Source organism: Rana temporaria, chromosome 8 (assembly GCF_905171775.1).
Source record: "Rana temporaria chromosome 8, aRanTem1.1, whole genome shotgun sequence".
In the NCBI taxonomy this organism is placed as follows: domain Eukaryota; kingdom Metazoa; phylum Chordata; class Amphibia; order Anura; family Ranidae; genus Rana; species Rana temporaria.
In genome coordinates this window covers 155,398,210-155,686,567 of record NC_053496.1, presented here as the reverse complement: position 1 = coordinate 155,686,567, position 288,358 = coordinate 155,398,210, and the positions used below count along the sequence as shown (strand labels likewise).

At 46.1% G+C, this 288,358-nt stretch overlaps 1 protein-coding gene across 1 annotated transcript; it reads right to left on the bottom strand.

Annotated features, from left to right (window-relative positions):
• Nucleotides 1-46,185: 46,185 nt before the first annotated feature.
• On the bottom strand, nucleotides 46,186-153,931 carry LOC120909249. The gene is made up of 7 exons (XM_040320972.1): nucleotides 153,846-153,931; nucleotides 121,092-121,299; nucleotides 87,191-87,304; nucleotides 84,469-84,525; nucleotides 67,139-67,384; nucleotides 47,541-47,657; nucleotides 46,186-46,804 (listed from the first exon to the last, which is right to left on the bottom strand). The coding sequence occupies exons 2-7, from the start codon at nucleotides 121,296-121,298 to the stop codon at nucleotides 46,739-46,741; spliced, it is 807 nt and encodes a 268-aa protein (XP_040176906.1). The 5' UTR covers nucleotide 121,299; nucleotides 153,846-153,931; the 3' UTR covers nucleotides 46,186-46,738.
• Between the last annotated feature and the right edge of the window lie 134,427 nt (nucleotides 153,932-288,358).

Here is a 288,358-nt window from a genome sequence, read left to right as displayed (position 1 = left end):
TTTAAATGTTTGCACACTAATATGGGGATGGGGGGAGTATAAAAATATCAAACAATATTGATTAAAGGATAGGGAAAGAGATACATGGGGAATTGTATAGAGTTATATAGACCAACTTTTTTTGTATAAATTATTGATCGGGGGGGTATATTAATATATTATTTTTTTTTTTGTTTGTTTTTTTTGGTTTTGCAAGGTCCAAGTAAAATAGAAGGTCCTAAGGAAATACACTAGGACAATAAATGAGGTATGAGATTTACAGCGTATTAGGGAGCCCGCTATACGAGGGAATGGAAGGTGGTTGGTTGTTTTTCCCTTATGTGGGGAATTGGGTTGAATTGGATACTGAACATGAAATAGAGATTATGTTTAGTAAAATAGGGGATAGGGAAAGTTCCTCTCCACTTTCATCCATGGATGGATGGGATTGTACACAAGAGAAGGGAGTGGGGAGGGATAGGGTGGGTTGGGAGGAGGGAGGTGGGGGGAGAGAAAGGGGGAAGGGTGTATGGGATTTGAAATGGTGTGGTTTAAGTATCCTATGGATACCCCCCCCAAAAAAATTGGGGGGCACAAGATACAATGGAGGCGTGAGCTCCTACCATACTCTAGATACAATGCCTGGGAAAAAATAACTGTTTTTCGATATTTTCCTGGAATGTCCGAGGATTAAATTCAAAGTTCAAACGAGCATTGATGTTTCAATTTATAAGAAAATATTCTCCCCAATTGATTATTTTACAGGAGACACATTTAATGGGAAAGAAAGTAACAATGTTAAAAAAAGCCTGGATACGAGAAACATACAATTCCACCTATTCCTCTTATGCTAGGGGGGTATCAATCTTGGTAAACAAAACCTTTCCGGGAGAAATAGAGAAGGCTTTTATAGATTTAAAGGGAAAATATGTCATCCTGCTGTATATGATTGGTAAACAGAGGTATGTTATGGTGGCAGTGTATATCCCACCCCCCATTCTCAATAGGGGTTCTGGGGTTCTGAGTGAGATAATGGAAACAATTATTCATTATCTCCCAGCAAAACTGATATTGATTGGAGACTTTAATGCAGTCTTATAACCAGAATTGGATAGACCAAAACCCCCTAAACAACACTCAGCAGATTTATATAATTGTGCACAGGCGATGGGGGTAACAGAGATTTGGAGATGGAAAAATCCGGGGAAAATAGTATACTCCTGTTTTTCCGCCTCCTATAAAACGGCATCTAGAAAAGATCTAGCTTTTCCAGATTCTGCGATGTTGGCAGACATCGCGGAAGCCATATATTTACCAAGTGGTCTTTCAGACCACTCCCCCCTGTTTCTGTCAATACATATTCCTACTCCAAGAAATGCATCCCTATGGAGATTGACTGCGCAATGGGTTGGACACCCGGAAATAGCAGAAAAAATTACTTCGATCATAATGGAATACTGGGAGAATAATGCCAGATCATCTTCGGTAGAGATTGTCTGGGATGCGTTTAAAGCATATTTACGAGAGCAATATATATCAAATATATCAGCGGTCAGTAAAAATCAGAAGGTAAAGATGTAGGAGTTAGAGATGCAGAGTGAGCTCTGGAAGGAAAAATATGGTCAGGATCCCAGTGGGGTAAATTTTGATGAAATGATGGCTGCACACAGAGATTTACATCTGCATATGGAGGAGATAACAAGATTAGAAATGCATAAAAACAGACAGAACATATTTGAGCAGGGAGATAAAGGGGGTAGATTCCTGGCAAGATTGGCGCAACAACAGTATCAGGCTACAACTATATCAGAAATTGAGGATTTAAACGGACAGAAAGTAAAAGAACCAGAAGAGATACTGGAGGCTTTCAGAAAATACTATAGTACACTATATGCTTTTTCCCTGCCGCCCGACTTCCGCCCAGAGGCTATGACGGACCTATTGGACCGGATAGCCCTAGGGTGGTTGTCTGATGGGGAGAGGAGAGCATTGGTTTGCCCCATTACGGCAGAGGAGATTGAGGTTATACGTACATTCCCGGGGGAAAAAATCACCAGGACCAGATGGAATTCCAGCAGAATTTTATAAAAAATATGGTGCATTAATGGCTCCCAAATTAGCAGAAGTATTTACAAGCGGGTTAAGGAAAGGGGCCCTCCCAGATTCAATTAGAGAAGCACATATAACACTAATACACAAGGAAGCAAAATATCCAAAATTGTGTTCATCATATAGACCAATAGCGCTATTAAACATTGACTTAAAAATCTTGACGAAGATTTTTTTTTTTTACCCACTTCAGACTCCACCGACCATGAGACCTGCTCACCATAAAATTGCTTATGACGTCTCTGTTTGGGTTTCGCATCATTTGTGTTTTTTTTTTTTTTTTTTTTTTTTTCGAGGGAAGGGCCTGATGGGAGAGCAGACGGAGCAGCTACTGCTGAGCGTGTCCCATCCACTCTCCGGTGGCATGGAGATCTAACGCCGCCGGTATCCATCCAGTCCACGCGTCCCCGCAGTGTTTGCGTTAACTACATGTTGTAAGCAAGCCGTAAACAAGCTGTGTAGTTCGTGTATCCCCAATACCCCATACCTTCAGTCTCAGCCTTAGACTCTTATGCCCTTACTTTAGCGGACCCGGTCGTGTCTCTGCATATGGGATACGGGAGGCGAAGTTGACGAGTTACCGGGTTGGGCTGGAAATTGCTCCCTTGCTCCCTCGCTCTCCGTTATTTGCTCACCGCATCCGCCGCTGCCGCTCGTCCCCAGAAACCTCTTACCGCAGAGCAATATGGTGCATGTGACTAGTGTCTAACTAGTGCTTGACACCCGCCATTGCTGCCAGTACTGCTCGCGCCAGGGTGCTCATGTGTTCGTGAGTTAGGGTCGCCGGCCGACTCCCCGATGTTCATCCGCCTGGTACTAGCCTGGTGTCTAGCATCGATCCTCGGCCGTCTGCCTGTTACAAGACATCAGCGTATTTCGGCTGGCAGCACGCTAGGAAGAGCTGGGGAGCTGAAGTCTGGAGATGGAATTACAGGGACTCACGCCACGGATCAGGTACCTTCATGTCGGATGTCAGTAGTCAGGATCAGGACAAGGAACGTAGGAATACACTGTGCTCTCCTATAGGAGGTAAGATTGCAGGAGGGGAGACGAGCGAAGCAGAGGGGATCCGATACCTGCAATGGGTCTACATAGCTTGATTAAGGAAAATTGACACGTATCAGCGGGAAGCCAGGAGGATGATAATGCAGTAAGTCAGCGGTTTTATAATGATTAAATGGCTAAACGGTTAAATAGGTGAGAGATTGTCCGGCTGCATAGAGACACTAGAAGCTGATATATTTCTGAAATACTATGGATATTATGGAAAGGAACGCTACCATTTCTGTCAATAGTTCTTTGCTGATTGCATAATCATTTACTATTATTCCATCATTATATATCCAATATTATCTTTGATATTATCTCTGACATTATCATTTATGCTATCACTTATACTGCCACATTGGTATACGGCTCTCCGAGGTGTTCTCTGAGTTTACCCGCTGCTATCTATTAATCTCTACCACGGTATTAATATCTACATCCTTTGGAATTACTGGCAATTACTGGCATCATAATTACGTGTATCACTACATCTGCTGCTATTTCCTGTGATCCTCTGTGTCTATCTGTGATCTCTGTACGCAGGAAAAAAAGGGGCAGAGTCTCTATTGTTAATACTGCTAACTGATATTGATCAACATAGATTTTCTGTTCATGGACCCTATCATAGCAACTGTTATCTACCGATCTGTAAGTTTGCAAGTGTATCTAGCCAACATTATTACCACTATTAATGAGGGGCAGGGAGAGCTCAATGAGTTCACGTTAAACTAACTTAAGTGAGGTCTAATATTGCCCACTAGGCTTGCACACCCCTCGCTCCCTCCCTCTGAAGGGGCACATACAGGATACTCTTTGTATGAGTTTAAAGATGAGGGGGAGATCGGGGAGAGGAGCGGTGGCAAATATACCCAGAACAAGTGCGAGCCCCGGCTCCATAAGAAAATATATACCACAGGAAATGGGAAAAGCCAGCCCTGGTAACAAGACAGGTACTAAAACAAACTCAAGGTCTGCTAGTCTGATGAGAGAGGATTTAGAGGACGACGGGGAGATGGAAACAAGACAAAAAAAACAGCAACTAACTAAAGGGGAGATGGCAGAAATGCTAGCAAGCATGGAATTAAGACTAGAATCCTCTATAAAAGGGGAAATAAACAGCTTACGGGAGGACATAAAACATATGCTAAAAAGAGTGGAGGAAGTCGAAGAAAGAATGGATAGCCACAGCTCAGAGATAAAAGGGTTAAAGAAACAAGTGGAGGATTTATGTAAAGAACAGAGATACATGATGTACAAAATCGAGGACCAGGAAAATAGGAATAGAAAGAAAAATATAAGGATTAGAGGCCTACCGGAACAACAAGGAGAAGATAATTTACAAGAACAAATGGACGAGATATTTGGTCACATGATGGGAACAAAAGATGCTCCAAGTAAAATCAAGTTTGAAAGGATACACCGGATCAGAAAACCCCCAGAAATGGGGGCAAAGGTCCCAAGAGATGCGATAGCTAGATTCCACAACTATCAAGATAAGGAGCAAATAAAGAGTTATATGAAAGCCAACCAACTTTCATGGTCTTACCGCTTTGCAGGCTTCTCATCACTGACATGTGCTAGCAGCCATCTTGCTTCATGGGGTTCTTGTAACCTGTCACACCCTGCGGCTCCTCCTTTCCACTGGGAGGAGCTAGCTGCTCAGCATATATATATATATGACGGCAGCTGCAGCATTTCCTCGCTTGGGCCCTTTGTCCGACACCCCTTCTGTGATCGTGCTGCCTGCTCCTGGTTACAGACCTGGCTATGGACGTTTCTTCTGGTTCCTGATCCCCGGCTTCGTTTCACCCCGTCTTTGGCTACAGACTCCGGCTTGGCTGACTCTCATCCCTGGCTATCGACCCTGGCACCGTTGGACGACTCTTCTGGCTGTTTCGACCGTCAGTGTGGACTTTGATCTTGCTGTTTGGTTTCCAATAAAATCTTCTTATTCATTTATCTGTTTTGTACGTCTGATTCATGCTTCCTTGACACCAACCGACTAAATATCGAGAGACTAGCTTGCAGATCTTCTCAGATCTATCAGGAGAAACGCTATCCCGGAGAAGAATACTGAAGCCACTACTGGAGCTACTTAAATCACAAAATATCCAGTATACATGGGGCTTTCCTGCTTGTTTGACCGGCCGTTCAGCAACGTTAAGATTTCCAGAGGAGACCCCAAATTTCTGCAGGAGATTGAATATAGACCTAATTGAGATTCCAGGATGGTGGGAGAAACAGGAGCAAATAGATAGCCCTTGAAGAAGCGCAGGCTTGGCAGCCGGTCTGGAAGAAGCCACCGGGTAGAAAGAAAATGTAGGGAGAGATAGAAAGGGTCTGAGGTACATGAGAGAAGGAAAGAGAAAAAAAAGGAAGAAAGAAGAATTTAGAAAAAAGAGAAATGGGGTAAAAAAAAAAAAAAAAAAAAGAGAAATGTTTTCCTTTTATGACAGAGGTAGAGGGAATTATTTTCAGGGGCGGTACGGAGGGATGGAGGTGGAGTGGGTGGACACGGGTGGGTAGGGCGCTTGTTCTCTGTTATCCCACAGAGCTCAACCTCGAGGAGGAGGAGCCGGGAAATAGAAAGGAGGGCCACGGCCAAGGGCCTCAGGGAGGCCAATATTTCCTCCAAGGGAATGGTGGGTGGGGGGAGGGAGGTTTTAGGGGGAAGGGAAGACAGGGAGGGGGAGGGACTCATAGATGGGAAGGGAAGACTCCAGAATACCACGAAATTTCAAGAAGAATATTTTTTTTAAAATGTCAGAGATAAACATAATATCTTATAATGTCAGGGGCCTAAATGCACCTATTAAGTGCGCAAATATAATGAAGGAGCTCAGTTTATTGAAGGGGGATGTGATCATGCTGCAGGAGACTCATCTCACCGCAGAAGCAAACCGCAAAAATATGACACAATCTTACCCTGTATGGTATTTTGGAGACTCTACAATCAGCCTAGTGAAAGAGGTTCGCCATAGGTTTTGCCAAGGAGATTAGGTTTATAGTAGATGAGAGGAGGGCAGATCCAGAGGGGAGATACTTGTTCCTGAGAGGAAAACTGAATGGAGCAGAAATCTCATTGGCAAACATATATAGTCCAAACAAAAATCCCATCCGCTATCTAATGAAGACGATAACTGAGTTCATGGAGTTTAAACGGGGAATAGCTATAATAGCAGGGGATTTTAATTTTCACATGGATCCAGATTTAGATAGTACGTCTCGTGCACAGGGGACTGGAATGGCATGAAGGAATAAATTGAAAAAAAACCCCCATCAACTTCAGTTAGTAGATGTATGGAGGATACAACATAACAAACAGCAGGATTATACATTCCGCTCCCCTGTACACGAGACCTACTCGAGGATTGATTTTTTTCTGACAGAGCATAGGTTTTTAGAAAATATAATTCCAGCATAGGAATAGCAACCTTCTCTGACCACGCGCCAGTTTCATTACGACTAAAAACAGGGGAGAAACGGGACAATAATATGAAGTGAAGGCTTAATGAAGAACTCCTACAAGACAAAGATATAGAAACCAGAATAAAAACAGAACTGGAGGAATTTTTTGAGACAAATTTAACAGAGGATGTTTCGGAGGCCACAGTCTGGGAGACCCATAAGGCTTTTGTGCGCGGAGTATTAATTAAGGTGGGCGCGAAAAAAAAAAAAGAAATAAGGAGAATAGAATAACGCTTACAAAAGAAATCTATAATCTAGAACAACATAAACAAGATAGAAATAAAGAAACTTTATTAAAATTAAATATCAAGAGAGAAGAGTTAAGAGAGCAAATAGAACAAGAAACCAGAAGAGTATTTAACCAAGTAAAGAAAGAGAGGTATTTATGGGACAACAAACCAGGGAAACATCTAGCAAATTTATTAAAAAATATATATTTTTTAAATTATATTGAGAAAATACAAACGAGTCGGGGTGAAGTAGTGCATAAAACCAGCGAAATAGTGGAGAGATTTAAAGAATATTATGAAAAACTTTATTCAATTAAGAAACAGAAGACTAAGGAAGAGCTAAGGGTAAAGGAAAAAAAAATAATATTTGAATTTCTTAAGGAAATAGAGTGGGAGGTAATATCTGAAGATAATCTCAATAAGCTTGAAGCCCCGATCTCAGAAGAGGAAATCAGAGAAATAGTTGAAAACAGTAAGAGCCCAGGACCGGATGGACTAACGGTTCTCTATTATAAAAAGTTCATTGATATTCTGGCCCCGAAAATGTGCTGGTACATGAATGGCCTAGGCGAAAAGTGTGACATGCATAAAGAAGCTATAGAGGCTACGATCACTTTGATCCTGAAAGAGGGGAAGGATAGTACACTTTGCTCGAGTTACAGACCAATCTCTTTATTGAATTGTGACACCAAGATTTTCTCTAAAATATTGGCAGAGAGGATGAAAGGAATAATGAAGGACTTGATCCACACAGATCAGGTTGGTTTTGTACCAGGACGGGAGGGGAGAGATAATGGAATCAGAACGTTATTAGCCATTCAGAAAATTAGTGATAGTGGAGCCCCAGGTCTACTCTTATCAGTAGATGCGGAAAAAGCATTTGATAGAGTAGACTGGGGCTTCTTATACAAGACATCAGAGGGAATAGGAATAGGTCCAAAAATGTTAATCTGGATTAAGGTATTGTATAACAAACCTAGTGCAAGAGTAAAAATTAATGGGACCCTTTCTGGTGCATTTGAACTTTACAATGGCACAAGACAGGGATGTCCCCTGTCTCCCCTATTGTTCGTTCTAGCATTAGAGCCATTATTAAGGGGAATAAGTTAGAATCCAGATATAAGGGGAATAGAAGTAGGACAGGATGAACACAAACTCGCAGCTTACGCGGATGACATCCTGTTCTACTTAACATGCCCGAGAATAACGTTACCAAATTTACTAAAATGAATGAAACAATATGGAGAGATGTCTAATTTTAAAATGAATCCAACCAAATCTGAAACTCTAAGTATTAATATAGCCAAGACTCACTGTAGGTCAAATATCCTGGGGGGGGGGGAATGAATATTTTCAAAATGGTAATCTTGCCTAAAATCATGTATAAGATACAGATGCTACCGATAGCATTACCCCAGAAGTATTTTAAGACTCTACAAACAATTTTACTAAAATTCGTTTGGCAGGGTAAAAAAGCTTGCATCAGCTGGGCAACTTTACAAAAAAATAAGACACAAGGGGGATGGGGAGCACCAGACATAAGAAGTTATTATGAAGCAGTAATTCTCACAAGAGTGATAGACTGGATTAGAGACACTAAGCAAAAAAGGTGGGTAAGCATGGAATACCAGATTAGCAACATTTCACTAGGGAGTATTATCTGGATTCCAGATAAATATAGGGAGTTAAGTAGACAATCACATAGTATTACACGGCACGCAATTCAAATTTGGGATAAAGTTCATAAGAGGGAAAAATGGGATTTTAACTCGCCATTAATGCCATTAAAAGACTCAAAATATTTTGCACCGGGGTTAGAGAAGATATTTGGAAAAAAAATGCTCAGCTGAAAGATGTCATGACGCAAGATAAATTAAGTACCTACGAGGAATTAAAAGACAGAAGGAAAGTAATAGAGATAAACTAATGGCGGTATGGCCAATTAAAACATTTTTTTGAGGCTCTCCCCCAGCCGTGTAGATCTGCGGAAAATCTACGTCCCCTCGAGAGAATCAGCAAAGGAGAAGTAGGGAAAGGAGTAATCTCTAAGATCTATACAAATTTAATAGAAGTAGAGCAATCGGACATTCCACCATATATTAAAAAGTGGGAGGAGGAATTGGGGACCTATCTGAGTATGCTAGAATTAAAACACATTTGGAGAAGAGTGCATACCTCGTCAGCAAATGGTAAAATAACCAAATTAAATTACAAATGTCTGACGCGGTGGTATATTACTCCAGACAAGGCGCATAAATATAAGAAAGAAGCCTCAGAATTCTGCTGGCGCGGATGCAGACAGATCGGAGATATAGCACATATATGGTGGTTATTATGTCCAAAAATAAAATGGTATTGGAGAAGGATTAGACATTTAATAACCAAAATAACGGGCATAGAGATTCCAGATGATCCTTGGGGATGCTTGCATCAGAGGATCAGATTACCAACTAAACAATATCAGAAAAGTCTATTACCCCATCTGTTAACAGCTGCTAAAAGCCTGATAGCCAGTCACTGGCAAGATAGGGAAAGTCCCTCTATTAGAGAATGGTGCAATAAAATAAATTCCATTCAAAATCTAGAATTTTTAAGGTTAAGTGACATAGACGGCCTGGAGGAATATGAAGAGACCTGGTTTAAGTGGACAGAGTTCAAACATTCAATGAAATTTGCGGAGTTAATGGGTGCATAGGACCTTATAAGACCTTTTAGACTTTTAAGTGCTGGATACAACACAAGAAAGTAATAAGATAGAAAATAAGATTGATCAGAAGAGATATAAAGGTAACTGGAGGTCAGGGGGGGGAGGGAAGAGATTGGGTATAAGGGTCACAATAATTAAGGAAGAAAAGTATAAAAATCTGTAAAAGCAAACCAAATACATATGTGTTCTTTTCGAAAACGGAGATAATAAAAAAAAAAATAATAAAAAAAAAATCTTGACGAAGATACTAACATTAAGATTACAACCTCTGCTCAGAAATATAATAGACCCTGACCAGACAGGATTTATGCCACAGAGAACAACAGATATTAACTTACGCAGACTCTACACAAATATACATGCCCACCATATGCAGGAGGGTTCCAGGACAGTGGCCTCCCTAGACATAGAGAAGGCCTTCGACACAGTTGAATGGCCTTTTCTGTGGGAAATACTTGGAAGGATGGGATTCCCACTGGTATTTATCAAGTGGGTCAAAATAATATATGGGAGAGCCATGTCAGCAGTTAAGTTGGGAGGAAAATTATCTTTTTTTCAGCTATATAGAGGTACGAGACAGGGCTGCCCACTCTCCCCAGCGCTATTTGCAATAGCAATCGAGCCAGTGGCAGAGGGTCTAAGGACCACACCAAACATTCAGGGACTCCGAGTAGGGGGGCTGGAGATGAGGGTAGCCCTATATACGGACGATATGCTGCTGTTTCTAAGAGACGCTGGCCCGTCTTTGGAGGGAGCTCTAGAGCTGTTAAATGCATTCTCACCATTTACAGGGCTGAAAGTAAACTGGGGCAAGTCCCTATTATTCTCCATTGATCAAGGAGCACAGGAAACTGCTGCTCCGAACATACCTTTGAAATGGGTGGCGGAATTTAAATATCTGGGTATAACTATATCTAGACAGGTTGAGGATTTTCGAAGGTTAAACTTAGATCCAGTGGTACAGGAGCTTGGGAGGAAATTAAAGATATGGGGGACATTGCCCCTGTCGCTAATAGGACGCGTAAATCTGGTAAAAATGAAGATTCTACCTAAGTTTCTGCATCTATTCAGGAACTCTCCACAGTGGGTGCCAACAAATTTTTTTGTGCAGCCACATGGAATGTTATCTACATTTATTTGGGCAAATAAACCAGCCAGAATTAAATTAACAACGCTGATGAGACCGGAAGCACAGGGAGGGCTGGCCTTTCCAGATTTCTATAAATATTATATGGCTACACAATAAGTGACGGCGGGGAGATGGTTAAACCCGGATGGGTATGATTCAGCTACCATGTTAGAAGCAGCAGTGGTCCAATCGGTGGAGGCATTGCAGGGATTATTATATAGAGGGATCAAAACTAGACGAGACCTAACCCCTGCAATGAGGACAACAGTAAAAATATGGAAAGCCGCTATAGGAAAAGGAGATTTAAAAACAAACCTATCACCAAATACCCCATTATGGAGAAATCCGGAGTTACCACATCTGGATTCAATCCAGGATCCAGGGCGTGGACTAGATATGGGATAAAGAAGTTGTCACAAGTATTACAAGGGGAGAAGTTTCTCTCATACGTAGAAATAAGACAACTTTGGAATATTCCCGGAAAGCTATGCATTTAGGTATAGGCAGCTTATCCACGCCTTACTAGCCCAATTTACAGAGGGGACCCCGCAATTAATGTAATCAGGTTTGGAGCAAATGGCAAAAAAAGGAAAAAAGACATCTTCAAATTTTTATATGTATTTAATGAAGAGTACATCTTCGCACACAAATAAATTAAGGGAAAACTGGCAGAGGGATGTCCCGAAGTTAACGGAGAGGTGGGAGGAGGTATGGAGGTTTCCATTACAGATACTTGTTTCAATCTGAGATAAATTAATACAATTTAAAATTCTACATAGAAGCCATTATACACCATACAAGTTACATAAGATTTCCCCGACAAATCCTCAGAATTGTTGGAGATGTGCAGACATCCCAGGAGATTTCATGCATATATTTTGGCTATGCCCAAAGATAGTGGTATTTTGGAGAGAGATCCTGAGAATGATTGCCATAGTGACATCAATAAGATTGGAACAAGAAGCAGAGATCTGCCTGTTAGGATTGGTAGGGGAAAACAGTATGTCGGTGGGAAGGAGAACACAGATAGGTTTACTACTGTTCTATGCCAGAAAGACAATAGTACTTAACTGGAAAAACACAGAAGCTCCCTTGGTAGTACACTGGAAAAACTTGGTAAACAGTAATTTGACATTGTATAGAGAGGAATATCGGAATAGAGGACATGGAGAGAAATATGAGAGAGTATGGGCAAGCTGGATAGAGAATTCCATGACAGCATCAAGATAAATGGGGAATAAGGGGAGGTTAACCACACCATTGAATGAAGGGAGAGAGGGAAAGGTAAAGGTATTGAGGTAAAGGGATGAATTTAAAGTGTATGGAGGCTTTAGAGGAGGGCAGATGAATGCAAATGGAAAATGTATATGTATGGTTTTTATATTTTGTATGGAATATTTTCAGAAAAAAATAATAAAGAGATTTATAAAAAACAATACAAACTAAAAAAGTGTTTTTTTTTTCAAAAAAACGATTTTTTCGCTTATATTGCAAAAAATAAAAAACCCAGCGGTGATTAAATACTACCAAAAGAAAGCTCTGTTTGTGAGAAAAAAAATGATAAAAATTTGGCTTGAGTACAGTGTAGCATGACCGTGCAATTGTCATTCAAAGTGTGAGAGCGCTGAAAGCTAAAAATTGGTCTGGTAAGGAAGGGTGTATAAAAGCCCTGTATTGAAGTGGTTAATGTATATTAAATGTGTTAAAAGTGTATACAAAAATGGGGGGAGAAGAAAAAAGGAGTGTTTTTGGCGCAGCATAATTCGAGATTTTCCTAGCTTGTGACGGAAAATATTGATTATATGAAGACAGGAGGCTCATATCTTATGCATTATCTTTCTTTAATAATGCCCATAGCAGAAATACAGTAAACATTTATTGTAACTTAAAAGAAAAAATTCAAAGAACTACCCTTCCCAGCAGTCCCTGGGCCAGCGTAGCCCCTCCCAGACCGTAATCTATATAAGGGACTGTCTGAGGTAACCTATTCCTCTTTCTTCATGCGAATTAGTATAAACAGGAACCGAAAGTCCAATTAGACATCTCCGCGGCTGCCGGGAACCTTCCGACCGGAACACAACATCTGAATCTGGAGGAAACGAAAGGACAAGGCCAACACGGACCAACTTCATCCGGACCAACTTCATCCCAACGGGGACTATAGGAAAACCAAAACCATTCGGAGCCGACCGGTCAGTCGTCTTCAGGAACATGGACCAACGGATTCAGTCAACGGCATCCCGTCTCCGGATCTGGAACGTAGTAGGAGCCTCCATCTGCGGTGAACTAAACCCACGGATCGAAACGGAACAGCAATCCCGACGGGGTTAGTGAAAACGAACTCCCGGGGCGTACCAGCCTCCGACTTGCAGGGTGTGTGGTTCAACAGTCTAGAACGAGAGAGAGACAACCTCGTGACAGGGTTGGGTCGGGAGGGAAGATACTCGCCTCCTGTCTTCATATAATCAATATTTTCCGTCACAAGCTAGGAAAATCTCGAATTATACCTCAGACAGGAGGCTCATATCTTATGCAAGTTCAAAGCTATAACAATGCATATATAGATGATAACAAATGAAACAACTACCAAATTGATATAGATATGTGTTCCTCCGATCCAAGCAGAATTGGCGGAAAGCAATCGTGGTTACCAATCCGCCGCTAGCCGTAAATCCTATAGGGAGCCGCCCGGGGTGATGACCTAGGAGCCACCGCTCCTCTGGAGGGGTGGGCGCCCACGGGGTTACGTAAGACCCTGCCATTTCCATGATTGATCGTACCCCTCTGGCTAGCGTAGCTGAGGAAACCGGAAACTGAGGTTTAGCGTAGGAATGAGGAGTAGGAAGAGATGCGAAGATTGCAGTGGGACCGTGAAGGACTAAGAAATCCGTAGATAACGGAGTACGATGTGCGGGGAAGAACGGGTAGAAAAAAAAACGATGAAGTCCCGCCGCTGTCCTACGCACGACGGAAAAACCCCGACTCTCCGAGGCGGGATCCGACGCCTGGAATGGCCAACGTCGTGACACCCGATATGCGTCTGACGGAATCAGACACGAGGGGGCAGTAGCTCAAACGACAATAACCTCCGAAAGAGTGAGATTGTCCCCCCAGTCCTGGCGCGTGGTCAGGACCACTGATCACCTCCCCAGAGCGTTGATACCCTGGGTGTGATGGTCGTTGAAACTTAACGCTTACTAAGTCGGTACACCATGGGTGTTATCCCACCGGTAGTAAGTCTACAAGGAAGCGGTGGTCCGAGTTCGCAGCGCGGAAGGCGCAGGGGAGCTATAGGACCTCCCGGACTCAAACGAGTCCACCAGGTAGTTGGTCATCTCAGACGAACGCCTTCATGAGGTTAACTTGTCGTTGATCACCAACTAACCCAGAGTCCTCCGGATGATCGAAATGTATATCTAGTCCCAAGGCCTAGATCAAGGCAAGTGGAACCCCCGTTATAAAAGAAAAAGTCGCTGTCCGTGACCGACACCCCGAAAACCCAACCATGCGAAGAGAAGTAGGACGTGCGTCGTGAATAGAGGGTGCAGATCCCCGTACAGACTGGGGAGAGAAAGGATCCCATAAGGGAGCAAGGGCCAGGAACACTGACCGGTGCAGTCGTCAGTCGATGGAATTGGGCGGGTAATGAGAATTCCAATCTAACACCATAGCGGAAGTGCCTGGGGTACATTTCGCAGCTGGAACGATGTCGCGTTCCAGGCAGAAATGTCAGAGATCTTGCTAGATCCGTTAGGATTTTGGGTCAAGGACCCCCCAAGCGAAGGTCGTACTGGACCGCGGATATGGTGTCCATACGCAAGAACACACCGTAGGTGGACGAGTGTAGCATTAGAGTCCTGATGGCAAGACGGTCGTCAGGATTTCCACGTGTGAACGTGCAGCAGAGACTCCGCTGTGGGCCACGCCCCTCCTGTGGACGAGGGACCGCATCGAGTACCCCAACCGAGGTGGTTGGCAACCTATTCCAAGATGAATCCGTCGTGGAGTTGCAGGTGGACCTGCCATGCCGTCTGTCGACCTGACGTAGCCACCACCGTAGTTCAATTATGGCTTCCGTGTCCAGAGTGACGACGTCTGCACAGTGAAGCCCCTGGCAAATACGTAGGGACTGAGACTCTGAAGGTCTCGATAGTGAAAAGAAGCTGGACAAATGGCCTGGATTGACGCCGGAAACAGGCCGACCAGGCGAGCCAGTCCGCGTAAGGATACCCGTCGTTAGCCCAGCACGATACTGACCTCGTGCAGATGGTGGCCAAGTGGTCATGGGTAGCCGAAGGATCACTAGGTTGGTGTCCACCAAGAACCCTAAAACTCTACCTCCTGAGATGGGGAGAGGATAGATTCCCCGTGATCTATGGGGAACTGTCCCGGAGGCGTGTTCGTTTGCCAGGCGAGGGGTACGAGCCATTAAGAGTAGGTCGTCCAAGTAGATAATCAACCTCACCCTTTGTGTCGCAGAATGTCGTCACTGTATACAGTAATTACGAGAGATTTCTCAAGTTACTACCGGGCGATAACCGCCCTCCTTTCCTGACCAGGAAGACGTTGTTGGGGAAACCCGGGGAGAGCGGGTCCGTCTCCACTATCGTTTGGGTGAACCAGAGGCCCTGCAATTCGTTGTCTATTAGGGCGGTGTTCAGGTCTGAAGACCGAGGAAAGAGGGACTAGGTCCATCTCCGGTCCTATAATCCTGATAGACCGGCACTGTACCGCGTTAGACTTTGATGACGTTTGGGCTCATCCGGGATGGAATAGAGCCCTGCCGTCTTGGAATATCTTAATCAGCGTGATCCCGACTAGCCTGCCCTCGGTGGTCGGACCGGGGTCTGATTCGGCTAGGTGAGACAGCTGGGGAACAAGCCACGTTATGATTCGAGCGACGGTGTCCAGTCGGACCCGTAGTGTCCACGCATCCCAGGAGGCGACCGCCCGTTGGGCCCAGCCCCGATTTGGGACAGGTCAGTCGGCTGTTCAGCGGCGTGGCCTGCTCACTAAGGTGTGGGATGATGGTGATAGGTCCCAAAGATCCAAGGCCCTGGTCTGTATGATCCGAAGGACCTCTCTATTCCCAGCTTGGGGGATTTCCCGTGTATGGTGGGATACCCCCAGGGTATGGGGTTCACCTCGGGAGTGTGCACAGCCATAAATGGTAAAGGAAGGGGGTTACGCCCTGAAAATGATTCGGTGAGTTTTTCGACCGATCTCCGGGTCCATTATGTGATATATTGGATCACCTCGGGCGGAGGTGCCCAGTCATCGGAGTGTGGATGGCATATCGCCCCCGGATCTATAATGGCTCTCTACGAGAATCCATAGAGTGTCACCCTGGGAACAGGGTTGGCGTCGTCATAGAGCGCCATGTGCCCACTGCCCTAACACTCATCATCATTCTCATCATCTACAACCTCAGACTCAAGGTGTTAGCCGCCTCAGACTCCGCGGACAACTCTGGAAGAGTCCACGAATGGGTCTGGCTTAGTCCGTCTAACGGATCGCTGCCTCTGCATGTGCATCTCCCCGAGGCTCGGGGGTCGGTTGGAGTCTGGGAGGGCAGTGGGTCGGTAGTCCGGGTAGGGTACTGCCTGGGACATATTATTTACTTCCCCTGTCGGGGAGTCAAGGGCCACAGAAACGTGGCAGCGTTTTGGAACGCCCAGCCCTTCTCAGGGGCGGTAGACCGTTGCCGGATGGTCCGGGCATATGGTGTGCAGGCGGGGGTAACCGACGCCATGGTCGTAAAGATTGGTCTACCGATCAGTTTTGGCAACTGTGTAACACTGTTGAGATTTGGCCTCCTAGGACTGTGTCCACCCTATCCGGGGTACCGGCATGAACAATGCCATGATATTCATTAAATTGTAGAATCTTTGTACAATTCAATACAATTTTTTATACATATTTGTATAATTTATTTATATAATGAATATATAATTTGTATAATCCATCTATAATTTATTATTTGTAAAATTGAATAATGGATTTAGTTATATATTATAAGTAATAATATATATTAATAATAATATCATTAATAATAAATGTATTTATTCAATCAATTCTTAGATAGTTATTTAATACATTATTTATTAGGAGTATGTTGTAGGGAATAAATTCCCCGGAGATAAACATCATTTCTTTATTTAATTTATTGATTTATTGATCTATCTACATATTGATTATTTATTTATTAGGATAAATAAGGTATATGTTCTAGGGAATAAATTCCCCAGAAATATAATTTGAGTATATATTGAATTATTTAATTATTTATTTATTAGATATTGATTCATTGGAATGAAATATATATATTTATATATATATATATATATATATATCTGAAAAGATGTACTGCCATCTAGTGGTTGAAAGCATGGTGAAACAGCAGCAGGTTCCTGGCTACGACACCGCTGGGAAGGACATCCTGCGGTGTGAGGGGAGCCTGACGAGATTCTAACTCCAGAGGCGAAGTCTCGCGAGACTACGGCCTCTGGAGTTCTTATTGGCCCAAGGTTGTGAGGGACGGAACGGTCGATGAGAACCGTTCTCCCCCGTCTCGCTCTCGATACCGAGAGAGGCACCGAAAGAGAGGAGAGGAGGAGAGGAGCGGCCGCGGCGGAGACCCCGCCCCCCACCTGAGCGCGCGAAGGGGAGCGTGGGGAGGGACAGTTGCCCAGGCATGGCGCCCGCCGAGGGAGCGAATGAAAAACAGCGCGGATCCCGCACGGACGCCGCAGTGCTCCGGCGTCAAAGAAAGGAAAAAAACCCGAGCAAAGAATCAAAGAATTGGAAACAAACAAACGTGGCCTCTCAAACATATCTGCCTGACACCGCTCCGGTGTCAGGCAGACAGAAATAAAGCGCAGAAACGGGGGATAGCAGGGAGAACCCCAGGTATTCCACATCTTCCAAAACTACAGAACAATCAATTCCGACAAAATACCTGACACCGGGGCATTCGGTATCAGGGAGGGATTCCAGGGAAACTCCCCATGTTCCACAATACCTCAAACATATCAGTCAAGACTGAACAAAATCACCCGACACCGGGGCACTCGGTATCAGAGACCATATATACAATCAAACAATAAAGGTACATGAAACACCTATCTTGTAAATAATAAAGATACAAGAAGTACCTATCCTGTAAATAATAAAGGTACATGAAATACCTATCTTGTAAATAATAAAGGTACATGAAATACTTATCTTGTGTGCTCTGCCATGAGCAGAAAGAAAGAGGAATAGGTTACCTCAGACAGTCCCTTATATAGATTACGGTCTGGGAGGAGCTACGCTGGCCCAGGGACTGCTGGGAAGGGTAGTTCTTTGAATTTTTTCTTTTAAGTTACAATAAATGTTTGCTGTATTTCTGCTATGGGCATTATTAAAGAAAGATAATGCATAAGATATGAGCCTCCTGTCTGAGGTATAATTTATATACAGTATATTAAGTACGTGTTAAGGAGAGAAAAAAATAAATAACTAAATTTAATAAAAAGGGGGGCCTTCCCCCATCTCTTTTCCCTTACCCTTTATTAAAAACCCCCAAAAATTTTTTTTTTTTTTACCACAGGCTAGCTCACAGCTAGCAGCCAAAAGAACAAATGCTGCAGGCAGATCCAGGAATCCAAAGCTGGGAAGACCAGAAGCAGAGATGTCTGGAGCCCGGCGGTTTGACAGCCCGCCGCACACAGCCCGCAGTCTGAGAACTACAACACGGGGAGCAAGGGCTTCCACTCTTCCACTGCCCCCACGAACCAATCAGCAGAGGCCGACCGTAGAGAGCGGCCGGCGGCGCCGAAATGGAAACTGGAACCTCAGCCACTCGGCAAACTCACAACAGGGGCGCCGATTCAGGGGGAGAGCAGGAGAATCTAATGCAAACACCGCTTCACGCGGATGGGACTGGCATCCCACAGCATGAATGCTGATTTTAGGAGGATTCAGGTGGGGAGTATGAAAGTCCCATATAGACAGAGCTCAGGCGGACGGAACAGCTGACATCTCTGCAATCTGACTCCAAGAAAATTCGTTAAAAAAATCCCTGCAATGTGCATAGATAAAAACAAAAGTGGTGTTAAGTGTACTGTGCTTACCTTTGTATGAATTTCAGGATGAGTTGTTCGGAATGTCCGCAAATGACACTTCAAGTTTGTTGTAATTGTAGCACCCTAGTCCTAGTCTAGTCAATTTAGTTGTGCTAGGTGGTAACTAGCCTGGCTAGTTTGTAGCATTTGATAAAAATTGTCTGATAAGCTTGGGTAACTGATTTCTTATTTTTTTTTTTTTTTATTCAATTTTTTTTACCACAGGCTAGCTCACAGCTAGCAGCCAAAAGAACAAATGCTGCAGGCAGATCCAGGAATCCAAAGCTGGGAAGACCAGAAGCAGAGATGTCTGGAGCCCGGCGGTTTGACAGCCCGCCGCACACAGCCCGCAGTCTGAGAACTACAACACGGGGAGCAAGGGCTTCCACTCTTCCACTGCCCCCACGAACCAATCAGCAGAGGCCGACCGTATAGAGCGGCCGGCGGCGCCGAAATGGAAACTGGAACCTCAGCCACTCGGCAAACTCACAACAGGGGCGCCGATTCAGGGGGAGAGCAGGAGAATCTAATGCAAACACCGCTTCACGCGGATGGGACTGGCATCCCACAGCATGAATGCTGATTTTAGGAGGATTCAGGTGGGGAGTATGAAAGTCCCATATAGACAGAGCTCAGGCGGACGGAACAGCTGACATCTCACACCGCTGGGAGCTTCACCTGGGAGACACGCCCATCACACGTTAGGCCTCCACACATCCATCTCCTTCATCTGTCACAGTAAGCGATCGCTCCGTCATCAAAAACATCATTAAAGCATGTTGAAGATGTAGGCACTTTAATGTGTGTTGAAGCCAAAGCAAGTGTAAATGAGCCCCAAGAGTCAATTTTGTATTTTGAAACACTTAAAAGAGCAGTAAAAATAGTTTGCGGTGGTGGTGCACTGGTTTGACTTGGCTCATCATTGGAGGTTTTATGCATCTGTGGGGTTGAATTAGAGGAAGAATCTGATTTTACTTTCTCTCTCACCCACACAGTCAGCTCTAAGTTGTCTCTCTATGATATACTACATGTATAGCCCCTCCCAAGGCCGGTCTTAGGCCTTTAGGCGAACTGTGCTGTGCCAAAATTATTGACAGTGCCCCGACTAGTGACCACATACCTCTATATTTTTTTTTGAGGAGATACTCCAATTCTGGGAAAGCAGCAGCTGAGAGATATTATGAAATCACTCCCATTAAGATCCGGTGAACAAGTGCACAACATGACAGACAAATAGCTATTACTTTAGAAAAACAAAAGATCTGCAATCTGACTCCAAGAAAATTCGTTAAAAAAATCCCTGCAATGTGCATAGATAAAAACAAAAGTGGTGTTAAGTGTACTGTGCTTACCTTTGTATGAATTTCAGGATGAGTTGTTCGGAATGTCCGCAAATGACACTTCAAGTTTGTTGTAATTGTAGCACCCTAGTCCTAGTCTAGTCAATTTAGTTGTGCTAGGTGGTAACTAGCCTGGCTAGTTTGTAGCATTTGATAAAAATTGTCTGATAAGCTTGGGTAACTGATTTCTTATTTTTTTTTTTTTTATTCAAATATTTTTCAGTTACATAACAAAACATATAAACAATATGAAACAACAACAAGAAAAGGAATAAACCTATATTAAAGTAGAGAAAAAATCTAGCCATCCAACCTCACAATAAAACAAACCAGCGGCATCGCATATTAAATTCATAAAATTAGAAATATAAAGCCACAAAATATGCCTAGTAATAAATATTACTACAATTCCTTGGATTGCATTGCTTTCATGTCACTACTTAACATTCTTCCTCTATTATAGCTTCCCTTCTCTACTTTAAGATAAAGTAAACCTCTCCCCTGACCCTATCCCCTGGAGGTCACAAGAGAGAAAAAGAAAAAAACACACACACACACACACTATCTTAAGGGCTTTTCAGCCTTAGACCACCCCAACCCACCCCATATAAATCGTAATACTTGGAGGCTAAACAGAAAAGCAATCAACATACTGAGGTGTACAAGTAAAGGTCGTCCATACCCGTCAGGTTTGCCTACATTCCTCCTCTCTACCATAGAATAGGGCTGCCATGTTTTCCATTGTCCCAATTTCATCTATTCTACAAAAACCAATGTTTCAAAGGTGGTATGGTAGTACCATCCCTGCGAGGTAGCGAAGTGCATGCATCTAGTTATGCCTAGTCCTACCAACCCCCGGAGCTGTTTATTGTCAAGCCCAGGTGTGAAGTCTGGGTTCTGAATTACTGGTGTTAAAAGGTGATGGATTGGGAGAAAGGCCCTTTGTTGAGAGTATTTGAATAAGGACTGCAATTGTAGCCCTAATCGTAGGGTGCCTCTTTAATCCCTGATAATATTTATAGGCGACCCTGGGAAACGCAGACAAAACGATTGGTGAAGCTTGTTCTACTTGTATACAGGGTTTGGTCTGCGAGGAAGCACACCATGATACCACTCTAGACAGGTGAAGAGCTCGATAGTATGAGATCAAGTCAGGTAGACCGATATCCCCCCAAAGATTTAGGCAGAACAGTGAGTAACGAAGTCTAGCAGCTTTATTACTCCAACAAAATTTTATTAATGTCCGAAACTAACAAAAAAAGGCTTGAGGCAAATAGGTATCGCTTGCATTAAATATAAAATCTGTGGGATCAATGTCATCTTAAATGCATTACACCTCACGAACCACGTAAGGGTTTGCCAAAGTTGGAGATGTGATCGCATTTTAGAGAATAGTGGACAAAAATGTATCTCATAATGAGGCAGTATCTGGGGTTAATTTCACCAGATATGCCAGATATTAAAAAAAGACTGAACCCATTTAAACCGGTAGAGGCCTTGTAGCTTTGCAATACACTGCGTAGGAAGAAGAATACTCATCGCTTCACTTTTAACATCTGTAGCGTTACCCCCGCAGGAGCCGCTGATTAGATTGGGATCGGCGTATTAAGTTACCTCCTTTTTGTGTGTCTCAGTCTAGGGGTGATACTTGTGAGTGCAGAATAAAGAGCAAGTGTCCAGATTTTCAATGCTTTATTCCAAGGCCCAACACGGCCAACATCAACACGGCACACAATAGGGAAAGGTTGATGAGCAAGAAGATAACTTTAGTATCAGGCCCTGGATATTGAAAGAAAGCAAGTCTGCTCTCAGCAGCAACTTAACTCAGTTTGTCGCAATAGCAGAAGTATGGGTGTGAACGTGGGAGAGTGAGGACGTATATCCCTGTGCTCTCCGCTAAGACAGCAGAGACAGCGAAATGAAATGAATCCCAGACAGCGTAATCAGCCAGCTGATTAAGCCTCCTGTGTCCAGTATCAGAGAGAGTGGAGAGAGAGTGGCGATACCTAGAGGGGGCCGTGGCGGAGGATTTGTGGAGGCACAGTGGTCAGAGCGGATCGGAGCAGCTGGTGTGGAGGAGCTGAGGGCTGCCTTGTGCATGGCGCTGGGCAGATGCGATGCGGTGTGCCGCCGATCTGTTGATGACCCCCCTGTGTAGAGGAGCCCACTGGATTCCTTTGGAAACATCAGAGCTGCAAGAGGGAGCCAGGAAGACGCTGGGCGGACAACCCCTCTAGGGACCGCAGGAGGATTGGAGGAGGGAAGGCACGGGTAGGAACTTTTCTTTTTTTCTCCTGCTATTAACATACCAGCTAACGTAAAAGTGACATCTGGGAGGCTGGTCAGCGATGGCTGGGCAAGGAGGACAAGGGGAGATAAAAACTAAAGCGTTGCCCTGTACTCGTTTGGCTTCCCTAACTGTGAAAACTGTGGACTGCTCACTGTTTTATCAATCATCAATTTATTAACAGTAATCTTGACATGCTATACTATATTTAGAAGCTGAAAAATCTCCCAGCAGCCTTCACAGAGAAAAACTTAGACTGTGCAGCAACTTGATGGCTAAGTTACTAGACACAGATCTTAAGTTACTAGACACGGAAGTTCCCAGGGGAAAAGAAAAAAAAAATCTATTCCTTCCTCCCTGCTGAGACTTTGAAGGCATATTGGCGTGTATAGACTGAGATAATATTAGATGGCCAAATATTCAGGGAGTGTTTTGCGGATATCACATTTAACATCTAACATCAAAGAGCATCTAGAAAACGCTAAATAAATCTAGAATAGCTAAAATGTCCCTGGTCGCAAAATATATGTCGGAGTGTGAAACACTGATTGGATAAAGAATATTAAAGGCCGCCCAAAATACATGCATTATTTTGCCTTTGCCTCCAACACTATGGACAGCTTGCTGATCAACCTAACACTAATGTGATATTATACACAGAAGCTGAACATTTTTCCAGCTGCTTGGCTGAATGGAGCTTTTAAAATGTCAAAGCACTTGGTAATTTGACTGTTCATCTGTCGGTTGCTTATTTGCAGGAAATTCTTGGAGGAAAGGAGAAAAGAAAAGGGGAAAAGGTGGGTGCTGTGTCCCCCCTCCCTCCTCTTTTGAGGAGTGGAACGGGAAATTCAATTACAATTCTCCCTCTAAGAAGGCATAGCCTGCACTGCCGCTAAACTTTTTTTTTTCTCTCGCCTTTTTTACAAAGTATAGTCGGTTGAAAAAAAACTGCAAGATTTGGAGAATATGAAGTAAAATAGACTGTAAACTTGTAATGGAGTCGCTATAAAAAACAGATGAGATATTGTCATCTTTTATCTCCTGTTTTTCTGCTCCCTCTGCCTATATAAGCTACCTTCGCGAAAACTGCTGCTGAACTTCTAAAGTAGATACATCTATGAAACACCATCACTAGAAATGACCACTCGACGACAGGCTGCGCAGCAGCCAGCTAAGGGTAGCTGGAATGAGACAGGAGGGATACGAGCCTATATGTCCCCCCGTGTGGAGAAGGGGGTGCATATAGTAAGACAGGAGGAGAAGAGAAGTTGGGGCATGGACAATATTTAAATTAACAGGAAGCAGAATGTCCGTAAATCTGACACCAAGCCGTGGTGTCCAAGTAGTGGGACGGGCCCAGGTGGACTATGGAAGGGGGTCGCCTACTATAGGAAGGGGGAGAAAGCTCCCCGAAAAGGACATCCCCTATGTAGAACAATACCCACCGAGTGAGGGAAAAGAAACTACAGGACAGGGGGAATGCTATGCAAGGCCGAAAGAGGGGAGTCTCAATGTGGAAAAGGACCAGGATAGTCCCCCAGAATTCCCAATTGGAATAGCACCAGATGACCAATCTCCAAAAAGAGACCTGGTACTAGTGGAGAGAGAGCCCCCGATAATGGAGGAAGACCTGGCAACAGGAGAGGAGAAATCAAGCAATGGCCGCTTTCAGCGACGGCCTCAGGCCGCAAGGAAATAAACTGACGATGCAAGCTACAAATCCTACAAGCCATCCACCGGGAGAGGTGGAAAAGCGGTCTTTTGGGTCGAACAGGAGGGAGTCGGACGCAGGGAATGAAATCCGGGAAATCAGGGAATTACTGAGGGCCCTCCCCACAAAGAATGACATTCAGCAACTAATTAATGCAGTGGAGCAGTCCTGCCTGCAAGTGGTAGACGAGTTAAGAGAGGACACACAGGCATTGGGGTATAGGGTAGAAAGTGTGGAAGAGAGTCAGGAGGCAATGGTGCAGGGAACAAAGACAGAAGGCAGAATATTCGCATAAAAGGGCTACCCGAGGCAATTCAGACATCTGAGCTAGCCTCAGTGGCCCTAAAAGTATTTGGTCAGATTTTGGGGGGGCTCTGCACCAGAACACATTGAGTTAGATCGGATACATAGAGTCCCCACATACACCACCCCAAATATGCAGAAATCCAGGGATGTTATATGTAGAGTTCACAAATATGCAATAAAGGAAACCATTCTGAAAATGGCCCGTAGTAATCCCGAAATTTCCTTTGAGGGTACGAATCTATCATTGTACCCAGATCTAACCTGTAGGACCATGTACCAATGTAGAGTGGTCCGGCCTTTGTTGGAAGCTCTGCGCTCTAAGGGGGTCAACTACCGTTGGGGGTTTCCGTTCAGTTTGACGGCCCCTAGGAATGGTAAAAAACAGCAACGCTACGCACTAAAGACGATTTGCAGTTTTTTGTTGATAGGCTGGACCTCCCCTCAGTAGATTTTATAGACTGGAGGACATATAAAACAGGGACTCCCTTACAGCGGCCGGAACAGTGGCAGCAAGTCCCCCGTAGGGGACAAGATAAAAAGCACTAAGGGAGATATGTATATCAAGAGGTTCAATGGATTAAAGCTTAAGTGAAAGGGAATATGGAAATTGCAGTAAGCATATCTAAAGAGTTGGAGAGGGAGGGTATTAGAGTGGGGTAGCCAGGGATAATTTGGTTGCTTAGGTTGGTCCTGATATACTGGTGGGATTTGTGAACTGGTATCAGTAAGGGGGTGGAGAGACCCGGCCACAAGGTATGTGCGCGGATTTCTCTACCAGTTAGGTGGGATGCTCCGAGGGGGAGGATCAAATGGAGTATCTCTGAGGGGAGGGGGGGGGGGCACTATAGAGTTTAAATGGGATGTTTTTAAATTTTTTTTTGTCTTCTAGTCAAGGGCAAAGAGTACAAAAAAATGGCTGGTATTTTGAAAGATGACTACAGTACTAAAAATTGTATCATATAACGTGAGGGGACTGTGCTCGCAGCATAAAAGGGGCCACCTTTGGCAGGAATTGCATCATTATGCTGCGTACATAGCTTTTTTACCATAAACGCATTTCAGGGAGGGAGGTATACCTAATATCCTGGGATATATGTTTAACCATTGGTACCATGCAACATCACTTATCGTAAGGGGGGTCACAATTGCAATTAAGAAAACGTGCCCATGGGTACTGATGTCGGTACAAGCTGACAGAGAAGGTCGTTTCCTATTTATTAAAGGAACAATATACGGGCAGCGATATACGCTGGCAGGAATTTATGCACCAAATATTGGGACAAGTAATTTTCTGGTCAAAATGTTGAAGATGCTGGAGAAATTTAGGGAAGGCTGTTTGATATTGGGGGGAGACTTTAATACAGTGTTGGACCTGAGTCTGGATACAACATCAGGGAAAACATCTTTATCATTCAGAGACTTAAAACATTTAAAACAACTTCTATGCACCCAACACCTGGTTGATAGCTGGCAGGCGATGCATAACGGAGTAAAGGATTACAGTCATTACTCTAAAACACATAAAATGTACTCACGTATTGACCTACTCATGGTAGACCAATTTTACTTAGAAAAAGTTCAAAATTGTACCATTGAGTCCATAACCATTTCAGATCATGCCCCAGTAACGTTGAGGCCCCATACACACGAGAGGATTTATCCGCGAATACGGTCCAGCGGACTGTTTCCGCGGATAAATCCTCTCGAGGATTTGTGCGGATTTCCATGCGATGGAGTGTACTCACCATCGCATTGAAATCCGCGCCGAAATCCTCTGGCGATGACGTGTCGCGCCGTCGCCGCGATTATGACGCGGCGACGTGCGCGACGCTGTCATATAAGGAATTCCACGCATGCATCGAATCATTACGACGCATGCGGTGAGTCTATACAGACCAGCGGATCCATCCGTTGGGATGGATTCCAGCGGATAGATTTGTTTAGCATGTCAGCAAATATTTATCTGCTGGAAATCCATCCCAGGGGATAAATATCCGCGGAAACAGATCCGCTGGAGTGTACACACCATAGGATCTATCCGCTGAAACCCATTCGCTGGGATTTTTCAGCGGATGGATTCTATCGTGTGTATGGGGCCTAACACTCTCCCTGATTCAGATAGGCTATATAGAAAGGACGTGGAGATTAAATGAGTCAATATTAGACAATAAAAAAATAGCAGATGAACTGGCAGTAAAAATAAGGGAATATTTTGAAAGAAATACATCAGGGGAGGTGTCGGTCCAGGCAGTGTGGGAGGCCCATAAAACAGCCATAAGAGGAGAATTAATAGTTTATGGCTCTTACATTAAGAACAAACTAAAGAAGTGACATAGTTACTAAAGAAAATTCATATATTGGAGATTAAACACAAAAAAAATCTTGAGCCATCAGATATTCAACAATTACAGAATCTCCGAGCAGAACTTGCACATTGCTTGGACCGAAAAATTAATAATAAAATCAAACATAGATACTTTGCTCATAGGTTCTATGAGCAAGGGAATAAATGTGGGCGGTTACTGGCAAAACAACTCAAAAAACAACAAGAGTCCAGACATGTGCATAACCTATTAATACAAAACAAGAGGATAGTAGAAACTCAGGCCATAGCGAGAGAATTTCATAAATTTTATGAAAACTTATACAATATCCAGGCACCCGAACCATCACAAATAGAGTATAGGGGAGGATTACAGACGGGAAGAGATACGAGAGTATATAAGGGAGTCCATAATGCCCACCTTGTCAGAAACGACTATAGCAGAAATGAAACTTCCTATTACAGTGGAAGAGTTGAGCAGAGCAATAACAGCCTTGCCAACAGGGAAAAGTCCTGGTCCAGGTGGAATGACAAATACCTATTATAAAACATTTTTGTCAGAGCTGATAAAACCACTATGTAATTATTTTAACACAATTAATACAACTAATCCATTGCCTCCAGAAGCCCTGTTGACATATATTACTGTACTCCCAAAAGAAGGAAAAGATCCCCAGAACTGTGCCAATTACAGTAGGTGCAATATTGTGTCAATCTCGCTCCCTTTCTCGGCGAGATTGAGCACCTACGAGCCCCATCGCGGGAGCCAGCGCCGAGCTGGCTTGCCGCGATAGAGACAAAGCCGTCATAGAAGCGACGGGAGATCCGACTTGGATTCCCGCCAATTCTACACGTGTGCGGCGTTTGTTATGAATCCTGAGGGGGAAGTCCCCGTCGGATTTTAAATAAAAATCCGGCATGGGTTCCCCCCTCAGGAGCATACCGGGCCCTTAGGTCTGTTATGGGTTGTAAGGAGAGCCCCCCCTACGCTGGAAAAACGGCGTAGGGGGTCCCCCTACAATCCATACCAGACCCGTATCCAAAGCACGCTACCCGGCCGGCCAGGAAAGGAGTGGGGACGAGCGAGCACCCCCCCTCCTGAGCCATACCAGGCTGCATGCCCTCAACATGGGGGGGGTTGGGTGCTCTGGGGCAGGGGGGCGCACTGCGGGGCCCCCCACCCCAGAGCACCCTGTCCCCATGTTGATGAGGACAGGGCCCCTTCCCGACAACCCTGGCTGTTGGTTGTCGGGGTATGCGGGCGGGAGGCTTATCGGAATCTGGGAGCCCCCTTTAATAAGGGGGCCCCCAGATACCGGCCCCCCACCCTTAGTGAATGGATATGGGGTACATCGTACCCCTACCCATTCACCTGGAGGAAAAATGTTAAAGTCAATAAACACAACACAAGAGTTTTTAAAATAATTTATTAGTCTGCTCCGGAGGCCGCCCCCTGTCTTCTTTAGCTCTGTTTACCAGGGGGGGCTTCTTCTTTGACGTCTTCGGGTGGGGGCCGCTCTTCGCCGCCGTCCGGTTCTCTTCCACAGCCGGGGGGGTCGCTTTTATAAAAGCGCCCACTCCTCGGCGGGTTTCCTCCGACGTCTTCGGCGGGGGGTGGTGTGATTCTTCTTCCGCTATCCGGGGGGGTCTTCTTCGGCTATCCGGGGGGTCTTCTTCACTCTCCGGGGGTCTTCTGCTATGTTCGCCGCTCTCCGCTGTTGACTCGGCGCACCCCGGTTCTTCCTCCAGCTGTCCGGTGCCTTCTCCTTCAGTGCTGAACGTCTATCTTCTTCTTCCGTGCTGTGACGTATTCTTCTTCTTCCGGGCTGTGACGTCATCTTCTTCACTTCTCCAGATGTTGACATGCCGGCTCTTCTCGCTGAAATGGCAGGTGCGCTGCTTTCATCGGACCTATATAGGCCTCACAGTCCCATCAGGCTCTGTACCTACCCATGTGATACCTACCCACGTGGGTAGGTATCACATGGGTAGGTACCAGAGCATGATGGGATTGTGAGGTCTATATAAATCCGATGCAAGCCGCGCACCCGTCATTGCAGCGAGGAAAGGCGACGTGTCAACATCGGGAGAAGAAGAGAAGTGAAGAACATGACGTCACAGCACGGAAGAAGAACTCACAGCACGGAAGGAGAAGAAGACGTACAGCACGGAAGGAGAAATCACCCGACAGCGAGAGGAAGAACTGGGGTGCGCCGAGTCAACAGCGGAGAGCGGCGAACATAGAAGGAGACCCCCGGAGAGTTGAGAAGACCCCCCGGATAGCGGAGAAGACACGTCGGGATAGCGGAAGAAGAAGCCCCCCCGCCGAAGACGCCGGAGGAAACCCGCCGGGGGGTGGGGGCTTTTTTAAAAGCCACCCCCCCCCCGGCGGTGGAAGAGAACCAGACGGCAGCCCCCACCCACCCGAAGACGTCAAAGAAGAAGCTCCCCCTGGTAGAAGAGCTAATAAAGAAGACAGGGGGAGCCTCCGGAGCAGAAAAATAAATGATTTTAAAAACCCTTGTGTGGTGCGTTTATTAACTTTGACATTTTTCCTACAGGTGAATGGTTGGGGGTACGATGTACCCCATATCCATTCACTTAGGGTGGGGGGCCGGTATCTGGGGGCCCCCTTATTAAAGGGGGCTCCCAGATTCCGATAAGCCTCCCGCCCGCATACCCCGACAACCAACGGCCAGGGTTGTCGGGAAGGGGCCCTGTCCTCATCAACATGGGGACGGGGTGGGGGGGCCGCAGTGCGCCCCCCTGCCCCAGAGCACCCAACCCCCCCATGTTGAGGGCATGCAGCCTGGTACGGCTCAGGAGGGGGGGGCGCTCGCTCGTCCCCACTCCCTTCCTGGTCGGCCGGGTAGCGTGCTTTGGATACGGGTCTGGTATGGATTGTAGGGGGACCTCCTACGCCGTTTTTTTCGGCGTAGGGGGCTCTCCTTACAACCCATAACAGACCTAAGGGCCCGGTATGCTCCTGAGGGGGAACCCATGCCGGATTTTTATTTAAAATCCGGCGGGGACTTCCCCCTCAGGATTCATAACAAACGCCGCACACGTGTAGAATTGGCGGGAATCCAAGTCGGATCTCTCGTCGCTTCTATGACGCGCTTGCTGGGATGTGCTGTCACTATTCCAGTGAGTGCGAGATGTCGGCGAGATCTCGGCACCATGTCGCCGAGAATCAGCGCGATGCTGTCGTGCTAAAAACACAATATCACAAACACCTACTGTATAGGCCTATTTCACTGCTCAACTCAGACACTAAACTGCTTGCCAAAATCCTAGCCCTACGATTACAAGAACGTAGTTGGTTCACCCAGATCAGACAGGCTTTATGAAAGGATGCGAGGCAAGAGACAATACCATACGGGCACTTCACATTCTTCATTAGATGCAATATGGGCCAGAGAAAACCCCAAAGATTGTATTATCGATGGACGCTGAAAAAGCCTTCGATAGGGTGAATTGGGGTTTTATGAGTGAAGTTCGGAGGGGGGTGGGCCTGGGGGACCGCATGATGGGATGGGTAATGGCCCTATATGCGGGCCCAAGAGCAAGGGTTAAAGTAAATAGTACAATATCGGATTACCTTAATATACAAATGGAACGAGACAGGGTTGCCCACTTTCACCATTAATATTTGCTTTAATATTGGAACCATTTCTTTGTAGGATTAGAAGTAACGGGGAAATGGTAGGTACATGTATTGGGGATGTGGATCATAAAGTATCTGCCTATGCTAATGACTTATTATTCTACCTTTCAACACCACAGACATCCTTAACTGCCCTAATGCAGGAAGTGGACAGATATGGGTATCTATCCAATTTTAAAATCAACTTTGAAAAATCAATACTTCTACCCAGTCACGTACCACAAGAGATGGCGAGGGCGCGGAGGAGGGCGTACCCCTTTGTGTGGAAGGACACCTTGTTCTACCTGGGGGTACACATCACTGCAAATCAAAAAATGCTATATAACCTTAACTACGTATCCCTACTGACTAGGATAGTGGGGGAACTAAAGAATTGGACAGGACATTATCTGACATGGTTTGGAAGAGTGAGTGCTATTAAAATGTGCATATTACCCAGAATTATCTATATATTACATACAGTCCTGATTAAAATACCAGAAACCTTTTTTAAACATATACGGAAGGCATTTATAGTTCGAATTTTGAACTGGTGCCACGAGACTGCTAAAAAAAATATGGGTCCCACTAGAAAAGACAATAGCGGGGAGGAATTTGGCGGGGGCCCCGTGGATTCCGAGTATGTCAAGACATGTGGCAAATTCGCCCCGCAGGGAACCATAATAACCTACTCGGACCTGGTTACAGCTCTGGGGAATATACCCACAGCAAGATGGAGATATGACCAAATGACAGGATTCTTTAACAAGATGAAACCCCCATTGAGATCATTAAACTCTACTACGGTGTTCGAGGGTCAATGTGTGCACTTGAGGGATCCAAGGCATTTGTTGTCTCAGATGTACAGATTGATACAAGGTTCCCAACAGAGTAAAGTACCATACTTTATTAGGGAATGGGAAAGAACTGAACAAGGTGCTTTCAGATGAACAAATTAAAAAAATAATTAAATCAACTTACTCTACATCTATAAGCTCGCAGGTTCAGGAAATGGCCTATAAATTTATGACAAGGTCGTATAGGACACCAGTAAAGTTAAATCAGATGTACCCAGTGGCAGATGCCAGGTGTTGGAGAGGGTGTGAGCAGAGGGAAACATTTCTCCACTTATGGTGGGAGTGCCTCAGTTAAAATATTCTGGGAAGCAATTGCACCATGGATTGAGAGGTTGACCCCTATACCTATGGAGTTTACGCCCCTATGCTTCCTACTCCATGGAACACCTGGCCCCATAAAAGTATACAGGAAGGAGTATTGTACCACATTTACTAAATGCAGTGAAAATATTAATCCCCAGATTCTGGAAACAGACCATCTGCCCAACTCTAGCAGATTGGAAAAGGGAGGTCAATTGGATAATGGAAGCCGAAAGGTGGATTCAAGTATTGAGGGATAAAAAAGGGGAATTTGAGATGACGTGGGTAGGCTGGATACAATATGCCTCTGAAATGGGCTAAGGATAAGAGAAATGGAGTGGGAAAACAGGGAGCGTAACAGATATGCGAGGTCCCCTAGGGTAGTCGTATATGGCCTTAATTATAAAGGAATAATCACATAATCACAGGAGACCAATAGTTAAACACTAGGCACAAGGTTAACTAATATCAATATATATTTATTACAATTTATTTATTTATTTTTTTAACAATTTTTTTTTTCTTTCACTCTTCACAAAAAAGAATAGACACAAGGGCCAATAGTGGTCTCGTGGAAGTAGGATGGTGGGTTTGCTTTTTTTTCTCTCCTCCGCTCCACTTTTTTCGCGGGATATAGAAGGACATAGTAGGAGAACATAAGATCCAATTAGAAGGAATGGAGGGTACAGGGACAGAGTAGACATAAGACATACCCCAGTGTAGAGAGGGGTGCTTCTCTCTATACCCTTTTTTTTGGGGGGGGGGGGTAGAATAATTGATAGGTTTTTTGATATGACAATCTTAGATTTTACCTGCAATGTTAAACTGTGTATAGCAAGTAAATGATGGAACATAAGAATGTATAATTTTGTAAGGAATTTTGTTAATAAAAAATTGATTATAAAAAAAAAAAACCACTCAGTTCGTCGCCACCCCAAATCAGGGTGGGTAAAGTGCCCCCAGACAGGCGGTTATCTCAGGCCTGGCAGCCGGAGTGCCACTTATGGATCACTGGGAGGAAACAGACGTATGCCACAGGCCTAGTAATTTGAGGTAATGAAGATAGGATTGAGTAAATCCTCTCAGTCAGTTCAGATAGTGTCACCACTGACAGCTTACATATACCTGTCATGCAGTGTGGTGACTGGATCCTCGATGGTTCATCTAGGCTTCCCGGACAACCTCTCTCTAGGTTCTCCCCGAGCCAATTCCCTCACCGTACAGCTCCCGGCTTAGGATCCTTTCAGCAGAAGATTTGGACCCAGCAGATCGCTGGGGTCCCTCTCAAAGTTAGGATGAAACTGCGCACATGGTGAGACCTCGGCCAAGCAGGCCACGGTGGCGGGGCCCATGGATGCGCGTACCCTGAAGGTGGATACCGCACCTGGAACTTGGGCCCTGCACAGAACAGAACAGCTAATGGCGGTTGCCACAGATATACCCCCTCCCAGCATGCCCAACGAGGGAAACTCACCTCCGATTGGCTGCTGAGGAGAAGGCGGGTCTGTCAGAGTCCCTCTAGCGCCAACTGTCACCCAGGGGTGGTAACACACCCCTGGAGCACAGTCTGACCCACAGGACAACTCCAAACTGACAACAGCAATACATTGTGAATGGGAGTAAACTAACCCTCCCATTCTTACTAACTTTTAGCGTAACGCCCATACTGGAAGTAAGGGGGCGCTACACATCATTTATAGAAAAATCAGAAAGATCCTTATACTGAGCAAAAGATTGGAATAGACAAGGTAGTGAAACCTCTGGGTCAGTAAGAAAAAATAGACGATCTGCATACGCAGCGATTTTATGCTCCATGCTTGAGACCTGTATTCCACTAATCAAAGAGTCTAATCTAACTTTACAAAGAAAGGGTTCTAGGGTTAACACAAAGATTAATGGAGTAAGAGGGCAGCCCTGTCTCGTCTCATTGGACAAAGAGAAATACTCTGATCAGGTCCCATTCACCAGCACAGCGGCCGTGGGGCCAGTGTATAATGCTTGAATCCAGGACTGCATTTGTGACCCCAGGCCAATATGTCCAAGGGTAAATCATCCCAGGGCCTTAGTCAAGGTAGAGTGAATTCTTAACAGATCCAAATACCAGTCAATATTGGCACAAAACCTTCAGGCTTTTGATAGAAAGCTTAACAAATGTCAGATTTGGAGCATTTTTGCAAAGAAGATGTGCCATGCTAATCGACAAATACCCAAAAAAAAACACAAAAAGAAAAAAGATGCTGCAACAAAAGTATTAGTATTAGTGCATAAGATGCACACTTATGCAACCATATTCATGTATTTTTACTTCCCTCCACCTAAAAGATTTTAGTTTGTTGTTCAACTGCGTTGTACAGTTTATATGTCACATTAAAAAGGTGGAAAAAGTTCTGAAATCATTTATCTGTCTCATTTTTTTACATTACAGAAACCTGCCATTTTAACACTGGTGTGTAGACTTTTTATATCCACTGTAATTGTGTGTATGCATGTATGTATATACATATACACACACACGCAAATGCTGCAGAAAAAAGATGAAGGGGAGAGGTAAATGAGGGACTCAACACTGCTATGAGGGGGGAGAATAAGGGACACTACATTGGGGGGGGGTGTGAAGGGGGGCAGAGGACACTATGGGGGAGTAATGTAATAGGGGGCATGTGACACTGCTTTGGGAGGGCACTATTGTGGGGTGGCAGGCAGAGGACACTACAGTGTGGGGGGTGATGTGAAAGAGGGGACAGAGGACTCCGCTTTAGGGGAGGCACAGCACACTGCTATGGGGGTGGCTGAGGACACTACAGTGGAGGCGGGAGGTTATGTTAAGGGGGGCAGGAAACCTGTATGCAGGAGGGGGGGAAGGACACTACTGAATGGAGAAGGCAGAGGACACTACTGTGGGGGGGGGGGGGGGGGGTATGATGTGAAGGGTAGGAGGAAGGGACATTAATGTGGGTGGAGGGGGCACTATGCTGTGTTTTTAATGCAGGCTTGATAGTTATGATTTTTTCATGGGCATCCCCATGCCCTTTACCCAGGGATCTTTGTTTTCCAGATACATTTCAACCTCGGAAAGTTTGCGTACCCCTGATGTATGGGCTGCTGATTGTATTCAATTCGATCGATTTGGGTACAACCAGCATGTTGGATTTTTTCCACATAGTGTTGCAGCCAGCGGCTAAATACGCTAGCAGTAACTACTGTATTCTGGACGGGAAAGCTCCCCGCTGGCAGAATACAATAGCGCAGCGGGAGGCATTCGTGGAAGGAAAAAAATGGTATCATCTATGGCATTACAGTTAGGCTAAGAGTGCAAGTAGGGCCAACTCAAATGCAGCAATACCTGTAGTGGTTCATCTACAAAAGCTTACAATAATGCAATAGGTTTAAAGCAGACTAAATACCCACCAGTCCACTCCAAAGCTGTTATATCCTAACTATACTAACAATAGAAACAAATCCATGGTAGCGTTATGGAGTTTACAGGTGACTTAGTGATCACATAACTAAGACACACTGGTGGGGGTGTGACCGGAAGATGGAGGAGTAGGGACAGACAGGCTCCACTCCACACGCCATGCTCCTCCACCCGACCGACTGTGAATGAATGAATTATCCATCTGAGGCTCCCGGATCGGACCTGCAGCGAAGTGACGTTTGGTCAGCCTGGGAAGAGCAATAGCTACAGTACAGTACTGCGAGAGAGATCGGGTAACGATCGTAACAACCATCCGGACTGCGGTGGAAGGACCCGGGGGATGAGGAAAAAAGTGATTATTAACCCACCTGGTGAGGAACCGCGGAAGGAACCATTGCAGGCACGGCTGTTCGGGCCGTCGGGACCACCTAGGACGTCCAAACAGACTTACCCATCCCAGCCGGAGATCCATCGGTACTTTCCCTTGACGAGGTCGGCTGCAAGTAAACACCGCGAGACCGGGTCACATGGTGGTGTGACGTCCGGGGAGACGCTAGCAACCGCTCTCTCTCTTTCCTCGACCGTGTCAGCAGGTACAGACACGCTGAGTATAGGAGGAAGGGATAATTGTAACAAGTGAAATATTTGCGCTGTAAAGTGTTATACAAATTAATGTGTGTGTGCATATAACCACATACATATACAAGTACAAAAAATGGGTGGGGAAAGTCCAAAAAAGGGGGAGTGACACTAATATACCAGTAAACAATATTGTTGAATAGTCATTAATCGAGGGCACAGTGCTGAAGAGGTCCAGGTACAACAAAATCCAACCATGTAGGGGTGCAGTTCATCAATACTTTATCCAATCAATAACGTTGTGAAGTGAAAAAAAAGATTTTAAAGATACATAGACGATATTTTCGTTTTATGGAAGGGTGACCGCCAGTCACTCATATTGTTTTTTGAAAAATTAAACGACAACTACGAAAATATCTTATTGACCTGGCAAATTGAAGAGAACACGATACCGTTTCTAGACTTAGAAATCAGCCGGACCAACAATGTGTTCACCACTAGAACTTTCTTCAAAAACGTAGATCGTAACAGTTATCTCCCCATCACCAGCTGCCATCACAAGAACTGGCTTTTTAACATACCCAAAGGCCAAATGGTACGCCTACGACGAAACTGCACGACCACTGAGGAATTCCAGACCCAGGCCAACAAAATAGGTGAAAGGTTCATAGAGAAGGGTTATGAAGTAACCTTCATCCAAGATAAAATAAGAGAAGTATCTGAGCTACCGAGAAGTCAGCTTTTGGAGACTCCTAAGCCTATCATTAAGAAAGATCAGGTCCCCATTATTCTAGGATTCAATGTACAGCATAGAAAAGTAGAGAAGATCATCGCACGCCATTGGCACATCCTAAAGTCAGACCCGGGCCTTAAGGAGATCTTGCCTAATAGACCGAGGTTTATATACACCAGAGCACCTACTTTACGTGACCAACTGGTTAAGAACGTGATTGATCCCCCTAGAAAAGCATTTTCCTTCTTTACGGGCAAAGGGTTTTATCCTTGCAAAAGATGCTATTCATGCATCCATACCAATAAACCCAATCAGAAAGTAACTAAGTTCCAGTCCAATAGTAATGGGACCCAATACGAGGTCAGAGAATTTATTGGGTGCAATACGGAAGGTGCGGTATACTGTTTGGAATGCAGCTGCGGCCTTCAGTACATTGGGCGCACTAAAAGGCTCCTGAGGATCCGCATTAAAGAGCATGTCAAAAACATAGAATGCGGTTTTCCCAAACACAGTGTATCCCGTCACTTTGCCGAAGTACACCAAAATGACCCCACACACTTGAAATTTTGGGGGATAGTACCATACTCTAGACCCTGGCGAGGTGGCCACAAAGTGAGATCACTTAGTCAAATCGAGTCCAAATACATCTTCTCGATGGACACTTTCACACCCAAGGGTTTAAACATCGAATTCGACCTGAATTGTTTCCTTAGTGACTTCTGATTTAAGCTGTCTCCTGTTTCTTGTGATGCATGTATGACCTAGATGCTGTGTGGCCGTGCGTTGGATGCTCTAGTGCGCCATGCCCGATCGTGTTCTAGTTCGGGTTAGACCCTATCATTTTTTCAATCAGTCACCAGCTCTCTGTTGTTCTCTATGCAACTCTGTTTCCGCGTCTTTTCCTTTTTTTCCCCCCCCCCACCCCCTATGCTTGGTTACTGCGACCTAGCTCCCATGTGCCACTCTATATGCAATCATCCCCTGGGACACATGACACATCCATTTATACCTCCAGACTGTTGGGACCCATTGCACTATCTGTGTGTGGCAAGTTGACATTGCCCATTGGGCCCAGTCACCTAGGCCCCATTCCCCTTCCCCCCCCCTCCTCCCCACCCATGCCCATTTTTTGTTTGTTCTATATTTTTATTTTTATTGTTTTATTTTTATTTTTATATATATATTTTTTTCACCAGTGGACTAACATTATCCAGACTGCTGGGTATTCTACATCCCAAGTATGTATACCCCTATTACTGATCTATCTGTGGCAACAGATGAGAAGAGAGATGTCTGCCTCTTTATACCTTACAGATAGACACCTGTGCCCTGTGGATATTTCCGCTTGGATCCTTTTGTCTATGGTATACCGTCTCACTTCGAGGATTATATATATCTATATGTCCCCCAGATGCTCTTTCCAGGTCTTCTAATTATTGGCAACATGCACTGAAGAGAGCTTGCTCTGTCACGAGTGCCTCTTACGTCCCAGTCTGTGTTTTCAGTTTCCAATACCATTCTCTGCCATCAGGGGGATTCCCTCGTCCTCCGTTCCCCCCCACCCCCCTCTCCTTATCTTTTTGAGTTCCTAATTCTCTTTCCCGTTCTGTATATTTCATTGGTAAAAGGTTCTATGTGCCCTTGGCACACCATCCGCCTGCCTGCACTGTAGGGACTGACAATACTGTGGATGCATTCGTCGGGTTCCCTGTATGTGGACAGTATTGAATATAACCAACAACATGGCGCAGGTGGGTTGAAATAATCTCTGTCCCCATTGAGATACATGGGCTTCTACAAAATGGCCGCCGGGCGCCCAATTTCACAGACTATAAATATCTGTTAGTGTGTCCCCTACATCATCCCCTGATGAAGTCACATGTTGACGATACGCGTCGGGATTGGAGGGCTTGACACACTCCAGCATCCGACCACTGGATATACGAGTTCGCCACTCGTCGGATTGATGCAGCAATTTCGATTTTAAATGTGAGTTTTTAAGTGCTTTTAAAATAAACTTTTCACGTCTGACTGGGCTACGCTGTGGTTGTTTATTCCACTTCCCCCCATGTATGACTGCCACATCTGAGTGTCCGGACTGAGCCACAGATAGAGGGGAAGTGTTGGAGGCACAGATTTATTGCGAGTCCGCACTCGTGGAGGAAGGTCTTTTATGTTATATTGTTCATGTGAGTGCATTACTACCTGGGCATTCCTGGGGGTTTTTTTGTTTATTGTTGATGATATCACACGATCAGGCTTGTCCTTCTCTCTTACCCCACATACACCACCGAGATCCTCATACATAACAAGAGCCGACTCGTGAACCATTGGGGACACGGGACTCCTAACCCTGGAGAATCAGTAAGGGAGAGGAAGGAGGGACTGACGAGCTCGGCGTTCGTGGATAAGAGCCCCAGTTTTTTCACCCACATGTGAGTGCATCTCCACTGGTTTAAATCAGAAGACATTGCTATCCCTCTCTGTGACGTTATCACACCATTTGGTTTCTACTCCTTTTACTTTTTCATGTAATACACTTTATGGAGACCCGTATGTGATATTCAACAACGGACCACACCCATCAGGATCAGGCTGATTTAATCCAGCTTGCCAGATTAGAGGTGAGCTGCTGGGATCACTAGAGGTGCATATATGAGATCTTGGTTACGGCTCACTCTCTATCTTTCACCCTTTTTGGATACAAGGCCTCCTTCTTCTGAAATACTTTGACCCTTATTCTTATTTTTATATTTATTTTTATTTCTATTTTTATATTTTATTTTTATTGTTGTGTTTTTCAACATTTTTCACTTCACAACGTTATTGATTGGATAAAGTATTGATGAACTGCACCCCTACATGGTTGGATTTTGTTGTACCTGGACCTCTTCAGCACTGTGCCCTCGATTAATGACTATTCAACAATATTGTTTACTGGTATATTAGTGACACTCCCCCTTTTTTGGACTTTCCCCACCCATTTTTTGTACTTGTATATGTATGTGGTTATATGCACACACACATTAATTTGTATAACACTTTACAGCGCAAATATTTCACTTGTTACAATTATCACTTTTTGTCTATCGAGGTAGACCTCTTTTTTATTTGCAGCAGTATCCCCACTTTTCACTTGTCCCCTCACTCTAGACAGCGCAGGAGTTCACTTCACTTATAGGAGGAAGGGAAGTTAGAGAGAGCGGAGATCAGGAAAATCAGATGGAGCAGAAAGGAAAAGAAATGCCTCAGATACAGCTCCCGCAGGAGACCGAATTGAGTGTGTTAAAAGCTATGCTACAAGCTCTCCCTACCAAAGCAGACATGGAGGCATTGGTGAACCGCATGGAGGAATACCACCGCAAGGACTTGGAGGTCGTACGGGGTGAAGTCCAGCAGATAGCAGATAAGTTGGAAAGGGATGAATTATTGTTGACAAATATGGATGCTCGGGTTACTGCAATAGAGCAGATATATAGTGTTAAAATATCCCAAGTTGACTATATTCAGCTTAGGCTGGAAGAAATGGAGGACCGTAGTAGACGCAGGAACTTAAGGTTCAGGGGGGTCCCCGAAACGGTGGAAAAAGAGAATCTGCAGTCAACTATAAATGAGATATGCAGTCAACTGGTGGGCTCACCACCCCCACAGGGGTTTGAATTTGAAAGGTTACACAGAGCATTGGGCCCTCGTTCAACAAATCTGGACAGACCGAGGGATATAATCGGGTGCTTCCATAGATATGCCCACAAAGAGATGGTCAGCAGAGCGGCATGGGAAGCGGGGGAGGTGGTGCTTGAAGGGGCACAAATAAAAATCCTTCCGGACTCATCGAGGGCTACGTTACAAAGAAGGGCAATGTTGCGCCCACTGCTGGATAGAATAAAAGGGGCGGAGGGGAACTATAGATGGGGATACCCAATATCCGTGACTGTAAGAAGGGGAGCCGAGTCCTTTCTCCTACAGCAGTATGAGGACCTTCCCGGCTTGTTTAAAATGATGGGAATAGAGCCAATAGAAGTTCCAGATTGGCTACAGCACTTATCGAAGTTAAAAAGATGAGGCCAAGTAGAAACCGAGGAGAGAGACTGAAAGGGGGGGAGACCATGAAGGATGACTAGGAGGGACAGGGGGGGTTCCCTGCGTTTTGCCTTGCCTTGCCTGGGCCCCCCCCCCATTTCTAGGAAGAATGGAGGGTTTCTGTTCTTCCTCTCTCCCCACTTTCCGCCCGACCACTCCACTTGAATTATATTAGCACATATTCACAAAATGATATGTATAGGCGATAAGAAGAGAGGATTCTAAGAAAATTAGAAAAACTGAGACACGAATCACAAGATTAGAGGTGGACGAGGGACTATTTTTCTATTTTTATTTTTTTTGAGGGGGGGGGGGCTTGGGGGGAGGGGGGGGTTTGCAGGGGTGAGTGGAGGGGGATTTCTTTCCCCCCTTGTTTGATTATATACTTAATTTTTTAAGACTCACAGATTCACAGAAATCACAGGATTATATCTGCTAAAGCTAAGAAATAATGTAGATAAGATAGCTATGGAAAAAGAGAAATAATGAGATGTGTAGAAATGTGATGTAGGTTTATTTATGCAGATATGTATACACTTTTTTATCAGCACAATAAGGGGTATGTGGATGGGCGGGGGTGGATGAAGAGGGAGGGGCGGAGGGAGGGATAGGGGGGGGGGAACCCCATGGTGGAGCTAGGGGTCTCATCTCCTTATTGAGCCGTCTGGGCTACATAAGGCTCGGAAAGGGAGAAGTCAAAAGAAATGGTCCTGCCCCTTTCCCTTTTTTTTTTGTGGTCTCTTTCTCTTCTCCTTTGTTAGAAAGGAAGTTATTAAGATATATTAAGATAGAGGTCTTTTGAGTTTGGGCGTATTCTGTCTTCCTGTTTTCCGGCTCTCCCCCCCCCATACATTGAGCTTTACCTAGTTCATCTAGTTTAAAAAAGAAGAGGAGGAAAAAAAAAAAGGGAAAGTGGGAATTAGATAAGATAAGAAGAGATAGCAAATTAAATTCAATAAGGGGAACTAGATAGTAGGGGAGAAGGAGGAGGGGATTGAGATCGGGAAGAGGGGGGAGAGAAAAGGGAAGAGAAGGGAGAGAAGGGGGGAGAAGGGGAGGAGAGAGAAGGGAAGGAAGATACAAGAAGGAAGGATAATACAAATTAATATAAATTAATAAAAATGTAGAGAGGGAAAGGGTATGGGAGAAAGAAAAAGGGAAAGGGGGGGATAGATGCAGGAGAGCAGGAAACAGGTGGGTTGAAAGGAAGAAAAGGGAGAAAAAGGGAACGAGATGGAAGAGAATAGGGAAGGAAGGTCGGGGGAGGAGGGGAGTGGAGCTGGAGGGAGCTACTTGACCGCTCCGTTATACCCCCCAGAGTAGGTATACACCCACGGTGATTACTGGAGAAGGATCCAGTCTTGGGTGTTTTTTTTCCTTAGGGCTATAGAAGGGGGATTGGGGTTGAGTTAAGGGAGGGAGGGGGGTAGATTAGAGGGGTTTTTCCTTTTTTTTTTTTTTCTTCTTCTCCTTCCTCGCTCTATCTCTCTCTCCTCGTCTCCCCTCTGAGTGTAGACATGGGGACAATAAAAGTAACCTCTCTGAATGCTAGAGGATTGAACATTCCAGAAAAACGGAAAATGATTTTGAAAGATTTAAGGAAATGGGAGACGGATGTGGCCTTTGTCCAGGAAACTCATTTCAGGGGAGGGAGCCTGCCATTTCTCCAGAACAGATTTTTTCCATGCGTGTATCACGCGATGAACCAGGAAGCGAAAACAAAGGGAGTGTCAATTCTGATTTCAAATGGAGTGGCTTGGACCCTACAAGATAAATGTCTGGACTCTAGTGGCAGGTTCCTTTTCCTGAAGGGTAGTATAGGTGGGGTTAAGGTGACCTTGGCTTCGCTGTATGCACCAAATACTAAACAAGACATATTTATAAAAAAAGCTCTCACAGAACTGGATGAATTTTCAGAGGGTAAATTAATTTTTTGAGGCGATTTTAATATCACACTAGACCCCGGACTGGATGCATCCTCAGGGACCTCGTCGATATCAGGGAGTATCAGAAGGGGGATAATAAAGAAATTACACGAGGTACAACTAGTGGATGTGTGGAGGATTTTACATGTAGATGAAAAGGACTACACTTTTTTTTCCAATCCACATCAAGTATATACTCGTGTGGATATGTTTCTTATCCCTCATTATCTGATTACCTCAGTAACGGAGACAACAATTGGGAATATAACATGGTCAGATCACGCGCCGATTAGTCTATGCCTCTCCCTCTCCAACGATGTATTTGCCCAAGATAGAACATGGCGCCTGAATGAGAGTCTGTTGCAAAATTTAGAAGTGAGGGACGAGGTCGCTAAGGAGATTGCGGCATACTTTCAGGTCAATGATACGCCAGGGAGTAATCCAAGTATGGTGTGGGAGGCCCACAAGACAGTAATCAGGGGAATCCTGATAAAATATGGATCGTACTTGAAAAAAAAAAACGGGAAAAACAGATTAGGGAGATATTAGAGGAAATTCGGGAACTAGAACTTCAACATAAAAAAAAACAAACACCCAAGGTGGGGAGAGAGCTTGGCCAACTAAGGAGACAGATTTCAGAGATTATGCGGTTCAAAGCTAATGCGATCATACAGAGAGGAAGGAAGGCCAACTATGAATTAGGTGATAAATGCAGTAAACTCTTGGCAGGGAAACTCAAGGACAAGAGCAGGTCGGTATATATTCCGCAGATTAAAGGGAAAGAGGGACAGCTTATAAAAAAAACCCAGAGAGATTGCCCAAACATTTGGGGAATATTACTCGGTACTATATAATTTACCATCAGAAGTAGATACAAAATTGGAGATGGAGGAGTATTTATCTGCTGCAGGATTATCTAGATTACCATCCCCACTTCGAAAGAAGTTAGAGAGTCCTATAACTATTGAAGAGGTAGGGGAAACCCTAAAGAAAGTGAAGTTAGGGAAATCCCCAGGTCCAGATGGATTCTCGGTAAGTTACTATAGGGAATTTTCCATGATATTGAATGAACAGATGTCAAAGTTTTTTAATGCAGTGGGAGGTACTGCGGCTTTTCCCCCGGAGGCACTTTTGGCCCATATCACTGTCATCCCTAAAGAGGGGAAGGATCCGGCTGAATGTGGTAGTTATAGGCCTATATCATTGTTAAACACAGACCTTAAACTTTTTTCCAAAATAATAGCATCTAGGCTTCAACCACTGATACCACAGTTAGTGGATATGGACCAGGTGGGATTTGTTCCAGGGAGGGAGGCTAAAGACAATACGATAAAAATCCTTAACCTGGTGCATTATGCTGGAGAGAAAAAAATCCCCTGTGTATTTTTAAACACAGATGCAGAAAAAGCGTTTGACAGGGTGAGCTGGCGTTTTTTGGAGGAAGTGCTGAGACAGGTGGGCCTGGGTGAACGAATGGTCAGTTGGATCATGAGTGTGTACACATGCCCACGTGCCTCAGTTGGGGTCAATGGAGTAATATCACCCCTTTTAAAATTACGAACGGGACAAGACAGGGATGTCCTCTATCGCCCCTGTTGTTTGCTCTTACACTAGAGCCCCTGTTAAATAGAATTCGACAAAATGTGTATATCCAGGGAATTCAGATGGGAGATCAGGTACATAAAGTAGGACGACCTGCTCTTTTCAGTGACGAACCCTTAATGTATCACTCCCTAACCTGGTAAGAGAAATGGAGAAATATGGGAGAATATCCAACCTGAAAATAAACAATACAAAATCTGAGGCAATGAAGGTGGCGATCCCAGAACCTATGGGTGACATAATAAAACAGAATTTTAAGTTCAAATGGGGGAAGGTATTAAAATATCTAGGTACATATATATCATCAGAGATCAAAAATATATATGCACTGAACTTTCCCCCATTGTACAATGCAATACGAATATTGCTAGATAAATGGAGATACGGAATGCATTCGTGGTTTGGGAGAGGAAGTATAGTTAAAATGTGCATTTTGCCAAAGATTTTGTATTTGTTTCAGGCACTGCCAATCTCTATACCAATCACTTTTCTTCGACAGGTGAATACCTTGTTAATGAAATTTATCTGGGCAGGGAAAAAAGCCAGAATTAAAAGAGATTTGCTGAGTATGCCTAAAAGCGCAGGAGGGATGGCAATCCCAAACATAATAAAATATCACAGAGCAACGCGCTTGACTAGATTGGTAGACTGGTGTAGACATGGGGAGTTTAAACGGTGGGTAAATATAGAGCAGTACATAAGTCAGATACCTTTAGGTAGAGCACCTTGGTGCTATGCGGCTCTCCCTAGACATCTTAAAAGACACCCTATAATAGGTCCCACATTGCAAATTTCAGCAAAAGTATGTGGGGATAAGAAATATACACCGAGTAAATCACCATTGTTACCCATAATAGGTAATCCCAATTTCACCCCAGGGATGGAGAAGGATACAGCTGAAAAGTTTAAAGAAAAGAACCTCCGTCAGGTCTTGGATTTTTTAAAGCCAAGTGCATGGCCATCAATCAAAGACCTGACAGAGGTAGGCGGCATATTTGAACTCTCAATGTGGCAGGCGCTTCAGGTAAGCCATTTCTTAAGATCGTTGGGCTTGGTAACAGAATTTCAAAGGCAATTGACAATAATGGAGAAATGTTGCAACGGAGTGGAACCATTATCAAGAGTATTATCTAAAATGTATGGGTTTTTGAACATGCCAGCTGAAGAATTTGTGATGCCAGGTATTCGGAAATGGGAGAAGGACTTGGGGAGAATCTTCACCCCAATTCAGCATAAACAAATAATATATCTGGCATTCAACTCTTCGGTATGCTCAAAAATACAAGAAGCTAATTACAAGTTACTTATACAATGGTATTACACCCCAGAAAGATTACATCAATTTGATAAAGAAGTAGATGAAAGGTGTTGGAGGTGTGGCAAAGAGCAAGGAACTTTGTTCCATATCTTTTGGTCCTGCCAAAAAATTAGACATTATTGGGAGGAGGCGAGAAGAATTTTACAAAAATTTGCGGAAGACTTGATCCCCGATGACCCTGCCCTTTTTCTGTTACATAGCTCACAGATACCGGTGCAGAAGTATAGGAGGTCGGTAGTGTGCCAAATGATCTATAAAATAATACGGTAATAAGAGTGATGATTGTTAAAGGGAAAAGTACTGATGGAGAATGTATTGAATCTGTATTTGCATTTTGTCAGTTGTAGTATTTTGTGTTATTTGTATGAGAAAACGTAAATAAAAGATATGTAAAAAAAAACTAAGACACACTGATAGGTTGTGTAAAAGAAAAAAAAAAAAAAAAAAGTCACCAGTACTAAAAGTGTGAAAGAAGCAAGATAACAGACAGCAAAAAGAACATATAAGGGGCAAACCCTTCCTTATTCTATGCAAAAACTAAAAAGTATAGGCAGTCTTAGGCAGGTTGTCCTCTGCAATGTTAAAATAAGTGCTCACTAGTAAAAGTACTTTACTTCAGTTACTCAATGCCATATGGAATAACAAAGCATTACAAAGTCTGGTAGATGCAAAAGTAACAATATATTTCTTTATTGTGACAGTGGCAAGAGACCAAGGTTATCACAGAAAATATTACAGGCGATATTACTGAAAGATAATCATGCTTACCTAGCAAAAAAAAAAAAAAAACTAAATTACATGTGAATTTTGAACATTACATTCTATAAAATCATTAAAGTCAAAGATATTTTGTGAAACTGCAAAAAAGGATGATAAGCAGAGTATAAACTGTCATTCAAAGCAGACACAAGGCTAATGTCTCTGCTACCGAGTTACAAACTGAAACCACAAAAGATAAAAATGAATTGTTGCCCAACAGTCTATTAAGGAGAATCTGTCATAGTTCCCATTCAGGACAAGCTCCCCAATTATGTGAAGAGTGTCCCGGACCAATGATTTGCCACTCAAGCACAAATGTTGCATCCTAGGAGGAATGAAAGGTCAAATGCTGCCCCATACCTAGAAGCAAAGATAGTAAGAAGGGAGTGTGCCAAGATGTCTCTCAGGGGTGGAAGGTCTGGCTAGCAAAAATAGAATGGGAAAGGTGACAAGTTCCATTTAAGACCACTTTAAAGGAAAACAGAATGAGATCTACTTGTTCCCTGGCTGTCATGCTGGTCCAGTGGCTTCTATGTTTTCACTGAGCCAGGACAAGGATGCTGATTAGAGGTCTTGAATTCACTCTGACTCAATTGTTCCAAGTCAGCAACTTAAAGCTCTAAAAGCCAAAACAGCCAGGGAACTAGTATTACTGAAAGGTGGCCAGTAATGACAGCTTGCCCATTTCCCTCAGTACAGGATTTAGAATATTTTCTTTGCATTTTGTAGCTTTAGGAAGCTGAAATAAGCCTGTGTAAAATGTAGATCACACCGTCCTCTTTAAGCAATAATAATGTCTTGGGTTGGGTTTGGTGACAGCAGAGGATCATCATTCTCTTCAACTTTCTGGAAAAAATAAATAAAAAATTATATGATGTCTACCTGTTAAATAGTCATTAAGAAAATACAGAAGTATATTTTGTTGCAACCATCCCTGCTCTGCCACAAACCTTTTTTAAAAGACACTGCCGACATTTCCACCGGCAGCCTGGTTTTAATTTTTTTTCTAATTACCCAGTTGAGTAGTTCGTCTCGTGATCCTATAAGATGGTAAACTGCTTCCCTATTGGCAAAATTAGTATACAGCCATTGCCAACTATCAAAAGTGTAACTGCAACATTGCTGCATTTTTACTGTCGCTTGCCCTGCCTCTTAACATGATTGCACAGTCAGTCTCTTGTCAAATCTCCAGAGCTTGACCCACATGTGCACTGTTGCACTCCTATGGAATACAAACTCCCCATAAAATTGAGCAGCGTGTGCTTAATGCATGCGTGGGCCTGGCTCAGAAGATATGGATAAGTGTCCGTTAGACCCCTTTGGTGATCGCTCGCTGAATATAGGACATGCAAAAACGCGATTGAAAGGGGGTGCAAAGGGCAGGGCAAAATACACTTCAATAATGAATCCCTGAGAAGAATGGGAACCCACATACTAGCTCTAGTACTTCTGTATATGGAGTTTTTTTTTTTTTAACTTTAAAAAGTAGTGTTGGTCTGTAAATATCCAACCTCAAACCTGGACCTGCCATTTTAATATCTGCTTGACTCTAGCAGTAATCAAGTAGTAGGTCACTACTTACCTCACATTTGCAGGCTCTGAAAAACACCTTCAGTCTGTAGATCAGAGTTATAGCGGAAACACAGATGCCCCAGATCATCATCAGCAAGGACATAATGACCAAGCCCAACATCAAGTTCTGTGCAAAAGAGGGAAAAGCCATCAATCCTACTGTTAAGACATTCAGTCATTCTTCAACTACAGGAGCTGTATTCAAATGTTAAAGGAAAAAAAAAAAAAAAAAACACACAACAACCAACAACACCACATTAAAAAAAAAAAAAAAAACTAGCTAGAATTACTTTAACCACTTAAGCCCCGGACCATATTGCTGCCTAAAGACCCAAGGGTTTTTTTTACAGTTCGGGACTGTGTCGCTTTAACAGAATTGCGCGGTCGTGCGACGTGGCTCCCAAACAAAATTGGAGTCCTTTTTTCCCCACAAATAGAGCTTTTTGGTGGTATTTGATCACCTCTGCGGTTTTAATTTTTTGCGCTATAAACAAAAATAGAGCGACAATTTTGAAAAAAATGCAATATTTTTTACTTTTTGCTGTAATAAATATCCCCCAAAAACATACATTTTTTTTCCTCAGTTTAGACCGATACGTATTCTTCTACCTATTTTTGGTAAAAAAAACCCGCAATAATCGTTTATCGGTTGGTTTGCGCAAAATTTATAGCGTTTACAAAATAGGGGATAGTTTTTTTGCATTTTTTTTTTTTACTACTAATGGCGGCGATCAGCGATTTTTTTCGTGACTGCGACATTATGGCGGACACTTCAGACAATTTTGACACATTTTTGGGACCATTGTCATTTTCACAGCAAAAAATGCATTTAAATTGCATTCTTTATTGTGAAAATGACAGTTGCAGTTTGGGAGTTAAACACAGGGGGCGCTGTAACATTTAGGGATCACTGTGTGTGTTTACTAGTGTAGGGGGGTGTGGCTGTAGGAATGAAATCATCGATCGGGTCTCCCCTATAAAGGGGATCACCCGATCGATGCGCCGCCACAGTGAAGCACGGGGAAGCAGTGAAGCTCCGGGGAGCGATCGCGAAGGAGCGGCTAAAAACAAATAGCCGCGCCGTCGTCCCGGATCGCTCCCCGAGCGGACCCGACCTCCGCATGTACCGGGGGGGGTCCCGATCGGACCCCCCACCCACGTCTAGCAGAGGACGTACATGTGCCTGTCCGTGCCATTCTGCTGACGTATATGTACATGAGGAGGTCGGGAAGTGGTTAAAATCTATTTCAGATAAAGTGGGAAAGCACAACCTTGGTCAGGGTTTTTATTTTTTTTATTTCCAACATCTGCTCATATTCCAGATTCACAAAAGAGAGAGGAGAGGTCTCCACAGCTGGGACACAGACAGCTTAAAAATAGGATTTTTTGTGTCGCACTTACCTGTAAAATCCTTTTGAGTACATCATGGGACAGAGGTCAGATTTTCATTACCTGCTGGGTTATACTTTATCAGGTGTATGGACACTGGTAGATCAAAGATCTTTAGACAGGAAGTGACCCAGCCTATATAACCCCTCCCATACAGGAAGCGCTTCAGTTTGGTAGCAAGTACCGAATCCTCAAAAAAGAGGGGAGGTCCTCTGTGTCCCATGATGTAAAAGGGATTTTACAGGCAAGTATGATGCAAAAATACCATTTTCTTATTCATACATCATGAGACACAGAGTCAGGCTAATATTCATTACCTGCTGGGACGTCCCAGAGCAATAGCCTTGAGGGGAGAGAGACATCAGTTTTTATACGGCAGTCTGCAGAACACTGCGGTCGAAAACCGAATCCTCGGCTGCTTGAACTTCCACTTGATAACATTTTGTAAACATATGCACTGAAGACCAGGTAGCAGCCTTCCAAATCTGAGCCACAGATGCTAGATGGTGAAAAGCACAGGAGGTTCCTACACCCCTGGTAGAATGAGCTCTTCCCCTAAAGGGAGGAGCTTTACTTTTGAGACCATAGGCCTGAATGACCAATTGATGGACCCCTTCTTGGGTCGCTTTGGTAAGAAAAAAAAAAAAAAAAAAAGGAAGCCTGATCCTTATATCTCCAAAAAAACTAGACAAATACCTTGACTGCCCGGACAACGTCCAAAGAATGCAGGCGTCTCTCTTCTGCCGAATGAGGCTGAGAGAAAAAAGGCAAAATAATGTCCTGATTTAAATGAAAGGGCGACACCACTTTTGGCAAAAGAGATGGAACAGGCCGTAACATTAACCTGTTGTGGTGAAGAATTAAACACGGTTCCCTGCATGACAGGGCCGCAAATTCTGACACCTTCCTAGGAGAGGTGATAGCCATCAGCCAGTCTAATGGGATTTCCTTAATAGGTGCAAATGGTTGTTTCTGTAGTACAGACGGCACCAAATTCAAGTCCCAAGGACACATACAGTAGGTGACCTAATGGGGGAAGCAAATGAGTTGCCCCCTATAAAAGGTTTGGATCAGTGAATAGGAGGCTAGAGACCTTTGAAATAATACAGACAGGGCCAAAAATGTAACCTCCAATGGTACTCAAAGCCAAAGTGACGTCTACAGCTGACTGTAGAAGAGAGAGAATTCTCCCAATCATATATTTTCTTTGATGCCATTTTTGGGTTTCACACCGAACATTACAAGTCTTCCATACATTATGATAGATCGTTCTAGTGACAGCTTTTCTAGCATTCACTAGGATGGACACTACCGATTCCGAGGTGCCGCGGTCTCAATAGCCATGACATCAAATTTAGAGACTGTAAATTGGGGTGGAATATAGGACCTTTAGACCAGGTATATGCAATTAGTGGACCTCCAGATGTTGCAAAACTACAAATCCCATCATGCCTCTGCCTCTGGGTGTCATGCTCGTGGCTGTCAGAGCCTTGCTATGCCTCATGGGATTTGTGGTTCTGCAACAGCTGGAGGTCCGCTAATTGCATATCCCCGCTTTAGACAGTAGATCTGGGCGACGTGGAAGCGTCCATGGCACGTCTATTGTCAGTCTTACAGTCTCCGGGAACCTGGGCCTTCTGGGCTAGGCTGGAGTCTCCAGAATGACTGGAACCCCCTCTTTCAGAATCCTGTTCAAAACCTTCAAGGACTGTGTACCCTTTGCTTAGGGTTCACTCCCTTGGACCTGTACAGCACCCTGCAGGAAATGCCTTAGTGCTGTAGTGTCCAGGATTTCCACTCCGCAGGGTTCAGACCCGGAGGCCACATTACAGGCAAAACCTTGCAGGATCTTGAGTCTTCTTTACGAGGCTTGGATACCATTTATCTAAGCATAAAAGCCTGTGTCAAATGGATCCAATCGGTCAATCCCTTGATTAATTTTTGGAACAGTTTGTGGGACTATATAATACACAAACTGGCGCTGAAGTGGATAAATAAAGTGCAAAACAATAACTGCTGCACAAAAAGTGCTAGAACTTCAAAATGTGATAAAAAAAAATTAATAATGAGCAGCACTGGCAACTGAATAGCGAAATAAATAGTAAAATGTGGAACTAAAATAAGTGCCAATAAATAAAAATATGCAAAGCAGCAATGAAGTGCAAATAAACACCACAACAATAAATGTAATAAACACTTGATTAAGCAGAATTATTATCGATCTTTAATGATTCCAAAGTTTCCACAAAAGGATATCAATCCCCCTTTCGGAGACCCCACTCACCAGAAATAACATATCCTCAGCTTCTCAGGCTGGGATCATGCAGGCATAAAACTATCTCTTTAAAATATCAAAGTTCATCATATGGGTTTCTCAACACATGCTTGATAGCAGGAGGGATATTGCATTCCACCGATGAAGAAAAAGAAATATAGTGAAGTACTGCTGGGCATCTGGGACAAAACAAACCTGTTGCTGTAACAGCTCTGCTCTGAGTTGATCACACGTGCGGACGTGTGTTGCAGCAGCTCCTGTCACCCAGACATTGTCTGAGTCTGAGCAGATTCCTGTGCCGAATCCCGGTTCTCTCTCCCCCTTCCCCTGCTCCGGGTCCCCGTCCTTAGCGGCACCCATCCACCACCCCCCGGGGACCACCTTTCGCCCCCACTCCCCGCCGTTGAGCACTCCAAGCGGAACACCCGTCCCCCCGTCCATTGCTTCTCCCCCTCTCCTCGCTCTCCTGCCCCTCCGCAGCCGCCGCCTTCCGCCTGTGGTCTCCCAGGCGTCCTCGGGCGCAGAGCTGCAGGAAAGACAGCGGCTGCGGCCCTGCCCCCACCATCCGCACTAGATCTCTTGTCTCCTTCCTCCACAGCATCGCCTCCAGCCAAACGGGGTTCTCCCCGACCCAGAAACACCCAGAGGCTGGTACTGACGCCCTCGAAGCCGCATCTCGGCTGGAGAGTGTAGGAGAGGCCCCGGCTCGGGCCTAGCTCGGCTCTGGCGGCTATCTTGGTACACCCATTCATCTAACCAAGCACTCCTCACCACCCTCATGCACTGACCAATCAGTCACAGGGACCACGTACTACAGACAGCTGGAAGAGTAGCACAGGGCTACAACCCGGTAAGTAAGGGCCATCCTTGGCCCCCTCTCCTTTTTTTTTCCACCCTCTTTCCACCTTCCTTCCCTAGCTCACCCATTATAGCTCAGCCTACATCAACCAGGTAAGTCCAATCCGGGGCCCATTTAGCTCCTTGATCCAGGGTTCTCCGATCGCCTCTGGGGTCAGGAAGGAATTTTTCCCCTTGCTGTAGCAATTGGCCGCCAGGCTAGGGTTTTTTGCCTTCCTCTGGATCAACTGAGGGGGGCGGTTTTAGGCCGGGTCACCACCTTTTTTGCAGCAACTTCACCGATCCGCATCACTGGCACTGAGCGATTTCAACTGAACCTTCCGGGATCACCACCCCCCCCCATGATCACCATCCTCATCATCGCTGGATCAACAGGATCACTGTATCAGCACATGACTAACAAGTCATCTCCCACCATGCTCATCTTCAAGTACGCAGCAGACACCCTCCGCAACTTAAGGAAGGCGGCCGCACCGCTACCAACCTCCATTCAAAAAACACTACGGAAAGAACTACTAAGAATCTAACGCCAACCAAACCCAAAAAACGAGAAGCCACCGCAGCCACTACAACACTTAGAATGCACCCTGATCAACACGAGATCTGCAGTCAAGCACAGAAAGGAAATCCACGACTTCATCGTCCAACACAACACAGATTGCCTCTTTATCACAGAAAGTTGGCTTACACCCGGCTGTAATCCCATCCTAGCAGAATTGGTGCCCGAGAACTATCGCATCCTAACCGAGCATAGAACAGGTCAAAGAGGAGGAGGCCTTGCAGTGATCTACAAATCCCACCTCGCTCTCACCAAACCAACTCTACAGAACGCACTGCCCTTTATGGAAACACTCACCCTGCAACTTCAAGCTACACCCGAGGAAACCGTCCACATACTACTATGCTACAGACCACCCGGACCAAAGACGCATCTCCTCTCACCCTTTACCGAATTCTTCTCTACATACACCCTGAAAACCAAAAACCTGCTGTTACTTGGGGATTTCAACCTCTGGGCTAACTCAACTCAGGATCCCATCGCTACCGCCTGCATCGACCAACTCGAAGAACGCGGTCTGCAGCAACTGATAAAGACTTCTACGCACACGTCAGGTCACACTTTGGACCTCATCTTCAAGCAAAACGTGAATATCAACAAATTGGACAACAGACCTTTACCATGGACGGACCACCACGCCATCAAATTTATATTAACCACCGATACCGTTCTTCAAAAACCTAAACCCCCTACAACTATACACTGGACAAGATCACGGAAGAAATTACACTCTGAGATCTTCAAAACCACACTAGCGACAAAAATAGAAGTACCAAATCTGAACCACTCAACGGAACAAACACTCAACGCTCTAAACAAAGCGTTACTACAAACAGCAGACACAATTGCTCCGAAACGCAGAGCTCTCAGCCGGAAAAATAACTCAGGCTGGTTCAACGACACCCTCACCCTACTGAAACAGGATCGCAGAAGAGCGGAAGGAGCCTGGAGGAGGAACCCATCAAAAGAAAACCTCACAACGTACAAAACCTTCACCAAAAATTACCACAAAGCAATCTTTAAAGCCAAAAAAGACCATTTCGCAAACATCTCCAAAGCCTTAAACCGTCCACGGGAACTTTTTAAGCTAGTCGCTAAGGCCATGAACCCCTCCTGCTTGGAGCCCCCTGCAAGTGAGACACAGGAATTCTGTAATGAACTATCTGACTTTATCGACAAAATCGAAAAGATTCGGGCATCAGTTCAACAGGAAAAAAACAACACCAACCCCACCGAGATACAGCAAGAAGAAGCAATCAACACAAATAGTATACGATCGACGAATTTCGAGCTGGTCCCAATTACCATCGACACCACAAAAATCATCATCAGAAGCCTCCGAGACAACACATCACCTAATGACATCATTCCTACAAAACTTTTGAAAGAATGCACGGACATCTTGGCACCCATCATAACGCACATCATAAACCAATCTTTCAGGGAAGGGATTGTTCCGAACAACCTCAAGCAAGGCATAATAAAACCCCTCTTAGAGAAACCCAACCTCGATCCGAAAGACCCAAACCAGCGCAGACCGATAACAAGCCTCAACACGATCTCCAAGATCATGGAGAAAGCAGTAGTACAACAGCTTCAGCCCCACCTGGACGAGCACAAACTCCTAGATCCTCTATACAATCAGGTTTTCACCCAGGCCACGGCACAGAAACGGCTCTTCTTAAAATATGGGATGACGCCCTCGAAGCAGCAGATGACGGAGAATCCTGTCTCCTTGTGCTGCTGGACCTTAGTGCAGCCTTCGACACGGTAGACCACAACATACTGATCGCACGACTCAAAGAAGTAGCAGGAGTCTCCGACGCGGCCCTACCGTGGTTCGCATCTTTCCTTGAAAATCGCACTCAGACTGTGAAACTTGGAGGGTTTACATCAGAAACACGGACCACTACATGCGGAGTCCCGCAAGGATCGCCCCTCTCACCTGTACTCTTCAACATCTACATCCGCCCGCTCCTCAAAATCATCAGCAAACAGGACCTGTGCTACCACTCCTATGCGGACGACACGCAGCTTTACCTTCGAATCACCAACAAAAAAGACCAATTTCATGAACTTGGAAAGTGCCTTACGCTGATTGACAATTGGATGACCGAAAGCTCCCTCAAAACTTAACGGATCCAAAACAGAACTACTCACCCTTCACGCAAATAGGAAATCCATTTCTAGGACCACAGGGACACCGCCCACCATCCTCGGACAAACCATCGCACCAAGCAATAAAGCCAAAAGTCTCGAAGTCACCTTTGACTCTGACATGACGTTGGATGCACAAATAGGATCAGTTGTCAGCGGTTATCATCTGCTCCGAATGCTACGTAGACTCATCCCCTTCATCCCAGAAGAGGACACGGCAGTAGTGGTGGGAACGAACATCAACTCACGACTCGACTACGCAAATTCCCTCTATTTAGGACTACCAAAATACCAGATTTCACGTCTACAAGTTGTCCAGAACACGGCAGCCAGACTGGTAACAGGTAAAAAGCCGTGGGAATCAGTCTCCCTGTCCTTGAGATCCCTCCACTGGCTGCCCGTACAGGATCGGGTGACATTCAAGACACTCTGCCTCACCCACAAATGTATACAGGGGAACGCTTAATGCTTAAGCGAGAAAATAAAACCCTACGTCACCAAGCGCGATCTCCGGTCAACCGACCAAAACCTTCTCCAAATTCCTAAATCCCGCTACAAATCGAAGGGAGAACGTAGATTTTTGGTCCAAGGACCACGGCTCTGGAATGCTCTACCCTCTACAATCCGCTTGGAGGAAAACCATCAGGCCTTTAGGAAAAAACTAAAGACCCACCTCTTCTGAAGGACCGGCACGACTCTGGACAGGAAGCGCCTTGAGGCGATTTAGTTTGCATTTGTTGCGCTATACAAGTTACTCACTCACTCAGTGCATCAAGGCGCTACTTACAAAATGTATGGCCGAGACAGGCTTTCAGAAATACACTTTTGCGATCGCCACTCGTATATTGTGCGCTCCACGGAGGCAGGAAATTGCCACAAACCGGAAGTTTTGTCAACGCGTTTCGCCCCTCTTCCAGAGTGTCAAAGGACATCACATCCGATTCACAGATGCTCAAATATATACTGCCCAAAAGGGAAGTAAAGACCAAATTACGGTCGGTGTAAATTAGACACCCACTTCCTCCCTATACATCGTTTGCTAGACATAAAACTTTAAATAGCATAAAAACAAAACCAAAACAAAACCAAACCAAACCAAAAAAAAGGCACACGCCGTTGTGTCTTCATAGAGATAAACATTAAAAGCATAAATGAATAAAAATATATATTAATAAAATTGATAGGCACTAATACTAAAATATTAGAAACAAAGCTGAACACAATCAACTTTAGACTTGATCAAAAAAAAAAAAAAAAAAAATGATAATACAAATACCTCAAAAGATCTCTCAGAATGAGACCCAATGGATCCATAGACTCTGCACTTTAAGCCCCCCTGGACTCAACATAGAGTTGAATCTCAACTGTTTTCTGTCCAATTGGTAATCCCAATCAACTTTATTTTTGTGGATTTTCATTCATATTTTAATTTTCATTTTACTTTTTATTTTATCATTATTTGTATATTTTTTTTTAAATTCCCCCATTTTTGATCAAATCTAAAGTCGATTGGTGTTCAGCTGTTTTACTAATACATTAGTATTATATATAAATAAAATTGATAGGAACTATATTTGTATTCATTTATGCTTTTAATGTTCATCTCTATGAAGACAAAACGGCATGTGCCTATTATTTTATGTTAAAGTTTTACAGGTGATACTCGAAAAATTTGAATATCATGAAAAAGTTCATTTCATTTCACTAATGCAACTAAAAGTTGAAACAAATATATGGGAGAGACTCATTACATGCAAAGTAAGAAAGTTAAAGCCCTGATAATAGTGATGATTATGGCTTACAGGTCATGAAAACCCCAAATACACAATCTCAGAAAATTAGAATATTGTGAAAAGGTGCAATATTCTAGGCTCAAAGTGTCCCACTTTAATCAGCTAATTAAGCCATAACACCTGCAAAGGGTTCCGGAGCCTTTAAATGGTCTCAGTCTGGTTCAGTAGGAGTAACAATCATGGTAAAGACTACTGACCTGACAGTTGTGCAGAAAACCATCATTGACACCCTCCATAAAGGAGGGAAAGCCTCAAAAAGGTAAATGCAAAAGAAATGGGATGTTCTCAAAGTGCTGTATCAAAGCACATTAATAGAAAGTTATGTGGAAGGGAAGAGAGTGTGCAAGAAAAAGGTGCACAATCAGCAGGGATGACCGCAGCCTGTAGAGGATTATCAGGAAAAGGCCATTCAAAAGTGTTGTGGACTTTCACAAGGAGTGGACTGAGGCTGGAGTCCGTGCATCAAGAGCCACCACACAGACGGATCCTGGACATGGGCTTCAAATGTCGTATTCCTCTTGTCAAGCCACTCCTGAACAACATCAGAAGCGTCTTACCTGGGTTAAAGAAAAACAGACCTGGACCAAAGTCCTCTTTTCTGAGGAGAGCAAATTTAGCATCTCATTTGGAAACCAAGTACCCAGAGTATGGAAGATGAATGGAGAGGCACACACTGCAAGATGCTTGAAGTCCAGTGTGAAGTTTCCACAGTCTGTGTTGATTTGGGGAGCCATGTCATCTTCTGGTGTTGGTCCACTGTGCTTCAATAAATCCAGGGTCATTGCAGGGTACAGGTTTATGGATATTGTCTATTTTTTATACATTTGTCCAATATATAGTTTCTTTCTAGAAGCACCTTTGGGTAGATGGTATCTAGTAACACGAGCGGTTTGCACACCTAATTCACTTTCCAAGTTTATTATAGTCTACACATTTGTTGATACATTTGAGGGTCCCCTCTTTCTTTGATTGTAGGGGTAGGCAGCACCATTACCCCCAGTTCCTTTTTCCCTTTTTTCCACTGTAGTATCCCCCTTTGGGGTAATCTTATGGGGGGGCTGCAGCCTTTCTTACTCGCATTTTCCTAAGCGCAGGTCTACATTTATTTATACTATCTCATATATTAGTTTCACCTTTTATGTTGCATTAGTTAAATAAATTCACTTTTGCCCGATATTCTAATTTTTCGAGTATCACCTGTATGTCAGGCAGACAGCAAAATTATGTATCAGGAGAAAGTGGGCATCTATTTACACGGTGTATGGTTGAAGAAAAAGATGGATGAGTGCAAAAACAATAACACTGAGAAATCTAAATTAAAATAAACTAAAACGTGCCTTTAAATATAATCCAAACTGGTGATGTGCAAGATAAACCATAAAAGCATGCGTGAACAAAACTTAAATCATGCACAATGAACAATGATGCTGATCAATAATAAACGGTTAAGAGCAGAGGGTTGCAATGAATCCTGGTGACTGATTACTGATGAATCCAATAAATGTACATATACAGTTCATATAGTGGATCTGGTGATTCAAACAGATGCAATATTCAAACAAATCTTCCTGGTGGTGGGCTCACAGAGCGCTTACCTTGGAGCAAAGAATTGACTGTTTTGAACAGCTGAGTTCAGGCTTCTTAGGGCCCTTTCACATTGGTGCGTTTTTCCCGCGTTTTCGCGGTAAAAATAGCGCTATTAAAACACCCATAAAATGCTCCCCATGCCCCCTCAATTGAAATGAATTAAAAACCGCTGTAAAAACGGAGCATTAAAATCGGGGTAAAACACCGTGATTTTACCGCCTTTAATTCATTTCAATGGAGAGGGGCATGGGGAGCGTTTTAATAGCGCTATTTTTACCGCAAAAAAACGCACCAGTGTGAAAGGGCCCTTAGAATCAGCGTGATTGCTGTGTGGACTTGTGATGGGCTTCACGAAAATGGAGGCTCCCCGACAGATCAAAGACAGCAACAAGCCAAACCGGAATGAATAAAGCAAATATCCATGGTGAAGTATGTCAAAGTAAGACTTATTTAATAAGGGTAAGGTATGCGCATACATGTTCAAAGCAGTCAATTCTTGGCTCCAAGGTAAGCGCTCTGTGAGCCCACCATTAGGAAGATTTGAAAATTGCATCTGTTTGAATCACCAGATTCACTATATGAACTGTATATGATACATTTATTGGATTCATCAGTAATCAGTCACCAGAATTCATTGCAACCCTCTGCTCTTCACCGTTTATTATTGATCAGAATCATTGTTCATTGTGCATGATTTAAGTTTTGTTAACGCATGCTTTTATGGTTTATCTTGCACATCACTAGTTTAAATTATATTTAAAGGCACATTTTAGTTTATTTATTTAAATTTAGATTTCTCAGTCTTATTGTTTTTGCGCTCATCCATCTCTTTTTCTTCAACCATACACAGCAATTTGTACTCGCACAGATTTGAGCAGCATTTTCATTTATTTACACTCCCACATCATTTACACCTGGTCTTTTCCTCATTTAGTTTCACTTTGGCTAGCGCAGAAGATTTCCACATATAATACATCTATTTACACCGACCGCGATTGGTCTTTACTTTCTTCCCTTTGGGGAGGAGTTTTTCCCATGCAGATATATTTGAGTATCTGCGAACCGGATGTGATGTCCTTTGATGACGCCCTGGAGGAGGGGCGAAATGCAATGACGGCAAACCAGTGACGCAATTTCCTGCCTCCGTGGAACGCACGCTATATGAGCGGCGATTGCAGAAGTCTTTCTGAAAAACATGTCTCTGCCATACATTTTCGAAGTAGTGCCTTGATGCGCTTGTCCCAGATGCCCAGCGGTACTTCACTATATTTATTTTTCTTTGTCTGTGGAATGCAATATCCCTCCTGCTATCAAACATGTGTTGAGAAACCCATCTGAGGAACTGACATTTAAAAAGAGATCATTTTATGCCTGCATGATCCCAGCCTGAGAAGCTGAGGATCTGTTATTTCTGGTGAGTGGGGACTGAAGGGGGATTGATATATCCTTTCGTGGGAACTTTGGACTCATTGAAGATCGATAATTATTCAGCTTCATCAAGTGTTTATTACATTTATTGTTGTGGTGTTCATTTGCACTTCATTGCGGCTTTGCACATTTTTATTATTCATTTATGGGCACTTTTTTTAGTTCCACATTTACCATTTATTTCACTATTCAGTTGCCAGCGCTGCTCCTTATTAATTTGTATCACAGTTTGTGGGACTAGAGACCTGGAGCTCAAAGCTTAAACAAACCGTGCCATCCACCTTGTAGACACTGGTAAAAAAACTGAAGCGTTTCCTGTATGGGAGGGGTTGTATAGGCAAGGTCACTTCCGGTCTAAAGATCTTTGCTCTACCGGTGTCCATTCACCTGATGATGAAGTATAACCCAGCAGGTAATAATTAGTCAAACTCTGTCCCATTATGTATGAAAAAGATAACCAAACAGGCTCTCACCCTTCCATAATTTATCCAAACCTAAAAAATTTTTTTAGCTTGAGCACCGTTTTAAGGTTAGAGTGTGAATAGCATAGGAAAAAAAGTGTTCAAGGAGTACAGCCTTTGGGGTTGATTTACTAAAACTTGAGTGCAAAATCTGGTGCAGCGCTACATAGAAACCAATCAGCTTCCAGGTTTTTTGGTCAAAGCGTAATTGAACAACCTGGATTTAGACGCAGATGATTGGCTACCATGCACAGCTGCACCAGATTTTACAAGCTCCCGTTTTAGTAAATCAGCCCCCTTTGTGTTCAGAGAAATCCTAGGCAGGCACTATTGTGGCAGCTGTACAGTGCCCTTGTGCTTTCAACCCCAACTACTACTTAGGCTGGGTTCACACTGGTATGACAAACGCTCCGACATTGGGAGCTCATGTCGCATGACATGTGGAAAAATCAAAGTTTCCCTATGAGAGCAGTCTTAACTGGTCCGGCTCAAGTCTGTCCAACTTTGAAAATGCTCCCTGAACTACTTTGGTCTGACTTTGATCCTACTTCAGCCCATTGAATATCACTGAAGTCTGATTAAAGTCCAATCACGGTCTTAACAGATTTGACTTTGGCATGCGACCTGTGCGCTGATGATCTTGAAGGGAAACTCAACACCAAATGTTAAAACACAAACAAAACAAACAAAAACACGCATGGGTCCGTCCCCCCCCCCCTAAATTCCACACCAGAAACTTATCCAAGCACGCAGCCTGTAGGTCATGAAAAGTGGCAAAAAAGTAGTACACAGGTTCTTAACCACTTGACGACCGCCCCAGGACGGTATACAATCGACAGAATGGCACGGGCAGGCAGATGGGTATACCTGTACATCCCTACCTCCCAGTGGGTGGGGGGGCCAGATCGCACCCCCCGGTGCCTGTGGTGGTAGGTATCGTTCCAGAAGCGATCCAGGACGAGGGGGAGGCCACCGATTCATAACCACCCCCTCACAATCGCTCCTGACTAATGGTATGCTTCCTCTGCCTGTGAAAGTGTAAACACAGGCAGAAGTGATGTCACTCTCCTGGCGTCGGTCTTTTCATCCGGCGCAGAGGAGACATGCAAACGTAAGTTGCACCAACAGACCACTGGTGTCGCGGGTGTCACTAGTTGGTCTGTTATTTAGGTTAAACGTCAGATTTTTATAGCGTCATGTGTGATCACCATATAAGTGTTACGGGTGGCACTGGTTAGTTTGCTTTTTATAGCAACAGGGCACCCGCCGTTTATTACCCAATAAAGGTTTAACCCCCCCCCCCCCCCCGAGTTAGGGTCTGCTTCGCCCCAGGCAGTGTCAGATTAGTGCCAACATCCACGCACGTACCATACAATTCCCTTAGTGGTATAGTATCTGAACGGATCAATATCTAATTAGATCTATACTGAAGTCCCCAGCAGTTTAGGGTTCCCAAAAACGAAGCGTTAGCGGGATCAGTCCAGATACCCGCTAGCACCTGCATTTTGCCCCTGCGCCCAGCCCAGCCCACCCAAGTGCAGTATCAAGCGATTACAGTCACATACAAAACACTAGCTGCAGTGTTCGCAGAGTCAGGCCTGACCCATGCAATCGTTACGTTTTTTTGGTAGCATTTCATACAGTTGCTGACAGTCCAGGAGCTTTTTTTCCTGTGAATCTCACTAGTGTACCAGTAAAATTTAGAGCCCAAAATGGCAAATCGAAGGTACACTAGTGGCCTACACGTTTGAGCATGACAGATAGTGAAGAGGAAGTCACTCATCTGTCAGATTCAGGCTCAGAATACGATCCTGTAGACGACCGCGGCTCCATGGCAGAGACCGCAACTCCGTCGGCATTGCCAAGGGCAGGCGTACCCGACCCCATTCTTCTTCTGTTGTTGAGGTGCAAGAACCGCAGGGCACTCGTATAGAGCAGAGAAGTACTAGTGCCGCTCATCCTTCTGGTGAACTGGCAAGCACCAGCAGCCTAGTACACCCTGATTGTACATCCAGCACTGCAGTAACAATTGGTGACGTTGCAAGTCCCATAATTGCAGTTCAAGCTGGCAAGCACAAGTAGTGTCCCGCTGCCACCAAGTAGACAAGGCTGGGGAAGAGAGCATGCTTCAAATCTAATAAATTTGCTCGCTGTGAAGTGGAGGGATAATAAGAATGTTTTTGTTCTGTCCTCCCTTCAAGCAAACACAACGGTCCAAATTCCTACGGCGACTGGTGTTGGAGAAACCATTCTGTGTCATTGAATATAACCAAAATCTGGGAGGGGTGGACCTAAACGACCAGTTGTTGGCGCAGTAGCTAGATGCCTGTAAGGCCAGACACTGGTACAAAAAAAAGTGTCTGTATACTTATTTCAATTGGCTTTGCTGAATGCTCATGTGCTATACAGAGCTTCAGGATGGACTGGATCCTTCCTTAAATTCCAGGAAGAAATAGTCAGAGCCCTTCTGTATCCAGATGGTGCTTCACCTCACCATCTCCAACCAAATACAGTAAGTCGGCTGCATGAGAGGCATTTTCCGTATGTCCACCCTAGTACCCCTACCCAACGAGCCTCCCCAAACAAAATGTCGTGGCTGAAGAAAGCGTGGATATAGGCGTGACACCCGTTATTGTCCATGCTGTCCTGACAATCCTGGTCTTTGCATTGTTGAATTTTTTGAACGCTACCACACACTAGTGCAGTTTAAGTGTAGGGTACAGCATTTCACCGACTACGACACACTTACACAGGGTCTCCCAAGATGCCATCGCATTTTAAGAGACGCATACCTGGAATCAAACCATTACAAAAAAAAAAGTACAAATAAAAATAAAAAAACAAAAATAGTTTTATTTCTCTCTCTCTCTCGCTATTGTTCTGCTCTTTTTAACCATTATATTCTGCAATGTTGTATTATGTTTTATCATGTTTGCGTTTCAGGTATGTAATTTTTTTTATACTTTACTGTTTACTGTGTTTTATTAGCCATTTTTTTTGTTTTCAGGTACGCCATTCAGCTGCAGCACGGACTTATTTTGACAGCAACAGTGTTTGCTCCCACGATACATAAAGCCATGACTCCAGTGCTGTGGGAGGAGATTTCACCACCAGTAAAAAAAAAAAAAAAAAAAAAAAAAAAAAAAAGAGCATATATGCCGAAGCATGGGGGCAGCAGGGGTGGAGGACCGATTTGCTTTTAACTTTTGTGGGTGGATGCACCCATGCTTCGGCATATATAAATGGTGCATGTATATGCCTATCAGAAGTGGGTGGATGAAGGGAGGTATTCCAATGGTGTGCATACCCACCGATTAATCTTTCATTCAGCCCACAGGCTGCATGAAAAAAGAAAAGAAAAAGGGATTACAATATATGCACAACAAGGACCAGCAATGTACTGGTATGTTGCCGGACTTTGAGTGGTTATACCTAAATGATGCCATAGGTATCATTCTTTTTAGCCAGTGGGCTGCTTTCATGGAAAAGCAATCCTAGCGGCTAATTAGCCTCTAGACTGCTTTTACAAGCAGTGGAATGGAATGTACCCCCCCCCTCCCACCAGCTTCCATGGTTTTCTCTCTCTCCCGTCCCAACAGGGACCCTGAGAATGCAGCAGGTGGTTCCGCCAGCTGACCAAAGAGCCGATCAGAGACCAGAATGGCTTCAATCATCCCTATGGCCAAAGAAAAAAGAAGGAAGGAAGAAGGAAGAAATTACACCCCAAAATACATTCTGCTGCTTCTCTTGAGTATGGGGATACCACATGTGCGAGACTTTTTGGGAGCCTAGCTGCGTACGGGACCCCAAAAACCAATCACCGCCTTCAGGCTTTCCAAGGGCGTAAAATGGCAATTTCACTTCCTCACTACCTATCACAGTTACGGAGGCCATGAAATGTCAAGATAGCACACCCCCCCCCCCCCCCCCAAATTACCCCATTTTGGAAAGAAGACACTTTAAGCCATTTGCTGAGAGGCATGTTGAGTCTATGGAATTTTTTATATTTTGCCACAAGTTTCTGTAAAATTATTATTTATTTTTACAGAAAAATGGCCTTCGACCCTGATAGGTAGTGAGGAGTGAAACCAAAGATTTACGCCCTTAGAAATCCTGAAGGTGGTGCTTGGTTTTCGACGACCCGTATGCGGCTAGGCTCCCAAAAAGTCTCACACATGTGGTATCACCGTACTCAGAAGCAGCAGAATGTATTTTGGGGTGTCATTTCACATATAACCATGGCATGTGTGAGCAATATATCATTTAGTGACAACTTTTTGTAAATTTTGTCATTTTTCAATCACTTGGGACAAAAAAAATAAAAAATAAAAATAAAAAATGGATTCAATATTCAATGGGCTCAACATGCCTCTCAGCAATTTCCTTGGGGTGTCCATTTTCCAAAATGGTGGGTTTTGTACTGCCCTGCCATTTTAGCATCTCAAGAAATGATAGGCAGTCAAACTAAAAGCTGTGTAAATTCCAGAAAATGTACCCTAGTTTGTAGACGCTATAACCTTTGCGCAAACCAATATACGCTTACATTTTTACCGAAGACATGTGGCTGAATACATTTTGGCCTAAATGTATGTCTAAAATTTAGTTAATTGGATTTTTCTTATAACAAAAAAGTTGAATATATATTTTTTTCAAAATTTGTTTTTTTCTGTTTATAATCGCAAAAAATAAATAAAAAAAATAACACAGAGGCAATCAAATACCATCAAAAGAAAGCTCTATTTGTGGGAAAAAAGGATGCAAATTTTGTTTGGGTACAACATTAAAAGCGCAATTACCAGTTAAAGCAGTGCAGTGCCAAATTGTAAATATTCCTCTGGTCTTAAGCCCCAGACCATAAGGCTGCCTAAAGTGGTTAAAGTCATTTATTAACCACTTAACCCCCGGACCATGTTGCATTTTACTTTTTGCGATTCGGCACTGCGTCGCTTTAACTGACAATTGCGCGGTCGTGCGACGTGACTCCCAAACAAAATTGGCGTCCTTTTTTTCCCACAAATAGAGCTTTCTTTTGGTGGTATTATATCACCTCTGCGGTTTTTAGTTTTTGCGCTATTAACAAAAATAGAGCGACAATTTTGAAAAAAAATAATATTTTTTACTTTTTGCTGTAATAAATATCCCCCAAAAATATATAAAAAAGACAATTTTTTTCCTCAGTTTAGGCCGATACGTATTCTACATATTTTTCGTAAAAAAAAAAAAAAAAATCTCAATAAGCGTTTATTGATTGGTTTGCGCAAAAGTTATAGCGCTTACAAAACAGGGGGTATTTTTATGGCATTTTTATTAATTTTTTTTACTAGTAATGGCGGCGATCAGCGATTTTTTTCGGTACTGCGACATTATGGCAGACACATCGGATACTTTTGACACATTTTTGGGACCATTGGCATTTTTATAGCGATCAGTGCTATAAAAATGCATTGGATTACTATAAAAATGCCACTGGCAGTGAAGGGGTTAACACTAGGGGGCGGGGGTTAAGTATGTCCCTGGGTGTGTTCTTACTGTGGGGGGGGGGGGGGTGGCCTCACTAGGGGAAATCACTGATCTTCTGTTCATACAATGTATGAACAGAGGATTAGCATTCCCCCCCCTGACAGGACCGGGAGCTGTGTGTTTACACACACAGCTCCCGGTCCCCGCTCTGCAACGAGCGATCGCGAGAGAGCCGACGTAGAGCTACGGGCTCTCGCGCAGGAGAGCCAACCTGCCGCCGTAGAATGACGGCGGCAGGTCGGCAAGTAGTTAAGACAGCTCTGGCGTCTCTTCCGATTTCATCTCCTCTACGGCTCTTCTGCCTCCTCTGCTGACATCTTCTGCCGGTTCTGCTCCCCTCTCCGGTTCTTCTCCCTCTGTCCGCTGTCTTCTGCTTCTGCCAGGTCTTCTCCACTGTCTTCTCGCTCTTTTGCCGGTCTTCTCCCTCTGTTCTTCCGATGTTGACTCAACGCTCTCTAATTGTATGTGTACGGTGTGCCACTACTTATATTGGCGTGGGGTCACCGGGTGGCGACATATGGAAGTCCTGCCCCTTGACTTCACTGCCCCAGGCATGATGGGGTGGGGCCTCCGGATGACATGACACTGACCCCGCGCCAATATAAGTAGTGGCACACTGCGCATCCAACATTAGAGAGCGTTGAGTCAGAAGAACAGAGGGAGAAGACAGTGGAGAAGACCTGTCAAAATAGTGAGAAGACAGCGGGGAAGACCCGGCAGAGGCAGAAGACAGCGGCAAACAGACCAGAGAGGGCTAGAAGACATCAGTGGAGAAGAACCGACAGAGGCAGTAGACATCAGGCAGAGAAGCTGAAGAGGAGAGAATTGGAAGAGACACCAAAGCCGTTTTAATAAATTACTTTAAAAACCTGTGTGCTGCGTTTAATTTTTGACACTTGTTCTGGTGAATGGGTAGGGGTACAATGTACCCCATACTCATTCACATAGATTGTATATGGGGGACCGCCTTGTTAAAGGGGCTTCCAAATGCCGATAAGCCCCCCGCCCGAAGACCCCCGACAACAAATGGCCAGGGTTGTCAAGAAGAGGCCCATGTCCCCATCAAAATGGGGACAAGATGCTTTAGGGTGGGGGGCCCCCCCAAGGCATCCACCACCCCCCCATGTTGAGGGCATGTGGCCTGGTATGGTTCGGGGGGGCGCGGGGGAGAACTTGCTCGTTCCCCATCCCCTTTCCTGACCTTCCGGGCTGTGTGCTCAGGTAAGGGTTTGATGATTTTGGAGGGACCCCCACGCTGTTTTTCAGCGTAGGGGTTCCCCTTAAAACCCATACAAGACTGAAGGGCCAGGTATGCTCTTGGAGGGGGTACCCCCTAAAAATTCATACCGGACACAAAGTGCCTGCCTTGTCAGATCCGTTTTTATTGAAGTCGGATAGATGTCGGACTTCAAGTCGCATGACTTGTGTCGTACCAGTGTAAACCCGGCCTAAGCCATACACTTTGTAACAGCAATAACGTTCACCAGCTGCAAAAGCTTTAATCATTAGGCGAATCATTGGGAGGTTAAACATCATCTTTCATCCCATGTACAGTCCAAGCAGAAGCAGACAGGGTCGCACCTTGTATTGTCGAAATCCACTCTTGCAGCTCCGCAAATTCCAGTCCGAATCATAGTCATAGCTGTTGTCTCTGTAGTATGGAGGCGCAGTTCCATAGTAATAGCGATTTTGTTTTTGGCGAAGTTGATCACACAGCTCCTCCATGTTGTGCCTCCAGGAGAAGCTACTGATGTCATTGGCAGCAAAGACTAAGCCAGTGATAGACACTGCCAAGCAGCCCAACACAGAAATAAAGGAAAGGACCATCTATGTGACAGAAAATATAAAATACAAATTAATATAATATATACACAGTTGTATTCATAAGTTTACATACCCATGGCAGAATGTATAATTTCTTGGCCATTTTTCAGAGAATATGAATGATAAACTTTTTTCACTCATGGTTAGTGTTTGGCTAAAGCCATTTATTATCAATCATGTTTACTCTTTAAATCATGACAACAGAAACGACCCAAATGACCCTGATCAAAATTTTGGTGATTTTGGCCTCAACATGCACACAAGTTGACACAAAGGGGTTTAAAAGGCTATTAAAGGTAACAATTCTCACCTGTGATCCATTTGCTTGTAATGTGTGAGTGAAATTATATATATACACACACACACACACACACACACACACACACATATATATATATATATATATATATATATATTTATGTCAATGAGTTCCTGAACACCTGACAGACCCTGCTGCACTGACGGTTCTGGATTCTGAGTCATGGGGAAAGCAAAATAATTGTCAAAGGATCTGCGGGAAAAGGTAGTGCAACTGTATAAAACAGGAAAGGGATATACAAAGATATCCAATTTATTGAGAATTAACACTGCCGATTGGAAAACTAAATCAAGAAGTGGAAAATGAGGAGTTCTGTTGAAACCAAACCAGTCAGGAAGACCAACTAAAATTTTAGCCACAACTGTCAGGAAAATTGTTCGGGATGCAAAGAAAAAAACTCACAAATAACTTCAGGTGAAATACAGGACTCTCTGAAAACATGTGGTGTGGCCGTTTCAAAATGCACAATAAGGAGGCACTTGAAGAAAGATGAGCTGCATGGTCGAGTCGCCAGAAGAAAGCCATTACTACGCAAATGCCACAAAGAATCCCGCTTACAATACGCCAAACAGCACAGACAAGCCTCAAACCTTCGGGTACAAAGTAATTTGGAGTGACAAGACCAACATTTTGCTTTTTGTCCACAACCATAAAAGCTACATTTGGAGAGGAGGAGTCGACAAGGCCTATGATTAAATATAGATGGAGAAAAAAAATAAAAATTTATATACATACATACATACATACATACATACATACATACATACATACATACATACATACATACATATATATATATATATATATATATATACACATATATTATATCATTCAAACTGTGAAACACGGGAGGTGGATCACGGATGTTTTGGGGATGTGTGAGCTACAAAGCTACACAGGAAAATTGGTCAAAATTCATAGCAAGATGAGTGCAAAATGTTAGCAAAATACTGGAGGAACATTTGCATTCATTAGCCAGGAAGTTGCGCATGGGACGTACTTGGACATTCCAACATGACAATGATCCAAAACACAAGGCCAAGTCAACCTGTCACTGGCTACAGCAGAATACAATGAAGGTTCTGGAGTGGCCATGTCAGTCTCCTGACCTCAATATCATTGAGCCACTCTGGGGAGATCAAGAATTTACAGGAACTGGAGGCTTTTTGCCAAGAGCTTTGCTATCTGAGAAGATAAAGAGCCTCAATCCACAAAATATCACAAAAGACTTCAAGCTGTCATTGATGTTAAAGTGGGCAATACACGGTATTAAAAGGGGTTGTAAACTATCATGAATTTTCACCTTAAAGCGGGGGTTCACCCGTACATAACACTTTTTCCCCTTAGATTCATGCTCGTTTTGTCTAGGGGAATCGGCTAGTTGTTTTAAAATATGAGCTGTACTTACCGTTTACGAGATGCATCTTCTCCGCCGCTTCTGGGTATGGGCTGCGGGACTGGGCGTTCCTATTTTGATTGACAGCCTTCCGAGATGCTTCCGACGGTCGCATCCATCGCGTCACGATTTTCCGAAAGAAGCCGAACGTAGGTGCGCAGGCGCAGTATAGAGCCGCACCGATGTTCGGCTTCTTTCGGCTACTAGTGACGCGATGGATGCGACCGTCGGAAGCCTCTCGGAAGACTGTCAATCAAGAAGGAACGCCCGCTCCAGAAGACCCATACCCGGAAGCGACGGAGAAGATGCATCTCGAAAACGGTAAGTACAGCTCATATTTTAAAACAACTAGCCGATTCCCCTAGACAAAACGAGCATCCATCTAGCATCCATCTAAGGGGAAAAATAGTTTTATGGGTGAACTCCCGCTTTAATGCATCCTATGCATTAAGATGAAAAAACTTCTGTCAGTCCCTCCAGCCCCCCCCCGTTTTACCTACATAAGCCGTGGAATTCACTCACTCTTCACGGGGTCCTGGCTCTTGATTGGATAGATTAATAGCAGCGCAGCCATTGGCTCCCGCTGCCGTCAATCAAATCTAATGATTTGGTCGCGAGTCATTGGCCGCTGAATGAATGAATGACTCGGAAGCGCGCCTGCAAGGCAACCCCCCTATGAGAGCGCTTCTCCTAGGGGGGTCAGATGTGGGGAGGAGCCGGGAGAGCTGCCGAGGGACCTCAGAAGTGGCAGATCGGGGCCACTCTGTGCAAAATGATTTGCACAGTGGAGGCAAGTATGACATGTTTGTTATTTTAAAAAAAAGTTTTACAAATCACTTTAAGAACTAGAGTATGAAAACTTTTGATCAGAGTAATTTGGGTAGTTCCCGTTATGATTATTTAAAAAGAGTAAAAAGACAGTTGATTGATCATAAATAGCTTCAGCTAAACACTAACCACGAGTAAACTGTTTGTGTTATTCACATTCTCTGAAAAAGAAAAGAAAAAAACAAACAAACAAAAAAAAAACTACTATCTATATACACACACACACACTTTTTTTTTATTTTTTTTACACATACATGCAGTACATTGCATACTAGGTTAGCTCCACCTACAGTTGCAAGAAAAAGTATGTGAAACCTTTTGGAGTGATATGGATTTCTGCACAAATTGGTCATAAAATGTGATCTGATCGTCATCCAAGTCACAACAATAGACAATCACAGTCTGCTTAAACTAATAACACACAAATAATTAAATGTTACCATGTTTTTATTGAACACACCATGTAAACATTCACAGTAAACATTCACACCAGACATCCCAAGAATATTGCTTAACTGAAACAGTAAAGAGGAATGGTCAAGAATTACTCCTGACCGTTGTGCAAGTCTGATCTGCAACTACAGGAAACCTTTATTGCTGCCAAAGGAGGTTCAACCAGTTATTAAATCCAAGGGTTCACATACTTTTTCCACCTGCACTGTGAATGTTTACATGGTGTGTTCAATAAAAACATGGTAACATTTAATTCTGTATGTGTTATTAGTTTAAGCAGACTGATTGTCTATTGTTGTGACTTAGATGAAGATCAGATCACATTTTATGACCAATTTGTGCAGAAATACATATCATTCCAAAGGGGTTCACATAATTTTTCTTGCAACTGTATAGCAAGCCAAGCTGTCCAATGTGCTTTTTTTAGGGTTCTGGGAGTTTTTCCAAGCTTCTAGAGCAGCCCTATAGTCAATTAATATTTTTGCAGAGTCTCCTTGTTTGAGGTTTAGCAAGCAATTTATACTTTATTAGGGAGAACAGCTAAAGAAACTTACATTTTTTATTTTTTATATGTGAAGTTGTAGGTAACCCATACTAGAAAAAGGTAAAAATGTAAAAGGTTTCCTGCACTACCACCCCTAGATTGTCTGAAAATACTTGTATACATTAAGAATTGTATTTTCACCTCCGCATTGACCGAACACACAAAACCACCTTGCTGTGAAAAATCTTCTGTTTGCCGATAATCTGACGCTCTGCAATTCCCCAACATCAGCCCTAACATGAGCTTTTAATTCTGCAGATCAGAGCTTCCTAGTTTCCCATAGATGACCAAAGCATGTAAACACACCGAACTAGCCCCACTAAAATTGGTTGTAAAAGGCAGAAGATTTTTTACCTAGACATATTCTCTGTATTAAAAAGGTAAAAACCTTGTGGTTAGCTCCCCACCCTTACCCGAGCCTGATTTTGATCCAGCGCTATGGCTAAGAGTAACGGCTCTCTCCTCACTGGACATGGAGGCAGTAGTGGGAACCATTGGCTTCTGCTGCTTTAAAATCACACCCTGTGGAGGAATATGGGGTGGGGGGCTGAGGCATACAGGCTGTGTGTGTCCTTGGACACAGAGCCTATCCTTGGATCTAGCCTGCAGATGTGCCCCCATAGGAATCGGCTTGATATGGTGGCACTTGGACATGGGGAGGAGAAACCAGGGGTGCTGGGGGGGAGGCCCAAGAAGAGGGTGATCAGGGCTGCGCCATGCAAAATCCTTGCATAAAGCAGGTAAGCAAGATGTTTGTTATTTAAAAATAAATTCCTTTACAATCATTTTAAAAATAAATGGAAAAATAGGATTTTATACTCACCGTAAAATCTTTTTCTTTTGAGTTAATGGACGGACAGCTTTAATATTGACAAAGTGGGTATTAGCCTTCCTTTAGGATTGACTAGGCAGAAAGTGTTGACTTCAAAGCTGAACAGCCCAGCCCAGGGGGAGGGCCTACTGGCTACATCCCCTCAGCCTGCACTAAGCAGCTCAGTTCGTCAAAAGCAGTACAAACTTAAAAAGAGGGGTGGGTGCTGTGTCCGTGGCCTGTGGTCTAGCGGACAGGTTTCCAGCGGACAAATGTTTCTTAGCATGCTAAGAAACATGTCCGCTGGAAGCCTGTCCGTCGTCTGTACGACTCACCGGACATGTCCGCTCGGCCGAAAGCCCTCGCATGCGTCGAAATGATTCGAAGCATGCGTGGAAGCATTGACCTTCCAGGGTCGCGCACATTGGTGCGGCCACGTCACCGCGTATCCTGTCCGCGGGAAATTTGGTCTGATGGTATGTACAGCCATCAGACCAAATGATCCCAGCGGACATGTCCGATGAAAACGGTCCGCGGAACGTTTTCATCGGACAGATCCGGTCGTGTGTACAAGGCCTTACACACCTGGGAAACAGATGCTTGATGTCAGAAAGCCCAAGAGGCACCTATTGCCCTGGTTGAATGCATCGTGACAGGGAGGCGCCTGACCCTTTATGGCGTAAGTCTGATCACGATCTGTCGGATCCACCTTGAAATGGTGGGTGATGAGACAGTTGGGCCCTTCTTGGGACCAGCCACCAAAACAATCAATGAGTCTGAACTCCGCAAGGGACTTCTGCTACTAGACGCACTAGGTCGGCGTACCAAGGACGCCAAGGCCAATCCGGAGCAATTAGTATAATTGGAATCCCCTCTGTCTCTACTCTGCGAAGCAGAGGAGGAAAGAGCTTTAGAGAAGGGAAGGCAGAGATTAGCCGGTACAGACTCCACGGTGTCACTAATGCATCTGTCGCGTCTGCCCATGGGTCTTTTGACCTGGCCACAAACCTCAATACTAAGGATGAGCTCCGGCGTGTTCGCATAGAACACGTGCAGAGCCCGCCAGGAAGTCGGCACCCGCGCTGCGCTAATCACAGCCAGGGAGACATTGTCCGATGCTCGGCTGCAGAGATCGGGAAATGTCTGCCTGGCTGTGATTAGCGCAGGTGCCGACTTCGTGGCGGGCTCTGCACGTGTTCTATGCGAACATGCCGGAGCTCACCCTTACTCAATACCTTCCAATTGAGTTGAGACGCCAGGAGATCTACGTCTGGCGTGCCCCATCTTGGACAAAGGAGCTGAAACACATCCGGGTGCAGAGACCATTCTCCTTGGCCCAGCACCTGGCGACTCAGGTAGTCCGCCTGCCAGTTTTCCACGCCCGGAATGTATATGGCCGACAGGGCTGGTACGCTCCTTTCTACCCACCTTAGGATGTGAGCGACCTCGGACACTGCAGCCGAGCTTATTGTTCCTCCTTGATGGTTGACATATGCCACTGCCGTGGCGTTGTCCAAAAAAATCCTGACTGGACGCCCCTGTAAACTCTGAGACGACGTGGAGAGGCACAGCCTGATCGCCCGAAATTCCACGACATTGATCGGCAAGGGGGAATCCACCGGAGACCAGCGACCCTGGGTCGACTGAACCTCCCAGACTCCCCCCTCAACCGGTAAGGCTGGCGTCCGTCATGACTATCCAGTGAAGAGGAAGGAACTACTTCCCGGACAGAAGTGCCGTGAGGTCAGCCACCAAAAGTGAGGTCCTGACCAGGTGGCTCACCCAGATTTAATAATCCAGGGATGATGGGCACTGGACAGAATTTCCTTCTGTAGCACTCGCGTGTGAGATTGCGCATATGGTACCGCCTCAAAGTAGGCCACCATGAGGCCCAGGACTCGCATGCAAAAGCGGAGTGCCGACTATTTCTGAGATGTCAACTGCCATACCGCAGCCCAAAAGGGTCTGCAACTTTTCCACAGAGAAAAAAAAAACCCTTGCTTCTGAGGAGTCCAGAATCAACCCCAGATATACTAGGCGTTGAGTCGGTACCATTACTGACTGAGTGTTCAGTACCCAACCAAAGTGTCAGAGGGTTTGACAGGTTATAAAGACGCTCACCTCTAATTCTGAGCTTGAAGTGCCCTCAGAAGAAGATCGTCCAAGTAGCCAATGATAGCAATGCCACACTGTCTTAGTAGGGCCAAAATTGGGGAAAGCACCTTAGTGAACACCCTTGGTGCCGATGCCAGGCCAAAAGGGGAGAGCTGCAAATTGATAGTGGTCTTCCCTGACCGCAAAACGCAGATATCTCTGATGCTTGGTGCATATGGGGACATGCAAATAGGTGTCCCTGATGTCCAAGGATGCCAGGAAGTCCCCCGGCAGGAGGGCAGTGACAACAGAGTGAACCAATTCCATCTGAAATCTTTGTACCTTCAAAGCAATTGAGGGCCCTGAGGTCCAGGATTGGATGAACGTCCTCCTTTGGTACTATAAACAGATTTGAGTAAAACCCCTGAAACCGTTCCTGTACTGCGACAGGAATAACCACCCCCCGTTTCAGCAGGTCTTGAACTGCCCCAAGTAGGGCTTCCCGAAGAGTCAGTTGTAGCGGGAGGGAAAAAATCTGTTTGGTGGGCAAGATAGAATTCCATCTTGTACCCTGAAGACACTACTTCGCAAACCCACTGGTCGGGGACCTGAGATGTCCACCGGGTCGCAAAGACGTCCCTCCACCCGAGAGATGGGCTGGGTGACAAACCTTCATGCAGACGTAGCTTTGTTTGCAAAACAAGGGGCGTCTCTGTCCCTGAGCAGGTGCTTTATCGGCCTGAGGTCTTTTACCTGCCGCACTGGGCAGACAAAAAAAAAAAAACTCCTTGTTTAAAAGATGGTCTATATAAGACACGAGGAAACACCTTAGCAGTGCGGGTCGCCTTACGGAACCCAAAGGGGACTGGCTCTTCAATTGCTTCTGCAGACCCCTCAATCTTTATAGTATCTTGCACTGCGTTGATAAGGTCACTTACCAGAGCCCTATCGCGTGCTTACCCGGATACGGAGTCATTCAGTAGCTGGACCCGGCTCCGCATCCGAGTTGTCCCCAGAAGATGGCGGGGGAGGGTGCGCTTTCTAGCCCCCATTTGCCCACGCGCTGCTTCCACCTTGGCAACAAAAGGCATCTAGGATTGCCGACATAGCGTCCCCCAATACCTCGGGTGCAGGGGCATCAATTGCAAGCTCAGGCACTACAGGGGAAAAAGCGCCTGCTTCTGACGCCATGCTGACCCACACACCTGACACAGGGACTTCAAGGCAAGGCACCCTCCTAGCTGCAGTGACAAGAGGTTTCCACTCAGAGGACTCACCACCCTGAAACAGTAGTATGCTGCCGTCCACCACTAAGTAGAGCTGCTTCCTTGTCAGATATGCAGTCTGACCCTTCAGCAGCGTGTGTGTCAGTCTGTGCCGTTTAAGTGCTGTCTGATAGATGGCAAAATGGCTGCCAAGTGGCCACTAGAGGCCAATAATGATCACAGGCCACAAGAACATGGCCGCCGGGTGGCAGCTAGAAGCCCACACAGTCCACAAAAACATGGCCGCTGACCATATCCAGTGCATGGATCTCAGGGAAAAACTGGCCGCAGAGTGGTCGAGACCAACCAATGCCACGGTACACAAGCGCATGACCACTGGGTGTAGATAGAGCCAGGAGCCCAGACAAAGTCCGCCGAGTGGCCGCTAGAAGCAGAACATAGTGCGGCCACAAAAACATGGCCGCCGAGCATGACTAGTCAAACACCACCTGGATCACAGCAAAGATGGCCGCCAAGTAGAAGATAGAGGCCAAATACAGCGCGGCCACAAGAACATGGCCACCAGTGCAAATAGAGCAATACAGCATGGATCACAGCAATAATGGTCGTCGACAGCATGGAGCAGGACACATAGGTAAGCAAAATCTTTTTAAGCAGCTTAAAACAATGCTTTAGCGGACGTATATGCAGTTCCCCCCAGGTTAAGCCCTCCCCAGGAGAACCCCCCGCCCCAGCAGCTAGCTCAGAGAGCCTAGGGAGGAAGGAAGGGAGGGATTGGAGAAGGGAAGGATAGAACCCTTTATTTACCTCTCCAGGAATGCCCAGCTCAGTCTTCCTGCCGAAGCAGGGCATTATACTTACTCTTCCTGAGGATTGTGCTGTAAGCATCCCGGCCAGGCTACTGCGACTCGGCTCTGTAGGCCGGTCCTATGGAAGCCCTGAAGCGTATAGCTCACCGGCCACCCGTAGAGCGACGGGCATGTCATGGACGACCCAGTGCATAACTATGGTCGGCACAAGCTTGATGGCCGAAACGGGGGGGGGGGGGGGGGGGGGGACTACAAGGATCTGGGATCCAGCCTGTCGCCCAATTGGCAGTTGATCGAAGATCACAGGAACAAAAAAAATAAAAAAATGAAATTTCCATCTGGAATAAAAAACATCCAGGCCTATGGGCCCGAAGGGAGCCATGTCTTCTCCATAACTAGGCAGAAAAAAAAACTGAGCTGCTTCATGCAGGCTGAGGGGATATAGCCGGTAGGACAACCCCCTGGGCGGGGGGCTGTTCAGTTTTGAAGTTAACACTTTCTGCCTAGTCACTCCTAAAGGAAGGCTAATAACCACTTTGTCAAGATGAAGGCTGTGTCCGTCCATGAACGAAAGAGAAAAAGCTTTACCATCAATAAATGGTTATTAAAGCACATGGGTGGTAATAGGCCAGAATACTTTTCTAAAAGTGTTGATGCTCCTGTTCCACCCTATTGCTGTATTTAGGATCATTGCATGCAGAGTAGTTCTCAGCAAAAGCTTTTCCCCGTGGAAAGATTAGGTTGGCGATCTTTAAAATCAGGGCAAAAATGAACAAATCTCTTGTTAGTCCAACCCCTTAACATGTTTCTTCGCTTTTCCCCACTGCTTTCTCTGTAACCACTTCTGGACTACCGTATGTATGTATGTATGTATGTATGTATGTATGTATGTATGTATGTATATATATATTTTTATCACACACACACACACACACACACACACATTACTTTGACACTCTATACCGGGTTATGGTAGTTAGTTGCTATAACCCCGGTATATTTTTATACAGTGGGCGATTCTCTTTCGCATAAAAGTGGTGGCGAGATCACTTTATGGCCAGCCTCCGCTCCTTCCTGGTCATTTTGCCAGCGCAGTCGGTAGCACCGAAAACGATCCAATCCTGTGTTGCGAGGGGCAGGAAGTCAAGTGAGGGCAAGATGGCCCCCACTCGACTATGCCCTTAGAGGACCAGAAAGATGTCCGACATCACTTCTGTCTCTAGGCCTTAAAGGGCCTTGTAAGGGCCATTGTTAAAAAACCCTTGGTAAAGGGTCATGTAAAATTACTTTTTATCATTTAATGTGAGATCTGAGGCCTTTCTGACCCCAGATCTCACAATAAGGAGAACCTGTCATGGCCATTTCTATTACAAGGGATTATGTTTACATTCCCTGTAATAGGAATAAAAAGGTGATCAAAAATAAAAAAATAAAAAATTTTTTTTTTTTTAAAGGGACAGTGAAAAAAAAAAAAAAGTTAAAAAAAAGTTAAAAACAATAAAATAAATTAAAAGCACCCGTCCCTACGAGATTGTGTGCAGAAGCGAACGCTTACACAATGCAAACGGTGTTCAAACCATACATGTGAGGTAGTGCTGCGATCGTAAAGCAATAATTCTAGCACTAGACCTTTTAGCTGTAAAAAATAGATTTTTAAGTACCGTAGTTTGTCGCCAAAAAAAAAAATCGCAAATTTGACATGTTAGGTATCCATTTACTCAGTGTAACATCTTTCACATTATACCAAAAAAATTGGGCCAACTTTTTTTATTCATGAAAGTAAATTTTTTTCAAGAAAAAAAAAAAAGTGCGACAAAGTATAGCAACGACCACCATTCTATTCTCTAGGGCCGCGGCTAATAAATATTTTTTTTTATTATATATACACACATACAGTAGAGACTAGAGGTCGACCGATATGGGTTTTTCTCTAGCCGATTTATGACGCCAATTTTTTTGGGCTGATTTGTTAGGCCGATTTCCCCCCCCCCCTTCATCTCATAAAATCTAACAGTTAGACCCCTTTCACACTGGGCGTTTTTCAGGTACTTTTGGGCTAAAAATAGCACCTGTAAAGTGCCTGCAAAACTGCTCCCCTGCAGTCTCAGTCTGAAAGCCCGAGTGCTTTCACATTGAGGCGGTGCGCTGGCAGTACGTTAAAAAAAAAAAAAGTTCTGCAAGCAGCATCTTTGGAGCGGTGTATACCACCACTCCTGCCCATTGAGATGAACGCCTGCAAAACGCTTCTGCAGTGGCGCTACATGGGAGCACTTAACCCCTTAATCGGCCGCTAGCTGGGATATAAGCGCCCCGCTAGCAGCCAAATAGCGCTGCTAGAATGATGGTCCAGTGTTTAGGCAGCGGAGTTCTGTGGAAAAAAAAAAATTAAAAAAGTCAGCAGCTACAAATACTGCAGCTGTTGACTTAATATATGGACACTTACCTGTCCTGGGTGCCCGCAATGCTGGCACTCGAAGCCGATCTGTCCCTCGGGTGCTGCCGCCACCATCTTCGGTAAGGGAATCAGGAAGTGAAGCCTTGCGGCTTCACTTCCTGGTTCCCTACTGTGCATGAGCGAGTCGCGCTGCGCGATCCCACTGGTCCCTGCTGTCTTCTGGGACCTGTGCATCTCCCAGAAGAAAGCTGGGGGTGGATTAAGCGCCAGATGTGGTGTAGGTCACCACAGTGATCTATGCCCAGAAGAGGGAGCAAATACCTGGTATTACACAGGTATCTGCTCCCCCTGAAAGGTACCAAATGTGACACCAGAAGGGGGGGGGAATTCGGAAAAGCGGAAGTTCCATTATTGCTCTGCTAAGTAATACATAAAATGTCTTACATTTAAACACAACAAGCCATATATATATATATATATATATATATATATATATATATATATATATATATATATATATATATATATATATATATATATATATATATATATATATATATATATATATATATATATATATATATATATATATATATATATATATATATATATATATATATATATATATATATATATATATAATCTAATACACAAACAGGTAATGGAAACTTTTGGATGAAAAAAAAAAAAAATATGGGCCAACTTTAGGCTGCTTTCACATTGAGTCGTGCAGCCGCGGTGACGGTATATTTGTATTTGTAGCGCGGCTATACCGTCGTATTTACAGCGATATTCGGGCGCTAGCCGTGAGGTTTTAACCCCCGCTAGCGGCCGAAAAAGGGTTAATACATTACCGCGGTATTACCGCGCTTTCCCATTGAATTCAATGGGAAGGCGCAGTATAGGAGCAGTGAACACACCGCTCCTATACCGCGGTAAAGATGCGGCTAGCAGGACTTTTGGAGCGCTCCTGCTAGCGCACCGCTTCAATGTGAAAGCCTTCGGGCTTTCACATTGAACACTACAGGGCATGATTTTTCATGCGGTATAGCAGCGCTATTTTTAGCGCACTACCGCATGAAAAACGCCTCAATGTGAAAGGGGCCTTAGTTTAGTTTAGCTAACTGTTTAGTTTTTTATTTGTTAAAGCATATTTCTTCAAAAAAAAAAAAATGTGTTTGAAAGACCGCTGCGCAAATACCGTGTAACATTAAATATTGCAGCAATCGCTATTTTATTTCCTAGGGTCTCTGCTAAAAATATATATATATATAATGTTTGGGGGTTCCAAGTGATTTTCTAGCAAAAAATATAGGATTTTTACTTGTAAGCAAAAAAAGATTTAGTCTTTAAATGGTTAAACTGAGAACTCTCCTACACGGAGTTCAGTTCATTGATAAGTAGCAACATTGTATATCTTTTCTCAAAACTTGGCAGGCTGCCCAGGAGAGAAAAGTCTTCTACAGGAACCTTCAGGCAACTTGCATTGACTTCTATTACAGAAGCTTTTTGCAAGTCGCGGTGCTAAAGTTTAATTCGGCTTTTTTACAGCACAAATCGGCCGATGCCGATTAATTAAAAAAACGCCAAATATCGGCCAGCCGATATATCGGTCGACCTCTAGTACAGACCAAAAGTTTGGACACACCTTCTCATTCAAAGAGTTTTCTTTATTTTCATAACTATGAATTAACACATGGAAATTATACATAAAGTGTGAAACAACTGAAAAAATATTTCATATTCTAGGTTCTTCAAAATAGCCACCTTTTGCTTTGATTATTGCTTTGCCCACTCTTGGCATTCTCTTGATGAGCTTCAATCGGTAGTCACCTGGCGCAGCACCCCATCACTCTCCTTCTTGGTCAAATAGCCCTTACACAGCCTGGAGGTGTGTTTGGGGTCATTGTCCTGTTGAAAAATAAATGATGGTCCAACTAAACGCAGACCGGATGGAATAGCATGCCGCTGCAAGATGCTGTGGTAGCCATGCTGGTTCAGTATGCCTTCAATTTTGAATAAACCCCCAACAGTGTCACCAGCAAAGCACCCCCACACCATCACACCTTCTCCATGCTTCACGGTGGGAACCAGGCATGTAGAGTCCATCCGTTCACCTTTTCTGCGTCGCACAAAGACACGGGGGTTGGAACCAAAGATCTCAAGTTTGGACTCATCAGACCAAAGCACAGATTTCCACTGGTCTAATGTCCTTTCCTTGTGTTCTTTAGCCCAAACAAGTCTCTGCTTGTTGCCTTTCTTTAGCAGTGGTTTCCTAGCAGATATTCTACCATGAAGGCCTGATTCACACGAAGGCCTGATTCACACAGTCTCCTCCTAACAGTTCTAGAGATGTGTCTGCTGCAAAAGGTGGCTACTTTGAAGAACCTAGAATATGAAATTTATTTTCAGTTGTTTCACACTTTTTTGTTATGTATAATTCCACATGTGTTAATTCATAGTTTTGATGCCTTCAGTGTGAATCTACAATTTTCATAGGTCATGAAAATAAAGAAAACTCTTTAAATGTAAATATATATATATATATATATATATATATATATATATATATATATATATATATATATATATATATATATATATATATATATATATATATATTGACAGAAGTCAGGTAAATCTGTGGGTGTTATCACAGAGGGGAGATACATGCCCTGTTTAGACAATACACCAATTATTATCAGGTGTCGTCTGCAGAAGTAGCCAGAAAGATTTAAGGGTGTTGGAAAACTTCAGCTGTTCAGAATGAGGCAATTAAGGCCTCTATAAGTAATCCAGAGGATTACTACAGATTGCTGCATCCTGAGGCTTTCTGAGTGAAGGAGTGCAGTGAGCTGAAATACTTCTGAAGAGGTGAGGTGCTGTTGATTTTTCTGTGTGATAAAAATAAAAGACTATTGTTTTTCTGCTGTATGACCAGCAGTGTCTGCCCAGCAATAGGCTGCGCCAGACCCCATAGATAGGTTCCTATGTGGAAGGTAGGTAGACGCCCCAAGTGGCCAGGGTTTATTTTATGTTTGATTTTGTTTATGCTGTTTGGATGCTTGCACTTGTTTCCAGCAAGATGGAAGAATAAACCAAAATCTTTGTTTTCAACCGTCTTCGACTGCCTTTCTGTATAGTTCCGTGTGTAGTGAACCCATCCAGAGGGTCACACACCCCCGCTACCGTGCTAACCATTACACACATACATACATACATACATACATACCATACCATACATACACACTTTTTTTTTAAACTTGTAAACAAATGTCAGAAAAAAGGTCTGGTCCTTAACTGGGTAAGCTCTGTATCAGAGGTTACATAGAGTCCACAACGTCCTCCTCAAAGTGAGTGTCAGCCCCTACGACTGACTGATTGGACCTGAGCTCTACATTATATGAATTGACCTAGAATTATTAGGTATTTGCAATAATGCTGTCAGAGCATCTAACGAGGAGGGGGCGCTACAAAAAACGTATGTATTAATGTCTTCTGAGAGTGGACCAGCAAAAGACTCTGCAAATTCTCTTTGGCCAGTCAGAGCTAGTCTTTAATAAAGTTTTTTGCATGCACCCCACCAACATTACTGCCATATTTGACTGCCTAGATGACTGTGTTCAGAGTAGGATTTTTGGACAGGCATTGTGATTAGGGTTGTCCCGATACCACTTTAAGACCGAGTACAAGTACTGATTACCGATACTTTTTTAAATCTCATGTGACAGTGGCACATGTATTAGTAGTTTTAAATTATTTTTTTTTTACAATTTGTTTTTATTTAAAAAAAAAAAAAAAAAATTATAATGCTTTCTTTCCCCTTTTTTTTAAGGGGGGCGCCGCTCTCAATCCTGACAGTTCCAGGGGGTGGAGGAGGAGCACGGAGGGGAGAGGCAAACACGGAGGGGGGAGAGAAAGCAGAGAAATTACTTTTAAATCTATACAGCGGTGATCGGTGCTTGTAACTTCCCCACGCACTGATCACCGCTGACTGTACAAGTATCGGGTGAAGCATCGGGAGCATTTGCCCGAGTACAAGTACTCGGGAAAATGCTTGGTACCGATACTAGTATCGGGACAACCCTAATTGTGATAAAGAGGAAGACTAGACCTGGTTCTTTTGGAAGTGGAGTAATTTACAGTTCCACTTTAAACTAGTACAGCTCTTTGGATGTACTACATTACAGGTGCATCTCATAAAATTAGAATATCAAAAAGTTAATTTTAGTAATTCCAGCGTCTGGAGGAAAAGTGGAGAGGCACAGAATCCAAGTTGCATGAGGTCCAGTTTGAAGTTTCCACAGTCAGTGATTTGGGGAGCCATGTCATTGCCTGGTGTTGGTCCACAGTGTTTTATAAAGTCCAAAGTCAGCGCAGTCCTCTACCAGGAAATTCTAGACCACTTCATGCTTCCCTCTGCTAACTAGTTTTAAGGAGATGCAAATTTCATTTTCCAGCAGGACTTGTCACCTGCCCACACTGCCAAAAGTACCAATAATTGGTTTAATGAACATGGTATCTGTAACGGAACCTCCCACATTCCCACTTGAGTGCTTCCGTCATATACCGCTTCCCATCAGTCTGGATATAGATATCAGATATTCCAGCTTCTCTCAGACACACGACGAGACTTGTTTGTGTGCTGAACATGGAGTGTTTAATAGAACCAAGAAAGCAACCTTATATACAGTTTAAAGCGGAGGTAACCAGAACATAAATTAACATGAGCTAATTAACTAATCATTTACCCAGACTAGGCGACTCAGATATGACCTTATAGCGTAGAAGTCCCGTCTCCGCTCACCTGCTATACAATACACATCATCATACGTGTAAACACAGGACATCTTCACACAATAGCAGGGTCAATTAGCACAGAGAAAAGACAGATGGCTGGAGGTGACGACATTAGCATCCAACAGTATGTGTCTCAACATGATGAATGAGTCACTATTACAATTAACCCGTTGAATCAACAAACAGTAAATAGTTTTTTACAGATATCCTGGAACATATTTTGGATAATAATTACATAATAATCCCCATCTCAGGTAGTCCAAGATATCATTCCTCAGTCATCCTATGCCCCTAGAGGACATAGGATGATTTTAGACATAAGAGGGTCCGGTGTGGTCCCTGGTGAGTCGGTCACAGTATCGCTGTGCTTAATTGGCCAGCAAACTCACCTGACCTAAACACCATAGATAATCTGTGGAGTATTGTCAAGAGGAAGATGAGACAGACACACACACACACACACACACACACACATGCTGAAGGCTGCCATCACAGTAACCTGGGCTTCCATAACACCTCAGCAGTGCCACAGGCTTCCATCCAATGTGGCATAGCTCCAGATAAGCCCTTTGATTTTATATTTTTGTGAGTTTGCATTTGGCTTTTTAATCATAATAAACCCATTAAAGATGCACCTAGCTGCCGCCCCCTTGTGTTCCTTTTTGTAATTTCAGCCCGGGACCACAACTGCCGACTTCACTGGGGAGAGCGATACAAGACAGAGGCAAATCACGCCTTAATCTCAAAAAGGTAAACAATGAAACCAGAAGAGACAATGATTTTGTCCAAAAAATGTATATAAAAAACAATGTAAAGAAAACGGTCATTACTCCCGCTGCCCTGCACACATAAGCAAACGCACACCCAGGGTGCGCACATGACTTAAGTGGTATCTTGATATAGCGCGGTCTTACCCCTAAGGGTCCCGACACGCTTACAAACATATACTAGGGCCAATTTATAGACAGGATCTGATTTACCCAACAGTATGTCTTTGGAGAGGTGGGAGCAAACCGGAATCCCCGGAGGAAACCCACGCAGGTACAGGGAGAACATGCAAACTCCAGGCAGATGGCGTTGTGGTTAGGATTTGAACCAGCAACCCTATTGTTGCTAGGTGAAGGTGCTAACCACTACACCACTGTGCTGCACATGTATGTAGACTGCAGTTGCAACACCTGTGTGACATCTCTATGAACGTCAGAGTGCAAAAATTCTAGCACAAGATCTCTTGGTCTACTCTAAACGAATGAACTGTAAAATGTTTAAAGCGTCACCTCCTTGCACAGACCTCCTTGTGTCTGAATATTGTTCACATTTTGGAGCATGATCTTAATATGGACATATGATATGTTGTGTATAACAGCACTGATCAACATGGTAACCAGGGAAAACCTAATGCTTGTACTTACCCATAATGCATTGGGATATTTGTAAGCCAAAACATTCAGTGCGCCAGCAACAAGGAACTGTTAGGAGACAAATATTATGGCATTTTAATAATAGTAATAAATCTACAAGTATATTTAAGAATACAGACAAGCAGAGACCAGAAAAACAGTGAGCACCCTGAATAGGTCTCCCCTGTGAGAGATGAGCAAAACCCGAACACCTAGAGTGCTTCTGGGTTTTTGCCAAATGCAGTGCAAAATCTTTACTATGTCCTCGTAAGACCTCATTCACACGACGGACCGTTCTGGTCCGCCTGTCAGTTTTGACGGCGGACCTGAACGGCCGCTCCATGCATCTCTATGGAGCGTCGGATGTCAGCGGAGACATGTCCGCTGACATCCGACCCTATCTGATCCGCTAAAAACAGACGTATGGGGGGGGGGGGGGTTTACGTCCCCATCCGTCCATGCGGATTGGGTAAGATCTGATGAAATTGGACATGCTTTTTCATCAGATCGCTCTATAGGAGACAGCGGTGCCCGACAAGCCCCTCCCCGCTCAGTGAGCAGAGAGGAGCTTGTCATCCGTCGGCTCAGCGGACATCTGCGGACTGATCTCCCGCTGAGCTGGCCGTGTGAATGGGTCCTAAGGGGTTTTCTACTGCATTGGTAAAAAAGCCACATGGGTCAAAGCAACAGGTTAACTTTAACACAAGCCAAGAACAGCACACACCTCCCTCCTTCCACTCTACCTCTGGTGGCGTGGAAAGGAAGCCCTATGCAAGCTCCTTGTCACTCTAGTTGGAGCTTACACAAAGCCGATGATACTCTCCCCTAACATGTATGATGGCTCTAGGCCAAATCGCTACACAACAGTGTTTTCACCATGTAGGACGAAGGCGAGTGTAACATATTGCAGCTTACCAGACATTGACTGCATTTATTTTTTCAGGCTTTCGCCCCTTTCACCTGGTAATTCTGTGAAAAACACCCTGTCCCTTTGTGGCTATACTTCTCCACTGTATCTATGGAGGGAGTCATGTACTGTACGACGTTAAACAGGTCTCCCTTTGCTCAACTATGTTACACGCAGGCTGATAGGATTGTTTGTGCTTTATTTTCAGTTTATTGGTAGTGGCAAGTGTACAGCAATTTTGGCAATATTTGACACTTGCTGAAAATGCTCTTAGCAAGAAAAGTGAAAATGAATGTAGCCACCATACCCAAGGACTGGAAAGCAGCAATACATGGACTTTTTTGGTTTAGAAATGTTGCAAAGACCTTAAAAGAGCAAAACACTGGTTACGGGCAGCACCTTGGTGAAAGACTGCTGCACTCCTGCACCAACCACTGTTGGAGTCTTAAAAAAAAAAAAAAACACACAGCATTACATGCCCTCCTACACACTGCTCCAATTATCCTCTAGGCCAGGGGTCATGGCTCTGAAGGGGACATAGTTTGGGAAATGGCGCTTGATGGCACTGAAGGGGACCCGAGTGTGTGTGTGTATATATGTGCGCACGCGTCTGGGCGGGGGAGGGGTTTATATCACTGAAAGGGACAAGTGTGTGTGGGGTGGTTGATGGCTGTGATGGGGGCACAGTTGTGATGGCTCTGAAAGAGAATGTGTGTGGGGGGCTACAATGTAAACACAAATGTGCAGAGGGGCTCCAATGGAGACACCAGTTTGCAGGGATCCTCTGATGGGCAATAGGGACACCAATTTGCAGGAAAACACTGATGAGTGATGGGGACATAAATGTAAGGCCCTAGGCACACTAGAAGTTTCACCCGCTGCATGAGGCTACAGCATTTACCCATCTCCACTTCTATAGGGTTGTTGAACCAGAGATGCAAGAGAAACCCCTTTCTCAGCTCTGCTTCCACCAGGTAAGGGGGACAGTTTTTTTTCCTAGTTTATGCAAACATGCTACTTGTGTTGTTGGAGACCGGAAACTTGATACAGAAAATAGGGGATCTGCGAGTGTACTACAGATAACTCATACAGCCTCTTTGAAAATTAAAGTTTCCACGCTTATTACCGAGTTCTATAATAGGCTGCACAGTAAGTACCAAAAGGTAGGAAATTACAGACTGGGTTCACATGTGGTCTGCACGATTCTGGCCAAAAATTAGAATCACATATTGCTTAGAATAAAGATCACAATTCTCGCGGCATAACATTTTTCACATTATACAAAAACATTTTGGGCCAACTTCACTGGTACGTTTTTAATTCATTAAAGTAATTTCCCCCCCCCAAAAAAATTGCATTTGAAAGACCACTGCACAAATACAGTGCTATATAAAATACTGCAACAACCACCATTTTATTCTCTAGGGTCTCTACTAAAAAATATATAGAATGTTTGGGGGTTCCAAGTTATTTTCTAGCAAAGAAAAAAAAAAAGAAGATTTTAAACTTGAAACCAACAAAATGTCAGAAAAAGGTTTGGTGTTTAAGTGGTTAAACTTCCCCAATTTACACACAGAAGTCTATTCCTTTGATGTAAAAGACAAATTGTTACAATGTTTAGACTTAATGTTCCACAGATAAAGAATGTTCTGATACTTGGCAGACTGCCCGGTTTTTACAGCTGTGGCTTTGTCAAGATCGAAAAAAAAAAAAAAAAAGTGATATAACAATTCTTGATGATTAATCGGGCAGCTCTATTATAAACACATAGATTTGTTTTCTCACCAGTATTGGTTTCTTGATATCCATTGCACACATTACACTTACCGGAAATCCTACCCAAAAGTGTGTCCCACCATAGAAGAGACCAAGTTCTGGACGAACCACATCGAAAATGATAGCCAGCATTACACTGACGAAACCCAAGGTCATGAAAGAGACCTGCAACAAGTGACAAAATTAAATTAGATTTGTTAAAAACAAAAGTTGCAGACAATACAATTATATCAATATTATCAGGCATTAGATTACTTCATATGGTCGTGTTCACAAATGTCCATCTTTCTGAAAAAAAAAATTGAATTTTCCAGTGGAGGCTTGAACACATGAAGGTGAAACAAGGGGATTTTTTTTTTACTTGCCTGTAAAATCTCCTTCTTGGAGTAAATCACAGGGCACAGGAGAGTTACTTCTTAGACCACTGTATTATGCTTAACCTCCAGGAGATCGAACATTGGCAAATGGCAAAGCTTGAACCAGCCCTGCCTCAGTTTTGTGGCAAGCAATACTGGAGTGAAACACGATAAGGGGAGACTGTGTCCTGTGAGGTATTTCATGAAAGGGATTTTACAAGCAACTCAAAAAGTGTGTCGGCAGGGCTGGACTGCCTTGGCGCCGCTTTGAGCGAGGCTGCAGTAGGACACTTTCATTGCAGGACAATACAGTGTCCCGCAATGAAAGCGACAGTCTGGGAACAGGGGTGGACCGAGCTGCCATAGCGCTGGCTCTGCCTCCACCTACTACTGATCACTGGTTGCTATAGCCGCTTGGCGTCTGGCAACCAGTGACGTCACTGCCCACATTGAAAGCAGAGGAGGATTTCACTTCCTCCTCCTCCGCGCTAGTGCTGCTGGGGAGTCATGCTGGTTCTCTCACCTCCGCTCCAGTGACTGGCTTGCTGCTTGGCTGTGGGGTGTTCCTGTTCCCACTTGCTACGAGGCATCTCTCCCTCTCACTTCCTCCCCCCTCCTGCCCACCTCACACTAACACAGGACTGAAGTCCCCCCCCCCCCCCTTCTCCTTGGCTCGGATGTCACAGGAGGGGGAGGAGAATGTACACACAGCACTCAGGAGGACGGGACATGCTGATCTGAGATCAGTACACACAATCTTAATGCTTGACACATGCAGCAGAAGGAGACACAGAGACAGGGGGCAAGTTGTCAAAAAATAATACTTGCAGTGATTTGGGGGGATAAGAGCATGCTGTATGTGCTATGGGGCACTTTAGGAGGGGAGAGAAATTGTTTTTTTATTCAACCCCCCCTTCCAGAACAATTTCTCTCCCTTCCCAAAGTGTGCCCCCCCAACACATACAGCATGCTCTTATCCCCACAATCATTGCCAGTGTTCTTCTTTGACAACTTGCCCCCTTCCCATCTTCAAAGACAAGCTGTCTGCTATTGAGGGGAAAATTGTACCATCTGGAAACTTTGCTAGAGATTCAGGGCAATTGCTCCGGGTGTCAGTGCCCCCCTGTCAGGCAAGTTAGTGAAGCCAAGTGCCTGACCTTTTTTCAGCAATGGGCTCCAAGACTCAGGACTGGTTCACAGCACAAATCACATAGGAACACGCTCTGCGTTCCTTTGAGATTCACATGCCTTCCAGGTTCTGTGCGATTTTAGCCCTTTCATTTGAATGGGCTGAAACCATGTCGGTCTGTATGTGTATATGTATATGTATATGTATATGTATATGTATATGTATATGTATATGTATATATATATATATATATATATATATATATATATATATATATATATATATATATATATATATATATATATATATATATATATATAAGAGGTCGACCGATATTTGGTCATTTTGGAGAAATCGGCATCGGCCCATTATCCAAATGTGGCCGATAGTTAACATATCTGCATCAGCAGAGTGTGGAGAAGGGAGGAGGAACATGGGGTTCCTTCTCCACACTGTCTACAGAGCAGCGCTGTGTTTGTGAAACACTAAGGGAGCTGTCATTAGCACGGTCTGATGTCGGGGCGGGCGGGATTCAGCTGTCCAACACCAGCCGATGGGATGAGATCATTGGCTGAATAGCTGCTGGGGCCCGCCCACCTCTGGTCCCGCCCACCTCCAACATCACGATGAATCTGAGCTCCTCTCTCCTCTGCAGAACCATGTGAAACTGTATGGAGAGAGAGAGAGAGAGAGAGAGAGAGAGAGAGAGAGAGAGAGAGAGAGAGAGAGAGAGAGTTTCACACAGCTCTACATTATGGGCTGTGAAACCTGCCAGTGCCATCTGCTAATGGCAACCAGCCAGCGCCAACTAGTACCATCCAGTGCCACCTACCAATGCCATCCAGTGTCACCTGCCAGTGCCAATTAGTGCCACCCGCCAATCAGTGCCACTTGCCAGTGTCACCTGTAAGTGCCACGAGCCAGTGGCACCTATCAGTGCCACCTGCCAAAAACAAAAAACAAAAAAAAAAAACGGCATCCTATATGGGCCGCCCCGATTTCTAAATATCGGCATCGGCCAGGGAAAAACCCATATCGCTCGACCTCATACATACACATTTATTTATTTTAATATATATATTTGTTATAATATATATGTTCTCCTTCTCCCCCTTCAGTCCAAGTCCCCAATCCAGCCAGGGATTTTGTAAAGCAGTGTTGGCAGCTCTGCACATGCTCAGTGTTAAACGAGTTTCTATGCAGAGCATTTCCTCTCAATTACATCCAAGCAGCCCATGTGACTAAAAAGTCACATGTGGCTGTATACACAGTGGTAAATGACAGCCAACGCCCTGCCCCCTCCATGGCCATTAATCAGCTAAACACAATTAGGGGTGGGATATTGCATGTAGATTGATGGAGGCTTCACTTCTCTTATTCGGAGACACAGACTGGAGGGGTGTGACACAGCCTGTGACTGGCAGAAATCTGCCCACACCATGTTACTGGCAAAAATAAAGATTGGATTTCAAATATATTTATTTGTTGGACAGTTTAAAAGTTATTTGATTTTGAACATGTGACCAGCAGCAGAGGACTAGTAGCTCCTCTTGCTCATGTTTTCCTGCAGACAGGCTGGGAAAGATTGGGGTCACGTGGCAGCTGTATATCGATTAGGAGAAAGGGTACTTGGATGTTTATTAAAATAATTACATTGCAATCACCCAAATACTGAAAGAGAAGGGATAATGTTTTAGTATCACTTTAAGCGTACATCACACCTTAGATCAAAAAGTAGTAAACAGGGATTGACAAATCAATACTATGGCTACGAGATAGACTTACACAGCCCTGGCCACAGTTAAACACTAGTCGCATCCAAAAATGTGCAGAGAATTAGCCCTGATGTTTTGGAGCCAGATAAGAAGGCAACACTACTAAAACAAAGGAAACACTGGGGCTACCTGGAGCAGGAAGGAGCTTTGCAGTCCCAAAAACAACCTTATCCTTGTATAATACTAGGACACAGCTGCACGTTCAGAAATCCTCCTAATTGTAGCAATTGCCACAAGAAAAGTAACCTTGCATGAAAAAAGCTGGAGAGAAACCAATGACTTCCATAGGGGTAACGGTATGTAGGCAGAAGCTAGGACCGGTTTTGGAGACAATCTTTAAGCACTGAAATGGAAAAACTTATAGTTCTGAATTCCACCCATTCATTATTACATATTGCTCATCATACCTTTGGGAGTTCATTGTCACCATCTTTTTCGAAGTAAGCATTGGCCTCAGTGAGCTCCTCTTAAGCTGCATTTATTCTGGTGTGATGTCTCCCCTTGTGGAGCTGAACTTGGGTGCCCTCTCTTTTTTATGGAAAGATTTTAATGAAATTGTAAATTAAACCTATGTATTTTTTTATACATTTACTCACTTTTCTTATTTGGGGTTATAGTTGGCAACTGTTAAAGTCCTATGTTCTTTTTTATATATATTTGATTATTGCAACAATCCTGAATGATCCTGAGAATATGGGACAGCCTTGAAGGTGGTTATCAAAGGGGCATTTTGGTAGATGCAACTCCCATACCATGGATCGGAACCGCCTGAAGCTTATCCTGGGAAAGGATAATGCATGCCAGGGCCTTGTCCTGGTCAAAGCCCAGATACTCCAGGCAACGCAAAGGCTCCAGGGTCGACTGCTGCAACAATTTGCCCATGGGGCTTAAATGGGGTGCGACACTCCTATTGATTAAATAAAATACAAATTTATTGACACATACAAGCTCAATAGTAGCCGCAGGCAGATGTCATTGTAATATATTATGTACAACATCACAAATCTGATAGTCAGGTACAATTTTCCATAGAATAAAAAAAAAATGAAGCTATATTATCACTTTAAGTATGCATCAACCCCTGAGGAAGTGAACAGATGTTCACAAAATGCATTGGGCCACAGGGATGCATTCTTGTACCTACTGTAAATACAAGAATGCATCCCAGTGGCCCGATGCGTTTTGTTAACATCTGCTCACTTCCTCAGGGGTTGATGCAAACTAAAAAAAAAGCTATAGTTTCACTTTAAAATAACAAACATGTCATTATTACCTCCACTGTGCAGCTTGTTTTGCACAGAGACACTCCCGTGTGCAGAATTCGGCATCCATATGCGCCAAATGCAGGACTCGACCCCACACCCGCGTCATTGGATAAGATTGACAGCACCGGGAGCTATTGGTTGTGCTGCCATCAATCTATCCAATGAAGAGCTGAGAACCCATGGAGAGAGCGATGGAGAGAGCGATGGCGGGAACCTCTGGGGGAATCTAGGATGGAAAAGGACATGGGGGTCCTAGTAGATAGGCTCAGCAATGGCATGAAATTCCAAGCTTCTGTTAACAAAGCAAAACAGAATATTGGCATGCATTAAAATGGGGATTAACTCCAGAGATAAAACGATAATACTTCCGCTCTACAAGATTCTGGTCCGGCCGCACCTACAGTATGCTGTCCAGTTCTGGGCACCAGTCCTCAGGAAGGATGTACTGGAAATGGAGAGCGTACAGAGAAGGACAATAAAGCTAATAAAGGGTCTGGAGGATATTAGTTATGAGGAAAGGTTGCGAGCACTAAAATATATTCTGTCTAGAGAAGAGACGCTTGAGAGGGGATATGATTTAAATTTACAAATACCATACCGGTGACCCCACAATAAGGATACAACTTTTTCGTGGAAGGGAGTTTAACAAGACACGTTGTCACTCATTAAAATTAGAAGAACAGAGGTTTAACCTTAAACTACGTAGAGGGTTCTTTACTGCAAGAGCGGCAAGCATGTGGAATTCCCTTCCACAGGCGGTGGTCATCGATGGTTTCAAGAAACTATTAGAAAAGCACCTGAAGGACCACAACATACAGGGATATACAAGGCAAAACGGACATAGAATCACACACACACACGTTGGACATGGACTGTCTTCAACCTCGCCTACTATGCAACATGTGTAACAATATGCAATCAAGATAAAAAAAACTTCTGCCGTTACATTCCTTTTAAGTATGTCAACTATATCCAATATGTGAAATGAAAAATTACTTCAATGGATGTGAACAAAAGAAAAAAAAGATAGAAAAACAACCGGTAAACCAGCACCAAAAAAAAGTGGATAGAAACGACCTACCACGGTGGAGCATATGCTCTGGCACAGAGTAATGTTACTTTACTGATCGTAAAGCCCCTGTGGGCGTTTTTAAAAATAGCACCTGTAAAGTGCCTGCAAAACTGCTCCCCTGCAGTCTCAGTCTGAAAGCCTGATACTCTAGCAGAAGCGATAGCAATCAAAAAGCCCAATTTCCTGCTCAAAAGAATATGGCAGATTTGCTTTTGCAAGACTGACAATACCAAGTTCAAATCCCAGGGACATAAGGGAGACTTGACTGGCTGTATTATCCGCAGTACTCCCTGAATGAATGCCCTGACTAGGGAATGAGATGTCAGCGGTCTCTGAAAAAAGACTCATAGAGCCGATATTTGACCCTTGATGGTACTCGGGGCCAATTTCATATCCACTCCTAAATGGCAAAAGGCGAGAATCCAACTTATAGCATACTTTTGAGGATTCCACCCTCTGTATTCACTCCAGGAAACCTACGCCTTGCAGACTCTGTAGTAGATAAGCCTGGCTTTCTAGCTTTAATGAGTGTAGCAAGAATTGGACCTGAGAGGCCTTGTTTATTTAAGATATAGGTCTCAGTAGCTAGACCGTCAAATTTAGCCTTTGTAAGGAAAGATGGAACACTGGACCCTGTGACAGCAGGTGGTGACATAGTGAAAGCACCCAAGGTCTTCCTACTGCTATCTTTATGATCTCCGCGTACCAGGGTCTCCTGGGCCAATTTGGGGGCCACTAGGAGCACTGGTATTCCCTCCTTGATCGTGCACAGCAATATCTGTAAGAGAGGGATCGGAGGGAATGCATAGACCAGTAAAAACTGATTCCAACGAATTATGAGAGAATCCGTTCCGTAGGCCAACGGATCTCTCGTCCTAGACACAAAGTTGTCAAACTTCCTGTTGAGCCTGGAAGCTAGCAGGTCTACAGACGGGGTCCCCCCGTCTGGCATATTGCCTCTCTCCTGGAGAAAGTTACTGGCGACTTAGATAGTTTACTTGCCAGTTCTCTACCCCTGAAATGAAGATTGCAGAAAGACAAGGAACATGTTTTTCTGCCAATGTCAAAATCCAATTCACCTCCTTCTGGGCATCCCGACTCCGGGTGCTTCCTTGGCGATTGATATAAGCTACTGCAGTAGCATTGTTGGATTGAATCCGAACAGGGTGACCATAGACACCACCTTTCAGATGACTGGGAGAAAGGACCTTCCTTTCCGCAAGTTCTTGGTCTTTAACCACCAACTGAAGCTTTGGCACATCTGTGGAGATAGGCGCATTGGGTAAATCCAGAGCTTCACTTTTCCTGTTCCAGGTCACTAGAATATTGCCTTGCAGTAGTCTCAAATGAAACTGTGTGTAGGGAACAGCCTTAAAAGGAGGCCACCATCTTCCCCAATAGCCTCATACAAAGGCGAATCAATGGTCCCCTCTTCACCTTGACCTTGTGGATCAGGTCCTTTAGAGACTTGATCTTTGCCTCCGGCAGGAATACCCTGCTTTGGGCTGTGTCTATGATCATGCCCAAATACGCTTACTTTCTTAGGGCTTGCAGGGAGGATCTCTGTAAGTTTATGATCCATCCTAAATGCTCCAAGTATTTTACTGTATTGAGCACTGCGTGATCCAATCCTGCCATTAACTTTAGTAGATCGTCTAGGTAGGCCATCACTGATATGCCCCGTGCCCTCTGCTTTGCCAACAGAGGGGCCATACCTTTGTAAATACTCAGGGCGTGGTTGCCAAACCAAAGGGCAGAGCCACAAACTGGAAGTGGCGATGTTCTACTGCAAACCTTAGGAACTTTTGGTGAGGATAGGCACATGTAAATATGCGTCTTTGATGTCTATGGATGCCCAGAATTCTCCGCCTTGTAGGGTGGCGACCATGGGTCGAATAGCATCCATTTGGAAATGGCGAAGGTTTAGAAACCGATCCAGTGATCTTAGATCCAGGATGGGTCTGACGTCTTCATTTGGTTTTGGAACCACAAAGGTTTGAGTAAAAACCTAAACATTGTTCCTTTAGGGGTACTTTCATGATGACCCCTTGGGACATCAAGTGATCCAACCCCTAAATGACTTTAATGGATCTTTGGAAAGCCTTGAACTTCGGAACCGGTAAGGTGGGATCTTTCGAAATTCCAGCTAGTACCCTAGGGATACTGCGGAGACTACCCACTTGTCCTGGATCTCGGTCTGCCATGCCGCTGAAAACTGCTGAAGCCGTCCCCCCACTCCGCCGAGCAGGGGCATAAAGAGGCTTTGGGGTTTTGCTTGTTAGCTTTTGAACCCCACGGCTTCTTGTTCTTCTGGGCCTGGTTTTCGTTAGCCTTTGTGGCTGTCAGGAAATGTAGTCGCCACTGGCTGGAGGCAGATCTTCCAGGAGCTGGGGAGAGAGAACGTTTAAAACAAGGATGCTTGTTTTTCTTCTTCTCTGGCAAAAAGGGTAGTTTTACCGCTCAATATCTTTTGGATATATTTTTCCAAATCATCCCCAAAGAGGCGTTCGCCATGGAAGGGGGAAACTGGCCAAAAGTTTTTTGCATGGAGCTTCCGCAGACCAATGCTTTAGCCAAAGAATTCTGCGCATATGCACCAGCTGGTGCGCAAGGCGAGATGCCTGTTGGATAGAATCTCTAATGGCATCCACTGTGAAACATAAGGCACTAGGCATATTCTCCCAAAATTTGATCTGCTCCGGAGGCAGATCTTTCAGCCCGTTTCACCTGGTCCTATAAGACCCAACACATACCAACTGCCGCCACAGCAGGTGGGGTTACTGAGCCCGCCAGGAGAAAGGAAGACCTTAGTAAAGATTCCAACTTTTTCTCAGAAGCATCTTTAAATACCTGGGCATTGTCCACCGGACAAGTTTTAATTTACACAAGAGATAGCTGCATCCACAGAAGGCAGACTCCACTTCTTGGTAAACTTCTCCTCCATAGGCTAAAGAACTTCAAACTTCCTAGGAGGAGAAAAACGCTTATCTGGGTGTTTCCAGTCTGCGCAAATCAGATTCTCCAATAAAAGGATGGATCGGAAAGGCACAAGCAACCTGTGGGGAAGAGAAGAGACAAGTGATTCAGTCAATTCAGAAGAGGGTAGTCGGAATGTAAAGCATACCGCTTCAGCATAACATTTCACCTGCAACTTCAGAACCTGGGAAGCAGAAAAAGGTTCCTCTGATATTATTTGTGTGGAATAAGGTTATTGCGCACAGTCTATATAACACTTAATATATGTGGTCAAATAATGGTAATAACAAAATAGTTATACCAAATAGTGGAAAAGGTGTGAATTAAATCCAATATCAAAATACCGTCTTGGATGGACCCGAAAGTGTAGCTCTTAAACCCCCCCCCCTAACGGTTTGTTTGGCAGAGCAGAGACAATGGCAAAAAAACTGAGGTACCTCCCTTATGGGAGCAGTTATATGGAGGGGAACTTGTCCTCATTGGTTGTGCCAGTGTCCAATCACCTCTGGTGAACATACAACCCCACTATGTAATGAATAGAGGCTCTGTGTCCCGTGGTGTACGATAAAGAAATGACAATTGCATATGGCTACTGTTGATCTTGTATGTATCAATACATTTGTATCCTATATTTCATAACCTCATTTAAAGTCCTATGGGCAAATTGTTGCATTTGTAGGTTTAATGGGGATGAAGGGGCATCACGGGATGCACCAGGCCACATTTTATTGTTTAGGGTCGACTGTTAGATATTGAGGACCCAGTCCTATGGAACGTGCACTATGTTGCACATTCCCATCGAGACCACCAATTCCTCCCTCAGAAGCAAATTGTCTAGGTACCCCAGAGTGGGGATTCCCAAAAGGTCAGCAGAAACGCAAACACTGTGGCCAGCATTTTTGTAAATACTCAGGGTGCTGTGGCCAGGCCAAAAAGCAGAGCTCCAAATTGAAAGCATTGTTCCCCCACCACAAAAAGGTATATAGGGATGTGGAGGTAGGCATCCTTGATTTCCGCAAGAACAGGAAGTCTCCCTGGTGGAGGGAAGCAACCGCAGAATGTAAAAAGGTTCCATGTGGAACTTTTGAACAATTCAAAAACTTGTTCAAGTGCTTTAGGTCCAGAATTGGTTTGGGAACCCTAAAATGGTGAAACCTTTCTGGTCCTAGAACCAGGGTAATGTGGGAAACACTGATCTTTTTGTCTTGTGCAACACACTTGACAGCAAGAATCATGGAAGAGGCAAGATGTGAAATTCCAGCTTGTAGGGCCTAGACAAAGTTTTCAACCCACACATCAGACACCTCAGGTTCACGTGGCTGCTATATGTCCCCCCACTTACAGAAGTGGACTCACCGGCTATTTTGGCAAGCTTGTGGTCCCAGATTTTCTTTCAAAAGGAAGCCTTTTGCTTAGACCACCTCATATGTGATGCAATTGCTGTTTAATGTAGGTGTGCAGGACCTAAGCACATGTATGCACAGTAGGATGGGGATGCCTTTTTTTCCATACTTATCCCCATAGAACATTATTTCCATCACATTATGTGATAGCTTTTGGACATTGACAGGTACTCCTTTATGGAGACATCAGGGGTCTATTAAACCCCAATGTCTCCCCTGCCATCCAAATCAGCTAATTGAGCACAGATCATGATTATCACCACCACTTCTGGCTTCATTAGACATGGAGATTTCAGGAACATTCGTTCCCCATCTTCTCCATGCAGAGAGGGCACACTTGGGCACAGCTGTCCAGCACTGTTTGCACTGAAAGGCTTGAAATGCCCGGAGGTATGCTCCCTCCTCCGCCCCTCCTTCTGCCTGCTTGATTGGTATAGGCCAGTGCAGTGCTGGAGGTGGACACGCACTGTATCTCCACTGGAAAAGGGGGTACTACATGTATAAAATAATGGTGATGGGGGATCTGGGGTGTATAGGGGGTAGCAATGCTTGGGGTAGCTTAGGCAGCTATAGTGCTAGAGGTTATCAGGGATGTAGAGAGGCCACAGTGCAGGGGGTATAAGGGATGTAGTGGGGTCACAATACAAAGGGTATCTTATGGTATATGGTTACAGTGCTGGGAGGAATATCTAGGGTGTAGAGGGGTCAGATTGCGGGGGGGGATATCTGGGATGTAGAGGGGTCAGAGTGCCAATGGGATTTCTGTGGTGTACAGGGGTCAGAGTGCTGGGGAGATATCTGGGGTGTAGAGGGGTATCTGGGGCGTAGAGGGGTCAGAGCGCTGGGGGGGGGGACATATGGGGTGTAGAGGGGTCAGGGTGCTGGGGGGGGGGGCCATCTGTGGTGTAGAGGGGTCAGGGTGCTGGGGAGGCATCAATCTAGCAGATATATTACAGATTACAGTATATTCACAGCTTTGGTACTTTTATGTATGTAGTATTTTCTCACTGTTTCTTTGACTACATGAACAATCATTCTGTACAGCAATGCGGAGCTCCACCCAAAAGGGGAAGCTCTGCTTGTCTGCCTCCTACCTACTTGATGTCTGTTTACCTGCACTGCCTCCATTGTAGGGGCCCCAGATCATTACTTTGCTCAGGGGCCCATGATGCTATTAAGATGGCCCGGTCTCCTTGTGAAGCTATCCCAGCTGGTTGCCACGGTCCCAGGCTTCTGGGAGGAACAGGAATGCTGTTCCTTCTAGGTACTTTAACAGTGATCAAGTGGCTATAGAGCTGCTTGAAATAACTTTAAAGTGGTTGTATACCCTTAAAAATTACTAGCATACTAGCTCATTATCAATTACCTTAGATCGAAGCCCCCGTAGCGGTCCTCGGACACGTCCGCCGCCATGATACCCGGAGTGACTTCCGGGTATCACCGTTTTGACGCTGTGACTGGCCGGAGCGGTTGCTGTTGAGTCCTGTGGGGACTTGCTGAGCCTTTATGATCTCTGTGATAGGGATCCACCAGATTCGGTAAGCGGCCTCTATACACCATTTCTGTCTGTTCTGCTGAAAATTCTGGATGAAGATTGTTTTTTCCATATACCTCTGATCACAGCAAGCTGTGTTTTCAGCCACCGTGTATTGGACTTTGTGTTTTTGGTTATACCACACTGAACGATCTAAGTAAATTAGTTTATTCACTTGCATCTTTGTTTGCACATAAAAGGTTGCGCATTTGTACCTTACTTTTGACATATAACCACTTGCTGACAGGAGAGATTATATATACACACACACACACACACACACACACACACACACACACACACACACACACATACATACATACATACATACACACACACACACATATATATATATATACACATATACATATACATATACACACACACACACACACACACACATATATATACACACATACACACATATACATATATACACACACACACACACACACACGGCTCAAAATTTCAAGTCCTGAGCTACTAGCCAGGCCTCAAGGGTTACTCGCCACCAGTTGTCCCACCCAGCCCGCCCCTAAACACGCTCTCATAAAATGACACTCAAATGTATTATGCAGAATTAAGTTAATAAAATAAATATTAACAGCTGTATCCGTGCCCACCAATGCAGGCTGCGTGTGTCCACCATGCAGCCTTGTGCCCACCAATGCAGCCTTGTGCCCAGTGGCCACCATGCAGCCGTGTGCCCACCGTGGTGCCTTGTGTCGACCTTGTAGCCTACCTGTGGAGCCGAGGAACAGGAGAGCCGCCCAGGTGATGAATGCAGCAGGGAAACACAGTGATAACAGCTTTCATTTCAATAGCCGTGTTCCCGCCGCGCATCATATATAGCCCCGCCCCCTGGCCGGAGAACTTTGATAGACAGATCACCTGTCCAATCCCAGTGACGGGTGAACTGTGAATCAAAGTTCCGGGACCAGGGGGCGGGGCTGTATCTGACAGCGAGTGGCGGGGAACACGGCTATTGAAAGGAGAGATAGAGAGATATTATATACATACATTATATATATATATATATATATATATATATATATATATATATTAACACACACACACACACACACACACACACACACACACACACAGCGAAGAAAGAAAAAAAAATAGCATTTTTGTACTCACCGTAAAAAAAAAACATTTCTGAGTTCATGGATGACACAGCAGCATTGACCTTAGGGTTATATACCGTATTTATTCCCCCCCCCCTCTTAAAATCAGGGGAAAATCATGGGTGCGCGACATACACCGATACCCACGCTGTGTTTGAACGCCGCCGCCGACATATACTGAGCGCAGTACACTCGGCCAGGCTCAGCTCCGCTCACGGTCACGCCCTGTGCCGCCTTTATGCGAGAGGAGCCAAGCCCGAGTGTACTGCGCTCTGTATATGTCGGAGGCGTTCAAACACAGCGCGGGAAGCGTCTCGAAAACAGCGCGGGAGAAGCGGGAGGACACCACCAAGGCTGCAGACGGACGCTGGACCAGACAAGGCCGCCGATGGACGACGGGCAAGACACCGACAAGGGGCATTCAAACTAAGCATTTTCTTTTTTTCCCCCTGAAATTTCCCTTCTAGGTTGGGGGTGCGCGCTATACGCCGGTGCACGCTATAGGAAGATAAATACGGTACCTTCCTTTTAGGAGAGACTAGGCAGAAAAAACAGCACTTTAAGTGTTAAAAACACTTGTCTCAGTACAGCACCTCCCACGGGGCGTGTCCCCCCGGGTACATCCCACTCTCTGGAAACATCCAGTCCCAGTTCGTAGACAAGCAGTACAAACAAAAGGAGGGGTGGGTGCTGTGTCCGTCCATGAACTCAGAAATGGATTTTCTCTTCCGTTCATGGACAGACACAGCAGCATTGACCTTAGGGACATCCCCAAGCAGTGTCAAAAAATTGAGGGGTGGGAAAAAAAAGACAACAAGACAGAAAGTTGTCAGACAAACCGGATTTCCTTTTATGTAAAACCCTGGACAGAGGAATGGCTGTGGACGTGATATACTTGGATTTTGCAAAAGCGTTCTATACAGTTCCGCACACACGGCTCATGTGTAAGGTCTACAGCAGTGGTTCTCAACCTTCTAGTGCTGTGACCCCTTGATAAAATTTCCCAAGTTGTGGGGACCCCTAACAGTAAAATTATTTTCATAGTGTGGGTTGAAAGCACCCAAGGCAAGACAAGTAATTTGCGCACCTAACCCGCAGACATTTAGCGCTCCCTGAGTGACTTTCACTCGTACAGTATTAAAACCCCTTAAGCCTCGTACACACGATCAGTCCATACGATGAGAACGGTCTGAAGGACCGTTGTCATTGGTTAACCGATGAAGCTGACTGATGGTCCGTCGCGCCTACACACCATCGGTTAAAAAAACGATCGTGGTTATATGTATTGTATCAATCTGTTGAAAAGCAATAAATACATATTTACCCTTAAAAAAACGATCGTGTCAGAACGCGGTGACGTAAAACACGACGTGCTGAAAAAAACGAAGTTCAATGCTTCCAAGCATGCATCGACTTAATTCTGAGCATTCATGGATTTTTAACCGATGGTTGTGCCTACCAACGATCGGTTTTGACCTATCGGTTAGGAATCCATCGGTTAAAATTTAAAGCACGTTGGCTTTTTTTTTTTAACCGATGGTTAAATAACCTATGGGGCCCACACACGATTGGTTTTGACCGATGAAAACGGTCCATCAGACCGTTGTCCTCTGGTTAACCGATCGTGTGTACGAGGCCTCATGGTACATTTTAGGATGTACCACTCTTTCTTTTTGTTCTCCTTTCTTTCCCTTTCATCTCTCTATCCTAATTCCTTGTTGTTTTCCCCTATCTTTCCCTCTGTCTTTTTTGCTCTCTATTTTTTTCCTTTCTCCCTTTTTCTTTGTTCCTCCCCCTCTTATCATCTCCCTTCCTGGGAGAACAGTGCGGGCTTCAGGAACAGCCCAGGATTTGGTGACCCCTGGCAAATCATCATTTGACCCCCGAGGGGGTCCCGACCCCCAGGTTGAGAACCACTGGTCTACAGGATTGGATATATCAGTTTGTAAATGGATAGAAAACTGGCTAAAAGACAGAATTCAGAGAGTCGTGGTTAATGATTCATACTCTGAATGGTCAAAGGTTATCAGTGGGGTACACCAAGGTTCAGTGCTGGGACCCTTACTTTTTAATATCTTTATAAATGATATTGGGTCTGAGATCAAAAGTAACATTTCTGTCTTTGCAGATGACACCAAGCTATGCAGTGGAATAACGTCCTTACAGGATGTCGCCAATTTACAAGCCGACCTCAATGCTCTGTCTAATTGGGCGACTATGTGGCAGATGAGGTTTAATGTTGATAAATGTAAAGTTATGCACTTGGGGGCTAAGAATATGCATGCATCATACATACTAGGGGGGGGGGGGGAGTACAACTGGGGGGATCTGGAGTGGAGAAGGATCTTGGGGTTTTGGTAGATCATAAGCTCAACAATGGCATGCAATGCCAAGCTGCAGTTTCCAAAGCGAGCAAAGTCTTTTCTTGTATTAAGAGAGGTATGGACTCCAGAGAGAGAGAGACATATCATTTTGTCCCTGTACAAATCATTAGTAAGACCTCATCTGGAATATGCAGTTCTTTTTGAGAACTGGGGCCCAAAACTGGATAACGGAGAACTGGAGAAAGTGCAGAGAAAGACAACCAGGCTAATTAAGAGGAATGGAGGAGCTCAGCTATGAGAAAAGATTAGACAAACTAAATGTATTCACTCTTGAGAAGAGGAGAATAAGGGGGGATATGATCAACTTGTACAAATATATAAGGGGTCCATATAGTGAACTTGGTGTTGAGTTATTCACTTTACGGTCAACACTGAGGACAAGGGGGCACTCTCTACGTCTAGAGGAAAAGAGATTTCATCTCCAAATACGGAAAGGTTTCTTCACAGTAAGAGCTGTGAAAATGTGGAACAGACTCCCTCCAGACGTGGTTCTGGCCAGCTCAGTAGATTGCTTTAAGGCAGGCCTGGATTCTTTCCTAAATGTACAGAATATAACTGGGTACTAACATTCAGAAGTAAAGTTGATCCAGGGTAAATCCGATTGGATCATGCTCTGCTGTTTTCTTTTGCCTTCCTCTGGATCAACTGTAGGTATGGAGTTGGGTGTATGGGATTGTATTGTTTTTTTTAAATTGTGTTTGTTTATTTATTTTTTCGTGGTTGAACTGGATGGACTTGTGTCTTTTCAACCTGACTAACAACAAACCAAGCTTCACCCCAAACAAACCAGAGCTCCTCAATGGAGGAACTTTAACCTTAAACTGCCGCCTGTAAAACCTTGGCGGCCAAAGGAGGCATCCGAAGATGCACTCACATCTACCTAAATTTTGAGGTGTGGATTTACGGCCAGGTCGCCGCCTTACATACCTGTGAGACGAACGCTTAATGGCGGAAAGCCCAAGAGGCACCAATCGCCCTGGTCGAATGCGCCGCAACCTGAAAGGGTGGCGCCTGCCCCTTTAGGGCATAGGCCTGGAGCACAACCTGTCTGAACCACCTAGAAATGGTGGCCGACGAGACCGCCAGACCTTTCTTAGGACCAGTCACCGACACGAACAGTGAGTCCGACTTCCCGAAACAGAGCCGTAGCAGACAAGTACGCACCAAGGAGTGCGCCGCCAAGGGTCGCTGAAAGTAGACAGCTAGAGCCGAGATCTGACTCTTAACCGTACTTAAGGCGAGAGCCTGATCCACTCCATGCTGTAAAAACAGCAGAATCCGGGACATCACATATGTACGGGGGTGCCACTTCATCTCTTCACACAGAGATGTAGGCCTTCCACGTACGATGGTAAATCTTTCGTGAAGTGGACTTCCGTGCTCGTAGCACGGTAGAGATCACAGAGCCCGACAGACCTCGGTCCTTCAACACCTGAAGGCGATTCAGTTCGCATGTGTTGCGCTTTACAAGTTTCTCACTCACCTGGCTCTCAAGAGCCACGCCGTTAAAGCCAGCGACTGTAAAGCAGGGTGAAAGTTCGGACCCTGCGACAGAAGATCTTCTCTCAGGGGTAGACGCCAAGGGACGTCTGCCACCAGACGCACCAGGTCCGTGTACCAGGGACGGCGCGGCCAATCCGGAGCGATCAGGATTGTTGGTATCCCCTCAGCTTCCACCCTGCGCAGCAGGCGAGGAAGAAGCTGCAGGGGAGGGAAGGCGTATATTAGGCGATAGTGACCCCCAAGGCGCCACCAACGCGTCCGCCCATGGGTCCCTCGACCTGGTCACGAATCGCGACACCTTCCGATTGAGACGGGGCGCTAGAAGGTCCACGTCTGGAGTGCCCCATTTTTGGCAAGGCTCTGAAACACTTCCGGGTGTAGCGACCATTCTCCTTGGTCTAGCTTTTGGCAACTTAGGTAGTCGGCTTGCCAGTTCAGCACCCCCGGAATGTACACCGCCGAAAGAGCCGGAGCGTGACTGTCGGCCCACCGGAGAATGTGCGCGACTTTGTCGCTGCAGCCGAGCTTCGTGTGCCCCCCCGATGATCGACGTATGCCACGGCCGTGGCGTTGTCGGACTGGATCCTGACCGATCGGCCTTGCAGACCCAGAGACCACTTGGAGAGACAACTTGATCGCTCGGGGGTCCAGTACATTGATTGGAAGGCGGGACTCCTGAGTCCAGCGCCCCTGGGCTGACTGGACACCCCAGACACCCCCCCCCCAGCTGGACAGGCTGGCATCCGTCGTGATCACTATCCAATGACACGGTAGAAATTATTTTCTGGTCCGAAGTACCGGAGATGTCAGCCACCACACTAGGGGAGGACTTGACCAGTCGACTCACCCGAATCTGGTAATCCAGAGACGAAGGAAGTTTGTTCCAACGTCTTTCTGCAACACTCGAGTGTGGAATTGGGCATACGGAACTGCCTCGAAAGACGCCACCATCAGACCCAGCACCCTCATGCAAAAGCAAAGCCCATTTCTGGGTCGCCAACCGCTGCACTGCAGATTGCAGAGTCTGCAGTTTTTCCATTGGGAGAAAAACTCTTGCCTCTGAGGAATCCAGGACCAACCCCAGATATTCCAGCCGCTGAGATGGTACCAGTACCGATTTCTGGATATTCAGCAGCCAACCAATTTCTTTGAGGGTCTGACAGGTGATAGACACGTCCTCTTCTAACTCTGAGCTTGAGGAAGCTCTCAGAAGAAGGTATTCCATGATAGCGATCCCGCGCTGCCGTAGCAGGGCCAGAATCGGGGCGAGCACCTTGGTGAAAACCCTCGGTGCTGAGGCCAGGCCGAACAGGAGGGCCACAAATTGAAAGTGGTCCTCTCCGACCGCAAAGCGCAGAAACCTCTGGTGTTTTGCGCATATTGGGATATGCAGGTACGCGTCCTTGATATCCAAGGACGCTAGAAAATCCCCCTGATGGAGCGCTGCTATTACTCAGCGAATCGACTCCATCCTGAATCTTTGCACTTTGACAAAGCAATTGAGGGCCTTGAGGGCAAGGATTGGACGGACCCCATCCTTCTTGGGGACTACAAACAGATTGGAGTAAAACCCCTGAAACCGTTCCATTGAGGGAACCGGCACAATCACTTCCCTGACCAGCAGATCCTGGACGGAGATTGGAGGGAAAAAAAAAAAATCTGTTTGGTGGACAAGAGAGAAATTCTATCTTGTACCCCAAGGAAACTACTTCGCAAACACAACGGTCAGAAGGAGGAGACCTCCACCGAGCCGCGAATTCGCAAAGCCGGCCCCCCACCCGAGATGCAGGCGGGGGCAGACCTTCATGCGGAGGCAGGCTTGTAGAACCAGGTGCGCTTTTGCCCTTCAGTGGATGTCTTAGAAACCTGGAAATGTTTTCCAGCTGTGCTAGGCGGGCGAAAAAAACGTTTGAGCGTAGTAAAAGAGGGTCCCTGCTTGCAGCAAGGCTCTTTACCCTTCCCAGATTGCGGGAGCAGAGCGCTCTTACCGCCTGTGGCATCTTTTATATCATCCAGGGACGCCCCAAAAAGCCGTTCACCCTTAAAGGGTAAGTCCACAAGGGACTTCTTAGAGGACTGGTCCGCAGACCAACACTTTAGCCACACAAGGCGGTGCAGAACCACCGGAGGCCCTGGAGAGCAAGGGGAGCGTATCCAGGGCCGACTCAGACAAATTTTAGGACTTGCACCAACTGGTTGGCCAGGTCCACAGAGAGCTCAGAAGCATTCTGCGCCTCCAGCTCCTGCACCGGGGACTTAGCCCGTTCGGTGAGTGTCTGACACCAGAGCCCCGGCCAAAACCGGTCTCACCGCCGACCCCACCACTGAATATGGAGCGGGCCACAGCCTCAGCTCTTTTATCCACGGGGTCCTTTTTTTTTAATCATATCGTTTTTATTGTTGTTTGCGTGACAAAAGTATAAAAAAAAAAAAAAAACAGTGCACCAGCATGCATAGTTTTAACATAGTAAATACACGTCATACATTTATATCCCCCCCCCCCCCCCCTATCATATCTTCCTCTATTACTCTGTTACGTTGTGATTAAGTGAAAAACCTCTTAGTTCCATGTTATCTTCCCACGTTTCCACCCTACCTACCCATCCCTCTATCCCTCCCTCCCACCCACCCGCCCTCCTCACACACCGTGAACCAGTTTTTGAGGTTGGTATTATTCATTAATTAAGAATTCCCTAAAGAGGGATGCCCAATAGTGGGTTGGAATATAAATTAAGTTTATTTTAAATTTTTATTAAATTTTTTCTTTCTCTTTCCCCTTCCTTTTTGAGAGCCAGCTGTCATCTTATTAAATAGGGCAACCTATTTCATCCAGCCACGGTTTCCACATCCTTACAAACTTTTTGTAATTGCCCTGTTTAGAAAGTGTCACTCTCTCACTCCAAATCATTGTGTTGATAGTTTCAACCCAAGACTTGACAGTGGGTGGCGTCTGGGCCTGCCACCTCCATGCAATTAACTTCCTTGCCTGGAAGAGGCATCTCAGTACCACCTCGAGGGAACTGGCTGGCACTCTACCTTCCTCTATGCTGCCTAATAGGCATGTCTTTGACGCAGCTTCTAACTTGATTTTAAAAGTTTTATTTATTATGTCAACCACCTCCTCCCAATATCTAAATAGCTTTGGGCATTTCCATAGCATATGGATAAGGTTGCCTGTTGATCTGCACCTTGGGCATTCATCAGTACTTCTCCACCCAAGATTAAACATTCTCCTGGGGGTGTAGTAAACCCTATGCAATAGGAATAAGTGTGATACTTTCTGAGAAGGAGAGATCGAGACCAGTACCCCCCTCCTCAAGATCGCATTCCACTGTTCCGTAGTCATTTGACCTAAATCTCTCTCCCATCCTATCCTGCTCTTAATGGGGCCTGCCCTGCTTACTGTTTTAGCTTCTATTTTAGAGTACAATTCGGAGATCAGGCCTTTGGTTGTTTTTGATGATGTTATTTTCAGGAGAGTAGGGGCCAAGGACCATACGATTGGTTGTAGCCCAAACTGGGCTTGGATGGCGTGTCGTGATCTGGAGGTATCTGTAAAATGTATTATTTTCTATGTTAAATTCCTGTCGTAGATCTGAGAAGGATTTCATATACTCTCCATCATACAATTGATTTAAGCGGCATATCCCTTGTCTCTCCCATTCTTTACATTTCTCAATGTCTTTTAATTCCCTTAAATTTTGATTGTGCCAGAGAGGGGCGAAAGTTGTTGTACCCTTGTAGCCCAACAGTACTTTTGTTGTTTGCCATACTTTAAGGATGAGTTTGATAGTTGGACCTCTATGGATAAACGAGCCAGCCTCAAGTGCCTCTACTATTGTCCTATGTGGTGCCCCTGTTAGCATCAATATACCGGAATTCCCCCCTCCCTCCGATCCGCAGTTAGCGAGATGTTGTAACTGCGAGGCTAAAAAGTAAGTTTTCGGGTGTGGTACTGCCATTCCCCCCTCCTTAGCTGGTAACTGCATGGTCTGGAGGCAAATCCTAGCCTGTCCCTTCTTCCAAATTAGCTCTCTAAAGAGGGATTCTATCCTTCTAAACCATTTTTGGTCTATCCAGACTGGTGAGTTATGGAGGATATAGAGTAACTGGGGCAACCATAGCATCTTTATTAAATTGCATCGCCCCGCTACGGATAGTGGGAGTCTACACCAGGTGTCTCTTTTATGTTCCCATTTGGACAGGAGGGGAATTAAGTTATTTTGGACGAAGCTATTAATGTTCCTCGTGATCCATATCCCAAGATATTTCATCCTGGCTATCACTTTTAACTGAGGCATTCCGTGAGGGATCTGAACGCCAATGGGGTCAATTGGCAGTAGTGCTGACTTTTCCCAATTAATGACCAGCCCGGAGCATAGCCCAAACTCGCCCACCGTTTTGATCACTTTTTCTAACAAGGTTTCAACGTCGCCCAAGAAAAAGAGGACATCATCTGCAAACAGTGCGATCTTATCCTCTATAATCTGTCTACGGAACCCCTGTATTTCTTCAGTTTTTCTGATTTTAATTGCTAATGGCTCCATCGCCAGGGCGAACAAAAGGGGGGAAAGGGGGCAACCTTGTCGCGTTCCTCTCTAGTTGAAAAATTCCTGAAAGTTCATTGTTAATTTTAATTTTTGCTCTTGGCTGGTTGTATAATAACTTCACCCAACTAATAAACCTGGGGCCAAACCCGAATTTCTCTAGGACCTTCATAGGTAGTCCCATTCAAGGCTGTCAAAGGCCTTGGCAGCGTCAAGGGCCAAGACAGCTCTAGAGCCCGACCCCTCTGATGGAATTTGCATATTCAGGAACAAGCTCCTGATATTGATACTAGTTGACCTATTGGGGATAAACCCAGATTGGTCAGGGTGTATGAGCTCTTCAATGTATCGGTTGAGACGAGTTGCTAACACTTTGGCCAGGATCTTGGCGTCAGTACATAACAGTGAAATGGGGCGATATTATGAGGCCTCAGTTAGATCCTTCGCCTCTTTATGTAGGACAATAATAGTGGCTTCCGTCATAGAGGTGGGGAGTATTCCATGAATCAGTGCCCAATTTAATGTCTTAACTACTTGCCGTCGCCGCACCGTCATAATACGTCCACAAGGTGGCTCTCCTAGGCGAGATCACGTATTATGACGTCCTACCCTTTAGCCGCCACTAGGGGCGCACGCGCGCCGCCGGAGGCGCGCGCACGCGCCCCCCGCTCGCCCCCGACTCCCGTGCGTGTGCCCGGCGGGCGCGATCGCCGCCGGGCACACGCGATCGCTCGGTACAGAGCGGGGAACGGGAGCTGTGTGTGTAAACACACAGCTCTCGTTCCTGTCAGCAGGGGAAATGCTTTTCTTCGGTTCATACACTGTATGAACCGAGGATCAGTGTTTCCCCTAGTGAGGCCACCCCCCCCCCCCACAGTAAGAACACACCCAGGCATACTTAACCCCTTCCCCGCCCCCTAGTGTTAACCCCTTCACTGCCAGTGGCATTTTTATAGTAATCTAATGCATTTTTATAGCACTGATCGCTATAAAAATGCCAATGGTCCCAAAAATGTGTCAAAAATGTCCGAAGTGTCCGCCATAATGTCGCAATACCAAAAAAAAAAATCGCTGATCGCCGCCATTACTAGTAAAAAAAATATTAATAAAAATGCCATAAAAATACCCCCTATTTTGTAAACGCTATAACTTTTGCGCAAACCAATCAATAAACGCTTATTGCGATTTTTTTTTACGAAAAATATGTAGAAGAATACGTATCGGCCTAAACTGAGGAAAAAAAATGTTTTTTTATATATTTTTGGGGGATATTTATTACAGCAAAAAGTAAAAAATATTCATTTTTTTCAAAATTGTCGTTCTATTTTTGTTTATAGCGCAAAAAATAAAAACCGCAGAGGTGATCAAATACCACCAAAAGAAAGCTCTATTTGTGGGAAAAAAAGGACGCCAATTTTGTTTGGGAGCCACGTCGCACGACCGCGCAATTGTCTGTTAAAGCGACGCAGTCCCGAATCGCAAAAAGTACTCTGGTCTTTGGGCAGCAATATGGTCCGGGGGGTAAGTGGTTAAGGAGTTCTGGTAGCAGAATATCCCCATATCTTTTGTAGATCTCTATGGGCAGCCCATCTGGGCCCGGTGACTTTTGAGTTGACATCCCCGCCACTGCCTGAATTAGTTCTCCTAAAGTAATTGGCGCCTCCATATCAATATAAAAGGAAAAGCTGCGCTGAAAGTTGAATTAACATAAATGTTCAATTATGTATTATAGTGCACAAATTCCCAGTGCAAAACTGAAAGGTAAATTAGTGCAAAAGTCCATATATGAAGTATCACAGAGGAATGCAGGAAGTGACAGGAAGTTCTCCGAATAAGTGAAGCTAAATATCCAGGCATAAATCTTGTGACTCAGATGACAAATCCACCACCACTTATGTATCAGCTGCTTACCAGAGCAAGAATAAATTCAAGCATGTACAACATGGGTCAATATGGATCCTGGATAGACTGCCACTCTCTCTCCTGTATCACCAATCCTCTATGTCAGACCAACTTTCTCCATAGATGTTACCCAAAGGAGAAAAACACTCACATGGTGTGATATAGTTTTAAAATGGTTTAATGTAAAAAGATATTGCACTCACATGAAAAACGGTTAAAAAGTGCGATCGATAATCGTATAGCCGGCCGGCTCTGCTGTCTGCTCGTCCTTCCGGGTAGACAGCGTGGATCGTGGTGACGTCAGCACGTCGCTCCTCCCTACGCCGTTTCGTCACAAGGATGACTTCTTCCAGGGGATACGAGCGACGTGCTGACTCGCCACTCTTATAACAGTACACAACACCCGGGACCGCCCAGCTCTGAACCTTGGAGATCGCGGGCATCGGCCGCCATTTTCAAATTGGGATCCCTGCCAGTACTCAAACTATAGGGAAAAACTACCAAATTTAAAAGAAGCGGTAAATATAAAAACATATATGCTAATGGGAATCTACAAACCCATCTAGCAAGTTAAAAAGCGGCATATTGACTCGCCACTAGTCAAATTAAGCATCGTATCAGGAACTACCTTCTCTGAAATACAATGCTAAGTATAACTGTCACTAAATAATAAACCAGTTATAAAATTAATATTAAGAGATATTGACAGGCTTCAAATCTGTCCAAATATCTAGGACTACTGTATTAATACAATGAAGCCAACATACAGTATAAATTACTACAAACAAATCCGCAGTTAATTACAACCGCAGGATCTGAAGCCAGTACACAAAGAAAGTATACTGTCCAGCGATTGATACCCACACTAATATAAATATTATATGTATGATATTAGACACTGTCAGAGAGCTTATAATAAAGCTATCCGACAGTCAACATCCAAAATGCTGGAAAAGAAAAAATTCTAAATTCCAAGATTGGGTATCCTTATAAGGTGCAAAAATATAGAGGAAAAAGCTAAATGTGAGAATTGATTAATGGTCACACAACATGGATCCAGCCAAATGCCAGCAGATTAAGCAGACATAGCTAAACCCATGTTGTAACGACAAAAAAAGCCCCATGGATGCAATTAAACATCCACAAGGAGAAAAAATTATTTAATGTAAGGATCAAGGTGATCTTGATCTAAATAGCAGAGCAAAAAATATAAAAATATAAATAAATGAATAAAAATAAAATTAAAAAATTATTTTTGATAACCAAAAACTGGCAACCCATCACTAAATACACAACAATTTTTTTTTATAAATGTACAAAAAAATTTATAAAAATATGACCAATTGGTTGAGAATATAGTTGACTTAAAGGGGTAAACCATCATCAAGGCCCAGATGTACCAAGGTTCAGAGATGGTTCACAGAAGTTCGTCACAAGTACACAAGAATTAACCATTGTCTATAAACGCATTAACGTCAGTATCTATGTTTAGTCCATAAGGACTATAAGTACGAACTCTATAAATCCAGGCCATCTCCATCCTAGAGAGTTCCCTAACCAATGAGCTACCTCTCCAATGGGGCTCAAATTTATCTATTCCGATAAAGAGGGTCCCCTCAGGGTTTCGTTCATGGTGTTGGTCATAGTGACTGGATACTGAGTGTTGCGGGAATCCTGATCTAATATTGGCGATATGCTCACCTAGTCTGACATTCATTGGTCTTTTGGTTCTGCCAATGTATTGTAGCCCGCAAGGGCATTCCAAAAGATACACCACGCCTGTAGTGCTACACGTAATGAATGGCTCAATTTTATGTTCATTCAATGTGCTCATGGATTTAAAACATAACGTTTTCTTGGATTTTATCTTATTTAGTTTACAGACTGTGCAATTCCTGCATTGATGGTAACCCTTTATGTTACGTTGAAAAAAGGACACCTTTTTTGTAGGTGGATCAACCACATTAGGGGCTATCTTGTCCCGTAATGAGGGTACACCCCTAAATATCACCTGAGGTTTAGTTGGTAAAAAGGTATTTATGGTTCTATCATTGGCTAGTATATGCCAATGTTTTTTGATTAATTTTTTTATGGCATGGTGCTGGCTTGAATATGTCGTGATAAATGGCACAATAGGTCTATCTCTACTGTGTTTAGGGCCTGACACAAGCAGAGTATTCCTTTCAATTGCAGCCACCTCATTATAGGTACTTTCCAAAGATTCAGGGTCATAACCCTTCTCCAAAAGCCTATCCTTAAGAATGCCAGCCTGAACTTCATAGTCCTTCAATGTAGAACAGTTCCTCCTCATCCTTACAAATTGGCTTTTTGGAACCGAATTCAGCCAAATGTCATGATGACAGCTTCCTTTGGGAATAAAAGAATTCCTATCGGTTTTCTTAAAGAAAGTCTTAGTCTGATATTGATCATTATCTTTCATTATAGTAAGGTCGAGGAAGTCGATAGACTCTTGGCTGGCCTCATATGACAAATGTATACCACGCCCATTATTATTGAGTGTCTACCCGGAAGGACGAGCAGACAGCAGAGCCGGCCGGCTATACGATTATCGATCGCACTTTTTAACCGTTTTTCATGTGAGTGCAATATCTTTTTACATTAAACCATTTTAAAACGATATCACACCATGTGAGTGTTTTTCTCCTTTGGGTAACATCTATGGAGAAAGTTGGTCTGACATAGAGGATTGGTGATACAGGAGAGAGAGTGGCAGTCTATCCAGGATCCATATTGACCCATGTTGTACATGCTTGAATTTATTCTTGCTCTGGTAAGCAGCTGATACATAAGTGGTGGTGGATTTGTCATCTGAGTCACAAGATTTATGCCTGGATATTTAGCTTCACTTATTCGGAGAACTTCCTGTCACTTCCTGCATTCCTCTGTGATACTTCATATATGGACTTTTGCACTAATTTACCTTTCAGTTTTGCACTGGGAATTTGTGCACTATAATACATAATTGAACATTTATGTTAATTCAACTTGCAGTGCAGCTTTTCCTTTTATATTGTATTTGTGTGTGTATCTTACATAAAAGTTGCAGCAGCCCTTTTGTTATTTTTATTATTTTTATTTTTATTATTTTATTATTTTTCTCACATATGTTTATAGTGTCATCACTAATTCACTTATAGACCTGCGCAGTATTTTCCTATTTTGTGTATGCCTCCATATCAATGTTATCTTCCTCCGAAAGGGTCGGGATGGGTATTCCCTGTAGAAATTTTCCCGGTCCTTCAGTCCCCTCCCTTCTCTTAGAGCTATAAAGGGATACAAAGAATTCTCTAAACCTGTTTAATATCTCGGTTTTATCGGAGGAGATTCCCCCGCTTGATAACTTAACCGCTGTGACAGTTGAGGGGGGGGGGGGAGTTAGTTCTAATAAGCAGTGATAATAGACGCCCCACTCGCTCTCCCTCTCCGAACTGGTTCTGTTTCTGGAATATTCGTTTTCCCTCTGTTCTTTTTAATGTAGTCATTTTATATGTTTGTTGTTTTTTTAACCACTCTTAAGCTGTGAGGGGTTGGGGCTTCAATGTATTTATTCTCTGCCTGTAGTAACTGATTCCTAATCTCACCCTCAACCTCCCTGTTTTTCCTCTTTATCCCTGCCATCTTTTGAATCAAGAGGCCTCAGAGGTAGGCTTTTAGGGAGTCCCATACCACCCCCACTGATGCAGTTCCTGCATTTATCTGTAAAAATTATTTTAGTGCCGACATCACAGTACTGTGTTCACTCATTAGTTCAAGCCAATGAGGGTTAATTTTCCATTCTCTTGAGTGCCATTTGCCCGCAACTTTTATTGTCAGCTCAATCGGAGAGTGGTCAGAGACTCCTCTTGGACCGTATTCTATATTTGTTACTAGTGTTGCCGCCTCTTCATTGCCCAACGCCATGTCTATTCTGGATAAAGTATGGTGAGTCTTCGAAAAACAGGAGTATTGACGTTCCTGCGGATAACGCATCCGCCAGATGTCACATAACCCCACTTCGTCCAAGAATAGCGCTAATCGGTCTTCACATTTTGTTTTAGGTCTATTTCCCGGCGGGAACCTATCCAGGGTCCTATCCAAAACTTCATTGAGATCGCCTATAATAATTATCGGGAATTCCTGGTTTATCCAATGTAAACTCGATCAGTTTATGTAGAATTTCAAATTTAAACGGGGGGGGGGGGGGGTTTAATATAAACGCTGGCTATCACTAATAATTTATTTTCAATTGAACAGAATAAAAATATAAACCTCCCCTGATCATCTATCCTGCTCTCTCTACAGGAGAATACCAATCCTCTCCCCACCAGTATACCCACTCCCCTAGAGTAGGAGGAGTGATACGAGTGGTAAGTGAACTGGATTTTTAAACCGCTCAACTGTGTGGCCATGTTTGCGGTCAAGTGTGTCTCCTGTAGACAAAGCAGGCCTGCACCTCTCCCCCCCAACATATCAAGAATGGTTGCTCTCTTGATTGAATTCCTCATTCCACGCACATAGGTTTTATGCAAAATGTCTTATCTACCATGTGTTGTAACTGAATTTAGCAACCCTTGTCCTTTGCCCAATAACCCATTTTGTGTCTTGGGGACCAAAACACACAAAAAAAGGGGAGGGTCCCGAGAATAAAAAAAAAACACAACCTGAGCAACATTCCAACTTGTGTATACAGAAGGGCGGAGCCACAAGGATCAGAGACTTCTGCAAATGACACCGGAGCGCTACTTTTATCAAGAAGAGCATTATGCGGCTCTCCTGCCAAAAAAAAAGGGGAAAAAAAAAAAAGCACCGCAAGGAATATTTACCCGTTTCGCCATACCTTAAAAATAAAATTAGAAAAAAAAAATAGACAATCTAAATAGGGAAATTGCAATTATAAATAGTATCATCGAACATTTAATAGTGGTGTGTATCCCATCCCTACCTCCCCCGCCCTTCCCCCTTCCCCCCTCTCTCACCGACCGATCTCCCCCCTCCCAACCCTACCCCCTCTAGTCCACCCTCCTACCCTTGGCCCTTCTGGGCCTACCCTAGGAGCTCTACCTGTGGCCTCCACACTACTCGCCATTGTTGGGACCTCCCAACTACCGTACCTCCCTATACAAACCACAACCATACAACCCTCCATCCCCCCCCCCCCACCCCCCCATCCCTCTTAATTCCATTCAGTGCCTCCTACTTTCTCGTCTTCCCATTTTATGCAGTTTAAGTGCTTTTTACTGTGCAAGGGAAAAAATAAATAAAAAATTCCCTGTGTTATAGCTAGCCAATATTCGGCTATTTTACCGTGTTATAGTGTTACTAAATTCGTATACATATTTAGAAATGCAATAAAAATGTCATAAAAAAATGAATAAAAAAGAAGAGAAAAAAAAAAAATAACACAAGAGAAAAACTCTCTTTTTCTTTCCTCCTCCCTGGATTCATAAGTCTTTCTTATTGTCCTCGAGCCACTTCGCAGTGCTTGACGGTGAGTCAAAGAAAAAAGTTCCACCCAATGCCGAGACCCGCAGGCGGGCTGGGTAAAGCAAAGAGTAAGAGAGTCTGTTTTTGAAGAGTTCGCTTAATTGGAACAAATTCGGCTCTTCGCCTCGGGGGGAGAAATCCTGATACAGCGAGACTTTGGCCCTGTTATATAAAATCTCCCCCTTTTCTCTGGCCTTCCGGAGCAGGGTCGCTTTGTCGGGGTCCTTAAATGCGGGAGCCCCTTCCACAGGCAACGTGGTGGCCTTGTTCAGTTTGGACACCGGAGGGTCCACTGACGGAGGAGACACCCTTTTGAGGAGGATTTCCTGAAAAAGTGGCTAACGGACCGCAAAGTATTTTGGCACTGCAAAAACTTTCTGCGGCCGTTCCCATTCCTTGTATAACAGTTTTTCCAGATATGGAACACAAGAAAACACTTTCACGGTGCGGGGTGGCTTGCGGAACCCAAAAGACCGGCATGTCTGATGCCTCCGCCAAATCTTCAAGTTTTTGAGTGTCCTGCACCGCAGTGACAAGAGCTCCAACAAATTCCTTATCAAGGTTAGACCCTGAAGCAGAGTCATCCTCACTGTCCGTGTGGGCCAAGTCTGCATCATCTGGCATGACAGAACCAGGGCCAGATGCAATAGCAGGGCCTGATTCCGTGTCAGAGACATCCCCAGAAGCAGGCACAGGGAGGGGGTGCTTTTTACCCCCCTTCTGGCCACTTGCCGCTTCAATCCTGGCAACAAACGCCTTCAGGACTGCCGCCATAGCATCCATCGAGGCCGCAGGGGCACTAAGGGTTAATTCTGGCATGGTCGGGGTAGAAGCCTCTGGTTCAGACTCCATGCTGACCCACCTGTATATGCCACCTTAGTACTGCAGAAAAAAAAAAACGGGACCCAGCAGTCACCCTCCCAGCTGTCACAGGGAGCAGGGCACCCCCCAAAAACAGGCTGTACTGGTGTGCAGAGCTGAGAGCGCTGTACGTGCTGTGCTGTCCCTCAGGAAGAATGCAGCGGCTTCGCGCCGCTATTCCAGACACTAGAGGCCAAGACTTTTCCAAGATGGCCGCCGACATGGCGAAAAAAACAGCATGCAGGCTACAGGAAAATGGCCACGACATAAAGAGCCACGTCACCACTAAAATGGTGGCCGTACACGTGTTTAAAACACTAGAAACACACAGCAGACACTGTCCAGCATAAACAGCACATAGCACAATAAAAAAATAACAGCACCCCACAGCAGCACAGCCCCCCCGGCAGTAACTGAGCCCCCCTCAGGTAGACGACCCCCCCACCTCACAGCCGCCACCCAGAACGGGGAAGGAGGGAGAGGAAGGGAGAGAGGAAAGCAGGGCGGACCCTCAGTCGACCTCCCCAGGAATGCACCAGCCGAAAACACCCTGCCGAGGCAAGGGGATACTACTTACCCATCCTGCGACCACCGGCTGGAGGCATTCCAGACAGACCCAACGTCCGCAGGTAGATAGGGCATGGCTGTCGGCCCGGCACACTGTGACACAGCCATAGAGACCAGTCATATGTGTGCCCTGTAGCATATAGCTCACCGGCCGCCCCTGGAGCAACGGGGCATGTCGTGGATGGCCTAGCTAAAGGCCGGCACACGCTCAATGGCAGAACATGGGGGGACTACAAGGATCAAGATCCAGCCTGTCACCCAGTCAGCAGTTGATAGTAGATTCCAGGATCCAAAAAAAAAAAATCGCAAAAAATCTCCAGAGCACATGGACTCCAGAAAAGGCCATGTCTTCTCTTAACGCTAGGCAGAAAAAAAACTGGGGCTGGATGTTTCCAGAGAGTGGGATGCACCCAGGGGACACGCCCCCTGGGAGGTGCTGTACTGAGAGAAGTGTTTTTAACACTTAAAGTGCTGTTTTTTCTGCCTAGTCTCTCCTAAAAGGAAGGTATATAACCCTAAGGTCAATGCTGCTGTGTCCGTCCATGAACGGAAGAGAAAAAAAGTATTTGATCCCCTACTGATTTTGTATGTTTGCCCAGTGACAAAAATGATCAGTCTAAATTTTTTTTTTTTTTTATAAAACAGTGAGAGAGAGAGAGAGCAAAAATATCAAAAAAATAAAAAAAAACGCATTGCAAAAATTTTACAAGTTTATTTGGATTTTAATGAGTGAAATAAGTACTTGACCCCTTCGCAACACATGACCCTTGATGGCAATCACAGAGGTCAGACGTTTCTTGTAGTTGGTCACCAGGTTTGCACACTTCTCAGGAGGGATTTTGTCCCACACCTTTTTTGCAGATACTCTCCAAGTCATTAACGTTTCGAGGCTGATGTTTGGCAACTCGAACCTTGAGTTTCCTCCACATATTTCCTATGGGATTAAGGTCTGGAGACTGACTAGGACCCTCCAGGACCTTAATGTGCATCTTCTTGAGCCACTCTTGTTGCCTTGGCCGTGTGTTTTGAGTCTTTGTCATGCATACGTGAAGGAATGTGATAATCATAAAAATGCCCACTTATGTATATACATGTTTCTATGCATCTTTTCTATACTATACTATAAAGTCTATATTCTACTTTGTATATATAAACTGCTTTAATAAAGTCCTTACTCGAAATGGCCTTTAGGAACACCCCCCTCCCACGAGTCTAGGATGGCTGAAGACAAGCATTAGAAAGAATGAGGAAGTGTGAAGGCTGGCCAAGTGACGAGCAAGCTTCAGCCAACCAGATGTGCCTTTTTAGACCTACATTTGCATAGCAGTGACGTGTGCTCTATTGTTCTGTGTGTAAAGAGCTTGGCACTGCCTGTAATAAATCAGAGATAAGGAAGTAGCTGTACTGAACAGATGTCCAGTATGTTTACTCCCAGCGTGCACACATCTACACTTTATAATTTTAAAACTGCAGCAGATATTCAGCCTGAAACCCATGGAGGTTCACCCCCATTACACATACATGACCCATTTTCAATGACCTGGCTGAGGGAAGGGGGTTCTCAACCAAGATTTGATGGTACATGGCACTGTCCATCATCCCTTTGATGTGGTGAAGTTGTCCTTTCCCCTTTAGCAGAAACAGACCCCCAAAGCATAATGTTTCCACCTCCATGTTTGATGGTGGGGATGGTGTTCTTGAAGTCATAGGCAGCATTCCTCCTCCTCCAAACACAGTGAATTGAGTTGATGCCAAAGAGCTTGATTTTGGTCTCATCTAACCACAGCACTTTCACCCAGTTCTCCTTTGAATCATTCAGATGTTCATTAGAAAACTTCAGACAGGCCTTTACATGTGCTTTCTTGAGCAAGGGGGACTTTGCGGACACTGCACGATTTCATTACCAATTGTTTTCTTGGCGACTATGGTCCCAGCTGCCTTGAGATCATTGATCAAGATTCTCCCGTGTAGTTCTGGGCTGATTCCTTATCGTTCTCATGATCATCAAAACTCCATGAGTGGGATTTTGCATGGAGCTCCAGACCGAGAGAGATTCACAGTTTTGTGTTTCTTCCATTTGTGAATAATCACACCAACTGTTACACTCTCACCAAGTTACTTGGCGATGGTCTTGTAGCCTATTCCAGCCTTGTGTAGGTCTACAATCTTGTCCCCGACATCCTTGGACAGCTCTTTGGTTTTGGCCATGGTGGAGAGATTGGAATCCAATTGATTGCTTTTGTGGACAGGCGTCTTTTTTTTTTTTTTTTACAGGCAACAAGCTGAGATGAGCACTCCCTTTAAGACAGGCTCTTCTAATCTCAGCTTGTTACCTCTATAGAAGACACCTGGGAGACAGAAATCTTGCAGATTGATAGGGGGATCAATTATTTATTTCACTCATTAAAATGCAAATCAATTTATAACTTTTATGAAATGCGTTTTTCTGGATATTTTTGTTATTCGTCTCACTGTTAAAAAAAAAACAACACAACACACACACAAACACTGTTAAAATGATAGCCTGGTCATCATTTGTCAGTGGGCAAATGTACAAAATCAGCAGGGGATCAAATGTGTGTTGGAGGTGAAACTCAGAATCCAAACACCTGTGGAGATGGGGACCTGGACTGTTTAAGTTTGTACCACGGTAAATCCTTACGGATATCTAGTTGTTCCAGTACAGTGGAAAATGCAGCCATAAATGCCTCCTGAAGGAGCAAGTGAAAAACTAGATGAGGATTCAGAGCCAGCCTGTTGCCACAGAATTTAGTTTAAGAAGAATGTGGGAGTTTTGTCCCCTGGACCCTATCCCCATCCATAATTCCATATCTGATATGCCAACTGTGCCCATAAGGGTGCACTACTCAGGGTTACTGGATCAAGGGAGAAGCAACCTCAGTGTCCCACCATTTGGAGGTTAAAAGGTCCCTGATCACTCTGTGGGCTGTGCTGAATATAATGCATAGTATGTCTTGCTCGTTTGATGTCCAGTTGCGAAAGAGAATGAATCCGAGATAGTGCCTACACATGAAGGATGTGCCCTCCTGGCCATGCCAGCAAAGTAGCAAATGCAGACAGGACACATCTGCAGAGTCACAGCCGAGCTGAGCAAATGCACTGAATTGGCACCCTCGTGTCCCAGGCTAGATAGTGACAGCATGTCCAGCACCATGTAACTAGGCCAGGAATGTAAACCAATGGTGCCCACCGCCCTGGACACTGCATCTCACAAGTGTAGTGAGGGAAAATTTCAGAACCCCCCATACAGCCCAGAGGCAGGAAAAAAGCACTAGAAACCTCCACCCACAATAGGGGATTACTTATGTGGCACATAGCAGGGCCGACAAACCGATCAGTCTTCACTTTGTCCTGGTCAGGCATACTCTGAAGGGTCTTCAGCAGACCACAGCTCTGGATCTGTACAGCATCCCACCAGCTAACCCAAGCAATGCACTAACCTGGCAAGGCAAGCGCCACAAGATTTAATGCCATTTATAGGCCTTCCCCATTCTTACCACCGGGATACGGGTACAGTCCTGAAATTGTAAGGGTCCTGGTTTGTAGGAACCAATCCAGAAAACTGCTGCTATAAAGCACAGAGAATCAGCAAAAGTAGTTGTAGAGGATTTCTTAGTAGAAAAACTATCCCAGCAGAGAGCAACAGGTCCATCACCTATGGCCACCAGTAAAAAAACAAAAAAAAAACAACAACAGGTATTGCTGGGAGGGCTGGGTCAAGCTTTGCTTTTTGTGTCCAATCATACAAACAGGAACTGTTAAGCACATACTTCTTTCAGTCTCTCCAATGTAAGGAAGGGGTGTGGCTTAAATCTTGACTTGGGTAGAAGGCCATGCCTCAGATACAGTCTGGGGTTAGGATCCAAGAGTGCTGCACAGAGATCAATTTGAACATTAAGCCCACTATGTGCTTGCTCTTCAGAGCTGCTGTTACCTTAGAAACATTTTAGGCCAGCTTAGATTGCTTTTTAAATGTGCTTTTTTACTACCATTATGATTTACTATACAAAAACAGAAAGAAAAATCCAATGAAGTACTCTTACCCCAACTCCTAGATATACTCCTGAAGCAGGCTCTCTAGCTGGCTGGTTGTATTGTCCATCTTTTTTAACCAGTCGGACATTCTTGATGATATCTAGCAGGCCGTCCATGCAGGACCGCTGGTTAATGTTGAAATTTATGACTGTTCCCTCGGGGGTCTCACAGGAGACTTTTCCATCCTCCATCTTCACAGTACTGACTGCCACCATCCTGTGCCAAACGCAAAACAATGAAATTGACAGTTAAATAAATCTTGGACAGCAACATGTTGAGTTTAGTACAAGTAAATAATTTAGATTTCTAAAATTAGCTATGTATTCTGATTTTGGCAGAGGCAGCTAGAAAAGAAGAAGAAGAAGAAAAAAAAAAAAAGTTGTGTGTTTACGCACAAAAACGTAAACAAACATAATAGAACATAACTTCACAACAGATGCGTAAACATGCACTGCGTTCAAATCTGTAGGACTGAAGTGCATTTTACGCACTTTAGTGTAAATGCATGTCTGCACTTAGGCCCTGTTCATGCCTGAATGATGCTGCACATTGCTGTTTTTTTGTGTGATTTTGTGGTGCATTTTTGAACGGCCTCCCTCTGCGCCAAAAAAAAAAAAAAGCTCATGTACCAAGTTTTGGTTTTGGCCCTGAACCAGGCGCATTTGCCATTGTGTTTTTATGACAACATGATCATGCAATTCTGCATGTGATTTAAGTCACTCAGGAGTAGAGCTGCAAGATTAATCGAAACCGCATGTCACGATTTTTCTAACAAGTGCAGAGAGTTCTCACGCTGGATAAACAAAATCCAGGTAGCCTGCCAAGTTTTAATACAACACGCAAATAAGTGGAACTCCGGCGTGTAGATGAAGGAAGTTTAACCATTTAAAGACCAAACCTTTTCTGACATTTGTTGCTTACAAGTAAAAAAAACACCCAAACATATATATTTTTTTTTAGCAGAGACCATAGAGAATAAAATGGTGGTTGTTGCAATATTTTATGTCACACTGTCTTTGCGCAGCATTTTTCAAATTCAATTTAGAAAAAATAAATAAACACACACACACACACACACACACACATTACTGATCATTAATACAGGATTTTTTGTGCCATAAAAACCTTGCGAATATGCTAAATTTTTTTGTTGTTGTATTGTTGTGCAAATTTCAAGATGTATTTTATATGTATTGTCATAGTGTCACCCAGTGTTTAGTACTTCCGCAACCCACTCTAAAAGAGCTGACTGGGGCAGTCTGAGACTGATTGAATCTCGTCTGGTAGTAGAAAATGTCTTGAGGTTGAAGTGTGACGTTTGCGGCGTGGAAATATGTCCGCCAGCGAGGGGCCCTCTGTGCATTAGCGTGGACGATCGTTGGAGGAGATATGCTCACTCCGCAAGGACATTAGTGGTTATAGACGGATGTGCGCTCTTGTCTCTGCTGTGTCTGATCAGCATGGTTTGGGATTCGTATTGCACACCTGTAGATGGCCTCCATTCCACCTACAATAATGGTATAATCTGTATATGCGTTATTCTATGGAATGGCGCAACATAAGGATTCCATCAGCGATAATACGGGAGCTTGTGAGCGTTTTTGGATTGGTGGAATGCGTCCATGTTTTAAAAGCAATACGGCTTTGCCTGTTACAAGGCATGGATGCATTCCCTGCCCAGACACGCCCATAAGACTTTTGCCAGCATTGTATGTATTCTATTCATGTATTGTATTGTATTGTATTGATTGTATAGGACAATCCTGTTAGAGGGATGTCCTTACATGGTGCTTGCTGTGTTGAGGGGACATCCTGTGATGACCACTCCCATGGGGGAGGTGATTAGCTGGTGGAGTGATCACTTCCTGTTTGTGAGAATAAAAGGAGCAGTGAGGAGCTTGAAAAGGCAATGATGGCGAACTGAGAACAAGATGGTGGTGTTTGGTTATTGAATGAATGGCAGATCGTATGAATGGTGAGTGAACCTTTTAGCTTAAAGATGGATTATTTCACCAAGATGAAGTGTGTGCTTATAGCACAAGGCAGAATGGCGGTGTGCTCTGCATACCACTAAAACTGCCACCTCAGTATGTGTAACCTAACTCAGGATATCTGCCAGCAAGATCATGCATATAACCAGCAGTAAATTGCATCCATGTACAAGTTCCGCTATAAGTGGACCCAATCCCAAGAGCACATATAACATATTAAAAAGGGAAGTAAATAGGGGAAAGAGCCAAAGAACACACGTAGCATATGTCCTTACAGCAACAGGACCGACTGGCTTAGGAGTGACACCCGAGAGCAATAACAGCACAACAACCAGCCCGGATAGACGTCCCATCAACCCCCCCCCCCTCTCAGCACCTATCGAGTTCCTACCGGATTTTAAGATTTTACAATGTAAGTTTACACTGTTGTCTGTATATTAAAAGCTTCTCAAACGTTTAACCTGGAGGCGCCCTCTGTTTTTCTCATCCTGTATACATGCCATTGTGAAAGGGCTCTTCGTACATCTCATTATACATCACATCTGTAGACGGACTACTGAGGCGCAGGAAGGGACAGGGGCTGTGTATCCTATACAATCTACTATCATGCCATAAAACATCTAGAGTAGGGGCAGCTCAGAGCACGTGTAAAGGGATGCCATTCCCCAGCACACTGACTTACTTTAGTTCTCTCTCTGTGCAGCCCGAGGTAGAGATGGGAGGGGGAGGCATTCCAACTGGAGTTGGTGGAGACAGTGCAGGATCCAAGACTCCCAGTGTGAAGAATTTATTCCTGCACATCAGCAGCCACCTAAAACTAGAACCCTTGTGTCAGGAAGAGGAGCAGCCCCCCCCCCCCCAAGCACTGCCAGGCTGGACGGGCTGCCCAATGCGCGCACACCAGTTCTGGACGGACACACACCTATGCTCAGAACACTTTCTGGACGGACACAAACAAGGGGAGAACTCTGGCACTTCGGCACCTCCACCTCTGCAGGCGCCTGGGTGCAAAGCACCCTGTGCACTCTGCCTAGGATCAGCCCCGATTCCGCACTCTGTTGCAGGTAGGATTCGTTAATACCTTTTTTCCCCACCCCAACAAACTGTTGTTTGTCATGTTCCCCATTCATAAAACTGTCGTCACAGCAGGTCATAGGTTATTTGCCTTATCCCCACTGCTTCATAAACTTACCGCATCATTTGCATGTATTCATACCTAGTCAGTTTCTCAGAGTCACTACCACCCATTTTTAAATATTCTACACCCCATTCGAGTCCAGTCGCGTCGGTGATGCAACGACCCACTGCACAGGCCGATTCATATCAAGTTGCGTCAGCGGCATGAACGATTTGAATCCACGCCACTCACACTACAGCCAGTTCTGAATCTAGTCGCACCGGCGTCATAATGTCCCAAATCCTTGGCTGTACACACCATATCATTCACTCATTCGTTAGCCCGATCCAAATCTAGTCACATCGGCGGGACAACTCAGCGGCACAACGTTTCAGATCCTCTGCTTTGTATTACACATTCAGGCGCATAATATATGCGCCTCACTCCATCCATTCGTACGTTCGTTGAGGTCGGTCATTCCTACATACTCAAGTTCTGCTATTCTTGTTTTTGCCTTTGATAAGGCTACTTACCTGCAATCACATCTCCAGTGGCACTCAATTCTGCCACTCATCGTTACCAGTGGCAAATCGGCCATTCACAGTTTTCTCTGTCATTTCCCCTTTAGGTCAGTAGAGTTCAAGTTGGTCCATCCTGCACCAGATTTGGATGGTATTTCCTCAGGTAAAAAGAACAAAAAAAACAAACACACACACACACGACCCCAACCAGGTCTTCGCAAGCTAGGGCATTGAGTCAGGTGCATAGTACAAGGGACTTTCCCTTGTATTTTTCCTTTCAGCACGCTCACAAAATGTTTACTTCACATGCATGATTCGAGTTGCTCCTTGGGCGTTAGTAACTGTCACACCTTTATGTGCACAAAACTTTTCGAATGGCGACCCTTCACCTACGCAGACAAGATTGCTCAACGTCAAGCTTGCTTTCAGTGCAAGAGTTATTATGCCGAACATACGTCAGTAAACTACAGATCACAACATTCCTACTGTTAACCTAGCATTTCTGTGGGGGGACGACTAGTTGCAACAATTTTAATTTCGGGACTTGCAACTACACTCACTTTAAGCGCCTTCATGTTTGCCTTTCATGTCATAAAGCACATCCCAAAGTCACGTGCGGCATTAAGCAGCTAAATACAGCATGACTTGGTCGGGTGGCTCGGGTTCTACCCATCCTCCCATCCATCTCCCTCCCTGGCTGCGTTCAACGTGCAGGGATTCACCTCAGGATTCCACACCAGCCTGATCACGCTGCCCTACATGACCAATGAATGCAAGAACCTACTCTCAGCTGCCACTGATGAGTCAGCCATCAGCATCTTGTTGCAAACCGAGCTGAACCGGAGGTACATGATCAGCCCCTTTTCCAAGTCAACTTTCACTGTCTGGAGAGTCAGCCCTATTAGGCTTGTCAAGAGCAAGTTTTCTAATAAACTTTGTTTAGTGTATGGATTTGTCCACACCTCATTGTTCTCACATCCCAAATTTGAACTCCCCAATATCCTCAGGGAAATTTTCCCTTAAAGGAGTTCTATAATGCATTTCTTTTTTACAATATAATGTTCCCTTAGGCTTTACCTTTCAGTCGATGTCTTTCTTTCCTAAATCGGCCCAGCCATTCTTCTGCTACCTCGTCCTGAATTTCTGGCACTTCCTGGTTATGGAGCCATGGTGGATGATGTAAAAATCGTCATGACCCAAGCTCCCTTGCGTTTATTTCCTGTCTCTCAGTGCCTCTCTCCTCATCCTCCCCTCCCCTATCCTAGTATCTCCCCTCCCCATTCATTTCAATAAACACACCCCTCCCTGCCTCCCCTGCCATGCCACCCGCCCCTAAAATTATCATATCCCGCCCCTCCAAAAATCATGGTGTCCTGTGACTGCACGGAGCTCCTGCTATGTGACTACACATGCAGCACATGTAGCCTCCAAGTTTAGCAAAACTACAGCTCAAAGCATGCCCATACAGTGCATGTTAGGAGCTGTAGTTTAGCAACTGCTGGAGGCCCCCAGTTCATGTAATAAACATGGTTTTTGTCAATATATCAGTGATTCTTGGCTGCATAACTACAAATATCAGCAAGCATGCTATGTGATTGCTGGTAGTAGAAATTTCCTAAACTACAACTCCCAGCAATCACATACCAATGCATGCTGGTATTTCTAGTTATGCAAAAGCTATACACTCATTGGCCCAGATTCAGGTAGATCCGCGCAATATTTGCGTGGGCAAAGGGCAACGATTTTTGCTCTGCGCCCACGCAAATATTTCGATTTGCCCGCGATTCACGGAGCAGTAGCTCCGTAAATTGCACGGGCGCTATGCTAATTAGCCCGGCGTAAGGGCGCCTAATGTAAATGATCCCGCCGGGGGCGGGAATCATTTAAATTAGGCGCGCTCCCGCGCCGAGCGAACAGCGCATGCTCCGTCGGGGAAACTTTCCCAACGTGCATTGCGGCAAATGACGTCGCAAGGACGTCATTTGCTTCTAAGTGAACGTGAATGGCGTCCAGCGCCATTCACGAATCACTTACGTAAACGACGGGAAGGGCGGCTATACTTTAGCATTGGCTGCCCCTGCTATTAGCAGGAGCAACCTTGCGCTAAAGTCGCCGTACGGAAACTCCGTACCTTGCGTGCGCAGGGCCCGCGCAACTTTTGTGAATCGGTGGTAGTATGCAATTTGCATACTATACACCGATCACAATGGCCGCGCCCCCTAGCGGACAACGCAAGAATGCAGCCTGAGATATGAAGGCATAAGGAGGCTTATGTCTGTCATATCCTAGGCTGCAGTCCGCGTAGCGATGTTCCTGAATCAGGGGCATTCGCTACGCGGGAGCAAAACAGCTATTGCGCCGGGCAACCTATGGTTGCGCGGGCGCAATAGCTTCTTGAATCTGGGCCATTATCTTTTACACACCCACAGTATCACCCCCCCCGCACCTCTGTTCCCTACCGCATCCCCCCCCGCACCTCTGTTCCACACAATATCACTTCCCGCACCTCTGTTCCACACAGTATCCCCCCCACACCTCTGTTCCACACAGTATCACCCCCCGCACCTCTGTTCCCTACCACATCCCCCCCCCCCGCACCTCTGTTCCACACAATATCACTTCCCGCACCTCTGTTCCACACAGTATCCCCCCCCACACCTCTGTTCCACACAGTATCACCCCCCGCACCTCTGTTCCCTACCGCATCCCCCCCGCACCTCTGTTCCACACAATATCACTTCCCGCACCTCTGTTCCACACAGTATCCCCCCCACACCTCTGTTCCACACAGTATCACCCCCCGCACCTCTGTTCCCTACCGCATCCCCCCCCGCACCTCTGTTCCCTACCGCATCCCCCCCCCCGCACCTCTGTTCCACACAATATCACTTCCCGCACCTCTGTTCCACACAGGACAAGGACACCCTTCTCTCCCCCGGAGGACACCATTCTCTCCCCCGAGGACGAGGACACCCTTCTCTCCCCCGGAGGACGGGGACACCATTCTCTCCCCCGGAGGACGGGGACACCATTCTCTCCCCCGGAGGACGGGGACACCATTCTCTCCCCCGGAGGACGGGGACACCATTCTCTCCCCCGGAGGACAGGGACACCATTCTCTCCCCCGGAGGACAGGGACACCATTCTCTCCCCTGGAGGACAGGGACACCAGGGCTGGACTGGGACAAAAATATTGCCCTGGACTTCATACACTTTGACAAGTCTCTCCCATGGCGGCCGGCCCCCATGCGCCTCTGTCCCCCTCTCTGCTCCTCTGGTTCTCCCCCTGCTTCTCTGTTCCCCCACATGCTTCTCTATATCCCCCCCCCCCCCATGCTCCTCTTACCCTCATGCTTCTCTGGTCCCCCCTGTGCTCCACTGATACCCCCCCCCCCCCCTGCTTCTCTGTTCCCACACATGCTTCTCTGTTCCTCTCCTGCTCCTCTATCCCCCGTCCCTCATGATGCTCTGTTTCCCCGCAGCGCTCACCTCTTCTCCCTGTCCAGCCCTGGTGTCCTCGTCCTCCGTGGGAGAGAATGGTGTCCCCGTCCTCCGTGGGAGAGAATGGTGTCCCCGTCCTCCGTGGGAGAGAATGGTGTCCTCGTCCTCCGTGGGAGAGAATGGTGTCCTCGTCCTCCGTGGGAGAGAATGGTGTCCTCGTCCTCCGTGGGAGAGAATGGTGTCCTCGTCCTCCGTGGGAGAGAATGGTGTCCTCGTCCTCCGTGGGAGAGAATGGTGTCCTCGTCCTCCGTGGGAGAGAATGGTGTCCTCGTCCTCCGTGGGAGAGAGGGGTGTCCCCGTCCTCCGAGGGGGGAGAGAGGGGTGTCCCCGTCCTCCGAGGGGGGAGAGAGGGGTGTCCCCGTCCTCCGAGGGGGGAGAGAGGGGTGTCCCCGTCCTCCGAGGGGGGAGAGAGGGGTGTCCCCGTCCTCCGAGGGGGGAGAGAGGGGTGTCCCCGTCCTCCGAGGGGGGAGAGAGGGGTGTCCCCGTCCTCCGAGGGGGGAGAGAGGGGTGTCCCCGTCCTCCGAGGGGGGAGAGAGGGGTGTCCCCGTCCTCCGAGGGGGGAGAGAGGGGTGTCCCCGTCCTCCGAGGGGGGAGAGAGGGGTGTCCCCGTCCTCCGAGGGGGGAGAGAGGGGTGTCCCCGTCCTCCGAGGGGGGAGAGAGGGGTGTCCCCGTCCTCCGAGGGAGAGAATGGTGTCCCCGTCCTCCGTGGGAGAGAATGGTGTCCCCGTCCTCCGGGGGAGAGAAGGGTGTCCCCGTCCTCCGGGGGAGAGAAGGGTGTCCCCGTCCTCCGGGGGAGAGAAGGGTGTCCCCGTCCTCCGGGGGAGAGAAGGGTGTCCCCGTCCTCCGGGGGAGAGAAGGGTGTCCCCGTCCTCCGGGGGAGAGAAGGGTGTCCCCGTCCTCCGGGGGAGAGAAGGGTGTCCCCGTCCTCCGGGGGAGAGAAGGGTGTCCCCGTCCTCCGGGGGAGAGAAGGGTGTCCCCGTCCTCCGGGGGAGAGAAGGGTGTCCCCGTCCTCCGGGGGAGAGAAGGGTGTCCCCGTCCTCCGGGGGAGAGAAGGGTGTCCCCGTCCTCCGGGGGAGAGAAGGGTGTCCCCGTCCTCCGGGGGAGAGAAGGGTGTCCCCGTCCTCCGGGGGAGAGAAGGGTGTCCCCGTCCTCCGGGGGAGAGAAGGGTGTCCCCGTCCTCCGGGGGAGAGAAGGGTGTCCCCGTCCTCCGGGGGAGAGAAGGGTGTCCCCGTCCTCCGGGGGAGAGAAGGGTGTCCCCGTCCTCCGGGGGAGAGAAGGGTGTCCCCGTCCTCCGGGGGAGAGAAGGGTGTCCCCGTCCTCCGGGGGAGAGAAGGGTGTCCCCGTCCTCCGGGGGAGAGAAGGGTGTCCCCGTCCTCCGGGGGAGAGAAGGGTGTCCCCGTCCTCCGGGGGAGAGAGGGGTGTCCCCGTCCTCCGGGGGAGAGAGGGGTGTCCCCTTCCCCCGAGGGGGGAGAGAGGGGTGTCCTCGTCCTCCGTGGGAGAGAATGGTGTCCTCGTCCTCCGTGGGAGAGAATGGTGTCCTCGTCCTCCGTGGGAGAGAATGGTGTCCTCGTCCTCCGTGGGAGAGAATGGTGTCCTCGTCCTCCGTGGGAGAGAATGGTGTCCTCGTCCTCCGTGGGAGAGAATGGTGTCCTCGTCCTCCGTGGGAGAGAATGGTGTCCTCGCCCTCCGTGGGAGAGAATGGTGTCCTCGTCCTCCGTGGGAGAGAATGGTGTCCTCGTCCTCCGTGGGAGAGAATGGTGTCCTCGTCCTCCGTGGGAGAGAATGGTGTCCTCGTCCTCCGTGGGAGAGAATGGTGTCCTCGTCCTCCGTGGGAGAGAATGGTGTCCTCGTCCTCCGTGGGAGAGAATGGTGTCCTCGTCCTCCGTGGGAGAGAATGGTGTCCTCGTCCTCCGTGGGAGAGAATGGTGTCCTCGTCCTCCGTGGGAGAGAATGGTGTCCTCGTCCTCCGTGGGAGAGAATGGTGTCCTCGTCCTCCGTGGGAGAGAAGGGTGTCCTCGTCCTCCGGGGGAGAGAAGGGTGTCCTCGTCCTCCGGGGGAGAGAAGGGTGTCCCCGTCCTCCGGGGGAGAGAAGGGTGTCCCCGTCCTCCGGGGGAGAGAAGGGTGTCCCCGTCCTCCGGGGGAGAGAAGGGTGTCCCCGTCCTCCGGGGGAGAGAAGGGTGGCACCCTCTCCTCCGGGGGAGAGAAGGGTGGCACCCTCTCCTCCTCCAAACACCCAGGGGCCCTCTCCTCCTCCAAACACCCAGGGGCCCTCTCCTCCTCCAAACACCCAGGGGCCCTCTCCTCCTCCAAACACCCAGGGGCCCTCTCCTCCTCCAAACACCCAGGGGCCCTCTCCTTCTCCCACGGACACCCAGGGGCCCTCTCCTCCTCCAAACACCCAGGTGCCGTCTCCTTCTGCCACGGACACCCAGGGGCCCTCTCCTTCTCCCTAAGCCACCAGTAAACCCCAAAGCGGGACACACATGCGCTCTGCCCTCCCGTGACCTGATACCCACCGTCCTGGGATGCCATGATGATGGTGTACAAGTCTCCAGTGTGAGGGCTATAGGTAAACTCGCACTCAGCTTCTTTGGTCCGATTGGAGGAAAAGCAGCGGAGGCGATCCAGACCCCAGCACTTGACAGAGATCAAAGACCAGTGGTGACCCCTGCATGGTTGCATGGTGGGCCCACAATGCATGGGCACCGCCCCCGTCACCTCTGCCGCCCTCCCTATTCATGTGCCTGGCCCCTTTCAGGATGCTGGACACATGAAATACTATGGCGGGAATAGGCGGGGTGTGTATTTTGAAGCACGTGATAAGAGCCAGAAGCTATTTTCACACTAAAGTTCCTCCTTGCCAATCAGCAGGCAGGTCAGTAAAACCTGTCTCCCGATTGGCCAAAGCTTTAGGCGATCCTATTGTATGATGGGCACAAGTAGCTGCATATAGTGGGCACAATGGCTGCGTATGATGGGCACAAGTAGCTGCATATGGTGGGCACAATGGCTGCGTATGACGGGCACAAGTAGCTGCATATAGTGGGCACAATGGCTGCGTATGACGGGCACAAGTAGCTGCATATGGTGGGCACACTGGCTGCGTATGACGGGCACAAGTGACCTACCCCAGTCTAGGATATTCACCGACCAAAGAAAAAGCAGCTGCGCATGCGCCGTGGACCCACGATCAGCTGTGCTCCTGGCATACGAGCACCGGAAGTGACGCGGTACGATTTTTTCACAGGTCTGATCCCTACAGCTGGGAGGATGGTGGTGGTGGGGGGGTGATTCGTACAGCTGGGAGGATGGCGGTGGGGGGGGGGGGGGTGATCCCTACAGCTGGAAGGATAGCGGTGGGGGGGGGGGGGGTGATTCGTACAGCTGGGAGGATGGCGGTGGGGGGGGGTGATCCCTACAGCTGGGAGGATGGTGGTGGGGGGGGGGGTGATCCCTACAGCTGGGAGGATGGTGGTGGGGGGGGGTGATCCCTACAGCTGGGAGGATGGTGGTGGGGGGGGGGGGTGATCCCTACAGCTGGGAGGATGGTGGTGGGGGGGGGGTGATCCCTACAGCTGGGAGGATGGTGGTGGGGGGGGGTGATCCCTACAGCTGGGAGGATGGAGGTGGGGTGATCCCTACAGCTGGGAGGATGGTGGGGGGGTGATCCCTACAGCTGGGAGGATGGTGGTGGGGGGGGTGATCCCTACAGCTGGGAGGATGGTGGTGGGGGGGGGTGATCCCTACAGCTGGGAGGATGGTGGTGGGGGGGGGGTGATCCCTACAGCTGGGAGGATGGGGGGGGGGGGGGTGATCCCTACAGCTGGGAGGATGGAGGTGGGGGGGGGTGATCCCTACAGCTGGGAGGATGGAGGTGGGGGGGGGGGTGATCCCTACAGCTGGGAGGATGGTGGTGGGGGGGTGATCCCTACAGCTGGGAGGATGGTGGTGGGGGGTGATCCCTACAGCTGGGAGGATGGTGGGGGGGTGATCCCTACAGCTGGGAGGATGGTGGGGGGGTGATCCCTACAGCTGGGAGGATGGTGGTGGGGGGGTGATCCCTACAGCTGGGAGGATGGTGGGGGGGTGATCCCTACAGCTGGGAGGATGGTGGGGGGGTGATCCCTACAGCTGGGAGGATGGTGGTGGGGGGGTGATCCCTACAGCTGGGAGGATGGTGGGGGGGTGATCCCTACAGCTGGAAGGATGGTGGTGGGGGAGTGATCCCTACAGCTGGGAGGATGGTGGTGGGGGGGTGATCCCTACAGCTGGGAGGATGGTGGTGGGGGGGGTGATCCCTACAGCTGGGAGGATGGTGGTGGGGGGGGGGTGATCCCTACAGCTGGGAGGATGGTCCCGTGTACATGGAGCCTAAAAAAATACAGAAGAGCGGAACTTTACTTTTTGGGTAACATTTCACTTCAAAGTTGAATCAAACCTAAAGTTCCACCTTAAACTTTCCCGTTGAGTAATAAAATGGAAATGTGTTTGGTGGTCAGGTATTCAGAAGCTCTCCTCCTACATACACATTTTCTTGCCAGTCTTTATTGTGCACACCAAAACAATGTAACATTTTATTATACATGGGTGATGTTTTAAAAGCCTCCACCCGAGTCTATGTTTTTTACGGACCTCAATAAGCCTCTGCTTTGGGGGCGGGGTTGGAGGCGGGGCTGTGTCACCGTTTGCTCCCTATCACAGAATGCAGCCTAATGTATCATTAGATCTGTATCTGCATGTCTCTTTCTCTTCCGTCTCCCCTCCCCCGCTCTTTGTATGGTTCTCATTAGATCTGTATGTTCTGTCCCGCCCCCCCCGCTCTGTGTATGGTCCTCGTCACTTCCGTGACAAATTGTGATGGGTTCACTGAAGGGTAGTGTCGTGAATCCCCTGGAACGCATCACATTTGGCGTTGGAACGCATTGCGCATGCGCAGTTCGCCGCCACGTGACTTAGGCTGCATTCTGTGATAGGGAGCAGAATATGACACTGCACCGGCCCAAGACATTGTGCTGCCTGCCTGGGACCAAGAATGAAATGCTGCCCCCCCCAAAAAAAAAAAATCACGCCCACCAAAAGGCCCCCACATTCATTATTTTATATCATGATGACTAAAGGGGACCCGTCAAGGTATACATGTATAGAAGTAAAAAGAGGACCTGTCATGGTTCTATACATGTAATACATGTATAGAACCATGACAGGTCCTCTTTATACTCCTATATACATGTATAGAACCATGACAGGCTCTTTTTATACTCTGTTATACATGTCATGTATAAAGGAGTATAAAGAGGACCTGTCATGGCTCTATACATGTATGTAGGAGTATATAGAGGACCTGTCATGGTTCTATACATGCTGACTGCCTCACTTGCTGACTGCCCGCCACCACTAACGGCAGCGGCGCCGGGCTCCTCGCAGGCTGCGAGTGTCCTCACCAGAGCAGCCATCAGAAATTGTGGGGCCCCTTACAATACTTCAGTACTGCCCCCCCCCCCCCCCCCCCCCCCCAGGCCTGACCACCAACATTCCCCAGGGTCGACCCACTGGCCATCTCACAGAATCTGCTGTAAATCGGGAGGATTACAATGTACAGCTTACCAATACTTAGATGTGGTGGCTGAATTAATTTGTATTTTTCCTTTTGGGATAAAGGTGTTTTTGATTAAATAGAAAATGACCACTGTAAGCACCTCTGCCAGTGTTAAATGGAGGAAGAGAGCAGAGCAAGAGAGGGGAGAGCGAAAGAGAGAGAGAGGGGACAGGGGAGTGGAGAGAGAAGCGGGGTAGAGAGAGAGAGAGAGCACAGGGCAGATAGAGAGAGCAGGGCAGAGACAGAAAGGGACGCAGAGAGAGCAGGGCAGATAGATAGAGAGAGAAAGGGACGCAGAGAGAGGAGAGCAGAGAGAGAGAGGAGGGGCGGACAGAGAGAGAGAGGAGGGGCGGACAGAGAGAGAGAGGAGGGGCGGACAGAGAGAGAGAGAGAGAGAGAGAGAGAGAGAGAGAGAGAGAGAGGCGGACAGAGAGAGAGAGAGAGAGAGAGAGAGAGAGAGAGAGGAGGGGCGGAGAGAGAGAGAGAGGAGGGGCGGACAGAGAGAGAGAGAGAGGAGGGGCGGACAGAGAGAGAGAGAGAGGAGGGGCGGACAGAGAGAGAGAGAGAGGAGGGGCGGACAGAGAGAGAGAGAGAGGAGGGGCGGACAGAGAGAGAGAGAGAGGAGGGGCGGACAGAGAGAGAGAGGAGGGGCGGACAGAGAGAGAGAGAGAGAGAGAGAGAGAGAGAGAGAGAGAGAGAGAGAGAGAGAGAGAGAGAGAGGAGGGGCGGACAGAGAGAGAGAGAGAGAGAGAGAGAGAGAGAGAGAGAGAGAGAGAGAGAGAGAGGAGGGGCGGACAGAGAGAGAGAGGAGGGGCGGACAGAGAGAGAGAGGAGGGGCGGACAGAGAGAGAGAGAGAGAGAGAGAGAGAGAGAGAGAGAGAGAGAGAGAGAGAGAGAGAGAGAGAGAGAGAGAGAGAGAGAGAGAGAGAGAGAGAGAGAGAGAGAGAGAGAGAGAGAGAAGGGGCGGACAGAGAGAGAGAGGAGGGGCGGACAGAGAGAGAGAGGAGGGGCGGAGAGAGAGAGAGGAGGGGCGGACAGAGAGAGAGAGGAGGGGCGGAGAGAGAGAGAGGAGGGGCGGACAGAGAGAGAGAGGAGGGGCGGAGAGAGAGAGAGAGAGAGAGAGAGAGAGAGAGAGAGAGAGAGTCAGGGGGAGAGAGAGAGAGAGAGAGAGAGAGAGAGAGAGAGAGAGTCAGGGGGAGAGAGAGAGAGAGAGAGAGAGAGAGAGAGAGAGAGAGAGAGAGAGAGAGAGTCAGGGAGAGAGAGAGAGAGAGAGAGAGAGAGAGAGGAGAGAGAGAGAGAGAGAGAGAGAGAGAGAGAGAGAGAGAGAGAGAGAGGGAGGGAGAGAGGGAGAGAGGGAGAGAGGGAGGGAGAGAGGGAGGGAGAGAGGGAGAGAGGGTCAGGGGGGAGAGAGAGAGGGGGTAGGGGGGGGAGAGAGAGGGGGGGTCAGGGGGGGAGAGAGAGGGGGAGAGAGAGGGGGGGTCAGGGGGGGAGAGAAAGGGAGGTCAGGGAGAGAGAGGGGGATTAGGGAGAGAGAGAGAGAGAGAGAGAGAGAGAGAGAGGAGGGAGAGGGGGGGTCAGGGAGAGAGAGAGAGAGAGAGAGAGGAGGGAGAGGGGGGGTCAGGGAGAGAGAGAGAGAGAGAGAGAGAGAGAGAGAGAGAGAGAGAGAGAGAGAGAGAGAGAGAGAGAGAGAGAGAGAAGAGAGAGAGAGGGAGAGAGGAGAGAGGAGAGAGAGAGAGAGAGAGAGAGGAGAGGGAGAGAGAGAGAGAGAGAGAGAGAGAGAGAGAGAGAGAGAGAGAGAGAGAGAGAGAGAGAGAGAGAGAGAGAGAGAGAGAGAGAGAGAGAGAGAGAGAGAGAGAGAGAGAGAGAGAGAGAGAGAGAGAGAGAGAGAGAGAGAGAGAGAGAAGGGAGAGAGGGGGCCAGGGGGGGAGAGAAAGGGAGGTCAGGGAGAGAGAGGGGGATTAGGGAGAGAGAGGGGGATTAGGGAGAGAGAGGGGGATTAGGGAGAGAGAGGGGGGGTCAGAGAGAGAGAGAGAGAGAGAGAGAGAGAGAGAGAGAGAGAGAGAGAGAGAGAGAGAGAGAGAGGAGGGAGAGAGGGGGCCAGGGGGGGAGAGAAAGGGAGGTCAGGGAGAGAGGGGGATTAGGGAGAGAGAGGGGGGGTCAGGGGGATTTAGAGAGAGAGGGGGGGGCATGGTCTGGTCACAGTGCTCTCACATGAATGGTCCCTGGGGGGTTTCAGTCAGCAGCTTCTCTCGATGTGGCTGTCGGCTCCTTATCTTCCTGCCCCCACTTCCCCTTCACAGATGCAGCAGCACACAAGCAGGGAGAGAGGAGTGGAAGAGGGGATGTCTGTCATGCTGGAGGGGAGGACGGAGCAGCGCGGGGATCCCCTCCTTCCAGGACAGCCGCATCTCCCAAGCTGCCTGTCACTGCAAACAGCACACTGAGCCAAGGGACGGAGTCAGACCCAGCACACAGCCACAACACTTCACTCAGCTGTGTGCTACACGGGTCTGTCAGGCAGGGGTGGGAAGGGAGGAACACAGAACGCTGCTCTGCTTCATTCCCTATCTCCGGTCCACAGCTTCTGACAGAGGGAGAAGCGGGACGAGCAGGCAGCAGGCTTAAGCACATAAAGCCTGCAGCTGTCCTGCTCTCCTGTTATAATGTGGCCACTGTTTGGAAGCACGGGGGGAATCGGCTGCTCTCGCTACCCCGGGAACGGTGATGGCCGCCCAGCCCTGGCTGCCTGTCACTGACATCCGAGGTGAATCGCTCCCGCTCCCGCCCCCGCCCCCTAGTTTGCACAGCCCAGCGAATCAGGGCTGTGCAAACGAATGAGAAATGAATATTCAAAGTGTGGGAGTGACCCACAGGAGCCAGGGGCGGACACAGGAGGCAGGAGCAGACGGGGGGAAGGATGCAGAAAGATGACGTTTCGTTACCAGGATGGGGTACGAAATTCATAGCCAGGAATGACTGGCCGAACTTCCGGTTTCTGAAAAGTCGGGGATTGCTGCAGATATGACACTGAAGGTGATTTACATTGTTATATACTTTTTAAAGATGTTGCTAATTTTAAAAAAAAAATTTGCTCTGGAGTACTCCTTTAAGTATTCATCAGTTGACCTAGCTATTCAAGTCATCATTAGCATAGGAGTAGGCACTTGGCTGTCCAAAATTAAAATTACTTCCAATCGAGCTATCCCTCTGGCGGCGGCATGAAATTAAGTGGAAAGGCTTATACTATTTCGCCACCAAATTGACATTTGGCTCTAAAGATAGCCTGTGGCTGTTTGATACGTTTGCCCGGTCCCTTTCCTGGATACTGTCGAATCAGACACATTGCCAGAAAGTGATCTACTATCTCGATTACTTCCTACTCATCGAAAAATCTCCATCTATAAAGTAACTCATGCATCTTATGGGGGAAAGGGGATAGTGTTGACATCTTGCAGGCACCCATGTTGCCAAAAAGATAATAAAAATTAATTTAACGGTTAGAACCATGTTATTTCCTAAAAAGGACTTTCACTTATTAAATTCTATAAGACAGGGGGTGTCAAACTCAATTTCACCGGGGGCCACATCAGTATTACGATTGTCCTCAAAGGGCCAGTTGTATCTGTAAGACTAGATGTCCAAAGCACTCCACCCACCCTTACATCACAGTGTACCCCCTTACTTTGTGCTGCTGCCAGAAGGATGCAGAAAGTGCAAGGTCTGGGAAAGGACTAGAGGTAGGCTGGAGTCTTCTGAATGCAGAGAAAAGGGGAGGCAGAGATGAGGGGTTGCTGCGGCTGCACAGGTACAGGATCTGTAGGGGAGTTTGGTCGTCTTCTCTGCTTCCAACTGCATAGACAAGGTGCAAGAACAGAAGAGGGGACACAGTAGCTGCAGGAGAGGTGTGAGGGCCACATGAAATGGCCTGGCATTTGACCCGCAGGTATTGAGTTTGACACATGTGATCTAAAACATCCAAAATCCATACAGAGGCCGACTTCTCATTTTATTGTTTGCCAAAATAAATACATCTGTATTAGGGCATAGTTAGTGCACCACTGTAGAGTATGTTTTGTGCTTTTTGGTGAATTTGGGAGTCCTTGGAGTATGTCTATGTATTTAGTTGTTGCTTTTTGTGTATTCCAGTCCTGGTCTTTCCCGCTTCAGACTCGCTGTGTGCATTGGCCCATTTCTATCATAAAACCTGTATGCCGCAAACTAGTATAAAACAGGGGTATCCATAAAAAAGGACCTTGCTTCCAAAAAAAAAAAAAAAAAAAATAATAATAATCCATAAATGAATGTCATTTTTTCAGCAACCATGAAAGAATGAACATAGTCATTTTTTTTAAATTATTTTTTTAACATCTAAGACATTTTGACCATGTTCATTCTTCCACGGTTGCTAAATAAGCAACATTAATTTATGATTTGGAAGCAAGGTTTTTATTCATTCTTGTATATATGGACACCCCCCTTACATACTAATGTGCAGCATACAGTTTTTGTTTATACATTTCAATTTCTCCAGCAGCACAGTAATGTGGGGACCTGAATTGCTTTTATGTTATTCAACCAAGTGTTTAGTACCGCTGGTTCATTTTGTGGATTTATTTGGTCCAATTCCATCATGAGAGCTTATGTACTTCTGCTTGAGCCCTGGATATGGCGTCACTGGGCAGAAAGACATCACTTCCAGCAGTCACTCTGGAGAGGATGTCAGACCGCACAGAGTAATCCGCTTGTTTGCTCCCGTCTTTTAGGCGCAAAGCTTTGGCAGGGCATGGAGGACAAGAAGCCTGGGCAGGGCATTCCTGCTACTGGGGGGTATAAAAAAATGGGAGAGCTGCTAATGCTCAGATGTTCACATTTTGCTGCTGATCAATAGAGGACGGACCCATGATGCATCTTTGTAGAAGGTGGGCATTCTTGGGAATGGTGTTGGTAAATTCTGGGACCTGGTGCCATTGACAATATTGGTATTTTTTACAGTAGATATTAACCCACTGGTGTAACAGCTGTTCTTTAGCAAGTTTATTTTCCAAGGACTTTAGTCACTATACTGGCTCTGGGAACAGAACGTTTAGATATGTTCATGGATGGGATTATTTGATAGGTGCTCATTTTGCCAATATATACTTGCATCTGATGTTTTTCTAGACATCTGTGTTAGCGGCTGTGGAACTTTTGTTCTCTCACTTCCTTCTAACTTGCCTGGATCAGCATCATATGTTGTGGGAGGTAAGCTGTTTGTATTGTGCCCCCGAGTTGGCAGGTTTCTGCTTTAACCTGGGTGTTACATTGTCCCCCCCATCATTGATCCTCTGCCTATCCCTCTTTGGGGAGTTTTGATGTGAGGTTTTGTGTTTTGGATTAACTCAACAGCCATATCTTTAATATATGGGTTTGGATCCTGAAGAATTACCATGAGCGAAACACGTTGATCTAGCATGCCTTCACTACAAAGTTTATGCAATATCTGCTGATATGGCTTGCAATGACATTCATTACACATTTTATTACAGTTTTTGAAATCTCTATATCTATATGCGCTTGGATCTTATTGGTATTGTGTTTTGACCCCATGCACACAAGACGCCGTTAAACGCGTGTTCAGTGGCAGTTAGACACTTTTTTCAACTGCCCCTGAACACATTCAATGTTATCCTATCGGTCAATGCACACAGTCTCGTTTATTGCCGTTTTTAGGCAGTTGAGTTTTACCTCGTTTTTCCAGAAGCAAAAAATATGGGTTCAGACGCAAAAGTTTTCCACATTTCAGACGCAAAACGCGGTACCGGCGTTTTGCCGCGATTTTGTTTATAAGCGTTTTTAAAGGTGACCTATTTTTTTACATTAGAAATCTCAAATTATGGCAAATGATAAAAAAAAAAAAATATATATATATATATATATATATATATATATATATATATATATATATATATATATATATATATATATATATATATATATATATATATATATATATATATATATATATATATATATATATATATTGTAATGTTTGGGGGACCAGCTTGATCGCAGGACACAGGCTTTTTAAATCAAAACTAAGGTTTATTAAACTTAAATGGCTTAGCAGCAGCAAAAACAAAGGAAATAACAGTCTCACCGACTTGTACAGCTCAGAACTGCTATCGCAGTTAAACAGTCCTTGCAGGTAAGTCCTTCAGTAGCAGGCTTTCAGGCAACACACTGCCAAGTCCTTTCACAGCTTTTCATAGCTTCCACAGCTTTCCTTGTCCACCATTCACCATGCATAGACACTCCTTCACTCCTTCACCCTCACCTGCACTTCCTGTCTGCTTTAAACTACTTCCTTACACAGGTGCGTTAACCCTTTCCATTCCCTTAAAGGCACCACAGTCCAAACAGAGGGGAAATATAACGTCCTTCCAGGACCCAGCCATGGCGTCCTGTACATATCCCCCCCCTGTGCCCCAACGCCAAGGAGGTGGAGGCAACAGTGGAGCTCAAACAATGGACTCGGGAGAGGGCATCTGCATTTTGATGCAGTCTCCCGGGCCTATGCTCCACTACAAACTTAAATTCTTGGAGCGCCAGGAACCAACGTGTAATCCTGGCATTAGTCCCTTTACCCTGCCTCATCCATGTTAAAGGGGCATGATCAGAAATGAGCCTAAACTTCCTCCCCAAGAGGTAATACCTGAGGGAATCCAGAGCCCACTTAATGGCCAGACACTCTCTTTCAATAATAGCGTAGTTTTTCTCCGCTGGTGTCAACTTTCTACTGAGGAAGACTACTGGGTGTTCCTCACCACAAACAACCTGTGACAACACAGCTCCCAATCCTACATCGGAAGCATCAGTTTGGACAACAAACTTTTCTGAAAAATTGGGCGCTATCAAGACAGGGTGTTGGCACAGTGCTGACTTGAGCACCAAAAAAGCCTTCTCAGCGTCTGTATTCCACTCCACCATGACCGATTTCCGACCCTTAGTCAGATCGGTCAATGGAGCCGCCAATGTGGCAAAGTTGGGTACGAACCTCCTGTAGTATCCCACCATGCCCAGGAATGCACGTACCTGCTTTTTTGTGAGGGGGCGGGGCCAACTCTTTATAGCCTCTACCTTGCTGACCTGAGGTTTCACCACCCCTCTACCCACAATATAGCCCAGGTATTTCACCTCCTCCATTCCCAAAGCACATTTTTCAGGGTTTATTGTAAACCCCTCTTTCCAGAGAGAGTCCAGTACTGCCTGGACTTTGGGCAAGTGTGACTCCCAGTCTCTGCTAAAAATGACTATGTCGTCCAAGTACACTGAGGCATACTCCCGATGAGGTCGTAAAATCCTATCCATTGCTCGCTGGAACGTGGCTGGAGCAGTTTGCAGTCCAAAAGGCATTCTTTTGTACTGAAAACTCCCCTCTGGAGTAGAAAAAGCAGTTTTCTTTTTAGCAGCCTTAGTTAATGGGATTTGCCAATACCCCTTGGTAAGGTCTAATGTTGTGATATACCTAGCTGGACCTAGTCTCTCAATAAGTTCATCTACCCGGGGCATGGGGTAGGCATCAAACCGTGAAACTTCATTAAGCTTCCGGAAATCATTGCAGAATCGCAGAGTCCCGTTGGGCTTTGGTACCAACACAATCGGGCTCGACCACTCACTCTGCGATTCCTCAATGATCTCCAGGTCCAGCATCTTCTTTACTTCCTCTGAAACGGCCTTCCTTTGAGCCTCTGGGATGCGGTAGGGCCTGACAAAAACTTTGACTCCAGGTTCCGTGATAATATCATGCTCTATGATACTAGTTAGCCCCGGCAAGTCTGAAAACTTCTCTTTATTTCTCTGCAAGAACTCCTTTGCCTGCTGACTTTGGTATTTAGATAGGGTATTTGCTACTTGGACACTCTCTACCCCAACCTGTGGCTCAAGCCTTGCACTAGCCAGGGAGGTCACCGGTTCCCTGTCTGTCCAGGGCTTTAACAAGTTGACATGATATATCTGATACGGTTTCCTCTTGCCTGGCTGGTGGACTCTATAATTGACCTCTCCCACTTTTTCCACAACTTCAAAGGGTCCTTGCCACCTGGCTAAGAACTTACTTTCCACAGTGGGAATTAGCACCGCTACTCGATCCCCCACTTGGAAGTGCCTTATTTTAGCAGCCCTGTTATAGACCCGTCGTTGAGCCTCCTGGGCTTTTTGCAAATGCTCTTTGACTAGCGGCATCACGGTTTGGATCCTTTCCTACATTTGGGAGACATATTCCAGGACACTCTTATGCTGAACAGGTTCACTTTCCCACTCCTCTTTAACCACGTCAAGAAGTCCGCGAGGTCTCCGCCCATATACCAACTCAAAGGGCGAAAAACCCGTGGAGGCCTGGGGCACTTCCCGGATAGCAAACAGGAGAGCTGGTAACAGGCAGTCCCAATCTTTCCCATCCCTTTGTACCACTTTCTTGAGCATAGATTTAAGGGTCTTATTAAAGCGTTCCACCAACCCGTCCGTTTGGGGATGGTAGACCGATGTGCGTAGCTGTTTAATCCGGAACAGCTTACACACATCGGCCATAACCCTTGACATAAACGGAGTACCCTGGTCTGTGAGTATTTCCTTGGGGAAACCAGTCCGTGTAAACATCTGGAATAATTCCCGGGCAATGGCCTTTGAGGAGGTATTCCGCAGGGGTAGCGCCTCAGGATATCGGGTGGCATAGTCAAGAATCACCAATATGTAGGAGTGACCTCGAGCTGACTTTACCAAGGGACCCACTATATCCATGGCTATCCTCTCGAATGGGACCTCAATTATGGGCAGAGGGACCAAAGGGCTCCGAAAATGAGTCACCGGAGCGGTCAACTGACAGGTCGGACAAGAGGCACAGTATCTCTTTACCTCTGCTTTCAGACCTGGCCAGTAAAACCGGTCGGTGATCCGTGCCTCCGTTTTTTCAACTCCCAGGTGTCCCCCTAACACATCGTTATGGGCCAGGTCCAGAACCTTTCGTCTATATTGTTGGGGTACCAACAATTGCTCTACCACATTTTCTCTCTCCTTGGTAACCCGATACAGCAATTCATTATATATTGCAAAGTGTGGCCACCTCTCATTCGCACCTGGCTCTTGGGGAACCCCATTTACTACTACCACTTGTTCCCGTGCATGGGCAAAAGTGGGGTCCTGCATCTGAGCAGTCCCAAATGCCCCATGGGGAACACCCAAATCCGGCAGCGCAGGGGTAGAGGCCACTTCCTCATCCTCTTCCCCCAGCATTACCTGAAGTGGGAAAGGCTCCTCCCCCTTAGTGTTTTGGTAGGTCTGTGGACCACATATCTTGACATCCTCAATAGTATCAACACTACTTTCATCACCATTAACCCAATCATTAGCATTTTCCCCATCTGGGTCCACATTAACGTTTGGCAGTTCAGGGTTATCCCTCTCAGCAGCAGGAACAGGGGGGCTAGTTTCTCCCCAGTCTCTGAACTGTTCTCCTTGTTCCCACAGTTTTGTAAACAATGGACAGTCTCGTCCTATTATAACATCATGCACCAAGTTCTTTATCACCCCCACCTCTTGAGTAACAGTGCCACATGCTGAGGAGATAGACAACGTGATGAGCGGGTACTCTCTAGTGTCCCCGTGAATGCATACCACCCGTAAAGTTTTTCTTACCGGACCGATCTTCCCAATCACTCTAGGATGAACCAGGGTTACCATGCTTCCAGAGTCCAACAAAGCCCGGGCAGGGAGGTGGTTCACTTGGACTTCACACTCAAACTTTTCCTCATCCAGGTCGAGGTGTGTGGTGCACACTTTGTGGGCACAAAAAGACCCCCTCCGAAGAACCCCGCATTCCATGGGCTCCTCTTGCAGTGGGCAGTGTGCCCGGGTATGACCCCAGGAATGACATCGCCAACATTGTACATCCCCTCCTCTCCGAACAGGAACAGAACGCTGCGAAGGTACCGGGAGTGTCTCTTGGCCTTCCGGGGTGTTTGTCCCAGGGCTCCTTGGAACATCCTTTCGAAGGGCAGCAGTTGGTCGAACAGGCCGTGGCAGACTAGGCCCTATGCGCTTGGTAGGTCCGAGCAGGTCCTCCACCACTGTTTATCGTTCCACCATCTCAACAAGGAGGTTTGCTGTTTTGGGGTCTCCATGGCTGACCCACCGTTGGAGGTCATCTGGCAGGGACCTCAGGTATCGGTCCAGCACGACCCGCTCCACAATTTGGGGGCCAGACAACACCTCAGGCTGCAGCCATTTTTTTACTAGTTGCACCAGGTCATGCATTTGAGACCGGGGTGGCCGATCTGGACGATATTTCCATTGGTGTACACGTTGGGCCCGAACGGCCGTAGTCACCCCCAGACGAGCCAGAATTTCTGCCTTTAACTTTTGATAGTCTTTAGCATCATCTGGTGGCAGGTCAAAGTAGGCTTTTTGAGGATCTCCAGTGAGAAAAGGAGCAATGAGGCCGGCCCACTGGTCCTGAGACCATCCTTCTCTCTCCGCTGTCCTCTCAAATGTAGCAAGAAATGCCTCTACATCATCGCTCAGGGATAATTTCTGTAGAAAATGGCTTGCCCTCACAGTCACCTGGTTGCCAGGGGCAACAGCCGCTTGTTCCCGAACCTGAGACAGCTGCTGCACTGCTTCCTTTAAAGCCGTCACCTGAGCCTGCATAACCCCTTGCTGCGTCGCTTGCTGGGCCGCCAACAGGCGAGTATTTTCTTGCTGCAGAGCCAGCGCCTCTTTGTGGTAAGTTTGTTGTGCCTCCAGCTGGGCTGCTAAGCGCTGATTAGCTTCCTCATTGCGAGTCTGCGCTTGCATGTTAGCCAAGGTCAGCTGTTTAATTAGCTCCTCCATTGCTTCAACTTTCAATGTTTGTGCAGCTTTAACCCAGGACATAAATTCAATGTACTGTCTCTTTAAATGTCAGTTCAATATAAAGTCCAATGCAAAAAGAAAAAAAGTTTTTTTTTTTTTCTCTTCTTATGCCTGTTATTCTGTCCTGCCCGCATTCGAGCACCAGTGTAATGTTTGGGGGACCAGCTTGATCGCAGGACACAGGCTTTTTAAATCAAAACTAAGGTTTATTAAACTTAAATGGCTTAGCAGCAGCAAAAACAAAGGAAATAACAGTCTCACCGACTTGTACAGCTCAGAACTGCTATCGCAGTTAAACAGTCCTTGCAGGTAAGTCCTTCAGTAGCAGGCTTTCAGGCAACACACTGCCAAGTCCTTTCACAGCTTTTCATAGCTTCCACAGCTTTCCTTGTCCACCATTCACCATGCATAGACACTCCTTCACTCCTTCACCCTCACCTGCACTTCCTGTCTGCTTTAAACTACTTCCTTACACAGGTGCGTTAACCCTTTCCATTCCCTTAAAGGCACCACAGTCCAAACAGAGGGGAAATATAACGTCCTTCCAGGACCCAGCCATGGCGTCCTGTACAATATATATATATATATATATATATATATATATATATATATATATATATATATATATATATATATATATATATATATATATATATATACACACACACACACACACAGGGATCGACAAATCCCGGGCGCCAGGTCGCCATGGTGACTAGAAATAGTGTCCTGGCGACTTGACGACTTTTTGTGAGCTGGTGCCATCTGGTGGTGAGCCATTGGTATTACAAGTTATTACCACCAGATGTGAGCTGGCGCCATCTGGTGGTGGCCGTTGGTATTACAAGTTAAGCATTACAAGTTAAACAGCAATTCTAATGTAATTTTTCACTATTTTCACTGCCATCTTCTTCTCTCTAATTAGAACCCCCAAACATTATATATATTTTTTATCCTAACACCCTAGAGAATAAAATGGCGATCGTTGCAATACTTTCTGTCACGCCGTATTTGCGCAGCGGTCTTACAAGCGCACTTTTTTGGGAAAAAATTACACTTTTTTAAATTAAAAAAATAAGACAACAGTAAAGTTATCCCCATTTTTTTTAATATTGTGAAAGATAATGTTACGCAGAGTAAATTCATACCCAACATGTCATGCTTCAAAATTGCGTTTGAACACCGTTTACATTTGCGGGCGCTGCTCACGTATGTGTTCGCTTCTGTGCGCAAGTTCGTCGGGACGGGGTGCGTTTTCTGGCTCCTAACTTTTTAAGCTGGCTCCTAGATTCCAAGCAAATTTGTCAACCCGTGTGTCCGTGTATATATATATATATATATATATATATATATATATATATATATATATATATATATATATATATATATATATATATATATATATATATATATATATATATATATATATATATATATATATATATATATACACACTAATTGCTTGTAATGCATTGTGGACACTCCACAACTTGTGGCCAGTGGACAATCCACAACTTTTAGCCAGTGGACATGGCCAGGTGACGTGGCCAGTGGACAATCCACAACTTGTGGCAGGTGACGTGGCCAGTGGACAATCCACAACTTGTGGCAGGTGGACAACCAACAACTTGTGGCAGGTGACGTGGCAAGTGAACAATCAACAACTTGTGGCAGGTGACGTGGCCAATCTATAACTTGTGGCAGCTGACGTGGTGTGGCAAGTGGACAATCCGCAGCTTGTGGCAAGTGACACGCTAAATACAAGTACTGCTCTCTCAGCTGCTACTCACTTTGGTCTCACAAAATGGCTGAAATGGTTAAATAATACTGTTTGAGCTTAGAGAGGGTTTTACGATGTTTCTTAACTAAACGCTTATAAACGCAAACGCGGTAAAACGCTGCAAAAATCGCGGCAAAACGGGCGTTTCTAAACGCCGGCTTTAGCCTTTAAAAACATGTTCAGCAGAGTTTGCACTGATGTCCCATGTGCATGGGGCCTTTAAGTCCCATTATTTGCTGTTCCTTCCCCTTTAAGGGGCTTAAGCGAAGGGAAGCTTTTTCTTCTTTTTTTTTTATGTCAACAGTGATGGTGCCTGTATAAGTGTATATTTATTGACTTCATGCACATAATGTATCTAAATTAGGGCATAATCACTTTCAAACTGAATATTCACTTGTTACTAAACCCACAACAGTAAAATCAGTGTGTACTGTATATGCAGCAAAACATGCTTGTGATCCTGTCTTTCTGATCCTCCTCTTCTCCTGACTCCAACCCGCCTGATAGAACAGAGCATTAGGGGACAAGCTGTGCATGCTCAGGTTTGGTGTGTATTGTTAGAGATTAAGAATGAACAAACTACAAGTCCCAACATCCTTTGCAGCTGTCAGCTTTTAGTTCTCAATGAACTACCATGGGGCTGTGGAGCAAGCATCTGCTTGCCCATATGGGATGTATGGGCAAGCAGATACACTGACCGTCTCCAGGAGACCTACAGGGCATGAACAATCTGCTAAATTGCTAGTGCAAATCTATACAGGCTCCCATCACCAAAAAATGCTATTTAACTGCAAAAAAAGAGGTTTATTTAAAAAAAAAAATTGTAGAAAGGTGACCTTATTCTTCAACTTAGCTGGACTCAGTGGCTAGTGGAAAAACAGTGGAAGAATTAGGGATCCATGACATTTAGAAAGCATTTGTGGGAAAGTTCTACAGAATCCCTCAACATCCCCTATGCAACTTATTTTACCAATGGTCCTTTCCAAACCTCTAACCTTCCTCCCCCCGCTATAACATGAATTGGCTCAAGCCTGGCAAGTGACTTTTCAAATAGGTTACTAAAGTACAAAAATTCTCGTATGACAGAATAAAAATTCGTAAGCGATGCAGTGCATTTTTATTGTATTTTATGAAAATTGGACTGAACAAAAACGCAGTGTTTTTTCTGATCATGTGTATGAGGCTTTAGCCTAACTTTAACCACTTCAGCCCCCGAAGATTTGCCCCCTTAATGACCAGGCCATTTTTTGCAATACGGCACTGCGTCACTTTAACGGAGAATTGCGTGGTCGTGCAACGCTGTACCCAAACAAAATTGATGTCCTTTAATTCCCACAAAGAGAGCTTTCTTTTGGTGGCATTTGATCACCTCTGCGGTTTTTTTTTTTTGCTCTATAAAACAAAAGAGTAACAATTTTTTTTTTTTTTAAAACACAATGGGGTTGATTAAACTTTGCACTTGGAAGTACGGTGGCTGTAGATCTGAAACAAAGGGAAGCTCTGCTAATTTCTATCATCTAATCATGTAGAAACAAAAATTCAATTTTTTTATTTCCTTGCATGCTCCCCCCTCAGAGCTACAGCAACTGCACTTGTGTGCAAAGTGGATTTACCTTTAGTAAATCAACACCAATATCTTTTACCTTTTGCTATAATACCCCACATTTTCTTTTCAAAACGTAGAGAGTCTACAAAATAGCGATCTGCGATTTTTATCAGGACCGAGATGTTGCGGCAGACATATCTGACATTTTTGGGACCATTGACAGAGATCTGAGGTCTTTTTGACCCCAGATCTCATATGCAAGAGGTCCTGTCATGCTTTTTTTCCCCCTATACAAGAGATGTTTAGATTCCTTGTAAAAGAAATAAAAATTACCCTTAAAAAAAAAAAAAAAAAAGAAAGTGCTCCGCCGCACTCGCGTGCAGAAGCGAACACATACGTGAGCAGCGCCCACTTATGAAAATGGTGTTCAAGGGCACTTGTAAGACTGCTGCGCAAATACAGTGTGACAGAAAGTATTGCGACAACCACCATTTTATTCTCTAGGGTGTTAGAATTTTTATTTTTTTCTATCAAAAAAAAAAAAAAAAAAAGTTTTTAACTTGTAAACAAAGAGGCTCGGTTAATACATTCCCCCCCCCCCCTTTACAACCACTAAAATATTACAGGCATACCCTGCTTTAAGTACACTCACTTTACATACACTCGCGAGTAAGGACATACCCGTGAGTGTATGTAAAGTGCCTTACAAGTACTGTACAGACATTTTGCAGCCACAATAGAAGGAGCTGAAGCTCAGAGAGCATAGCCTGCCTTGTTCCAGTGTGCCCCTGACACCCCCACTACAGCCCCTGAGACCTCAACTACAGCCCCCTGATCCCCCACTACACCCTAGAAGTGAAAAAGGGTATTGTTTCACTTTAAGTACATTTTCGTTTTACATACATCCTCTGGTCCCATTGTGTACTTAAAAGTGGGGTATGCCTGTATAGCAATTTTAATTTTATTTTTTTATAAAATGAGATGACAACAGAACTTGCAGGCACTGGATGTTTGTTTTTTGCCCCGGGCACTGGATGACCTTATCCCTATAATGAAGATTTTATTGATACATTTTTATTGTGGCCGCACCCTAATTGACTAACGTTCATTTGCACTTTAACCACTTCCCACCCATAGGACGTCCTGGGCTTTTAGTGGGGATATCTGAATAATGCCTGCAGCTACAGGCATCATTCAGATATCCTTTTATTCCACCCCACCGCCGATTCCCTGCACAGTAAGGCCCCTTTCACACAGACATTTTTTCTGCAGCTGCCCCTGAACTCTCCTCTGTTATTATTAGTACATGTACACATGGTTGTTTATAGTCGTTTCTAGGCAGTTTAAAAGCATATTAAAAAAAAAAAAAAAAAAACGCGTTCAGGACGGACATTCAGAGGCATAGAATGCATTAAGGTGAAAAAACATTTACCTTTACAACCCCTTTAAGCCATTTATTTGTCCTTACAGCCGGCAGGAGGGGACATCCCCCACCTCACCCTGGCAGAAGTTCACCATAGAGAATACTGAGTACCAGGTGGTCCCCGGCAGTCTCTGACGTGGATGTAAACATTGCCATTTACTTGGCTGGAAACCTGGCTTTTCAGCTTGGAGGAGAGATGTAGGGTCTTATTGGCCCACATCTCTCCATAAAGAGGACCTGTCATGCACTATTCCTGTTACAAGGAATGTTTTTGATTGTAATAGGAATAAAAGTGACAAAAATAAATAAACGCATACGTACGTCTCCCCCACATACATTAAAGGCTTTCAATCCACACAAGTGCCACGAACGAGAGCAACAATTCTATCCCAAGATCTCCTCTGTAACTCTAAACAGGTAACCTGTAAACGTTTTTTTAAAGCGTTGCCTATTTAGATTTTTAAGTATTGAAGTTTGGCGCCATTCCATGAGTGTGCACAATTTTAAAGCGCTACATGTTGGTATCCATTTACTCGGCACAACATCTTTCACATTATAGAAAAAATAAATGGCCTAACTTTAGTTTTTTTTTTTTTTAATTCAGGAAACGTTTTTGGTTCCAAAAAAAAAAAATGCGTTTGAAAAATTACTGTGCAAATGTCATTTAACATAAAAAGTTGCAACACCCTACATTTTATTCCCTATTTACATTTTGCCACTTGCTATGACCTCACCATCCCCCCGTTTGTTAGAGCTTACAATATATAAAGCATTATCAGCAGGTTACAAGAAGTTTTAGAATATGGCACCAACGGCAGATAAAAAAATAAAAAACACACACACACACACACACACACACACACACACACACCCCAACATGACCTCCTGTATACAACTTTTCTCAGTAATCATCTTACAATAAAATAGAAAGATGGACTGAAAATTGCAAGAGAACGAGCGAAGGCAAAGAGAGCTAGCAAGAAGGGAGAGAAGGAAGAGAGAAAAAAAAAAAAAAAAACAGAAGAAAGAAGAGGAAGAAAACAGTAGGATAGGTTGGAAAAGAACGTGAGTGGAACTTCCAAACAATGCCATGTGGGTTTTTGGTAATTAAAGTTATAAAATATGCCTCTGTTGAATAGTGGCCTTGCGATGCTTGAAAAGAGCAGTGTTGCCAACTGTCAGTATTTTTTACTGGCAGCCAGAAAAAAAAAAAAGATAATTTTCTCCTGCCAGTAAATGTCAGTAAAAGGTGGCCAGTAAAATATATGACTGACGCTTGGCTCGGTCTGGAGCCTGCCGAAACCATCCGAATTCCTGCTACAGTGTGTGCGGGCGGCTCTGGTGGAGTTGTTGCCCGAGCATGTCGTGTGATATGGTGCAAGGGAGCCAAGCAGAGTGGCCAGAGCCTTGTGTGCGGGTTGGGAGCAAGGCAGGCCGGGAGGACGACTGTCAGTGCTGTTTGGACTGAAAGGACCACCTGGCATGGAGAGAGGCGGTCACTGTGACTCAGGAGGGGACGTGTCGTGTTGGTGATCTGTGCTGCTGTACACTGCTGTCATTGTCATTGTGAAAGCCAGTTTCATGTTTGTATGCCTGACCATTCAAATTTCTTACCCTCCTGAGTCCTGTCCCTGAGCTACTTACTTACTATATTGAAAATAATAAAGATGTTTGCCTTATTATCTACTTTAAATCATATTGCCAATTTCATATTGTATTTGTTTGTAGCCTAAATACTTATGTAACTATGTAAATACTGACATTTGCACTTAAAACTTGGGTGTTGCGTCAGTAAATTTCAATCTGGTAAGTTGGCAACACTGGAAAAAGAGTGAAGATCAGGAGTTCTGACTTCACTCGTTGCAAGCTCATTTCAGGTCAGTGACTATAATAAGTATAATAACTATAATAAGTATCGTGGCAGGTTTCCTTTCAGGGCCCAGTCACACTTTTCCATTTCTACGTCTTGTGAGAATTTTGAATGGGGTGCATGCACAAGAACGAACAAAAAAAAAACCTGACATGTAGTAATTTTTCGAATGCAACACACCACAGTGCATGGCGGGGCATTACTATGCAATGCCTCAGTACATTACGGTACTTAGAAAATGAATCACAATGCAAGTACAGCAGCTCACTGTAATGTGTGTTCTGACACTGAAGTGAGCCAACACAGGAAGAGACATGCAGTGCTTTATCATTACATATGGACCTCTTTCACATGGGACTATGTAGTGGCAACTGGTCCACATTGGATCAGGTTGTTGGCAGTGGAAGGTATGCGGTTAGCAGGTGGCCAGAAGGGGATTACTGCCTTCCAAACACCAGTTTCAAGAGTAATTTTTAGATTCCTAATTTTAGTAATTTTAACGCAGCAATCCTAATCACTACTATGGGTATTAATGGCACAGCTATACATCCATGGCAATACGTATGGGGCTGTATGGGCATGGTTTTGGCAGGAGGCTGCAGGAGTATAGCCCATTTCACATGGGGCGGATTCCATTTCAATCAGCAAGGGATCAGTTCAGATCCTCGGCTGATCAGAGCACAGTGGGAAGATGAGACATTCATGTTTGCTCAGTTTCTGCAAAGCGGACAGACAGAGCCCACTCTGTTCTATGGGCAGCTGGTAGTAAATGAATTCCGCTGCAATTACCCTTTAATCCGGTCTGCCTAAAAAGGCCAGATCTCCTTTCTCCTTTTTTTTTTAGCAGACCAGGAGGTAGGTGGGTGTAAACGGACACAAGTCTTTTTACACCCACATGTCCAAAGGGATGAATGGATCTCCTGATCAGGTCCCCCTGAAAACCAGACGGGCAGACCTGATCAGATTGCTCGTCTAAAGGGGGCCTAAAGCTCCTTTGCCAAAACCACATGGATGTACTTTTTTTTTTTTTTTTTAGGCCACTTTCACAAAGCAGTTCCAATCAGGTCCGCCGATCAGTTTTTCTGGTGGACCTGACCAGAAGGTCAATTCATTCCTTTGGACAGGAGGGTGTAAACGGACTTGAGTGCGTTTTCACCCAGCTACCTCTTGGTAAGTGGGGGGGGGGGGGGGATCTGTCCTCTACTGTTTAGTCACAGTGGGCTCTGTCCATCTCACCTGATGAGAAGGGCCATTCAATTCCATGTACAGTCAAGTGTAAATGGACTTGTTTTCGTTAACCACCTACCTCTGGGTTCGATAGGGTCAGCAAAAAAAACAAAAAATCCATTCTCTCTTGTTTAGGTGGAGTGGATCAGAGGGTAGGCGGGTGTAAAAGAGCAGCAGAATCTTTTTACTCCCAGCCACCCATAGAGCAGAGTGGGCTCTGTGTCTAGACCAGGGGTGCCCAACCAGTGGCCCGGGGGCCACATGTGGCCCGCGGAGCTCTCTGATGTGGCCCGCGACCTCCTGCTCTGAAATGGAATAGAATAGAATACGGTCATGAAAGGTATGTTTATTACTAAAATCACAGTGTATATATGGGTATATGTGTTCTGCAGTGGTTACTGGGCTGCTTTCAACTATTCCGCAGGTGCAGAGTAGTGTGGGTTACCTGCACTGAGCCATAGACTTGTATTACCTGCGAGTTTGGTGTGCTTTCTGAAAGTGCACCACACCTACAGGATATAATAGAAGACTATGGCAAAGTGCAGATAAACTGCAGCAAAGCCACAGGGGTAAACAACAGTGCATCAGTGTGAAAGCAGTCTTAGACCCCTTTCACACACTCAGTCCAACCAAAATCGGACCCTCCATTCACCTTTAAGGAGTAGCAGATGTAAATGGACTTGTGTCCGTTTAGACGCCTACCTCCAATCCAATCCCCCCCCCCCCCCCCAAAAAAAAAGGGAGTTCAGTGGGCTCTATAAAGTGGGCTGCCATCCACCTGCTCTGTTTATTGTGGCCTGCGACCGGTTACCAAGTCGCTTAAGTGGCCCCCGCTCTTCAAAAGGTCGGGCACCCCTGGTCTAGACTGTGGGTACTGAGCGGGCGGGGGGATCCCTTGCTGATCAGAACTGAAACCATTCCCCCCCACGCTTTCCTAAACAATCTAAAAAAGCAAAATACATAATTAAAAAAAAGAACATAAAAAAGGGAGGCGAGTGGGTGAAAAGTGTGTGACCTTTTCTTCTATCTGGGAGACAAGACATTAACATTTCAGACCTCAGTGCTCCTCACTTCTCAGCACCAGACCTACAGATCAGAGCTTCCATCCTCCGCTAGAACAAGTCTAATAGGATTGAATGTTATATGAGCCAACATAAACTCTTCTCATTTTAGATTCTTCTACAAAGCCCAACACCATAAAGTTTGTAGCTCCTGATTTAGTAACAATTCCCTTTCTATAAGAAGGTATGCAGAGCAGAGGAGGAGTCCTGTCTAATAAGAAAGGAGACGTGGATGATGCACTTACTTGCTGCGTATTTCTCCAACACTCAACTCTGCTCTGTGTCTCTGGCTGTAATGAGCTCAGCAAACAGAGGGAGCAGGAGGAGCCTTGTATAGGGAGGGATGGGGGAAGTGAACTTCCTGTTATGATCCTGCTCTTCAGGTGCTCATAACATTTATATTATGCTATGAAGCCATGTTACCATTACAGGTTATCCATTTACTAACATTAAATGACTTGCCATTTCCTGTGTTAATGTGAGGAAAACACATCTCTTCATTGTGAGCATTCTATGAATGTTCTGCCTGTATGTCAGATCTGATTACTGCGCCTGTACCAGGGCATGACCCGGGCCACATATGTGCGGGTCAGGAACAAGTGCATTATCACACTCATTCGGAACCCACACATAAACGGGCTGCTGTTTATTAGAGGCATGGAGCGCCATTAACCACTTCAATACCAGCCACTTTCACCCCCTTCCTGCCCAGGCCAATTTTCAGCTTTCAGCGTTGTTGCACTTTGAATGACAATTGCGCAGTCATGCAATTCTGTACCCAAACAACATTTTTTTTGAGACACAGGTGCAGGTGCCGATGCACCAGGGGTGCTATTAGGAATAAACACTTTCCCGTGACTCTCCCATTCTGACTGGATGTCATATAACGTAATTCAGAACAATCCACTTGTGCGTGCCCCTGGGGGCATGCAGCACAACGAACAGTAGTGCGACACAGGTACAGGAGCCCATTCAACATATACCTGTTTGGCCGTTCTCTGAACACTTTAATTTGCAGCGTGTTCGCCCACACGTTGTGCACTGCATTCTGTGTCCTGATTGGGCAAACATTTGCCCAATTAGGGTGCAGTGTAAGCTGGTTGTTAAGGAGCGGGGCTGGGAAGCCGGCCGTGGCGTCCTTAACTGATGAGTCATAAGCTGTCAGTGGGTTTCCCCGCTGACAGCTGAATAAAAAAAAGTGCCGGGTAAAAAAAAAAATGTTGTGGTAAGAGACACCAGGCCATGTGCCCTCAAAGCACCTTGTTCCTATGTTGATGAGGACAAGGGTCTCTTCCCGACAACCCAGGACTGTGGTTGTCGGGGTCTGATTGTGGCAGATTATTGGAATCTGGAAGCTCCTTTTAACAAGGGGCCCCTCATATCCTGCCCCCCCTATATGAATGGGAAGAGGTACATAGTACCCCTTCCCATTCACCAAAAAAATAAAATAAAAACAGAGACAGGAGTTTTTGACAAATCCTTTATTAAAAAAAAAGAAAAACGGTGTCCTTCGATGTAAATCTATTGTTAATCACCCTGCCGACCCCCCCAAAAAAAGCTACGCCTTCTAGGATGGCTGCCCATCGAATGCCTCCTCATCGCCTTGACAGTTCTTATATAGGTAAGGTCGGGGCCACCTTGTAACGTCATGGTCCAGTGCATACTGGGCTGGTGACGTCACAGGGACAATGGGCCACCAGGTGACATTGCCAGATGGCCCCGCTCCCTTACCTATATAAGCACTGTCAAATCGCGGAGGAGGCATTTGACAGGCAGCCGTCCTAGAAGGCGGAGCCTTTCTTTCTGGTTGGCTGTGCGACAGGCAGCATGATTGACAATGGTTTTACATAGAGGGATACTGTTTTTTTATTTTTTAATAAAGAATTTGTCAAAAACTTGTCTTCTGTTTTAATTTTTTGTACACTTTTTTGGAGAATGGGTAAAGGGTTGTCGGGAAGAGACCCTTGTCCCCATCAACATGTTGACAAGGTGCTTTGGGGGGGGGGGGGGGGGCAGAGCCTGGTATGGATTGGGGGGCGAACCCAGACATTTTTTTTTTTAATAGCGAAGTGCTTGCATCTGCAACCGCGAGTCAATTTAAATGTGATTTGACTTGTTTTTTTTTTCTTTAGAAATTTCATTTTTGCTGCAGCATGTTATATACAAAGGGCCAGATTCACGTAGGTGAGCAGCGGCGTAACGTATCGTAGATACGTTACACCGCCGCAAGTTTTCATCGCAAGTGCCTGATTCACCAAGCACTTGCGATGAAAACCTACGCCGGCAGCCTCCGGTGCAAGGCGGGCCAATTCAAATGGGCGTGTGCCATTTAAATTAGGCGAGCCCTTAGGCACTATATTTAAAGGAATGTTTCTGTTTTATTGTTGCACATTAAGCATCATTAAAATCACTGCTGCTGAAAAATTATAAAATGTTTGTAAAAAAAAATTGCATTGATACATGTCCCCCAGGGCAGTACCCAGACCCCCATACACCTTTTATGGCCAATTACTTGAATATAAGCCTTCAAAATGGGCACTTTTGATTTTTCTTGTTTGGCTTTAATGGGGTTTGTTGTTTGGGTTATAACTTTACCCGGATGTGAACTGAACAGGGGTCATTCAGCTCATCTCTACTCTGCACTCTCCCTATTATTCACTATTTGCCTGCACCTTGTGTAATACATACCCCTCAGCCAAGCACTCCTGAGCCCTGCAATCTGCGCATTACAAACTCCTGAACCCTGCACTATGTGAGATAACTCCTGTCTGCTGCACTCCTGACCCCTTACATTGTGTGCATTATGCACTCCTTAACCATGCCCTCTTTGCATTACACACTCCTGGCCCTTGCACTCTCTACTCACCTCTAACCCCTGCATTCTGTGAGATAACAAGTCCTATCATCTGCACCTTGTGCATTATGCACCTGTGACCCTACTTTCTTGGCAATACCCGTTCATTAGCCCTGTACTACCTTGAAAATTTCCACACTTTGTCATGTTACAACCAAAAATGTAAATTTATTTTTGTAGCGCCTGGGTACTTTCCAGAACCGGTGCTATGTTAAATTTAGAGGGGGTCAGAGAGTTAGTTGACTCTGACCATGTTGATCTACTCAAATTTGGGTCTCTGTCTCAGCTTTGGCTGTGCTGTGGGCTCATTCTGTCATTCCTGGGGTGTTGATCACACCCCAGGTCGGCAGGTGGCAGCAGTGGAGTCAAGGATTGGGTGTTCGTACCCAGCAGCCTATCAGGGGGGTTTGGCCTCGCTGTGCATGCTGGGGGAGAGTATTTATGGGACAGAGGCCATTGGGCTGGGTCCTTCTTCGTGTGTGGCGCCCACCTTCAGGGTGACCATACCACGGCGCCCCGGCGGGGTGCACGTGCCAATCGGTGTTCCTGGTCCTGGGACCACGTTGGTCCGGAACTTCTGAGCTGTGGCTGGGCCCCAGTGATCGACTGGGTCCCTAAATCCAACAAGATCCCAAGCGTTAGTCCTGTTTGAGGAAGCTGTTCGGTGGAAGTCTGCCTAAGGCTGCTTTCACATTCAGGCGTGGAGCCGCGGTGACGGTATAGCCGCACTATACTAGGGGTGCAACGGATCAAAAAACTCACGGATCGGATTGATCCTCGGATCAGGAGTCACGGATCGGATCATTTTCGGATCAGCAAAAAAAAAAAAAAAGGGTCAGTTTTTTTTTTTTTTTTTGCTGATCCGAAAAAAGAGCACAATAGCAATTCACAGGGGTGGATTAAAAAGGAAGCAGGTGAGGCTGTTTGGGACTTAAAGTACAATCTTGATGTTTTTACAGCAAAAAATATAAATATATATATATATATATATATATATATATATTTATATTTTTTGCTGTAAAAACATCAAGATTGCACTTTAAGTCCCAAACAGCCTCACCTGCTTCCTTTTTAATCCACCCCTGTGAATTGCTATTGTGCTCTTTTTTCCCCCTTCCCCCCCCCCCCCTCCTCTCACACCAGTGCTTCACTGCTAACATTCCCATTCAGCTTGCTAGAGCCCAGTGCACAGCGTGACACGCCTCCCCGGGGAGGCGGGGAGGCGTGTCACGCTGGGCTCTGGCAAGCAGACTGGCCGCCGCTCCGGAGCTAGGCCGAAGCCGGGGACTTTCCTAGGCCTAGGCTCCGGAGCGCTCCGCGGATCGCGGGGTGTGCCGATCCGAACGGGGTGGCCCGTTCGGATCACGGATCGGTGACGATCCGTTGCACCCCTACACTATACCGTCATATTTACCGCGATATTCGGGCGCTAGCGGTAAGGTTTTAACCCCCGCTAGCGGCCGAAAAAGGGTTAATACCGCGGTATTACCGCGCTTTCCCATTGATTTCAAAGGGAAGGCACGGTATAGGAGCGGTGAACACACCGCTCCTATACCGCGGTAAAGATGCGGCTAGCAGGACTTTTGGTGCGCTCCTGCTAGCGCACCGCTTCAATGTGAAAGCCTTTCGGGCTTTCACATTGAACACTACAGGGCATGATTTTTCATGCGGTATAGCAGCGCTATTTTTAGCGCTGTACCGCATGAAAAACGCCCCAATGTGAAAGGGGCCTAAGGAGTGCCAAGAGAGGCTGGCGTTCCAAAAGGGTTTCGACCATCCACCGGGGATCAAGGTAACCAGGTACTGAGAGGCTGGAGGTCGGTCACCTATCAGTCGGTAACCTGTTACAACTACCTGAAGGGGATCCAGGTGCCAAGTCTACTAAGGAGGATTATCTCCGCAGTTTCAATTATCAGGAGGGTCTGTGGCAGAGACTTTTTCCTAATGTTCGAGTGACATTCTGGCTGCCAGGCCTGTGAGAGAGGCCTGTCCAGGTGCGCTACACCCACTCTGGCTGGAGTGGTGACAGAGACATTACACGTGGGAGCAGGACTGTTTCCCCATTACTGACACCTGAATCTGCTATCTTCATTTCTACTAAACCTCTATTCTTCACCAAGTTTTATTGTTTTTACCCGGCTGGGTAATAAAGAGCACAGAAAAAGACACCTGTCGTGGACATTCCGTTACTACAACTTTCACAAAACACCCCTAGACATCGAAGAAAGACGAGGTAACATGCCGTCCAAAACAAACCAGCAGCTCCTTCGGGGGTAGTGCTACATTTTATTGGGATTTTATGCGATAGACCAACACAAAGTTGTACATAATTGTGAAGTGGAAGAAAAATTATAAATGGTTTTAATTTTTTTTTTTTTACAAATAAATATGTGGAAAGTGTGGCATGTATTTGTATTCAGCCCCCTTTACTCTGATACCCCTAACTAAAATATAGTGAAACCAATTGCCTTCAGAAGTCACCTAATTAGTAAATAGACACCAGAAAAAGAGTATGGCACAACTGCAAACCTACCATACACTGCCGTCCACCTAAACTGACAGGCCGGGCAAGAAGAGCATTAATCAGAGAAGAAGCCAAGAGGCCCATGGTAAGGCCCCATGCACACGAGACGCAGATGCAAACTCATCTAAACACACGTTTTCAAACGCAAAAAGAGGCGTTTAAAACGCCCGTTTTTGCAGCGAATTTCGCTGAGTTTTACCGTGTTTGCGTTTATAAGCGTTTAGTTAAGAAACATCATAAGACCCTCCCTAAGCTCAAAAAACAATATTATTTAACCATTTCAGCCATTTTATGAGACCAGAGTGAGTAGCAGCTGAGAGAGCAGAAGTGTACGTGTATTTAGCGTGTCACTTGCCACATCACCTGCCACAAGCTGCGGATTGTCCACTTGCCACGTCACCTGCCACAAGTTGTGAATTGTCCACTTGCCACGTCATCTGCCACATCACCTGGCCATGCCACCTGCCACAAGTTGTGGATTGTCCACTGGCCACGTCACCTGGCCACGTCACCTGCCACAAGTTGTGGATTGTCCACTTGCCATGTGACCTGGCCACATCACCTGCCATGTCACCTACCACGTCACCTGGCCACGTCATCTGCCACAAGTTGTGGATTGTCAACTGGCCACGTCAACTGGCCACATCACCTGCCACAAGTTGTGGATTGTCCACTTGCCATGTCACCTGGCCACGTCACCTGCCACAAGTTGTGGATTGTCCACTGGCCATGTCACCTGGCCACGTCACCTGCCATGTCACCTGGCCACGTCACCTGCCACAAGTTGTGGATTGTCCACTTGCCATGTCACCTGGCCACGTCACCTGCCACACGTTGTGGATTGTCCACTGGCCATGTCACCTGGCCACGTCACCTGCCATGTCACCTGGCCACGTCACCTGCCACAAGTTGTGGATTGTCCACTTGCCATGTCACCTGGCCACGTCACCTGCCACATTACCTGGCCACGTCACCTGGCCACGTCACCTGCCACAAGTTGTGGATTGTCCACTGGCCACGTCACCTCTCACGTCAACTGGCCACGTCACCTGCCACAAGTTGTGGATTGTCCACTTGCCACGTCACCTGACCACGACACCTGCCACAAGTTGTGGATTTTCCACTTGCCACGTCACCAGGCCATGTCACCTGGTCACATCACCTGCCACATCACCTGGCCACGTCACCTGCCACAAGTTGTGGATTGTCCACTTGCCACGTCACCAGGCCATGTCACCTGGCCACATCACCTGCCACAAGTTGTGGATTGTCCACTTGCCACATGATGTGGCCACGTCACCTGGCCATGTCACCTGCCACAAGTTGTGGATTGTCCACTGGCCACGTGACCTGGCCACGTCACCTGCCACATCACCTGGCCACGTCACCTACCACAAGTTGTGGATTGTCCACTTGCCACGTCACCTGGCCATGTCACCAAGTTGTGGATTGTCCACAATGCAAAGCAAGCAATTAAATTTTTTTTATGTTTTTTAATGGTGTTTCATCATTTGCCATCATTTTTGAGATTTCTAATGTAAAAAAATAGGTCACCTTTAAAAACGCCTATAAACAAAATCTCGGCAAAACGCCGGTGCCGCGTTTTGCCACGTTTTGCGTCTGAAACGCAAAAACTTTTGCGTCTGAACCCATTTGTTTGCTTCTGAAAAAACGAGCATAAGCGCAACTGCCGAAAAACGTGACTGTGTGCATGGACACATAGGATAACATTGAATGTGTTCAGGGGCAGTTGAAAAAGCTGTCCAAATGCCTCTGAACACGTGTTTACCAGCGTCTCGTGTGCATGAGGCCTAACTCTGGAGGAGCTGCAGAGATCCACAGCTCAGGTGGGAGAATCTATCCACAGTACAACTATTAGTCGTGCATTCCACAAATCTGGCCTTTATGGAAGAGTGGCAAGAAGAAAGCCATTGTTGAAAGAAAGCCATAAGAAGTCCTGTTTGCAGTTTGCGAAGCCCATGTGGGGGACATAGCAAACATGCCGAATAAGGTGCTCTGGTCATATGAGACTAAAATTGAACTTTTTGGCCTAAAAGCAAAATGCTATGTATGGTGGATAACGAACACTGCATATGACCCTTAACAGACCATCCCCACCGTGAAACAGGGCGGTGGCAGAATCATGTTGTGGGAATGCTTTTCTTCAGCAGCGACAGGGAAGCTGATAGACTGTAAGCTCTAAAGATCTCTGATCCCTTCTGTATTGAATTGTATTGTAACTGTACTGTCTTCCCTAATGTTGTAAAGCGTTGCGCAAACTGTTGGCGCTATATAAATCCTGTATAATAATAATAATAATAATGGGAAGATAGATGGAGCCAAATATAGGGCAATCTTAGAAGAAAACCTGCCCCATACACACTATCAGTTTTCCTGCTGGTTTTCTCTTCAGGTTTACCAAAACCATGTAGTACAAGGACCTGCCTGATTGCATTCAAATTGAAACGCTTAAAGGGGTTGTAAAGACAAAAATATTTTCCTCTTAAATTAAAGTCTGACAGTAGCTGATAAAGTAAAAAGTAATGTTTTGCATTATAACTAGTTTGATACCTGTTGAAATCGAGCTGTTTTATTCGCCTCCAGCACTCCTGAATCATTATTCTCACTGACTTCCTGGTTTGCGGTGAGCATTCATTCTTGCTACATCACGGCCTAATGGGAACTACAGTTCCCATTAGGCTTAGCCTCCATGCCTGTGAGGGATAAGAGAGCATCTTCACGCAGGGCTGTAGTCATAGGGAGGGGGTGAGCACATTCTGCTTTCCACCATGCAAAACGGCTCAGATGCTGGTGGAAAGCAAGAAGAGGAGTGACAGGAAATGGCATTTTCAAACCTGGATTACTGTATTTTGGAGGTCAAAAGGAAAAACGAGGTAAGTGATATTTAAATGCTCTAGCTTACAGCAATCAATTGATCTAATAAAAAACGAACCTTTAGTGTTCCTTTAAGGTTTGACCTCATATTAGATGGTTTTGGTAAACCTGAAGAGAAAACCATCAGGAAAACTGATAGTGTGTATGGGGCTTTAGAGTCTGCAGAAGATTTGAGACGGGGGAGAGGTTCACCTTCCAGTAGGACAACGACCCCAAACATACAGCCAGAGCTACAATGCAATGGTTTAGATCAAAGCATATTCATATGTAAAAGCCCATACACACAATCAGAAAATGGAAAGTAAAAATTTGTTAGACGGACGATTTTCCAATCTTTAGATAGTTAGTACGGTGCTTTCAACAGCCGATTACTAATTTTCAGATGACAAAAACTGGATGTGCAGGCTCTTAAATTTTTGTTGGATGTGAACACAACATGCAATTTTTGTTTAATTAGTACAGTTTTCGGCTGAATTTTTTTTTTTGTAAAAGCAAGACTACACATCCTCAGAAATGAAAGAACACATACAAAACAATGCAGCACATTACGTCACTTGTAACTTTGAATTCTGTTGTAAAAGAATTTTCATATGGTGAGTAACCTCTTCACTTTTGATATGAGACTAGCAGCATACAAAAAAACTGACAAAAATGTGTCCAATAAACTGATCATGTGAACACGGCTTTAGAATGGCCCATTTAAAGTCCAGACCTAAATCCAATTGAGAATCTGTTGCATGACTTGAAAATTGCTGTTATTCTCTAGGGCCCAGATTCACGTAGATCAGCGTATCTTTATGCCGGCGTAGCACATCTCATATGCGCTACGCCAACGTAACTGTGAGAGGCAAGTGCAGTATTCACAAAGCACTCGCTCCCAAACTTGCGCCGGCGTAATGTAAATTGGCCGGCGCAAGCCTGCCTAGTTCTCTCTCTCTCTCTCTTCCCAAACAGGAAGTGATGGCTTCATCAGCCAACCACCTTCATGGGAAGTGAGGTCACAGGGTGTGACCTTCACTGGAAATGCCCATACAAGGATATCCTTCCAATAGGATGTGTTAAATACAGCTAAATGATTCAATACAATACATGAATAATACAACAACCAATGAACACAGTTCCTGATGAGGTGAGCTTATCTGCAGATGTACGCTTATGTCACCACATCTATGTTGATCAGGTATATAGAGGCGACAACATCGTACATCCGCTAAACCGATAATGCACTTGCAGAGCGGACACATCCCCCCCAGATAAACGTCTGTGCATCACACAGGGGCCTTTTCGCCGGCAGACATATCCTCACTCCGCAAGCACCTTTCTCCAAATCAGGAAGTTTATTTCAACCAGCGTCAGTCTTCCCCAGTCAGCTCTTTAGAGTGGGGTGCGGGAAAACTAACGCTGGGAGACACTATGACAATACATATTAAAATACATCTTCATAAAATTTCCCCGACACCCCAAAAGACTTGCAGCTGTAATTGCAGCAAAAGGGGGATCTACAAAGTGTTTACTCAGAGAGGCTGAATACAAATGCACACCACACTTTTCACATATTTATTTGAAACAAATGTTCAAAAACCATTTATAACTGTCCTTCCACTGTTTGTTTTGCACTCTTTACCTTTATGCTCAGTGTGGTTTACACTCCTGAGCCCTACACTCTCTGAGTTACATATTCATGAGCCCTACAATCTGTACGGTATGAACTCATGAGCACCTTTACTCTGTGCATTACACATTTCTGAGTTCTGCACTCTGTGTTATTGTCATGAAGATCCTGCCATAAACAGGCGCCTCAGATCCTCCAGTTCCCGATCGTGGGTGCAACTGCGCATGTGCGTGCGCACAACTCTGTTGGCGCCCGGCGGGCTATTTAAGCCTGCCTGTCACATACATTCCCCGCTGTCTGCTCTACAGCGTTTGTGTACCTGAAAATCTGATCTGTGATTTCACCTGTGAAAGATCCTGGCTTACCTGTGACTATTCCAGCCGTCCGCCTGCACCTGGTCTGTTCTGACTATTCTATTGCCTGCACCTCTGTACCTTTGCTGACTGCCTGATAACCAACCCGGCCTGTCTGACCATCCTGCCTACTCCTGGTTCCAGTCCAGTCTGTTCCAGTCTGCTGCACAGTTCCTGTCTGTTCTTGGTTCCAGTCCAGTATGCTCCAGTCTGCTGAACGGTTCCTTGTCCGTTCCTAGTTCTAGTCCAGTCTGCTCCAGTCTGCTGTACAGTTCCTGTTTGTTCCTGGTCCCGGTCCAGTGTTCCAGCTCCTGTCTGCCAGAACCTGTCTGCTGCTTCAGTTCCTGTTTCCCAGTTCCTGAGAAGTTCCTGGGCATCTGGACTAACCCTATCTATGTTGATTCTGCCATGCACTTGTACCACTATTCGCTAGGGATGAGCCGAACACCCCCCCATTCGGTTCGCATCAGAACCTGCGAACAGACCAAAAGTTTGTGTGAACTTTAGAACCCCATTAAAGTCTATGGGACTCAAACGTTTGAAATCTAAAGTGCTAATTTTAAAGGGTAATATGCAAGTTATTGTCCTAAAAAGTGTTTGGGGATCGGGTCCTGCTCCCAGGGACATGTATCAATGCAAAAAAAAGTTTTAAAAATGGCAGTTTTTTCGGGAGCAGTGATTTTAAATGACGTTTTACCCTTCAGAAATGACACTTTGTGCAGGGACAGTTCTAAGCACGGGAAGCAAGCGCTGCTTTACAGGCATACTTTACACACCCCCTAGGTACGAAATTTAAAGGAATATTTCACTTTTATTGTTTCACTTTAAGCATTATTAAAATCACTGCTCCCGAAAAAAAACTGTTTTCTTTTAAACTTTTTTGCATTAATACATGTGTCATAGACGAGGCAGGCCACTAGGTGGCGCTAACAGCGCATTGGCGTGCACGTGTGCACGCAATAGCGGCAATGGCGCACCAGCGCGCACAGGAGCGTGCGTTTGCGGGACATCGGCGCGCACGGGCACGCGCAATCGCGGCAACGGCGCGCGGGCACGTGCTGATGCCATTTTGGCGCCAGTTCAGGCTATTTAATGGGGCTCATCCTGTAGCCTCTTGCTGCTCGGTCTTCAGCGTTCCTGCTACCCACCTGACACCTGCTACCCGATTGACTTCTGTTCCTGTGAACCCGGCTTGTCTCTGATCACCCTGACCTCCGCCTGCCCTGACCCCTGGCTTGTCTGACCTTTGCTCCTGCCTTCTCCTCCTAACTGTTTGCTTCCCGCCCGTTGCTGACCCGGCCTGAACCACGACTCCGCTCTTGCTTCTTCCCTGTACTTGATTTGCCTGCCTGTGTCCGACCCGGCCTGCCTGACCCTGCCTGTACCAGCACTACAGTACACCTCCCTCCTGCTGCTGTTCCCGGCATCACTGACATCTCCCTGGAGTCTACAGGAGACCACCGCAGTTCCTGCACAGCGTTCCTGCCAGGCGCTTGTGCGACTCTGAACTCCCGCGCTCCCTGTCTAGACTACCAGGGGTTCCGGAGTCAGAGGAGCAAGAGTATCTGCTCCCTGCACGTCAGGCTCTGCTCTGTTACCAGGTACGTGACAACATGTCCCCTGGGGCAGGACCCAGGTCCCCAAACACTTTTTATGACAATAACTTGCATATAAGCCTTTAAAATTAGCACTTTAGATTTCTCCCATAGACTTTTCCAGGGTGTTCTGCAGCTTTTCGAATTTGCCGCAAACACCCTAAATTGTTCGCTGTTCGGCGAACAGGCAATGTTCGAGTCGAACATGAGTTCGACTCGAACTCGAAGCTCATCCCTACTCCTCACTCCTGTGCCTTCTGTTACTTTACCAGGGGCAACGAGTGGGAGCCGTAAGGGAGGCCTCCCTCTGCTATATCGGGCTCACCACCATCAGGTACGTGACAGTTATGCACTCCTGAGCCCTGCATTATGCGCTTCATACCAATGTTATTTTGGCAGCAAATTTCAATCTAGTTTTAGTTTTTTGCTCCATACACACGATCGGAATTTCCGACAAGAAAACCGTGGATTTTTTCTGACGGAATGTTGGCTCAAACTTGTGTTGCATACACATGGTCACACAAATCTTGATGGAAATTCCGCCCGTCAAGAAAGCAGTGACGTACAAGACGTATGGCTCTTCTGCTTGATTCTGAGCATGCGTGTGTAGCAAACACATGAGGGAGCTGCTTTTGTTTGTTTAGTCCGTTACTCTGCCTTTCAACCCCAGCCCCTCTGGCACACCTAGGAATGCAATTTTATGAAATAACTCAGCAGGAATACACAACACAGTTCTTCTTGTAGTTTACTTGAAGAAAAGTAAAAAATTCAGGTTAACATTAGTCAGCCAGGACCTGTGTAAGTACCCAAGACTTGGTTGAAACAGTTTGAAGAAAACAGTCAGGAACACTATGCAAACCACAAAAGCAATAGATAACGATATGTACAGATTAGACTCCCCAATAACTTTTGGTGTGTGTGGGATGCTTTGGCTAAAGGGGAACCCCAGGCCGGCCTACGATACCTCTAGTACACACCCAGTGAAATGATCTCAATACCAGTGGTGTGTCCCCTTTAAGAGCAAGCGCGGTAATGTCCTGGAGGCAAAGCTTTGCGTTTTATTATCTTCACCAGCAATGTAGGAGCTCTGTGGCCATATTTGGATGTGGTATTCTATGAAAAGCATTAAAGGTTCCTGAGCAAAGCCCCCTCACCAAATCCTGTACACAGTCAGCGGTCCTCCCCTGAACGATCAATCGATCTTAGATGCAGGTGTGTCGCAGTGGCATTCAGTCCTTGAGCCGTTTCAGGGTGTCCTACTTTAGCATTGACAGTCTGTTTCTCTGGGCTGGAGCTGCATGAACAATCTGTTCCTCTGGGCTGGAGCTGCATGAACAATCTGTTCCTCTGGGCTGGAGCTGCATGAACAATCTGTTCCTCTGGTCTGGAGTTGCAGGCTGTGTGCCCCTTGGTAGGCTGAGATTCCACATACACATGGAGCGCAGGAGATGCTCTCCTGAAGGGGTGCAGGCAAAAAGAGGCTCTGGCCTAGTTCCTCTGGCTTTTTATCTCCTCCCCCACAGTTCCAATAGGGGGTTTACAGACAACCTCCAATAGGGAGTTTACAAACAAGCAGTTCTGAGAGTCTGTGTGTGAAGAGAGAAAGGGGTGAAAAAGCCCACGCTGCTGCAGCAGACAGCTGTCCCCTAATAGATTAGATCAGTCTGGAGAAGTACCTGCTACACGTGTTTTTTTTTGTGCGTCGGAATTGCATACAGACGAGCGGATCCCGAACTTTTTCCGTCAGAAAAATCGAGAACCTGCTCTCAATCTTTTGTTGGTGGAAATTCTGACAGTAAAAGTCTGATGGAGCATACACACGCTCGGAATTTCCGACCAAAAGCTCACATCGGACTTTTCTTGTCCGAATTTACGATTGTGTGTACGCAGCATTAGTCTTTTGATTAAAATAAAATTTTAGTCCCATTTTAGTCTTCTGCAATTGTTTTCGTTTTTGTAATATTTAGTCGACTAAACCTCCAGTACATTTTAGTAGACTAAAATGTCCTACATTTTGGTAAACTAAAATCTCCAGTACATTTTAGTCGACTAAAATCGATTGGCCCGGATTCACGTAGCACTTACGCCGATGTATCTCGAGATACACCGCATAAGTGCACATATGCGCCGTCGTATCTATGCACCTGACTCTGAAAGCAAGATACACCTGAAAATAGGCTTCATCCGACCGACGTAAGTTTCCTATGCCGTCGTATCGTGGGCGCATATTTACGCTGGCCGCAAGGGGCGCTCCCATTGATTTACGATTCGAATATGCAAATGAGTGAGATACGCCAATTCACGAAGTACTTGCACCCGGCGCATCAATATACAGGGTTTATGTAAGTCGTACGTCCGGCGTAAAGTTAAGCCTCATAAAGCAGGTGTAAGTCAGCAGCATCAATGCAAATGGCTGCACCAGGGAACACAGCAGTAGTTTTTTACGTCGTTTACGTAGTACGTGAATAGGGCTAGTCATAGGTTACGTTCAAGTCGTAGGCAGTGATTCGACGTAACTTAGGCAGTTGTTTCGACGTGATTCTGAGCATGCACACTGGGAAGCATCCATGGGACAGCGCATGCGCCGTTCGTTATTCGTATCTTGATTGGGCTAGGCCCATCATTTACATGGGGTCATGCCTCATTAGCATGGCTCACGCCCACTGCCAATTACGACGAGTTACGCCAAGGGAACCCAGCGTAGATTAGGGAGCAAGTGCTTTGTGAATACTGTGCTCGCCGCTCTGCGCTACGTCGGCGTAGCGTATATTCGATACACTACGCCGACATAACTATGCGCCAAGGTATGTGAATCTGGGCCAATGTTTTTAGTTAAATGCATTATTTAAGCATTTTTCTAGAATTTCAAAACTCATTTTACGCTCCTGTAGTAAAAAAAACAAACACCTAATATCATGTTATTATTTATGGTTTGAACAAACTACACAGACACAGATTTATATAAAGTATTTAGAGCCGGTTCACACTGGGGCGGCACGACTTCGGGGGCGAATCGGCCAGGCGACCTGAAGACGACTTCTAAGGCGACTTGCAAAATGACTTCTGTATAGATTGGAGGGCATATCATGGACTTTAGAGGCACAGTAGTCTGGTATAGGTATAATGCGAGAGAGACAATCTCTTTGGTTAAAAAAAGGGGTTTTTAATACAGCATAAACATAATATATTAACAAAAATATTCCAGTTCCGTAGGAACTATGAATATAAACAGCAAGCTCAATTAAATACATCAGAGTCCCATGTACTTCACAAATGATATATACAAAAGGGTAAATCATAATAATGATACAAATCTTAGATAAAGATCAAGGATCCGTTGTAAAGAGTCTGTCCAACGAAGTATAGAAGGGACAAGAAAGGCTTGATGTTGCGAAGAACAATGATGTAATGCTACGGCTCTGACCGGTTCCGTGTTGGTGACAACGCTTCTTCAAAGAGCACCTTAAATGAGATTAGCTGAAGAACACAGTACTAAAGTTATACAGCAGAACAAGTTAAAAAAACACACTAGATTAACATTTTATATATATATATATATACATCAATACAGAAATATGGTGATTACACGGTGGGTTGCAAGGGGGTAGCTGGGCATCACGAGAAGCTCCAAGGTTGGGGATACACCTCAATTGGGGTGTTCCTCAGAGGCAAGCGCAGAGAGCATGTCAACCAACCAACATCGCAAGACACACAGTGGGAACAGGGCAAAAGTGATGGGCTGATAGAGATAGATATAATGGAGGAAGGTAAATAGAGAGAGCATAAACATTGTATGACTTACATAAATTAAAATCGTTTAAAAAATTCCAATGTCCAGAAGGAGAATTATATCGATCGGACAGGTGACATCCATATACTTAGTGTAATCGGCTTCAGTGAGTAAGATATCCCCAAGGGGCAGAACTCCAAAGAAAGGATACGCAAAAATAGCACTAATTGGACAAAGAAGTAAACAATACAAAAATATTTTTTTTTTTTTTTTTTTTTTACTAGGCAATGAAATAGTTAAATCCTAGTTGCATAGATAAGAGAATGAAATCTCCATAGTGCCAACCTTACCTCCCAAAAGTCAATAAGTATTTAAGATGTCAGTATAGTAAACCATTTAGCCAAACAGGGATATACAGAGGCATATATATATAGCACTCAGAGAGGGCTGACACAGCGTAGCAGCAGGAGTAACCTGGGAGAAAAAGTGAATACAGGACAGAAATAAATTATCTGTCTAGAGAGACAGGATAGTACATAAAGATTGCTGCTGTAATTTAGGAAGTTGTCAGCTTACCCAGAGTAACATTGCCGGCTGGTTTGAATGCCCACAGATCTCCCAGGAGAGCTGTAACAATCGGTGCCTATGCATGCCTGGGTTTTATTGAAATTTTAGGACGCGGCACGTGTTTTACAAACGTATCCACATGTCCACTACATGTGAGGATACTTTCTTCCTGTTTTTTGACTTCTGTATAGAAGTCAATGCAAATCGCCCCGAGTCGCCCCCGAAGTCGTACAAGAACCTTTTTCTAAATCGGAGCGACTTGCGTCGCTCCTATTAGAACGGTTCTATTGACTACAATGGGACGCGACTTGTCAGGCGGCTGTGTCGCCTGACGAGTCGCCCCGGTGTGAACCGGGTCTTACTCTGTAAAACCAAGTTTTGTTAAAAAAATATTGCTTTTTTGAGTCAGCTTTATTTCTTGCTATAGGTGCATGCTACTTTTCTGTTGTTGAGAACAAGTAGCCCAAAGCTCATCCACACACTGCATAGTCAATTAAAACACTGTGGCCTGGATTCAGAAAGGAGTTACGTCGGCGTATGTCCAGATACGCCGTCGTAACTCCGAATGCGGGCCGTCGCTAATCTCGGCACCTGATTCATAGAATCAGATATGCCTCAATGTTGCCTAGATACGAGTGGCGTAAGTCTCCTACGCCGTCGTATCTTAGGGTGCAATATTTACGCTGACCGCTAGGGGCGCTTCCCTAGACTTCTGCATCAAATATGCAAATTAGGTAGATACACCGATTCAGAAACGTACGTCCGCCCGCCTTTTTTTTTACGTCGTTTACGTAAGGCTTTTTCCGGCGTAAAGTTACCCCTGCTATATGAGGCGTAGCCAATGTTAAGTATGGACGTTGGGCCAGCATAAGTCGTTCGCGAATAGGACTTTGCGTAAGTTATGTTCACGTCTAAAGCATTGACTATTTGCGGCGTAATTAGGAGCATGCGCACTGGCATACGTTCACGGACGGCGCATGTGCCGTTCGTTAGAAACGTCATTTACGTGGGGTCACACTAAATTTACATAAAACACGCCCACATCTTCCATATTTGAATTAGGTGGGCTTACGCCGGCCCTTATACGCTACGCCGCCTTAACTTTGGGCGCATAATCTTTCTGAATACCATACTCGCCTCTCAAAGTTACGGCGGCGTAGCGTATAGGAGATACGCTACGCCCGCCTAAAGAGACACAATTGTATCTGAATCCGGGCCTGTGTGAACAAATGCTTGCACGAGTGGGATATACCAAAGAGGAAGACCCTTATGCCTCGTACACACGATCAGTTTTCCTGACATGAAAACCATGTTTTTCTTTTCAGCAGGAAAATGTCTGAAATTTGTCTGAAATTTGTCTTGCATACACATGGTCACTCAAATCTTGGCTGAAATTCCGAACGTCAAGAACGCAGTGACGTACAACACGTACAAGCCGAGATCAATGAAGTTCAAAAGGCAGTGCAGCTCTTCTGCTTGATTCTGAACATGCACTTTTTTTTGCGCATCGTAATTGCATACAGACGAACGCGATAGGAGGCATAAGCGAGGCATAAGCGTTATGACAATAGGAGTATAATGGTGGCAGCATTAAAAAAAAACACGGCAGCAGCAGAAGAACCACCTAGCTCTAGAAAGGAAGACTCCCCCACGACAGAAAGTGACTGTGAGTCCAAAATGAATGATCTGCAGTGAGCCATTTTTATTATTCTTTTACATGATGACACTACAGTCAATTATCAAATGGATATAAAAAAAATGATCTTGGGGCTATCTGCTCTACTGGTGTATCTTTTATTTATTTTTTTATTTTATTTGTATCGCTTGTAAAACTATTCCCATAAGATGTTGGACCGGACATTGTGTGTGGTCTGGTGCATTGAGACAAGTGTTAAAATAATTTTTGATAAAGCAAGATCCATAGTGAACGTCTTCAAGTCTTCCATTCCATTGCCACACTCAAGATATTGGAGCATTGTGGCCTTACTCTTTTAAATGACTGCCCCACACGCTGGACTGGTCAAATAATACCACTAGTACTGTCGTACATTCAACTTGAGCAAAAGACTCCTCAAACTGAAAGAGTCGGTCTGCCAAATCATAAACATGGGGTGGGACATAGCCTGCTCCCTAGTTAAATGGAAAAAGCACACATCATTGCATGACCTACTGTTGCCTTTTGCAGAGTGGAACATACTAAAACCCTCCAGAGTGACACCATGTCCATGTCCCTGCCCTCTTTTTTTCTACTCTCTACTCAGTGTATCTTAAGGACTTTAAAACCGGAACCGAGCTACCAAGACTGTGCCACAATTGCACGGAAAATGAAAGAGAATGTGAACCAGCATTTTGCTTCATTTATTCTTAGATCCAAGTAACTGATGAAATGTTCTTGCCAGTGCTTGCAGAAGCTGCTTGTTTTTTTTGTCAATTCTGCGGTCTGTGAAAACCTTTTTTGATGTGACTGATGATAATATTCAGGAACAGCTTAAGAAGGCAGAGGAGTATGCCTGTGCCGTAAAAAAAATCCAGATGGCCCCACATACAAGATGAGGATCTCTCCAACTCTGAAGATGATGTGTAAGAAGAGAATATTGAAAAATCTGAGAAAGTGGGAGAAGCACCATCCACATCAAACCAGACAGTCTTTTGGTTTGTTGTGGAAATTTCAAGATTTATTTAATATGTATTGTCATAGTGTCACCCAGTGTTTAGTACTCCCGCAACCCGCTCTAAAAGAGCTGACTGGAGCAGTCTGAGGCTGGTTGAATCTCGTCTGGTAGTAGAAAATGTCTTGAGGTTGGAGTGTGATGTTTACGGCGTGGGCATATGTCCGCCAGCGAGGGGCCCTCTGTGCCTTAGCGCAGACGATCGTTGAGGAGGGGATATGCTCACTCCGCAAGGACATTACAGTAGTGGTTATAGATGGATGTGTGCTCTTGTCTCTGCTGTGTCTGATCAGCATGGTTTGGGATTCGTAGAGTACGCCTGTATATAGCCTTCATTCCACCTACAATAATGGTATAATCTGAATATGCGTTATTCTATGGAATGGCGCAAAATAAGGATTATATCAGCGATAATATGGGAGCTTGTGAGCGTTTTTGGATTGGTGGAAGGCGTCCATGTTTTAAAAGCTATACGGCTTTGCCTGCTACAAAGCATGGATGCATTCCCTGCCCAGACACGCCCAAAAGAATTTAGCCGGCATTGTATTCTATTCATGTATTGTATTGATTGTATAGGACAATCCTGTTAGAGGGATGTCCTTACATGGTGCTTGCTGTGTTGAGGGGACATCCTGTGATGACCACTCCCATGGTGGAGGTGATTAGCTGGTGGAGTGATCACTTCCTGTTTGTGAGAATAAAAGGAGCGGTGAGGAGCTTGAAAAGAAAATGATGGCTGTGATGGCGAACTGTGAACAAGACGGTTGATGTTTGGTTATTTTTTAAATCAAAAAGTTCTTATTGAGCAAAATAATAACGTACAGGGCGCTCAAATCGCGCACGTTTATAATATACAGCGGGTGATCATTAACAGAGTGTGGGCATATATATCAGAACAACATGCGATTAAGGGTACAAAAAACATCCATATCTATTTATCTTGTGACGTGTACAAAGTGCAGTAGGGTCAGTAGTCCATCCATCCACGGCCCTCCCGCCCCCCCATGTCCCTTCGTGGGCTCAGTGATATTTTGGGCACCTCTAACCCTCCCGGGAGCAGGTTGCAGACGAATTTAGCCATTTTCCCCAGATTTTGTCGTATTTGGCCGCACAGCCCCTATGTGAGTATACTAGTTTTTTGTAAGGTAGGACACTATTGACCTCAGCCAGCCAGTGGGACAGCTCTGGGGGTTCTGGACGCATCCAGACCCGCGCTATGACTTTGCGAGCTATGAAAAGTGTCTCATGGAGGAATACTTTGAGGAATTTACTTATTTCAGTGTCAGGTAGAATGCCTAAGAGGCACAGCTTGGGCTGTAGAGTAATGGGGGATCCCATTTTGTCGTGAAGGAATTTTATCACCTGCTCCCAGAAGGTCTGGATCTTAGCACACTGCCATAGTAAATGAAAAAAAGTGCCTGTTTCGCGATTGCACATTGGGCACATAGCGGAGGAGTCCCTTCTGTACTTGGAAATTCTAAGAGGTGTGAGGTAAGCCCTGTTTATGATGTAGGTTTGCGTGAGGCGATCTGACAGTTTTGGGGATACCAGTTTACATGCATCTAGGGCGTCACTCCACTCATCATCCTCTAACGGGCCCACTTCCCCCTCCCACCTGGACTTCAGGGCATAAGCTGACACTGTCGCCCCCGGGAGCGTGATCATGGTGTGGAACTGGGTGATCAGTTTTTTGGGGTCTGGGTACCTGACTGCTGCCATGAGGGGGTTGTCAGCAAGGGCCAAATCATCCTGGGGGAATTGTGCCCGAAAGGCGTGCCGTATCTGGGCATAGCGGAGGAACATATGGTCTGGCAGATCATACTCAGATTGCAGCGTAGTGAAGGGTTTCAGTTTTCCGCTCCTGGTGATGTGGGACAGGTAGAAGATTCCCCTGGCACTCCACACCTCAGTGTCTTGTATGTGCTCGAACTCCGGTAGGGCTGAATTGCGCCACATGGAGGTGTAGCCATGCAAGGGTGCTATGTTCAGTCTACCCGACACTATGTTCCACACCCTCCTGTAGTGATACAGCAGGGAGTGGCATCCCTCCCTTATCCTTGCCCCCCCCGCTATAGCCACCAGGGGGTCGCCTATCGGTTGGATCCATGCAGGGCAGAGGAGGCGCAGGAACCTGATCCTGTCCACCTTGTCTACATGGAACAGTTGTGACAGTTGTGCAGCCAAATAGTACGCATTGAAATCGGGTAGTGCCAGTCCTGCCAGGTCGGTCGGGTTTTTCAGTCTATGCCAGGGAAGTTTGTGTCTCGCGGAGCCCCACACAAACGGCTTCAAGATAGTTTCCATGAGCCTAAAACACCTGAGCACAAGATACACCGGCGAGTGCCACACCATGTAGAGAATCTTGGGTAATAGGACCATCTTAATTAGATTTATGCGGCCCGTGACTCCCAGTGGGAGTCTGGTCCAGGCCTGTGTTCTAGATTTTAGCATGTCATACAATGGTGTGACGTTCAGTGAGGTGTAGTCTGCTGGATCTCTGGTGGTCCGAATCCCCAGATACTTAATGTCAGCCACTCTCTGTAGAGGGAGTAGAGCCCCTTCCCTGGTCACCGGGTAGCTATCCAATGGGAGTATTTGGGATTTGTCCCAGTTGATCCTGAGTCCCGAGAAAGCGCCGAAGCGCTCAATCAGGGACAGAGCCAGTGGGAGGGAGTCCGTGGAGTCGTCCAGGTATAGAAGTGTGTCGTCTGCATAGGTACTTATTCTCTCCTCCAATTCCCCTCTCCGCAGTCCCGTTATACCTGGGTGTGATCGTATGGCGATTGCCAACGGTTCCGCCGCCAGGGCATACAGCAGCGGCGACAGGGGGCAGCCCTGTCTTGTGCCACGCCGCAGTGGGAAACAGTCCGAGAGCCACCCGTTGGCCAGTACTCTGGCCCCTGGGGCCTGGTAAAGGAGCTTCACCCACTGAATAAATTTAGGTCCTAGTCCGAACTTGGCAAGGCACGTCCATAAGTATCGCCATTCCACTGAGTCAAACGCCTTGGCGGTGTCCAGGGCGACGACTATTCGGGCCCCTGGGTTGTCATGTTTGGCCTGGAGGTTGATGAACAGCCTCCTGAGGTTAAATGAGGTATTCCGGCCGGGCATGAAGCCCGCTTGGTCAGCGTGTACTAGGGAGAGGATCACGGCGTTGAGTCGGGCTGAGAGCACTTTGGCCAAGATTTTAATGTCCACTTGTAAAAGGGAGATGGGGCGGTATGACTCTGGTTGATGGGGGTCCTTGCCTGGCTTAGGGATCAAGACTATGGTGGCTTCCCTCATTGAAGGCGGGAGTTCTGAGCTATCAAAGATAGACTTGTAGAGGGCGAGGAGCCTAGGAACCAGTGTTTCTGCATAAGTGGTGTAGAACTCGGTTGGCAAGCCATCCGACCCCGGGGCTTTAGACTTTGGAAGGCCAGCGAGTGCAGTGGATATCTCCTCTGCCGTCAGTGGCTCCTCGAGCGCTTGGGCCTGCTGTGTAGTGAGTCGTGGGATCTGTAGGTCGGCAAGAAAGTTCTCGGACAGGGAGTTAGAGTCTGGGGCCACCGTGTCGTATAGGGAAGAGAAGAAGTCGTGAAACATATTAGCCACCTGTTCCGGGTCGGCTATCAGGTCTCCGTCTGGGGAGCGCAGGGAGATCACCACCGGAGGTCTTTCTTCGCAGTGTACCAGGTAGGCGAGTAACTTCCCTGCTCTCTCCCCATGCTCATAATTCCTCTGCTTGAGAAAGAAAAGCTTTCGCTTCGATTTCTCATAGTGTAGTTGGTCGGCCGCCCTAGTGCAGAGCTGGAGTTCCGCAGCTAGGTCTGTACTCGGGTTGGCAGAGTATTCCCTCTCTTTCGCCGTGACGAGTTCCATGGCCCTATCAAGTGCCTCTGCAGAAGTGGCCTTAAGGGAATTAATACGGGCCGAGAGTGTCATGCGGGCATGTAATTTGAAGGCCTCCCAGACTGCCCGGGGGGACGCAGATCCAGTGTTATCAGCAAAGTAATGCTCCCACTCCGTGGCCAGATCCGCGTCCTCCGGTAGCAGGGTCAGCCAGAACGGGTTTAACCGCCATGTGGGCGGTGGGTGGGTCCGGGGCAGCGATAGTTTTGTCCAGCATGGGCAGTGGTCGGAGAGGGACCGGGGAGAAAAGCCTGTCTCTCCAACCCTGGGGAGAAGCGTTTTAGACACTAGGATCAGGTCTATGCGGGACATTGAGTGGTGCGAGGCCGAGAAGCATGTGTATGCCCGCTCTGCGGGGTGCCCATGTCTCCACACATCTACTAAGTTAAAATCCGCGAGAAGCCTCGCGAATCTCGTGGGACGCGGCCTAGCGGGTTCAGCCTGATCTTTGACCAACCTATCCAGGGAGGGATCTAGTACTGTGTTAAAGTCACCCAGCCAGATTGCCGGCGTATCAGGGTGCAGGGCCATAAAGTCGAATCCGGTGACCACTACGGTGGACTGAAACGGGGGTGGGACATAAAATGCCATAAGGAGGACCGGATCCCCATGTAGTTTAGCTTTCAAAAAGACATACCTGCCCTGTGGGTCTATCACTGAATCCTGGAGTTCAAAGTGTGCCGTCTTGGCAATTAGTATAGAGACTCCTCTGGAGTGGGAGGTGTATACAGAGTGATAGCCCCAGCCCACCCACGACCGTTTGAGCGTCCGCAGGGCCAGGCCTTCCGCGTGTGTCTCCACAAGGACCACAACATCCGCCCTTAGTTTTTTGAGTAGCGCAAATACTGCAGATCGCTTAATCGGGTCCCTTAGTCCAAGGACATTCCAGGTTAACAGCTTCAACGTGGCCATGGGATATACCAGGGGAGGTAGAGAACTCCAGGATTCAGACTATTTTCAAGTACATACCACATTTCCCCCTGACCACTATCTTGTACACTTCCATACATCATCAATAACACGATAATACATCCTCTATATGCATTTTGCTCAAGCAGAACCCGTATCAAAATAAAAACATCAGTAACCCAGCACCTTAACACCCCTCCCTCCCCCCACCCTGCCCTGCACTTTCCCCAACTGGTGCGGGCTTGAACCCTCAACTGCCAACGTGGCAAAAGCAGCACCCAATGCATCGTATAGATGAACATTCTAACTAGCCAGGATATCCACTGGGAGACTACCAGCACAGTCCCGGATAGTAACCGGCCAGGCCACCCAGGGTGGGACCGCGCATCAGCAGTTCCCCAGGATTGATGGTGGGTTGCTGCAAGTGGGGCGGAATACCGCTGTGCGCTCGGGCACGGTGTAGGACCTGGCTCGCTTCCCATTGCGTGCCCTAGGCAGTGTGCCTCCCTCCGCCGGAAAAAAATATAAAAAAGATTTAGAAACAGTGAAAACGTAAATTCGCTTAGCGTGTAGACTTTCCTGTAAGTCTCAAAAGACCAGTGTCTGAGGGTGCAAGGCAAATATTCAGGTAGGCATCCCCCTTTTTTCCCCCCCCGGCCTGTCAGGGGAAGCCCGGGTGTCCCGGGTGTAAGTGAGCAATGTCAGGATGCAGTTCGAGCCCCTCTGTATCCCACAGGGGGGGGGGGGAGGGCATCAGGCCGAAGGCATCTAGGGGGGTAGGAGGTGTTGTAGCCTGGCACCCCGCAGGGAAACTACAGGGGAAAGGGTGAGGGGGAGATCCCCCATACACTAGTACAGCTGGGAGTAGCAGGATCCCTGCGGGGGTGCCCATTAGGATGCTTCTGGGCCACGGCGCCGCTGTAAGTAGTGCAGCGGGGGACTGGGGAAGCTGTGTACTTATCTGCGTCTGTCCTGCCGCTCCAACCAGGCCAGCACCTCTTCTGGATCCTCGAAGAAGTGTGCACGATCCTCTCCTTCCACGCGAAGACGGGCCGGGAACAGCATGGCGTATTTAATATGCTTGACTCGCAATCGTCGCTTGGCTTCCATGAAGGTCTTCCTCCTGCGCTGGACCTCAGCCGAGAAGTCCGGGAACGCAGCCACCATCTTGTTGTCGAAGGGGATATTACCCCTCTCCCTGCTCAACCGGAGGATGGCGTCCCTGTCCCTATAGTTTAGGAACTTTGCAATGAGCGTGCGGGGGGGAGCTCCGGGTGGTGGCTGTCTGCCCGGCATGCGGTGCGCTCGTTCCACAGCGAACATGGGGGAGAAGGCCTCTCTGCCATAGGCGTCCCTGAGCAGCTTCTCCAGAAAGTCCTGTGGGTCTCTCCCCTCCACCCCCTCCGGGAGGCCGACGAACCTTAAGTTACACCTGCGGCTTCTATTCTCGAGGTCGTCTTGCTTCTCAAGGAGCTGGTTAATCTGCAGCTGCATGGCTTCAGAGGATTGCTGGATGGGGGGGAGGGAATCCTCCACGGCGCCAAGTCTCACCTCCGCCTCAGAAACCCTCTCTCTCAGCCTCTGCATATCCTGTCGTACCAGTGAAATGTCCACTTTTACCTCCTCAATCTTCGCCGTGAGGGTGGTCTGGCAAGCCGCCACGGCTTCTTGACAGGAGGTGATAGCTACCAGCACCTTAGCGATGTCTGCGCTGACTGTGGCCTCCTCCGTCCTCGTGGCGCCGCCATCTTGCGCTGGGGGGTCCTTCTCCTGACGGAGATATTGATCGATTTTTGGACCCGCCGATTTGCTCGTTTTCGGTGGGGCCATGGTAACCGAGGTGCCCGGGGTCTGCTATGAGGTTTTAGTGAGGAAAGTCTCGGGTAGGAATGCAGGATAGAGCGGAAAGGATAAACGGCCGGCGGAGCTCAGCAGACTAGCGTCCTATCCCATGTCGCTCCAGGCCACGCCCCCCTGATGTTTGGTTATTTGAATGAATGGCAGACCTAATAGCTTAAAGATGGATTATTTCACTAAGATGAAGTGTGTGCTTATAGCACAAGGCAGAATGGAGGTGTGCTCTGCATACCACCAAAACTGCCACGTCAGGTTTCTTTCAAAATGCTGCAGAAGACCCAGGCAAAGCATCTCCCCAAACACGCAGCATAGAGCAGCAGATCAGTCTGATTGGTAATCAGGTGCACACAATTCATTTTGCTATGACCTTCTTCTCACTGGCCTCAGTGGCCTGTTCCTTAGGCTAGGTTCACACTGCTGCGAAATCAAAATCACGCGATTTTACTGCAATTTCACGGCTGCGATTTTGCCGCGATTTGCGGCCGTGATTTCATTGAATGCCTGTCTATAGAGCTGAATTTGCATCGCACACGGATCAAACTCGCAGAGGACCCACATTTCCTGCAGCTTAGATTCGCACCACACTGATATGAACGGCACTAATGGAAAACAATGTTATTTTAAACGAATTTGAGAGATGGCAACGTCTCAAATTCGCAAAAGAATTCGCAGCAGTGTGAACCTAGCCTTAGAGTGAATTTTGTATGTTTAAACACTTAAAAGAGCAGTGCAAATAGTTTACTGTGGTGGTGCACTGGCTTGACTTGGCCTGTCATTGGAGGTTTTATGTATCTGTGGGGTTGCATTAGGGGGGAAAATCAATTTATTCTGATTTTACTTTCTCTCACCCCACACAGTCAGCTCTAAGCTGTCTCTCTATGATATACAACATGTATGGCCCTTCCCAGGGCCGGCCCTAGGCCTTTAAGTGACCTGTGTTGTGCCAAAATGATAGGGTTGCCAACCTCCCATGGCATATTTTACTGACAAAATATGAAAAATGTACTGGCGGAGCACATTTTTTACTGGCAACCTGAGAAATTACAGAACTCCTTTTGAAAACTAACACAGTGAATATTTGCGCCATATAAACATGATATAGAAACACTGACAATACCTATAACAAAGTAATTTGCTTGATTTACACCTAAAAAGTCAGCACAGCATGAAATTATCAGCCTCTGATATTTACTGGCAGTTGTAAAAAAATCATACATTTTTACAAACTGTCAGTAAATTTACTGGCGGTTGGCAACCCTGCCCTCCTAGTGACCACATCCCTCTATATATATTTTGGTGAGATACTCCAATTCTGGGAAAGCGGCAGCTGAGAGATATTATGAAATCACTCCCATTGAGATTCAGTGACTAAGTGCACAACATGACAGACAAACAAACAGCTATTACTTCAGAATAACAAGGTATGCAATCTGACTGCAAGAAAATTTGACAAAAAAAATCCCTGCAATGTGCATAGGTAAGACTGTTCTCAACAAAAATGGAGTCAAGTAAACTGTGCTTCCTATTGTATGAATTTTCACGATGAGTTGTCCTTAATTTTCATAAATGACGCTTCAAGTTTGTAGTAATTGTAGCACACTTGTCCTAAACAGGGCTGCTAGTAAATTTAGTTGTGCTAGGTGGTAACTAGCCTGGCTAATTTGTAGTCTTTGACCAAATGGGTTTCTCCTAAGCTTGGGTTTAACTGTGATTTCTCTCTTTTGTCACTAGGTGGCACTGTTACCTTTGGCATTAATATGGTAGATTACAATTAATTCAGGTTATGAGTGAATATGTGTTTCTCAGTCAATCGGCATGAGTTTCCTTGGCCACTGAGGCTGCTGTAATAGACTATTTATTCAGAGTTAGGTGATCAGGGTTGTTTCTGGATGGGGCCTGGATGGGTGTGTATGGAGCAGCAGCAGAGGTGTGGGCCTGAAGCCTGAGGCCTAACCAAGTGTAAAGGGGCACGGCCTGGATCACCTGTGGGCACTGCGGGGAGCCGCTTCTGGAAGTAGTCTCGCCGGCCTTACCCCCACGGGTGCTACAGGTGGATTGGATCTAGTGTGTCGCCACCATTGCTCCGGAACCAGCTCCTGTGGTCCCTGCCACTGTTACCCTGTCTGCTAAAGTTGCTGCTACTTCAACTACCATGGCTGATCCAAAGCCAGGTGCATAAGTGATCTCCTATGGCCTGAGGCCTAACCACGTGTAAAGAGGCTCGGCCTGAGGGGAACCTGATCACTGCCAGGAGGCAAGGGAGAAGAAGTTGCCAGACGGTCAACCACTCTTGTTGCCGGAGGCAGTTGAAAAGGGATGGAGTTCTGAAGGAGTACCAGAGGAGACTCATCATCAGCCGGGGACTGTGAAGTAGCTGGGAAAGCTTCAGGAGAGAACTCATCCATGAAATACAGTGGGTAGCTGTGAGTAAAGCTTGAAGAAGTACAGAGGGTAGCTGTGAGTAAAGCTTGAAGGCGTACTGCGAGTAGCTTTAAGTAAAGCTTGAAGAGAAATACAGCAGGTAGTTGTGATGAAAGCTTGAGAAATCCAGTGGGTAGCTGTGAGCTAAGCTTGAGGATCTATAGTGGGATAATGTGAGTAAAGTTGTTGCTTTAGGAGACAGCAGTTGCTACCAAATACAGATTGCTGCATTCAGCTTAAAGGCCCTTTTTATGTATAGCTGTCTGCCTATTTCTTTTTTGTCCAAGGAGTCTGCGAAGTTGCTATTGCATTTGCTTAAAGGAACACTAAAGGCAAAAAATAACAAACATGTTATACTTACCTCAACTGTGCAGCTCGTTTTGCACAGAGTGTCCCCAAATCCTGTCTTCTGGGGTCCCTCGGCGGCTGTCTCGGCTCCTCCTCGCAAAAGCTTTCCACCTTCATGCGAGCAAGCTCGCATGGTGAAAAGCTTTTTCGGGCGCTCTCCCGTGATACAGCAGTGGGGCATAGCCGCCGACTGTATCGATGATGCGCCGCATCATCGGATGTGATTGACAGCAGTCCATCCAATGGCTGCGCTGCTATCAATCCGTCCAGCCTAGCCAATCAATGACCAGGCTGGGAACCGAAGAGGATCACGAGGACGCGCGTGGGACATTCGAGGGGTGAGGTTAGTAAAACGGGGTTCGGGGGGGGGGGCGGTACCGTCGGATGTTTTTTCACCTTAATGCATAAGATACATTAAGGTGAAAAAACATTTACCTTTACAACCCCTTTAAGGGTGTTCAGGGCCCTACCCCTCTCTGCCACTGTTCCCGTTAAGAGAAATAAAACTTTGTTAATTTTCTGACTGGCACCGATCTTTCCACCTTCCCACCACTACACCCACCATGCCTAGTAACCTGCACCCCGAGGAGGAATGTGAGCCCTTCTCGACTCTGGGGTTCACCACCAGGCCTCCATATTTTTACCGGTAAATGTCGCCCCACATGGTTTACAAAGGGTCTTGTTGCCCTTAAAAATGTGTATATCCAGGGCGCTCCAAGCATTTGAATCCTGACAGATAAAGTCTGTGTTAGAGAGGGTAGCAAATCTTCACACACTTAGGGAGACAAGAAATCTCGAATGGAAACAGAAAAACAAACAAGGCGCCTCTAAGTGCAGAAGTATAAAGCTTTTAATATCCCCTAAAGGGGTTAAAAGCACTTACAAAAGATAGTGGATGAAACAGGCATGTAACAGGTAAGTGCGTCCAGGAGATGTTCCAGTAGCAGGGCAGTCCCAGTCTGTGATGGTAAAGCTTCCAGGGAAGTCCACAGACACAATAACACAACAGACACAATAACGCTGGAGCCTGGGGATGATGTCAGAGGAAGGAGACAGAAACCAGCATGGAACATCTTGTTGCCCTTAAAATCACAGCTCTGGATGGTCTGAGGACAGTGAGGACTGTAATGCTGCAGAGTGCTCTGGACAGTGGTCTGAGGAGGCCTGTAAAGCTGCAGAGTGCTCTGGACAATGATCTAAAGAGGCCTGTAATACTACAGAGTGCTCTGGATGGTGGTCTGAGAAGGCCTGTAATGCTGTACAGTGCTCTAGACGGTAGTCTGAGGAGGCCTGTAATGCTGCATAGTACTCTGGACGGTGATGTGAGGAGGCCTGTAATACTGCACAGTGCTCTGGACGGTGGTCTGAGGAGGCCTGTAATGCTGCAGAGTGCTCTGGACGGTGGTCTGAGGAGGCCTGTAATACTGCACAGTGCTCTGGACGGTGGTCTGAGGAGGCCTGTAATGCTGCAGAGTGCTCTGGACGGTGGTCTGAGGAGGCCTGTAATGCTGCAGAGTGCTTTGGATGGTGGTCTGAGGAGGCCTGGAATGCTGTAGAGTGTTCTGGATGGTGGTCTCAGGCAAGTCTCAGGGATCGCCTGTAATGCAGTGCCCTGGATACCAGTGGTCAGAATAGGCCCATGTAATGCTTTACAGTGCACAGTGCTGGATGGTGGCCTTTAAAGGAACACTAAAGAAAAAAAAATGTTTGGGTAAAATAACAAACATTTTATACTTACCTCCACTTAGGGTTGCCACCTGTACAGGATTCACCCGTACAGTACGGGTTCTGAAACATCTGTCCGGTTTTCAGACTGCCTCAAACCCGGACAAGACCATTCTGGCAGAGGGGGAGCTTTATTAGCATACTTGCCACTGTGGAGACAGTCACAGCAGCAATATCATTTCACACACACACTGTGATGATGTGTGTGTTATGTATCTGAAGCTTGGCTCCTTTCTGTCCCCCCCCACCCATGCTCCTGCAGTCTCTCTTATCTCTGACCCCCCCTCTCCAATCACTAGTGCCGTGTTCCGAGAGAAGGGGAAGGCGGAGCTGAGAAGATCACTGTAGCTGCTGTGTCGGGCTGCCCGCTGCTCACTAGGAGGTGAGCTGACTTTTTACTAAGGAAAGTTTTCTAGATCGCAAAGTTCCAGGAAGGTTTATTTTGCATCGAAGCATTATGATAAGCAGAATCAGCAAGCCAGTGTGTGTGTGTTGGGGGGGGGGGGGAGTCTGCAGCACGATGATCACAGCCCAGCCAACTCACAGTATCTCCCAAGCAGCACACTTATCTATGTCTACAAACTACCCCCATCCTCTGTCCAGATTATGTGAAGTAATTAATAACCATTTACTTACCCCTGTGTGTATGTGGTGAGTTCACACCTCTGATTGTCCAGACTCAGACCCTGGATAACTCCGGGTTACATGAATGGTCATTAATTACCTTTACATCATCTGGACATACAGAGGGCTGGCATCTTAAGAGATTGTTTTCATGGAGTTGTATTGTTGTATATTTTAGAGGATGACCAAAATTGCTTTTTTTTATTATAGACATTACTACCTGACCATTTCTGAGCCCCCCCATTTCCCCCCACCTTACACCACTTCATACAGTCATCACTCAGCTGCTTCCTACCCCCCCCCCCCCCCCAGTTGAGGGGCATCATTCCATGGTCGCTTTCCTTCCCTTATCTTCCCAACATCACTCCCTGGTCACCCCACAGACACTGCAAGTAATCCCTCCCCATACTGCCCCCCATCATACCCTCTGCACTCCTCTCCCATACATACTGCCCCCATCATACCCTCCGCACTCCTCTCCCATACATACTTCCCCCATCATACCCTCCGCACTCCTCTCCCGTACATACTACATCCATCATACCCTCCGCACTCCTCTCCCCTACACACTAACCCCATCATACCGTCCGCACTCCTCTCCCGTACACACTACCCCCATCATACCATCCGTACTCCTCTCCCGTACATACTACCCCCATCATACCCTCCGCACTCCTCTCCTGTACATACTGCCCCCATCATACTCTCTGCACTCCTCTCCTGTACATACTGCCCCCATCATACCCTCCACAAAGCTATATGCATAGTGTATACGACATAAAAAATTGCTGTTCATTGCATTGTACAGAGGTAATGAATTTAACGTACTACAAAATAAAAAAAATTGCCATGTGCTGCTAAAGTGTTCGGGTTTGGCTTGAAGAAAAGGTGGCAACCCTACCTCCACTGTGCAGCTCGTTTTGCACAGGGTAACCCCCGAACCCTGTCTTCTGGGGTCCCTCGGCTGCTGTCTCAGCTCCTCCTCACAAGAGCTTTCTACCTTCATGCAAGCTCCCTCGCATGGTGGAAAGCTCTTGCGAGCACGCTCCTGTGATACAGCGGTGGCCATAGCCGCCAACTGTATCACTCGGCCCCGCCCCCCAGCGCGCCGCATCATTGGATGTGATTGACAGCAGCGCCAGCCAATGGCTGCGCTTTTATCAATCCATCCAACCTAGCCAATCAATGGCCAGGCTGGGAACCGAACAGGTTGACGGGGACGCGCGTGGGACTTTTGAGGGGTGAGGTAAGTAAAAGGGGGTCTCGGGGGGGGGGAGTACGTGCTGTCGGATGTTTTTTCACCTTAATGCATAGGATGGAGGCTGGATACACACGATACCTCCCAACTGTCCCTGATTTGGAGCAATGTCCCTCTGTCCCTCATTCATCCTTCATTTTGGTCTGATCTATATAGGTGTATATAAAATGCACTTTTTATCTATCAAAAAGTTTCCCAGTGCTAAACCTTTCATCCGAGTTCTAAATTGCTGCATTTGTAAATTCAAAAAGCCAATAAAAAGGAAAAGTGGTGATAAAATAAGCACTTGTATTTTGTACAATTCTCCTTTAAGGGGGTGTGGCAAAAGGTGTGTCCTATGCCTGCATACTTTTGCTGATAGGTGTCCCTCATTCCCATCTCAGAAAGTTGTGAGGTATGTACACAATATACAATTTTCTGTAGATTGTTTCCATTCAGATTTACCATAACCATATAATATGTAGTCAAACCTTAAGCGTTTAAGGGCTTGTAAGCCCTATATTAAGTCAGAGACCTTCACTCTGTGACTTTCTTATGCCCAAGCCCTCCACTCTGTCTCACACTCTCCTGTCCCCTGCACTCTGTGCATTACACAATTCTGTCCCCTGCAGTCACTGCAAAACTCATTCCTGCCCCCTCCCCTCTGCACAACAGTCACTCCTGATCCCTGCACTCTGTGCTTTATGCACACCTGAGTCCTTTACTTTGTCTGATGACCACTCCTGGCCCCTTTACTCTGTGTGTGCAATTTTAATTCCTGACCTTTGCAGTCTCTGTGTTGTGTAGTTCTGAATCCTACACTCTGTAAATTACGCATTCCTGACCCCTTTACTTTGTACTTTATAAACTCCCGAGCCCTGTCCTAAAACAGAGACCTTCATTCTGTGCAAAATACACTCCTGAGCCCTCCACCTTGTGTGTTAGGCACACCTGCCCCCTTCAGTCTCTGCAATACTCATTCCTGACCCCTGCACTTTGTGCTATAACAACTTCTGATCCCTTCCCACTGTATGGTATGAACCCCCGTCCCCTACACTACGCAATATTCACTTCTGACCTCTGCACACTATGCAACAACCACTTTCGAACCCTGCAGTATGTGCATTACAAACTCCTGACCCCTGTACTATGTGTGATAAGCACTTCTAACCCTGTACTCTGTACAATAACCGCTCCTGACCTCTGTACTCTGTGCGTCATGTACTTCTATGCACTGCACTCTGTGCCAAAACCACTCTTGACCCCTGTACATTGAGAAACAACTACACCTGACCACTGTACTCTGTACTATAACCACTCCTAACCCCTGTACTCTTTGTGTTATGCACTCCTGGCCCTTGCACTCTGTGCGTCCTGCAGTCCCCACCCCTGCATTATGCATATCCGAGTCCTGCACGCTCTGTGTTACGCACTCCTTGCCACTAATCTCTCTGCTTTACACATTCCTGAACCCTGTACTGTGATTGATACATATTTCTGAACCATGCACTCTTTGATACTCACTTCTGAGCCTTGCACGCTGTTCAATGCACACTCCTGACCCTACACATTTCTGATTTCTGCACCCTTTCACTCTGTGCATTATCCACTCCTGAGCCCCCATACTCTTCTTTATGCACTCATGACTCCTGCAATCTGTGCATTATGTTCTTCTGACCCCTGTTCTCTGTGTGATACACATTCCTGAGCTGTGCTCTCTACATTGTGCACTCCTGAGCCCTTCACACTGTTTGTAATGCGCTACTGACCCCTGCATTCTATGCCATATGCATTTCTGAGCCTGCACTTTCTGCATTAAACACTCCTGCACTCTGTGTGGTCCCACAGTATAAACCTTTCACTCGTTGTTTTACGCACTTCAAAGCCCTTTACTCTGTATGTTGTGCACTTCTGACTAGGGATGAGCCGAACATACCCGCGTTCGGTCCGCACTAGAACTTTCGAACGGACCGAACATTCGCGCGAACATTTAGAACCCCATTGAAGTCTATGGGACTCGAACGTTCGAATTCAAAATTGCTCATTTTAAAGCCCAATATTCAAGTTATTGTTGGAAAACATCTTTGAGAACCCGGGTCTTGCCCCAGGGAACATGTATCAATGGAAAAAAAACTTTTAAAAACTGTAGTTTTTTGTGGAGCAGCGATTTTAATGATGCTTAAAGTGAAAAAAAAAATTCAAAAATTCCTTTAAATATCGTACCTGCTGAGTGACTATAGTAGTGGCACGTGTTTAGAAATGTCCCTGCACAACATGAGATTACTATAAGAAAAAAGAAATGTAATACTGCTTGTGGCTTTAATGTAATGTTTGGTCCCTGCAATATGGATAAAAATCATTAAAAAAATAGCATGAGTTTCCCCGCCACCACTCCCCCCAGGTCATTACAAGACCCAGTGCCAATCCTGACCTCCCTGGGGCCCTAAGCAAAATGACATGGCACATTAAAAATGAGAAGCAGGGGGCGCTGACGACAGTGAAATGTCACATTCATAGGCGTGCGCAGCCTATTGCATTAGGGTGTGCACCTCAAACCAAAGGTCAAACACACATGTGTCTGTGTGTGTATATATACGTTAAGAATTTCAATTGATCAGGATCCTGGTATGGGTTATGGTGATGATTAGGACGCTAATATGGGGTATGGCAGTGATCAGGATGATGATATGGCATTGGTCATGGCACTGTTGTGGAGTATAGATATGGGGTATGGTGGTGATCAGGATGTTGGTATGGGGCATAACGGTGATCAGGATGTTGGTACGGTGTTTGGCGGTGATCAAGATGCTGGTATGACAGTGATCAGGGTGCTGGTGTGGTGATTATGAAATATTATGAAATATGAAACTGCTGCCCTGCTCAGTGCTGTGTCTCTCTCTCTCTCTCTCACTCATGACTCATCTCTCTCACCTCGATCTAGTTAGCAGGCTGTCCTGCTCAGTGCTGTCTCTCACTCTCTCACTCACCTCGATCTAGCAGGCTGGCCTGAAGCCACTTGCCTGCCGCTATTCAAGCTGTCTAGGCAGTGGCGTCTCCAGCTTTCATATTTAGGGGGGCACATGGGGGGACAGGGACAAAAGTAGGGGGGCCAATTATAAAACGCAATATATATATATTTGAAGAATAGAATGCACTCCAGAGGTTTTGTTAGAAGCAGAGATGTTAGCCGAAGATTGCAGCTGCAGGCGGCCACTTAGATTTAGAGTGTAATTGTTATTTCAATGTTGGGCTACCATACATGCTCATTAATGCAGCCTATCAGTGCAGCATATCAGTGCTCATTAGTGCCTCCTATCAGTGCCCATTAGTGCTTTTTTTTTAAAACCCTGCAAAATAAAGGAATAATGTGTTACTTTGTAGCACATACTACCACATTATGAAATACTTACCTTAGAACAAAGCCCTCCAGGTTCATGTCTTCCAGCTGTCTGATTGGCCGTGCTGGGTTGATGTCACTCCACCACGCACAAAGCTGTGAAGCGATGGCACGGATATACCATTCCTTCAGAGTGCATGTGCCGGTGACGTCACCACCTGCATGCAGCGTGAATATCTCCTAAAACATGCAGGTTTAGGAGATATTCACTGTACCTACAGGTAAGCCTTATTATAGGCTTACCTGTAGGTACAAGTGCCAAAAAAGGGTTTACTTCCACTTTAAGGGCTGCAAAGAAGCCAGAGAGCCATTTCAAGAATCAGTCATACTTTGTCCCATGCCAACACCAGAAGCTCTCCCAGACCACTTCCTCGTTTGCACCACAAACAACTCCTCTTCTCATATCAATCTGCCAATGATGACAGCCCTGAGTCCCAGCAGGCTACTATAGACTAAATGTCAGGAGATGCAAGATTGCTCTGCAGACCACAGATAGGTTCCTGACACCCCTCCACCATTGCTTATTAGCTAGAAAAGGTGAAATACTGCCTCTCACTATGGTGCATGGGTGTTGCTAGGATTGTGAAATACCTAGGGAACACAAAAATAAATAAATAAATTAAAGCACTTAGCATACCAACATTCAAAATGGGCATGCAGAGATAACACCCGACAGTGGGAGTGGCCTAAGAGAAATAGGTTAAATAGAATCTGATAAATGTGCATAGAAACTAAAGTGCTTAGTGGTAATTCACTAAAAGATAAAAAAAAATGATAATAACATGGAGAAAACCGCACACTGCATTACGTGTGAATGAACAAACACTTTGATAAATACCTAACTATTAAATAGATGTGCCGATTCGTGCCGATTGCATTCTGTGCAAAATTTATTAAAGTGTTGAGTGCAAACAAAGTGATGCATACATAACTAAAAAAAAAGTGAATAAAGTTGAAACCATCAGATTAAATTCATGTATGCATTACAAGCAAAAGCGGATCTCCTGATGGCTATTAGCTGCCATTTCATTGTTCCTCCACCAGAAATAAAGTGACATGTGCAATAAAACAAAAGTTCACCTGTATATTTAAGATTTTTACACCCACTTTGGTGCGCCACCACCACCACATCTGTGAGCATACAGGGCGCTGCCAGAGGCTGCTGCCACAATTCATAGGCCCAAATACACTTAATTGTAATCTGGCAGCACCATCCCACTCTGACTGGCTCCAAAAGAATAAACTACATTACAATTTTCAAAGGTTTGCCAACTGCCATCATCACGTGGTAGCTGCAGTCATAATATATGCATGGAAAATAAATTCTACCATAGTGCATAAACCCTTTCAAAGATTATTTATTTGAAAGTTCAAGTATTACACTTTCAGATTTCAGTACAAATAAATGGCCTCTGCCCTCACCTATAACTGGCCTTTGCAGCAAGGAGCACATGGAAGGGCAACGCATGCAAAACAAAACCAAAGATATTCCCAGATCAACTTACTGACCAGCCTGCTAACCAATCAAATTATTCTGTCTAACAGTGTGCGTTAAAAGCCAGGGTTTAGTCAGCACACATTTGCATGCGTAAGCTACAGAGCCGATCAAGGCATCCTATTTTCTGTAGTCCTAGCTCTAAATTTTGAGAGCCTCCACAGAAGCCTCCAACCAGTAATAAGCTTACACCACAGACAATCCACAAAGTGCACACCACTCTGGACATCACTGCTTCAGCTCTGCCCCTCCGCTAAAGCCTGCTGTCAGCTGATGTCACAGAGCTGCTCCAGGCTCTGCAGGGATAATAACAAGTGGTTCAGGTGACAATAAACCCATGGCTCAAATGCCTACTTGTTTGCCTCCTTACTGCAAATGTACTGAGCCCTTACATTGGTGGTATATGTATTTAGTGGCATATATATTTATCAGATTAGTTAAAAAGAACTTTATGGTAACATGATGAGGGAGAGGGAAAGTTCACTTTACTTATATTGAGATTGACTCCAAACCAGGGCTCAATCACACTAGTGGTTAGGGGGTTGGGAAATTCTTCAATTGAGACACATTTTTACCACCCCCAACTCCTACCCTTTTAGCTGCATAGGCAGCAGCTGGAGTTGTTCACATGCTGTGGTTTGGATGTTTTTTGTCATGGTGGGAACCTGTGGCTTCTGGCAGGAGCTACCACCCACTGAACACGGCCCATTCAAGTGAACAGAGATGCTCTGCAATGCACACAGTTGTGGTGCACTAGTGTGGGGTTCAAGGAGATAAAGCAGGCGGGGAGGAGGTGATATAACACCTTCTCATCACCTGTCTAATGTTTTCTAAAGAGCAATCTAAATGTTGATTGCTCTTCAGAGGGCAAAACAAGTGTGCATGAGCCAAATGGGTTAAAGATGGAGCTAGCAGAGACAGGAAAGGGACAGAATGCACAGATCTTGTGGATTTGTTTCTCCCTATTACAGAAGTCTCTGTAATAAACATGATTCTTGCTGATATAAATCAATGTATGAGGTGTGTGTGTTCTGTTGTCTGATGCTGAGGATCTAACAGCCTGATAATTACACCATATATAACTTATAAGAGTATGTCTTCCCCTTGTCCTGTCCCCCTCTGGAGAACACTGCTGTCTGTACTGAACACAAACCTATCACTCTACAAGCTGCTGCACAACCTTCTTCTCCCCTCCATGCAGAATACATAAAAAAAAGACTCACATGGGAGTTGGAGAGCTGGGAGGTATAGCTTCTTCTTTTTCCTCTGGAGCTGCCTGAAATCAAAACAAGGCGGCAGCAGAAGTGGGAGGGATTGTAGCAAAGGCACAGCATGATTGGATAATAGCAGGTGCTTCCAGGATCCCTCCCCCTTATGCTGCACGGGGCACAGGAATGAGAACCTGTAGCAACTGACATGCTGTTTGCCAATCTCTGGACACGCAGGGGCAGGCTGAGGGGCGGGAGTGTCGCTGGTAGCAGCACACACCCAAATATCTTTCAGAGGCAGCTGCTGAAGGGGTGCTATATGTAAAATTATGGGGGAGCTACAGCACCTACCTGTATCAGTGTTCATTAGTACTCAGAGCACAAGAGCCGCACCGGCATTGATAGCTCTCTCTCCCCTCCTTCCTCTCTCGCCGATCTGCTCTCTCTCCCCTCTTCTGTGTGTGTACTGTGGGAAGTGTGAGCTTGTTAGCTTTACACTTGACTTCTCTTGAAGCACACACAGGAGAGGGGGGAGAGAGAGAGCAGATCGGCTGTGTCTCCTCTCTCATCATTTCGTGCGAGAGGAAGGAGAGGAGAGGGAGCCGGCTCTGACATCACTGGTTGCTAGATGCGAGGGGCTGTAGCAACCAGTGGCCGGCAGCTGGGGTCCCAGTTCCCTCCCTGCTCAGTCCTCCCACTCGCAGCACACAGCTGTTTTTGCCAGCCGGACCCGACTGCCTGCAGGTACATGTTGCAGGCAGTCAGCAAGACAAAAGATGTCAAACAAAAGACATATCACAGGGATGATTAGGGTGTGCCTGGGCACACCCCGTGGGCACGCCTATGGTCACATTAAAGAAAGTTGAGAAGCGGGGGGAAGGGGTGTTCTGCTGTCGTAAATGACTGTTTAGAAGTGGGGTAAGGGGGCGAAAATTACTTCTCACCAGGCGGAGACTCTAGTAATTTGGGGGGCCCTTGCAGCTTTGCGGGGCCCTAAGCGGCTTGCATAGTGAGCCTATAAGGAGGATCGGCCCTGACAAGACCCTTTGGCCCTATAAACTTTGAACAGCAGTATACAGGCAGTGCAAACAAGACAAGGACTGTAGATTTGTTAAGTAGAATCTGAACCATGTCATACTTTGCTGCTGCATATTGCACAATTTCCTAAAGAGACCCTCAACAAACTACATGACAATTGTGCCTGGTGATGAGGCCATTGATGTTCCAGTGGTGACCCGTGAGCCTGTGGCCATACAGGCTTGGCCCCCCAAAGTGCACGTGCTGTGTGGCAACAATATGTCGATTATTTTAGGGGTGGGGGGGGGGGGCATTACAATGCCAGATCTTGGCTGAATAAATTATTTTTTTGGGAAAGAAAAATTATAGAAAAAAGGGGGGTTGCCATCCGGGGCCCCCTTTGAACAAATTCTGTGAAGAACTCCTGTTCTCTGAAGGCCTCCATTATTTCTACAAGTCAAAATTTAGCAAAAATAAATAAATGTCAGTCAAGCCTTAGCTTTCTCCCCATATCTAACCCACAAACTCATCCACTGATCATAAAGTCGAAAAATCAAGTTTCGTATCGTCGTTCTGCACAATCGTTTTCCCAATGTTTTCTACCGACTGCGAACGACGTTCTCACTCACGCAATATCTGTTCTGTCCCTAGATACAGGTCCAGTTGTTTGTATGTTATTAGTTGACATTGCATTCTTTTTACCTGTCTTATAATTCATGTACTTTATATTGTGTGGCAACAGCACCATCTACTGACCAGTTCATGAATTGCATTCAGCTCGTTTCGCAATGTATTATGGGAGCCTCCCGAGGTATTGTGGGAACTTCCTGCTTCTTCTTTGTCAGTCCTGTCTTATACAGTATGCAGTCACCATCTTGTCTCAGGAGCCTAATCATCATCCCTTGGTTCCTACCTCATCAGCCAGCTATTGAGCCTGTTTTCAAGCATAGTCGGTAAGGGCACTATCTTGTGACATTTATCTTAGTTTATACGTGTTACTAGTCTCTCATAGCTAGTTGCTATCATTCGTATTGCCATGTGCTGCATGTATAGCAGATAATTCTGTGTCTTAGGCCATGTACCATAGATATGTTCTAAATGCTACTGGTTTATTCTGTAGTTTCACCGCTTTCCTGTCATTCTACTATCAATAAAAGAGGAAGTTAAAGCAGTACAATTTCTTCTCTTCTTGAATACGGGATCGGTTTAGCTACATGTCAGATTACACACCGTGCTAACGTGTATGAGGACAGTATAATATCCCTTCATACACTGCGCATGCAAGAAGCTCTGCACGTATCCCCGCCCATGATGATCGTGCTAGTAATTGCCACGCCCCTTTTCGGTCGGTCAATGCACTTCACTGAAGACATGATGGAGGAGACTCAGGAGAGACAGGAAGCTGCAACCTCAAGTAAGGAGAGAGGCCAGGCACACACCAGGAGGAGTAACAAAGCCACCAACATGACCTTCGATGAGATGGTGGAGATGGTTGCCATTCTTAAAAAGGAGGACTACGATTGTGAAAAGGGCCTTACAAGAACCCCAAGAAGGTCAAGGCCAAGATAATGGAGAGTATGCAGAGGACTCTCCATCAGAAATTCAAGGTGCAGAGGTCAAGGGAGCAGTTGAGGAAGAGGTTGTCAGACCTCAAAAGAAGAGAGCCGGAGCAGCTGGAGAGAATTTGAAGAGTCCTCAGAAGACGTAAGTAATTTTAATGTGTACTCTGATTATTTGTTTTTATTATTTTGCAGCATGTGCTTTTTCTTTCAGGTTGTGTGTATATATACAGTTCAAGAATAGATGTCTCACGGTTCATGTTTGTGGGCATAATAATCGGTTGTTCATTCTATTTATGATCATTTTATGTGAGACCAATTTTTTATTTAATGTAGATGTGTTATTAACTAGATTTAAATAATCCAACTTAAGTCAATATACAGTAAAAGGAGAGTGTGCTCAGCACAGCAGTTGATTACACTTATGGACTCAGTAGCACAATGGTTGGCATGGCCGATCCGCCCTATAGGCTCACTATGCAAGCCGCTTAGGGCCCCGCAAAGCTGCAAAGGGCCCCCCAAATAACTAGAGGCCCCGTCTGGTAAGAAGTCATTTTCGCCCCATCACCCCGCTTCTCAACTCGCTGGCTGCATGGGAGAAGAGGCAAGAAGTCAGCACCCCTTGCTTCTCAATTTAATGTAAGATGTCATTTCCGACAGCAGAACACCCCCTCCCCCCACTTCTCAACTTTCTTTAATGTGACATGTCACTGTCGTCAGCACCCCCCGCTTCTCATTTTTAATGCGCCATGTCATTTTGCTTCGGGCCCCAGGGAGGTCAGGATCGGCACTGAGTGTTGGCCACAAGAACAACCTAGTTAGGGTGTCACACAGAGGTGATCCAGTGTATACTTGTTGTTTTTCCATGTAGGAAACTTGGCCAAAGATAGAGAAATGCAGCAGCTTTGGTAATGGATAAAATCCTGTGTTAAGCTTAGAAGGATTGTAAAAACAGACAATTGTACCACACTTTTTAAAAAGAATGATTGATATTCCTCTTTCAGGCCTCTAATCTTTTTGATTCATGTATCCCTTTTTTTACAATCTCATAGGCCGCAATCAAGCTGCAGCAGTGGAGCCGACCAACCCCACACAGAGCCAAGCCCCACCCTCGCCGGATGTGCAGGAAGTGCAAAATGCCACCACATCAGGTCAGTGTCATACAGCACAGCTTCAGGTAATACATGTAGGCCTGCATAATTGTAATACATGTTTTTTTTCCAAATTTCAGGAGGTGTTCGAGCTGTTGGGGGCGGATTAGACACCTACAGTGCCCATGTCCTAATTGGGGAGATCATGTCCTGCAGGGCAGAAATAGAGGACACAAACCTTGCCTTAGAGAAGATTATAAAGAAAAACCTAAAGGTGGACCAAAACCTGAAGAATCTCATTGATGTGCTGGGGAGGGTTTTAAAAAATAAATAAATAGATGTAGACAAGTATTTAAAAGCAAAAATATATTTCTTGACAAAAAAAAATAATTAAAGAATTTCTATTAAGATATTTTTTGAAAAAATGAAAATGACACATTTTAAGTGTGATACAATAAATATTTTTGGATACTCAACAATGTGTGGCTTCTTATTATATCAATGCTGCCTAAAAGAACAAATCTAGATTTGTGGTGTTTACATTGACAATGATGAGTATTTAGTACAGGAAAATAAACATGACACTATGATAACATAGGAGAAAGCTAGAATGAACTCAAATTAGAAAAATCAAACAAAGAAAAGTACTAGAACAGGGGCAGAAAAACTGGGCCTTAGGCACTGGTGGCGGTGTCACAACACTGCAACCCCTCACAGATACTGTAATTGGAGCGCAGCAAAGAGCCACATGCAAAGTATTGCATCAAAAATTGTTATTAGACGCCCCTGTTAAACAGTGGCATACAAATTGGGCCTTAGGCACAACACAACACTGCAACCCCTCACAGATACTGTAATTGGAGCGCAGCAAAGAGCCACATGCAAAGTATTGCATCAAAAATGGAGTTACTTACCGGTAACATCCTTTTCCGGGAGTCTTTCAGGACAGCCACCTTAGAGAGATCCCGGCTCCTCCCCTCTCAGGAAACACTGCCTTCAATGAGATATTTAAGCCTCATCCTCCCACTGGCCCTTCAGTTTTTCACGAGCACCTCCGGCCAACTAGGGAGACACAAGAACACGTCATACAACACAAACATTATAGTCTTACCTGACGGTCTTATGTGATGAGTCCTCAGACGTCCAGTACCTGGGTGGGTAACGGTGCTGTCCTGAAAGACTCCCGGAAAAGGATGTTACTGGTAAGTAACTCCATTTTTCCCTGGATCGTCTTTCAGGACAGCCACCTTAGAGAGGATAAGCGAGCACCTTACCTTAGGGTGGGACTACTGCTTGCAGAACTTTACGACCAAAGGCTTGGTCCTTGGCTGACAGCAGATCCAATCTGTAGTGCTTGACAAACGTGTTGAAGCTGGACCACGTTGCAGCCCTACAAATTTGCTCCGGAGAAGCACCAGCCCATTCCGCCTGTGAAGCTGCAGCCGCTCTAGTGGAATGTGCCCTGATCCCGTCTGGGGGGTCTGACCCTCCTAACTCATAAGCTTGAACAATAGCCGATTTAAGCCATCTGGCTATAGTTCGTCTGGAGGCCCTGGATCCTTTCCTAGACCCTGAAAATACAAAAAGGGACTCCGACTTTCTAAGTTGTCTAGTGCATTCTAAGTACTGAAGGATGCACCTCCTGACATCTAAATTATGGAATATACATTCCTGTTCCCTCACAGGATTAGAACAAAAAGTAGGTAAGATGATTTCTTGGCTTCTATGAAATTTTGAAGCCACCTTTGGCAAGAAGGCCGGATCAGTTTTAAAAATTACTCGATCCGGAATTTTTTTTAAATAAGGAGCCCTAATAGAAAGGGCTTCGAGTTCGCTTACTCGCCTCACCGTGGTAATTGCCACCAAAAATGCAGTTTTGAGGGTAATTGATTTCAAAGAACAGGACTCCAACGGTTCAAAAGGTTCTTTTGTAAGAGCCTGTAAAACCAAAGAGAGGTCCCAAACTGGAATAGAAGAGGTTCTAACTTGCCTCTGTCTACTTAGACCTTTAAAGAACCTTGCTATCCAAGGGTCTAACGCTAGTTGTTTCTGTAGAAAAACGCTCAACGCGGAAACTTGTCCTTTCAATGTGCTAAGTGCTAAACCTTTGTCTGCTCCTGACTGTAGGAATTCTAGCACTGCCACTGAACTATGAACGTCAAAGGAGCCTTCTGAGCACCAGCTATTAAACCGTTTCCACACTTTACAATAGATGTTTTGAGTCTCCACTTTTCTACAATTTAGGAGAGTCCTGATCAGACGCTCAGAAAAGCCCCTGCCCCTCAACAATGACTCCTCAGAAGCCAGGCCGCCAAGTTCCACCTGTCCATGTGAGGGCAGCAGATTGGACCTTGAGTAAGAAGGTTGCTCTGGGTCGGAAGAATCAAAGGAGGTTCTATTGCCAGGTTTTTTAGAATGGAGAATTACGGTCTCCTGGGCCAATAAGGGGCAATCAAAATGAGGATCGTATTCTCCCCTTGCAACTTCCTCAACACTGCAGGAATCAGTACCGGAGGGGGGAAGGCATAGCACTTTGAAAATGCCCATGTCTCAGCCAGTGCGTCTATTCCCAGCGCCCCGTCCCATCTGTTTAGGGAGAAGAAAAGACCTGTCTTGGTATTTTGTTTCGAGGCAAAGAGGTCTATGTCTGGCATTCCCCATCTCTGAACCACCATGTTGAATACCTCCTGGTTTAAGATCCAGTCGCCTTCCCTCAGAGTTGTTCTGCTGAGGAAGTCTGCTGTCTGGTTCTGATCTCCTTTCAAGTGAGTTTCTGACAGGGACAATACATTGAATTCGGCCCACTTCAGGATGGCTTCTGCCAGAAGCCATAGGGAGCAACTTTTTGTACCCCCCTGCCTGTTGATGTAGGCTACTGCTGGGGAATTGTCCGAACGGATTCGCACATGTTGCCCCTGAAGTTCCCCCTGAAAGGATCTGAGTGCTAGTTCTACTGCTCTAAGCTCCCTCCAATTGGAGGATCTTTGAGCGTCTTCTTTCCTCCAGGTACCTTGTACCCACTTGGGACCCAAGTGCGCTCCCCAACCTGATCCGCTGGCATCGGTTGTGACTGTCTGTCACGTACCTCGGAGGGTGAGCCCGACGTGCAGGAAGTGGCAGCCGTTACTCCTCTGATTCCGGGACCCCTGGTAGAGTAGACAGGGGGAACGGAAATACAGAGTCGCACAAGCGCCTGGAGTGACGCTGATGCAGGGGCTGGTTGATGCTTCTGCAGGATCTGATGGAGTCTCTGGAAGGCAGGTGCAGCCTGGCAAGTAGCAGACCGGAGGGAAGATGTCTTGTAGATCAGGCAGCAACAAGTCCCAGAAGACAGTGCAAAGTCCCAGAAGCCGGAGAGAAGCTGGACCAGCCGATCAGGCACAGGAAGGTCAGGATGGTAGAGGGGTCGTCAAGCCGGGTCAGTAACAGGCGGGCGGCAGAGTACCAGGGATGAGGCAGAGGGATGGTCGGAGCAAGCCAAAAGGTCAGGGCAGGCGGAAGACAGGGTCAACAGGAACAAGCCGGGTATCAGGATCTGGATCAAGCAGGGGCAACAGGTACTGGTAGGTTCAGGAAACACTTTAGACCGGACAGCAAGAGGCCAGACTCTCAGGACGCCTTAAGTACCCCGTTTTGGCGCCGAATTGCCATTTGCGCGCGCCCGTGCGCGCCGTAGTACCGCGAACGCGCGTGCCCGCGCGCCGTTGCCGCGATTGCGCGTGCCCCGCGCGCGCCGATGCGCCGCTAGCGCCATCTGGTGGCTGGGGTATTTCATGACACTGTCTTGGCTACTGGCAGAATCCACTCGAGACCCTGGGACAGATTTGCTCCCTTTCTCCACCACCAGAGTGACCGCTTGACCTGTTTTGGGATGGAGATTAAGGCATCCAAAGAGGTCTGACTGTGGTCCCAAACCTTCAGAATAAATAACTAAAGAGGACGAAAGTGCAGTCCCGCCCAATGTACTGCTGGAAGTGTGGATGTCAGTAATCCCAACGCTGACATGGCCTCCCTGACTGAAACCTGACTGCTGCTCTGCAAACGTAACATGGCCTTGTCCACCTTTAGGACGATCTGAAGGAAGAAAGACCCTTTGGCTCGATGAGTCCACCACATAGCCCAGGAAGGTGACTCTCTGGGCTGGGACTAAAATGGAATTTTCTAGGTTTAAAAGCCATCCTAAATTTTCCAGGATGTCTCTTGCTACCTGAAGATCCAGAACCAATTGTTCCACTGAGGGTGCAAACAGGAGAAGATCGTCTAGATATGCGACTATTGAAAGCCCCTTGAGTCACAGAAATGCCAGGACTTCTACCATCACTTTTGTGAAGATTCGGGGGGAAGATGATAGCCCAAAGGGGAGTGCTCTGAACTGCCAATGCAGTACCTGTTTCCCAGTCCTTACTGCTAGCCTTAGGAACCTTTGATGGTCCTCGGCTATGGGAATGTGTAGATACGCATCCTTTAGATCGATCGATGCCATGAAGCAGTTTGGCGGAAGGAGCGCTCTGACCGAATAGATCGAATCCATTCTGAACCTCCTGTACTTGACGGAGACATTCAGAGGCTTCAAATTCAGGATGAGCCTGAATTTTCCCGACGGCTTGCGGACCACAAAAATGTGGGAGTAAAAACCTCTGCCTGTCTCTGGACCTGGCACCTGGACAATCACCTCCTGCTCTTCCAACTCCTGTAGAGAGGAAAGTAGAGCGGAGGCCTTTTCCGCACACACTGGTAGGTTGGTAACCAAAAACCTGAGTGGTGGGGGATTTGAGAACTCCAACCTGTAGCCCCGTCTGATGATCCCCAAAACAAATTGATTTGTGGTGGTCACCTCCCACTGTGGAAGGAAGGCCCCCAACCTTCCTCCCACCGTTACCGTGTCACTGGGCCTTTTTGGGCTATTCAGGAGGGCAAAAAATTGCCGCCCCACGCCCTTTCCCCTTTTGTCCCCAGACTTTCTTTTGGTGACCTGTTTTAGGGGTCTCAGATTTCCTGGGAAACTGAAATTTCCTTTTCGCCTGTTGCCCAATTTTCCTTTTAATGGGAAAGGCTTTCTTTTTGTCAGCCGTCCTATCCAGGACGGCTTCCAGACCAGGCCCAAACAATAAATCTCCGGTGAGAGGTATACCACAGAGTTTTATTTTGGACGCACTGTCCCCCTGCCACGTCTTAAGCCACAAGGCTCTCCTTGCTGAATTGGTCAGGGCTGAAGATCTTGCGGACATGCGCACTGATTCGGCCGAGGCGTCTGCCAGATAGGCCACCCCTTTAAGAAGCGTGGGAAAAGAAGCCAGGATAGTATCCTTTGCTGTACCGGCTTCAATATGCGCCCTGATTTGAGTGAGCCAGAACTCCATATTGCGGGCCACCACTGTGGCTGCCATGGCGGGTTTGAGATTTGTCTGTGATGACTCCCAGGACTTTTTCAAAAGGGAATCCATCCATCAGAACCCTGATATAGTATTGTTATGATTACAGTTGCCCTAGGGTGGTAATCATTCACCCACTAATAGATATGTGCCACATCCTTGAATATATAGGTTTGTGGAAAAAGACATGTGACCATGTCTTTAACAGAGAAAAATTGGACTTTGTAGGCACAACCCGATAAAATTAATGATATTTTAATAGAAAAATACAAAATACATAGCAATTGCACTTAATACAAAAGAAAACAAAAAATGAATAGTAATAAAAGAACCCCAATCTTATCACTCTAGGAAAAAAAACGCTCAATAGCCACAGGGCTAAGTGTAAATTAATACAGTAAAAGCGCTGGGTGGCGTGATGATTTCAGAGGATGATACTAGATGGATTCTTGAATGATTAAAAGATCAGCTCGACATGTTTCGCGACTTGACAAACGTCGCTTCTTCGGGAGCTTCTGAATATTAAAAGACATATAATGTTGCCATTAGACATAAACATACTACATGTGTACTACTGAAAAAAGCCTATCATATAGGCCTACAAGTGACTAATAGTGCATGTATTTGTAACCATTATACTCACCGATAAACGGTGTTGATTTAGTTTGAAGAGAGAAAAGCTGACATACTGCGTCCCAGTACAACCGTGGTCAGTCAGAACACACCCAATTTGGGGTGGGGTCTGATGCCTATTACCTCAAACACGTTCACCATACACAAGAGAGCAATTGTGCAACTAGTTGGGGTATTATTGATATTCTATGAAGAAAAAAGAAAAACAAAAGTATAATAAGCATAACAGACTATTCGGGGATACACCCCAGAGACTCTTGTCCATCAATTGATGTATATTTGGAAAAGTTTGTGATCTCTAAGCTCAAAACCGAGTTAGATGCCTTGTAAAAATGAGACCAAGCATGGACGGATAAGAACAGCCAAAGAACATACGCCAGGATCGTCCACCAAAGAGTTCCCCCAAAAAAAGGACAAACAGACACAATCTATAATGTAAATATAGATATGTAGCAAGAATTGTAAAATTTTATAATAATAATAAACACCCCTCAAATTTCTCATTAGACTAATAATAATAATAAAAAAAAAATAATAATTAATCAATTAGTATTACCTTAGTGGGTATATTCAACCAATAAAGGTGTAAAGGCCTTCTCCTAGATAACCACTAGATGGCGCTAAAGAGATATCCACCGCACTAATAAGCTGGAAAATAAACTAGTAAAAGAGAAGGAGGGGGAAACAAAAAGAAAAATGGGCAATCAGAAGATCGTAAGCCCAAACAGGATTTAGGAGAAAAAGGATGTTTTTGGGGCTTGAATGTAGAGCTTGGGAACATACCTGGACGAGTCCTATGATGGAAAAAATCGGCATCCAAAAAGACAGCCGCGCTGGCGAATCCGTCCACTCAGCTCTCCTTGCAGAGACACCTGGGAGTAGACGGACTCTGGCAAGTTTAAATACCCCGCTCAGGTGACGTCAAGATAATGGACGTCTATCCGGCTGGCCAAAACAAACAAATGGCGCATGCGCGAATCCCGCGCATGCGCCTGGGAGCCGCGAACGGCTCCCATTGAGCGATGGATAATGCTATGTGTGGTACTGTCCCCCAGATGAAAAAACCTAAGGGGGGACCCGAGTACCTATGCCACCATTGGGTCCAAAGAGTCACAGCGCAGAGGGCTTTGCAAAATGACCGGACGCAATGATGGCTTACGTGGCCTACTAGTGAACATGCTCAGTGGCGCATGGTGGTGTGGTGGATGAGGTGTACTGCAGCCAAACATGTAGTACACTGGGACGCATGGTGGTCAGCATAAAAATCAAATGACAAGCATTTAGGTAGAATTGCATGTGAACACATGCATATGATTCATATCCATGACTCAACTCGGAGCCATGTAAAATAAATGATGTTAATAGAGTATAAAAGATTTATATTGAAACTGTTCAATATATGTCTATGCCTAAATTGGTCCCAACCAATTTAGGCATAGAAAAACAGCAACAAGTATTTTAACAAAAAGAATTGCCCGCAACAGGCGATTGCATTGAATGAGGCCGCAACTAGGCCCAGATATGTTAGGCTCGCAAGAAATATATGCATACCTCATTCTTGGAGACAGAACCCAACATAGAAATTTTTAGAGTCAAAACAAGGCCAGAGAAACAGATCCCAGATGATAGTGGGAACATAATGGAGATATATACGTATAAATACATACACGCCCAAATAAACACAATACATAGTGAAATATGCCCAATTAAAGCGAATAACCAAAAAGCAAGAACCAAACAAATCAAAACAAAACAAAACCAAAGACAAAACGAAAACAAAAACAAGAAAAAACCCCATTGGTGTGGGGTGGCCAATTGTGATGGTCGTACTGTAATAGATTTTATTTGTTAACTGTTTTTATTGGCTTAAATGAGACCATCCTGGAATCCGAGGACCATCATACGGCTCCTTCAAAGGAAGGGCCTGTATGATAGTACTTCATTGATCCCAGGTGGTTTGGTGGCATCTAGGCGTTCTATCCATAAGGTTTCCCGTTGGAGGATAACCTTGTCCCAGTTCCCCCCCCGGGGGTCTCGTGGTACGACCTCTAATACTATAAATTGTATCATTGTGGTATTGAATCTATGAAATAGCCCCAAATGGCGGCTAATCGGTGTAAGCATCTTGGCGAACTGAGAGTAATAGATATGATCGTAAATCCTCTTTCTGAGCTGGCGAATTGTCTTGCCCACATAAAAGGCCCCACATTTGCAGGTCATTAAATAAACTACTCCCTCAGTGTCGCAACTAGCTTGGAAACACGGTCTGAAAATTTCCCCATTGGGTAGACGAAATTTGCTACCGGTTTGTACCCATGGACAATACGTACAGTGACCACATTTGGAAATGCCCAAAGTTGGATTTTGGGTAGATGTATTTGTTTTATAATGACTATTTCTGGGGTTCGTTTCACATATTTACCTATTGTAGCATCTTCACTGAGTAAGTACCAGTGTTTTTGTAAACAGCTACGTAATTGATGATGTTGAGTTGTATATTTGGTAATAAATCTTGTAATTTGTTGGTCATTGTTCTCTTTTTTCCGGGGGTGTATGAGAGATGTTCTGTCTCTAATGCTTTATTGAAAGCTTTTCTCAATAATGTTTTACTGTATCCTCTTTGTAAGAGGCGGGAACGTAGTTCGTACGCCTGAAGTCTGAAATCTATTTCATGAGTGCAATTTCGTCTAAGGCGGATGTATTGGGCGTATGGTATACTATGAACTAGATGTATAGGGTGACTACTCTGTGCGTGCAGCACGGTGTTACCCGCTGTCTGTTTTCGATATAGTTTGGTCACTATGTTATTAGAGGCATCTCTATAGATCAAAAGATCTAAAAAGGATATAACATCCTTGTGAAATTCAAACGTGAATTTCAAGTTGAATGTGTTGGTATTGAGACAACCAATAAATTCCTGCAAAGATTGTATTGTGCCTGTCCAAATCAAAAAGATATCATCAATATATCGATACCAACATAACGTTTGGGTCAAAAATTCATCATAGGCCTCGTTGAAAGCTATTTCCCTCTTCCACCCCCCCCAGGTACAGGTTTGCGTATGCCGGTGCGCAACACGTGCCCATGGCAACGCCCTGTACCTGGAGGTAGTGGGAGTCAAGGAAGGAAAAGCTATTGTGGTGGAGAATAAAAGACAATCATTTCAGAATAAATGTTTGGAATTTCCATGTACGGTGGTCCTCCTCCATTAGAAATGTCTTGATGATATCTAAACCCAAACGATGTGGTATACTAGAGTATAACGCTTCAACGTCAATACTAACAAATAGGGCGTCAGAGGGTATTGCCACACCGTCCAGGTGTCGCAACAAGTCTGAGGTGTCTTTTACATAAGATGGGAGACTTAACACATATGGCACGAGAAAGAAATCCACCAGTCTACTGGCGTTTTCGGTGATCGAGCCAATCCCTGAAATTATAGGTCTACCGGGCGGTTTTGCTTTATTCTTGTGAATTTTGGGGATGGCGTAAAACGTCGCCTCATGTGGAAAAGCTACATTGAGATAGTCATATGTTTGTTGATCAATTAGGGCATCGTTAAAGGCGGAATACAGTAATAGCTTGAATTCAAGATGAAATTGAGTAATGATATCTTTAGTGATCGGTTTATACCAATCATTGTTGTTTAAAATATCAAAACACATTTGTTCGTATTGATCGCATGTTAACAAAACTATGTTGCCGCCCTTATCCGAGGACTTAATTATTGTATCTTTCCGGTAAGGATTTTAATGCTTTTTGGTGTTCTATGCTGAGATTAGATGGAACAGGTGAAACTGGCATAGTCTTAATCTCGTTGACCATGGCAATAAGAAAAGCCGAGATCTGTTGGTTGGTATGTAAGTCGGGAAATTGATTAGATTTGCGTTTGAAGGAACTGAGATCTTTTTTGTGTGGTATGGAAGTCTGATTTGATTCATTTGGTACAATATCAATTGGATCTTCATTCTCCCCAAGTGGGAGCATTAGATCTTTTAATGCTCGGAATTCTTTCATGGTATATTTTTTAATTTGTTCCGAAAGTTCCCTTTCTGCTCTAGCGCGTTGTTTATCCGGGTCAAAGATATGCTTATAGGTAAGTTTCCTAGCGAAAAGATACAAGTCCTTGATGACCTCATATTTGTCCATATTGTTACTGGGGCAGAAACTCAAACCTAGTTTGAGAACTGCAGTCTCATCCTCAGATAGGGGGTATGGGGTAAGATTGATCACGCTTAGTTCCTCATGGTTGATGCCCCTAGAAGTGTCTCCCCTAAAGGGACCTCCTGTTGCATTGTATGTGCGTTAATTGTTCGATGTATGTCATTGCTTGGGTTAGGCATTGGTCGTGACTGGTGGACAGGAGTACCAGGAGGCCCCGATAGTCCTGTATCCATCAATCCTGACCCTATAGCGGTACCCCCATTAGATCGGGTTGATTGGAATGTCCAATTTTTCTCTGTTAAAGACATGGTCAAATGTCTTTTTCCACAAACCTATAGAACCTATAGACCTATAGAACCCTGAGTCAAGTGTGGGGAACAGACCCACAAAAGTGCCCTCTTCGCGGATGACATACTGTTGTTCTTGACCTCTCCCATCACTACTCTTCCCAACCTCTGCCGTACACTTGATGACTTCGCGAAGATATCGGGTCTGTCGGTAAACTTCTCCAAGTCTCAGGCCCTCAATGTGTCCCTCCCCCCTCAGACAGTCGCGGTCCTGAAACAATCCTTTAAGTTTGACTGGAATGACACCTCAATCCAATACCTGGGCATCACCCTGACGGCCAAAACGGAGACTCTATATGACCTTAACTACCCCCCACTCTATAAAAAACTAGAAGCTGATCTCCATATTTGGTCCAGGCATGGTCTCTCTTGGCTGGGGAGGATCAACTCAATTAAAATGACCTTGCTCCCAAGATTATTATATTTCTTTCGCTCCCTTCCTATCCCAGTCCGGAGAAATCATCTCAGATCTCTACAAAGTAAGATATTGAAATTCACCTGGGGTACATCGGGGTGTTGGGTCCCGCAGAGTACTCTGTTTCTCCACAGAAGCAAAGGTGGCCTGGGTTTACCCAACCTTCATAAATACTATCTTGCTGCTAGACTGGCCCAACTTTCCACTCTTTATTCCAGATATGAACGGCCGGATTGGATTAACATAGAAAGACAAGCTGTCCCCACGTTCACTCTAGACTTTCTACTCTGGTCTCCTCCCAAATCCCGTCCACCCATTCTCTCACCGGTGTTGTCTCACTCATTTGCTCTATGGGACAACCTTAGGCGCAATCCCTCACTGACATCTGTTGAATGCCCTCTTGCACACATTTTCCACAACCCCGATTTTCCGCCGGAATTGAGAATCACGGATTTCAAGTGGTGACTGGATAAGGGGCTTTTCAGAATAGGTCACTACTTTACCCCCAGTGGGCCCATCTCCCTTAACTATTGTATTAAAACTTTGAAACTCCCAGAGAACGAGAGGTTTCGTTTTAGGCAAATCTCACATTTTCTACACAGTATTTGGAAGAACAAACCCCTACCACCCAAATTCACCTCATATGAGATATGGTACGGACAAGCCATGGAGCAGAAGGGAGGCATATCGGTGGTCTACTTAGCCCTCACTCACCCCACAGATAAAACCCCTTACATAAAGGCTTGGGAGTCTGACTTCCAACGCAGCTCGAGCTTAGAGACTTGGCATTCGGCTTTTGCTAAATCATTCAGGGGAATCCACAATGTCTCCTTGATGGAGGCTAGCGTGAAAGTTATCACCAGATGGTACCTCACTCCCTCCAGGCTGGCAGCCATGTTCCCTAATGTAGATCCCTTATGCTTTAGAGGTTGCCAGCTGAGGGGCACCATGGTCCACGTTTGGTGGGAATGCCCCAGAATCCGTACCTTCTGGAGAATTATTTTTAACATGATCCACAGGGTGACCGGATGCCAAGTCCCGAGGTCTCCCGACGTCGCCTTATTAAATGCTCAAATCCTGCGGATCCCTAGTTCCACACAAAGGCTGATCCACTTTATTTTTCTGGGCACCAAACTTTCTATTGCCAAATCTTGGAAACAGCCCAAGCCGTCCCTGTCAACTGTTAAACGAAAAGTCTCGTGGATCATAACCCAGGAAAAATTATCTAGCATACTGGAAGATACCTCGGTGATGTTCCACAAAATTTGGGATCCCTGGGCTGAATACGTCGGCATTACCCTCATCCCCAGAACTGCGCAGCAGCTACACGACTCTTAGCCCTTAACTAGGCACTTTGCTCTCTCTCCCTCGCTATCCTTGTTCCACCCTTCTTTTCCCTCTTTTCCTATTCTCTATTCTTTTATTTACCTATCCCTGCTTGTTTATGTTCTTTGAGTATACATTATACGTGACTGTTCATGAGTTACCGTTTACAAGATATTGATGGGATTTCCTTTTGTGACCTCCAACACAGTAGTTTCTTTACCCGTCTCCACGGGGAGTGTCCAGGGCCGGGTCGGGGCCTGGGGGTTGGGGGGGGCTCTGCCTTTAGCACAGTGTGATCCCTTCTGGGGTGCTGAGGGTGGGGGGACCCCTGCAGCTCTGGGGTCCGGGCCAGGCCTTCTCGGGAACATAGCCTCACACCAGTGGATGCCCCCGCTCATTCCTCCTGTATTGTTTATTAAACTGTTGCAGGTCTCAGGGGGGTTACATCCTTATAGGATTATATGGTTACCTCATTTGCATTTGCCTTGTTTTATAGACTTGACGGGAATGATCCCACATGTATGATGTTTTACCTAACGCGTGTATTATAACTGTATGAGAATACTACACTCAATATTCAATAAAAATCTATTGAAAGTAAATAACACACGTGCACTAACAGCAACTGCGTTTATGGGCAAATAAACAGCACACGTGTAGTAAGAGCTACTGCGTTTATGGGCAAAAAAACAGCACACGTGCAGTAAGAGCAACTGCATTTATGGGCAAAAAAACAGCACACGTGAAGTAAGAGCAAATGTGTTTATGGGCAAAAAAAAACAGCAAACGCGCAGTAAGAGCGACTGCGTTTATGGGCAAAAAAACAGCACACGTGCAGTAAGAGCGACTGCGTTTATGGGCACAAAAACAGCACACGCGCAGTAAGAGCAAATGCGTTTATGTGCAATTAAATAGCCCACGTGCAGCAAGAGCAAATGCGTTTATGTGCAATTAAATAGCCCACGTGCAGTAACAGCAACTGCATTCATGTGCAATTAAATAGCCCACGTGCAGTAACAGCAACTGCGTTTATGTGCAATTAAATAGCCCACGTGCAGTAACAGCTAATGAGTTTATGGGCAAAAAAACAGCACACGTGCAGTAAGAGCGACTGCTTTTGTGGTAAAAAACACAGCAAATGTGCAGTAAGAGCGACTGCGTTTATGGGCAAAAAAACAGCACACGTGCAGTAAGAGCGACTGCGTTTATGTGCAATTAGCCCACGTACAGTAACAGCTAATGCGTTTATGGGCAACAAAACAGCACACGTGCAGTAAGAGCGACTGCGTTTATGGGCAAAAACACAGCAAATGTGCAGTAAGAGCGACTGGGTTTATGGGCAAAAAAACAGCACACGTGCAGTAAGAGCGACTGCGTTTATGTGCAACTAAATAGCCCACGTTCAGTAACAGCAACTGCATTTATGTGCAACTAAATAGCCCACGTGCAGTAACAGCAACTGCAGGCAATACAACACGTTAGAGCACTGAAGCTAGCACAATCTACTGCCTAACAATAGGAATAGCTGATCTAGCTAAGCTATACAGTGTATAAATATAACGCTAGGATGTATATATCCTCTACACACTGTAAATTTAACTAAACTGACTAGCCTGCCTTATCTATCTATCTATCTATCTATCTATCTATCTATCTATCTATCTATCTATCTAGTAGAAAAGACACTGTGTCTCTCTCTATCTCTCTCTCTCTAACTGACTGACTTCTCTTTAACAAAGCCGGAACACACTACACGCGGCTGCCTTGCAGGCGGCCTTATATAGTGTGGGGCGTGTACTTATCCCCCTGAGCCATAATTGGCCAAAGCCACCCTGGCTTTGGCCAGTTATGGTTCTTCGTTTTTTGCGCGCTGTGATTGGCCAAACACGCAGGGTCATGGTTCATGCTTGACCAATCATCAGCACGCAATGCCGCAGTGAATTATGGGCCGTTGTGCGTCACTCTAATTTGGCGCGAATGACCCATTTTGTTAGAAATTTGTCGAACGTACGAACAGACATACGTTCGAGTCGAACACAAAGCTCATCCCTAGTGGAGAGTATGACAGTGGGCTGTATGTACAGGAGAGGAGTGTGACGGGTATGATGGGAGGCGGTATGTACAGGAGAGGAATGTGGAGAGAAAGATAGTTGGCAGTATGTGTGAAGGGTAAGGTTGTGTTACAGTATGTACAGGAGAGGAGTGTGGAGGGTAAGGTTGGGTTACAGTATGTTACAGTATGGGTTACAGTATGTACAGGAGAGGAGTGTGCAGGGTATGACAGTGAGCAGTATGTACAGGAGAGGAGTGTGGTGGGTATCACAGTGGGCGGTATGTACAGGAGAGGAGTGTTGATCAGAGGTCGATCGATATATCGGTCGGCCAAAAAATCGGCCGATATTTGGGCGATTATTGTAAAAAAAAAAAATCGGACGATTTTCGGCTGCCACGCTAAACCCCGCTTCACCGACAGCAGCACGAGAAATGAATCCTTCAGCCACGCTGCTAGTAGCCTGCGCGCCGGCCCCGCCCCCCTACCTCGGCGGGCTGTAGCAGAAAGCAAACTTGTCACAAGCCCGAGCAGCTGCAGTACAAGTTGGCTGGAGCCGTAGCCTAGAGCCCATGTTCAGTAATCCCGCCACCGTCCCAGCATGCAGGAAGCTTTTGTGATCTCTTCGCACAGACAACTTGTACTGCAGCTGCTCAGGCTTGTGACAAGTTTGCTTTCTGCTACAGCCCGCCGAGATAAGGGGGGGCGGGGCTGGCGCGCAGGCTACTAGCAGCGTGGCTGGAGGATTCATTTCTCGTGCTGGAGACTGGGGTAATGTACAGTATTCCTATCATCTCTGATAGGTGCCTCGACTCTCTAGTGATTGTACATAGTACTCCAACTCACGTGGGAGCTCACAGGTGTCATCCAATGGTCAGTGCTGGAGGGAACAGTGTGTACATGTCAGAGCACACCCCTCTCCTGTATACACTCATTTTATATATATATATCCATCCCCACTCACGGCCAGCTCCATCCATCCCCCCCCTCTACAAAGCATCTCCCACCCACGGCCAGCTCCATCCATCCATCCCCCTTCACAATACATCCCCCACCCACGGCCAGCTGCATCCATCCACCCCCCTCTACAAAGCATCTCCCACCCACAGCCAGCTCCATCCATCTCTCCCCCTCCACAATGCATCCCCCACCCACGGCCAGCTCCATCCATCCCCCTTCACAATACATCCCCCACCCACGGCCAGCTGCATGCATCCACCCCCCTCCCTCCATCCACAGCCAGCACCATCCATCTCTCCCCCTCCACAATGCATCCTCCACCCATGGCCAGCTCCATCCCTCCATCCCCCTCCACAATGCATCCCCCACCCACGGCCAGCTCCATTCTTCCACCCCCTTCCCTCCATCCACAGCCAGCACCATCCATCTCTTCCCCTCCACAACGCATCCCCCTCCATGGCCAGCAACATCCAGCCATCCCCCTCCACAACGCATCCCCCACCCACGGCCAGCTCCATCCATCCACCCCCTTCCCTCCATCCACAGCCAGCACATCCATCTCTTCCCCTCCACAACGCATCCCCCCTCCACGGCCAGCAACATCCAGCCATCCCCCTCCACAACGCATCCCCCACCCACAGCCAGCATCATCCATCCATCCATCCCCCTCCACAACACATCCACCGCCAGCACCATCCATCTATCCCCCTCCACAAAACATCCCCCACCCACACCCAGCACCATTCATCCATCCCCCTCCACAATGCATCCCCCACACACAGCCAGCACCATCTTTCCCCCTCCACAACGCATCTCCCACCCACGCCCAGCACCATCCATCCCCCTCCACAACGCATCCCCCACCCACGCCCAGCATCATTTATCCACCCCCCTCCACAATGCATCCCCCAGGCACAGCCAGCACCATCTTTCCCCCTCCACAACGCATCTCCCACCCACGCCCAGCACCATCCATCCTCCTCCACAATGCATCCCAATCCAAAAATTGGCCCAAAATATCGGCCGCAAAAATCGGCATCATATATCGGCCATCGGCTGCCCCGATTTCTAAATATCGGCATCGGCCAGAGAAAAACCCATATCGGTCGACCTCTAGTGTTGATGCAAAAAAATGGAGTAGCGCTAAAAAACTAAACTGAAGGCCTTCAAAGGACAGAAGGCTATGTGGAAATGTCAATCAAGATTGTGTGGTACACATGAGTGAAAACAAATGATTAATAGTCCAAGTGAAAATCAGGTTAGGAGCATGACACCCCAAACAGAAAAGTGAAGTCTTGCTCCAATATGGAAAAATGCAACTTGCTGACCCTTACCACAGAGAAAGGTCCTAACGGACCTAGTCAAGCTGAAATCGCTGGGTGTGCTGAAGAAGAACTTGTTTGTGTAAACGGTCCCTCCCGGGGTCACCAATCCATCAATAAAGCAACCAGAAGAGAAAGGAAACTCATATAGTGTAAATCCGTGTTAAATCAAACACATAGGTGCATCCCCCAGTGACTGGCAACAGACAGTGTGAACATAAAAAACCACCACCGGTACACACACTGACCCTTACCAGAGCATATGATCCATCAGGATCAGTCAGAGCATAGGGGATATACACAGTAGGCAGCAATGGAACGTCTCAGCCAATGGTGGAACGGGAGAAACAACAGGTCCAATATGTGAGAGGAGGAAAGAGAACTCACATGGCGTGATATCGTAAAGATATTTAATAAAAAAAAAGTAGTAACACTTACAGTTGGGTACAAAAATAACAGCAGAGAAAGAGAAGCCGGCCGGCGTGTCAGAACAGGTCCTCAAATCGCGGTGACGTCAGCACGTCGCCTCCCTACGTTTCGTCTACTCTAGACGTGGTCACGGGAATGAGGAGACGTTCTGCGTCACCGCATATAAACGTAAAATGGGCGGGGAATCAACTAGACAACAGTCTCTGAAGGTCGCCCGTCCGCCATCTTGCTTGAGGGCAAAAGTCAGGGAAAACCAATGTAGTTGCAGCATTTGGTCCTGAGCTGTTACAAGAACATATCCAACGACAGAAACCTTAGATGATTTCTCATCAAAGGAAACGTGGAAGGAACAATAAATGCACAAAACTCAAAAAGCATAACTGATAGATCAAAAAGGGAATAATTTAAAAAAGCTAATATATATCCTCTGAGACTGGTGTCTACTTGGCTAGCCCAATAGCAACATCACATTCGAGTACAATCAAGGGATATATAAAATTAAAAAGAACACATTAGCAGTCAGAATATTGACAAAAAAAAACTGATATGTATCCTCTAAGTCTGGTGCTTACTCAGCGGACCAAATAGCACCATCACAGTTAATTGTAATCATTAATGTTTATAACAAAGAAAGGTAATAATAATAATGTTATATATGTATTAACAAAACAAATACAGCAAAAGCAAACATGGAAAAATCCAATGTTTGCCAATAATGACACAGTTAAAAAACTGCAAATATTAAAAATATGCAGTGTTGATAAAAAAACATACTATATTGTTAAAAAACATATAAAATGTTAAAAAAGGTAAAGACATCTGAATAAAAATAACTGATAGAGGTAGATATCATGCGCCTATGCGTTATCAATAAAACAATTGACATCTACCTCTATGTTCATACCGTGAGGTTCATAACATTTTAATTGGTGAATCCACATCATCTCTGACCGTGAGATGCTCCTCACCAGGTCACTCCCTCTCCAATGTGCCTGAAATTTTTCAATTCCCAGAAAAATTGTGCCCACAGGATCCTTATTGTGAGCCAACAAATAATGTTTGGACACAGAATGATTTAGGAAGCCACTATAAATGTTCGTGAGATGTTCATTCAAACGTATATGGAGGGGACGTTTAGTTCTTCCCACATATTGGAGTCCGCATGGACATTGGAGTAGATAAACCACTCCCACCGTGGAGCAGGTGATAAAAGTTTCAATTAGAAACCTCTTGTTTGAATATCTAGAACCAAAACTGGTCGTTTTCTTGGAGATTTGGCGATTGACAGCACAAACATTGCATTTGCCGCATTTAAAAAAACCCACCAGGCCAGATAAAAACATGGAAGGAATCCTGGGTGGATCCAAAACATTGGGTGCCAACTTATCCTTCAAGGATGTTGAACCCCTGAAAATAACCCGGGGCCTATCAGGCAGTATAGCACCCAAGATTTTGTCACTCTTAAGCACATGCCAGTGTTTACTGATGATATGTTTAACACTGGCATGTTGGCAGCAATAATCAGTCACAAAAGGAGTTTTGTAACTGCCACTTTGGTCATCTCGGGATTTAATACAGAGTAAATCCTCGCGATTGGTTTTAGTCACCAAATCCAAAGTGTCAATCAAGGAACTTCGATCATAACCCTTTTCAACAAAACGTTCTGTAAGGACCTTGGCCTGATCAAGGAAAACATTATGTTTACTGCAGTTCCTTTTCAAACGAAGGAATTGCCCCTTGGGCACAGCTCTAAGCCAAGTGACATGATGACAACTGTCACTTGGAATAAAGGCATTCCTGTCAGTGCTCTTAAAATAGGTGGCAGTGGTGAAGCCATCACTATCTGCAGAGATGGTTAGATCCAAAAAATTAATTTTGTCCTTGCTGGCCTCATATTTGAGTATAATACCCCTATTGTTGGTGTTAAGGAATGTCATAAAGGTAGATAGTTCATCCTCAGACCCTGTCCAAAGGAGGAGGATGTCGTCTATGTACCGTGCCCATGGTGTTGATGGTATGATAGTGGGCAGTATGTACAGGAGTGGAGTGCAGAGGGTATGATGGGGCAGCATCTACAGGAGAGGAGTGTGTAGGGTATGATAGTGGGCAGTATGCACAGGAGAGGAGTGTGGCGGGTATGATAGTGGGCTGTATGCACAGGAGAGGAGTGTGGCGGGTATGATAGTGGGCTGTATGCACAGGAGAGGAGTGTGGCGGGTATGACAGTGAGCAGTATGTACAGGAGAGGAGTGTAGATGGTATGATACTGAGCAGTATGTACATTGAATGAGTGTGGAGGGTAAGGCCCTATACACATGAGAGGATTTATCCGCAAATACGGTCCAGCGGACCGTTTCCGCGGATAAATCCTCTCGAGGATTTCAGCGGATTTCCATGCGATGGAGTGTACTCACCATCGCATTGGAAACCGCGCCGAAATCCTCTGGCGATGACGTATCGCGCCGTCGCCGCGACGCTGTCATATAAGGAATTCCACGCATGCATCGAATCATTACGACGCATGCGGGGGATCCCTTCGGACGGATGGATCCGGTGAGTCTATACAGACCAGCGGATCCATCCGTTGGGATGGATTCCAGCAGATAGATTTGTTTAGCATGTCAGCAAATATTCGATCTGCTGGAATCCATCCCAGGGGAGAAATATCCGCGGAAACAGATCCGCTGTAGTGTACACACCATAGGATCTATCCGCTGAAACCCATTTGCTGGGATTTTTCAGCGGATGGATTCTATTGTGTGTATGGGGCCTAAGACAGTGAGCAGTAGGTACAGGAGAAGAGTGTGGAGGGTATGACAATAGGCAGTATGCACAGGAGAGGAATGTGGAGGGTATGAGAGCGAGCAGTATGTTCAGGAGAGGAGTGTGGATGGTATGATACTGAGCAGTATGTACATTAAATGAGTGTGGAGGGTAAGACGGTGAGCAGTATGTACAGAAGAAGAGTGGGGAGGATATGACAGTGGGCAGTATGTACAGGAGAGGAGTGTGGAGGGTATGACAGTGGGCACTATTAGCTAGATTCACAAAGAGTTAAGCCGGCGTATCAGTAGATGCGCCGTCGTAACTCTGAATCTAAGCCGTCGTATCTTTAAGTGTATTCTCAAAATGAGATACACTTAAATGTAGCCAAGATACGACGGCCTGCACCGTCGTATCTTAGCTTTCTACTTAGGCCGGCCGCTAGGGGCGTGAACGCTGATTTACACCTAGAATGCGTAAATCAGCGAGATACGCCTATTCACGAACGTACGCTTGCCCGTCGCAGTAAAGATACGCCGTTTACGTAAGGCGATTTCAGGCGTAAAGTTAGTCGAACAAAAAGCTGGCCTAGCCAGTGTTAAGTATAGACGTCGTTCCCGCGTCGAATTTTGAAAATTTTACGTCGTTTGCGTAAGTCGTCCGTGAATGGGGCTGGAGGTAATTTACGTTCACGTCGAAACCAATAAGTCCTTGCGGCGTACTTTGGAGCAATGCACACTGGTATATGTCCACGGATGGCGCATTCGCCGTTCATTAAAAACGTCAATCACGTCGGGTCATGGTTTATTTATATAAAACACGCCCACCTCTTCACAATTTGAATTAGGCGCGCTTACGCCGGCCCATTTACGCTACACCGCCATAACTTAGGAGGAGAGTGCTTTGTGAATACAGTACTTGCCTCTCTGACTTACGGCGGCGTAGCGTAAATACGATACGCCACCACAAAAATACGCCGCCCTACCTGAATCCAGCTATATGTATAGGAGAGAAGTTTGGAGGGTATGACGGTGAACAGTATGTACAGGAGAAAAGTGTGGAGGGTATGATGGTGGGCACTATGTATAGGAGAGAAGTATGGAGGGTATGACAGTGGGCACTATGTATAGGAGAGGAGTGTGGAGGGTATGACAGTGAGCAGTATGTACAGGAGAGGAGTGTGGAGAGATGCTATAGGGGGCACTATGTACAGGAGAGGAGTGTGTAGGGTATGACAGCGGGCACTATGTATAGGAGAGAAGTGTGGATGGTATGACAGTGAGCAGTATGTACAGGAGAGAAGTGTGGAGAGTGTGTACAGGTGAGGAGGATGTAAATGTAAAGGTTTGTGGAAGGATGTTTAGGATATGCGTAGTGGTTAAGCGATACATACATTGAAATCTATATCTATATCTATATTGAAATTACGCCAATTATGCAGAAACCAGCCATAGTCGATCTATGTATGGGCTAGCTGGTTTTACACAAGTCAATCTATTATCTGACTTGAGTACAACCAGCCTGTCAGGTTTTTCCCAAAACAATCAGTGCTGCCAGCTATAGTTAGCAACACTGATCATTGTATTTACAGGCAGAACACAATAACACTGCAGGAGTGATTCCCCCATCCACAGGTCAGCAGGTGATATTGTGTGTGGGGACAGGCTGGGGAGAGATACTAGTCAGTCCCTGGGAAGGCCCTGGCTAGTATCAGAGCCAGATACACACAGGTTACATACGCCACGATTGTTAGAGTGAGAGCAATAATTCTAGCACTTGACCTCCTCTGTAACTCTAAACATGTAACCTGTAAAAAAAGTTAAAGCATCGCTTAGGACAGTGGTCATCAACCCTGTCCTCAGGGCCCACTAACACGCCAGGTTTGCAAGATAACTGAAATACATCACAGGTGATATAATTTGCTGCTCAGTGCAGTATTCTAGTCTGCATCTCCTCAAGGTAATACATAAAACCTGGCATGTTAGTGGACCCTGTGGACAGGGTTGATGACCGCTGGCTTAGTATACAAAAAAATCATGCTAACTTTATTGTTTTTTTATATATATAATGTTTGAGGGTTCTGAGTAATTTTCTAGCAAAAAACAAAAGATGAAATAATGAATCAGATCATCACAGAGTGGGGCTGTGGAACTGAGGTTTAATGGAGTTCACAGTGCCACGTCCTGATATTTCAAAATTGGAAAATATGAAATGGTCAGATGATGGACTTTGAAGGCGTATACAAGTTTAAAAAATTGAATATTTATTGACAAAAAAGAAAGAAACATATAAAATCATTAAAAAACATATAGATAACAATTAAGGCTATTCCTAAGAATGCCTAGAAACGCAAAAAAATAGCATAGCACAGCACCTATAACCTAGGGATACAATATATAAATAAGAGTGGAGAATTAACAATCAATTCCCACTAGTAATATGTAAAAAACAGCCCTTCTGGTTTGCAGGGGGTGGTGTGTCATGCGTAGCTCAGCCCGACATGTTGCGTGTTTTAGAAAAAAAGCTTCTTCAGGAGCTTTAAGCGATTATTTCAATCGTGAAGAGTAAGAAAGAAGAATGCGGGCAGAAAGTATAAATGTATTCAAAAATGCAGACTGGTGCTTGGAAAAGTCCTTTTCTTGTTCTGGAACGGGCCAGTACTATGTATGAAGAGACCCTTTAATTAGTGAATTGGCCAATATAACAAGCCAGAAAACACAATAAAACATAAACCAAGAATTGAATAGGGTCATAGTACTGGATTCAGGAACATAATACATGGATGCTCACCAAGTAATCAAAAAATAAATATTCAATTTTTTTAAACTTTTATATACGCTTTCAAAGTCCGTCATCTGCCATTTAGTTTTTTCCAAAAAACGAAAGATGATTTTTACATGTAGGAGAGAAGTGTCAGAATTGGCCTGGGTGGCAAGGGGTTAATTACCACAAGTAATATACAAATAATTATTATAAGCTCTGTGATCTCATCCTCTCAGTCTGCTGCAGAGTGTGTTAGCTTGTATTTAAACTGATCGCTTTGTATGTAACCTCTGACAGGCTGCGCAAGCAGCCCCGTATCTCCGGAACCATTAATGATAGCAGCCCCATATTTTGAACAGTTGTGGGGTGGGTCTTCAGGTACATACCCCCCAAATGTGTAGTCTCTGTGACCCCTGGTCGCCGAGCTACAATCCTCAAAGTTTATCTTTTTTTTTTTTTTTTGGGGCAAATGGGCCTATCTTGAGGAAGGGGCTTGGAGCTGCAGCTCCATCAGCCCCTATGTTAATCCGGGCCTGCCTGGGCCCCTATGTTGACCTGATGGGGCCCAGGAAAATGTAATTCCATCCCCCCATAAGCAAGTAGGAAGGAGAGAAGTTTCAGAAAAAAAAGTAATGCTGGTGTCCCTGCTCACTAGCGCCCCCTTATAATGCACCCATGGCACTAGCCATATCTGCCATACCTTGGATACGCCACTGCCAGCAATACTGTACAATATGATCATCACACTCCACCTCCACTTGCCCAGCAATACTGTACAATATCATCACACTCCATCTCCACATGCCCAGCAACAATACTGTACAATATCATGACACTCCACCTCCACATGCCCAGCCTGGGTACCCATTGTGGGTACACATTGTGTATGTCATTTCCTGCACACTGTGTAATATACAGTATGTGGGACGTACAATTCGTAGGCTTAGAGATCGCCTCAGGGACCATCTTTATGATATCTCCACCAATAAAAACACCAATGTGGCACGACATTGGAACAACATACACTTTAAGGACATCACCAGTCTTGTTATACAGGGTGTAGAACAGGTCAAAACCCCCATCAGGGGAGGCGACAAGTTCCGGTCATTGTGCAAACGTGAAGTGTTCTGGATCTTTTCACTCCAAACCAGAATTCCGTCTGGAATGAATTTTGAGTGGGATGTGTCCCATTTTTATGACTGATCAGTATCAGTATCCAGTTTCACGTTTGCACCATTGTCCATTACTGCCACAATTACATATTACACTGCTCATCACATCTCCTTGGAGATTTTTCTGATTTTGTGTCTCCTAATTCCCCCCCCCCCTTTTTTTACTCTAGACGTGTCCGGTTCTTGAGTGCACTATATATATACATACAGAACTATTTCACTGATAACCGATATTTCTCCGACATGGATTTTACATTATACCATCTTCACGCTCTCCCATACATGTCTTTACAACACATGTGGTAGATTTTTGGTTTTTGAAGCGTTCTAATTACACATTCAGATTATGTATATGCCCAAGTACCAGCACATCCATCTTATCTTATGTATGCATGCGATTCCTATGTATCCCATCTCACTGTATATCTCACTCTAGGTATTTAAGAGGCTTATCATACTTCATTCTATATGAGCCCGGTCCTAAACATACATTAAGCTCCCTCGATCTGCCGGTTGTCCCTGCCCTATGTTTATTTTTACATTCACTTTTATCTTTTCTCATTTTCATTTCTAAAATTTTTTTTTTTTTTTTTTTCTTTCCACTTCCACTTCCACCTTTTTTTTTTTTTTTATTTATTTATTTTTTCACTTCCACTTCCACCTTTTTTTTTTTTCACTTCCACTTCCACCTTTTTTTTTTTCACTTCCACTTCCACCTTTTTTTTTTTTTCACTTCCACTTCCACCTTTTTTCTTTTTTTTTTTTTTTGCCACTTCCACTTTTTTTTTTTTTTTTTTTTCGCCACTTCCACCTTTTTTTTTTTATTTATTTATTTTTTTTTCACTTCCACTTCCACCTTTTTTTTTTTTTTTCGCCACTTCCACCTTTTTTTTTTTTTTTTGCTCTACCTTGCGCACATTTTCCCATTTTTCTCCTTATTCCCTTCCCCCTCCCCCTCCTCTCTTTTCATCTTGCCTTTTTTCCTAACCTTATTTTCTTACAAGCACCCTGGATGTTTTTTCCCCGATTTTTACAGGATCCATAAATACAGTATCTCCTTCTTTGTAAGAGGACTACAAAACACCTAGGCTCTTGGCACCCTTTTCAACAAGATCTCAGTATCCTATACTCTCTTCTTTCTTTCTTTTTGGGTTTCATTAGAGAACCAACCAACATACATTGTAGGATATGTCCCACGATTACAGTTCTGCTGGCTTCCCAGCCATTCATACGATATTGCTCGTTATCTTAATATGTTTATCGGGACATTTCATATGCATATTGTGTGTTTTTTGTTCTTATTACTGTATTAACTGTTTCTTGTATATACAGCTGTCAACAGCAATGTTCGGCTTCTCCGTTTTATCGAATTTTATTTGTTCCTTGTAAATACACATTTAAGTATTTAATTCATGTAGATCGCACAGTCATCGCGACATGTATGGCAATGTCTTTGTTGTCGGCGATGATGTGGTGGCCTCAAATGTGGCTTTTTCTGTAATTGGATGTGTCAAGACAGAGAATCAGATAGCGTATTTTCGATTTCAACACATGTTTACCTACTGACTAGGGAGTTTTTCATTAACCCATTTGGTTTCCTTTTGGTTTTACTTTTCCCTTTCCAGTCTAACATTAAAGTATTAAAATATTGTAATACCAATATATCGATTCCGCTATGCAACCTGACACACACTCCATGCCCATACCCTGATCGCTATCATTCTCTAGAGAGTTTCTCTATTTAGATTGAGGTTCACATGTTGGCAATTGTCCGCTAATAGCGGTTATTTTTCATTAGCCTCATATAGCCACATTGACACTTCCCGACATTTCAAGTGCCTCTTTTTTACTATCATTCCATACTACTCTGCATGTTTACTCATTTACTGATTTTTAGGATATTTTAGAACTCTTCTATAAACGGCCACACATGTTCACATCTTTTTGCTTTTGTTTTTGTCTTTGTATTAATGGTTCAGCTCACAATGAATGTTTAACCAGTCCAGATAGATGCCCCGGTGTCTCAGTTATTATTTCAATAATGAGTAAGTACACAAACACATACAGGCAACAAAAATACAAAAAACAAAAACAATATAATAATAATCATAAAAATAATAAAAAACACAAGTTAATATACTATAAAACAAATAAGACCATTAGAATTTAGGTGCACCTTTACACTATGCTCAATATTTAGGCATTTTTTGTTCACTACATTACACCATATTATTTTATGGTTTATGCATCGTCCTTTATATGGTTCACCGTCATATTCACCCCTATTTTTTCCCCTTTTTTTTTTTTTTCTCTTCCCTTTTTTCCCCATTTCACTTTTTATTTGTTTTTCTTTCTTCTTTTTTAATTAATTTCACTTTACTTTATCACACTTCAATTCATATCATATTTTTTGTTTTCTTAATTTGATTTTATTTGTTACTTATACAAGTTATACATGTTTTACACATATCATTCCATTTCCTGTCCACTTTAATTCACTTCTCTTACACTCAAAGATATTTCTTCACACTTACACATACTCCTACACTCTCTTTCACATTTTTCTGCACCCCACTTCTCTATTGGGTCAACACATCATTTTATCCAATGTTCACTATTCACTATGAATTTGCATGAGACATAGTCCACATGAGACACTCTCTGATTGTCTGTCGAGACACACCCAAATTTCACAGGGGACCCTGTTTAACTTAATTGTTTCCAGAGCCCCCTCCCACTCATTGGGTTGTAAGGTATATATTCACTCATTTTACTGTTTACACACTAGCTATGAAGAAGCACTAAGGCATAGTGCGAAACGTCAGCTTTTCTTTTGTTGTGCTGTTTTTTGCTGTGGCATGTATTTTGTGATTTTTAATTAAAGGAGGAGTTTTTTTGGAGTGCGGCTGTCCCAGCTTTTTTCCTTCATCCTAACCTGCATTTTGATTGCACTGCCTGCACCCTTGGCTCGGACCACAGGAATCAGATTACCTGGTTCTCTTTGAGCGGTTACCCACTCTCTCCCAGCAATACTGTACATTACAATATCATCACCTATTCACCTCCACATGCCCAGCAATACTGACTGTACATTACAATATCACCTATTCACCTACACATGCCCAGAAATACTGACTGTACATTACAATATCATCACCTATTCACCGACAACATGCCCAGCAATACTGACTGACTGTACATTACAATATCATCAACTATTCACCTCCACATGCCCAGCAATACTGTACATTACAATATCATCACCTATTCACCTCCACATGCCCAGCAAATGCAATACTGTACAATATCAGATTCCACCTCCACATGCCCAGCCCGGCCCCAGCCCCAGCCCTAGACTAGGCCGCTCTCCCCCCCCAGTCCCAGACACTTCCAATCCACACATGCCGGTTCTCACCTGCGCTGCTCTTACTGTCTGTGTCTGTCTCTCTCTCTTCCACGCAGGGGCGGACTGACAACTCATGGGGCCCCCGGGCAATAGAAGAGTATGGGGCCCCTCTGGCTTACAGATGGCCACCACGCCAGGAGGTAGTGCAGAGGCGGGCAGCTAAAATCTTGGGATATTCACATTAAAAGCATGTCATTTTCGGACATATCGGGGACAGATCTAAAAAAAACACAGATTTTTACATACTGTCCCTGGTTTTACTGAGCCTGGCAACCCGGATGGGGCCCCCTAGTGGCATGGGGCCCTCGGGCAGTGCCCGAGTGACTCAATGGTCAGTCCGCCCCTGCTTCCACGTTATGCGCAGGGCCACGGTCGGTGCTGAGCTCAGCTGAGTCTTTGATCCGGACCGCCAAAGCGGAGCCTCCGCGGGGAAGATGTCGGTGGCTGAGCTGAGGGCTCTCATGACAGGCGGGCGGGAGGCTCCAGGCGCATGGATGCGCCAGCGCCACCCGTGCCGCGATCACAGACAGGCTAGCTCTGTGGCCTCATGACGCGTCGTGACCGAATCACAGGCCAGCTCAGGCCTGTGGCCACATGACCCCCTCTGCCCCCAGGCACGCGGTAGATGTAATTGCGGTAACGCCGCCCAAGTAATGGGAACGGCGTTACCGTGAGGGGAAGAGTAATCAGGTAGATTACTCATTACCCTCAAAAGGGGTATTGTTAGGTAACGGCGTTTATTTTAACGCCGTTACTGACAACACTGGGCCGGATTCAGAAAGATACGACGGCGTATCTCCTGATACGCCGTCGTATCTCTGAGTTTGGTCGGTCGCATCTATGCGACTGATTCAGAGAATCAGTTACGCATAGATATCTCTAAGATCCGCCAGGTGTAAGTGTCTTACACCGTCGGATCTTAGGCTGCAATTTCAGGCTGGCCGCTAGGTGGCGCTTCCGTATTTTTACGCAAGGAATATGCAAATGAGTATTTACGCCGATTCTGAAACGAACGACGGCCCAGCGTTTTTTTTTTACGTCGTTTGCGTTTGGCTTTTTCCGGCGTATAGTTACCCCTGCTATATGAGGGGTAGCTAATGTTAAGTATGGCCGTCGTTCCCGCGCCAAGTTTTGAATTTTTTACGTCGTTTGCGCAAGTCGTTTGCGAATACGGCTGGACATAATTTATGTTCACGTCAAAACCAATGACGTCCTTGCGACGTCATTTAGAGCAATGCACACTGGGATATTTTATGGACGGCACATGCGGCGTTTCAAAAAAACGTAAAAAACGCGGGGTCAAGACATATTTAAATAAAACACGCCCCCTACATCCCCATTTGAATTACGCTGCCTTACGCCGCAACACATACGTTACGCTGCCGTAACTAAGGGCGCAAGTTCTTTCTGAATAAAAAACTTGCGCCCAAAGTTAGAGCGGCGTAACGTATCTTAGATGCATTACGCTGGGCGGACAGATACGCCAATGTATCTGAATCCAGCCCACTGTATATAACTATAGTTATACTACAGCTCTTGGTTACTAAATGTACTCTCAAAGTACCTGAGCTATATTGCCTCTCATACATTTCTATTAGTTGCCAGTACAACTTGTTTATTACTTTGTGTACCCTCAAAGTACCTGAGCTATATTGCAATTAATACTTGTTACTACAAATACAATTTACTACGTGCTTGACAGAAGTATAAAATACTTCCAGTATAGGCCTTGTCCTAATTGTTGAACATGTTGGCTCTAACTTTTCTATGCTAGGGGTTGATGCCATTTCATAGCATCTCCCCTAGTGGCCTTAATACATGTCTACATGCCAAGGTTAATATGATGTAGAGAACCCCCAAACTCCTGTTGCTAGAAGTGACGCCTGGGGTCCCTTACTGATAATCACCTACATGTAGTGGTGTATTGGGATATTGACCCTGAACTATAATTTTAAACGCTAAGCTTTAGTCACATGTTGTAATGCGTCCATGCTTAGTAGCTTAACGCCTTTCTTTATGTGACACAGAGATGATGTATAGATCCCCCAAACTCCTGTTGTGAGGAGTGACGCCTAGGGCCTAATACTGAGTTGTCGCATAGAGAATCGCATTGAAGTCCTTGCTAACCACAGTTGTGCTTCACTCCACTCACCAGTGCTGTTACAGAACAATAGAACCTTAAAATGAACCCAACGGAGCTTGCAAACCAAGTTGTCACCCTTGCCCAGAGGGTAGACGCTCTCGCTCACACATTACAAAATCTACAAGCAGAGAATTAGGCTTTGCAAGAATTAGTTGCCCTTACCCCAAATTTGCCTCGTCTCCCCCCTGAGCCGAAGGTGAATCCACCTCCTACTTGTTCAGGTGATCGAAAGACCTATAGAGCAGTGGCGTATCCACGGTATGGCAGGCATGGCTAGTGCCATGGGCGCACACATGAAGGGGGCGCTGGTGAGTAGCTGTCAGGCTACACTCTGCTCAGATGTCTCCCAGCAGAACACACAGTCGGCGCGCTCCTCTCTTGGGAAAGGCTGGTAAAGTGTGTTTAGTGTGTGGGTGAGGGGACTCCCCCCTTCGGCACACCACAATGTTTTCCCTGCAGGGTGGGCGCTCACTATTCAGTCCGCGGCCGTGCAGTGTATACAGGTGAGCGGGAGGAAGTGGCAGCATGTGGGAGAATAAGCGGAGTTGTTGCACAGCTGTGCCCCCCCCCAAAAAAAAAAATTACACACAGAGAATCACTCGTATCTCCCTTCCTCCCTCCTGTAAGCTCAGTGTCGGGGCTCCTGCTTCTCACAATGACAAAAGGCAGAGCCAGCTCCAGCAGAAGATCTCTAACCTGTACTGTGTGCAGAAGGGCTCACAGCACAGCAGTAAGATTCAGAGCTGCATGATTATAATTTCAGTGTCCACTCCCGACTGCCGACCATCACAGGGAGGAGGGGAGATATTTGCATTTCATCTCACTGTTAGCCAATAATACTTTGCCCATGTTGCAGCCCCTCCCTCTTCCCCTCCCACCCGCCACATTTTGACTTCAGTTCCAGGAAAAAGAAGCCATAATCAGACCTCAGCATGTCAGCACCCATGTGAGTTTTTTGTCTTTCTTTGTTTACTTCAGAGAGGGGGGAGAAGGAGGTTCTGCAGCAGCAGAGACAGCCATGTGTTCATTTAGACATTTAGTGCAGGTGACAGAGGAAGAGGGGAACAGGACCAGCATTCTCTTATCTATTCATGTTGTCATGTATTTACTCTGCCATTATACCACCTAACCTGGCATAATATACCACCTAACCTGGCAACTACACCCCCTAACCTGGCATAATATACCACCTAACCTGGCAACTACAACCCCTAACCTGGCATAATTTACCACCTAACCTGGAACTATACCACCTAACCTTAGGGTGACCACGTGTCCCGGTTTGCCCGGGATCGTCCCGTAATTTACATTTTTGTCCCTTGTCCCGGGAGCCTTCAAACCGGGACAATAGAGGGTCCCGGAATCAAATGCCTGCCAGAACTCACTGCCGCTGCTGCCCGCTTGTAATTTTATCATTCTAAATCACTGGTTGCTAGGGAAGCCCCGCTTGGCGTGTAGCAACCAGTGACGTGTCCCGCTCTCCCTGACGCTCCGCCTCCGACTCCACCCCCACCTCCTCCTCCTCCAGTGGCCAGCCGCGGTTCTTGCAGCAGGGAGAGCAGCAGCATCGTTAAGGCAGACCTCCTCTCCGCTCCAGGCCTCGGTTGCTCAGCTGCTGCAGCTGCTGGACTCGATCCGCCGACCGCCGTCCGTGACCGACCGACTCCCGCCCGCTGCCTGCATCATCTCTCCGTCACACTCGCACATCTGCCGGTCTGACCTCCTCCAGCAGGACCAGGGCCCAGACACTGCAGACAGGCTCCTCCCGGCTCCCGCCCGAGCGGCGCGATTCACTGCCTCCTCAAGTCCTGACAAAATAGAAGACCACCAACGCTGGCTGAAGACTACCCTGTGCCACCACTCCATCTCCATTATATGATATCAAAAGGTGAGCAAATAGGGGCAATTAACAGTGACACTGGCTGGCTGCATCTGATGGGGCACAGTAGCGACAATTTATGGGCACACTGGCATTTGATGGGGCACAGTAGCCGTAGCGACAATTCATGGGCACACTGGCATTTGAGGCACAATAGCGACAATTCATGGGCACACTGGCATTTGAGGCACAATAGCGACAATTCATGGGCACACTGGCAGCATCTGATGGGGCACAGTAGCGACAATTTATGGGCACACTGGCATTTGATGGGGCACAGTAGCCGTAGCGACAATTCATGGGCACACTGGCATTTGAGGCACAATAGCGACAATTCATGGGCACACTGGCATTTGAGGCACAATAGCGACAATTCATGGGCACACTGACAGCATCTGATGGGGCACAGTAGCGACAATTTATGGGCACACTGGCATTTGATGGGGCACAGTAGCGACAATTCATGGGCACACTGGCATTTGAGGCACAATAGCGACAATTCATGGGCACACTGGCTGCATCTGATGGGGCACAGTAGCGACAATTCATGGGCACACTGGCATTTGAGGCACAATAGCGACAATTCATGGGCACACTGACTGCATCTGATGGGGCACAGTAGCGACAATTTATGGGCACACTGGCATTTGATGGGGCACAGTAGCGACAATTCATGGGCACACTGGCATTTGATGGGGCACAATAGCGACAATTCATGGGCACACTGGCAGCATTTGATGGGGAACAGTGTCTGCATTTGATGGGGAACAGTGGCGGCATTTGATGGGAACAGTGGCGGCATTTGATGGGAACAGTGGCGGCATTAGATGGGGCACAGTGGCTGCATTTGATGGCACAAGTGACTGCATTTGATGGCACAAGTGACTGCATTTGATGGCACGAGTGACTGCATTTGATGGCACAAGTGATTGCATATGATGGGGCACAGTGGTGGCATTAGATAGGGCACAGTGGTGGCATTTGATGGGGCACAAGTGATTGCATCTGATGAGGCACAAGTGATTGCATTTGATGGGAACATTGGCGGCATATGATGGGGCACAGTGGCGGCATTAGATGGGGCACAGTGGCGGCATTAGATGGGGCACAGTGGTGGCATTTGACGGGCACAAGTGACTGCATTTGATGGGGCACAAGTGATTGCATTTGATGGGGCACAAGTTGCTGCATTTGATGGGGTACAAGTGGCTGCATTTGATGAGGCACAAGTGGTGGCATTAGATGGGGCACAGTGGCAGCATTTGATGGGGCCTAGGGCCCTCTTTTGATCTTGCACACGGGCCCGCTGATTTCATGATACGCCCCTGCCCCCAAAATACGCAAAAAAATATGTAAAAAAACATATATATTTTTTTTGGGGGGGGGGGGGGGTGTCCCTGAATGGCAGTTTGGAAATGTGGTCACCCTACCTAACCTGGCATAATATACCACCTAACCTGGCAACTACACCCCATAACCTGGCAACTTCACCCCCATAACCTAGCAACTACACCCCATAACCTGGCATAATATACCACCTAACCTGGCAACTACACCCCCTGTCCGCATCCCCAGCCGTATGTTCACACGACATCCACAACAAAAGATTTGCATTCTGTATCCTGTTTGAATCCCTTCTCTGTTCGCACCCTCAGTCGTATGCTCACACGACATCCACAACATGTATTTTGAATTCCTTTTTTCTGTTCGTATTTTGGATTGAACAGAATGCAAATCTTTTGCCACAGATGGAATGGGCAGTGAGTGTAGTTAATAAAGCAGCTTTTTTTTTGTGCTGAGTAGTACAGTAAAGCCAAATAAACTTTTCTGTGGATTTTCATCTGAAGGGAGATCAGTTGGCCAGACTTTTGAACCCAAAAATGGTTTTCTGATGGAGTTTAAAAACAAACAAATTTTCTGAGAACGAACGAAAAAACTATCGTTTTTATGTTTGTTGTTAAAAAAGTCTGACCAAGTGTATGGGGCTTAACAATCATTAATATGGATGAGCCGCGTGTTGAAAGTGCCGCGAATCCCGCGATATATTTACGAAAGTACAAAATGACGAAAATCCTTTTTCTGGTCGTATCTTCAGTCGCATGCCCACATGACATCCACAACAAATTGTCATAGATGTCACACGAACACACGACCGAAAACACAGACAGAAAAAGGAATCCAAAACACAGAATGCAAATCATTGACGAAAATTCACGAAAATTATTGTCTAACAAGTAACGAACATGAATTAAACAGAATAACGAACCATCCCGCATGTATGAAAATAAAACGGTAACGAAAATACGAAACGATCGGAATACGAAAAAATCTCGTCGTACGAAAAATGAACGAGAACGAACAGGAAAACGGGCGTCTTACGAAAAACGAACGGAAACGAACCTACGGAACGATACGAAAGCGAACAAAAAAAAAAAAGAAACATTTTTCTGTGCACATGTCTAACAAATACTTACCTAGAAAAAGAGGATCCAATCCTGAATTCCTGTAACCAATTCTTAGCAACTTTGTCATTGCTGTATGACGACTTCAATAAGCAACTCACTGCTGAAAATGCGATTAGGAATCTCAAACAAGGTAGACGAACAGTTGAAGATTTCATTGCGGAATTCCAGAGGTGGGCTATTGAAACTGAGTGGAATGATGTCACACTGCGTAACCAATTTCGCCTTGGTCTTTCCGAACCACTAAAGGATGAGTTGGCATGGTTAGATCTCCCTCCTACTCCTACTCTTACTGACATCACCATTGATCGTAGGTTAAGAGAGAGAAGAGCTAAACGTCAAGTGACTGCAACTACATCTGCCCCTATGCCTGAGGCCCCATTCACACCTAGGCGTTTTTACGCCTGAAGCGCACTGCTCACAAACGCCAGAGGGGAGAATTAACATTATTCCCTATGGTGACTGTTCACACCTGAACGCCCAAACGCCTGTCGCGCGAAGCTCAAACAAGTCCCGGACCTTTTTTTGTCGCACGTATCGTGCGGTTTGGGCGTATTTGAGCGTTTTTTTTCCCATAGAAAGTAATGGGAAACGCGCGAATTGAGCGTATCGCGCGACAACGGGCGTTTGCTACGGGCATTTCGTCGCTTTAATAAATAGAACTTGTCGCCCATGCAGAAGATTAAAAAAATCTACCAACATAGCAACAAGTGATGAAAAGATGATCATTTTTCCTATTGGCTAAAATAAAAAACGCCGAAGTACAAAAACGTCGCACGACGCTGTATGCAAACGCGCAAATACGCGCGACAAAACGCCAGAAAAAAATGCCCAAAAAACCGACCGAACGACCGACGCTCAGGTGTGAATGCAGCCTGAAAGATTGAGTTTGGTTCCTGTTGATGAAAAAATGGACATTGGCTCCACACATGGCCCACTTACCTCATCTGAAAGAACTCGTCTTCGCACATTGAATCTCTGCCCTTACTGTGCCTCATCGGAACATGCCATCTTTTCTTGTCCCCTTGTAAAAAAGAAGGCCGAATGTAAGCCAATTCACCTCTGTAAATTGGCTTGTTCTGTTTCAAAACATGCTCCTTATATCTTTTTACTTCTTATGTTACAGTGGGATCAAGTTAGAATTCCTGTCAAGGCCATGTTGGATACAGGCTCATGTGGTAACTTCATTGATTCAACCCTTGTCTCCTTACATAAGATTCCACACTTGAAAAAGTCCTCTCCTCTCTGAGTTTTTTTGATGGTACAACTTCCGCATCTGGACCTATATTGTACCAAACCCAACCTTTGACTACTTGTGGAGATAGCCATAGTGAATTCTTGACCTATGATGTTATACCATCTCCGTTATTCCCTGTTTTTGGGTTACCTTGGCTTAAACAGCATATGCCTACTTTCCTCTGGTAACAATCTACTGTTCTGCTACACTCACCATATTGTAAAAAGACTTGTTATCAAGTTACTCCACTACTTCATTTTGGGCCTCAAGAGATACCATTCCAGTACCTTGAATTTTCCGATGTATTCAGTGAGAAGAATGCGGAGACATTGCCTCCTCATAAGATAGATGACTGTCCTATTGAGTTACTCCCAGGTACCCCTATACCTACCGGTAGAATTTATTCCCTTTCTCAACCAGAACTTCACGATCTGTCGGATCCACCTCAAGATGGTGGCAGACGAGACCGCCAGGCCCTTCTTGGGACCAGCCACCGAAACAAACAGTGAGTCTGACCTCCGGAATGGAGCAGTAGCAGCTAAGTATACTCTCAGGCCCCATACACACGGTCGGACAAAACCGATGAGAATGGTCCGACGGACCGTTTCATCGGTTTACCGCTGAAGTGGCCTGACGGCCTGATATGCGTACACACCATCATTCCAAAAACCGATCGGGTCAGAACGCGGTGAATAAAACGAAGTTCAATGAAGTTCAATGCTTCCAAGCATGCGTCGACTTGATTCTGAGCATGCACGGGTTTTGAACCGATGCTTTTCTGTACTAACCATCAGTTTGGACCGATAGGGCAGCGGTCCATCGGTTCGGTTTTGAAGCACGTTTTAAAATTTTGGACCGAAGGAAAACAGACCGATAGGCTACACACATGGTCGGTTTGGACCGATGAAACAAAACCTTGGTCCATTCTCATTCTTCGTGTGTACGGGGCCTCAGAGCTCGGACAACGTCCAAGGAATGCAACACCGCCTTTTTAGGATGTGACGGACGAGGACACAAGGATGGAAGTAGAATGTCCTCATTGAGATGGAAGGCCGAAACAACCTTAGGAAGAAAAGAAGGCTGCGGACGCAGCACCACCTTATCCTTGTGGAAGACCAGATAAGGAGCTGCCAACTCAGAAACCCGTCTAACTGACGTAACAGCCACCAAAAAGACCACTTTCTGAGAAAGTGTCAACAAGGGAATCTCCCTAATGTTTTCAAAAGGTGGTATCACGTACCTGGTACTGGAGGCCAATGGAGAGAGGGCTTCCCTTGCGGCTAAGTTCCAGACACCCCTGAGGGTGAAAACAGTAAAGATCAGGAAAGGTCAGGCCCAAAGAAGTACGGTTCCCTGCTGGACTGGATGCAGGAGCTTCTAGAGTACAGCTGGTGTGCTGGCGTAGAATCAGCAGACAGGTGACACCCGTGAGGTGTTGCAGGATTCAGATAATACTGCGACTGGAGCGTGGTCAGAAGAAAGCCTATGTCATGAGCCAGGTTGGTATCAGAGCAGACGTGGTCGGGTGGATAGCTGGAGTCGAACACAGGAAGCAAACAGGAGACAGGTCAAGGACAAGCCGGATCTGTAACAGGAGACACAGAAACAGGAATAACACGAAGATAACTCACTGGAGGAGCCGAAAATCAACCAGTAAATGCAGACACTAGCAGACTTTCTTTATATAGGCCCACGTGACCTGCTGGTAGAGATACTGGGTCCTAAAGTCCTTCTCCTGTCAGAGATGCTGGGTCCTAAAGCCCTTCTCCTGCCTGAGATGCTGGGTCCTAAAGTCCTTCTCCTGCCAGAGATGCTGGGTCCTAAAGCCCTTCTCCTGCCAGAGATGCTGGATCCTAAAGCCCTTCTCCTGCTGTTGGTTACCTGACAGTGCCCCCCCTGACGGGCAGCCTCTGAATGCCCATTTGGGCAATTTTCTCAGGGTATTTGGCCCGAAACTCGGGGGAGTCTAGGGGCATGTACATTGACTTCAGGTTTCCAGGAGTTCTCTTCAGGTGGATACCATTTCCATTTAATTAGGAATTGAGTTTGTCTCCCTCACTTCATGCAGTCAAGGGTTGATTCTACTACAAATTCTGTGTCCTCTCCAATAGTCACTGGCGGTGGCGGTGGCTCCGATCTCCCTGGAAATGGATCTGGAACAGTTGGTTTAAGCAAGGAGGTGTGAAAGACCAGATTGATCCTATATGATTCAGGCAGAGACAGTTCGTACACCACTGGGTTTATTTCCCGTTTGATCTGAAAGGGGCCAATATACCTTGGTCCTAGCTTACGTGAAGGGCAGGCCAATTTCAGGTTGGCAGTAGACAGCAACACTTTGTCCCCTACCTTGAAGGCAGGATTCCCCCTCCATTTCCGATCAAAGTGTTTCTTGTAATCCAGTTGGGCTTTCTGTATGGACTCCAGGAGGACCCGATAATTGTTTTGTATGAAAACCAGTCTGTCCTGCAAGGCGGGTACAGTAGATTCAGGCATAGTTTCAGGCAGGGCAGCAGGGTGGAATCCATAATTGGCCCAGAATGGGGACTGGTTCGTAGCTAAATGGACAGAGTTATTATAGGCAAAATCTGCCAGTGGGAGCAGGGATGCCCAGTCACCTTGGGGAAAAAGCTGAAAAGCAGCGGAGGTATTGCTCCAGGATTTGATTGTGCGTTCCGTTTTCCCATTACTTTGGTGATGGTAGGCAGATGATAGGCAGAGTTCCACTTCCAAGGTTTTACAAAGGGCTCTCTAAAACCTGGAGGTGAATTGCACCCCCTGGTCTGAAACTATGTTCTTTGGGAGTCCGTGAAGTCTGATGATCTTAGGCCCCGTACACACAGTCGGACCGAACCGATGAGAATGAACCGAAGTTCAGTTTCATCGGACCAAACAGACCGTGTGTATAGGCCATCGGTCTGTTTTCCTTCGGTCCAAAATTTTAAAACATGCTTCAAAACCGAACCGATGGACCGCTGCCCAATCGGACCAAACCGATGGTTAGTACAGAAAAGCATCGGTTCAAAAGCCGACTCGTCGGTTCAAAACCCACGCATGCTCAGACTAAATGAGGGGACGGGAGCGCTCGTTCTTGTAAACCTTGCATTAGTTTTTGAGATGGCACATTCTACATTTTTCAAAGTAGTGTAGTCTGTTTCTTGCTGAGCATTTGTTTCTTCGCTCTATTGCTAGAATGAACACGTTGTTTAGCTGATGCTATTTAGCCAGCGTTCTCCCATACAGAATTATTTTCTTTTTTGCTTCTGATCTCCTTTTTTGGAATCATTTTTCCCTAGCCAGATCTCAAAAATATTTCTTTGTACTACACAATTTTCTTTTGCTGTTTTGTGCCAAGTTATCACCCTAATGTTTTATATACTTTATTTATATATATATATATATATATATATATATATATATATATATATATATATATATTTTTTTTTTTTTTGAAGTTTAGCCTGTTTTTTCTTTTTTTATGCCAAGTTATCACACCAATGTCCCCCCCCTCAAGGAGGTTGTGTCCTTTGTTAATTACACATTGTATTTTGGAAATGTTTGATGGCTATTCACCAGAAAAACACAATAGAAAAGGTTGTAACGTAAAATAAATTACCATTTATTTTGGAAAAAGCTAATAAAAATAATGGAAACACTCAACCAATTTACAACATACATGCAGACTTTATGGATACCAAAGGCACAGTCCACCATGATCAAGGACAGAATAAACAACATCAGGGGTCACAATGTGCAACCCAAATCAGACGTCAAAAGCACCAGCAAATGCCATAACTGACCCCAAGCTGTGGTACTACACTAAGCTCAGTTTTTTGAAAAATCAGCAGGAAGGCAGGGATTCACTTTCTGGTCTTCTTTACAGCCTTCCCTCCAGGCTGCCTTGCAGCAGAACTTCCACGGCCCATCCACGGCCCCTTGCAGGTGGTGAAGGTGGGGCAGCAGGAGTCAAAAGATGACCAGCAGGCCGGGCCGGGTCACTCAGTTCAGTGTCCCTGGTCAGCCAGTCCCTTCTGGCCCACCACAAGACCTGATTCATCATGTCTTTAGCCAGGCCTCGTTGCTCCTCTCCCAATTCCTGCAGGTCATGGGACATGGAAGCGCTGAAGCTCTCCGCGGGGTTCAGGGGGGCCCTCATTATCTCAGCAACCTCCCTCATGACCTGCAGGCTCTCCTCCTCCATCTGCCTCAAGCGCCTCCTTTGGCCTGGTCGGCGCATCTGGAGGGGAGGCACTTGGGAGATGGTGCTGAGCCTGGGGACTGGCTGAGATCCACTGGTCCCGGCATCCTCCTGGCTGCCACTCAGCCCTTCCGCCTGGCTGACATCTTGGGTATCTGCCGCCTCCTGGCTGGTCTCCTCCTGTGTAGTAAAAAGGGACATGTTTTAATATTTTGCACAATCAATCACACACATTTTCATGCTCTTGACATTTTTTTTTGTACGAATAGAAATTGAACAGATTCTCATTCTGGAACCCTGCAGTTGGCATCCCTGACATAATTGTTTGTGCCCCCAACTTTTGTTTGTGTTTACAAGCTTTCCTTGTTGCTAACAAATTCATCTCAATAAACCCACAAGATTTTGCAGCCAAGAAATATGTTGTAAACTACTATACCTCACTGAAGCCCGGCAGATCTGCGTCCTCGATGTCAGCCAGCTCCTGATCACACTCTGCAGGGGTGGGGGGAACCGTGGAATTTCTGGTGGAACGACGCCTGGAAGGAAGGGTGGAAGGAAGACTGGAAAGTGAATCCCGGCCATCCATTTGATCCTCCAAAAAACTGAGCTCCGTGTAGTACCACAGCTTGGGTTCCTTTGCAGCACGTGCTGCTGCTCCTGACCTCTGTGGTATGTGTTGCTTGCGATAGGCCTTTCTGTATGTGCCCCTGATGTTGTTTATTTTTTCCCGTATCATGATGCCTGTGCACTCGGTTATGCAAGTCTGCATGTATGTTGCAACTTGGTTGAGTGCTTTCGTTCTGACATCGGTCTTGTGATATGATGGGAGCCTCGCATCACATAGGCATGGCATTTCCCTGTATTTTTGAATCAGTCTTTCAAGATTCTCTCGGAGATTCAGTTGCTCCATCTGAAATTAGATTACCAAAAAACAAAAATTAGAACCACTTGGCGGAGCTTTGACATTGTCAGATTCTGCGCCCAATCTTTTGAGCCTCAAACACACTGTCTGCTGCTGCTAAAATGATGGCCAGCTCTGCCCCATTGTTGGTGAAAATGCTGACTTTACCTGCAATCCCTGTGTTTTCATTTCACTAAATAAGTGGCATAATCACATTACAAAGTAATGATAGTATTCATCAAAGCAGTATTCAGTGTAGATATCAGCATTGATCAGATGATACAGTGGCTAATTACCTCTGTCCAACATCACGTTGCCTGATGTGATACACACTAAAATTAGAATTTTTTTAAATCTCACATATATATTTGAAGCAGTCTCCAAGCAAAAGGAGGGCAAAAAAGCATGGCGAGCCCCAAGCTACATAATCGTGCAAGGGTGCAATCAACATATAAACCCCACATCCCATTATGCTCACAAGTCTCTAGGCCTCTGCTGGTTCTAGTTTCTAAATTACCTTTGTTTCTCCTGTGACAAACTTCCGCTCGAGCAGACTCTGCGTTAACTCGCGTAATCACGTTGTTCTTGTTATATCCCCGTGCATGCGTGAAGCGCCGCCCTCTTCGCCTGCCCATGACGGACCCTTCCCTCTTTTCCACGCCCTTTTAAACATTAAAAAAAATATGGCGGGGTCACAGGAGCGTGGGTTACCCTTTGCTGACGAGGAAAGGCAGGAAGCGGGAACGTCACGATCCCGGCCCAGGCGATACAAAGCGACAAATATGTCACTAGACGAAATGGTGGAGATGGTGGATATTCTGCGGAGGAAAGACTATGATGGGGATTATGGCCCATACAACACCCCTAATCGGAGGAAGGCCAAAATTATGGATAAAGTGGTAGGGAGACTTTATGCCAGATTTGGGGTCACAAGGTCCAAGGAGCAGCTGAGAAAGATGGTCGGACTTGAAACTGCGTGAGCCAGAGCAGTTTTGGAGGATCAAGCGAATTCTAGATAAAAGTAGGTAATTTTAATGTTTATTTTGCAATTGACTTTCTAATTTGTGAACATGGTAAAGTTATTTGTTGGTTTTTGCGAAGTGTATTGGTTTACCCTTCGTAGTAAACATCGTTCCTCCACATCGTTCCTCCACATCGTTCCTCACAAATCCGATGTTTTCCGTTATTCCAGGAAAAGCACACCTGTGCACATGACAATTTTGTGTAAAACATAGTTTATAAACAATGTTGACAAGATGATGTGTTTGTTCAACTTTACTAGAATGTGAAGGGCAAACGTGAACCATTCATTCATACAGTGATACTAAACAGCTGTTTTCACATCTGTACTCAAGAGCACCTGTGTGTCCCCCCCTAACTAACTTTTTTAATAGGGTCACCCACAAATATTATTTTTGGGGTGCATCCATGTGTGTCACTTTGTCAAAAAGGGGCAGGATCCCAGCTTAGGGGAAGTCAGACAAACAAAGTTTATGTTTGTAGGAATGCTCCTAAAAACGAAATTAGAGCTCACTTCTAAACAATGTTTGCTCTTTCTGCCCTCAAAACTCGGTGTGCTGAGTTTACCTTTTTTTTCTTGTTTTTAGTGGAAAGAAGAGGACAGCCTTCGGAGAAGGCAAGGAGGGTCAGACCCAATAAACCCCACCAACTACAGCATGTGGAGGAGGAGGATGTTGAAGGAGTGGTGGAAGAAGGAGTGGTGGAAGAAGGAGTGGTGGAAGAAGGAGTGATGGAAGAAGGAGTGACGGAAGAAGGAGAAGAAGAAGGAGAGGTGGAAGAAGGAGAGGTGGAAGAAATCGAGGAGGAAGGAGTGGTGGAAGAAGGAGTTGTTGAAGATGGAGAGGTGGAGATTATCAGCACAACAGGTCAGTATCCCCCCAGCCTTCAAGGGAAAAAGTGATGTAGGTAGGCCTGCATATTACTCAGAATATATATATTTTTTTTTTAGGGGATAAAGATGGTGGTATCCCTGCAAGTGGTAGTTCAACTTTTTCCAGGACTAGTGCCCAAATTGTCATCCAACAGACTATGGAATGCAGTACGGAAATGGACATTATGAGGAATAGAATGATTGTGATGGACCAAAATTTCAAAAACATCATTGCCATGATGGGCCGTATCCAAGATTAACCCCCCCCCCCAAAAAAAAAAAAAAAAAAACCTGTTGAAATGTGATGTTTTGCACAACCATTTTGTTTGAAGATTTCACACGCCAAAATTTTTAGATGCACACAGTGTGTCAACATGTGCCATCTGCCATCACAGGATATCGATTGGCTTTGCTTTGGGGGTTCAAGCCCTTCCTCGCTACTCAAGTAGATGAGAGGAAGGGTTTGCCCCCCAAAACACGTCCATTGATCACCCATGATGGCAGATAGCACATGTTGACAGATGGCATGGTATCAGGAGAGAATTCCCCATTTGGCCAGTCATAATGTGTGCATCTCAAAATTTTGGCTTGTTCTGGGGTGACATCACCCCATCACATGTGTTTGGAATAAGGTTGAACTTTGTAAGTTCCATTGTTTGTAGATCTTTCAAAAAACACATGGGTTTTGTACAACATGTAAACATATATTTTTTAAAGAAAAAAAAATGTAAATAAAAAATACAAAAAAAAAAATCCTTGTGCAGAAACAAAGACTTGTCTATTTTGTTACCAGAACTAAAAAAAAAAAAAAAAGGGAGGTTGAGCACAGAATGAATGCCACGAAAAAGATAAAAATGGAGTGGCTTCTTCTTTCTATGCTCTATACCAGTATGTACATGTGTGACTACTGTGCAATTGTGTTAATTTAAGATAACTGAGAACTACATTTGGCACTAGAAGTGCACTAGGAGAACCAGGGAGACAGAGAAAATGAAACCAAAGCAAGAATGACAAACAACTGTATAAATTCCAATGGTAAAATTATTTATTAGGTAATTAATATTTCTTTCTTTTGGGGGCCGAATTAGAAAGAAATATTTTCAGGCATAGCAATGGCCCCCCGACCCATGAAGTACTCAACATATTTGTCGCGTGCCTCACGAGCAGATTGGGGGGCCAAGCCAGCGCGACCAGTGTCCTTGCCAGGAAAGGTATCTGAGGGTAGTCCTGCCTCAGCACCAATGTTGGCTTGGTATGACTGGGAGTGCCTGCGTAAAAAATTGTGCAAAATGCAACAGGCATAAACAACAGTGTTCAATTTATATTCCTTTTTTTTGTTTACAAAAGTTTATTGTAAAGTTCAGTTTAGAGAAAAAAAAAACACATATGGTGGTTTACAGTTAGATACAGACGATGATTAAGACAAATATTTTAACAGGGTTGATGATTGAGAAAGGAATATAAAATAGACATATATTGCATATGAAGATATTGCATAGTGTTGGAGAAATAAGTTGCTCAGTAGGATAATACTAGCTAAGGCACATCAAGGAATGAATAAGGCATAGTTAATTGTACGGTGGGGTGTTCCAACATGACCATTTTGTGTTGTATACTTGAATACTGTCATTAAGCGTATGATACACCCTCTCGGATAACTTGACCGATTCCATTCTTTCCAGAACCTGTGACCAGGAGACTACATTGGATCTCCAGTTAAGTGCAACCATCCATTGAATTGAACTACACAATGAATGAAATAGTCTGGTGGAATGGGTGGGGATTCCCGGTATTTTGTCATATAAAATACATATTTGAGGGGTGGGGGTGAAAGTATGACCTGAAGAGTTTATGAATCTGGTAACTGCATGGTTCCAGATATGTTTCAGGAGAGGGCAGCTCCAGAAGGTGTGTATTAGGGTGCCTGGTTCTGTGCAGCCTCTAAAACAGTTTGGGGAGATTGATTGATAAAATGTGTGTAACTTGGATGGCGTAAGATACCATCTAGTGAAAAGTTTCATTGGGGTTTCTCTGAAGGAGATGGCCTTGTTGCATTTTTTTAGATTTTCTGCCATGGAGTACCAGGTGTCAGAGGTAATGGTAATATTTAGATCATTTTCCCAGTGAAGCATTTGATTAGATTTGTCTTGAAGATTAAGGGAATTGAGGTAAGAGTATAGGCGGGAAATCATCCCTCTATCTCTGGAAGATGAAATGCATATTCTTTCAAAGACTGTGTTTGTGGAGGGGATAGTGAGAGAGAAGTATTGGACATAGAAGGCTCTAATCTTTTCATAGTTTTCAAGTTCTGATGGGGGGAAGCTTTTTTCTTTCTGGATTGTTGTAAATGGCTTAAATACCCATTTATTCATAAGTGAGGAGAGTGTGGTAAGATTGTTTTGGATCCAAAGGGAAAATTCTTGCCTGTTGTCGAAAGCAGGCTTGAATCTAGGGTCCCCCAGGAAGGAGGTGAGGGGGGAGATGGGTGAGGAAAGGAGGTATGTATCTCTGATTTTTAACCAGAGTTGGATCAAGTGTGCCACTATTAAATTAAGTTTAGAGAGCTTCTTATATGTAATGTTATTGGACCATATTGTCCCTTGGAGATGGAAAGGGAGGATTGAGATTGTCTCAAATCTCTTCCATGGTAGGTCATTTGAAGGAGGGAACCATTGGGAGATCTGAGTTAATTTGGTAGCTAGGTAATAATGCCAGAGATTTGGAAGTCCCAGCCCACCCATAGTTTGGGTACGGTGTAGAAGGGCATAACCATACCTTGGTTTTTTGTCCGCCCATATAAATTTATTTATTGTCCTTTGTAAGCCCTCTATCTTAGATTTGGGGACAATTATAGGGAGGGAGCGAAAGTAATAGAGTATTTTAGGGATTATAGTCATCCTAACCGCACATATTCTGCCCAAAAAGGAGATATGGTATGATGACCAGGATTTCAGGAGGCCCTCAATCCGAGCTATGATGTAGGGAAGGTTGGCTTTATAGAGGAGTGTGTGAGAGGGTGTAATGTTAACTCCTAAGTATTTAAATGAGTGAGAGCACCAGATAAAAGGGAAGTTATGTTGTAATAGAGTTTGTACATCAGGAGGAATGTTAAGCGAAAGGGCAGAGCATTTATTGGTGTTTATTTTAAGGCCCGAGATAACATGAAAAGTCTTTAAAGTGTCAAGGAGAACTGGAATGGACAGCGAGGGTTCTGTTATGAAGACCAGGGCGTCGTCTGCGTATAAACTAATTTTAAATTCTAGATCTTTTTTGGTATATCCCCGGATATCTTTATTATTCCTAATGGCGTGTGCCAATGGCTCGATGGCCAGGGCAAAAAGGAGTGGGGACAATGGGCAGCCTTGTCTTGTACCTCTGCCTAGTGGGAAGAATTCCGAATTGTTACCCCGGAATCTTTATACGAGTCTGGGGAGAATGATATAAGGCGTTAAAGCCTTGTAGAAATTGGTCTGAAATTCCAAATCTAGGGAGTAAGTCATTCAAATAGGACCAGCTGACGCTGTCGAAGGCTTTGTGGATATCTAGACTCAATAGGCAAGCCTGTCTGGAGTTCAAATTGGCGTCTTGGATAATGTTTGTCACCAGTCTAATATTGTCAACAATTTGTCTGCCTGGTATAAACCCAGTTTGGTCAGGGTGAATGAGGGGAGTTATGACTTTAGCCAATCTATCTGCGAGCAATCTACCAAATATTTTTAGATCGTTATTTAGGACTGATATGGGGCGATAGTTTTGAGGAAGGGTATGATCTTTGTCAGGTTTGGGGATTAATGAGAGATTCGCCAAAAGCATCTCCTCAGGGAAGTTGTTTCCCATAAGAATGTGATTGAAAAGATTAGTTAGGTTGGGAGATAGAAGGGGGGAGAATTTTTTATAGTAGGAGGATGTGAATCCATCCGGGCCAGGGGTCGTGGATGTTTTGAGAGTTTTAATGATCTGAGAGATCTCCTCTGTAGTACAGGGCCTATTTAGAGAGTCTATTTGATTTTGATTCAAGGAAGGGAGATGGAGGCTATCCAACCAAGCTTTGGATTGGGGATTTGGTCTACCACCTGAATCAGAAAGTAGATCCTTGTAAAATGATGTGAAAATTTTTAAGACCTCTTGGGGGTGTGAGATGAGGTTTCCCTTGTTGTCTTTCAGTTTATATATATGGGTAGGGTTACCATCCTGTTTTAGTTTTTTGGCAAACATGGTTGATGGGGAATTACTGTGCAATAAAAATTTGGCTTTAGAGAATCTTAAGGACCTTTCAGTGTTGGCAGATAGGATTAAGTCGAGCTCTCGACGTTTCGTTTGTATTTGATCAGTAATGTCTTGGGATGTAGAATGTTGCAGTTTTTGGTATAGTTGGTTCAAATCATTTGTTAGCGTTTTGATTCCCGTTAATCTCTCCTTGTTTTTGGCTGCCGCAATTTGGATAATATGGCCCCTCAGGACCGCTTTATGAGCAACCCAAAGGGAGGTAGGAGGGGTGTGCTCATTAATGTTCTCTGAGAAGTAATTCTCGATATGGTTGGTGACCAAGTTCTTAATGTTAGGGTCTGTCAGAAGCGAGTCATTAAGACGCCAATTGTATATAGAGGGGACAAGACCTATGTGGGAAGTTTCAAAAGAGGATATGTCGTGATCTGACCAAGGGCATGGATGTATCTGTGCCTGTGATGAGTTGGCCAGAAGAATTGGGGTGCAAAATATGTAGTCCAGCCTGGCGTAGCAGTCGTGAGGATGTGAGTAGTGTGTAAAAGATTTGATGCCCGTGTTATGTGCTCTCCAAGAGTCGATGAGCTGGAATTTGTTAATGAGTTTATTAATTGTTTTAGAGAATGCTTTAGAGGTGGGGGAAACCTTGCTCCTGTCTAGGGCAGGGTGTGCAGCCAGGTTGAAATCTCCACCAAGAATAACATGAGGGGCTTGGAATCTATCTAGTGTGTCGAAGAACTTGGAGAAGAAAGTTGTTTGTGCGTCGTTTGGAGCATAAACCGATGCAATTGTGATTGCTCTGTTGTTGATGGTGCCTTTGAGAATAATGAAACGGCTATCTGGATCCTTAAAAATGTGTTGAATGTCAAAGACAATTGTGTTTTTAATAAATATCGCTACACCTCTGGTTTTATTAGTGAAGGTTGTGTAGTAATGTTGATTATATGACCTATTAAAGAAGGTGGGGTGTTTAGAAGTGGCAAAATGGGTTTCTTGAAGAAGAATTATGTCCGCACCTAATCTTTTGTAATGTTGGAATGCTTTTTTCCTTTTGTGGGGGGAGTTAAAACCTTGTGTGTTATGGGATATAATTCTAAGACCCATGGAAAATTATTACAGGAAATATCAACTGAAAACATATCCTCATTGTGTACAACCAAGGGGAAAGGCCACAGTCGCAGCCGAGCCCAGATATGGGCACCAACAGGAGTGCGGTCCCTTGCCCCAAGAGAATCTGAAACCACCTAGAACAATCAAGGACATTGATGAGCAAAGTACCATATAGAGAGCTGAGGCAACAATAGTAATATAATGCAAGGATATACATGTCTTGTAAAAAGTAAACCACGTTAAACAAAAGATAATTTTTGCAAGCCTCTAAGGGGCGTATCACAGAACTATTGATAAACTTATAACTTGTGGGGACAGAAAAGGTTCTGTCACTAAAACAAATGTCAAAAAGGAACAAAAGGAAGGACAGGAAGTCCTTATCCCAACAGCCAAGCGGGGGACACCCCATAGCAGGATGGGGTATCAGCCGGGTGTAACTGTAGGGGTGGGGTCAATCTAGCGGTGGCGGATGCGTCGGGCATTTTGATATCTTGTGAATGGTGCCATAAGATTAAACTATGTGTTACAAAGGGGTTGCCTAGTGCATCATCTTATGTTAAAGAAAATGGAGTATAAGTTTCAATAAAGATAGTTGCATTAGAACGAGGGGAACTAGACTCAGCAACTAGACTCAAGACTCAGCATTAAAGTTACAATAAATTCTCAGGTAACCATAGCAATGTTTCTGCTAATGAATATATACAACATCCAGACCAAAGATGGGAGTTATAAATTTCTGTCTCTATGTGGAATCAAACAGTATAAACAAGCTGATTATAAACCTGAGGAATCCCCAGAGGAGAGACAGTCGGTATGCTGGAAGATATATCTGATAACATTCAATTGTCTCTTGTGAGCAGCGCCATCATGAGAATTGTAGACTATGGCGCCATTATTTCAGGGAGAGAGGAAACCTCTCTGGGTCCCCAAGTCAAATTTGAAAGTTGCATTGGAGCATATTATTGAGGGTTTAGATGTGATAGGGAGGTGGAGTTGAGGGGCAAAAGCCATCCGATCCAATTATATGAACAGTACTTTGCTCCCCATCATGTCGAGTACCTATATAGGTGACTGTGTACTATCACCCTCAAATAGAATCGTGTAATCCAAACAGAATGGGTTTGAAAAGTTCCCAGGAGGGTAGGTGCTGTGCTGGAAACAGCGTTTGAGAAATCAAGAAAAAAGAAAAAAAAGAGTCAAGGAATCAGAAATGCATTGCATCATACACGGTATAGTTAGAAGCGTTGGTTCTGCAGGGAATGAATTAATCTTCTCTGATCCCTCGTACTGCGTCTGGAAGACGGGGTGGACCATATTGGGGAGGGCCTGGGTGTAGTAGGAGGGCGTATTTGAGGTTCTTGAGCCAGCAGGCCCAATTTTATGAGCAGCTCTTTACCCTCAATCACATTGTATACTGTGTATGTGGAACCGTTATGCGGGATCGTCAATTTAAATGGAAATCCCCATCTATACTTGATCCTGGCCGCCTGCAATACATTTGTTACCTCCTTCATCCTGCGCCTCCTATCCAGGGTAGCAGGGGATATGTCTGGGTATATTTGAATCCTCTTACCCTCCATTGTGAGGTTAGGTGTATTCCTAGAGGCACGCATAATGTCTTCTTTTACCAGAAAGTCTCTCATATGCATGATGATGTCTCTGGGGGGGTTGTCAGCAGGGGGTTTAGGACGGAGCGCCCTATGTATCCTGTCACATGAGAAGGCAGATGGTGGTCTGTCTGGCAGGAGGCCATGGAAAAACCTTGTGACTGCAGGCATTAGGTCTATGACTGTTTCAGGGACTCCGCGCAGCCTAATGTTATGGTGGCGGTTTCTGTTGTCAAGGTCCTCGACCTGTGCCTGCATAAACGCAAAGTTGTCGGCCAGATTTTCAAAATCTTTTCTAAGGTCGTTGTGGGCTAGGGAAAGCTCATCATGCTTTGTCTCTAGTAAGTCAGTGCGGTTACCAATATTAGCTATCTCCTGCGATAGGGCTGCTGTTGAGCTATGAACCTCCTTTTCTATTTTGTCAACCAGCTTGTTGAAAATATTGGTCAGACTGGCATCAAGGTCTGCCTTGGATAGTGGGGTCTCGTACTCACTGTACTGATGTGCAGATGGGTCCGGTGAGGGAGAGGAATCCCCGCAGACCTGTGCCTGTATTCCCACGTGCTGTCCGGCGCCATCTTGGGACACCTTGCTGTGTCTTTGCTCCATGTCAATGAGGAAGTTCGTTAGGCAGTGGTTAGAGCGCCGATTCCCCTTTTTCCTCGCTGATGGCATGCACCGGGTGTTCCCTCAGGGATGTTGCGTGAAATCGCCGCTGAAAAAGCTGCTTAGCCCTGGATAATCCGCCCGATGGGTCCGAGACCGACGGAGCTTGGCTCAGGCGAGTCTTCCCAGCATCGCGCCGCGCATGCGCCCCCGTTCAATTTATATTCCGCCAGATGTAGCGCTGTCAGGAACAGGCGGAACCGGCTGGCGAGTATCCCAAAGGCATTCTTGACTACCCTCCGAGCTCTGGCCAGCCGAAAATTGAAAACTCTCCTCTCCGGGGTGAGGGTCCTCTGGGGAAAAGGCCGCATGAGGTGAGGTCCAAGCCCGAAAGCTTCATCCGCGAGAAAAACAAACGGAAGTCCCTCCAAATTGTCTGCATCCTGTGGCAGTTCCAGACCACCAGATTGTAGACGCTTGGCAAACTCCATCTGCGTGAACACTCCCCCATCTGACAGCCGGCCGTTCTTCCCCACATCCTTGTGCCACATCATTATTATAACATTTACTAGCATTGGAGTGAGTATTACATAGCCAAAAATATAGGCCCACTTCAATCAGACTCCTCACCCCTCTGATGGGGCAATAAACAATTTTAGGGGGGGGGGGATGCTAGCTGAGTGTAGGCCATAAAAATTGAAAACAGGTAGCACTATGCCTAAAAATATTTACTAAATCACAAAAACCAAAAAAATAATATAGGGGGGGGGGGGGCAAAACTACAATGGAGCAGACACAAATAAGGCTGAAAAAAGACTAGGCTAGGTGTGTTTGGCCCTAGGATAGCATGCTGGACAGGTTTAGTGAAGGGAAAGATGCATGTAGGACAATAAAATAGCATGTAAAGCTTCAAACAGGCATGGGGACAAAAGGGAATATTCACAGCATAATACAATCATGGGAAGTAGGTAAATCTGCAAAAAAAAAAAACGATATTAGCATACATAAAAAATACCTAGATTGTGAAGTTTAAAGGAGGAAGCGTACCTTAATATACTCCTCCTGCATGACTTGTATGATGGCAGAACACGTCTCCGGCATGATGATCCCAAGCGCCTGGGAAGAGATATGCCTGTCGAGAACTTGAGGTCCTGCAGGCTGCTCCCAGTCGCCAGGTACCGCAACGTGGCAATAAGCCTCTGCTCGGCCATGATGGCTTGGGGCATCAGTGTCCTGCCTCGTGATATAGGGGGACAGAAGATCCAATAGACGGTGGAAAACGGGGTCCGTCATACGGAGAAAGTTCCTTAAGTCATCAGGATTATTCTCCTGGATTTCCCTAAGCAGAGGCATATGAGAAAATTGGTCACGCTGGCGCAACCAATTCTTGGCCCAGGACCTCCTCCTCCCTCTGGTCCTGTCCAAAGTCCTTGAGTTCGCATGAACTGCAGAAGACAGCCCATACGCAGCACGAATTCTTGCAAAATCACGCTGCTCCATCATGGCTTCAAACCGGCCGGCTAGTCGAACGCACTTCAAACAGATAGCACCTCCAAATCCAGCAATACCTGTAAAGATCGCACTGCACCCAGATACGAGCGGACAGGACGGCACTGCAAAGCAGAAACGACCCAAAAGCCAGCACTGAATGACAAATACAATCCCACAAGCACACACTGAACCCGAGACTACGATCTGACAAAGCATGGAGACTGAAAAGCGCGAATCGGCTCTCACCAACCTTTCACTAACACGCCGTTACACGGAATTAGCAAAAGCGGACTCAAGGGCGGTAACGAAGGCTTTGGCCTACCCCTTTATAGTGACGTCGGATGTGGGTCACGTGTCCGCGGTCTGACCCGATCGGATTTTGGACTGACAATGTGTACGCATATCAGGCCGTACGGCCACTTCAGAGGTGAACCGATGAAAACAGTCACATCGGTTTGGTCCGACCGTGTTTACAAGGCCTTATTGATAAAAGTATGAGCCGTTTCGGGCGCAGAGGGAGTACCAATCATTGGAATAAAGTGGAACATCTTGGATAGTCAGTCAACCACAACCAGGATGGTCGTGAAGTTTTCAGAGGGAGGAAGGTCAACAAAAAAATCCATAGAGATCATCTCCCAGGGGCGATTAGGGATAGGCAAGGGTCTCAATAACCAGGGCCGATCCTGGGCGGGTGCACGGGGTGCCCGGCACCCAGGCGCCCAGAGGGGGGAGGTGCCGAAGTGTCAGAGGGCTTCCCTTCCTCTTCTTTATCCGTGCCAAAGCTCCGTATGCGTAGCAAACACACTCACAATGACAGTAGTATTGTTAGGAGCGCCAGGAGGAGCCGCGGCCGCCCACTTACATTTTTTTCTTGTTGTGGCTTCACTCGAGTCCGAGCGGCGCGTCAATCGCCTGTCTCGGAGGAGGTCGCGGACTTCAACTCCCAGAAGCCACGGCCGACGCTGTGGCTTCTGGGAGTTTCAGTCCGCGGCTTCCTCCGAGACAGGCGATAGACGCGCCGCTCGGACTCGAGTGAAGCCACAACAAGAAAAAAAAAATGTAAGTGGGCGGCCGTGGCTCCTCCTGGCGCTCCAATGCTACTGTCACTGTGAGTGTGTTTGCTAATTTCTAGCGTGCTGAGAGCCTTGAGTATTCCTCAAGGAAGGAGAGGAAATAAATCTGTTTCTGTTTTATTCTGCAGGGGTCTGCCTGGGCACGCTGCTGGCTGCAGTCAGTGCATGCAATTGACCCCAGCAGCATCGCCATCACATCCCCCCCCCCAACAATGGAGGAGGCCAAGCAACTTGCAGGGAGAAGGACCTGTCCTGCTGAGCTGGCAGCTGCCATTGGACAATGGCTGAGGTGAGAGACCCTGACCCCCACATGAGCATTCTATTTATTTCCCCCCTGCTGGGAGCTGCCCATTACCTGTGGGTCCTGCTGGAAGCTAGCCATGGCCTACAGGCCAGCAGGGCCCACAGGTCATGACCAGCTCTCAGCAGGACCCACAGGTCCGCGGCCAGCCCCCAGCAGGATCCGCAGCCAGCCCCCTGCAGGACCCACAGGTCCGCGGCCAGCTCCCTGCAGGACCCACAGGTCCGCAGCCAGCTCCCTGCAGGACCCACAGGTCCGCGGCCAGCTCCCTGCAGGACCCACAGGTCCGCGGCCAGCTCCCTGCAGGACACACAGGTCCGCGGCCAGCCCCCTACAGGACCCACAGATCCGTGGCCAGCCCCCTGCAGGACTCACAGGCTGTAGGTCCTGCTGGGAACTGTCTGCGGACCTGTGGTTCCTGCTGGCTGCTGACCTGTGGTTCCTGCTGGCCGCTGACCTGTGGTTCCTGCTGGACCCTGACCCGATTTCTTGTATCATTTCCGCAGTCTCTGACCATCTCTTGTATCATGTCTGCAGTCTCTGGCCATCTCTTGTATCATGCCTGCAGTCTCTGGCCATCTCTTGTATCATGCCTGCAGTCTCTGGCCATCTCTTGTATCATGCCTGCAGTCTCTGGCCCTCTCTTGTATCATGCCTGCAGTCTCTGGCCATCTCTTGTATCATGCCTGCAGTCTCTGGCCATCTCTTGTATCATGCCTGCAGTCTCTGGCCATCTCTTGTATCATGCCTGCAGTCTCTGGCCATCTCTTGTATCATGCCTGCAGTCTCTGGCCATCTCTTGTATCATGCCTGCAGTCTCTGACCATCTCTTGTATCATGCCTGCAGTCTCTGACCATCTCCTGTATCATGTCTGCAGTCTCTGACCGTCTCCTGTACTATGTATGTAGTATGTCTGGGGGCTCTTTCTACCAGAACTCCTAACAGAAGCCCTCTCTGTGTCCATCAGAGAGACCCCCCCCAGGTCCCATTAGTGTACTCTCTTCCTGTAATTTGTTTATTGTTAAGAGATCATTGGAGGATCCCAGGATAATGAAGACTTCTTAAGGGAGCATCTCTGTAAGTCTGAGTCGTTGCCATAGAAACATTTGTAACAGGGAGGAGTTAGTAAGATGACCACGCCCAGAAATATTTCTGCACCCAGGCGCCTGTGACCCTAGGATCGGCCCTGTCAATAACCCCCAGGCTTTGGCTTTGTCGCCTTTGCTACGTAGACATGTTGTGCATGACTTGACGTAGGATCTGCAGTCCTGACTGAGGTTAGGCCACCAAAAGGACCGCTGAATGAGCTCATTAGTCTTACGGGCCCCAAAGTGCCCTGCAAGTTGGTGGTTGTGGAATGTCTTGAGAACCTGGGGCCTTGCTTCCTGAGGTACGAAGATTTTGTCCTGGTGCCAAAGTAATCCATCCAGCCTCCTTAATGAGTCATGTTCAGAATCGGGGCAAAATGCAGAAGCTTGTTCAATGGATGCCTTTAGGCTGGGTTGAATTAGCAAAATATTTTGCGCAGATAAGATGGTGCTTGGAGGAGCACATTCAGTAGATTCAGGGAACATCCTGGACAGGGCATCGGCTTTCCCATTTTTGAAACCTGGGCCGTATGTCAGGTGGAAGTTAAATCTAGAAAAGAATAAGGCCCATCTGGCTTGTCGAGGTCTTAGGCGTTTTGCAGATCTTAGATATTCCAGATTTTTGTGATCTGTGAAAATCATAATTGGGTGGTTAGCACCCTCCAGTAAGTACCTCCATTCTTCAAGGGCGACTTTAATTGCCAGGAGTTCTCTGTCACCCACATCATAGTTTCTCTCAGCCTGATTCAGCTTCCTGGAGCAGAAGGCTACTGGATTAAGCTGGGCCTTTGGTCCCTGACGCTGAGAGAGCATGGCTCCCGTAGCTACTTCGGATGCGTCCACCTCGAGGACAAAAGGAAGAGCTGGGTCTGGGTGCTGCAACACGGGAGCAGAGGTGAAGAGGGCCTTCAGTTGGTCAAAGGCCATTTGAGAATCCTGGTTCCAGGAGAAGCGTGAGTGTAGAATGTAGTGAGCTGGGTGATCGGGGCAATGATAGTCGAGAAATTTCAAATGAATTTCCTGTAAAAGTTAGCAAAGCCCACGAACCTCTGCACCCCTTTCCTGTCAGAGGGTGCAGGCCATTCCAAGATCGCCGAGACCTTCTGAGGATCCATGAAGATCCCCTCTGTGGAGATTATGAGTCCCAAGAACTGGATAGATTGTTTCTCAAACTCACACTTCTCTGCTTTGGCATATACGCCATGAGTTCTTAAGGTCTTTAACACATTTCTGACGTGCTCTCGATGGAGTTCAAGTGAAGCTGAGAAAATTAGTATGTCATCCAGATAGACCAGGTGAGGGCAAACTCGGCCCTCCAGCTGTTTTGAAACTACAAGTCCCATGAGACATTGCAAGACCCTGACAATCACAGGCATGACTCCTAGAGGCAGAGGCATGATGGGATTTGCAGTTTCACCACAGCTGGAGGGCCGAGATTGCCCACCCCTGAGATAGACGATTAAGAACAGGTCAAGGTAATCCCTAAATATATCATTCACAAAATGTTGGAATGTCGCGGGGGCGTTACATAGCCCGAATGGCAGTACTCAAAGTGCCCAAAGCGTGTTCGGAAGGCGGTCTTTCACTCATCACCTTCCCTAATACGAACCAGGTTGTAGGCCCCCCGTAAGTCGATTTATGGGCCCGCAGCCAGGGTATCCCTAGGATGGCTGGGAATATTGGAGACCTGATGACATCAAAGCGAAGTAATTCCTGATGGCCTGCATCTGTGGTGGCAAGGATAGGGATAGTCTCCTGAGTGACAGGTCCTGAGCTGGAAGCAGAACCATCTCTGTAATGTAATCAAGTCTTTGATCCTTTAGTTTTCTATATATTTTTTATAAAATACATTTTTGATATATAAAAACTTATATTGTCGTTGTGGCTCTTATGATTGAGGTTTGACCAGGCCTACGTATCTGTACACCGTACTACTGTCCATCATGCTTCAAAAGGAAATCTCTATAAGTTCTTGGCAAGGTTGATGTCCAAGAAACAACTACAGGCTCCAGAGTTAACGATCGCCCGCAGCTTGACTTCCTTTCCAGCCACCTGCAGAGATATGGGGAGAATTACATGAGTGGATACAGTCCCGGGTAACTGGAGGTACGAGGGGTGTGGAAGGCTGGATTTTCTTGGGCGAACAGGACAACTGCAAAGGTAGTGGCCCGAAGCTCCACAATAGAGACACAAGTTAGCTTGTCTGCATGCTCTCTCTTCAGAGGTTAAAGCAGGGTGAAGGCCAATTTGCATGGGTTCCCCGTCAGAAGTATTGATGGGCTGGGGATTAGAGACTGGGATTGTTGGTCCTGGAACCTTTGGCATTACCCATGTGGGTCGGAAGGTCTGGGTGCGTTCGGACCATCGCTCCCAAAGCCGTCGGTCTAGTTTAATAGAGATTTAGATGAGATTCTGTAATGACGTGGGAGCCTCGATCCTAGCTAACTCATCATTCCACCCGGTATCAGTGGACCACTTGCGAAACTTTCACAATATAATCCTCCACCGGTTGTCTGCATTGTACTAGGGCATGAAGGGCAGACTCTGCGGTAGCAGTCCGCTGTGGATCGTCATATAGTGTAGCCATAGCTTTGAAAAAGGTGGCAACTGAATCCAGTACCAAGTTCTTTTGCTCAAGGAGGTTATGAGCCCAGGACTGTGGCTCATCTGATAAGAGTGAGATGATGAAACCCACCTTGACGGTCTCTAGACAAAAAGTTCTTTGTTGCAGGGCAAAGTAAAGTTCACATGCGTTTTTGAAGGCCCTGAATTTCCGGTGGCCACCTGAAAGCGTTCAGGAGTGGGGACTCTGGGCTCCAGAGGAGGTAATCCCACAGCAGGTGTGGCTATGGCAGGAGAACTGTCCGTTGAAGCTGAGCCAGTGGAGCTAGTAGCTTGGTTAGAATCCGCAGGAGTCAGAGGTAGTAAGGGGGCGAAGGCGTCCTTCCAGCTGAATGTAGCCATCTTGTAAGCTCTGGACTGCTTGCGCAAGAGCCGTCATCTGCTGACATAGGGCCTCCAACGTGGAAGCACCTCTCTCGGCCTCAGACATCTTAGCTGGTTGATACTATCACGCACCTGGTACTGGAGGCCAATGGAGAGAGAGGGCTTCCCTTGCGGCTAAGTTCCAGACCCCCCTGGTGGTGAAAACAGGAAAGGTCAGGCCCAAAGAAGCATGGGTCGCCTGCTAGACTGTATGCAGGAGCTTCTAGAGTACAGCTGGTGTGCTGGCGTAGAATCAGCAGACAGGTGACACCCTTGAGGTGTTGCAGGATTCAGATAATACTGTAACTGGAGCGTGGTCAGAAGAAAGCCTAGGTCATGAGCCGGGTTGGTATCGGAGCAGACGTGGGCGGGTGGATAGCTGGAGTTGAACACAGGAAGCAAACAGGAGGCAGGTCAAGGACAAGCCGGATCGAAGATCAACCAGCAAATGCAGACACTAGCAGACTTCCTTATATAGGCCCATGTGACCTGCTGGTATAGATACTGGGTCCTAAAGTCCTTCTCCTGCCAGAGATGCTGGGTCCTAAAGCCCTTCTCCTGCCAGAGATGCTGGGTCCTAAAGCCCTTCTCCTGCCAGAGATGCTGGGTCCTAAAGCCCTTCTCCTGCCAGAGATGCTGGTCTATAAAGCCTTTCTCCTGCTGTTGGTTCCCTGACAGGTGGTTTCTGAAGCACCGAGAGGAGGTTCAGGTCCCACAGAGGTAATGGAGGACGGACTGGCGGGGCCACATGTCGAATCCCCTGCACAAACATACTCACTAGAGAGTGAGCCGCCAGGCGTCGTTGAAAAAAGGGCAGAAATCTGACCCTTAATTGTACTTAAGGCAAGCTTTTGGTCCACCTCCCACTGTAAGAACAGCAGGACTCTGGAAACCAAATAAGTACGCAGATTCCACCTCATTTCTTCACAAATTGATATGTAGGCCTTCCAAGTGCGATAGTAAATCTTCCTAGAGGATGACTTCCGAGCACTTCTCATGGTAGATATCACAGAATCTGACAGGCCCGGGCCCCTAATGTACCTGGCTCTCAATAGCCATGCCGTTAAAGCCAGCGACTGTAAAGCAGGGTGGCATATGGGACCCTTTGTATGACAATAACTTGCTCTTGTGAGACAAAGGAAATTGAAAGCATGGCTCTGTACAAAGTCGTGTACAAACCAACTCACTGCTACCATTGCCACAAACTATACCTAATCATGGATCAGATAACCATAATTTTCGTATAATTATGCTATAGTTCCCATGTACGCAGATCTGTCCACTCAGAGTCATTTAATGCAGTCGACAAGTGGCCAGTCCCTTGCTGAGGCATAAATGAACATCCCTAAAAGGAGGGCGCAAATCAGCTGTGTCCATGATAAGGTGTTTGCGCCAATGGTCTTCCACCAACGTCTGTATGTGTGAATACGCTCACATGAGCGCATTACAGCAAAACCGACACTGGGGGACATCTGAAAACATACATTAATAGAAATTTCCACAACAGGTCATATGATAGGAGATGCTGGGTTTAGCCTGGGGAGTGAAAGCCAGTGTGGCTGGGGCGATAACTTGCCTGCTCTCTGTCTGTCCCCCTGTGTGAGAGTCTCATGGCTGAGACACGACCGCCATCTTGGATTCGGCCTGGCTTCCCACGGCGGAGAATTGCGGTCCCAGGTCGCATCGGACTGAGCTGCCTGACATGGGGTTGCTGCCGGGACATTCCCCGATCGATTCCCGTTGACCTGCAGGTGACCTGCTGCTGTGGTCCGGTGCTAGGGCGGCTGGATGGCTGAGGCAGAGCGGAGCTCCCGGCTTACGCGGTCATTATGGAAGCTTCCGCGCATGCGCCCCGGTATTTGTAAATTTAAATCATATACCTTCTCAAGCATCTCTTCTCCAGAAACAATAAGTTCAGTGCTCGCAACTTAAGCTCATACCCGGGGGCGTGGCTTGACCTGACTGAGGAATGGACGGTTGAGCTCTGAGCTCCTGCCACCCCGGGCCGAAAACTAGATAATTAACGGAGATCTTGGACTCCATTCACACCCAGAATAATGGGTACTGCCTCAAGAACCTCGTCTGCTTCCAGGTCCTGCTCGCCGAGGGAACAACCCGGTGCTCTCAGTCAGCATGTACCGTAGATGTTCCGAACGGGCCGAGGGAACATGGTGGCTTCCCGCCACACACCATCTCAGGGGACCTCACACGCTCCCTCTCTATCGCAGCCAGAAATTATCCTGATTGCGACTCAAGTGAATGGCACCCGGGCTACTGAAGAAAGCCAAGACGATTTGCTGGCCGCCCCACAACAGCATATCAGTATTCAGGATCTGAGGGCCGTAGATTAGAGGAACTGAATTTATTCACTCTTGAGAAGAGGAGAATTAGGGGGGATATGATCAACATGTACAAATATATAAGAGGTCCATACAGTGAACTTGGTGTTGAGTTATTCACTTTACGGTCATCACTGAGGACAAGGGGGCACTCTTTACGTCTAGAGGAAAAGAGATTTCACCTCCAAATACGGAAAGGTTTTTTCACAGTAAGAGCTGTGAAAATGTGGAACAGACTCCCTCCAGAGGTGGTTCTGGCCAGATCAGTAGATTGCTTTAAGAAAGGTCTGGATTCTTTCCTAAATGTACAGAATATAACTGAGTACTAAGATTTGTAGGTATAGTTGATCCAGGGTAAATCCGATTGCCTCTCGGGGGATCAGGAAGGAATTTTTTCCCCTGCTGTAGCAAATTGGATCATGCTCCGCTGGGGTTTTTTGCCTTCCTCTGGATCAACTGTGGGTATGAAGTTGGGTGTATAGGATTTTACTGTGTTTTTTTATTTTGTTTTTTGTGGTTGAACTGGATGGACTTGTGTCTTTTTTCAACCTGACTAACTATGTAACTAACTATGTAAGCAGCGGACATTAAAGATACCCTGTCTGTCGCCATTGCAGAACTGGGACTGGACATGCGAGCGCTGAGTGACAGGGTGGCCACCACGGAGAAGGTGCTCGAGGACCATGACATGGTGCTTCAAAGATCCACCCGGAAAATAGACTCACATACTTTACAGCTCCGTGAGGTGAACGTCACCTAGAGGACCTCGAGAACCGGAGCCGCCGCCATAACATCCGCGTGCGGGGTATGCCTGAGGAGGTGGATGGTGAACGCATGCCTCCAGCAGTGGTGGCTCTATTCAACTCGGTGCTCGGGAGGCCCCCCTGAAACACCCATGTCCCTGGAAAGGATTCATCGTGCTCTGCGTCCCCGCGGTAGAGATACTGACCCGCCAAGGGATATAATTTGTTGCTTGGTGGACTTTGTCCTGAAGGAAGACATCCTGCAACGAGCAAGAGGCAAACGGCTCACCCACGGAGACACCCGGTGCAGATATTCCAGGACCTCTCGGGAATTACACTGCAGCATCGCCGAGACCTCAAGCCGCTTCTGGAGGTACTCCGAGCGAAGGAGATTAGGTACAAATGGAAATTTCCATTTTGTCTTGCGGCCTCTCATATGGGCCGCAACGCATTCCTCAAGGTGCCAGAGGATCTGCCCCATTTTTGTGAGACACTTGGTTTGCCTTTGGTATCTGTCCCGGATTGGTACGCCATATACAGGCGCTCTGTTGGCAGATGGGGCAAGTCTCCGGAGGAACGAATGGAGACTCAATCCTCTGGAACCCGCAGACGGCATTCCCCATCTGGATCCAGGACCCCCCCCTAGTGCTGGCGCCCCGCAGAGAGGCCGTGATCCCCTGGCATCCCCCGGAGCCAGGAGAGCACGCCGTGCTCTCCTGGCTCCGGGGGATGCCAGGGGATCACGGCCTCTCCTCTCTCAGTGTGCCTAGCTCGGAACGTTGCCTGATGTTCCTACAGTTACACATTTGGTTCGACATGTTTCAGATGCTGGGTCAGTTTACTAATTTCCATGGTTCTAATTAGGGTTGTCCCGATACCACTTTTTTAGGACTGAGTACAAGTACCGATACTTTTTTTCAAGTAGTCGCTGATACCGAATACCGATACTTTTTTTAAAATGTGTCCCCAAATGCAGCCATGTCCCCCCACAGATGCAGCCATGTATCCCCCCATCCAGCCATTGTCTCCCCCCATGCAGCCATGTATCCCCCCATCCAGCCATTGTCTCCCCCCATCCAGCCATTGTCTCCCCCCGTGCAGCCATGTATCCCCCCATCCAGCCATTGTCTCCCCCCATCCAGCCATTGTCTCCCCCCATGCAGCCATTGTCTCCCCCATGCAGCCATTGTCTCCCCCCATGCAGCCATGTATCCCCCCATCCAGCCATTGTCTCCCCCCATCCGGCCATTGTCTCCCCCCATGCAGCCATTGTCTCCCCCCAGGCAGCCATGTATCCCCCCATCCAGCCATTGTCTCCCCCCATCCAGCCATTGTCTCCCCCCATGCAGCCATGTATCCCCCCATCCAGCCATTGTCTCCCCCCATGCAGCAATGTATCCCCCCATCCAGCCATTGTCTCCCCCCATGCAGCCATGTATCCCCCATCCAGCCATTGTCTCCCCCCATGCAGCCATGTATCCCCCCATCCAGCCATTGTCTCCCCCCATCCAGCCATTGTCACCCCCCATTCAGCAATGTATCCCCCCATCCAGCCATTGTCACCCCCCATGCAGCCATTGTCACCCCCTCATCCAGCCATTGTCTCCCCCCATCCAGCCATTGTCATCCCCCATGCAGCCATTGTCACCCCCCATGCAGCCATTGTCACCCCCCATGCAGCCATTGTCACCCCCCATCCAGCAATGTATCCCCCCATCCAGCCATTGTCACCCCCCATGCAGCCATTGTCACCCCCCATCCAGCCATTGTCTCCCCCCATGCAGCCATTGTCACCCCCCATGCAGCCATTGTCACCCCCCATGCAGCCATTGTCACCCCCCATGCAGCCATTGTCACCCCCCATCCAGCAATCTATCCCCCCATCCAGCCATTGTCTTCCCCCATCCAGCCATTGTCTTCCCCCATCCAGCCATTGTCACCCCCCATGCAGCCATGTGTCTCCCCCCCATCCAGCCATGTGTCTCCCCCCCATCCAGCCATGTGTCTCCCCCCCATCCAGCCATGTGTCTCCCCCCATCCAGCCATGTGTCTCCCCCCCATCCACCCATGTGTCTCCCCCCCCCCCATCCAGCCATGTGTCTCCCCCCCATCCAGCCATGTGTCTCCCCCCCATATGCAGCCATGGCCCGCTTACCTGCTACCGCCGACTGTGTACAGTACTACGGCCGGCCAGGAACATTACAGCTTTGAATAGCTTTGTAATGATTGGCGCCGCGCTGCGTGTATAGACACTCCCCCTCGCTCGGGATGGGACAGTTCATCGGAGCAAGGGGGAGTGTCTATGCGTGGCGCAAATCATTACAGCTATTCAAAGCTGTAATGTTCCTGCCCGTATTACACAGTCAGCGGTAGCGGGGATGCGGCGTAACAGCGGCGGATCGCGGCCCCCGGTGGCGGCGGCGGCGGGGTAAGTATTCTATTTGTGTATCGGGGCGGGGTATCGGCGTCTGAGTACCGCCGAAAAAACTCGGAATCGGTCCCGATACCGATACTAGTATCGGTATCGGGACAACCCTAGTTCTAATGTTAATGTTGCCTTGCCGCCCTGAGTTATCGCGGTCCAAGACTATCGGTTCTAGACTTTACTGTCTCACAGTGCCCGCAGCCCGACACTCCCCCCACTCAGGGCATAGTTGTGGAGAGCGCCTCTAATACTACAACACCCAAGAGGCTTTGCGACTAGGCATGTGCATTTCGTTTCGTTCCGAATCGAAATTCGGACAAATTTTTCATTATTCGGACATTCGGATGCATACGAATTCCCGAATTGCAATATTAATGAATTTACCGAATCCGAACGAACGTTTTCGATTCCGAATCGAAAACCCGCGGACGAAATTCGATCGGAATTCAAATTTTTTTTTTTTTTTGGAATTCCGATCGAATTTTGTCCGCGGGTTTTCGATTTGGAATTCGATTTTTTTTTTTTTTTTTTCGAATTTCGAAATTATATTCGAAGAGAGAATTTTCAAATTCGACCGGATTTTTCGAAATTCGGTCGAAAACGAACGAGTTCCGAAAACAAATTTAACACATGTAACGAACCTAACTTAACGAAATTAATTAAATAACGAATTAAAACGAAACAAAACGAAACAAAATTTTCCCTTTTGCACATGCCTATTTGCGACAGGACATCGCAGAGAAAGCTTAGGAGGTGACGCACGCTAACCGTGACTATGGCTTTCTACCATGTCATGACTCCACCCTTCGGACCCCGCAAGGGACCCCCCCTCTAAGCCTCACCGGGACTGAGTATGTCCGAGCACGTTGTTTGTTTCGAATTTCTGGTGCTATTCCCCTGATGACCCTTGACTGCCTGTAAGAGACTATTCTCCGGTCACATTTCACACTGATAGTCCTCGATAGTAGCCTGACCGCTGACTTTGTACCTCTGCACTGCCTCTTGTCGGAGCCTCGCGGTGGTCCCTCATGCACTAAGGCACAGGCTCCTGAACCGCTGATGGACTTGCGTGCCGAGGATGGCCCCGGGGGTCCGTACTGGTTGGGGTGTCGTTTTCCAGATTGCTGGGTCTGCTCCGGAGTTTGTTCACACCCTGGTTCCTGTCTTTGGACCCCGAGCCACCGTCAGCCTACTTCGATCCGGGCGTGTGTTAGATACTGAATGATGCTCATACTTACATATGCTGCTCTCCACAAGATGCTTGTTAGCAAGGATCGGGTTGTTCACAGCTTCTTCCCGCTATTTGGAACGTTGACTATAGACTTTACTTGCAATGACTCCGTATCAGATCTGTTTCTCTGACTTGCAGGGGTGTTGACAGAATGCTCGTATGTTGGGGCACTCGTCGAAGAGCTGCATGGCACGTAGCCACTGTTGGAAGCCTTGCTGTGGGACCCTCGAGATCGGTAGCTCCTGTCTTGCTGATGAATGGAAGCTCCTACATGAGCTACGGCCGAATATGGTAAAAGGATCAGGCTGCCAGGGAGTTTAGTGCAGGATGGCTCTTAGCGTACAGAATGGTAATGCACACTTCATAGCTGTAGCCTGACTTCTGGAGAACTCTTAGTCAATCTTCACAATTGTTTCATGTTTATTTTTTGCCATGTTTAGTTCATTTTACTTGGGGTATGCTAAGCATGTTAATTGGGTGTAGCCATGCGTTGCCCTCCTCTTACTGCCTTTGGGCCACGGGTCCGCGTGGGACCGCTGATGTGCACCTTTCTCTTGCGGGTGGGAGGGAATCGTATGGCACCTTATGTATAGAAGTGTAGGGGTGATGCCCTGACATGTTTGTGCCCTCACCCTTCGCATGCGGTCTACACCCCCCCATTGGGGGTGGGGTCACAAAACTTATGTTCACCCTGTGCCCTTGACAAGTGTGGTGCTCAAACTTTTTGTATAGTTTGACAATAGTTGACAATTGACAATAGTTGTTCGGTCTGGGGTGGCTCATTCACATTAGACTTGGATTATTTTTGCCTCTCACTTGTTCTCTCGGTCTGAGTCCTGCCCAACCCCCGGACGGTGGTGTTCGGAGTCCCCTGTGCTTCGGCTGAGGCGCAGGTGACCTGGGCATACCGTACCTATCCGATTTGGTCTCCCCCACTACCAGGTAAGGGGACATAGTCCTACTGCCTAATCGGTGTTCGTTCCCACTGTTTAGGGACATCTTCACTCCTTGGTTTGCTCTTGGAACCCGTCCCAGTCTTTTTCCCCTTATAGGGCCCGATTCTACGCCTCCGTCCCCCCCCCCCCCCCCCCCCGGAGATCTCAGTCTAGCAGGGATGGACGGACCGCCCACTTCAGTGCCACCGATACAGCAGACCCCTCGCCCTGCCAGGCTTAAGCTTCTTTCGATTAACATTCGCGGTCTGAATACCCCTGAAAAACGCTCGAAACTGCGGTACACGCTCCAAAAAGATAAACCACACATTGCACTTATTCAGGAGACCCACTTCCGTGCTGACTCTATTCCCAAGCTGCACAATCATTACTTCCCTATTGCCCACCATGCCACTAATGCGGTGGCGAAATCAAAGGGGGTTTCCATCCTCATATCAAAACATTGCCCTTTCCGGATTTCTGATACACAGAAGGATGCGGATGACAGATACCCATTTCTGAAAGGCACGCTCTATGACAAGCCATACACAATCGCAAACGTGTATGCCCCAAACTCCAAGCATGCGTTCCATGCCTTCACGCATGGAACGCTGATAGGGGGGGTGTTGAAATCACCTCCTACTATCACCCTCCCTTGACACATCCAACGGCTCGACATGCATGTCCTACTACGCTTTGCACGCCATTAGATCCCAGCTTAGCTTACTAACCTTACATGACACCTGGCGCACGCTCAACCCGAACGGGAAGGACTATTCCTTCTTCTCCCCTTTACATAACAAATACTCCAGGATAGACCACTTTTACGTTTCCCAAGCGGACCTTGCGCGTCTCGCAGGTGCGACCATAGAACCCATGACGCTCTCCGACCACCACCCTATCACCATGTCACTGGACATCCCAGACCAGGGCGCCAAGTCGGTAATATGGAGAATGGATGACTCCGTTACTGGACTCCAAAAACACCCGTCGGATTTCAGAGCGTCTTGCCCAGTACTTTACAGAAAATTATGTTGCAGATACGTCCGACTACCCTGTGGGCGGCACATAAATGTGTCATTAGGGGTGAACTTATCTCCCCATCAGCTCAACGCAATAAACTGAGAAAGGCCCACATGGCTGAATTATCCAACCGAGTTAAAAAACTTGAGAATGCTCACAAGCGCACTTTAGCTACCCAAACTCACTCAGCCTTACTGAAAGCGAGGGAGGAGTTAGAAGAACTCAATGTTGCCCTAAAACGCAAATTTGCATTCTCTCACAAGTTGTTTTACGAGTTCGGAAACAAGGCGGAGAAACTTTTAGCATCGGCAATTCAAAAGAAAAGGGCCAACAATACCATTCACTCTATCACCACACCGTCGGGGATTTCCGTCACCAGAACTGACCACATAGCACAGGAGTTTGTCAGATACTTCTCAGATCTCTATAACTTACCTAAGCCCAGTGACGTTTCACCCCCTCAGGACCGGACGACTCTCAGAGCAGTTCCTCGCGGAATATGGCCCCTCACCGATCCCACCCGACGAATTGCTACATCTAGACGCACTAATCACGTCTGAGGAAGCCTTGGGTGCCTTAAAACAGTTGAAATCGGGGAAGAGCCCTGGCCCGGATGGTTTGCCAACCGGCTACTACAAGGCTTTTTCGGACTCTCTGATCCCCAAGTTTGTTGCGGCCTTTAACGCGCTCCCTTCTGCCCCTCACCCACCCCGTGATCTTTTAGAGGCCCACATCACATTAATCCCTAAAACGGGTAAGGACATCACCCACGTCGCCAACTACCACCCCATTTCTCTACTCAACATAGATGTCAAACTGTACGCCAAAATAATTACCAACAGATTACTGCCGTTCCTCCCCGAATTTGTTTTAACGGATCAAGTTGGTTTTGTCCCGGACTCCCGGGCAGGGAAGCTCGAGACAACACCATTAAGGCCATCAACGTGCACCATTGGATGACTTTGACGGATACTGAAGGGTTTTTTTTTGTCGTTGGACGCGGAGAAGGCGTTTGACAGGGTGGCATGGGACTACATGTCCGCTGTTTTACGCAAACTGGGTCTCCCGAACCGCGTTCTCCAAATGATACTTACTTTATACTACGGCGCGGATCCGTGTGAACGGCCGGCTGTCGGACGCCTTCTCCGTGTCCAATGGTACCAGGCAGGGTTGCCCTCTCTCCCCCTTGGTGTTCGTCCTGGCCTTAGAACCCTTTCTCCGTTGGCTGCGAGACAATCCGGACGTTACGGGTGTTTCTATCGAGCAGAAGCAGTGTAAAATCGCAGCGTATGCGGACGACATTCGTTTGTTCCTCACGAACCCGACAACAACCATACCCAATCTCTTAAAAGATTTCACACTGTTTCAGAGGCTTTCCAATCTGAAAATTAATTTTGGCAAGTCGACTGCACTGAATGTATCCCTTCCCAGAGCGACGGTAGCACTTTGTAAGCAGAATTTTCCCTTCCGGTGGGAACCCGACGCGGTAACGTATCTAGGTATTAAACTCCCTATGGTCTTAACTGACCTGTACGCCAAAAATTTCTTGCCCATCCTACAAACCATTCGGGACGATCTGCGCGATTGGAACAAAGGACGCTTCTCATGGTTCGGTAGGACAGCCATACTAAAAATGAACGTCCTGCCCAGGATACTATACATAATGCAAGCCATCCCAATTAAACTTCCACCTGCGTTTTTCGCCTCATGCAAGCAAGCTTGCAGGACATTTCTGTGGGCGTGCCGACCCCCGCGGGCAGGATGGGGCAGACTCACTATCCCCAAACTGAAGGGTGGATTGGGCTTACCCGAGCTCTCAACATATTACAAAGACTGCCTTCTTACCATGATAGTGGACTTGCACCGGCATGGTCATAATAAGGACTGGGTCGTTATTGAAAATGCCTTTGCACGGTTCCCCATATCGCACGTTCCATGGATAAGCGCCGGCTCGGTGCCCAAATCGTGCACCAAGCACCCGCTGATCGGTCCTACAGTGGATACATTCAGGGCTGCCTGCCGAATTCTAGACTTGACCCCCTACCCTGGGCCTATGACGCCTGTCACCAAAAACCCTGATTTTCCGCCTGACATCTCCATGCTAGGTACACCGACAGATGCACATGTAGTTCCGGCTAGAGCGAGTCAATTCTTTAATGATGGAGCCATACTCTCGGCGTCTGAAATGTCTTCAAAATTCCTGTACCTTCACATTCCTTTCTTTAAATTTCTACAGATTAGACATTTTTGGCGGAGCGCCCCGTCCCTAGCCGGGTGGAGTAGGGACCGCACTCCTTTTGAAATCCTATGCGACGATAAGAGTCCTCAGACACATTTAGTCTCCATCCTATATTCCCTTATCATGTCTAAAACCGCTCCCAATGCCAAACTTTTCCACCAATGGGACAAAGACTTGTCAACCTCTCTTTCTCCCGCTGATTGGGAAAGGGTTTGGGACTGCGTGCATAAGGGATCAGTCAATGTGTCAGTGCAGGAAAACAGATACAAGCTTTACTCGCGTTGGTACCGCACGCCGGACAAACTTAATAAAATTTTCCCGGGAGTCCCCCCCCACATGTTGGAGGTGCAACGCGGAGGTGGGCACGCTTCTACATGTCTGGTGGGAGTGCTCTATGATACAACCGTTCTGGAAAAAGGTACATGATCTCAATTGTCCAGTGCATTCCATTGAGATGGAAATCCACCTCTCCCCCCAGTATCGAGGACTGGCTTTCTAGGGTCCATAAAATAGAGGACATGGAAAGGATCATCCACCAGGCCAAAGATGAACATGAAAAATTTAGAACTACTTGGGCTTGTTGGTCACACTATAGGCTGTCCGTAGGCTCAGTAGCCACGGACGCACTGGGCTCTGCTGTCGCGGTTGGTGACTGACATGCTAGAGGATTCCGTCCCCCTCCCTTTACTCTGTACTCATGTCCTTACTTCTACCCCCACGCCCCCCCAAGCCCCTCTCTGTGGGGACCTTTCCTGAGGTGTTCATTGTGACAATTAGTGAGTGGGTCATAGTTTCGTGTACTCCTTCTACAGCCTAGGATTGCTAGCTCTTACCATATTAGCGAAAAGTTTGCACGATAGCTTTTCCGCTAGAGTGTTGGTGCTCAATCTGTCCGTGCTCAGGGAGTTGGGGGTTACATTTTTTTTCAGCTTTCCCTTTCCCTTTCCCTGTGCCACGTGGACCCCGAGGGGTTACCCCCTCATGCCCCTGTTATGGTTACCGGAGGGGGCGGGTGGATGGAGGTGCCTTTTGATTCAGAGGTATAGTTTAGATAAGGCTTTAGGGTTTTTCCCTTGGCCCTCCTTAACGGGAATCCTACTCTTCTAGATGATTGCAGTTACCCTAAGAGGGGAGACTGTCATGGTATACAATTATTAGGCTTTTCTGAATACTTTACATTTTAGTCCAATCCTGTTGTATTAGCCCTGCTTATTTGCCTTGTGTAACGGCTACCCACTGGTAGTGAGGGGTATCAGCCGTTAGAGAAGTCCTTTTCCCTGGCAAGCTGCGATATGCAGGTACCGCCGGTATATCCCATCGAACGCCCTTCCAAGAAACGAGACGTGCTACGTTTAAAGGGTCAAGCAGACTGACTTTATTTGGCATATTCCACCTGCTTATATCTGCTTACAACTGTTACAAGAACAATGACAGTTTCCACCCCCCCTTCACCCAGTAGGGGGCTTCAACACAGACCCCCTGAAACAATGACATCTCCTTGAATTAATCACTTGACCAGTCTCTACTAGACGCTTCGGCACCGCAAACCACTTAACATTTCCTGGCCAGGCACATTCCTTTCTCAATAGAATTCAATTAACCTTTAAAACAATTATACATTCACACATAACAGCCTCCGTATTCTGAAGGGATTAACTAAACAAGGGAGCAAAGGGACTATTAGCATTCAGCAGTGAAGAGTCCCTTGCATGATTAACCCTTTGAGCTCAGAATACACTGTGGTAAATCCAACTGTAACAAGTCCTGCAGTTATTATCGATGTCCAGGCAGAATAGTCCATGATCCGTTACACCTTGTCTTACTGACTATATGACATTGCTGATACTGCTTAATTGCCTTGTCTTACTGACTATATGACATGGATGATACTGCTTCATATGACTTTGTATTGTAAAATCTTCAATAAAATATAAAAAAAAAAAAAAAAAACACTTTAGCTCATACCCAATATCCTCCAGACCCTTTATTAGCTTTGTTGCCTTCTTTGTACTCGCTCCATTTACAGTACATCCTTCCTGAGGACTGGTGCCCAGAACTGGACAGCATACTCTAGGTGCTGCCGGACCTCGTAGAGCCTTTTTTTTTTATTAGTCTTATGTAATATTCTAATTTTCAGAGACACTGAACTTCGGGTTTTCACTAGCTGTAAGCCAAAATCATCAAAATTAAAAGCAAGAAATGCTTGAAATATATAATTGTGTGTAATGAATCTACATAATATATGAGTTTCAATCTTTAGATTGAATTACTGAAATAAATTAACTTTTTGATGAATCCAAATTTTTTGAGATGCACCTGTAGGATGACATGTACTCAGCGCTGTCAGACACCCGTGATGCATACTTCAAGTGGCCACGTGAATACATTTTGTGCAGACGTGGCACACTAGAGCTAGAACACGTGGACAGGTAGTAGCTGAAATAGGCTGGATGAGAACATCAGCACTGAAATGCAATGAACGGTGAAAACATTAAAAAAAAAACATGTCTCTCTGGAGAAGAGAAGCTTGAGAGGGGATATGATTTCAATTCACAAATACCATACTGGTGACCCCACAATAGGGATAAAAATTTTTTGTGGAAGGGAGTTTAACAAGACACGTGGCCACTCATTAAAACTAGAAGAAAAGAGGTTTAACCTTAAACTACGTAGAGGTTTCTTTACTGTAAGAGCAGCAAGGATGTGGAATTCCCTTCCACGGGCGGTGGTCTCAGCGGGGGGCATCAATGGTTTCAAGAAACTATTAGATAAACACCTGAAAGACCACAACATACAAGGTAATACTGACATATAATCACACACATAAGTTGGACTTGATGTGTAACTATGTAATTGTTTATGATATATAGTGTTTTCATCCAGTCAAAATTTTAGATTTCATTTTAAGTAAACTTCTTTTAAAAATAGAAACACAATATAAGGTCTGGTGTCACCCCAACATCAAATCCATCCCTATTACAATACATATATACATGGGGTTTGCCCTATGACTTTAAATGAGGTGAATATGGTAAGCCCAAAAAAACATCATGATAGTAAAAAAGTAGATTTATTACAATATGTTGCACATGTAAGACACAACAGCAAAAAAAAAAAAACAGGCCAATAAAATATGCATACAATGTAAACATGGGTCAGTCCACATACATGGTAAAAACAGTATATACCAATTACAAACATCAGAGAAATGTGCAAGCATCGGTAGTACAGACGACGTTTCTGTACCCAAGCAGGGAGAAAGCACTTTTACTAATTGAGGGATTTTCTGTGGATTTTCCTCTGCCCAGGATTGGGGTGCGCTATTGTGCCTAACCTTAAAGCGGGAGTTCACCCATTTATAAAATTTTTCCCCTTTTCCCCTTAGATTCCTGCTCGTTCGGTCTAGGGGAATCGGCTATTTGTATTAAAATATGATCCGTACTTACCCGTTTTCGAGATGCATCTACTTCCGTCGCTTCCGGGTATGGGTCTTCGGGAGCGGGCGTTCCTTCTTGATTGACAGTCTTCCGAGAGGCTTCCAACGGTCGCATCCAGCGCGTCACTCGTAGCCGAAAGAAGCCGAACGTCAGTGCGGCTCTATACTGCGCCTGCGCACCGACGTTCGGCTTCTTTCGGAAAATCGTGACGCGATGGATGCGACCGTCGGAAGCCTCTCGGAAGACTGTCAATCAAGAAGGAACGCCCATTCCCGCAGCCCATACCCGGAAGCGACGGAGAGGATGCATCTCGTAAACGGGTAAATAATGCTCATATTTTAATACAAATAGCCGATTCCCCTAGTAAAAACGAGCAGGAAGCTAAGGGAAAAAAGTGCCCTCTAAGGGTGAACCACCGCTTTAAGTCCGTTGACCAGTTTCCGGAGGTGGTGAGGGAAAAAAAAAGTGTTTAAGAAATCGCAGAGGGTTGCCCGTTCCAATCTTCCCGTTTAAGGATTTCTGCATCTCTCCACTTAGGGTGGTTCCCAAGAGGGAACCAAACTCGTTCCGCCTAATACAGCATCTTTCCTTTCCGAAGGGTGGGTCATTGAATGACGAGATTGACAAGTCGCTGTGTTTGGTCGCTTATGAGACTTTTGGGGAAGCGATTGTGAAAGTTAAGGTCGACTTTCAGGTTTTTGCCGATCTCGCCGGCGGCGTTTAGTTCGTTGGGCTTTTATGTTGACTGGTTTTATTTTTTTGACAAATGTCTTCCTATGGGAAGTTCTTTGTCCTGTACTTATTTTGAAACTTCCTCCACTTTTATTCATTGGGTTTTGTGTTTTGTGTCTGGTCAGGACTCGGTAACACATTACTTGGATGATTTTTTATTTATCAATCCAGCGAACTCTTGCTCGGCTCTTGCGTTTGTTTGGCGTGGTGACGGAGCATTTTGGTGTTTCGCTGGCTGTTAAGAAGACTTGTCATCCTGCGTCTTCCATGGAATTCTTAGGTATTTTGATCGATATGAGGCAGAAGAGTTTAGTTGACAAGATGCGGAATCTTCTTGCAGTCTTCTTGCGGAGATGTAAGGTATTGTTGAAGGAGATGAAGTAGCTGCTGGTCCTCCTGGCTTTTGTGTGTAAAGTCATGCCGGTAGGGAGGATTTTCTCTCCGCGTCTGTATTTGGCAACCTCAGGTTTGAAATCTCCATTTGCTCACATCCGGTTGATGGCATCCCTCAAGGAGGCTTTAGTGGTTTGGGCAGATTTTTTAGGTTCGTTTAACGGGCGATCCTTTTTTCAGTCCGATTTTATTTTTGCCCCTTATTTCCGGTTGTTCACAGACGCGGCGGGCTCCAAAGGTCCAATTTGGGGATCGCATTGGAGTTGCGGTGCTTGGCCGGAGTCCTGGGTTCAGCGGAAGGCTACTAGGAACATTGTGCTTTTAGAGCTTTTTCCAATCTTGGTGGCCGTGGCGCTTTGGGGTGATTTTTTTGCAAATGGACGGATTCTGGTGGAAACCGACAACAAAGGGGTCCTCTTTGCTGTCAATTGTCTTTCTTCCAGCGTTCCTTTGGTGGTTAAGATTCTGCGTCACCTGGTTTTCTTATGTAACATCTGCATTGAAATGTAACATCTGCATTGAAGCTAAGTACACGCCCAGGGTTTTGAATACCATAGCTGACTCTCGTTCCCATTTCCAGAGGCAGCGTTTGTCAATTTCGGGAGCGGACGCAGAGGGGATGCTTATCTCGGGGAGCTAATTTAGCGCTGATTGGTGAAGCCATTAAACTCTCGGTCGCTCCTCGAACGTGGGAAGAGTACTCCGCCGTGTGGAGGAAGTGGATTATTTTTGCAGATACTTCTGGTTTTGCTTGGTAGGCTCCTAAGGAGCAGGATGTGTTGGCTTTCCTGGCTTTTTTGCTGGAGGGCCAGCCTTCTTATGGGTTTTTAGCAAAAACCTTAGCGGGAGTTTATTTTTTCTTCCGGATGAGGGGTCTTCCGCCCTGCTCTGTTTTTTTTACAGTGAGACAGGCCCTGAAGGACTATCGGAGGTCGACCGCTGCCCCGGATGGCAGGCAGCCTATAGGTTTACCTCTTCTTAGGCGCCTTTGCGATGCCACGCTGACACTTTGTTTTACCAGGTATGAAGCTTTGCTGTTCCGCGTGGCTTTTGTGTTTTATTTTGGAGCCTTCCGGATATCCGACCTGCTTCCCGAGTCCAAAAAGAGCTCTTCAAATATGCTGTCAGAGCATGTGCTGGTGAATCATGGTTGGGTACGCCATTTCCTAAGGCGCTCAGGCTAAGGCGTTGGTGGTGTTGCCGGCGGGGGGAGACGCTGCGGTATGTCCAGTGGCACTGGTGTCTGGTTTCCTCACTACGTGGCCATTTGGGTCCAGCCATTTTCTCAGTCATTTGGATCGGTCGCCCTTAACCAAGTATCAGTTTTCATATGTCTTGAAGTGCTGTCTTGAGCATTTGGGTTTACAGGATTTTAAGTTTTCCTCCCATTCCTTCAGAATAGGGGCGGCGTCTGATGCTGCTGTCTGGGGGTTTGCTGGCCAAAGCCATTATGGGTTTGGGTAGGTGGAGGTCCAAATGTTTTAAGCGGTATGTTAGATCTAACCTGTCACATTGAGTTCCTAGGTTTTCAGCATTGCGTTTGGATTCTGGGCCACTTTTATATACATTGGGCATGGAAGCGTGCGGCTCAACACCAGTACTCTGTCAACTTATCACTACAGCCGGAATCCTTCGCTCTGTATTGGAAAGGTATAAGAGGTCTGCGGTGGCAGCATTTGTTTTTTCACTTATCACAACTTCATCAGTTTTGGCCCCCACCTTCAATCCTGATAGTTAATTTGGGGGGCAACGATTTGGGTTCTGTGCGTACTTTAGATCTGTTATTTATGATTAACCGGGGCCTCTATCGGTTCCATTTGACTTCGTTTTTTTCAGAAATAATTCCCACGCTTCACTTTCACTTTCTTTCCCGTTTCAGAGAGTGGTGGAGAAGATGAGGAAGAGGGTCAATCAGGCGATGGCGAAGTACATGCCACTTTTGGGGGGTTTTGCTTACCGGCACGTGGATCTTGAGGGGGGCATCCCGGGGCTGTATAGGCAGGACGGGGTCCACCCTTCGGATGTGGGTGCCGATATTTTTAATCTTGGGCTGCAGAACAACATCGAAAGGGCCGCATATTTGGGGTAGGCTGGTCTAGTTTCACTAGTCCGGCTGGTGGGGACGTATTTCTGGATCAATAAAGGTTTATTAGCCCATGTTCTGAAAACTGGGCAAAGGTTTTTGCTGGATATTTGTTTTCCATTTGAATATTGAATTATGTTTATCTGTTTGATTATTTTTTAAACCAATAAATTGACAATTTTTTATTGACATGGGAGGGGTTAACGGTGGTAATGTATGTATGTATAAAGGTGATTGGTGTACTGTCTCTTTAAAATGTGTTCTTCAAGTTATTGGTGGTCCAATTAGGAACCACTGAAGTTTCTAGTGGTGCCTATGGAGGTGATAAAAGGGGCTGCTGAGGGTCTTTACTTCCTCTTTGCAGCAGCTGACCTACAGGTGAAGAAGCTCCCTCCCGGTCGCAGTATATTAGTATATTGATGTGGTTGGGTCACCCCAGCATCCGGGGGGGGGGGGCGTATTTCTGGATCAATAAAGGTTTATTAGCCCGTGTTTTGAAAACTGGGCAAAAGTTTTTTGCTGGATATTTGTTTTCCATTTGAATATTGAATTATTATGTTTATCCGTTTGGTTATATTTTAATCCAATAAAATACAGCGGACAATTTTTGCCAACTTATTGCGTGTGTTGTGGTTTACTAAAGCTATAAGGTTGTATCCGGGGAACAAAGGTATATGGGCAAGGTGTGGCCTGCGGTCCCAATTACAACTTAAAAAAAACTCACCATGCCTCTTACTAAATACATTGAACTGTCTACTTTCGAAAAAGGGGTCATTCGGGGGTATTTGAACTTTCCTGGATTGTTAGTGTCTCAAGAAATTAGATAGGCCTTCAGTACATCAGGTGTGATGAGATGTGATACATTTTTAGTGATTTGCACCTTAATTTGTAGACTCTATGGGCCAAATCCTCAGCCAGGCGGCGTAACTTAACTTTCAGCAGTTAAGTTACACTGACTTAAAGTTTTTACCTAAGTGCCTGATCCTCAAAGCACTTACGTAAAAATTTCAAGCAGTGTAAGTTAAGTGCCGCCGTCGTAAGGCGTTCCTCCTCTCCAGGGGGCGTTTACAATTTAAATGAGGCGCGCTCCCGCGCCGGCCGTACTGCGCATGCGTGTGACGTCATTTTCCCGACGTGCATCGCGCGAACGTAATTGACGCCGGGCGGCTTTGTGGATTGCGACGGGACACTAAAGTTACGACGGGTGAAAAAAAGACGCGCCGGGAAAACAAATAATTATAAAAAAAAATGACAGCGTCGCTCGGCATGCATTCCTGAGGGAGAACTCCATGCCAATTTTCAATGAAAAAAACGGCATGGGTTCCCCCTCAGGAGCATACCAGGCCCTTAGGTCTGTTATGGGTTGTAAGGAGACCCCCCTCCGCCGCAAAATTGACGTAGGGGGTCCCCCTACAATCCATACCAGACCCGTATCCAAAGCACGCTACCCGGCCAGCCAGGAAGGGAGTGGGGACGAGCGAGCGCCCCCCCCCCCTCCTGAGCCGTGCCAGGCCGCATGCCCTCAACATGGGGGGGTTGGGTGCTCTGGGGCAGGGGGGCGCACTGCGGGCCCCCCCACCCCAGAGCACCCTGTCCCCATGTTGATGAGGACAGGACCTCTTCCCGACAACCCTTGCCATTGGTTGTCGGGGTCTGCGGGCGGAGGCTTATCGGAATCTGGGAGTCCCCTTTAATAAGGGGGCCCCCAGATACCGGCCCCCCACCCTAAGTGAATGGATATGGGGTACATCGTACCCCTATCCATTCACCTGTAGGCAAAAAGTAAAAGTTAATAAACACACAACACAAGGCTTTTTAAAATATTTTATTATTCTGCTCCGGACGCCCCCCCTGTCTTCGTTATTAGCTCAATTACCAGGGGGGGCTTCTTCTTCCGCTCTCCGGGGGTCTTCTCCGCTCTCCGGGGGTGTTCCGCTCTCCGGGGGGGGCTTCTCCGGACTCCGGGGGGCTTCTTCCATCTTCTCCCCTCTTCCGCTCTTGACTCGGCGAACCCCGGTTCTTCTGCAGCTCTCCGGTGCCTTCTTCTTCAGCGCTGGCTGCCTGCTATGTTTGTGTGTTAGCTCGATTTCAAACAGGCAGCCGGCGCGGTCTTCTGTGACGTCAGGGTCTTCTGGTCTTCTGTTCTTCCTATGTTGCCTCGTCGCCTGTTGTCGCTGTAATGATGGAAGCGCGCCTTGCATCACATTTATATAGGCATCACCGTCCCATCATGCTCCGGTAGGTACCCACGTGGTGGGTGCACGTGGGTAGGCACCCACCACGTGGGTACCTGCCGGAGCATGATGGGACGGCGATGCCTATATAAATGTGATGCAAGGCGCGCTTCCATCATTACAGCGACAACAGGCGACGAGGCAACATAGGAAGAACAGAAGACCAGAAGACCCTGACGTCACAGAAGACCGCGCCGGCTGCCTGTTTGAAATCGAGCTAACACACAAACATAGCAGGCAGCCAGCGCTGAAGAAGAAGGCACCGGAGAGCTGCAGAAGAACCGGGGTTCGCCGAGTCAAGAGCGGAAGAGGGGAGAAGATGGAAGAAGCCCCCCGGAGTCCGGAGAAGCCCCCCCCGGAGAGCGGAACACCCCCGGAGAGCGGAGAAGACCCCCGGAGAGCGGAAGAAGAAGCCCCCCCTGGTAATTGAGCTAATAACGAAGACAGGGGGGGCGTCCGGAGCAGAATAATAAAATATTTTAAAAAGCCTTGTGTTGTGTGTTTATTAACTTTTACTTTTTGCCTACAGGTGAATGGATAGGGGTACGATGTACCCCATATCCATTCACTTAGGGTGGGGGGCCGGTATCTGGGGGCCCCCTTATTAAAGGGGACTCCCAGATTCCGATAAGCCTCCGCCCGCAGACCCCGACAACCAATGGCAAGGGTTGTCGGGAAGAGGTCCTGTCCTCATCAACATGGGGACAGGGTGCTCTGGGGTGGGGGGGCCCGCAGTGCGCCCCCCTGCCCCAGAGCACCCAACCCCCCCATGTTGAGGGCATGCGGCCTGGCACGGCTCAGGAGGGGGGGGGGGCGCTCGCTCGTCCCCACTCCCTTCCTGGCTGGCCGGGTAGCGTGCTTTGGATACGGGTCTGGTATGGATTGTAGGGGGACCCCCTACGTCAATTTTGCGGCGGAGGGGGGTCTCCTTACAACCCATAACAGACCTAAGGGCCTGGTATGCTCCTGAGGGGGAACCCATGCCGTTTTTTTCATTGAAAATTGGCATGGAGTTCTCCCTCGGGAATGCATACCAAATGCCGTCGCTTGAATGGGCCTTTACAAGGTGTGACTAACTTTACACCTTGTAAAAGCAGCCCTAGTTTTACACCAGGCAAACTAACACTTACGGCGAAAAAACTAGGTACAAAAGCTTTGAGGATCGCCCTAAGTGCTAATTTGCATACTAACAGAGGCATTTCGACTCGAAATGCCCCCAGTGGCGGATGCGGTACTGCATCCTAAGATCCGGCAGTGTAAGTCCCTTACAGATGTCGGATCTTCTGCCTAACTTAGGAAAACTGCTTCTGAGGATCAGTTCCAAAGTTAGAACCAGAGATACGACGGCTTACGCCGGAGTATCTCTTTTGTGGATTTGCCCCTATAACTTTCACACAGACTAAATAATATCCACTAATTTGGGGTATTTTTACCAAAGATATGTAGCAATATACATTTTGGCAAAAAATGTATGAAGAAAAATTACTTATTTGCAAGACTTTACAATAGAAACTAAAAAAAAAGGTTCAAAATTTTCACTCTTTTTTCGCTTATATAGCAAAAAACTAAGGGCCAGATTCACATACCTTTGCGGCGGCGTAACGTATCGTCTATACGTTACACCGCCGCAAGTTTTCAGCGCAAGTGCCTGATTCACCAAGCACTTGCGTGTAAACGTACGGCGGTGTAACGTAAAGGCGTCCGGCGCAAGCTCGCCTAATTCAAATGGGGCGTGTACCATTTAAATTAGGCGCGCTCCCGCGCCGGACGTACTGCGCATGCTCCGTTTTGAAATTCCCACCGTGCTTTGCGCGAAGTGACGTAATTTTTTTGAACGGCGACGTGCGTAACGTACTTTCGTATTCCCGGACGTCTTTTACGCAAATAAAAAAAAAAAAATTAAATTCGACCCGGGAAGGACGGCCATACTTTAACATGGCTCATCTAAAGTTAAGCCATGTTAAAGCAGGCTTAACTTTGCGACGGGAAAAATTACTAGTGACGACGTAACGAACGCGAAAACCTTCGTGGATCGCTGTAAAACCTCATTTGCATACCCGACGCTGGAAAACTACGCGAACTCCACCCAGCGGCGGCCGAAGTATTGCATCCTAAGATTCGATGGTGTAAGTCAATTAAACCTGTCGGATCTTAGGGCTATCTATGCGTAACTGATTCTATGGCCCCGTACACACGGGAGGATTTATCCGCGGATACGGTCCAGCGGACCGTTTCCACGGATAAATCCTCTCGAGGATTTGCGCGGATTTTAATGCGATGGAGTGTACTCACCATCGAATCGAAATCCGCGCCAAAATCCTCTGGCGATGACGTGTCGCGCCTTCGCCGCGATGATGACGCGGCGACGTGCGCGACGCAGTCATATAAGGAATTCCACGCATGCGTCAAATCATTACGACGCATGCGGGGGATCCCTTTGGACGGATTGATCCGGTGAGTCTGTACAGACCAGCGGATCAATCCGTTGGGATGGATTCCAGCGGATAGATTTGAAGACATGTCTTCAAATATTTATCTGCTGGAAATCCATCGCATGGGAGAAAAATCCGCGGAAACAGATCCGCTGGATTGTACACACCATAGAATCTATCCGCTGAAACCGATCCGCTGAGATATCTCAGCGGATGGATTCTATGGTGTGTACGGGGCCTATGAATCAGTCGCATAGATACGCCGTCGTATCTCTGTGAATCTGGCCCTAAAAACCTAGCGGTGATTAAATACCACTAAAAGAAAGCTCTATTTGTGAGAAAAAAAATATATAAATTTTGTTTGGATACAGTGTAGCATAACTGAGTAATTGTTGTTCAAAGTGTGAGAGCATGGAAAGCTAAAAATTGGTCTGGGCCGGGAGGTGTATAAGTGCCCTGTATTTGAAGTGGTTAAAGTGGAGCTCCGGCCGAAATTACACTTTTTAAATGAAAATACCCCTATAATACACAAGCTTGATGTATTCTAGTAAAGTTAGTCTGTAAGCTAAGGTCCGTTTTGTTAGGTTATTACAGCATTTTGAAAGTTTATAAACTAGCATTAGACTATAGCCATCTTAAGTGTGGGCATATGAAGCAAGACTGTATTACTTCCTGGATTTCAGCTTTGCAGATCTCGCACATGCTCAGTGCTGCACAAGCAGTATAATAGGTTTCAGGTCAGATTTCCACAGCAACAGCAGTGTCAGACAAAGTTGCCGCCCCTTATGCAAACCTCTCCTGAAATAACCCATTAAAAGTTGATATGCGGAGGGGATAGGGATTGCCGATCGTTGAAAGTAAATGACATTAAAAGTTGATAATAAAAAACAATGACATCGCCCACTAAAAGTTGATAAGTAGGCATGGGGGGGGGGGGGGATTGCCGATCGCCGAAGTTGATAACCCGGGGGGGTTGCCGATCGCTGAAAGTAAATGGACAGAAATGACAATCAACTGCCAATCGCCGAATATAAACGACACTGACATCGCACATTAAAAGTTAGAAAAAGAATGACTTAGGGGCTAGTCATGGACTTTATCGGCATGGTAGGTTGCTAAAGATAGGAGTCGCCACCAATCGGTAACTTTGTATAAAAACTATTTATTACAAAAATATACTTTAAATATATTAAAAAATAATTTTCTCCAAAAAATACATATCAAATCTAGTTAACACAGCGTTCACAGTGATTGAAGTAACTTTGTCATAGAAGATTATATATGGTTATAGTACAGTAACAGACAATGTAAACAATACTTGATTGGACAAAAGATAATAATAAATAAATAAATGACGTCCTAAACGGACTGACACTTATGACCATAGATGGATGAACCTCTAGAAAAAGTCTTCAGATAGTATCAACTGGAGATCTTATCATTAGCGCTGAGTTGATCGGAGTCCCGACATGTTTCGCGCTGTAAGTAAGCGCTTCCTCAAAGGACCTAGTTAGATCAATGTGCTGCATTGATGGAGACATAGACATAAATATATGGTATATTGTTTTTTGAACATTTCAATTTGTATAACGAAATATATGTAAATTCGAAAATCTGGAGTGCTCCAAGAACATGCACCTCGGTGAAGAGAAGGACGGAAAAGTGCACCCCCAACATACCGCATATAGATGGAGTAATCCACACATGACAAAAGAGATGCCCAAAAACAAAGTCCCAAAAATTCCAAAACGAAGGGGACAGGAAGCATAGTAAAGAAAAGGTATGTTAATTAGCAAGATTAGATGAGGTTGAGGCCATATTGCTTACCTCAATAATATTCAATCCAAATTGGATAGGTGGATAGGTATAGAAAAAATTAGTACATGGACAATTTAACGTGGTGCTCTCTAGATAGAGGGCTGTGTAGCACAAACTGGCAACGAGTTGAGTTTAAAAACCCAAGCTTAGTAGAATAGCATACGGAATCAGCACAGCTGTAAAATGGAAGTAAATGTAAATCAATTACTTATGATTGGGCATTGTTATAGAGCAAAAATGGTCAATATAAACGATAATAAAGGGGAGCCTGCTGCTTACCGAGTGTTGAGAAAGAGTTTACATATAATTAAGGTCTGCGGATGGTGCGGCTGTATTTGGCCATTAATAGTTTCAATAATTAAATGGCACTGGTGCAGTCCTTAAGAAGAATAAAGAGGCAAAAAACATTTGCCAGAATATGCCAATTGCTGAAATAGAAATAATAATAAAGGACTTATAAATGCACAGGGTCTGCTGATCAGGCATATGTAGATAAAAAACGCAAAACAAACAAAACGGTAAAGTAAAAGATAAGAGGCTTACCTACAAGGGTACTTAACAGCAGGTGCACGTAGTCCACATGCCTCCCGGGGCCACACTTTCCAATCCAAGCCTCCCGGGAGGCATGTGGACTACGTGCACCTGCTGTTAAGTACCCTTGTAGGTAAGCCTCTTATCTTTTACTTTACCGTTTTGTTCGTTTTGCGTTTTTTATCTACATATGCCTGATCAGCAGACCCTGTGCATTTATAAGTCCTTTATTATTATTTCTATTTCAGCAATTGGCATATTCTGGCAAATGTTTTTTGCCTCTTTATTCTTCTTAAGGACTGCACCAGTGCCATTTAATTATTGAAACTATTAATGGCCAAATACAGCCGCACCATCCGCAGACCTTAATTATATGTAAACTCTTTCTCAACACTCGGTAAGCAGCAGGCTCCCCTTTATTATCGTTTATATTGACCATTTTTGCTCTATAACAATGCCCAATCATAAGTAATTGATTTACATTTACTTCCATTTTACAGCTGTGCTGATTCCGTATGCTATTCTACTAAGCTTGGGTTTTTAAACTCAACTCGTTGCCAGTTTGTGCTACACAGCCCTCTATCTAGAGAGCACCACGTTAAATTGTCCATGTACTAATTTTTCCTATACCTATCCACCTATCCAATTTGGATTGAATATTATTGAGGTAAGCAATATGGCCTCAACCTCATCCAATCTTGCTAATTAACATACCTTTTCTTTACTATGCTTCCTGTCCCCTTCGTTTTGGAATTTTTGGGACTTTGTTTTTGGGCATCTCTTTTGTCATGTGTGGATTACTCCATCTATATGCGGTATGTTGGGGGTGCACTTTTCCGTCCTTCTCTTCACCGAGGTGCATGTTCTTGGAGCACTCCAGATTTTCGAATTTACATATATTTTGTTATACAAATTGAAATGTTCAAAAAACAATATACCATATATTTATGTCTATGTCTCCATCAATGCAGCACATTGATCTAACTAGGTCCTTTGAGGAAGCGCTTACTTACAGCGCAAAACATGTCGGGACTCCGATCAACTCAGCGCTAATGATAAGATCTCCAGTTGATACTATCTGAAGACTTTTTCTAGAGGTTCATCCATCTATGGTCATAAGTGTCAGTCCGTTTAGGACGTCATTTATTTATTTATTATTATCTTTTGTCCAATCAAGTATTGTTTACATTGTCTGTTACTGTACTATAACCATATATAATCTTCTATGACAAAGTTACTTCAATCACTGTGAACGCTGTGTTAACTAGATTTGATATGTATTTTTTGGAGAAAATTATTTTTTAATATATTTAAAGTATATTTTTGTAATAAATAATTTTTATACAAAGTTACCGATGGGTGGCGACTCCTATCTTTACCAACCTACCATGCCGATAAAGTCCATGACTAGCCCCTAAGTCATTCTTTTTCTATAAAATTTGTTTCAGGACGTGGCATATGTTAAAATACTATGCATCCACATGCGCACTACATGTGAGGATGCATTTATCCTTTTGCACATTAAAAGTTGATAAGTGGGAGGGGGGGGGGGGGTGGTTGCTGCAGATCGCTGAAAGTAAATGACAATCAATGACATCGCCCATTAAAAGGTTCACAAGCGGGGGGGGTGGAGGGGGATGCCGTTGATCGCATATATATGACAATGACATTGCAATGACAACTTATAAAACTTCATGCCGCCGATCACTGAAAGTAAATTACATTCAATGACACTGACATCGCACATTAAAAGTTGTTAAGGGGGGGCGGGGATAGTGGCGCTGATGAAGTAAATGAAAATCAATATAAATAGAAAGTAAGTCAATATGACAGCGCTCATTAAAAGTAGATAAGCGGGGGGTGCCGCAGATCGCCGAATATAAAAGACACTGACATTGAACAATATAAGTTGAGAAGCGGGGGTGCCGCCGATCGCCCAATATAAAATACCATGAGAGGCGGGGGGGGGCCGCCGATCGCCCAACATACACTGCCATCGCACACTATAACTTGAGAAGCGGGGGGGCGCCGATCGCCCAACATAAAAGACAATAGACATGATGGGTGCCACCAATCGCCCAACATACACTGCCATCGGACATAAACACTGAGAAGCGGGGGGAGGTTCTGCCGATCAGCTATCATAGAAGACACTGAGAAGGGGGAGTGTTTGCCGCTGATCGCCCATCATAGAAAGAAGACACTGAGAAGGGGGTGCTGCCGAGAGAAGCGGGGGGGAACCGCCGATCAACCATCATAGACGAAACTGAGATAGGGGGAGGGGGGCCGCGGTACTTTTACAAAAATACTGAGAACTGAGAAGGTGGGCGGGGGTGGCTGTGTGCCGCGATCACGGGACATTAAAAAAATCGGAGAAGAAAAGGGGGGCCACGGGTGCCGCAAGTGGGTGGGGGGGTTGCGTGTGCTGCCACCGATCGCCGGACATTAACAAATACTGTGAAGTGGCTAGTGGAGCTTCACTAACGTCCGGCTCCATGGTAACAGGGAGGACATCTCCCAGGAGGCATTGCGAGGGGGGGTGACGTGCTCGGGGCTCAGGCCGTGGCTGGAGGATATCTATAAAACAAAAAAAAAATATATGCCAAATTCGTTAGGGGACTGAGCTGCAGGGGATGAAGAGGAGTTGAAAAAGAGGGTGGAGCTCCACTTTAAGATCTGATAAGTGGTCTGGCGTAAGGGAGGGTGATGCAATGGATCCAGGAACTGGGACATACGAGTGGCTTCTGGATTAGGGGTAGCTATGGAGGTGTTCAGATTGTATAGGGATGCATAGAAGTCCCAAAGGCAGTTGGCGCTGTCTATGTGGTTGCTGACTCTATGACCCTGAACTGTCTGCATGTATGGGATCTTGGAGGCAGCAGCTTTGCATTTCATTTGTCTGGCTAAAAGAGCGCCTGGTCTATTGCCAGAGGCATACCAAGTAACTTTTAGTTGTTTGATGTGACTGTCAAAGGAGGTTTGTAGGAATGAGCAGAATTCTTCTGAGTGTACGTAAGCAGGTGGTGTCTGCATTATTAGGAGAGGTTTTGTCTGACTTGTCAAGTTTGCATATCTGATCAAGGAAGTGATTGTATTTCTCGTTTCGCACTCGTTTCTCCAGGGCCACAAGAATAGTGAAAACACCTCTCATAAAGGCTTTATGTTAGTTCCAAAGCAGTACATTATCTGTTACAGAGTTCATATTGCAAGCATAGTAGGTCTCTAACTCCTGTTTAAATTTTCTTGACAATTAGGTAAGGATAGGGAGGTGTTCATGCGTCAGATGGTGGACCGGTTGATCGAAATGGAGATCATGACCGATGCGTGGTCCGACCATGTTATTAGGCCTATATTTGCTTGGGATACGGTTTGCAGGGTACTTTTGTGTAACAGGAAAAGATCAATTTTGGAGTATGAGTAGAAGGTAAAGTACCTTTCCATCCCATGCAATCATCACCAGGGATCATAAAGGTCTTCCAGTTGTGTGGAAAGGGACGCAGATCTTAGTCTACGCTGGTTAGAGGAGTCAAGTGCGTTCTCAATCGTGTCATTAAAATCTCTGCACACTTCCGGTTCCGGCGCCGCATGGAGTAACTGCTCCTCTCCTCGGCTCCCGCAGCATGACCCGAATCTGCCTGGAAAATCGGCCTGAGACGCCCAGCAGACCCCCCTCCACCTCCGGGGATGCACCGCGGTCGCCATGGACCGATTTGTAGAAAAATCAGGTGCTTGCACCCAAACGGCCCAGACGGCTCCTCCACAAATCGATGCCCCGGTCTCGGCCTACTCCGCAACGCCCGCGGCGGCGCCACAAACGGCGATGGAGGTAAGCGGCAGCTCTTCCTCCCCCCCTTCTACACGCACCATGGGGACACCATTGGATGGGGACAATACCACAGAGCGAATAGCTCAGGCAGTGGCAGCACTTTTAAACCCCATGATAGCTGCATCTGTGGAAAAGGCAGTTAATGCAGGGATGGTGCAGATTAAATCACAGCTCAAGGAGCACGGCACTAGGCTAAATGATCTGGAACACCGCATATCTAATGCAGAGGATGAAATGTACCAAGCACAGGCCTCCGAGCATGCACAAGACAAAACCAATCAGTTTATACTGCAAAAGCTGGACGATTTAGAAAACCGTTCCAGAAGGAGCAACCTTCGTTTTGTGGGGGTCCCTGAATCACTTCAATCGGCCGCACTCGCTGATTTTTGCGCGCAGCGCATACCAGAGGCCCTGGGCCTCCCAGGCCCCTACACAGTGGAGAGAGCCCACCGCATGGGAGCGTTCAACTCTGACCGTAAGACCCCTCGTCCTATCATCGCTAAGTACTTAAACTACTCCGACAAGTCCCTAATTCTGCAAAAGTTCAGACAAGTTCGGCAAATACAAATCGATGGCATAAAGATCCTGATATTCGCTGACTACTCAATAGAGGTCTCAAAAAAGAGGAAGGCATTCCAGCAGGTATGCACGGAACTTTTTAAGCAACAAGTCAAATTCACTTTGGCCTTTCCGGCCATTCTCCGCCTCAGGGCCCCGAATAGCGATCAGCTTTCATTTCACGACCCCTCCGAGGCCGAAGCCTTCCTGCGCACACACCACCCTGGTCGACAATCCCAGACCCCCTCGAAAGTCCCTCCACTCAACCGTCCCATGGACCAGAGGAGCCCTCGTAAGGACTCCCCTAAACGCTTCAGAGCTACAATCTCGGACCCCTCCCGGATCACCCTGAACCTGACCTGATCCAGCCTGTGTGACATCTAGGCCTTTATTTGTCTTCCGACTGCATCGGATGCTTCGCCCCGATCCCTGTTCCCTTTTGCTCTCCTTCTTGTGAAAAGTCCACGGTGACTCACCCCGTTGGAGTTACCTCGACCGCCCCTCCCTACCTACACTTGAACTGACCCGTGACGGTCGCCCGGCCAAGGTACCCCTCCTTTTTGTATTTCGCTTATTGTTTGCTTTTATTGATGCTCGTTACTTGGGCCTTGATTGCCTAATACACTGTCTTAATCTAGGTCTGCTCATCTAACATGAGCAGCAGTTACACTGTACATGTTTTGGTTTTAACCTTTATTGTCAATTTGATCTTGTTATTTTTCTACAAGCGCCTTCTGGCCTCACTGCGCACAGCACGGTGTCTTCCTCCCCTATTGCGACTCTCCCTGACCGCATGATAGCACCTGCTTATTCGCAGGCTCTCAGGCAACATGCTGGCAGGGTCGTGACATGGGAGCTGGCTCTCGCAGTGATCCCATGCGGAAAAAAGTAAAGTTCCTAACTTTGTGGTTAATTTTGTTGTTTTTGTTTTTGGTTCCCCCTCTCCTTCCCTCCCCCTCCCACGTTGCCTCCTTCCTTCCTGGCACCAGTACGCACTTTTGTCCTCCACCTCCCCGTGGCACGCACGACACTCCTCCCCTCGCTCCGGAGACCCCCCTCGAACTGAACAACACCGCTGTGACTTATATGCAACACCCCCTCAGACCCCCCCTTTTGCTGATTCCATAACATGAAAATAGTCTCCTGGAATGTAAAGGGCTTAAGATCCCCTAATAAGAGAATGAAGGTCCTCCGTCATCTCAAAAGACTCAAAACTGATATAGCACTCTTGCAGGAGACCCATTTGTCCACTCCCGATTTCCATCGCATGCAGAAATTATGGGTAGGTACGGTCCTGGGCTCAGACGCAATTGGCCGCAAGGCAGGAGTTCTACTCCTGATCCATAAAAATCTCCCGTGCTCGGTCCTCGCGGTAAAGTCAGACACTCGGGGCCGTCTTCTATCAGCCCATGTGAAAATAGGTACCAAAGAACTGGTAATTTCCAACGTGTACGCCCCTAACAGCCCTGGTAAGACTTTCTATGGCGAACTGTCTGCCTGGCTATTACAAAACACGCACCTTCCCCATCTAGTTGGAGGCGATTTTAATGACGTTGTACATCAGGTAGATGACAGATCCTCCCCTAAATGCCACAGGCCAGGGACTGACCCTCTCGTCCCATCACTTTTCACTTCCACTATGGACTCTCTCCACCTTCGAGATCTTTGGCGCCTGCAACATCCCGCTGACAGGGAATTCACCTTCCACTCCAATCCCCACACCGTCTTCACTAGGATTGACTACTTCTTTGGCTCGGACGACTTAATCCCTTTGCTGTCGGGTACGGACATCTTAGATATTGCCATCTCAGATCATGCCCCGATCCTCATTCACCTTGACAACCTTAACACCTTAACACCCTCGGATTTGGCGTTTCCCTTCGTACCTTTACAATCTAGCTGACTTCCAAAATTTTATGGAGAAGGCATGGTCAGAATATTCGTCTGCGAATGCCTCTCATTCTGATAACCCCAACCTCTTCTGGGACGCTGGCAAAGCATTCCTCAGGGGTCAAATTATCTCTTACGCATCTTCCTTTCGTAGAAACACCCTATCCAAATACAAACTAGCCAGTTCTCGACTTCACCGGGCACAGAGGTCTTTATTTTCCACCGACTCCCCTAGTGACAGAGAGGAATGGCTAGCAGCTAAAAGCTCTTTCGATACTTGGGCTGACACCCTTGAACTGTTTAAGAAAGCGAATTTAGACGCTACACTTCATAAATTCGGTAATAAATCGGGCAAGCTACTTGCTAGACTCTGCAAGGGCTCTTTTCGTCCCACCCACATTACGTCCCTGAGAGACTCCAAAGGCATCATAAATACCACACTCCAAACTATAAATAAGGCAATGCTTCAATACTATTCAGCCCTTTATGCACCAGACCCTATCGATAAACAGACAGCTGAAGCCTTCCTAAAAAATTTGGACATTCCCACGGTTACCCCCTCCCAATTAGAGGCCCTCAACGCCCCCATATCCCTCTCCGAAATATCATGCACTATCCGCAAGCTTACCCCCTCCAAGGCACCGGGCCCAGACGGATTCACGGGTGAATTCTATAAGACACTTGTGTATGGTGTATGCTGGTGTATGCTGGCATGTGGTCCGGTGGCCCTTATCTTCCCTCAGGGAATCAGGCCATCATCAAATTGCTGTCAAAGAAGGGTAAAGACCCCCTAGAACCAGGCTCTTATAGACCCATCTCCCTTCTCAACCTGGATGTCAAGATCTTATCTAAAATCATAGCCAATCAGCTCGCTGACATCATCCCCTCCCTAATCCATCCAGCACAGTCGGGTTTTGTTAAAGGCAGAACGGCCACCCTAAATATACGCAAGGTTATGTTGGCCCTGGAACACGCTAAACTACATCCTAACGGTGACTTCGCTTTCATTATATTGGACGCGGAGAAAGCCTTCAACAATGTCAGCTTCGATTGGCTTGCCTTGACCATGTCGAAAATGGGTTTCTCAGGTCCCTTCTGTCATCTCATTAGTACCATGTACTCTACCCCTTCGGCAAAATTGGTGGCCGCGGGCCTACTCTCAGATGAATTTTGTTTACATAAAGGCACCCGTCAAGGCTGCCCCCTATCACCACTTTTATTTAACATTGCCCTAGAACCCCTTTCCAGACACCTCACGCAGGTGGCACCCCTCCACGGTATACAAATCGGCGAACATGACCTGCGCTCCTCTCTCTTCGCGGATGACGTCCTTATCTTCTCAGCCAACCCCTCCTCCGATATGTCCACTATAAAACAAGTCTTCGACATATTCCGGTCCTGTTCGGGCCTCCGAATTAATTATGGCAAAAGCAAAATTCTCCCTTTAGGGTCTAAACCTGCCCCCTCCTGGTCCCATAACTCCATCTTCTCTGTTGCTAGGTCCCACATCACTTACCTTGGTATCTCGATTGGGAAAACTCCTTCCTCCTTATATAGCCTGAACTATCCCCCTGAATCAGCCGTATCCAAATTCATATGGCGGGGAAAGAGACCAGGCATAGCATTAAAGAAACTTTTTCTTCCCAGACGCGAAGGGGGTGTTGGGAAGTCTCCCAAATGTTAGGACTTATGACTTAGCTTGCTTGATGAGAATTGGTTTAGATTGGATTGCACACTCGTCCCGTTACTCCAACCACCCCCTGGAATCTGCTATGGCACGCCCTTTCTCTCTCACAGCCCTTCTCCACTGCAAATGGAAGTCGGTCCCGACCCCCTACCAACACAACCTACTGCTAAGAGACACTGTTATTGCTTGGAGAGAAATCAGGAAAAGCCTTCGGCTTCCCCCTTTCATGTCTCAACACATACCAATCCAAGGAAACCCGAGCTTCCCCCCCGGTCTGGACCACAGGCCCTTCCAAATCTGGAGAGACAAAGGTCTCACAAAGTTCTCATCCCTGTGTGACATTCCTTCTGGCCGTCCCCTACCCTTTGACTCTGTTGCCTCTACCTTTTCATTACCCCCCTCCCATGTGTTCCACTTTTGGCAGTGCACCAACTATCTGAAAACTACCTGTAAGGAAGCGGCGAAACGTTTTTCTCCCAACTTCTCGGACCACCTGCTCGCGGAAGGATCCTATAAAATTTTAGCCATTTACAAGCAACTACTTCTTCAGACGACACCTACTCTGCATTCCTCATCTGCAGCCAACTGGGGCAAGGATTTCCCAGATGATGAATTGGTCAACAAGCTGATCCAGGGCTTCAACAAAGTTCAACGCCTGACCCCCAACGAAGTCTGGAGAGAAATCCAATTAAAAATCCTCCACCGGGCCCACATACCCTTTCTATATTCCACAACAGACCAATCTGCTGCCAAATGCCCCCTGTGCCATCATCAGAGACCTTCCCTAACCCATCGTTTTTGGTCATGCACGTACATATCCTCCTTCTGGGAACAGGTACTGGCCTACATTTTCGGAATCACCTTGCTAAAACTACCCAAAGACCCCCTGCTCCTCATCTTTGGTTATTGGGACCCCCTACTGCTACAATGGTCTCGGGGGACTCGCCCTTCCTCATCTGCTCCCCAGCCTCCTGCAACTCTCAACAAAGACTGGTCTCTGCTCTGCCTCCTGGTCGCAAGGAGAGCTGTCTTGAAAAACTGGACTTCTGCACACTGCCCCTCTGTGTCCCAAGTACAGCGTGAGCTCCTCCTCCTTCTCTACAAGGAACGTGCCACCACAGACTTCAAACGCGATACCTCCAAATCCCGCTTTCTTTCCACCTGGGGGCCCTTCATGCACTCTCCTACTCCACCTTCTCCTACTCCAAATCTCCCCCACCCAGTGAAAATCTCCCATGATGTCTCTAGCCCACAATGCCACGATACCCCCCCCCCCCCGGTGCCCCCCTACCCTTTCTCCCGAAGTTATTTCTTCTATAAAGAGTTGTATGTGTTACTTTTGTTCCTGTAGTATTCTTAGGACCTTACTAAATTACGAGATCCATCCAGTAGCCTGGAGCTGGAGGAGGAGGTAATGGCTCTGTGTGAGGTGGAGGAGGAGAGCGGCCGTTCTCTTTGGCGCCATTTTGAGAATGCATGCTGGCCGCTTTTGTGAAGTAGTCTGTCAGGCAGCCCAGTCTTGGTGTTTTGTTTCATCTGCGGGACATAGCCGGGTGTTCCCCACTGTTAGTGTCCCCTTTTGGGGCTGGTAGCAGCTGGCTAGTGCGCTGTGTGCCACGTTAGAGACCCGGTGTGACAGGGAGATCAGGAGATCTTTCGGAAAGTCGTGACGTGCAGTATGCGCCGGTCGGAGGAACGTCAATCAACTAGGAACGCCCAGCCCCGCTAGAATCGTACCGGGAAGCCGAGGGATGAAACACCGCTAACAAGGTATGTATTAAAAAAAAACAAAAAAAACAGCATCCTCGCAGTATAACCGGTCAGCTCAAGGTATTAGAAATGTATTTTTGGGTGAACTTCCACTTTAATATGGTACTCAGTGTCCTTATTTCATAGCCCCCCGCAATGTCATTCTGCCGCAAAAGTGATTTTATAAAAATTGATGGACGCTTCCATCTTGCTTGTGGGCAGAAAGACCAAAGGACACTCCCCCTCCCGCGGGAAGAGAACCAGGAAGTGAGAGATAGACACTGCATATACAAGGTTTGTGATGATATGGGAAAAAATGGATAGCGATTAGTTGATATACACACTAAGATGGTCCGATTAAACATTAGATGTGATTTAGGGTGAACCTCCGCTTTAACTAAGTGAAGAGCGGCAGATGCATATAAAAAAAAACGTATTCCCGCGGAACCCCCGCTTTAAGGATAAATATCCAGTTGTGACTGGTTCTTTTGAAACTATACAGTTTGTTTACTTTCAATTGACTACAGAAACATTTATAGACGTTAGTGGGGTTTTTGAATACAGTGTACCAAAAAGTCCCTTTATCCATCCACTACCCCTTCCAGCTCAGCTTTCTAAAAGAATACAGTGTAGCATAACTGAGTAATTGGTATTCAAAGTCTGAGAGCACGGAAAGCTGACAATTGGTCTGGGCGGAGAGGTGTATAAGTGCCCTGTATTGAAGTGGTTAAGATCTGCTAATTGGTCTGGAGTAAGGGAGGGTGTTTGCAATGAATCCAGGAACTGGGACATACGAGTGGCTTCTGGATTAGGGGTAGCTGTGGCGGTGTTCAGGTTATATAGGGATGCATAGAAGTCCCGAAAGCAGTTGGCGCTGTCTATGTGGTTGCTGACTCTATGACCCTGAGCTGTCTGCATGTATGGGATCTTGGAGGCAGCAGCTTTGCATTTCATTTGTCTGGCTAAAAGAGCGCCTGGTCTATTGCCAGAGGCATACCAAGTAACTTTTAGTTGTTTGATGTGGCTGTCAAAGGAGGTTTGTAGGAATGAGCAGAATTCTTCTGTGTACGTAAGCAGGTGGTGTCTGCATTATTATGGGAGGTTTTGTTTGACTTTTCAAGTTTGCATATCTGATCAAGGAAGTGATTGTATTTTTTGTTTCGCACTTGTTTCTCCTGGACCCCAAGCCTAGTGAAAACACCTCTCATAAAGGCTTTGTTAGTTCCAAAGCAGTACATTATCTGTGACATCTGAGTTCATATTGCAAGCATAGTAGGTCTCTAACTCCTGTTTAAATTTTCTTGACAATTAGGTGGGGATAGAAGAGAGGTGTTCATGCGCCAGATGGTGGACTGGTTGATCGAAACGGTTATCGTGACTGATGCGTGGTCCGACCATTTTATTAGGCCTATATTTGCTTGGGATACGGTTTGCAGGGTACTTTTGTGTAACAGGAAAAGATCAATTTTGGAGTATGTGTAGAAGGTTGTAACGAGACCCTTGCTCGCTCCCGCTCCCCCGACACTCCTCTGCTACTATTGAGTCAGCTTGCAGATCGCAACGTCTGATGGTTCGGTCATCCAAGGCTCCGGGATCCGAACTACAGCTATGTGCCGTTCGGAATCCATTAGAACAAACACCAGGCAGGCTGTATGCAAGTTCAAACAGGAAGACTTTTATTGGAAGCACACAACACATTTTTATACAGAATTTGGAACATCCCGCCCCCAACAACCGCTTTCCTATTGTTCAATTGTAAAGTACATGTAGTTCTCCTTCAGGTCCTCCTAGCCATGCAAATGAGGACTTGAAAATGGGTTCAGCAGGGATTGGTCCGATAGCTTGAGTAGAAGGACTGCTATGTGTAATGAGACAGAAGCCCCAGGGGGCAATCAATGTACACAATAGCCAGACACAGAACAATGGAGCCGTCTGGAGCCTTAAGACAGGGCAGAAGACCCCCCACTGTGTAACAGATTTCAAGGAGGAACACTTCTGCATTCCAAGGTCCATGACAAAGGTAAAGTCCCTTTCCATCCCATGCAATCATCGCCAGGGATCCTAAAGGTCTTCCAGTTGTGTGAGTGTGGAAAGGGACGTGGATCTTAGTCTACGCTGGTTAGAGGAGTCAAGTGCGTTATCATTCGTTTCATTAAAATCTCTGCATAAGATTATGCATTATTTTGGATAATGAGAAAGCTTATTCATTATCATTTTGTAGAATTGTTTTTGGTGAGAGTTGGGTGCATATATTGTATGTTAGCAATAACATATGGTATGTTGTCAAAGAGAGCATCTAGAATTAGGCATCTACCACAGGGATCAGCTTCTAAGTGACCGAGCTGGAAAGATAGGGATTTGCGTATGGCAATCATGACACCTCTCCTCTTTTTGGTATGGTTCGCAAAATAGGTACGGGGGTAGAGGCGGTGCTGACAGGGCGGAGTTTTGTCTTGTATAAAATGCATTTCTTGGACTCATAGTATGTCTGTTTTTTGAGTGATGGCTTCTCGCCATAATCGGGGACCTTTTGTATGTGCTATTAAGGCCATTTGCATTGAT

What these genes read in the sequence shown, in the direction of transcription:
- LOC120909249 (XM_040320972.1), bottom strand. Translation starts at nt 121,298, where the DNA reads ATGGTGGCAGTCAGTACTGTGAAGATGGAGGATGGAAAAGTCTCCTGT. An exon ending in ACTTTTGGGTAGGATTTCCG is followed by an intron (nt 84,526 to 87,190) that starts GTAAGTGTAATG and finishes GTCTCCTAACAG; the next exon opens with TTCCTTGTTGCTGGCGCACT. An exon ending in GTGGATTTCGACAATACAAG is followed by an intron (nt 47,658 to 67,138) that starts GTGCGACCCTGT and finishes TCTTTTGCACAG; the next exon opens with AACTTGATGTTGGGCTTGGT.